Source organism: Mytilus trossulus, chromosome 5 (genome assembly GCF_036588685.1).
Source record: "Mytilus trossulus isolate FHL-02 chromosome 5, PNRI_Mtr1.1.1.hap1, whole genome shotgun sequence".
Lineage (NCBI taxonomy): Eukaryota > Metazoa > Mollusca > Bivalvia > Mytilida > Mytilidae > Mytilus > Mytilus trossulus.
This window is the reverse complement of record NC_086377.1, coordinates 49,055,662-49,344,019: the sequence shown is the minus strand read 5'-3', so window position 1 is coordinate 49,344,019 and position 288,358 is coordinate 49,055,662. Positions and strand designations below refer to the sequence as shown.

At 33.2% G+C, this 288,358-nt stretch overlaps 8 protein-coding genes and 3 long non-coding RNA genes across 11 annotated transcripts; 7 read left to right on the top strand and 4 right to left on the bottom strand.

The window, feature by feature from the left end:
• The first annotated feature begins 2,457 nt into the window (after nucleotides 1-2,457).
• LOC134718036 (uncharacterized) lies at nucleotides 2,458-3,546 on the top strand. Its single transcript, XM_063580538.1, has 2 exons — nucleotides 2,458-2,624; nucleotides 3,330-3,546. Exons 1-2 carry the CDS (start codon nucleotides 2,458-2,460, stop codon nucleotides 3,544-3,546), a joined length of 384 nt encoding a protein of 127 aa, XP_063436608.1.
• Nucleotides 3,547-23,685: 20,139 nt separating this feature from the next.
• On the top strand, nucleotides 23,686-28,727 carry LOC134718035 (uncharacterized). The gene is made up of 3 exons (XM_063580537.1): nucleotides 23,686-24,134; nucleotides 25,081-25,258; nucleotides 26,744-28,727. The coding sequence occupies exons 1-3, from the start codon at nucleotides 23,720-23,722 to the stop codon at nucleotides 28,725-28,727; spliced, it is 2,577 nt and encodes an 858-aa protein (XP_063436607.1). The 5' UTR covers nucleotides 23,686-23,719.
• A 52,572-nt stretch (nucleotides 28,728-81,299) lies between these two features.
• LOC134718034 (uncharacterized) lies at nucleotides 81,300-82,820 on the bottom strand. Its single transcript, XM_063580536.1, has one exon. It carries the CDS (start codon nucleotides 82,818-82,820, stop codon nucleotides 81,300-81,302), a length of 1,521 nt encoding a protein of 506 aa, XP_063436606.1.
• An 18,593-nt stretch (nucleotides 82,821-101,413) lies between these two features.
• On the bottom strand, nucleotides 101,414-109,439 carry LOC134719703 (uncharacterized). Its single transcript, XM_063582667.1, has 9 exons — nucleotides 109,349-109,439; nucleotides 108,691-108,812; nucleotides 108,002-108,093; nucleotides 107,580-107,620; nucleotides 106,826-106,987; nucleotides 105,375-105,491; nucleotides 102,686-103,342; nucleotides 102,055-102,115; nucleotides 101,414-101,879 (listed from the first exon to the last, which is right to left on the bottom strand). Exons 2-7 carry the CDS (start codon nucleotides 108,738-108,740, stop codon nucleotides 103,079-103,081), a joined length of 726 nt encoding a protein of 241 aa, XP_063438737.1. The 5' UTR covers nucleotides 108,741-108,812; nucleotides 109,349-109,439; the 3' UTR covers nucleotides 101,414-101,879; nucleotides 102,055-102,115; nucleotides 102,686-103,078.
• A 5,055-nt stretch (nucleotides 109,440-114,494) lies between these two features.
• On the top strand, nucleotides 114,495-122,692 carry LOC134718033 (uncharacterized). The gene is made up of 8 exons (XM_063580535.1): nucleotides 114,495-114,776; nucleotides 115,961-116,081; nucleotides 117,725-117,808; nucleotides 118,754-118,885; nucleotides 119,122-119,253; nucleotides 120,193-120,961; nucleotides 121,879-121,956; nucleotides 122,437-122,692. The coding sequence occupies exons 1-8, from the start codon at nucleotides 114,654-114,656 to the stop codon at nucleotides 122,543-122,545; spliced, it is 1,548 nt and encodes a 515-aa protein (XP_063436605.1). The 5' UTR covers nucleotides 114,495-114,653; the 3' UTR covers nucleotides 122,546-122,692.
• Nucleotides 122,693-122,713: 21 nt separating this feature from the next.
• On the top strand, nucleotides 122,714-124,003 carry LOC134719702 (uncharacterized). The gene is made up of 3 exons (XR_010107672.1): nucleotides 122,714-122,758; nucleotides 123,116-123,217; nucleotides 123,930-124,003. It is a non-coding gene; the product is annotated as an uncharacterized LOC134719702 (long non-coding RNA).
• A 204-nt stretch (nucleotides 124,004-124,207) lies between these two features.
• LOC134719701 (uncharacterized) lies at nucleotides 124,208-126,293 on the top strand. Its single transcript, XR_010107671.1, has 3 exons — nucleotides 124,208-124,284; nucleotides 124,832-124,919; nucleotides 125,502-126,293. It is a non-coding gene; the product is annotated as an uncharacterized LOC134719701 (long non-coding RNA).
• A 32,578-nt stretch (nucleotides 126,294-158,871) lies between these two features.
• On the bottom strand, nucleotides 158,872-273,818 carry LOC134719700 (uncharacterized). The gene is made up of 2 exons (XR_010107670.1): nucleotides 273,726-273,818; nucleotides 158,872-159,672 (listed from the first exon to the last, which is right to left on the bottom strand). It is a non-coding gene; the product is annotated as an uncharacterized LOC134719700 (long non-coding RNA).
• On the top strand, nucleotides 166,366-175,034 carry LOC134719255 (uncharacterized). The gene is made up of 2 exons (XM_063582258.1): nucleotides 166,366-166,576; nucleotides 174,799-175,034. Exons 1-2 carry the CDS (start codon nucleotides 166,450-166,452, stop codon nucleotides 175,032-175,034), a joined length of 363 nt encoding a protein of 120 aa, XP_063438328.1. The 5' UTR covers nucleotides 166,366-166,449.
• LOC134719253 (uncharacterized) lies at nucleotides 203,102-205,253 on the top strand. The gene is made up of 2 exons (XM_063582257.1): nucleotides 203,102-203,717; nucleotides 204,344-205,253. The coding sequence occupies exons 1-2, from the start codon at nucleotides 203,197-203,199 to the stop codon at nucleotides 205,251-205,253; spliced, it is 1,431 nt and encodes a 476-aa protein (XP_063438327.1). The 5' UTR covers nucleotides 203,102-203,196.
• On the bottom strand, nucleotides 205,585-209,459 carry LOC134718901 (uncharacterized). The gene is made up of 4 exons (XM_063581751.1): nucleotides 209,037-209,459; nucleotides 208,636-208,709; nucleotides 207,625-207,746; nucleotides 205,585-207,095 (listed from the first exon to the last, which is right to left on the bottom strand). The coding sequence occupies exons 1-4, from the start codon at nucleotides 209,396-209,398 to the stop codon at nucleotides 205,998-206,000; spliced, it is 1,656 nt and encodes a 551-aa protein (XP_063437821.1). The 5' UTR covers nucleotides 209,399-209,459; the 3' UTR covers nucleotides 205,585-205,997.
• Nucleotides 273,819-288,358: the final 14,540 nt, after the last annotated feature.

The window sequence follows — 288,358 nt, the reverse complement described above, 5'->3', positions numbered from 1 at the left end:
ACTAATAAATGAATTCAATCATTGTAATATTTTAGAAATCACTATCACTGTCACTGTCAATTACGCATAGATGCTATCTTTTGTTCTGTTTGTTGACATCTGATGGTGGCACTCTCTTTACACGAGATATCGGATTTAACTTTTTCCTTCTGACCGGACGTGACTGCGAACTTGATACATCCCGCACAGCCAAACGGACGCCCCACTTTTTTTTACTGCCGGTCGGGAGAAGACCAAGTGACCATATTTCTATACCCCAGTCACCCTTGGGGGTTATTTGGATGGAGAGTTGTCTCATTCGCACTCACACCACAACTTCCTATAGTCAGGGGTACTACATGTACAAGTTATTTTTTATTTACTTGAAGAAGTAAAAAAAAGTAAACAAATATAATAAAATTAACGGTACCAATTTTCTTGCACCAGATGCGCATTTCGACAACACATGTCTCTTCAGTGATGCCCGTGTCCAAAATATTTAAAATCCAAAGCTTCTATAAAAGATGAAGAGCTATAATCCAAAAGGTCCAAAAGGTATAGCCAAATATAAGTTAACTATAAAGTTTAAATAATCTGTCTTTAATTTTCTCAAAAATTTACTTATACAATTTTTCTCACAATCCCACACAAATTCTAAAGTTTTGAGATGTAAAATTATGGCTTTAATAATTTTTTCACTGGATGTTAGGCAACCCACAATCAATCAATAAATCTGAAAGCCAAACTCGGCGTATGAATCCATTTCGAATCCACATTATTAGTTATAATAAAATTAACGGTACCAATTGTCTTGCACCAGATGCGCATATCGACAATACATGTCTCTTCAGTGATGCTCGTGACCAAAATATTTGAAATCCAAAGGAATCCATTTCGAATCCACATTATTAGTTATAATAAAATGAACGGTACCAATTTTCTTGCACCAGATGCGCATATCGACAATACATGTCTCTTCAGTGATGCTCGTGACCAAAATATTTGAAATCCAAAGGAATCCATTTCGAATCCAAATTATTAGTTTATCGTCCTTTAAACATTCAATTACATTGTAAATGCATCTACCTACAGTCACAATTCAGCAAGAAACACGCTGAAAAACAAAATTTCCACTGATCAAAAATATTGATAGGGGTAAATTGGTATAATCAAGGATTTGTATAGTACAAATCATTGGTATAATTAGATTTATATAGTATTTTATACTTTTCTTCACGAAATGAATCATTTGTATTCCCTAATTAAAATGCATGTATTGCATACATAAATAGTATTAAAGTTTGGTTCCCCTAGCCACTCTCAAAAGTACTACCTACTTTAAAACTTTATGGTAAAGAGTTATATATATTGTTCATGTTAACACTAGTGATCCTCTTGAACTTATTATTATAATTATTATAATATAATGTATTGTCAACATGGTCAAAAAATATTTAAAGGTTTAATACAGGCCTTTTTCACCATTCATATCATATTGTAATGTGATAGTGTATTTGGTCTACTGCATGTCTTAATTAAAGAGAACCTTATATCAAATTTAAAACAGAATAAAGTTGAACTACTGTGAAGTTTTGTCATTGTTTTTATTTTATGGTAGTAATCCAAATTGTTTTATAAACTTCTGATGTGCTCCGGTTTGAGAAACAAATTATTTTGAACCAGGAATCGAGACAACTGACAGCAACTTGGGCAAAGTTACTTGTCAGTTAAACATGAGTCTTTACTTCTTTAATTTATGCCATCATAAGTTGAACAAGTATCTGACAGAATTTGACATATAGTCATAGATTTGTTTCCATTTTTAAAATTCCATCATTTAAGGACTTTCTTCTGGTTTTGAACAATTGACAACACAATGGATGCCACATGTACTACTAGTGATATAGACAATATTTATCATAATGAGTACAGACTTTGATTTTTTGGCCATTTTAGTTCTCCTTTGGGCCACTTATGTCCTTATCATTAGGTCCGAAACGCTTTAAATTGCCATCAGCGATATAAGGAAAAGCAAGAAGCATACCAAAGTCACATTCAAAACTCGTACAATCAAGGGACAAGACAACACGTAGAAAGAAAATAAGGAGTGGGAACAAACACGAAACACAAACACCGAAAACCATAAAAACCGAGAGTGAAATCAGGTGCAATGAACAAAAAATCAGCCATCTTGAGTTTTAGAGTGTCACCTAAACCATAAATTTTGTTAAAGGAGACGTGACACAATTTTTTTTTTTAATTAATCAATTCAAATTGGTAAAAAAAGTATATTATAATTAATTTTTCTTGTCAAAATCTCATTTAAATGACTTTTAATGGTCGAAGAATCCAGCGCTTGTCGTCTTCTTTGATTTTTAATGAGATACCGGTCACGTGATCGTGATGACGTCAGTGGATACAAGCTGAGAAAATGTCTCAATATAGACGAAGTACATAGCACTTTTGCGTAATTAAACAATGGACGGTGTTGAAAGCAGTTTACAAGGCAATTCTCAAAGTTTAGATATTCAGTTTGAGCCGTTACTTGTGGAAAATAATCAAGAAGAAGATATAAATTCGTCAACCGAAGAGTCCGACATTGACGATCTTTCAAGCAATGTCGATCGCCTTGTAAACACAAACTGGTTCGTATGAAAAATATACTTGTAACCAAAACTTTCAGAGTTCAATTAATGGCAGATGTATGTATAACAGTTAAAATGTAAATTTCAGGGTTTTTTTACGATTAATTAATCCACCGAAAATAGTTTGTTTCCCTCTGCCCTAATCCAAATAATTATGACGTTTGGCAAGGCTATTTTAATTTTTTTTTCTGGGACGCCTTCCTACAACGTCGTATACAGATTTTGCTTCACTTATATAAAGAATTACGAACTGTCAAATATAATAAATGGACAGGGGGGGGGGGGGGAGGAAAAATTGTCCATCATGTTATATTGTATAAACAGACCACCTGAAGAAGTATTGGAGTATACCAGTCACTAGAGACAGTAATAAAATTTTGGCAATGAAAAGAAAAAAAATGTCCATATATATTTGATGAGCATAGTATATATGAATAAGACATCACCACATTTATGATATTTTTTTTTATAGAGTTTAATTCAAGATATCATGGATATATAAATATACCTCCACAATCAATTCATAATTTTGAATGGGGACACATAGTTGCCCCTCCCATCTTTACCCATGGTTAGGATCTGCACTTGCTTATGATCAACCGTGGCCAAAAGTTTATTTGTGAAACCTACTCTTGTGTTATTTTTTCTATATTGTGTATTTTGTACTGCTGGTTTCACATAAATAAGGTTGTTTTCATGTTTTAGGTGTGATTGTGGAAACTGCAATTCCATGACAACAGCAGATGAATGTGTATGCTGTTCAGACATATCAGCTGTAAGCTATTTAATGCAACCAGATGACTTAAACTGCATCACAGTCTTTATTGCCAACTGCTTAAACCGTCATGTGTTACAAGTCAGCATGTATGCATACATGGAGCATGTTGGTCCGTTTGACGACAATGAACCCATCAATGAGTAAGTTTTGAAATAGAAGTAGGCTAGGTTCATGTTCATGTTTGATCAATTTCAAATGAATCAATGTTCATTCACTGTTTTCGAGACGATACTTTCAGTGACTTCAATATTTTTAATTGTACAGAGTTAGTATAATCATTGACAATTCCATAAAGAAACTAACAGATGAATTAGATAATAATTTAATATCACAGATAAATTCATAATTCAAATATCACAGATAAATTCATAATTCAAATATCACAGATACAATTTGTTTATACATAATATATTTTAAAGCATATTGAACATGTAGAAAGGCCGAAGTTCTTTCGTGTCATAATAATATATAGTATCTTTATTGCAAAATTACACCCATGAGGGTCAAGCAATACAATGAAACAATAATTTTATACTATACAATGCAATACAATGAAATACAATGTAATACAATGAAATACAATGTAATACAATGAAATACAATGTAATACAATGAAATACAAAATAATACAATACAATATATGGAAAAATAGAACATTAGAGTTCAATTATAAATGTATGTAAAAAACACCATCATAACCTTGCCTGACATGGGTCTGACTCCCTCAGTTCTAAAGACTGTTTAATGAAGACTCCAATATGACAAACAAGTTCAGGGATAGGGTTTAGAATGTGTTTAAGTTTAGTGAATGCATCAAGATGCTGAAATAATGGTACATAGTCTTTTAGATAAACAAAAAGATTAGAACGCAAAGATGTGTTAATGTCACAATACAAAAAGAAATGATATTCGTCATCTAAGACTTCACATTTTTTACATAATCTTTGTGCTCTCGGAATGTTTCTGTACCTTCCTAATTCAATGCCTAGGGAATGATCACTTAGTCTAAATTTTGAGAGTAACTGCCTATGTATAAAATTATTGCAATTTAAATATTCCTCAGACTGACAATTATTTTTTAATTTCCCATAAAGACAAAGTTTGGATGAGGAATCCATTTTTGAAAGTTTAATTAAAGTATTTTTTTCATATTCCTCTGAAACACACTTTTTTATATTACATTTTAACATGTTTTTTGATTGTTTAAAAGGTACATTATTATTAGAGTAATTTTCTGGGTTTATTTTCATTTCTTTAAAAATTTTATCTGCAAATGAGTACCAAGAATAAATTCCTTCTGAATGTAAATTTATGTTTGTTTGTAGAGATTTTTTAACCAGGGGATTAATATCATTACAATTTATTCTATAAAAATACATGAGTGTTTGAGTTTTTATATAGGAGTCCAAAGTAAATCTACCTAATTCTGATCTAGCACCTATGTTAGTGGCTGTCTTTTTCAGTTCTTATACTGCTTTACAAAATTTAGAATGAACCTTCTCAAAGGGATATTTTTCTGCTAATGCAAGAGTATCACAAAATGTATTATTTACTGCAGCTCTATTAGATGCTCTATAAGCTGACTGAAAATTATCCATAAACCAAATCTAAGAGTTGTATGTCAAAATAGGTCTTATAAGAGTATCAAATAATTTACATGACAAATTAGTGGGAACAAAATTAAAATTTGACATATATTTTCTCAATAAAAATAAAACTTTAATGCCTTTTTTAGACAGCTCTTCAGTAGTTTGTGTAAAATTTCCCCTATAGTTAATAATATTCCCTAGAAATTTGAAGTCCTTAACTTCAGTCAAAAATTTATTATTAAACAAGAGGGGTGGGGATTGTTTATAAATATTCTGAAAAACTAGAATTTTAGTCTTGTTTGTATTAACACTCAATTGCCATTTAGTGCAATATTTATTTAGTTTATCTAATGCGTTTTGAAGCCCCTGGTGTGTCTCGGACAGTAAGACAAAATCATCTGCATAGCTGAGAGTTTGGATACTTGAAGTATCAAGAACTGGAGGGTTACAATTTACATCAAAAATTGAATGTAAATCATTTATATAACAATTAAACAAAGTAGGACTTAAACTGTCCCCTTGTCTTACACCTCTAATTATTGGAAAAAACAAAGAGTGTTCATTGCCAATCTTCAGTGCAGACTGGGATAAACTATACATGTTTTTCAAAGTAGTATAAAATTTCACACCAACACCATCATTTATCAATTTATACAACAGGCCATTATGCCAAACAGAGTCAAAAGCACCACGCAAATCTACAAAACAAGCAAACAGCTTTTTCTTATTTTTTTTCAAATATTTAGTGACAAGAGTTTTTAAAATAAATATGCTATCAGATGTTCTGTGATTTGAACGAAATCCAAATTGATGACTGGAGAACTTATTTTCGTAATGCTTTACTAGTCTTTTATTCAAAATAGAGCTATATAATTTTGCTAGACAGTTTAAAATAGAAATGCCTCTATAGTTACATATGTCTTCTTTATCTCCAGACTTGTGGATTAAAACAATAAATGCTTTTCTCCAGCTGGTGGGGTAAATACCAGATGATAAAATAAGATTAAAAAGTTTAACTATGGCTGTAACTGTAACAATGCTACTATATTTTATAATTTCATTAGATATTAAGTCAGGTCCAGCGCTTTTCCCTGATTTTAATTCTTTTATACAGTTCTTTACTTCTGGACTATCAGTATAAATATTATGTTCTAAAGTACTCTCCAGCATATTTAAATCTTTTTTAACTTTTTCTTTAAAAGAGTTATCATATTTTTCAGCCTTACCAAGATTTTGAAAATGTTCTTCATAGTTATTTAATTTAATATTTGAACAATCATCCTGTTTAGTGTCTTCATTTTTTAATTTTTTAAGGAGTTCCCAATATTTTTTGGGGTCATTTTCTTGCAAATTTGTTAATGTTTCATATAAGTTCTTTTTAAATACAATTTTCTTTCTCTTTACTAATTTTTTAAGTTTCTTAGCATGTGTAAAAAAATTACATTTTAGCTCTAAATTAAATGGTTCTCGTCTCAGTTTAGCTCCTATTGCTTTGATAGTTTTTTTAAGATCACGTACTTCATTGTCAACCCATGGTTTTCTTTTTAGTATTTTTTGTTTAACTTTTTTATATCTTACAATTTTACATGATTTATTTGCTAGGCCCTCAAAAATATTTTTTATATCAGAAGTTGCCTTGTCAATTCCTGAAAAAGTTTGTTCAAACTGTGAGTCTTCAAAATCTCTAATTTGTTGTTTAATAAAATTTTCCCCTAGTACTTCAATCATTTTGTCTCTTGATGTATTCTCCCATCTATATTTCACTCCTATCTGAGTAAAGTTTTTATGACTTTTATGTTCTGTGTGACATATATTACATTTCAGTATAACAGATATAGGGACATGATCTGACAAATATGTTGGTTCGCCAATATAAAAATATTCTATAGAGGACATCAAATCCATGTCAGACAAGGCATAGTCAACAGTGCTTGAACCATTATGCTTGTAACAAGTTACATTACCAAAAAGATCACCTACAAATCTACCATTCAGTATTCTGAGCCTGGAGGCAATACATAGATCAATTAGTTGTTTTCCATGAGGATTTAATACTTTGTCTAGAGAATTTCTATAAATATGTGAATCACCCAGATAGTCATCTGGCAATAAATTTAAAAGATCATCATGAATATTATTTTCATCAGAAATAAAATCTAAATGATTACTGACTCTAGCGTTAAGATCTCCAATAATAAGAATATTACCTTTGGATGACAGCTTTGAGATTTCATTTTCAAGTAATATAAAGTCATCATTAAAGTATGTAGATGACAATGGTGGAATATAACATGCACACACATAAATATCTTTTTTTAAACCAAAGAAAAATTTATCAAGCTTTAACCATAGCCTGTTGTCAGATTTTGTTACATTTAAAACTTCAGATATACCTTTATGTAAGGTAGATTTATAATATACAATTATACCTCCACTGTATCTTTTGGATCTTAATTTCTTTTTTCTAGATTTCTGTACATAATTAAAATTTACAATGTTTGTACTAGAATCGGCACCCTTCCAAGTTTCCATTAAAATATTTATGTCATATTTAAGACTAGATAAAAAATAGTCATCTTCTAATTTACCTCCCAGGCCCTGAATATTCCAACTACCAATCGACAAATTTGTTTTCATTTCAAAATCAATTTCTGGTGTAAAGCAAGATATCTATAAAATTTATTGGGCAAAGGGAAGTAACTCAAATTTTTCCCAGATATAGAATTTTCACATTTAATATTTTACTCTTTTTTCCTTTTTTGTTTGTTTTTTCCTTTGATGCTGCATTTAGGCAAATTTAAACTATGAAATGATATGTAGAACAAACAAAATTAACTAGACACAGGGATATTTTCTCTTTAACCCCTCATTAACATTCAATAAAAATTTAAGAAAACATAATATTTATTTTTTCCCCTTTCAGTAAATATATACCAATCATACTTGTACTTGTATATACTTGAAAAGAATAACATGGTATATATACATGGTACATAAAAAACTTTCATGTTTCAATTATTTTAATGGATTATGAGAACACATTTCAAAATAAGAAACAAAACAAAACAATTTCACAGAACTTTCTACTCTTATTTAGAATTAAAAGATTTTCATTGTTTTTTATATATCCAATCATAACCACAAAATGCTATTTATAAGAATAATAATGAAAACATTTTAATGATACAAATTAACAGTACACCATGGTACACATGGTCAGTAACCAAAACATTATTAATAGTGCAAGCCTTCAAGAGCCAAACGTAGTAACTTGAGATTCATGTCTGAATTACGACGACTTGTTTGTTGGTAGTCATTGAAGTTGTTGTTTGTGAATTTGTCTTGCCACTGAGAGGAATGGTCATGGAGGTTGTCCCACGGATTTCTATTAAACGTGTAATGACGCTCATGTTGCGGATTTCTCCAATTACTCGGTCTACTTTCGGTGTACTGTGGATTTACGACTCCCAAAAGAGGGCTTACAATGCTTTTCAAATTTCTTACATACATTCCGATTCCTGCATATACATCTAAATGAATGCCATCACTAAAGTTAATTTGTGTAAGGTTTCTATGATGTACAAATTTCAAGTTAAATTCTGAGCATAGCTTTTCCAATAATGCATTGCAATCTAACCTTTTAACTTCATAGTCTTCAGTGTGCTTGTAATTCTTGTAGTATCTAGGTAAGAGATCATTAATTATAATATTTGAGCCCGGCACTAATCTTTGTGTGGCCAATACCAATTTTTTCATATCATTTACAACTTCTTCTGTAGACTTCTCGTCTAAGTCATTTGATCCGACTTGATATGCGATATTATCAGCTTTCAACTTTCCAGTTTCAAGGAATTCAATTGCTCCTTTAATAGTCTTGTCTCTAAGTGTAGTAATCTTTGCAGACTGATATCTAAAGATCTTTTTCGCATTCATGTCTTTAACAATAGAAGATCCTACCAGCCAAAACTTTACTTCATTGTTGTTTTCTTTAGAATTTAACCTCTTTTCGTCCCGTTTTGACTCATTCTTGGATTTAACACGGCTTGTATTTTGCTTAACATGATTTTCACTAGTATGTGCATTATGATTTCTCTTATTGTGATCATTCTTATCTACATGTACATGTATCTGATTTTGTTGTATTTCTTCATCATGTGTGTTGTTTTCTTTGACTATACAATGTATTTCTTTACACATTCCCTCCAATGAGTCTAATTTGAGAGTTACAAAATCTTCTTTTTCATAAACATTGGTTTTTATTTTGTTAAAATTTTCATTAACAGCTGACGTTATGTTTTCAGTGATCTGTATATTGTTTTTTTGAGTAAGTTGAATTTGTTTCACTTCAGACATAATTGTGTCAAGTTTTCTATCAATTTTCATCATTTCTTGTTTACCCGACATTGCTTTCTCAAGCAATTCTTTACTAATAATAGGGTTTAAGTCAGTTGTCACTTGTGGAATTCTACCTTCTAATATTTCTACTCTTTCACCCATTTTCTGTACCACATTCACCAAGTTATCAATGATTTTATTGTTGTTCATTTGATTTTCAACATACTTTGACTCAAAAGAATGTATAACACTAATAAGAGTTGTTATTTGTTTATTTTCTGTATTTTGATCCTCCTTTACGTTACCATCCGTATCACACTTGTTTTTCTTAGATTGTGATGTATCTTTTTTAGGAGATTCACTAAGAGTTGATTTATCTTGACTATCAGAACATGTTAATGAAGTATTTAAAAGTTTTTTTGGATCTGTATTATCCTCATCATTTGATTTATTCAAGGTTTCACCTAATGTATCATTAGACTGATCATTATCATCGACACTGCTGTCAAGATTTTCTTGCATGGTAAAATTTGGGGGTCTCATGTTTCTAATTCTGAGATCAAAAGCTTTAGGATTATCTCCCTTGAGAGCCATGTTTACTTGTTTCTTTATGTAGTCAAATTCTCTTGTAACCCAACGTTGGCACACATTACCTTGTACAAGGCATTTGAATGTTGTGTAATATATGTTTATTGTGAGTAATTTAACACTACTGCGGGATATTTGGACCACTGATTTAAACAAATTTATATCTGGAGATTTCTCTGAGAACGATTTCGTCTCGTCATTTAAAGCTAGTAATCTTGTTTTCTTGTCATAATCAGCCCACACAACATTCATTTCATTCTTTTTCCCAGTCTTAGTAATAAAATTCTTCGCCAAAACAATAAAGACCTTTTCGTCAAGTCAAATGTGACCTGCTTGCTGTCGTTTGTTTGTTGAACATCAGCCATTTTATAGTTACAATATTCACACGTGTGACGTGAAAGTTAAATAAATTTCTAAATTTAAGTACTGCTCGTCAATTTTTTATGCATTTATGCTTTAGAACTTCTACATGAGTTGGCGTTGTATTTATGTTATTTTGTACCCATAACTATCCTGCTAAACACCAGATTTGAAAGTTTTTAACTCTCCAAAATTATCATGTGTACAACCATTCAACCGGAAGTTATATTTACATCATGTACATAGGTAGCAAATATATACATGGCAGTACACCTTAATTTATGTGGTTCCTATCACATAACCCATGACGTCCTCTCATGTCTGTTTTACTGATGATTTGATTATTTTGTTTTTTTATAATTGGTTTTGCGTAAGTGTCATTTCTTTCCTCCACACTGGCTCATACTGCAATTTCCATGCCTCCGTGTCGTGTTGTTCTATTTGTAAATTAATATTAAACTTCTATACCTTCTAAACATTTTTATGTACTACCGAGAATCAAAACCGCATGTAACCAGGAAATAAGCACTATATTCTAAACCGCGACCGGCAAAATTCCGGAATAAAAAAAAATGTTTTAAAAAACGGCAACAAAATTATTTAGGTCGCGGCGATGTTTTTGGGTTGGTCGGCTGACAGCAAACAGACATAATTTTACCTAAGGCCTTACTTAAAGTATTCTTTTTATTAATGGCAGAAATTTAAACCTTTCTATATGATTGTTTTATTTATAGGTAGTCGTAACAGAAGACGAATTATTTGAAGTTTCTTCAGATGAACAGGTCAGAGATGAAGTAGACCCGTATTTATCATGTCCCGTGTCTGTTGTAACGTTATTGATTTTAACGATCGCAACCTATGTATTACTGGTAAATTATTAAACCAGGGATATAGTTACCATAAATTACTTAAAACATTTACTAAATTTTTCCATAGATAAAAAGATTTGGTTTTGAAGTTGGGTTTTACCTGTAAAAAACTTATTTCAAACGGGTTACACTAAATCCATTGTATTTAGTATGTGTATGGATTGAGTGTTTAGTCTTAGAGACATGATTTGTTTACTAGTTGTTAGTGGCTTTGAACTAGTTGTCAGATAACTTCGAGTACTCTCAGATCTGTTCATGTGTCTTTTTGTGTCGGGATGTATAAGTACCCGGCCACGTCCACTTGTAAATTTTGTCTATCTGATGAGTTTAGCCTTTTCAACTGATTTTTATAGTTCGTTCTTATGTTGCACTGTTATATCACTGTCCCAGGTTAGGGAGAGGGTTGGGATCCTATTTAACCCCGCCACATTATTTACGTATGTGTCTGTTTCAAGTCGGGAACCTGTAATTCAGTGGTTGTTGTTTGTTTATGTGCAACATATTTGTTTTCGTTCTTTTTTTTTTACATAATTAAGGCCGTAAGTTTTCTCCTTCGAATTGTTTTACATTGTCTTATCGGGGACTTTTAAACCGGACTGCGGTATGGACTTTGCTCATTGTTGAAGGCTGTACGTTGACCTATAGTTGTTAATGTTTGTCAATTGGTCTTGTATGGATTGATTGATTGTTGGTTGCTTAACGTCCAGTGGCAAATATTTTATAATGTATGATAAGATGATTCGGTAAACTTCGGATATTTCCGGACAGAGGCCGGTCTATTTCTCATTAACGAGCACATGTTACACCGAACAAAATGGCTGATAAAAGTATACAGGCGGTTCTGTTTGAACTTGGTCTAGGGACTATTTCCTAAAGATTTATTGAACACAAAATTATTTTTGAACTTGCAAAAAAGTTGTCTGATGAAGAACTTTGGGTGTTGGGACAATAGGCGATCGAATACGCCTCTAATAGTCTGAGGTGATATATAATTGATAAAAGTCTATACTCCCCCCCCCCCCCCCCCGCCGAAACATTTATATGTCTATGGTTTCACTGTATTGCTGAACTATTAAACAAAATATGCATTGATAAGAATTTGTAGATATGGTAGGAGTTGCGGCATCCAATGAGTCTCATACAACACTCCCTCAAGTCCAAGCATTGATGATTCCGGGGCCGGGGGGGGGGGGGGGGGGCCCAACCCTTTTTGTGGGGATAAATTTGGTTGATAAGAAGGGAATCACTGAACCATGGCTGGAGCAGCCCCCCTTTATATGAAAATTCTGGCTCAGACACTGCCGCGGACAACGGAAAGGGAATACTTTTCACTGTAATTGAGGGGAAATCATGTACTTGGAAACAGTCATCAATTTTAAACAGTGCGATATGAATACGGGGAAATATGGGAAAAGTGGCAATGCTTAGATTTTGTTTCTTATATTATTTACTTTAATTTCAGAGAAACAAAAAAAGCTATTTTCCAATGTAATAACTCAAATGATGAATAATATTCAAATCATGACCAAACAACAGTCAAAGACTGACTATTAACTCGTGCTCCAAGTAATAGGTTGGTCACTCGTTGAATATTTTACCTTATTATTTCTGAAAATTGTATATCGGCTATCGGTAGTAGATATCAAAATGTGTTCAGAAAAAACCTTCGAGTATCTTAAGAAAGTAAAATTTGTATATATCTTTAATGCATTATTTTTTTAGGAGAGAATTCGCAGCACTTCTGGAAAACAGCTGTCAATAAGAAAAGGAACAGGGAAAGAAAGCAATTGAACAAAGATCGGTCTTTGTTTAACAAAATGGCCAAATTTGCCAATGCAAATGACGATACATCCTATTTTGTTATGTTTAAAAAAATACAGGAAGTTCATTTTGTGTGTATCAAAACAGTATATAAAAAAATTTAAAAAGCCCTCAATGAATTCAGTGAGTCAGTGATAGAAACAAGAGAAGAGCCAGCCAGAAGACAGAGACAGTAAAGTAAATTTAGCTGCTGCCCAAAAAATGTCTTTCGCTACTTCTCTTTCAAAAGGAAATACAAACATGTCTTTCCCTCCGGGATTGAATGTGAAAAGTCAGCGATACTAGACTTGTTAAAGCCAGGTGACGAAGTTATGGCTGACAAGGTTTTTTTTATTAATGACCTGCTTAAGACCAAACAAGCTAGTTTGGAAATACCCCATTATGGTAAAAGGTTAAATTCTCAAAAGCAATACGGAGAATCAAAGAATACCATCTATATGATAAGGTTATACCCTTGAATATGGCCTCTTAAATCAATCAGATATGAACAGTGTGTGCTATACTGACAAATTTCAGAGGCCCATTATTTTAAGTCAAATCGTAGAATTCATAGGAAGAAAAAAACAAAACTCATTTTACTTTGTTTAACTTGTATTATTATCAGAATATATGACAAAATTTTAATGTAAAAAAACTTTTTAACTTAAAGCCAAAATAAAAAAAAAATGAATTCTCATCCCCCGACCAGATTGGGCACCCTTTCCATACAAAATTTTTTTTTTGCTGAATTTATATCAATGTTTTTAAACTTTACAAACTGTTTTCACTAAAATTGATAAAAAAAAAAAAAATCCTGACTATAACAAAGTTTGAACAAGGTTGGACAAGATCTAGGATTTTTTTATAACGGCCTTAACCCTGATTTTTAGAATGTTTTTGTGATCAGAAGAAAGTACATTTATATGAAGTAAATTATTTCATTTTTTTCGTTAAGAACCCTTGCAACAACTCTCTGAGGGGTCCGTAGGAGTTTCTGTCCCTATCCAATTTTCCCGTCTTTTCCGGTGGCAGTCCAAATTTCTCCGACCACCATCCCAGATGGCCTTTATTGTATCAACCTACCTATTGTATTTATTGTGAACTTGTTCTCGTCCTAAATATGCATGAAATATTTGCCACTGGACGTTAAGCAACCAACAATCAATCAATCAATCCGTGTTATACAGTCACTTTATACTATAAGTTTCATAATTTACAGGGTATGAGAATATAAAATGAGAGGGGAATAAATGTCGTAAATTTGAAACTATATCTAAGGGGGATTAAAAGTTGAAAATCATTATTCTTATCATTCCATATCATCGGAAAAATATCAGATTTTCCAAAACCCTGTATGCTAACATATTTGAAATTTTAAAATTGTGTGTATGTACATTGAACGACAAATATTTATATGACGTTGAATATTTTCTGACGTCAGACACCCAAAGCAATGAATGTGTTTGTGTTCTTGTGTTCTATTAAATTGTTCCTTTTAAAATTGGTACACAATGATGACTACTGTACCGTCATTTTGACTATTGTATTTGTTGTGTCTGTGCAGTTAACCCATCATTGTAAATATAACGAAATTTGATGAAACTGTCGGGTTACTTATTTGTGGATTCGATTGCTGTCTGATTGATGAATTCCTGTCATTTTATTTATATTTTTCTAGTTTTTTAGGGATGCATCCAGTTTCACTTTTTTATTTGAAATATATTTCCTACTGGACAAACCGCAGGACCAATTGTATCATCTCACTGCCAGGCTTTATTCTATATACAAATTGTGTACCAGTAGCAGATGTTCGCAGCGCCATTGTGAAAATCCATGGATTGTAATAACGGTATTCGAACACTCAATCTAGGGATCTAAAGGCAGCGCTCTATAAAGCAATTGAGCCAAAGAAGATCTTCCCTAACTCAACTAGTTAGACAACCTTTATATTTCCAGGTCTACAACACGCCTGAAATGGTAACTAGTTGTTCTTGGACCAACAAGCCAACTTCGCCAACATCCCCCTATCTATTGGGGTTGGCGGAATAAGCGCCCGAATGTGGGGTGGGTCTCGTCCACTTAAAATAGGGCCATTTCCATAATCTGGAATTTATTTTAAAAATAAATGCGCTTTATAATACTTAGTATGACAAATACACATCTCTGTTTGTTATTTCGATAAGGACAAAAGACTTGAGACAATTTATCGGTTTAAATTATCATATGGTCAAGTTATACGTTTCTCTCGTAGTTTGGAAAACTGAAGTCACAAGTTCATTTGTTTTGCCCTCTCCAACCACATCTTTTCTTATATTGAAGTTAATTTCCAACAATCTTGAATTCTTTTAGCCGTCTCTCTATTTTTATGACCAATAAAAAAAACACTACAAGATATTCTTACTTGACTAACATGAAATATCTCTTTACCTAAAGGCCGAAATTAAGTCGTTCGTATTACAAATTTGTTTTTCGTCCTTTTTTGTGTACATAAACAAGGTAGCAACCGTGTGATTTTCTGGGGGTTATGGATTTTTTTGGAAAAAAAAGTTTGTTTCAAGTTTTTGGGGAAAACAATTATTTAATAATTGTTTTTGACCCTGAGAAAAAAATGATTGTTTTCGACTTCTCGCCAAAAGAATAGATTGTCTTACGCTGAGGTCGAAAAAAAAAGGTTTGTCCAGTTAAAAAAAAATCCATAAAATCAAATTGTTGCTGCCTAACTGAGACTCCAAAACGAAAATTCGACAGTGTCAATATTATGATTTAAACAGTGCATGAGAACATTAACAAATTGTTGATAAAAACCAAAACATAGAATCCCGTATGGAAAAATAAAGATATGAGAACTCAGATGATTACTTATGAAGTAATAATCTGATGAATTTCTTGCATATTCATAAAAAAGGAAATGTTCATGGCATTAATTTGCGGAGGGCTAGCGTTAAACTTTGGTAGTCATGGAAAAAAATCGGCATGAGCGGTTTGCGAGAAAAAAAAATCCGCGAGCCTAGGTCCTATCCCCCCTCGACCTTAAAAAAAATATTCCCTACAGGCATAAACGTTTCATTATTTTTTAAGTACTTTTTAATCAGTATCTTTGATCATAGATTCATTTATTCATATATTTATGACTTTGAAATTAAACTAAAAATATTGCCTATGAATTATAACACAAACGATCATAGATTCTTTGTTTTGGTTACTGTTGATGCAAACTATGACAAAAATTCATATCAAGCAATCATTTGCAAATAATGAAAACATGAATACAGTACTTCTTATTCATTATCTTTGATCATAGATTCATTTATTCATATATTTATGACTGCAATTAAAATAAAAATATTGCCCATGAAATATAACACAAACAATCATAGAGTCTTTGTTGTGGTAACTGTTGATGCAAATTATGACAAAGAATCAAAACAAACAATAATTTTCAATGAATAAAAACATGATACAGTACTTTGTCAACATTTGCATTACATTGATTCATTGCAAGTAAGTGAATAAGTCTGTAGGTGAGAAAGTAAGTAAGTAAATATGTATGTATGCATGTATTTATTTATGTGTGTGTATCTTTGCACACATGTATGAATACACGCATAGGTGGATGGATGAATCGATGCATATTAGTCTTTGGTGTATGCTCCCAATAAATTCTTGATATTGGATATAACCCTTACCCATCGGAATTATGACTTGTTTTGCCTTTTATCATTTCAAAAGCCTTTTTTAATTTTTCTATCCACTAACTGTTACTAAAGCACCACCATCTTCAGTCCTTTTTGCCATACTAATGCTTCGATGGGTCATTCCTCGTACTGACATTGGTCTTTGTGCATTTGTCTGTAGTATTCTCATGATGATAAAATCCCTGACGTCATAAAAATTGGCTGCCACAATTTTCATTTGAGGTTTAAGAGCCAATTCCCGGCAACGGTTAGAAGGTGCTGAAGATAGGAATGCAGCTTTATCATCTGGTACGATCATTGTTTCTGAAATAAATAAATATTGTCAATCATTAAAGGAAAAACACAAGCAATCATATAGAGATGCTTATTTGCACAAAATAATCTAATCAATAACATGTAATTTTCCATTTTTTTTCTTGTATGTCATCCGTGTTTAGCATGTTAATTATTTATTGTTTCGTCTGCTATTTTATTATCATTTAGGTGGTTGCTGGTTTAATGTTCTTAGGTGTTTAATTTTGATTGCTCCTTTGATATTGTTCAATTCATTTTGAGCCAATCAAATAATTTCTATTATTTTCTAATTTTTCAATGCTTACATCAACATGTTCTTTCGCTTTTATAATTTTCTATATATGAATCTGTGATGTATGACGATGAAATTTAATATTTTGAAATATTACTTACGCAATTTAAATATGTCTTGTCTATATTATAAAATTGAGAATGGAAATGGGGAATGTGTCAAAGAGACAACAACCCGACCAAATAAAAAAACAACACAACAGCAGAAGGTCACCAACAGGTCTTCAATGTAGCGAGACATTCCCGCACCCGGAGGCGTCCTTCAGCTGGCCCCTAAACAAATATATACTAGTTCAGTGATAATGAACGCCATACTAATTTCCAAATTGTACACAAGAAAATAAAATTTAAATAATACAAGACTAACAAAGGCCAGAGGCTCCTGCAAAAATGCGGCGGGGTTAAACATGTTTGTGAGATCTCAACCCTCCCCCTATACCTCTAACCAATGTAGAAAAGTAAAAGCATAACAATACGCACATTAAAATTCAGTTCAAGAGAAGTCCGAGTCTGATGTCAGAAGATGTAACCAAAGAAAATAAACAAAACGACAATAATACATAAATAACAACAGACCACTAGCAGTTAACTGACATGCCAGCTCCAGACTTCAATTAAACTGACGGAAAGATTATGATTTCATCATATGAACATCAGGCACAATCCTTCCCGTAAGGGGTTTAGTATCATAACATATATGAGAAGAACATAACCCGTATATCTAGATTAATCATACATAGATATAGGAAGATGTGGTGTGAGTGCCAACGAGACAACTCTCCATCCAAATAACAATTTAAAAATTAAACCATTATAGGTTAAAGTACGGCATTCAACACGGAGCCTTGGCTCACACCGAACAACAAGCTATAAAGGGCCCCAAAATTACTAGTGTAAAACCATTCAAACGGGAAAACCAACGGTCTAATCTATATAAACAAAACGAGAAACGAGAAACACGTATATATTACATAAACAAACGACAACTACTGTACATCAGATTCCTGACTTAGGACAGGTGCAAACATTTGCAGCGGGATTAAACGTTTTAATGGGCCGAAACCTTCTCCCTTTTTCTGAAACAATAGCATAACATCACAACATATAAAAACATACGATAAAATATCAATTAGCAGACTTAACTCAATCAAAAAACGTATGATTACACAAAGAATGAATAAATTTGATCTGCGATATCTGAATACAAATGCACAGTTAATTAAATATTAGAGACAAACAGTGATGACCAAAAGGCTTTCAAATAAATTCAAACACACTGAGAAATATTTAACCAATCAATGTTCACTTTAGAAAAAAAACGGTTTTTTATAATCTTGAAGTTTATACAAATGTTGTAAGAATAAGTGAAAAATTGAAGATATTACAAATAATCAAAGCTGGTATACAGCCAAGATCCATATATACGATTTGAGAGTACTCGCAGTTACTGACAGCTAGTTAAAAGCCAAAACCAATTAATAGTAAAAAATCATGCATCAGAGACTAAAATCGACTAAAACACATCACAGGGATTTAGTATTTTAACGTCATTAATAGTCAAAGAAGACATGACTTGTGCAATGCCAAAAATAAATGTATCGACAGGTAGTAGTATAGTGAAGAGCGACTTCTATAGAAATAAAAGTTAACGTGGCTGTGTCCCCTATACATCTCGCCTAAAAGATAATGAAATTTAGTTATGTTTTAATTTGCTAATGACAAAATCAATATTAGTGCCAATGTGAACTATATTCAGAGATCTAATTACAATATTGGTACGATAACCCTTACTTATAAGTTTGTTCAAAGGTTCGATGAGTTTACAAGGATCACATAGTGATTTCCTCGCTTTAAGTACAATATTACCATAAAATTTAGGATGAGAAATACCATTTTTAATAAGCTTTCTACAGGTATAGCCAAATTTACTAATCAAATCTTTGTATCTATGAAAGAATTTAGTGAAAGTTTTAAGTAATTTATGGTATCGAAATCCCTGACACAACAATTTACCAGTGATGCATTGATTACGTTCGTTAAAATCTATGACATCAGAACACACACGGGCAAACCGAACGAGTTGCGATATATAAACACCGTATGATGGAGCCAAAGGCACATCGCCGTCTAAAAAAGGAAAATTAACAATAGGAAATGAAAAATCGTCTCTTTTGTCGTAAATTTTAGTGTGAAGTTTCCCGTTTGAAATTGAAATGTCTAAATCTAGAAAAGGACAACTGCTGCTGTTTATGTTAGATTTAGTTAAAGTAAGTTCGTTTGGGTAAATTTCTGAAGTATATTTAGAGAACTCTGGATTATTCAACGAAAAAATATCATCCAGATAACGGTAGGTATTTTTGAATGTATCAACCAAATGTAACAATGATGGGTCTTTGTTATGTTTGTTTGAATAACAAAATATTCTACTCGCGGACTTATTCTGTCTCAATAACGGTTCTTCTAATTCTAATCATCTTCTTGAGTGACATTCTTATCATTCCAACGTGTTCTTGTAATCTACCTTCCATTCTTTGCTCTTCCACTGTAATCCTATCGGTATATTTTAAGAAAGTCGTCAGCCTAACCAAGGATCCCACATAGGAGTTTTTACTAGATGCCTCTAAATTGTCCCGTGCTATGTTAACCCATGTTATCTAAATCGATATCTACATGTCCATTGTCAACTTCACTACCACTATTTACAGCATCCTCTACTTTTCTTTCACTCCACTGTTGGTTGTATCTGAAAATATAAATCATATTGATAATTATTGCAATTCTTTAAAACATGACAATTCATCATTGTTTTTCCAATGCAAATAAACATCTTTCACAAATTTATGTTTTATTTATGTATTTATGTTTTCACACATGTCTCAGATTAAAAAGCAGATTTATGGTCATGCTGTTCCTTCTTTTTTTTTTTTTTTCCTTTACATATTTCCAATATTTTATCATTATTTTATGGTTGAATCTTATTTTCAGCTCACCTGGCTTAAAAGGCCAAGTGAGCTTTTCCCATCACTTGGCGTCCGTCGTCGTTAACTTTTACAAAAATCTTCTCCTGAAACTGCCGGGCCAAATTATTCCAAACTTGGGCACAATCATCATTGATGTATCTAGTTTAAAGTTTGTGTTTTATTACCCGGCCAACTATCCAAGATGGCCGCCATGGCTAAAAATAGAACATAGGGGTAAATTGCAGTTTTTGGCTTATAACTCAAAAACCAAAGCATTTAGAGCAAATCTGACATTGGGTAAAATTATTGATCAGGTCAAGGTCTATCTGTCCTGAAATTTTCAGATGAATCAGACAACCCATTGATGGGTTGCTGCCCCTAAATTGGTAATTTTACTGTTTTTGGTTATCTTGAATATTATTATAGATGGAGATAAACTGTAAATAACAGCAATAATGTTCAGCAAAGTAAGATTTACAAATAAGTCAAAATGACCAAAATGGTCAGTTGACCCCTTTAGGAGTTATTGCCCTTTATAGTAAATTTTTAACCATTTTTCGTTAATATCCATGATCTTTTACAAAAATATTGTCCTCTGAAACTACCTGGCCAAATTAATCCAAACTTGGCCACAATCATCATTGATGTATCTAGTTTAAAGTTTGTGTTTTATTACCCGGCCAACCATCCAAGATGGCCGCCATGGCTAAAAATAGAACATAGGGGTAAAATGCAGTTTTTGGCTTATAACTCAAGAACCAAAGCATTTAGAGCAAATCTGACAAAAGGGTTAAATTGTTTATCTGGTCAAAATTTATCTGCCCTGAAATTTTAAGATGAATTGGACAACTCGTTGTTAGGGTGCTGCGCCTAAATTGGTAACTTTTAGGAAATTTTGCTGTTTTGGGTTATTATCTTGAATATTATTATAGATAGAGATAAACTGTAAACAGCAGTAATGTACAGCAATTTAAGACTAAAAAATAAGTCAAAATGACCAAAATGGTCAATTGACCCCCTAAGAAGTTATTGTCCTTTATAATATTTTTTTTACAATTTTCATAAAATTTGTAAATTTTTACTAACATTTTACACTGAAACCACACGGACAAGTTCATTATAGATTATAGATAGAGATAATTGTAAGCAGCAAGAATGTTCAATAAAGTAAGATGTACAAACACATCACAATCACTTAAACACAATTTTGTCATGAACTGTCTGCTTCCTTTGTTTAATTCACATAATTACCAAGGTGAGCGACACAGGCTCTTTAGAGCCTCTAGTTTTTAAAGTTAACAGTTCTGTTTCTACACAAATTGGATAATTTAATGAAAAGTCTCATTGGCAAAACATTTAACTAAAACACTTTAAAGAGAGGTTTACGATGTTTTGTAAGTGCTGTTATACAACAATTTTTGCAGTCGTAGAAAAATTCACAACTATATTGGTACTAAAATGGCAAGCAGTGGATTATGTCAACAAGGAATAGATAATCTGTTTACTGTAGACATACATCAACAGCTCGTGTCTCAAAGTCTAAAGAAATATTTCAGGCAATATCAATATCTTCAAAGTTCAAAACTCAGACAGAATGATCAAAAACTAATCTTGAAAAGTGTTTATATATTTTTTGTAACGGTTATACAATTCAAAATACCGTACTAATTCGACAAGGGCTGTGAGAATGTGGTGTATATACTTTTTTGTTTCGTTCTTTGACACTACCTAGAGTCGCCCAAGAGATATAGGAAGATGTGGTGTGAGTGCCAATGAGACAACTCTCCATCCAAATAACAATTTAAAAATTAAACCATTATAGGTTCAAGTACGGCCTTCAACACGGAGCCTTGGCTCACACCGAACAACAAGCTATAAAGGGCCCCAAAATTACTAGTGTAAAACCATTCAAACGGGAAAACCAACGGTTTAATCTATATAAACAAAAGTATATATTAATAATGAAAGTATTGAAACAAAATTAAATATCCTATATATGACTAAAATTTGATTTTTTTCATTCTTTTATCAAGGTTTATGAAAAAATTTCTGAACTTAAAAGGGATATACATGTATTAATGACAAAAGAAATTATGACGTCGTTAAATCTTGACTTGAATTTCAAACTGAAAAAGTACATAATATGTGCCATACACAGATTTCTTTAAAGTATCAGTGTTGCTCATTGTAGAATGCCGTACGTTGACCTCTTGTTATCTCTTTTATTCATTTGATCTGTGGTGGAGTGTTCAAACATACAATAACTTTTGATCTTCATACATATATATACTCAAGCACGTAAAGAGACTAGGCCGTCTTTGGAATCATAAATAGCAATATTTTTAAAAAGTTTAATCTAGGCACAAGGACATCAACAGTCAAAGCTAGAAGAGTTAACTTTAATCTTGAATTTATTCTATTAATAAATAAATGGAAAATATGTCGAACAAATGCTCCCGGATTGCATATCATATGAAGTTCTGGTGTAATAAGCTTTCAAAACTTTGGTCACGGCAAACCTAAATTAGAGAACGGAACTCAAAATTCAGTTTGAACAGTTTAAGTGACAACAACAACATCTGGTTATAAGCATTTTGTATAGTTTCATAATATTGTTTGAAGCAAACCTAAGATAGAGGACGGAAACCAACATTTGAAACAACTTGGGTAAAATAGTATGCCCCATCGCTACGGCTGGGTTATAATCATAAGAAATACGCTTTAACCCCTCCCCCAATTACAGTAACTGTATGTCGGGTGGGGTATTAACATGGTTATAACACATTGGTCACTATATTTTCTCCGATCAGTTGATTGGCATTTTGTCACCTTTGGCTTTCTATACAAGGATTTAGCTTATTGTTAAAGTCTTTAGATTGCCCCATTTTTAAGTTCCAGCATTATTGATAATATGTAGACAGTTTCGCCGCACACATCTTTTTTACAGTTCGTCCCTCCTTTAATTACTCCGTAAAGAGGGAGGGTTGGAGGGGTCCCGATACCAAAACCCCGGGCGTCAAAAATACGAAATCCCGAGGTTCCGACTTTAAATAAATTTGAATCCCGAAATCTAGAAATTCGAAAAAAAATTAGAATTTGCGGATCCCAAAAGAATCAACCCCGACATTCGAAAAAAAAATAAAAAATTCCTGCATCCCAAAGGAGTCAATCCCGAAATCCCGAGCTTAAAAACACCTGATCCCGAAGTCCCGATAAAAGTCATAATAAAGAACAATTTGTGAAAGAAAGAAAAAATAACCTTCTTATACTGTTTTTTAGTGTTCTTCCTTCGCCTTACTGGCATACGTAGAATTGGCATTTTGTCAGATTGTCTGTTGGGTGAGAACCTAGGTGGTGGAGTTGGTATTGGTGATCTGTTGTCTTCTGAAATCTCTCTGTCCATCTCGGTCCCACTAGCTTAAGGGCATATCCAACAGTTTCAGGGGAGGTAATAACAAACGAAAACGTCGTCTATTGTTTCCCGTAATTTAACGTTGTTTAAACGACGTCATAACGGAATCACCATTGGAATTGCCATGGCCGTCGGGAAAAGGCGGTTTCTTTCCTCAAAGGAAAGGACACGGCGGGAATCTGCAAAAAAGCTAATTGAGAATATAAATGGAAATAGAAATGAAATCTTCAAAGTTGATCAACAAATCGCTGATAAACCTGTCATTAACATAGACCAAGACGATACAGATATAACATGGAAAGATGGTCGGCGCCTAGTTGAGCTTTCATTACTAGCCGAAGCTTTGAAAGCTTGCGTGGGTTGTGGCTCAAACTTAAAATTGCATAATACTATTAACGAACAAAGATTTGGATTTGCCAGTATATTGAACATTTCTTGTGAAAAATGTGGATACGTGACTGCTATACCAACCAGCAAAAGACATTTCACTGGACAACGAGGACCTGGCGCATTTGACATAAATACCAAAATGGCACTAGGTATGATTATACAAATAAATCGCATCTTTAATTTATATTAGCGTGATCCCATATTTAATCATTACCCAATTTTACCCCTCCCGCATTATAAAATAACTGCAATCATCTCGATCATTATAGACCATCCGTTATTTAAAATAAATTTCAATACAGTATAGAACAACGAAAACATGCGTAATGATTGATTATTGCAATTTTTACATAAGAATGCAACACAAATTACATTCAAATAATCACCAAACTCTATGTGTTACATATTTGTTTTTCGTTAATTTTTTTTACATTAATAAGGCCGTTAGTTTTCTCGTTTGAATTGTTTTACATTGTCTTATCGGGGCCTTTTATAGCTGACCATGCAGTATGGGCTTTGCTCATTTTTGAAGGCCGTACGGTTACTTATAGTTGTTAATGTTTGTGTTATTTTGGTCTTTTGTGGATAGTTGTCTCATTGGCAAAAATACCACATCTTCTTTTTTATATCTTCCGAGATTGTTTTCATCCAGGATAGAGAAAGATAATAAAAAATGGATTTCTTGAGAAAGATAAAATACGGCGTAAACTAACATTTATTATTTAGCTTTGCGTTGAGATACTATGTAATACAAACGATGACAGTGTAATAAAAAAAAATGAAGTCGGAAAACATTGTCATATACAAATATAGGGGATAGGGTGTCAGTATAAAGAAAACCTATATGAATTAAGTTTGTTATCCTACATGGAACTTGTGACTGCCGTCCCTTATCCATCCCTTTTCCTACAATTGTGGTTAGCTTATGTATGAGGAAACGAATATAATTTAACAATAAAACATCTTGTAGTAACTGTTCATTATTCGAACATTACTAATACGGCAATAGTGAATTCGAGTTTTTAAGTTTTACAGATATTGGAATAGAAAGGGAAATATTTGAATAATTACATGTAATTCATTTCTTTATTGTAGGAATGACCGATTGTGGCTCTGGACATCGGCAACTCAATCAGTTGTTTGCCACAATTGGAGTTCCAGGCATTTCTGCTAATGCCCTCAAGACACGGGAAAGAGAAGTAAATAAACCCCTGGTAGAAACAGCCAAAAAATCTTGCCTCGAAGCCATTGAAGAGGAGACTGCTTTAACGCTGTAAGTTGGGAATAGCATTGTGTTGTAAATATAAAACATATTTGTAATGGTTAAAGAAATGGTAGTACCGTATTACTACAAGTAAAAGTCAACATTTCTGGTAGACAGATTGTAATACGTTTTATAATATCAACATGTCAAATTATATGGAGATATGTTAAGGTATAGGTCTAGCGGTATTTTTATTAACTCCTTTAATATGATTAAGTTCGTATGATTAAACTTATTTTTTTCTACAATCATAAAATACATACAAAGTTCTAATGGAATTAAATTACTGTTCCACTCTCATGTTTTCGATATATTTTCAAATCCAGTATTTATGTGGTTTGAGTGCCAATTAGACAACCCTCCATATAGGTTTAACTTAGCATTTATAGGTCAACGTTGGGTCTTCAACACAGAGCAAATAGAATCACGTACACTCTATACTTATATATAACAATAAATATATCAAACACAATTTATAATGGCCGATCGCCCACAAGAATAAAAAGGACACCGGATTTTTTTATAAGCTATCATAACAAACATAATATTTATGCAAATAATATCTATATACATATATATCAACAATACTTTCAATACGAAATGAATACATTGACTCCGTCATAAACGAACCCGCCGGCCAGGAAAAACCAACAACGAAGTTACCTTAGTCGATATGGAAACCTGTGTCCAAACCCTAATGCTCGGAAGATCGTCTGGAGAGTTGTACTTGGACAATACTGAAAGTTAGCTTATGTTTACATAAACATAATACCATCAAAATGTGTAATAGCAAACAAAAATACCAATATATAGTACAAAAAACAAGAAAAAATCAAACATTAATGAACCAGCATTAAATCTGAACTTGACCAGTTCAAAGTTGTCGAAAGAATGGTCTGATAGGGAAATAAACCCGCAAAAATGACCATTCACGTGATACAATTAATATCACGTGTCCATACATATATTGAAAGAACCGTTAATACAATAATTTTCCTCTATACTTCGAAACGCGGAAAATTATAATTATACAAGCGTTGAACAGGAAATTGAAATAAAACTATAACTTGACAATATCTATAATTGCCTTCTGCATGTTATGGCAATTGAGGCAAAATTAGTCCTGTTTGCGGCAGATTAAAAATTTATAATTGTATAATTTTCAAAATAAAATGTCTTTTTTGTCTTGAAAAGGGTAAAAAATGTAAGTCTACGAGCAAATCCCCTTGTGTCTAGGGTTATGCTTAACAGAGTTATTATATCCATAAGTAATGCAATTGCACTGCTATGTGATTTATTTTTTAAAAATTTAATTCCCGATAGTATGTGATGACTAAAATATCTATAAGAAAATGGGTTAAAGGTGTTATTTACACAACTCTCCATCAAAGTCACAATGTATTTAAAGTAATAAATTATATGCTACAGTAGGCCTTTGACACAAAACCTTGCCTTAGTCCTTTTTAATCGTTAAAATTGTTTGTTTTATTATAGTGATGATACACCACACAAGGGTCTCGCAATTAAATATGACATGTGTTGGCAAAAAAGGGGGAGTGGAAGGTCGTATGACAGTCCATCTGGAGTGGGTACCGCTATAGGATCGATGACGGGGAAAATACTCGATTATGGTATTTGCGGGAAAAACTGTAGAATCTGTTTATATGCTGAAAAGATAAATATTGAAGCTAGGCCTCATAACTGTACAAAAAATTGGAATCAATCCTCAAAAGCCATGGAGGCCTTCACGGGAGCAAAGCTGATGCAGAATATTGAAGAACTTTCTCATAAACCAGTAACAATTCTTATAATGGATGATGACGCTGCAACCATGTCAAAAGCTAGGGAAGTATTGGGACATGAGTTGGAAAAATGGAGCGACATTGGTCACTCCAAAAAGTCGGTAGGAAAGGCATTGTACAACTTACAAAATAAGCACAAGATATTGAGTACACGTGTCATACAGTATTTTCAGAAATGTTTTTCGTATGCTGTCATTCAAAATAAAGATAATGCTTCAGGGTTAAAGGATGCACTGCAAGCAATAGTTGAACATGCATTTGGAAATCACGTCAAGTGTGGTAACTGGTGCAAAGCAGGAAATGTAGATTATACATATAAATCACTTCCACATGGCAAACCTTTCGAAAATGAATCGCTGTATGTTGACTTATCTGTTATATTCAAATCTGTTGCTAACCATTCCGAGAAACTTGCCCCTGGAGGCTCCACAAGAGATGTAGAATCTACCAACAATATATATGCAAGTAAAGCCCACAAGCGCACATGTTACAGTACAAGTGAATCCCTTGAAAATAGGATTGCTGCTGCAGCTGCACAAAAAAATCTAGGGTATAACTATATGGAAGATGTTTTTGTAAAGGCACATTTATCACCAAGTAAAATTTTGGAAGTTAACTGTCAAAAATTATCAAAAGAAAGAAAACGCCAGTTGAAATTTGAAGGAGACCCTGAAATAAAAAAGAGAAAACTATTGGTGAAAAAAGAGAAAAGATCTAATACGGAATCGTTGGAGAAAAAAGAAGGAGTAACCTATTCATCTAATATGTCATTCGCCTCTGTCACTTGTGATGCAAGTATACCTGTGATTAAATATAGACCAGATTTATCAGAAGTTGCTAGTTGTGAAAACATCGTTGTCTTCGACTTGGAGACATCTTCCTTAGGCTTAGATTGTGATATTTTACAAATTGAAGCATCCCATTTACATAAAACGTCGGAGTACAGTACTTACATTCAGCCAAGTAAATCAATTTCAACACAGGCCTCAGCTGTTACTGGTTTAACTAGCAAAGGAGGCGTGCTTTTTTATAAAGGAGACCCTGTTCAAGTACTGTCACAAGAAGCTGCATTTCAAAACTTTACCTCTTGGTTAGAACAGCATAAACCATGTGTCTTAGCAGCTCATAATTGTAAAACTTTTGATGCTCGCCGATTACTGTACAGTCTGTCAAAATTTACCTGCTTCGGAGAATTTAGACAAAATGTTAGTGGTTTTGTGGATACTTTGCCATTGTTTAAAACATTCTACCCAGATTTGCCTAATCATAAGCAAAATACAATTTTTAAAGAAGTTTGCAAAAGTGATTACATTGCGCATAATGCAATTGAGGATGTTGAGGCTCTTAGAGTTTTGTTAGGCAATATTTCTAATAACTACAAGAAATTTTCATTTACCATTGAGAGTATGAATTCACAAATGAAGTTTGACAATGTTAGTAAAGTAGATCAAGAGACTTTTACAACCTTAATTACTCAAAAAATCATATCACAGAGAACAGCTGATGTTATGGCCAAATCAGGCTTAAAATTAAACCACTTATATTATGCATTTGAAAAGGAAGGAGAAGACGGAATTCGAGAACTACTATTAGAAAAGAGACGAGATGGATCGCCCAGAGTAACAAAGAACAAATCGATAATAACGAAGTTAATTGATTATTTCAAAAGACAATAAAACATACATATTTGCCATGTCTTAATTATAGTGTTCTTATATATAATGGTACTCTACTTGTGCAATGATTAATTCAAGTTGGAATTATTTTTTTCTTTCAAACCCCCCCCCCCCCCCCCCCCAATTATCTGAAAAAAACGTATAATGAAAAGATAAAACTAGAAACTAACCCTTTTACTGATGTACGTCTCTTGACATAATAAAGTCTCTCTCGATCTTGATGACATGATAATGCAACAATCTTCTATAAACACCAGCTTTTTTAATGCCCGCCCACGACAGTAATGTTTTTATTTCCGTGTTTCCGTTTGTCTGTTCCTACGGGTTTCTGTGTGTATACCCAACAGTTTGTCCATCCGTCAGTCCCGAATCAGGTTAGTGTTGTTTTTTTTTGTGAAAGTGGTCAGAGGACGTCATTGTCACATCGACAAGAAACTTGGTACATATATTCCTATAGATGAGTGATGAGTGACAGTCCTTTACAGTGTGCATGCCAAGTCAGAGTTTCAAACTTGTGGACAAGCTTGCTATGTTATTCTTGTAAAGAAATTATGTAACTGTATGCATTAGCAACTAGACCCTTATTTTTGCAGATTTAAGATTTCGACATTTAATTGTACAGTGTTCCCTGAAATATATTTCATTCATTTATTCAGGAATGTCGTTTTCTTTTACATTTTAACGTCACTTGTCAGTATTCCACTGGATGAATATATACAGTACATACATTTAAAAAAAACATCATGTATACGGTAGAAAATAAAGGGATATAGAGTAAATGTACATGGACTAAATAGCACAAAATACATAGAAAAAGTACAGATTATTAATGTGCAGGTCTTTTCATTGTTCTTTATCTTCAATGATTACTGTTTTCAACAATGAGCAATCCATTCATACTCTACAATGCATCAAAACAGCCTCTATTGTTGACTTAGGTGGTACTATTGGTCAAATATATACCACAGTTCGCCATCATGTTCCCCATCCGCCTCGGAGTTGTCAAATTGTGTTCTGCTTATTTTCCACGGTTCTCCTGTCTAGAGCACCATTTTTGTACTCAAGACTCCAGAATTAACCAATCAAAAAACTGGATTTCATGTTTCGGGCATGATTTTGTGCTCCAAGCACTGAGCAAATTTTTATGAGCCAGAAGTCAAGTCATAAAACTTTACTCAGTGCTCGAAGCACAAAAGTCAAGCTCGAAACATGAAGTCCAGCATCATGATTGGTTGATTTTGGAGTGTGAGTACGAAAAACTGACTAGAAAGTTTTCGACTCTAGGCCAGGTATACACTTATAGGTTAAAAAGATGTAAATAAAGATTATTGCCGCAACTTAGATTTTACATCCATGATGATAGGGAGAAGTAAATTGTCGCCTTTGTAAGTATAATTACTTCCTTGTAATCTACTAATCATGATTCACCGTCCGATGGTTTTTGTACTTTAAGCACTTTCATAATAGGTTTCTAAAGAAGTTGCAGAAATCTAATTTAATGCAAGGTCAACCGTAACTGAATGACCATTATGTTTTCTTAGAACAACTAGAAATATGCCTGATTAGTTCCGATTGAATGCCAGGTGTGAAAAATAAATTAGAAACGAAAGGAAGTTTTGATCCGGAATGACAGATATAAATACGAAATATCAAATAAAATAATAAATATGTTGGCAATATATATATACTTTGGAATTTTTGCTACTTGAAAAATAAAGCCCGATTTTACCTTGATTTTTGTTCAACTAGTCGTAATTCCACAGTTTGCATGTTTTGCGGGTTTCACAATTTTAACAAACACAACAGTAAAACTAACGGATTCATTATTTCATCCTGAAACGGGTTCATTATAAATAAAAAGATATGAGATGAGTGCCATTGAGACAACTTTCCAACCAAGTCATAGTCAGTATCATAGTGTATGTATACATTTTTCAGCCACACTCGCACTGCCTCTAAAAAAATACCGGGAAATGTAACGTTATTTCCCGCAACGTCCTAATTTTTGGCGCAATTTGTGAGGCTTACGGAAGGGATTGAGTAAACAATATTATATTACTCGATTTTTCTCAAAAACGAGTACGGTGACACATATTTTTCAAAACGTTATGATGTTCCATTTTTTTGAAAGAATAACATATCTCACTTTGGCCAAATCGACACCGTTGGAAATAATATAAAAAATCAAAAATGTGCATTTCAAATGTTCATTTCTTGCCGTTTTTTGAGGAATCCATAACGTTTTTAGCTATATTTGAGCAAGAATCATTGCTTTAAATGGTAAAGTTAGATTTTTCTTACAATCTTTAATTATTTAGCTTTCATTTGAGCCCAATTATATAAGTTGATGTTGATTAAAAAGTCATATTTTTTTTTTTGAATAAAAAACGTTTTTTACTTCAAAATTACAAAAATTATCAATTTTTAGCAGCATTTTTTGCAAAAACGAAATCGGCAATAAAGATATATTTAAATCCCCACTAAAACTCTGTGTCTATGCAGCACTTAAGGAAACAAACGGACATTTTGTGTTTGTTTTTTCTCCCTCAATTTTTATGATTCATAATTACTTTATTTTGAAAAGCACTTTACGCCCATATGGACCAATGGCTTAAAACATTATACATAATATACAGTTTACATAAAACAATGAAAATAAACAATGGACACACTTTGAACTATAATTTGTCTTTTTTTTTTTAAATCAATATATATATAATGAGGGTACTTTCTCTAAAAAAATGAGGGTACTTTTTATATGGCCTTCCAAATACCGTTTCGATCCCTAACATCACTGAAGAGACATTTATTGTCGAAATCCGGATATGGTGTACTAAATAAATATTGACACCGAATGTTTGTGGCACAACATCCTGTCCACAAGTTAACAATTTTTTTTTTTTCTGTGACGTATTAAATTTATATTAAGATCCAGTTTGTAACATCTTGTGATCAATTTTATTTGGCAATCGTCAATGGCAGTCAGCAGGGTTAAAGAACATCAGTTGTTCGACCTGTTAGTCAAATGCGTTTTGTTTAAATATACTTTTTCACTCTTTTGGTCTTTTGGAAAATGTTGTTTGTGCTGTTTTTAGACCCTTCTACAACGAAATTTGTTTGACATGCACACGTATAAAAATTGCGGTTTTTATCCAACGCAGACATAGGTTTGAACGTAGTTTTCAATTTAGACTCGTTTATATTTTTTTGTTTGGGCATGTATCATATTTTCCCTCCGGTTTATATGATCCGTTCATCCTATATATTGACTCTTAAAATTCAAGAGTTAATCTAAAAATGAGGGTACTTTCTCTAAAAAAATGAGGGTACTTTTTATATGGCCTTCCAAATACCGTTTCGATCCCTAACATCACTGAAGAGACATTTATTGTCGAAATCCGGATATGGTGTACTAAAGAAATATTGACACCGAATGTTTGTGGCACAACATCCTGTCCACAAGTTAACAATTTTTTTTTTCTGTGACGTATTAAATTTATATTAAGATCCAGTTTGTAACATCGTCAATGGCAGTCAGCAGGGTTAAAGAACATCAGTTGTTCGACCTGTTAGTCAAATGCGTTTTGTTTAAATATACTTTTTCACTCTTTTGGTCTTTTGGAAAATGTTGTTTGGTCTGTTTTTAGACCCTTCTACAACGAAATTTGTTTGACATGCACACGTATAAAAATTGCGGTTTTTATCCAACGCAGACATAGGTTTGAACGTAGTTTTCAATTTAGACTCGTTTATATTTTTTTGTTTGGGCATGTATCATATTTTCCCTCCGGTTTATATGATCCGTTCATCCTATATATTGACTCTTAAAATTCAAGAGTTAATCTAAAAATGAGGGTACTTTCTCTAAAAAAATGAGGGTACTTTTTATATGGCCTTCCAAATACCGTTTCGATCCCTAACATCACTGAAGAGACATTTATTGTCGAAATCCGGATATGGTGTACTAAAGAAATATTGACACCGAATGTTTGTGGCACAACATCCTGTCCACAAGTTAACATTTTTTTTTTTTCTGTGACGTATTAAATTTATATTAAGATCCAGTTTGTAACATCTTGTGATCAATTTTATTTGGCAATCGTCAATGGCAGTCAGCAGGGTTAAAGAACATCAGTTGTTCGACCTGTTAGTCAAATGCGTTTTGTTTAAATATACTTTTTCACTCTTTTGGTCTTTTGGAAAATGTTGTTTGTGCTGTTTTTAGACCCTTCTACAACGAAATTTGTTTGACATGCACACGTATAAAAATTGCGTTTTTTATCCAACGCAGACATAGGTTTGAACGTAGTTTTCAATTTAGACTCGTTTATATATATATATATATATATGTAAGAGATTCAAATTATATCAAGGACTCCCTGCCCTCAGTCTTAGTGACTTTTTTAAAAAGGAGCCTAATTTGCAAGTGTCCTGTTTTGTTTCAGGATTGAGAATATGTTTTAATTTATCTATATCATTTAAGTTATTATATTTATTTTCATTTAAAAATTCTTTTCTTAATTGTTCATTTATTTTACATTTAAAAAAGAAATGAAACTCATCATCTAGTACATCACAATGTGTGCATAGTCTTAAATCTCTGGGAATTTTCCTGTATCTTCCAGTTTCTATTAATAAGCAGTGGTCACTTATTCGAAATTTAGAAATTAGTTGTCTATATTCAAAGTTTTGAGAAAGTAGGTATGGTTCAAAGTTATAGCTTTTCTTTATTTTTTTAAAAAGTTGGAGTTTGCTATTCTCTTGTAAATTTAATATTTTATCATTATATAAATTTTCATAGGAGTTTTCTAGATTTTGTTTGTATATTAGCCTATTATTTTTATCCTTATTTTGGTTAACAATTTCTAAATCATTTTGACTTCTGACATGATTTACATAGGAGTACCAAGAATAAATACCTGCATTATGTAAAGTTTTTGCCAAATTTAGTGTCTCTTTTAGTAAGGGACTAGTTTCTTCCCTTAATAGTCTATCATGAAAAAGAAGAGTTTGTCTTTTTATAAAGCAATCAATAGGGTAGCTGCCTAATTCAGATCGAGCAGCTATATTGCAAGAGCATTTTTTTACTCCTAAAGTTAACTTATTAAATTTATTTAGTACTTTATCAGGTGGACTTTTGTCAATGAAATTTAGAGTATCTACTTTTATGTTATTTTTATCTCCTTTAATTGAAGCTTTATAAAAAGATGAGTATGCATCCATATACCATATTTCACTGTTATAAGTTAATATTGGTCTGACGAGAGAGTTAAATAAATGGTTTGACAAATTTACAGGAGTCTGATGAATCGAATTACAATATGTTTTTATAGAATACATTACTTTCATAGATTTTTTGGCTAATTCTTGTGCTGAATGAATAAGATTTCCATTCTGACTAATAATATTACCAAGAAATTTAAACTTTTCCATTTGCTCTAATTTATCACCATTATAATTAAAAGAATGGTTAAGATTTTTCCTATTGTTACTTGTGCTTAAAATCATAGTTTTAGTTTTTTTACAATTTACAATTAACTGCCATTTATCACAGTATTGAGACAAATGGTTTAAACTTGACTGAAGACCCTCTTTAGTTTCAGACATTATCAAAATATCATCAGCAAATAGGAGGCTTCCAATATTTGTCTGTTCTATTTTCAAGGGATCACAGTCATCCTGTTTAAAAATTTGAGGTAGATCATTTATGAAAATATTGAATAGGGTGGGACTTAAAGAATCCCCTTGTCTTACCCCTCTAGTTACTTCAAACCAGTTAGTGAGTTTATTATTAATCTTTATTATACTGATCTTTTTGATAATTTTGTCGTTGAATCACATCCAATTTTTTTCTTCCTTATTCTTTTTTGCTTTCTCTATCAAATCAGTTCCCGGACATATTCCTGAAATATTTTTTTTTCATTTTCAGCCATTACCGATCCCACTTCTTTTCTACTACTTCTGGCTTACTCTTCTTCTCAGCTTGCTTATTTTCTTGATGAGGGTTATGTAGACGAAACGCGCGTCTGACGTACTAAATTAGAATTCTCACTTTCAGTATTATAAATTTCTGTTAATTCTTGTAAAATTGGTGGATAATTTTCATCATCAATATTGTTAGAGGATAATTGCATAGGTGCTTGAGGACAGGATCCTGTAATGAGCCCCCCCCCCCCCCCCCCCCCCCCATAGTCCCTCACCCTTATTATCATAAATCTCAGATTTTTTAATATATATCACTTATTTGTATCATATATTTACTAATATACAATATTTTTACTTTAAATATGCATTTTTACTATCAACGTGAATCTCGACTATAGAGCGAAGCGAAAGGTTGCCAACTTCGTTTCAAGAAATTGGGGCAATGGTCAGGACAAATTGTTTTAAAATCTAATAAAATGTCTCTTACCGGTCTAATCAACGAGTACTTGCTGTTCCCATATAATTATCCTTATCGAATATCAATGTCCAGACATAATATATTACTGTTTAAACACTTTTAATTAGTTTTTTCGCTGGCAGTGTTGCTGTATTTTTGTCCATTCAACTTCGATCAACGGAAGTTACAAAACAACGACATCTGTGTGGTCTTCAGCTCAAGAAGGATAACTCCACATAAAAACGCGGGAAATATGATGAGTTCCGGGGTAGAAAATGTCAGAGATTTTCGAAATGTACACATTCGTAATTCTTGTATGTTTTCTTTTCCTGCATATACCCCGGAACTCATCTAATTTGCCGCGTTTTCATGTGGAGCTATCCTTCTTAAGCTGAAGACCACACAGATGTCGTTGTTAAGTAACTTCCGTTGAAACAGTAATATATTATGTCTGGACATTGATATTCGATAAGGATAATTATATGGGAACAGCAAGTACTCGTTGATTAGACCGGTAAGAGACATTTTATTAGATTTTAAAACAATTTTTGGTAAGTATATTTTCCCAATTGACATGGGCCATGTGAGGCAAAAGGATCTTCTTTCCCTTTAATTCCAAATTTTGCACATGATTTTTTTTCTCACAAAAACACATGAGTGGTAAATAAAACACTTGTCATTGTTTGACACTTTCAGTAATAAAAAAATAGTTAAGCCTGTTTAAATGTTTCACTGATGGTATGAAAATTTTAACAGAAAATGTACAAAACTCTTGATAAAATTGCATTATCTGCAGAATTATTGATAACATTCCTCACGATATATTCACAAGGACATATAACTAACATATTGCATTGAAATTGAAAGGGGGGGCGGGGTTCCAGAGATCTGAACCCCCCCCCCCCTTATTTTTGGCCAATCAATTCATTTGAATGGGGAAATATAGTAGTTGAACCCCCTTCCCCCTTTGTCCTGGGTTGGGAACCCCCTTTTTAAAAATGGCTGGATCCGCCCCTGTATTGTTCATGCTATTCTGATCTGAGTTTTTATTCATACATACATGTATACTGGCATGGCTGGTGCTGTTTCAATTTGTCTTCTTTTTTCGGTTTCTTCAGAAGTATTTGTTTAACCTGTTCGGTCACTATAAAGTGTTACAATTCTTATTTAGACGCACACATAAATAGTGACCAAAAAGGTACTGCTTTCATATGAGAGAAGTAAAAAAAAAAATTAAATGTACACATTTTCAGTATTTTTGTAGGACTATCATATGGATATGTAGTTAGAGACTTGTGCATTAAATGTTTGATTTCAACTTACATAAAAAATTTGGTGTTTTTTTTATATGCTTAATGTACATCTGTGGTCCTATCAGGCTATGCATGGCAAAACATTTTATTGCCTTAAGTTTTGTACTTCTTTTTTTTTGGTCATGAAAATAAATTTGTAGTTCTGTTGTAAAGTTGCCAACATGAGAGTACCCAAACTGTACCTAAATTGTCAGGTTTTTAGGTTTTTTACCAACTTTTTTTTATGTACCAAACAAAAGTTTATTCTTTGCTTATTTTGTAAACTTTCCTTGTTTACAAAATAGTTACACTAATTTAATTTTGAGTCCATGTAGAGTCACTGAAAAATAGGTTTGGAATTACATCCAAACAATCCATGATACTGAAATGAGGTCATTTCCCAAATTCCATACATCATTACATGTATGGTTAATTTATAATCCCTTAAACTGGGATATAAACAGATTTTGTTGTATTTCTTCAAATATTTCAAAATATTTGACAATATTCCTTGCTTTAACAATTACGTTTTGAAGAAAAGGATGCTGGTAACAAATTTAATTTACTCATTATAAAAAAGGTGATAAAAAGAAAACTCCACATGGTGAAAGAAAACTTGTAAGATTTTGCAGTTTTTTTGGCTAAAAAGGTGCAATTTGGTTACTGAGTACAATTTTGGTACTGTGATGTTATATAACCATAAGTGTGTATTGCTAAATAGGTTGAAATGTGAACCTGATAGTAATATAGTGATACAGTACTTGGTAGAGTGATATTTTTTATCTGACAGGTTTAAACTGGTGCATAAAATATGCAGGCGACTAGTCTGCTGCAGCTAGAATTTTATGATGTACCCAAAACACTTCCAAGTAACATGCCCTGTATATACCTATGAAAGTCGTGGTATTCTCATTGATCATCATTGGTTATCATAATAACTCCATCTTCCCATAAAATCTAATTTTGGACAATATGGGAGCATATACCATATATACAGTAGTAAGTATTTTAAACAAATTTATTTATAGTGGATTGGGAAACAAGTTATTACAACTTATATAAATCCCTCTCCACTTTACAGGTGCGAGTGCTGCCCTTGTAGCTGCATTAGCCTACTCTTTTATGAAATCTACAAGGGTGTCTTTTACGTGCAAGAGATATTAATATCTCTCACACGGGTCAGCCATTTATCGTCCCTGTCATATGGACTAGCATGGTTTCTAAGACCATACTCGCAAATGGTGTCGAGGGAGTTCTAAATGTACTACTCCGACTCAAGTCTCCTTTTATGATTAAACTAAGAGAGAGAAAACAAAACAGTTTCCATCTCCTGGGACTGTATAAGGTGCATACTCAATGAAAATATTTGTTGAGAGTTTGAATTAGTCTGTGGGCTACCATAGGATCCAGAGGGGGGCGGTCCCCCCTTTTAATGGGTAAAAATTGTTGACTATATAGGGAACCACTGATGCATGACTAGAGCGCCCCGTCAGCGCGACTTTCTTATTAAAAATGCTTGATTCGTCATTGACTACATAAATAACAGTGATCACATTTAAAAGTATAATTATCAGTTTTCCGTGATGTGGGGATTAATGTGGCAGATGAACATAAGTATTCGTGGTCAACCAGTTTACAGATTAGGGCAACACACCTTCCTGCAGACTGCTATCTTATATGTGTGCGTGCACATAAAAGATCTGGGTCAACGTGTCTGACTAGTAAAAAGCAGGCTTCTTTCCATGGTCATTTCACACATACACTTCGTGTCCATCGGCTACATATATCCATTGAATTCATGCTGCCCGGGGTTAGCAATATGATTCACTGTTTATTGTGTCGCAGTCCATCTGTGCAAACTTCTGCCTCTCAATTTTTCGTAACTCTTTTCTTGGAATCTTTAAGGCACATTAATTTGATATTTGGTATTTGTTTTAATTTTTAAGCATGACCATAACAATAAAAAAAAGTCTAATAAAAGCAACTTTTTTTCCCAGAAAAAGACCACTTGTTCAACAGAGTTGTTGAAGAATTTGAAAATGCCAGCACATTTTTTCCAAACTCAATGTCTGATGATACTGTTGGAAAGCATATCAGTATGATTACAGCCTGTTTATGGTATTTAGATGGATCAATTGCAAAGATTATGGAAAGAAGTGCTCATCTCGTAGATGTGAAACCACTTCCAGAATGGTATACAATCAAAACTTCATACTGGCACTTTAATCGTTAGTAAAAATATCAATTTTGATGTTTCATATGGTCTAAAATTACATGTACTTTACGGTATTGTCCAAAGATTTGTCATTTTTGTCCCTCGAGTTTTAATAAATGCTTTAAATTTTGACCGAATTCTTTAACAATACATGGGTAAACACTGAGGCCAAATATTTAATACATGTTTCCGATTATGTTTTATCTTGATTTCATTTATACAGATATATATTAAAGAATTTGTAAGTATGAGGTTTGGTATAAATTTATATCCACTTGACATATCACTGAATTATTCAAGTTCAAGTATACCTACAAATCATTATATATTTTAACAATAAAACTCAAAACACTATCATGTAATCCGTTTTGTTTATCTCTTGAATCTAGCAAATGAAATATCTAATATTCCAAAGACATCTAATATTCTAATTCTTGGTGTTTTAAATGCTCGAATTGGAGAAAAGATAGATTTTATTGATAATAAAAGTCTGTCTCTTGACTCTCTGCAAAATGTGCTGCCTGATGATTATAGTGAAGATTGTACTATTCTCAGAAATACACGAGATAACATTTTTAATACTCAAGGCCAAGGTCTCATAGACCTCTGCATTGCTTCCCAGCTCCGTGTGTTAAATGGTCGCTTTGTAGGTGATATTTTGGGGAATTTTACTTGCCATAAGTCATATGGATCAAGTGTTGTTGATTATGCTTTGGCGGACATGGACCTCTTAACTTCTATTAATTTTTTTCAAGTTGATAGTGCCACATATTTATCAGATCACTCACAGATTTCTGTTCATATATATTGCAATATTACTCCTGATTTTGAGGAAGATTCTCCTAATTTTATACCTTTACAGTGTACATACAAATGGGAAGCTATTTCTAAAGACAAATTAATCGACACTATTAGTGATTGTGATGTATTACATAAGATAGTCTCTTTTGAAAATAATATTTTTGATGAAAACAGCAATGGCATCAATAAAGCCTCAGAACAACTAACAAATATTTTTGATAATTTGGCAAAAACGTCCTGTAAAATAATAAGAAATCATGGTCAGACAATGAATTTAACGATTTGAAAAAAACAGTGGTTGATTTAGGCAATAAAATGCGTTCTAAACCATTTGATTTGCAGCTACGTCATATTTTTTTATAATCAATGTAAGAATCTTAAAAAGATGATAAAAGGGAAGAAATATCTATTTAAGAAAAATATTTATGATAAACTTTTAAATTGGAAAGAAACTGATCCAAAACAGTACTGGCAGCATTTAAATTCACTTAAAAATGATGATAGTAGTTCTTCAAACTTAAGTAAACTTATTAATATGGGAAATGTAAGTCAACATTTTCAGTCCCAGGGGAAACCTGAAAATATAAATGTACCTTTTATGGATAAAATAGATGCATATGTTAAAGATAAAAATATTTTAAAGGAAAATGTATTGACAGATGCACCTTTTACTATAACAGAAGTTAAAAAGTGTATAAACAAATTAAAAATGGGGAAAAGTGCAGGACCAGATAGAATTGCAAATGAAGTCATTAAATATAGCAGTTATGTTACATGTAAATCCATAACTAAACTTTTTAATTTAATTTTAGAAACAGGTAAATATCCGATTCAATGGAGAAAGTCATACACTATATTAATTTTTAAATCTGGAGACTAACTGATCTTAATAATTATAGGGGTATATCTCTCCAAAATTGTATTGCAAAACTCTTTAGCTCTGTATTAAATAATAGACTAACATTACATTATGAAAATTTTTTTTGCAAATCAACAGTTTGGATTTAGAGTCGATCATAGAACACAGATAGTTTGTTTATATTAAAATCTTTAATTTCAAAATATGTAAATAAAAAGAAAGAAAAGATATTTGCCTGCTTTGTTGATTTACGCAGAGCATTTGACACTTTGTGGCATAATGGGTTACGATATAAACTCATAAAAAATGGGCTAGGGAAATCATTTTATGAGGTAATTAGTGATATGTATAACTTAACAGAATCTTCTATTAAAATTGATAATAAAATCTCTAAATCCTTCATATTGGAAAGAGGTGTTAAGCAAGGGGATAGTTTAAGCCCTACTATTTTTAATTGTTTTATTAACGATATACATCAGATTTTTGACAATACTTGTAAACCTTTAGTCCTTCAAAAATCTGAATTGTCCAGCTTAAGTTTTGCAGACGATTTGGTAATAATGTCAAGTTCACATATAGGACTGCAGAATGCAATAAATAAACTAAAGAAGTACTGCTATGACTGGCAATTAACAGTTAATACTAAAAAAACTTAAGTTATTACGTTTCAGAATAAATTTTCTCCCACCCCTGTGGTATGCTATAAAAACATCTAATGAAATGAAACTAAAGAATACAATATTTTAAGAAACATTATTAACTATAAGGGTAATTTTAAAAATGCTATCCAAGAACTATCAAAAAAGGGATTGAAGGTCCTATTTGCTTTAAAAAGTATATTTTCTAACTTTCAATCCATCCCTGTTAATTTATCATGCAAACTTTTTGATGTCTTAATAAGACCTGTTTTATTATATAATAGTGAGGTATGGTTTATGGAAGATTATTTATCCATGTTTAAATCTTTGAAACGTTCAGAACAACATGGTTCTGTTTGTGATACTTTGTCGTTAGAAGATAAATTTTGCTATGAAATTATTCATAATAAATACTGTAAATCTGTCCTAGGACTTAGGAAAACTGCATGTAATATTTCAGCCAAAACAGAACTGGGCAGATTTTCTATGGCTTTATTTATTAAACCACAAGTTATGCTATATTTCTGTAGATTTCATACCCATGATATTAATCCTCTGTTAAAAGAAGCCTATGAATTAAATAAGTCCCTGCATAATGATGGTTTTCATAGTTGGTATACATTTGCTCTAAATATTTTTAAAGAGACTGGATTAAATGCTGAAGATTTTGAAACTTGTGACAAACCATACAATAAAATTAAATATTCCTTAAAGATGAAGTTTAAACAGGTATCACATGAATTTTATACAAAAAAAGTCTTGAATAAACTTTCTTCTATAACAGACAGTTCGAAATTATTTCTATATTTTAAAATAAAAACTGAGATAAAAATTGAAAATTATTTACTAAAAGAATCAAATTTTAAAACCAGACAATTAATTTCTAAATTAAGGGTTAGTGACCATAACCTAGAAGTTGAAATGGGAAGATATAACTAGAGGCTCTCAAGAGCCTGTGTCGCTCACCTGTTACTGTATTTACTGATGTCGGTCATCTTGGTTGGTAGGTGGGGTCATTAGACACTTTTTTTAAATAGATACCATAGTGATGATTGTGGCCACGTTTAGTTTAATATGGCCCATAGTTTTAGAAAAGAAGATTTTTGTACAAGTTACAAAAATGACGAAAATTTGTTCAAAATTGACTATAAAGGGCAATAACTCCTTAAGGGGTACTCTTACAATTTTTATCATATTGACTTATTTGTAGATCCTACTTTGCTGAACAAAATTGCTGTTTACAGTTTATCTCTATCTATAATAGTATTCAAGATAATAACCAAAAACTGCAAAATTTCCTTAAAATTACCAATTTTAGGGCAGCAACCCAATAACGAGTTGTCAGATTCATCTGAAAATTTGCGAGGGGATAGATCTTATTCTGATGGACATTTAAATCTTGAAAGATTTGCCCTAAATGTCTTAGTTTTAAAGATATAAATCAAAAACTGCATTTTACCACTAACGTTCTAATTTTAGCCATGTCGGCAATTTTGTTTGGTAGGCGGTGTTATCGGACACATTTTTCAAACAATATACCACAATGATAATTATCGCCAAGTTTGGTTTAATTTGGCCATGTAGTTTCAGAGAAGAAGATTTTTGTACAAGTTACAAAAACTGACGAAAATTTGTTAAAAATTGACTATGAAGGGCAATAACTCCTTAAGGGGTTGACTGACAATTTTGGTCATGTTGACTTATTTGTAGGTTTTACTTTGCCGAACATTATTGCTGTTTACAGTTTATCTCTATCTATAATAGTATTCAAGATAATAACCAAAAACTGCAAAATTTCCTTAAAATAACCAATTCAGGGGCAGCAACCTAACAACGGGTTGTCCAATTCATCTGAAAATTCTACTGCAGATAGATCTTGACCTGATTAACAATTTTACCCAATGTCAGATTTGCTCTAAATGTTTTGGTTTCAAAGATATAAGCCAAAATATACATTTTACCCCTGTGTTCTATTTTTAGCCATGGCGGCCATCTTGGTTGGATGGCCAGGTCACCGGACACATTTTTTAAACTAGATACCCCAAGGATGATTGTGGCCAAGTTTGGTAACATTTGGCCCAGTAGTTTCAGAGGAGAAGATTTTTGTAAAAGTTTACGGACGACGGACGCAGGACGACGGACGACGGACGCCAAGTGATGAGAAAAGCTCACTTGACCTTTCAGGTCAGGTGAGCTAAAAATGTACCCAGAGATCAAAGGTTATGTAAACTTTGTAATAAAATTGATGATGAATACCATTTTTTACTTTACTGCAAACTAAACTCAACTTTAAGAGATTGCTTATTTTTAAAGATTAATAATTTAAATCCTGATTTTACAAATTATCAACCACTTTTAAAGCTAAAACAACTTTTAAATCCTAAATCTGAGCTTTTGACAGAACTCGGTGACTTTATAAAGCAATCATTAGAATTGCGAAAATGAGGTCCATGTCCATCAAAGGCTACATTAATTACCATTGGGTGTATTTTTGCAAATAAAAAAATTATTATTATGTATTTGTTTATGTAATTTAATATTTATAATATTATTCATCATTGTGTATTGCTAGATTGATTTGGTTTATATCAACCGTGCAAGGGCTTTAGTCAAGGTCGTGAAAAAAACACCGTAGTAGTAGATTATGTTTATTCATGTTGTTAATATTGTGTCTATAGAGAGCCTTATTGAAAATTGATTTAATCCAAATGAGTTACTCTTTTTAAATAAAGATTTATTTATTTATTCTTATTTAATTATTTATTTATTTATTTATACGAATGACCATGTGGTTAATGCAAGTTAAAGTTGACATGGATCGTAATTCCAATAAGGCCAATTATAACATAAAATGCATCCAATCTGCAAGTTATCATTATACACTTATAATTCCACGTCAAAAATCTTTAGGCGTGCTCAAACAACTTGGAACATGTACTGTCTTAATGCAATTTTAAAAGTAAAAACACTGTATTCCCAAGAGACCCCTTTACTTGCACTCACTACTAAATGTAAACCAATAAAAAGCGAGAAAAACAGCGTTTCCGGTTTCTAGAAAAAAAAAGCAATAAACAAATATAACACGCATAATTAAAAGCTGCCGATTTAGGATCTTGATCTATATAATGAGGCGCTGTTCAAGTCGCCGTGAGCCCTCTATCCTCTCAAGAGCAATGGTGTAATAGTACAACTGGTTTAGTTAAATTAAAATTATGTTTAATTAGATCGCCCATGTTAATTTTTAATTTAATTTTTAATTTAATTTAAACATATTTATTTATAGTGGATTGGGAAACAAGTTTTGCAACTTATATTAATCCCTTTCCACTTTGCGGGTGCGAGTGCTGCCTTGTAGCGGCATTAGCCTACTCTTTTTCGAAATCTACAAGGGTGTCTTTAACGTGCAAGAGATGTGGCTCTCTCTTAACACGGGCCAGCCATTTATCGTCCCCGTCCGACGGACTATCATCGTTTCCTCAAGACCATACTTGCAAATGGTGTCAAGGGAGAGCCGAAAATTGGGTTCCTGAAATTTTCATCCCAAACGCCCATGTTAAGAGTTGTGTACATATATTTGAGGTGTTCAGAAACAGCAAAGATAATTGTTATCATTATAGAGAAGACTTTTTCACTATACAAATTTCTTTTTAGTTGAGTTAAATAATTGTTAAAATTTTGGCAAAAACAGATCCTCTCCTAAGAAACATTTTAACAAATTCAAATTCAAATATGTATTGCCATATAAACTAAAACATTAAGTTTGTGACATATTAAATAATAAACAATATAACTATATTTCACATATATATATACACAATCATCCATTTACAGTAACTATTCCAGTGTCCCCTGTCCTCAGTTCTAATGACCTTTTGATGTAGGACCCCAATTTATTTACTTGTGATGGTGTTGATGGATTGAGTATAGAAATCAACTTTTCTTCATCAGATAAATCTTTAACAGAAAAATTAAAATCCAAGTTGTTAAAAAGGTTATTTCTTAGTTCCATATTTAATTTACAATCTAATATAAAATGTTTTTTGTTTTCTAATGTTTTGCATTTAAGGCATAATCTCTGCTCTCTATGAATATTTGTATGTCTGGCTTTTTCTATATTTAAATTATGGTCACTTATTCTTAGTTTTGTTATTAATTTTCTATAAGTAAAGTTTGATGTTCTTAAATAGTCTTCAATCATAAATTTTGTTTAAGATTCTTATATAAATAAAGTTTACTTTTTTCATCTATGTTTTGCATCTTAACAAGAGAAACGTTTTAAATAGCTCTGATTTCTTATGTTAGCATGCTACAATAAATATAGATTACATGGATATTTGCTGGGCGATATTCATGCATTTGTTTTATACATTTTAGTCATTTTGTTGGAAGATTTGTTATTTTCATCTAAAAAAACTTGAATGACGATACTAAGTTTATAGTTATTTTTGTGAAAACAATATTAGAAGTCCGGGTATTCATATGATAACATGGCAAAAAAATACCTTGAAGAAAATTAATGAAATCTGGCAAAAATTAATCAAACAAAATTTTCTAATGGTACTAAGTCCATTTCAGAGTCAAATTTTACTTGAAAAATTACAGGTCTAAATGAAACTTAATTTCATTTTGAAAAAAAACAATTTCAAGATGCTTCAAATTTATCACGGCAAAATTTGCAACCTTGATACGAATCATTATAATTCTAATTTTAAAGATGTTCTGCTATTCTATGCATTGACGGACTTTGGTATCTCTACGATTAAATAAAATAACCTCAAACCATCTATTTGGACAAAGCTTGTATTTCATGAAACTTACGTATGCGTTTCTAATTTAATTAACTCATGGTATAGCACATTAATCGAGATCGCAGAAATCGTACTGTATAAAGAATCTTCTTCTTCTTCTTTGGAAGTCCACCCTATTTGCAGGGTCACCGCATTAAAAATATACTAGTTTAGTTATTTTTAAAAATGCGTATTTATTATAAAATATTAAAATTCTATTACTTTAATTATGTAACTTTGTTTTAGTAAAACAAAAATAATAAGAATAAAAGGTAAAAACTTGTATTTACACTGTACAGATCATACTGCCATGAGCTTACAACATTGGTTTTTAAAATTCAAAAATGGATAAAACTTAAAATTAATAAGTATAAAAGTCCACTTGTTAAAAGATAAAAATATGTGATAAGATTTATTTATGTCAGTGATGATAAAAAGTTAAGAGTCATGCGAGGTTCCTCATTAGATGTTTCATTAAAATCTAAAAATTCATTAACCCATGTTGTTAATTTCTCAATTTAACATGTTGTCATTATTTATGTTAAAAATAGAAGGGTCATAGTTTAAATATTATTTAATGATATGTTCTTCAGTGATTTTTATTTATATTTACTTATTTTATTTATTCTCAATACCGACACTAGCTAAAAAAATTTATGTGTTGTGAAATTCACCAGCAAAGAGTTCAGTATAAATGTTTGAGACGTTCCGAGAATCTTCCTACCGAGAAGATCGAATGGCCCATAGACATAGTCAAATCTCGCTAATAAATGAGGTTCACGCAAAAAAAAAACCAAACTAATAAAGCTAACCTTCCGTTAAAAGTGTGCCAAACAAAAATAATTGCGAGCTAGATCTGAAACTCGACATTATTCACTCACACATGGAATATTGGTTCAATATCGGCAGGCTTAGCAAAAAAATCTGTACAAGTATTCTATTTCGGAATGACAACAAAGTGAAAGCTATACCCTTGCACTTTTACAATGAAATGGCAATCTGCCGCAATACCCGCGAGTGAGCTATAATATCATGTTCATATTCCGCGAGGGTTGCCGCCATTAATAGTAGACAGACATATTTACAAGGGTAAATTTACCAGCCCCGCCCACTCAATGGCGGTAACTTACATACAAATTCTTCAATGGTTGCATTGATGTAATTGGCTGCTCCATAGGCTGACATGCAATGCAGCTGATCTTTGATGTGTTTTTTTAATGGATTCATAGAAATAACATTGTATTTACATATCAGATCGTAGAAATGTTGTACCGTGATTTAACTAAAGAAAGGGTACCATGCCACTACGATTACAAAGTTATAACGCATTGAAGTTAATTAAGACTTGTTTCCACTTTCTGTTTGCTGTTTTCACATGGTTGCATCACCTCCTGTGAACATCATATCATTCCACTTTCATAATTTGTTATCCCTCAAAAACACCATATTTTTTTTTTATCAAACCGAAAAAAGTCCGGAATACAAATCAGGAAAAACTGGATTATTTTTTGCCATCCATGTTTTGACACATGCACCGGAAATTGAAAATGATTTACAAGACTGGTTGGTACCCAATGTAAGAGATATACTATGCATTTTCCTCGAATAACGTTTTTATATAGAAGATATTTCATCGTCTAAGTCAATTTAACATAGAGGACAAGGTTTGTTTAAGTGAAAGTCGGTCTAAACTGAAAAACAGTTATTCTGTCGCAGTTGTAATCAAAACATTTTTCACATAAAAGGCTGAATGTCATGCATACATACATACTCAAAAAAAGGTTAAGCAAATATGCTCAAATATAATACACTTGTAAACACATTTGAACGGCAAAATTGTATAGGAAAAGACAGTCTGGTCTAAAATACCTTAAGTAAATATCATAAATTGAACCTAGATGTTTGAATGCTCAAAATATCAATCATTACTTGTATACCATATAAAAACTACAACTAAAGAGGTTGGGTCAATAAAAACATTCAAACACATTTTAAGCAAATACTAATACACTGTTGTCTCTCCTATTTAGAATTGTTAGCAGCATAATTCAATTTTTAATATCAGACTCTTTTAATGTCTAGACACGTTATGTTGAAGGACACCATAATATTATACCATTATAAAACCACGAAATCAAACATATCTTTCAGTAACTGCCTGTGACATTCCTGTAGCTGAATATCACCAGTCCTGATCAATTCATTCCAAAAATATGGATATCGCTTTATTATACATTCTCTTTTAACACAGCAGTATCTTTTTCCCATTTTTTTAAAAGTTGGTTTCCAAACTGTTTTGCCATTCTTCTCGACACTTGGATAAACATATCTTTCATTATGACTGAATGCAATATTGTATGGGGAAAGAGCCTTTTTTGATAAAAGACATGAACACGAAGCACAGTTAACTTCCTTTGTTATATTGTTCAGATATTCAATGCAAAATGGTTCATCATTGTTAAAAATTTCATTCATCTGGAAAGGTCTTCTTATGTTTAGATTTATTTCCGTCGGTTGTAGTAAAGTAGTACACAACCTGAAGATGTGGATGAAGAAAATATTTCTAGTCGGAGTTATTTCAAGGGAGATAATTGAATTTACCTAGTTAATATAGCAATAAATGGCAACAAGTCTTGTAAAACCAACTACTCCTTACAAGTTGATCAATATTGATACAACTTTACAGAGTTGGTGTACACAACCTGCTTTTATTACATTATAAATGTCTGTTTCCGTTCGATTCCGTTAAATACCAATTCCTCAGAGCAATTGGTACTTTGCGGAACGGAACGGAACGGAAAAATAAATTAAAAAGTTTAAATCAGATTCAACTTGATAACTGTTTCTTATCCTCGTCGGAACGAGAGGTGGAAGGCCTCTTTTAAAAAATATAATTACCAATGGAAGAAGTAAGACTTTTTGTCTATCCGGCCTTTGTGTTAAATTCTTAATTATTTATCTGGTCGGGAATGCTATCTAAAACACTTATTTCTTCTGCAAAAAGGGGTGTCAGACACATTTTTTTTATCATACTGCTTTTATTACATTATAAATGTCTGTTTCCGTTCGATTCCGTTAAATACCAATTCCTCAGAGCAATTGGTACTTTGCGGAACGGAACGGAACGGAATAATAAATTAAAAAGTTTAAATCAGATTCAACTTGATTACTGTTTCTAATCATCGTCGGAACGAGAGGTGGAAGGCCTCTTTTAAAAAAATATAATTACCGATGGAAGGAGAAAGACTTTTTGTGTAACCTGAATTTGTGTTAATTTTTTATTATTGATCAAGTCGAAAATGCTATCTAAAACACATACCACTCATGCAAAAACAGGTGTTAGACATTTTTTTTATCATGCTGCTTTTATTACTTTATAGATGTCTGTTTCCGTTCGATTCCGTTAAATACCAATTCCTCAGAGCAATTGGTACTTTGCGGAACGGAACGGAACGGAATAATAAATTAAAAAGTTAAAATCAGATTCAACTTGATTACTGTTTCTAATCATCGTCGGAACGAGAGGTGGAAGGTCTTTTTTGAAAAATATAATTACCGATGGAAGGAGAAAGACTTTTTGTGTAACCTGCCTTTGTGTTAATTTTTTTATTATTGATCAAGTCGAAAATGCTATCTAAAACACATACCACTCATGCAAAAAGAGGTGTCAGACAATTTTTTTATCATACTGCTTTTATTACATTATAGATGTCTGTTTCCGTTAAATACCAATTCCTCAGAGCAATTGGTACTTTGCGGAACGGAACGGAATAATAAATTAAAAGTTTAAATCAGATTCAACTTGATCACTGTTTCTAATCATCGTCGGAACGAGAGGTGGAAGGCCTCTTTTAAAAAATATAATTACCAATGGAAGAAGTAAGACTTTTTGTCTATCCGGCCTTTGTGTTAAATTCTTAATTATTTATCTGGTCGGGAATGCTATCTAAAACACTTATTTCTTCTGCAAAACGGGGTGTCAGACACATTTTTTTTTATCATACTGCTTTTATTACATTATAGATGTCTGTTTCCGTTCGATTCCGTTAAGGTAGCACAATACAAAGATTTTTTTACTTCCAATCACTAACATTTGAAATGCTGTATGCTTACCCTTTTCATTTTCATTAAGCTTGAGCCAAATTTGCAGAGAAATATAATGATAGTTGTTTTGTACTTATTGGTTGTTACATAACTTTTAAAGTCTTGAGCATTGCTGTTTGAATTGATTGTATGAATGCATTTGTCAAACCAATTAAACTTTATTTATTCAATGTGGTATTTCAACTGAGGTTAGAAATAGATGCAATAAATCCAATCATTTTGACATTTCCACCTAATTAACATTGAAAGGTTTGCATACATGAAACATTTGATGAAATTCCACAGCATAGTGTTAGCGTCCTTCAAGAGGGAACGACAAATCAGTTTTTAATTAATGTAAACTCAGTAAAAGTGATATTATCTGGAGCGTTACTACATTTATCTGATAAAACAATATTTATTGTCTTTTCAAATTGAAATTTCTTTATAATAAAAGGGGAAAATAGAGGAGTGAAGAATTTATTGGGAAAGCAAGGTGTAATTATTGCGACTGCGTTGCATCTAAACAAAAACGTAAAATGAGCGGGACCAGAAAATTTTTGTAAACTGAAATGTACAAGAAGCTGAAAAATATCCAAATATATTTATAGGTCTGTTTTTTGTTCATTAATATATGGCAAGGTATATATTTTTGATAAACGAAATATATGAAAAGGGTGGGGTACTTGTTGTCTCAGCTGCTCACCCCTACCAAAAAAAGTTTGAAGTGCCCCCCCCCCCCCCCCCTTTGAGGATCTCAACCCTCCCCCTATACCTCTAAATGTCCATTTTTGATAAGCATGCTCTCGTGTTGTGATAACTTTTTGCACCTATTCCTCGAAAGCCAACATTATTTATAGGTAAATTGTCGGTAGATCATAGGATGTTGGCATTCAAGGAATAAACCTATACGCTGACTTATAAAAGTGTTTTAGTCTTTCATGCTGTCTAGTCTGAGCAATGTTTGTAGGACGTTATAAATAAAAAAGGAAAACCGTCAAAACATGTGAACGGAAAATACATGGGCTTTGCATACGTGTCTCAAACGATTTAGAAAATCTAGAATATGTGTGAATAATGAATATTTATATTATTTAGACTTATTAATTAATATTGTTGTTTTTTTTAATATTGTATCTACAAGTTCATGACGATTTAGAGCTTGGCATTTCGTGTAGACACATGTTTCTTGTTGAAGACTAAACATGCGGTCTTGATTTACCTATAGTGTTTTTGTCGTTTGGTTGCCGTCAAATTGAATTATATCCCATATCTCTTATATTATGAGCTTTAAAATCAGCTTACAAGAATTCATTATTGAAAGGTTTATTTGCAATTTTATATGAATATGCCGTAATATATTTATCCGTGTGAGCTGTACCACATACTTATATATGAACTTTATTAATTTCGATCTAAAAAAAATTCCTAGAAATAGATATTTTAAAAAGTCTTAATAAATTCCAATGATCACAAATCTAATCTAAATCCATTTTTTTCCTGATTCTAACATACGTTGTTCCTTTTTTTGGTTTAATTTGTAGTAATTTGCTAGTCAGTCAGATTCGGATTCCGCGTGACATTGCGTACGCTTTGTCCTTTGATTTAAAAATACATAATTTTAGCATTATTTTTTTTTTTATTATCTTTGCTACGCTCGATGTTTTTGCTTCCGCTGTATCAAAGCTAGTGAATTAGTCAAAATGTCCGTACAATGTATAGTAATATTTCTTTTCATGACTTGTTTATTCTTCAATATAAGCGTTGGCTATTTTTATCTGACAATTTCAAATTTGTCTAGAAAGTTCGCTGTAGTGTTCCATAAATGTCTTAGGGCTTAGTGCACCAAAGCGGCATGGGTGGGTTTTAGACGTACCGACAAGTCCCTTGCCCACAATAGCACAACCGTTTTTTGATGATCATTTTTTTTAAATTGCTGGGACTATCATACTAATAGCATAATAGACCCCGTTAAATCTGGGGTGGTGTTCTCGAAGCTATCTTAGGGTAAGGACGTGTCCTAAAATCTATCTTATGACAAGTCTTTGTCCTAAGTCGTGTTCTCGAAGCTCTCTTAACTTATGATATATCTCATTTTTCGTCCTAATTTTAGGACACCCAACAAGGTGTCTTAAGAGCATCCTATCTTCATCCTAGTGTAATAAAGTTTGGATTTCGCTTTGTGCTCATTATTTTACGTGAAAATGAACATGAAATGAAACGCACCATCGATTATTAACTCGTATATAAAGAAAAGGTGAATGATTTTAAACTTTGAACTTCGTGTTTCACGATACGATTATACTAAAAATGTAATTCTCTTGTCAAAACAAATTGGTTTCCAGTTTAAATAACAATCTTTTTTTTATAAAATTACATTGGTAATTGTGCAATTTGATTCTGTACATGTTTTTATAAAATTCGTAAAAAATTGTATTCAATATTTTCGTCATTTATAAATGTTTTATCAACAAATATCTGTATTTCGATTTAGGATATGTTTAGGACGTCCTAACATAAGATTCGTCTGAGATAGCTTCGAGACACAACTTAAAGAGTGTCCTAAGTTGATCTTAAGTCCGTCCTAAAATTGGTCTTATCTATGACTAAGAACGAATCTTAGGAGACTTTCGAGAACACAACCCAAGAGCTCTGCCGTTAAATAGAAATTATTATTTATGTTATTATTTTATTCTTTACGCTGTCTTAATTTGTAAATAATTATTAAGTATAATATGTATAGTATAGCGTCGTGTAAGTCATTTTTGGGCTAGACATTGTTTGCTTTATAGTGTATTGAATAATTTTTATTGCAATAAATTTATAATTCATTACAAGGAAAACTAAAGTGGACCGTATGTCATCGCATACAAGACAGCTGATTGGATAAATATGATAGGCTGTTACGCCTTCACTCTCTTGCAGCTCATGAATAACATCTGGGAATCTGGTGATTTACCATCAATCTGGAAGCTTGCAACCGTCGTGCCTATTCCAAAACCAAGTAAAGATCATACGGATCCTATTAATTATCGACCAATTGCTCTTACCAGTTGTGTCTGTAAAACACTCGAACGGATGGTCAATGATCGACTTGTTTGGTTCCTGGAATCCAATGGGCTATTAGCCAATATCCAGTGTGGATTCCGACAGGGTCGCAGTACTCTTGATCATCTTGTTCGATTCGAATCATTTGTCCGTAATGGTTTTGCGAAAAATGAGCATGTGGTGTCGGTCTTTTTCGACCTTGAGAAGGCCTATGATACTGCATGGAAATATGGTATTTTAAAAGATTTATTTGATATGGGGTTGAAAGGCAATATGCCTAATTTTATTTCTAATTTTCTCTCTAACAGACAATTTAATGTTAGAGTTAATTCGACCATGTCTGATCTGTATGATCAAGAGATGGGTGTCCCTCAGGGCAGTATTTTATCTGTAACATTATTTAGTCTTAAAATTAACAGCCTTGTTGAAGTTTTAAAAAGTAATATTGAAGGTTCATTGTACGTTGATGATTTTTTAATATGTTACAGAGGCAAACATATGAATAACATAGAAAGACAATTACAACTATGTCTTGGAAGAATTGAAAAATGGGCCTCGGAAAATGGTTTTAAATTTTCCACGTCCAAAACGGTCGGGATGCATTTTTGTAACAAAAGAAAATTGCATCTTGATCCAGAACTAACTTTGTACGGCAACCCAATTAAAATGGTTGATGAAACCAAATTTCTTGGTTTACTTTTCGATAAAAAGTTAACCTTTCTACCCCATATCAAAATGTTAAAAGCGAGATGTTTAAAAGCTTTAGATATTTTAAAAGTTGTCGGCAGCACTGACTGGGGTGCTGATCGCAACATTTTACTTAATTTATATAGATCTCTTGTTAGATCGAAACTAGATTATGGCTCTATAGTGTATGGCTCTGCAAGGAAGTCCTACATACAGATTCTCGATGCTGTGCATCACCAAGGTTTGCTTCTTGGCGCATTTAAAACCTCACCAGTTGAGAGTCTGTATGTAGAGGCTGATGAGCACTCACTCACTGACAGACGTTTGAAGCTTGGACTTCAATATGCTGTCAAACTAAAAGCCCATTTAGATAATCCTGCCTACAGCTGTGTTTTTAATCCGATTTATGAAGATATTTTTGCAAAACATGAAAATAAAATTCCTCCGTTAGGTTTACGTTTAAAACCACATTTAGCTTCTTTTGATTTAAAATCTGTTGCTCAAGTTCAAACTTGCAAATGTCCTCCATGGGAACTTCCAAAACCAAAAATGATATTTGATCTCCGTGAACACAATAAAAATAAAACAACTCCTCTTTTAATTCAGCAACACTATGCTGAAATTAAAGCCGATTATCTAGATTTTTCAACTGTATATACTGATGGATCAAAAGATGGTGATAGAGTTGCATCTGCTGCTGTCTTCAGGGACAGAGCTGCAACCCTCCGTTTACCATCTGATGCATCCATCTTTACTGCTGAAACAGAAGCAATAATTATGGCTTTGAAATTTATTGCTTCTTCAGATAAATCCAAATTTATTATATGTTCGGATTCACTTTCATGTTTACAAGCTATACGAAATACTAAAATTAAAAACCCAACAATCCTGAAAATTTTATATGTAATGAGGAATTTAAAAATTCTTTTGAAAGAAATAATATTTTTATGGGTTCCGAGTCATGTTGGAATCCTTGGAAACACAGCTGTAGACCTTGAGGCAAAGAATGCCCTGGGTGACCCTCTATCTAACTGTGATATACCATATACTGATTTTAAATCTAATATTAGAGAATATGTTTTTAATATATTGAAAAATAAATGGAGTAAAAAAGATGATAATAAATTGCATGAAATTAAACCTAGTTTAGGCAAACCTTTTGCTAATATTATGTGCAGAAAAGATCAGTGTGTTATTACTAGATGTCGTATTGGTCATACTAGAATAACACACGAGTATCTTTTAAAAAATGAAGATGAACCACAATGTGTTCCTTGCAACTGCAAGTATACTATTAAACATGTTTTAATTAATTGTATTGACTTTGCTGATATTCGTAAGAAGCATTTCAATGTCAATAATATGTATGATTTATTTAATGATGTTCCATTTACAAATATTGTTGCTTTTTTAAAAGAAATTGGAATTTATTATAAAATATAAAAATGTTATTATATTTAAATCGATTTTAATTTTTATCACGTTATTTTACTGTTGATTTTTATTTGTATATACTCAATTTGCTTTAGTCAATAATTTTAGTATATTGAAGGACTTTTTGTCTTATTTTAAAATATGCTTTAAATTGTAAAAATATTCGAATTAGCTCTCGCCGCGATATAGCCTTTTTGTGCTAATGCGGCGTAAAGCAACCAACAATCAATCAATCAATGTTACGCCTTCATTGATACTGATGTCCAATCGAATACCAGCAGACACACCTGTCAGTAAAAACAAATTTCAAGCGTGGATAAATTAGAAATTTATTTGTGTATTCGATATTTGAAAAATAAGTTAAACTATTCGTTTAATCTTTTTTAGGTGAATTTCAAAAACTGTTTTTTTCACTTTCTTATAGGAAGGTATTTAAATATGAGCGTAACACATGTAACGGAATTTTACAAGCATTTTATATAGCGAATTGTGTTTTCCGGAACGTACTATTTTCAATATGTCACAAACCTCTGAAAAAATTAGATCATACAGGTTTCATCTACCATGTGCATACAAAGCACTATCAAATTTTATTTGTAAATTAAGAATATTTTTGTATATGTACTAAATAATCTGAAATAAAACAAAACATATTTCTCTCGGCCTGAATTCAATCGTAATCTGAAATAAAACAAAACATATTTCTCTCGGCCTGAATTCAGTCGTAAGCAAATTTTCATCCTTTTTTTTTTCTTTATCTATTTGCAAATGACGAAGAATTCTCCTTAAACTGTGATTCATTTATATTTGATATTACTTCCATGATTAAACCGACAGACTTACTTTAAAGGACAAAATACAAGCGTGTACTACCAGCCAAGGAAATGAGTTTAATTAAAGTAACTAATCCAAGTGGTCATCGATGTGTAATATTTGACACTGGGCATTATTTGTGGACCAATGCAATAAAAATAATGTAAACTATCAATCAATATTAAATACTTTTGAATGTAACAATATGCTACAAATTCATTTGATTCACTGAATTTTTATATTTTTTTTTATCTAAATGAAAATGTAATAAACTGCTCCCGTTTAATATAATTAAGAAGATGTGGTTTGTGTGCCAATGAAACAACTCTCCGTCAAGTCACATGGTATAATTTAATTAGAGGTCAAAAGTACGGCCTCAACACGGAGCTTTGGTCCTCATTCAACAGCAAGCCATAACGGTCCCTAAAATGACAATACAATTAAAATGGAAAACAAAAGTATAATCTATTAGTACGGTCATTTCGCTATGTTATTTCGTCAATTCCGAATTACAAGTAAGCGTCTCACTGTTTATCAAAATGAGTAGTAACACTGGTGCCTAAAATAATCTGATTCGAAACTGAAATATAAACCATTAGATTTTATCCATCGTGTCTTAACTAACGTTGTTTGATATTTTTTCTATGATATGATTAACTCCTGTATTTATTTCGTGCTAAAAATATAACGATAAAAAAGATCAATGGAGTTATCGACATCGGTCTTTATATGTATATAATGGTCAATATAAACTGTCAATTAAATTTCTAAAATATACTTATATTGTTGTTGAATTTATTTAAAAAAATAAAATGATGTTTTTTTGTAAATGTAATAATTCAACCCGGTTTAACCTTTTAAATTTTATATAAAAGATAAAACATGGAACTTCATTCATCATACGTCTATTACGTTCACGAATGGGTAACTGATATTAGAGTATAAGACAGCATATCATTCGTTAATAAACTTCAGAAAAAAAAAACGCAATTTGTAAACTGTGGTTTGAATTTTCGTCAGATGTGCCAACGACATAATGGCTGTATTATGGGTGAAATATTTGCCACTAGACCTTTAGTAAAACCCATTCAAATCCAAATCAAACCGCTCTATTTGATGCAAAAGAAACGTGACAGGCAGTGCTATCGAGGTATATGATCAGATTTTTTTCTGCCATCAGTGCACATGATAAATAAGTGATGCACGAAAAAAAAAGTAGATGTAAGATATACGCCAATGAGACAGCAACCGAACTACGGAAATAACCGAAAGCCATCTAAAGGGAGACGTGTCGACTTCAACAAAAGACAAATATTCCAACATTATGTCTTATAAGTGCTATCAATTATTTATGTCGGACAGAACTCGGACATCGTAGAGTCTATACATTTGTAACATATTGGACTTTCATGTTACGTATCGCATTGAAACATGAACGCGGACCTCGATGAGAACATATGGATTGAAAGTTTGCAAGCTTACTATTTTATTTTCAACAGATTCACATTTTTAAACCGTGCATCAATATTTTAATGTTTTTATTTAAATTTCTTAAATGTCACATCTATTGTTCATTCATTTGTTAACAAATGTGAAGCATGCGACTTTACTAAGAATACACACATTTAACTGAATTCGATAAAATTTGATGAAAAAAAAAACGATAAATAAATAAAGTTTGTCTTGCTTGAGTGATTTACCTGTACAAAGCTCGGGTCTCAACGATGTTTAAAACGAATTGATGCCTGTTTGAAATAGTTTAACGGGGCGTGGCCTAATAGTTTGACGTACATTACCAGCAACTTGATTTCAATTGATTCACCGCAAAGAAATCTATTTGACTGGTGTTAAAATGAATTGAAATGAATTGAAATGAATTAAAAATATTTTTTAATTTTTGTCAATCTTTATCAACTAACACTTACTCTCATTTAAATAGCGTTAACACGTTTTTTCCGTTCAAGCTAAATTCGGGTAACTAGTGTGTCTTTATGAAATTTATAAAAGAAAGGCTATAACTTTTCTTGTTTTATAGCTTCAGATTACAGAACAATACAACAATAAAACATCTTTTAGTATGACCCAAAAAGAATTTACTTATATCTTTGAAATGTCATATCAAGAAGCTTTGGAAAACATAATGAACAGTCCTTTCCGGACAGTAGTCGTTCTAAGCATAGAAATGATGTTCTGACAATTACTATATATTACGCAACAATTCAACAGGCCAACGCACAATTTTTAGAAGAACTATCATCTGTTTTCGTAAACTTGTTTGAAAAAGTAGAGTCCGATTGCAATACAGATTTAAACGCGTCTGAGAAACTTTTCTCATCTTTTTATAATATAACAGTCCATAATGAATTCCAATCTAAGATATCTGCCATTGTGTCAGCTGAATTTGAGAACATTGAATTTGAAGGTGAACTTTTCGCCAAACTGTTTTTAACTGTGCTACAAAATGCCCTACTGGAGTCTTCAGTAAAAAATCGTGCACAGCTGTATCAAAACAATGCAACCAAGCTAGCACAATAACAAAATCAGATCAATCAGTGTTCTACTACATTTCATGGTATATAATTTCAAAACTTCAAAAGAAGACATTCCAACACAAAAACTTGAAAATCCAGAAAATTCGTGAAGCTATGACCAATTTTGTGGTAAAACAATCATCAATGTTACAAGAGCATGTAAAAAAGTGCGGAGTGGACCGAGAAATTAAACAGAGGAGGACTCAAAATTCCAAGTGACAACTTTTACTATTTCATCCGGCATTGTGAAATTGTTCTCCGGCAAAGTATTGACCTTGGCAATGTAAATACCAAAACACTTATGCTAACAAGCCTGAAAGAAGATATAGTTTCCGCACATATGGTAAGTTATTACTGGGAAATTTTGTGTGATAACAATGAATTTTCTTCATACATCATGCAATCATGTGTTTCTTTATTTTTAACAATCCGTTGACATTCCTTAGCGCGTATAGTGCAGCTTCAAATGCCTAACATCACATCACACATTTTAGATAAATATATTTAATGTTACCTTAAATCGGTCATTTGATCAAGATACTTTTCTAATATGTACTTCCAGTTGGATCAGACAAAAACAATAACAATTTACCACTTTACATCTGTTTTCTTCTACATTTGACTAAATTTTACAACTATTTTTATATTTTTATACTTACAGTTGGATCAGACATAAACAATATTAAACTACAATTTTATATATGTTTTCTTCTAGATTTGACAACTATTTTCATATGTTTTTTAAATCAATCATATTTTATTGATATTTGTATAGAATGTTCACCAAACTTGCCATCAGTGCATGGATAATTTTCCACATTTTAATGTGATTTTAACAACATTTTGGATACTTTTTATTTAAGTTACCTTAAATTGGTCATTTGCTAAAGATAATTTTCTGATGTGTACTTCCAGTTGGGTCAGATATAAACAATAACAAACTACAACTTTATGATTTCTTCTACATTTTGAATAAATTTGACAACTATTTTGATATTTTAAGAAATCAACCATATTTTTTTTAATATTTGTATAGAATGTTCACCAAACCTGCCATCAGTGCATTGATAATTTTCCCAATTTCAATGCGATTTTACATTTTTTTTTTAAACTTTATTTGATGGTTCAATAATGTCTCGACTTTATGTTACTAGGACAAGAGTGTCCTAGTTTGATTTAGTAAGGACATGTTTGATTTCACGTTTATTTTTATAACTGGCTTACAGGATACAGGAAGAGACAGGACAGGATGACGGATCCCAAGACACAGAACAAGAATCTGACAATAAAAACTTATATAAAGCAACGGCTGATACTGAGGTTTGTTGATAAAGGAAAGCAATATGTTGATGACATTTCCATCCAAAATATGTTTATTTTCTATGTACTGACAATATTTTAAAGAACTTTCATATTTCTGTTATATGATTCAGATTTCCAAGAATGTGTCCTGAGGAACATTAAGGTTCAAATATTTCAAGTGAAGTGTGATTATTTTCAACAAGGTATTTATTTTTCTATCTAAATTCAATAGTGGTAATAGAAGTTAAATGCCATTTTCAAAATAGCTTGGAAAATGACTCTTATTTGGAAAGATATATAAGAATGTTCAATTAAACAGTTGAAAAATGGAAATTGGACCAGATTCCTCATTGAATATTCCAATTACTTTCATTGCAATTAGTGACGTGATTTGTTAAATTTGTTATTTACATATTTGATACAGGGAGAAGCTGGACTGACTAGTGACAAATGAAAACAACATGTTTGTAACATTTCGATCCAAAATATGTTCATTTATAAGTACAATATTCTATAATACTCTTTTGCAGATTTTCAGTAACATGATTCAGATTTCTAAGTATCTGTCTCTACGTTTATATATAACTTCAAGAAAAGTGTGATTATGTTCAACCAGGTGTATTTCGTATTCAATCTTAATTTATTTTTTTAAATTATCTTTTAAGTTTTCAATTTCAATTAACTTAGACTAAGCATTAATTGTGAACATGTCTAGTTCTATTTGAATTAAACTAAGAAAAAAATCACTAAGAAAATATTCCAATTACTTCCATTGTTATTTGTGACTTTACTTGTAATTTTGGTGTTTACATATATGATACAGGAAAAAGAGAATTGAAAGAAAAAGAAGAACAGCAATGTCACAAGAAAAGACGAAAGGTTTGTAGATGTGGTGTAAACGGGTAACGATAAAAGATGCCATGTAGGAGGCAGATAAGACGATAATCAAAGAGCACGGATCTCGTTTGTCGCATTCTTAAGGCTCCTCGAAATACCTTTTAACAGTACCAGGTTATAGCTTATATAATTATCTTTAAAAGTTATTTATTTTCGGAGGTCTTAGAACAAAGAACAAATATAACATCAATATCTTGGAGCATGTATTAATAAATTTTATTTTAAATAATAAAGTAATGTACTTCAATGATCAAAAAAGTTTTACAGTGCAGGAATGCACAATAGAAAAGCTTGGGAGGATATTGCCAGATACAGATGGAAAAAGGTTTGGTTTTTAGATGGGGGAGATATTTTGTTCCATCAGTTGGGAGTATATTCAAAAGAACGACAAATAACAAAGGAAGAAGCAGTGTTGCTACAAATGTACAATGGTTCTTGATGGAAACATGAAACTGGTAAATATAAATTAAAAAAAATCACTATTTTAAAATATGACATCAAAAATCACATTTTTCATTAAAATATACTTATTATCTTATATATATATATATAACCGTTGGTTTACATATTTCAGGAGGCTCCAGGGTATAATTTGAAAAAAGCCGACAACCTCCTAAAATGGGAAGGTGGTAGGCTCTGAAAAGAAGGTGGTCGGCACATCCGGCTTAAACGCCGAATAGAAAAACACTGGGTTCGTGTTACTTATTCTTTAGTTTTCTATGTAATGTGATGTGTAAGATTGATTGTATTTATCATTTTTTAGCCGTTGCGTTGTCAGTTCATTTCGATTTATGAGTTTGACTGTCCTTTGTATCTTTCGTCCCTCTTTTATCGTGATATTTATAACTGGCAGACCGATATTTCAAAGTGCGGTCATATGCCTCAGTTTTATAGATGACTGCAATTTAATAAAATTGATATTCAGATTTTTATTTTTCACCATAGATGTATAGCATGGACAGACAAAGAAATGGTTTTCACCCTCATGTCTTGTCTGGTACAGGATACGCAAATGAGTTACTCATTTCTATGTTGGTATGTTGCAAGAGAATAGGCACAAAGACTAAATTTACATGGGTTTCCCATTTAATTAATAGAGACTTTCCGTTTTTATTTTCCTCTGATTTCAGTATTTATGTTATTTTACTTTTTACTTAAAACGAATCTGTCATATATGACGGTAAGTCATATACTCTTCAATTATCCCACTGAAATAACTGTCTGTATTGGATAGGCGATGAGTTGTGCATGGACATTTAACAGTTGTATGCTGGTGAATTTCCAGAACTTCGGATACGCACTAGTAAAATAACAATAATTTTAAGTACGAAGATAAGATGTAAGAGCAAGAGATTTAAAGTGGTGACCACTTAAAATTGTATAAGATTCAAGATTCCGAATAAAAAAAAACGTTTTTTTTTATTTCGAAAACCTACGGCATTGTATTGGTTGAAAATTTCACTTTATACACTTAAACTTGAAATAGGAGCAAGTTGATTAATCAGATTTGTCTGTCATATTCTATAAAAACCTCTGCTTAAATTCGTTTATTGTTTTCACATGGTCAGACTTTTAGTTCTATAGATATGTCAATTGTGAACTAGCACTTGTTAGTTGAATTCCTCAATTTTATGTACCCTTGCTTTGATTCAATGCCAGACATTGTTATTTTATGGAAAACCCAAACCTTCGCCTTGTACTCTCATGTTAGGTAATGCGATGCACGATATATATATATAGGAATATTGCATACAGTGTTAGCAATGATTTTATTCAAACAAATTTATTGGTTTAAAGAAATGTATATCTAGACCTATTGAAGAAGGTGTGCTTGACTTGAGTGGCTTCGCACGTGTTGTTTGGAATTTAAATGTTGTTTTATTGGACTTTTTGTAAACAATAAATGTTAGCTGGTCATAGAAGAAGAGAAAACCCTCTATTAAACTATGAAATTTCTTCCATAACCTTGGGTTAATTTTCGATAAGGATTTTCTTATCCCAGGCATTAGTTACCTTGGCCGTATTTGGCACAACTATTCGGAATTTTGGATCCTCAATGCTCTTCAACTTTTTACTAATTTAGCTTTATAAATATTTTGTTTGCTATGAGCGTTACTGGTGAGTCTTATGTAGACGAAACGCGCGTCTGGCGTACTAAATTATAATCCTGGTACCTTTGATAACTTTGACACGACTCGGTCGATGCCACTGCTGGTGGACGTTTCGTCCCGAGGGTACCAGCCCAGTAGTCAACGCTCCGGTGTGGTCATTTTTTCTGAATTTCCTGTTAACAAAACTTTGACATTTTCGAAACACTAAGGATTTTCTTATCCCGGGCATAGATTACCTTAGTCGTATTTCGAAAGATGTGGTTTTAGTGGTGCCAACAAACAACCCACTATCCAAGTAACAGTTTGTAAAAGTAACCAAGGTCAATGTTGACACTGCAAACACCACACTAGGGCATCATTTTCTGTGTTATCAGACACTATGTTAACTTGTTTCATTTGAAAAACTTACAAAACTTTGTCAACTTCAGATTTATTTCTAATATGAATCTGAATTTGCCTTCTTGTTTTAAAAATTCTAAGGAACTAAAATGGGGATAGTACAAACTTAATTCGCTTAAATAAGACTTTCGAGCCAACCAATTTGTCTTCACAATGTAGGTCAGTTCCCCGATGTTTACAGTACAAATGATGGTAATGCCTTCTTCAAACATAAAGGTTGGGAAGATGTTTCTCATCTCTTGGGTTTTGCTAAACATCCCCACGTCCTCTTTGTATATAGACAGTTCTTTACTGAAAAAAGTAAGACTTCTAGCAGGTTTCTTTACTGAAAAAAGTAAGACTTCTAGCAGGTTTTCTTTTTGTTTGTACGTTAGCTCTTGTCAGTTGGGCATTTATACATTTTTAGGAGATGGTTGGATGTTGGTTAATGTCTCTTTGAGAGCTAATTTCATGGATATAACATAGGGATAGAACAACCTTAGTATGCAAGACCTCGAGCAAACCAATTTTGTTCAATTTCATGATAACAACTTAAAATACTAAATGGTTTATGACTTCCTCAAATACAAAGATTTGGGAATATGTTTCTCATCATTTTTTGGGTAGTGGTGAACATGCCCACATCCTCTATTTTAATAGACAGTTCTTCACTGAACAAAGTAAGACTTCTAGCAGGTTTTCTTTTTTTCTTTTTCTGTTTTATGAGAAAATGCAAATATCTGAACTTGTGTCTTTTGAAAAACTTACAAAACTTTGTCAAATTCAGATTCATTTCTAATATCAATCTGAAATTGACATACTATTTTGAAAACTTTTAGGAACTAAAATTGGGATAGTACAACCTAATTAATATGCAAGACTTACGAGCAAACCAATTCGGTTCCAATTCATGATAAGAACTTAAAATACTAAATGACATAAAAAGTAAACTTACAATGTAGGTTAGTTCCCCGTTGTTGACTGCGCAGCGGAGAACGGTTCCTTCCTCGAAGGCGTTGGTTGCAAATATGTTGCTCATTTGTTCAAACGATGTGGTGTATGTTCCTCATTAATTCTATTGATGTGGTTGGTGAACATTCCAACACCTTCAATATATATGGACAGTTCTTCTCTGAAAAAAAGAAAGACTGTTTTTTTTTTTGTACTTTAGCTCTTGCCAGTAAGGCATTTAAACATTTTTTAGGAGATAATTGGATGTTGGTGAATGTGAGGGGAGCCAACTTCATGGACATGTCATTAATCTACATTATTTTTGATATAAAAGATACAAAAAGGAGACCTCCATTGTATTTAAGGTAATAAATATCTTATATGGAATTATCGTAGCTTCATATAGATGTCCAGTGTACATTTCAAAATATTTGCTTTTAAGTTAATTTTACCATTTCTTAATTTGTGTTTCAGTCTTAAAAGACATGAGACTTAATGTTTAATGTATTAATTACCTAACGAAGGATGCTCCAATTACCAACCCTTCAACGGTTTCCATGGAATTCTGCGTCATTCTGCAATATAATTGAATTTAAATTGGCTTATCAAAAAACAATGGTATGTGGTTTATTTATGCTCTTATATAATTGTAAAATTGCAAAGTTGAATGAAAAATATTTCTTCTGTTTTTATCTTTAGGTTGTGTTTTTAAATAGTTACTTTAAAATTAAAAATAGAGATCTAATATACATTATATATAATAATTCCAAATGCTACTGAATTTTAGCTTAAAATGTGTACAATCCAAAGAAGTATATTTGACATGTTTATCATTTCAAACATCAGTTAATATTTATTTGTTTTTTACAATATATTTAATTGGTAGTAAAGTGAAAGTTTTTTTTAAAAAGATAAAACTTTGTTAAAGCTTTTTTTTTTTATATTTCATAGGAATGAAAATCTTGAAAGAAAATCCAGCTCACCAGTATGTTTGATCGGACATGGAGTTCAGGAAGATTGACCCCCTAAACTCCATGACCTTCAAATTCTTCACCACGATCTTATAACCAACGGCGAAACCATTGGTCATGGAGGCCTTCTTCCTCCACAACTTTACTTTCATGGAGCGAGTTCTGTAGGGATTTTCTGCAGCCTCCGAAGGTTCCAGCTCTAATGGAATCTAGTTTCCCATTTGCCTGAACATGACATTTCGCCACATGTGTTTGTTTTATTATATGACTTCCTGACATTTGAATTGTAAGCTGGTCTGATTTGTTGATAACTTGAAATGTTTTGAAATTTTTTTTAATCATTAAAGTTTCTGCCAGGAACACTATTATTTTGCCAATTTGGCTTATTTTGATAATTTTGATTGGCCTTGACGAAGTTGGCATTTAGTTCTTGATTTTCAATATTTAAATTTTCTACCTTGTCAAATAATAATTTAATTGTATCACTTAACGATTTTAAGTCATTTTGTGAAATGACATTGCTTGAGACTTGTTTGATGCTAAGCATTTTTGTGCAATGACGGTTTTTTTCAGATTTTGCTGTATAATAGTTAGTTGTAGCGCCTGTGTAAACTCTTTTCTTGCTATTTTTTAGAACTAAGTATTCTTGTATGCGTTGACTTGTCGCTTTTAGAGAAAGTCGGTCTTAAAATTAATGTACACTTTCATTTCTCGCTTGTGTCGTTAGAATTTCTTCATCATCTGATGCTGTACATCTTACTTCTTGTAGTTTTATAACTAATGCTAGATTTGTTTATGTTGAATCTGGCAAACTTTGAAAGCAAATTTTTAGACCAGATAGATAAAATGTAAACGCATTCATGGCGTTTTTGTCTGTTAGGTTTTGTGGTTTCGTCCACGATTAAAAATGGGAAATCCATGATGAAGGTTTTGAAGGTCCATCATATATTTACGGTTGAAGGAGTGCTGTTGTATAAAACATAAAAGTTTGTACATGTGGATTTTGTTTTGCTTGGTCTTGTAGTTGCATGGTTTTATGTAAGAACTGTAATATCGATTTGTTTGAAGATGAGTTACATTTTTTATTAAGTTGTCAAACATTTTCTCATTTAACGAAGGAGTTAATCCACAACTGTTTAAATAAAAACATTACTAATTCCACAAATATTCATTCTCAGTTGATGTGGTTGTTAAGTAATGAAGACACTAATGTATGTAAAAGTGTAGGTTAGTACATAAACATGAGCTTTTTGCTTAGAATGTACGTGTCTATTTTTTGTTTGCTGCTTATAATGTAAAAGCTTATAATGTAAAATTATTACTTATATTTTTTACACTATAGTTACTCCCCTTTGAACACATATACTTTGATACTTGTAGTATTAATTTTAGTTAAGATTGTTTGAATGTTATTCTTTGTTGTATCTATGCTATTAGTACTCTCAAATCGTATTTTCTTGTTAATTCAACCTGTTGATACTGTTTATAATGCTTTTTTGTTATTTTGTATTTATATGGATCTTGTATGTATACCAGCTTTGATTATTTGTAATATCTTCAATTTTTCACTTATTCTTACTTCATTTGTATAAACATCAAGATTATAATTTTTTTTTAAAACCGTTTTTTTCCTAAAGTGAATATCTTCCTATATCTATTTACTGCAGGGTTTGTTACTCGTGCTGTGTGGATGCAGTAGAATGTGTCCCCGTGCTTGTAGTGTATGCCCTTATATATTTCAGTTATTGGTTGTTTGCCTGTGAGAGAGCTTTCACATGTTTATTTCTTTATTGTTTACGATGTTGGGATGTATTGATACTCATCCACGCCTGCTATTTTTTTTTCTTATTGCCCCCTGCTATGGTTTTTATTAGATTTCTTACAACCACTGTTTTTGCCCTGTGTTTGTTGTACATGTCAGTTTTGTTATATTTAAGTCCATACGTCGGGCCTTTTATTACAGTTTTTGTAAGAGTTCTTTACTGCACTCCTAATTATTCCCTATTCCGTAACTGTGATCCTCATTCAATGTTACAACCTCCGGTCTTTTGTATTGATCCTATACCCCTATTAAATTATCATGATTTTACGGAATGGAAAAAATATTATCAACAACACAACTTCTAGGTTATCTACGTGCATAAATAAACGTATTGGTAATGCCACTACAGCCAGATTATTTAACAAAAATGCACGTGGATATCCACAAATTTTCCCGTGCAATGCCAAAAAATGACTAACTTGTTTTAGATTAACTTCTCAAAATACTATAAGGTCAACAGTGAACGGGAGAACCTTTTCGCTCTCCTTTTCCTGTGATATTACCTGAAAAACTCAAAACCTAATATATGTGGTAACTTGAACCCAACCTAAGTGTGGTATTCAATATGTGGGACAGACGGGACGAGAGTATTTCAGAAGAAATCAAGAACATCTGTACCGCTTTCGTAGACCCAAAAAATTCAAAAGTTTAGTATATCAGCATTTAGATAAGCATAATCATAATCTGAAATATATAAAATTCCACCCGCTCGAAACCGTTCAAAAACAACCAGGAGAATCACACAAGCAATTTGAAAAATCACGCGAAGTTCGCGAATTGTTTTGGATAAAAAGACTTCAAACAGCTTATCCTCTCGGTCTAAATGATAAAATATTAGGGCAGGGGTACATATCTAAAACTCATATCGATGTCATTAATATTGTTGATAAACGACTTAGAAATAATAGGTCTCATGGTAAACGCAAGAACCGCAATCAACGTATTAAATATCGTATAAATTATACACTTGCTGATCTGTTATCTATAATAAAGAATAATGGCAGACATCAAGTATTATGCAAACTGGGTCAGATACCTATAAGTAAATTATATGCTATTTTTCTTGAGTGTGATAAAATTTCTTTTTTTAGCCCATTTTATGAATACACCCGTATTATTACAGCCTTTTGTCATCACAGGCTTTTTCCTATTATTGATAAACCTGAAAATCGAAAACGACATTTTCTCAAATTAAAATATATAAATAGAGGTATTGATTTTATTAATTTGTCTAGCATATTCAATGACTCTTCTGTCTATAGCTTAATACCTCCATATTTTGATAATATAGAACAACCCATTATTTCGTATTCTTATAAAAAACCGAGCAGAAATTTGATTTTCAATTATACGTCAATTACAACAGACGTCAATATAGAAAATAATGTTCCTTCCACTTGAGATTGCGAAACATCTAGTTTTAAATATGTTCCCTATGGTCATGTTATCACAGGAGACCTCAACATAGTCGATGACCGTGAAGTCATAACTTTTCTAAAGAAAGGACCGAAATACCGTCCTCCATCTACAATAGATTGGAAACAGTGTCGTCAGGTCATTAAAGACGCTCTGTCTGCCTATTGTAAAAATTGGTGCAAACGTGAAAAATCCGATAAAAAATCTTTAGACAGTTATTTGAATAAAATTATGAATACTGTTGATATTCGAATATCTCATTTAGAAAACAATTCTGAAATTAATAATAGGAACCATGATATTCCCATTTCTAGAATAAAAAACAAACTCAAGGTACTCGCAGAGCGGTTTGTGTTCGTACCGGCAGACAAGGCAGCAAATAATGTAGTGGTGGTGTGACGCATATACTACACGAAAGTTCTTCAAAACGAAATAATAAATTCCTCTACATTCAGGTCAGTGCGCACCACAGAGAGTCAAATCGTTAACAAGCATACCACTGCCACTGCCCAGCTTAAAGCATCTTCCGAACATTTGAAAGTCCCTACCATGTACTGGTTACCGAAATTACACAAAAAACCATTTAAATTCCGTTTCATCTCCGCTTCGAGTAAGTGTTCTACTACTAATCTATCAGTGCTTCTAACCACCTCCCTTACTACTATCAAAGAACTGGTTATTAACTTTTGTAATAAAGCTTATGAAAATAATGGTATTAATTATTTTTGGAGTGTTAAAAATTCTTTAGAGGTTTTAGATAAAATACATGCTTTCAATGGTCCTTACAATTCTGTTGACAGTTATGATTTTTCTACTCTGTACACTACACTTCCACACAATCTTATAAAGAAAAAGTTTTTGTATTTGATAAAATGGTCTTTCGAAAAATCTCATTGTAATTTTATTTGCTGTAACTCGTTTAAGGCCTTTTTCTGTAACGAAAAAGGAAAGTATGCTAGATACACTTACTGGAAATGTGAGGATATGATTGAAGCTTTAAACTTTCTGCTTGATAACATTTATGTACGTTTCGGCGATAAAGTGTATCGTCAGGTAGTAGGTATTCCTATGGGCACCAACTGTGCCCCTTTAATAGCAGATTTATTTCTATATTGCTATGAATCTCAGTTTATGACCAAACTCAGTAAAGACCCATCATTGTTACATTTGGTTGATACATTCAAAAATACCTACCGTTATCTGGATGATATTTTTTCGTTGAATAATCCAGAGTTCTCTAAATATACTTCAGAAATTTACCCAAACGAACTTACTTTAACTAAATCTAACATAAACAGCAGCAGTTGTCCTTTTCTAGATTTAGACATTTCAATTTCAAACGGGAAACTTCACACTAAAATTTACGACAAAAGAGACGATTTTTCATTTCCTATTGTTAATTTTCCTTTTTTAGACGGCGATGTGCCTTTGGCTCCATCATACGGTGTTTATATATCGCAACTCGTTCGGTTTGCCCGTGTGTGTTCTGATGTCATAGATTTTAACGAACGTAATCAATGCATCACTGGTAAATTGTTGTGTCAGGGATTTCGATACCATAAATTACTTAAAACTTTTACTAAATTCTTTCATAGATACAAAGATTTGATTAGTAAATTTGGCTATACCTGTAGAAAGCTTATTAAAAATGGTATTTCTCATCCTAAATTTTATGGTAATATTGTACTTAAAGCGAGGAAATCATTATGAGATCCTTGTAAACTCATCGAACCTTTGAACAAACTTATAAGTAAGGGTTATCGTACCAATATTGTAATTAGATCTCTGAATATAGTTCACATTGGCACTAATATTGATTTTGTCATTAGCAAATTAAAACATAACTAAATTTCATTATCTTTTGAGGCGAGATGTATAGGGGACACAGCCACGTTAACTTTTATTTCTATAGAAGTCGCTCTTCACTATACTACTACCTGTCGATACATTTATTTTTGGCATTGCACAAGTCATGTCTTCTTTGACTATTAATGACGTTAAAATACTAAATCCCTGTGATGTGTTTTAGTCGATTTTAGTCTCTGATGCATGATTTTTTACTATTAATTGGTTTTGGCTTTTAACTAGCTGTCAGTAACTGCGAGTACTCTCAAATCGTATTTTCTTGTTAATTCGACCTGTTGATACTGTCTTGTTAATTCGACCTGTTGATACTGTTTATAATGCTTTTTTGTCATTTTTTATTTATATGGATCTTGGCTGTATACCAGCTTTGATTATTTGTAATATCTTCAATTTTTCACTTATTCTTACAACATTTGTATAAACTTCAAGATTATAAAAAACCGGTTTTTTTCTAAAGTGAACATTGATTGGTTAAATATTTCTCAGTGTGTTTGAATTTATTTGATAGCCTTTTGGTCATGACTGTTTGTCTCTAATATTTAATTAACTGTGCATTTGTATTCAGATATCGCAGATCAAATTTATTCGTTCTTTGTGTAATCATACGTTTTTTGATTGAGTTAAGTCTGCTAATTGATATTTTATCGTATGTTTTTATATGTTGTGATGTTATGCTATTGTTTCAGAAAAAGGGAGAAGGTTTGGGCCCATTAAAACGTTTAATCCCGCTGCAAATGTTTGCACCTGTCCTAAGTCAGGAATCTGATGTACAGTAGTTGTCGTTTGTTTATGTAATATATACGTGTTTCTCGTTTCTCGTTTTGTTTATATAGATTAGACCGTTGGTTTTCCCGTTTGAATGGTTTTACACTAGTAATTTTGGGGCCCTTTATAGCTTGTTGTTCGGTGTGAGCCAAGGCTCCGTGTTGAAGGCCGTACTTTAACCTATAATTGTTTAATTTTTAAATTGTTATTTGGATGGAGAGTTGTCTCATTGGCACTCACACCACATCTTCCTATATCTATTGATGAATATTTTCGAAGTGTTAAATATTTCTCAGTGGTGTCCTGCCATGGCTTCGTTTGAATTTGTTTATTAGCTTTTTGGTCATGAATGTTTGTCTTTAATATCTAATTAACTGTGCATTTGTATTCAGATATCGCAGATCAAATGTATTCGTTCATTGTGTAATCATACATTTTTTGATTGAGTTAAGTCTGTCAATTGATATTTTATCGTGTTTTTCTAAGTTGTGATGTTATGCTAATGTTTCAGAAAAAGGGAGAAGGTTTGGATCCATTAAAACGTTCAATCCCGCAGCAAATGTTTGCACCTGTCCTAAGTCAGGAATCTGATGTACAGTAGTTGTCGTTTGTCAAGGTAATATATACTCGTTTCTCGGTTTTTTTATATAGATTAGACCGTTGGTTTTCCCGTTTAAATAGTTTTACACTAGTAATGTTGGGGCCCTTTATAGCTTGTTGTTCGGTGTGAGCCAAGGCTCCGTGTTGAAGGTCGTACATTGACCTATAATGGTTTACCTTTTTATAAATTGTTATTTGGATGGAGAGTAGGCTTATTGGCATTCACACCACATCTTCCTATATCTATATATGTTCAGTTTGAGCCTTTCCTTGATAGACAAAAACGCATAGAACTCACTAAATGCTTCTAGGGAGGAACATTTCAACCGTTTTTGCTTATGATGCAAATATCAACCTTAAAAATGTATGGCCTTTGTTTATAGCTGCAGGTTATACGGTGATCGGTGGTTATTATGTATATTGGTTTCATTGTGTTTCTTGTAAATCTTAACAGGAAGTTTTATCAAGCTCTAATTGTGTAGTTTTATTGTTGATATTAACTCACATGTATCAAGTGTTATACATTAGGTTTGTTTATATAACAGAACTTTCTTGGTATTCCTTATTGGAAGATATTATATAAACATAAGTAGTATACCTAAAACGACAACTTGATTTTGGATGGAGAGTTGTCTCGTTGGCTTTTATACCAAATCTTTTCTATATCGACTAAAACCATTCTACTTTACGTTCTTAAAGATTGAACAATCTGACCCATTCATAAAGGTTTTCAAAATGAAACAAATCAAAAGAAAAAACCAAGCTCTGACCAACAAAAACTTATAAAACGAATCTGTCTTTATATTTATTCATAACTACTGTATGTATATATCTGAATCTGTAGTATCTATCTGTTCTGGTGGGTTTTCAGTTTTCCTCAAGTATGGTGGTCTACAAAAGAAAAAAAGTCGTAAATATTGATTTTTTAACGCTAATTATGAACAATTTGTGATAATAAAAAATCAGTAGTGTGCGCTAAAAAATAATTCTATAGCATGAATGAAAACAGTAGAAGTTTACCTTTGAAATAAATGAAAATCTAAAATTATACAATTATACAAAATCTACATTTTCAAAAATCATTATTTTACTCTCGACACATCATTTACACTACATGTAGCTATATAGAAATAATTAAAAACGGGTATATTAATAATTCACTGGTTACTCGTAGTTACAAAACAAAGTAGTCAAGTTTACAACTTGTCTTATAAATTACTTACAGCATTAACAATTTTCCCGTTTTTTACCACTAGTGCAACCCTTCTTTCTTGAAAAGCTTGTCCTCCAGAACATCATCATTAATCGGGCATTCGCCATCTGATGTGAGTACCAGTTTTCTGAAATATCAAAATTGTATAAACGATATATATATATATTCATAAACATAGAATATCATCCAGTATGTGTGCTTGATTTTTAATATTTTAATTGACATTTTCTGAAGGAATTTCCACAAGTTTTGTTTTTGTATTGTATCTGATAAAAACTTACGGCAAAACAATATTTGCTGTTAATATTTTTTATATCTGGTGACGATTCCTCAATAATATAAGAGAACATTATGCCAAGTTTTGATAAAGTATGATCAAATTCATTCTATTTAAGCTCCCATTCAACCTGAAGTACAATGGACAGTAGTTAGAGAAACTTATTTATACTACATGTTACTTACTCTGCAAAATCTACTCCCTCTATAACGGCCCTTATCTATTTGAAGGTCTTCTTGTAATTTCTAAAATTAATGAACATGAATAAAATGAATTGAATGTTAAGAAAAGTGGTATTTAACTACAAAAATTCGTTAAGTGAAATAAAACCCTTAAGGTACAAAAATGAGCATGCATGCTTATTATTTGTTTTGTTTTATCTACTTAAAAACGATCTTAATTAGAATTTTTTAATTATTTAACAATCAAATGTTGCAAAGAGGGCGATACATTTTCAGTAGGTGATGATTTTGAATGCGAATATATAGTATGCGGAGAGTAGATGGACATTATACGACTAACATCGGCGCGTATTTAATATAATATCAGCTTGGAACCCAACTTTCGTCAAAAGTATTTATAGTTCATGTTAAATACGTACCTTTAAGGATGTGTCCAGAGTGGCATTAAACTGAACCACCCCCTGCCACAGTTCAACCACCATGGAACTGAGGGAATACGCGGTAAACCTTTCCATGGCGGTGACCACATCTTCCTGGTTAACGGCCAAGAATTTGACTTCAAAATTCTAGCCGGTAACCCTTTTTTCATCGGTCATTGTTGCAATTTGTAACGAGGTTTTATCAGTAGTTGTTCTCGGAGCAGTCTGAAAGTATATCAACATCCGACATTAGATTATTTTATGTTAAATAACTTGAAAGTACGATTCTGGCCAGTTCGAAGTTTAACATGCCGTCAATTATTACTGTACTAGTATACATACTTTGTAAGGAGCAACTTGAAGGACGCCTACGCTTGCGAGAGTATTCTCGCTACATTGAAGACCCATTGGTGGCCACCCCAAGGGTGACTGGGGTATAGAAATATGGTCAATTGGTCTTCTCCCGATCGGCAGTAAAACGCTTGCCGAAGTGGGGCGTCCGTTTGGCTGTGCGGGATGTATCAAGTTCGCAGTCACGTCCGGTCAGAAGGGGACGTTAAATCCGATGCCTCGTGCAAAGAGAGTGCCACGCTCTTTGCACGTTAAGAACCCTTGCGACAACTCTTTGAGGGGTCCGTTGGTGGCCTGTTGCAAGACAAAATGTCTGTCCATTCGCTCTGCTTTTTATTCACCCTCCCCCCTTATTGTTGTTTAGTTGCAGTTGTATTTTTATGCAAGCAGAATGTTGAAGTTTGATTATAAAATACCCGAGTATCTGCATTGACGCGTCCAATTTATTTTTTTTTCCTTGATTTGCATAGAAGAATACTGGAATACAATAATATGTATCTATTTTTATTGATAATTGTAAACTTTAAGTTTTCAGTCAGTTTATTCAGTATAACTGACATGTCTACAGACACTAGTAAAGTACAATTCGTACATCATTGTCTTTGTTTTGAACCTGACAGTGAGTTTGTAAAAACAAGTGTGTTTCATTAAGAATCAATCAATGACAACAATCAGTGAGAATTTGCATGTCATTGATCCCCGTCGCCAGCTTTCATTATTCTATATATCACTACTAGAAATATTTTATTTCCCTAATTTTTATTTAATTGTGGAATCTTAAGGCGACTGTGCATTGATAAATAATTGATCCAAAACAAGCCATCAGCTTTTAGTTATTTCCATATATTTTAATATGTCCAGTATTGAACCAGACGACGATTGACAAAGGGAAGTAATTCGCTATAAAAAGAGTGTAATAACAGAATAAAATCGGAAATTGACATGGACAAGAGGTATCTTCATAACTTTAGGTGAGTTAAAGAGTTTATCTAAGTCAGTTAGTGGACGGTATCAAAGTAATTCAGGTGTTTGTTTATTTTTACACCTTCTGCAGAAAGGAAAAACAAGACTAAAGACTTATTGGCTGTGCTCCCACTAAAGGACTGGAGGAAGATACAGAACATACATACATACATACATTGCCCTTCAAAAACAAAGAAAGATGATCATCTTAAATGCATTTAACTTTTATCTATCTAGTTGATGCAAGGCATTAAAACAAGAAGATCTACATTAGTGTAATTCCATTCAAATGTATGTGGGAGGGTAGTCGGGGAAGTTATATAATTGAATTTTGTTGATTTTTTTTTTAGCACGCCTGGCAAATGAGCTTTTGTCATCACGTGGTGTACATCTTCGTCTGACTTCGACCCCAAGGGTGACTTTGGTATAGACATATGGTCACTTGGTCTTCTCCAGACCGGCAGTAAAACGCTTGACGAAGTGGGGCGTCCGCTTGGCTGTGCGGGATGTATCAAGTTCGCAGTCACGTCTGGTCAGAAGGGGGACGTTAAATCCGATGCCTCGTGTAAAGAGAGTGCCACGCTCTTTGCACGTTAATAACCCTTGCAACAACTCTTTGAGCGGTCCGTAGGTGGCCTGTTGCAAGGCAAGATTTCTGTCCCTATCCAAAAAAAAAAAGTAAAATCACAAAAATACTGAACTCGGAGGAAAATCAATTTGGAAAGTCCATAATCACATGGCAAAATCAAAAAACAAAACGCATCAAAAACGAATGGACAAGAACTGTTTTACACTTTACACTCATTTTCCAGTGGCAGTCCAAATTTCCCCGAACATCATCCCAGATGGCCTCTATTGTATCAACCTGCCTATTGTTTTCAATGTGAACTTGTTTTCGTCCTGAATATGCATGAAATATTTGCCACTGGACGTTAAGCAACCAACAATCAATCGTCTGGCGTCCATAGTCTTTAACGTTTAAACAAATCTTTTTTGAAACTACATGGCCAAATTTAACCAAATCATCATTTGGGTAACTTGTTTAAAAAATGTGCAAACCAACCAAGATGGCTATCCATAATAATATTCAAGATAATAAAAACAAACGGCAAAATTTCCCCCTAAAAATAACCAATTCATGGGCAGCAACTTAACAATCGATGATCTGATTCATCTGGAAATTCCAGGGTAGATTGATCTTTACCTGGTAAGCAATTTCACCTCTTGTCTGACTTGCTCTAAATGCTTTGATTGTTAAGACAAAAAAACTGCATTTTACCCCTATGTTTTATTTTTAGCCATGGCAGACATCTTGGTTGGTTACCCGAGTCAACAGACACATTCTTTTACTAGTTGATGATTGTTGCCAAGTTTGGTTAAAATGGCCCAGTAGTTTCAGAGAAGACTTTTCTAAAAGATTACAAAGACTTGCGAAAAAATGGTTAAAAATTGACTATAAAGGGCTATAACTCCAAAAAGGGGTTTACTGACCATTTTGGTCATGTTGACTTATTTGTAAATCTTACTTTGCTGAACGTTTTTGCTGTATACAGTGTATCTGTTTCTATAATACAATTCAAGAAAATAACCAAACTAGCAGAATTTCCTTGAAATTTTCAATTCAGGGGCAGCAAATTATTAACAGCACATAGACCAAGGTGAGTGACGCATGCTCTTAAGAGCCTCTAGTTTCAGTATGGATGTATTACCATTATGCACAATAACCTACAAAATGGTTCTTGGTTGTAAGGATATTTGAAAGTTCCATGCTACCATCCCACAGACATTTTAAATGTATAGTCCTATTTGACATTTCAAGATAAAACATACCCTTTTGATCTGTACATTAGAAACTGTTAGCCTTGTACCTATTTCCAACAGTTTTCCCCCACCAATAGTTCTTACTTTTGGCTCTTTAAATCCTTCGACAAAGTCTATTATATTCCTCTAATTCTTCTGGTGTTTGAAGAATCTGCAAAATTGTATGAATTGCAATGCATTTCTTAAGTTTGTTGGCCATATACAGCGGGGGATATGACCTTCAATGGGACCCTGGGATCTCTGGAATAACCATTTCTGGATACAGGAACTTTTTCTCTCGAATATTGGGATGTTGATCTGGTATGACCATTTCAGAATATAGGATTTTTTTATTGTGACTGGTGGAATTGAAAATTTTACATGTTTTGACTTAGTAAATTTCTTTTGTACAAAGTTATTTAATTTTCATTTCTTTTGTACAAAGTTATTTAATTTTCATAATCATTATTTTTGCTCATACATCTGTCAGTCATCAGGTTTTCAACACAAGATGTAAAAAACTTATTAAAACATTACAAATGTCCCTGACATTATTAGTTTTAATACCATCTTCATTTAAAAGTTCATATGGCTTTTCTTGTTGGGATGGGTTTAGACTGTGAATACATTTCCACAAATCTTTAGATGCTTTTGAATCTTTTACCATCTTTGAATACAAATTTATTTTTGATTCATCGATTATGTGTTTTGTCCTGTTTCGCCAAAATTTGAACTCGGACCACTTTCCTAATTTATGGTATTTTTCTGGCATATGCAATTTCATTATTGAACCATTCAGGTTGTCTGTCTCTTTTTACTCTTTTAGTATTGATTGTTGTTGGTTGCTTTACGCCGCATTAGCACAAAAAGGCTATATCGCGGCGAGAGCTAATTCGAATATTTTTACAATTTAAAGCATATTTTTAAAATAAGACAAAAGGTCCTTCAATACACTAAAATTCTTGACTAAAGCAAATTGATTATATACAAATAAAAATCAACAGTAAAATAACGTGATAAAAATTAAAACCGATTTAAATATAATAACATTTTTATATTTTATAATAAATTCCAATTTCTTTTAAAAAAGCAACAATATTTGTAAATGGAACATTATTAAATAAATCATACATATTATTGACATTGAAATGCTTCTTACGAATATCAGCAAAGTCAATACAATTAATTAAAACATGTTTAATAGTATACTTGCAGTTGCAAGGAACACATTGTGGTTCATCTTCATTCTTTAAAAGATACTCGTGTGTTATTCTAGTATGACCAATACGACATCTAGTAATAACACACTGATCTTTTCTGCACATAATATTATCAAAAGGTTTGCCTAAATTAGGTTTAATTTCATGCAATTTATTATCGTCTTTTTTACTCCATTTATTTTTCAATATATTAAAAACATATTCTCTAATATTAGATTTAAAATCAGTATATGGTATATCACAGTTAGATAGAGGGTCACCAAGGGCATTCTTTGCCTCAAGGTCTACAGCTGTGTTTCCAAGGATTCCAACATGACTCGGAACCCATAGAAATATTATTTCTTTCAGAAGAATTTTTAAATTCCTCATTATATATAAAATTTTCAGGATTGTTGGGTTTTTAATTTTAGTATTTCGTATAGCTTGTAAGCATGAAAGTGAATCCGAACATATAATAAATTTGGATTTATCTGAAGAAGCAATAAATTTCAAAGCCAAAATTATTGCTTCTGCTTCAGCAGTAAAGATGGATGCATCAGATGGCAAACGGAGGGTTGCAGCTCTGTCCCCGAAGACAGCAGCAGATGCAACTCTATCACCATCTTTTGATCCATCAGTATAGACAGTTGAAAAATCGAGATAATCGGCTTTAATTTCAGCATAGTGTTGCTGAATTAAAAGAGGATTTGTTTTATTTTTATTGTGTTCACGGAGGTCAAATATCATTTTTGGTTTGGGAAGTTCCCATGGAGGACATTTGCAAGTTTGAACTTGAGCAACAGATTTTAAATCAAAAGAAGCTAAATGTGGTTTTAAACGTAAACCTAACGGAGGAATTTTATTTTCATGTTTTGCAAAAATATCTTCATAAATCGGATTAAAAACACAGCTGTAGGCTGGATTATCTGAATGCGCTTTTAGTTTGACAGCATATTGAAGTCCAAGCTTCAAACGTCTGTCAGTGAGTGAGTGCTCATCAGCCTCTACATACAGACTCAACTGGTGAGGTTTTAAATGCGCCAAGACAGAGACGCAAACCTTGGTGATGCACAGCATCGAGAATCTGTATGTAGGACTTCCTTGCAGAGCCATACACTATAGAGCCATAATCTAGTTTCGATCTAACAAGAGATCTATATAAATTGAGTAAAATGTTGCGATCAGCACCCCAGTCAGTGCTGCCGACAACTTTTAAAATATCTAAAGCTTTTAAACATCTCGCTTTTAACATTTTGATATGGGGTAGAAAGGTTAACTTTTTATCGAAAAGTAAACCAAGAAATTTGGTTTCATCAACCATTTTAATTGGGTTGCCGTACAAAGTTAGTTCTATATCAAGATGCAATTTTCTTTTGTTACAAAAATGCATCCCGACCGTTTTTGAAGTGGAAAATTTAAAACCATTTTCCGAGGCCCATTTTTCAATTCTTCCAAGACATAATTGTAATTGTCTTTCAATGTTATTCATATTTTTGCCTCTGTAACATATTAAAAAATCATCAACGTACAATGAACCTTCAATATTACTTTTTAAAACTTCAACAAGGCTGTTGATTTTAAGACTAAATAATGTAACAGATAAAATACTGCCCTGAGGGACACCCATCTCTTGATCATAAAGATCAGACATGGTCGAATTAACTCTAACATTAAATTGTCTGTTAGAGAGAAAATTAGAAATAAAATTAGGCATATTGCCTTTCAACCCCATATCAAATAGATCTTTTAAAATACCATATTTCCATGCAGTATCATAGGCCTTCTCAAGGTCGAAAAAGACCGACACCACATGCTCATTTTTCGCAAAACCATTACGGACAAATGATTCGAATCGAACAAGATGATCAAGAGTACTGCGACCCTGTCGGAATCCACACTGGATATTGGCTAATAGTCCATTGGATTCCAGGAACCAAACAAGGCGATCATTGACCATCCGTTCGAGTGTTTTACAGACACAACTGGTAAGAGCAATTGGTCGATAATTAATAGGATCCGTATGATCTTTACTTGGTTTTGGAATAGGCACGACGGTTGCAAGCTTCCAGATTGATGGTAAATCACCAGATTCCCAGATGTTATTCATGAGCTGCAAGAGAGCTTCTAGCGAGGAATCTGGCAAGTGTTTTAAGAGTTGGTAGTGAATATTATCAGGCCCACAAGCTGTATCATGGGCTTTTGACAGAGATGTTTTAAGTTCTTCAAGAGAAAATAGTTTATTATAATTTTCACCATTTTTTGATTTAAAGTTTAATTTAATTTTTTCTTTTTGTTTTTTAATTTTTTTAAAGTCTTCCCTGTAGTTGTTACAAGAAGACTTTGCAAAAGTTTCACCAAGTTTGTTGGCAATATCCTTTTCAGATGTTAATAAAGTAGTGCCGTCTTTCAAATGTTTTACAGTGGCTTTAGAATTTTTACCTTTTATTTTATTTACCATATTCCAAACTTTTGTCATCGGAGTGCGAGATGTAATCCCCGAGACAAATTTTTTCCAGGATGTTCGTCGGGCTTGCCTACAAGTCCGCCGTGCCTTAGCGCGAAAAATACGGAAATTACTCAGGTTTTCCGTCGTTGGTTGTTGATTGAACCGTCTTTCAGATTTTTTACGGTCACCTATGGCTTGATCACATGCGTCATCAAACCACGGTTTACTGGGATGTTTTGGATTTGCCGAGGTCTTAGGAATAGTTCTGTCAGCAATTGACGTTAGAACTGTATTAAAAGTTAAAATTGGATCTTGCACAGTCTCAAACATCTTTGACTGAAGTTCCGCTCGACAGAGATTCTCAAACAGTGACCAGTCCGCCTTGTCAAGTTTCCAACGTGGTACTCTCTGTTGGGCAGAATTAAAAAGATGTTCAAGTACTATTGGAAAATGATCACTTCCGCATAGATCATCATGAACACGCCATGAATAATCCAGAAGCAGAGAGGGATCGCATATAGTGATATCAATAGAAGAATAAGACCCGTTTCCAGGATGAAGATACGTATTAGATCCATCATTAAAAATGCATAATCCTTCTTGAGAGACAAAGTCCTCAATGATCTTACCTTTGGCATTATGAGTCTTGCTACCCCATAATGGATTGTGGGCATTGAAGTCGCCCATAAGTATAAATGGTGAGGGTAATTGATCAGTGAGGTTTTTGAGTTTTGCTTTATCGATAATGGAATTAGGTGGAATATATATCGAACATAATGTAATTGTTTTGTCTAATGATAAACGAATTGCAACTGCTTGCAGATCCGTTGTGAGTTGGACTGTGCTATGAATGACGTTGTCCTTCACAAAAATGGATGATCCGCCTGCAGCACGTTCATCTACCTTAGAAAATGTGCTATACATGTTGTATCCTTTTAAAGATACGTTGTCACTTTCTTTTAGATGAGTTTCTTGAAGACAAAATGCAATAGGTAAAAAAGACTGAACTAGAAGTGTTAACTCGAGAAGATTTATTTTAAGACCTCGGCAATTCCATTGGATTATATTTGTCATTATTTTTTAAAAGAAGGGCGAATGCTGTCGAGTTTGCCGGCATTCTTATTTCGCTCACCCTGAGATCGTGATCTTTCGAGTGGCGGAACACTTTCAGTTTCCATTTCAGTTTCGATGATAAGTGTTGAAAATCTGTTGTGCGAGGAGAGTCGTCGATCTTCAGGACTACGCGCAGCTGGTGTTACTCCGCCTCGACCCCTACCCCGCGACCTCGAATCAGAAGACTTCTGAGAGGATGTATTTCCTGGCTTCTTTTGGACATCCTTCTTTTCTTGAGAACGAAGAGGAGATGGGGCTCTGGTAGACTGTGTACTGGACGAAGAAGATACCTTCTTGGATGCAGATGAAGGAAGACTTTTGGAGGTGGAAGAATCATCTATGTCATTGGGAAGATCCCAGACAGATTCACCGCTCCAATTGTGTATTTCTACTGTTTCTTTTTTATTTGATTTTTTTTTCTCATTTTTGTTTGGTGATGATAGTGAGCTCTGTAGGGAAGATTGAGTTGACTGAGTACTGGTTTTGGAAGATATTGGTTTTCTTGGAATTAATATTCTATCGGTAGGTTCTGTTTCAACAGGCAGCATTTTAAAATTGTCCGCATCAATTGGCCAAGTCATGCGAGTTTGTGTATTCTCGTGACTGAATGAGCGGACAACTTTGCTGGCGTACGATGGTCTGTTTGAAACAAGGAGATCATTCGAAACAGAAGCTATCTGTTTAGCTTCTGGGTAACTAATGTTTCTTTCTGTTTTAATTTTAATAATATTTTTTTCTTTAAGGTAAACAGGGCAGTCCCTAGACGATGAAAAATGGGATTCACCACAGTTTACACATTTAGAAGATTCAGAGTGACAGTTTGTTCCCTCGTGTCCTTCGTCAGAACACTTGAAGCATCTCTGCTTACCACGACATTGTTTGCTTCCATGACCAAACTTTTGACAAGTAAAGCATCGAATTGGGTTAGGGATAAACATGTCAACTCTGATTCCGAAGCAACCTAAAGTAATAGATGGAGGAGGAGTTGGAGTTCTAAAGGTCAAAAGATAAGTATTTAATTTGATTATATTTCCATTCTTTTTAATTTGAAATCTAATAACATTAGTTACACCTTGGCTTGAAAGTTCCTCACCGATTTCTTCCACGGTAAGGTCACCAAGGTATTGACTTCTGTCTCGAATGATCCCCTTACAGCTGTTCAAACTGTTATGAGGAGAGGCAGAAACAGGAAAGTTTGATATTGTAGACATTGTAAGTAAATTTGTTGATTGACTTTTGTTGGAACATTCAACCAACAAATTGCCAGATCTCATTTTTGAAACTTTTTTAACAGTACCAGCAACGCTTTGAATTTGTTTGTGAATTACAAAGGGCGATATTTTTGAAATTGGTTTTTCTTCTGTTCCTTTTATTACAATAAATCTGGGCCAACTGTCATCTTCCCGACAGGGCTCTGAATCATCACATTTTCTTTTCTTGTGTATTAAAGCTGATTTAGAGGGTTTGTTTTGTTGTGCCATATGAAAGGAGAAAGATTCACCATTCTTGCCATCCACCCACCTCGGAGTGCCTACAAGGGCGATGCTGTGTTTCCGTGGCGAACCGGGATCGAGTGCTAATGCTGAAAACGAGCTCCAAATATAATGTAGCTGGTCCTCAAAATCAGCACCCAAGATCCACTGCGGAAAGCACCAGATGTTCCAAGAATAGTATACTCAAGCAGAGCGTATCCATCAAGCGAAAAAGAAAGCGTACCACTTGATTGACCCATGAGCCATCGCCTTCTTCAGTTATCCAAAATATAAATAGCTTAATTTAAAATACATGTGTATATTATGAAAACTGTTACAAGAAAGCTTATTGTTGAGGATTAACTGAACAGCTCGACATGACCAGCCGATTGATCGAACCGGGTCCATCCGACCTCCCGTTTAGATGATTTCGAAGCCAAAGCAGCTTATTGAACTAAAGTCTCGTCCGTCCGGGTATTTTCTGACCGTAAGGAGTCTGGCTATAGCCCTCATCCAAAAGGATCTCGTCAACCACCGACACGGGTAGCAACCCACGGCAAACGGGTTGGAGAGCCTATTTTATTTAAAACATCGGGCATCTCACGATGTTCGGATCACTTTAGTCTGGTCTCTACCCTTCGACCTGTCCAGCATGGGTAACCCTATCAGGAGACGAAGCTCCAGCTGGCATAGCTCTTGGGGTCACTGAGACACGCAAGCCCTCCGACCACGGCAAGGATAGCGATCCACCGGAGGGACTCTACTCTTTTAGTAACAATTGGTGCATGCTTATCTAGAACTGCATTAAATATGTCATACCACATCTGAATACATGTATTTGGGTAACTTTCATGTTAATTTTAGGTGCAATAGCTAAGTCACTTTGAAAATTAGCCTCATTGAAATTGTTAAAATTTCTGTAAGAAATGATAGTATGAATATCTGTTTTGATATAAGTGGATTTTTTTTCCTTTCTAGTTAAACAAACTGGATAATGATCACTTATTGAAAATTTAGCAATATGTGATTCTAGTATCAAATCTTTATTGGTGACATAAACATGATCAATTAGTGATATATATGATGATTAATGTGTCAATTTTCTTTCGTGTATATTGTTTGTATATGCCTTCAACCCCCAGGGGAATAAATGTGCATTTCATAAATAAATTAATTAATTCAAAAAAAATCGTCAAGTAAAGATTTACAAAGTAAAAATACAAAAAAAGGAAATTTAAATCAATTCATTAAGTTCAAACAATAATATACAAATCTTTTACGTCTCCTAAAACATTTATGGAGTGTATTAGCCAAAAGTGATCGGATTTCATCACATTCAATAAAGATGTAAACTTGTGTGCAGTTGTTAATATTTCAAAATTGTCAATCAACGCAATCAAACATTTTGCAAAAGTTCAAATCCAATGTTTGAATAGAGCAGACAGTTCATCTTGAAGTGTATTTGATTGTACACGGTTGAATGGTCACAAAGTTTCCATAATCGTTCATTCAAGGGTATCTGCGGTCTGGAATATCGTCCCGTTTCAATAGCCAATGGCAACGCTCCACTTCTAAAAAGTGTCATTGTTCGTCTTACAGAACGTGGGATGTTACGCTGTTTGTATTGTTTAGTTAGGGCCCCGCCTAAAAGGCGGGTCGCCCTATAGTGATCAGTCTGTCCGTCCGTCCGTAACACTTTCGTGTCCGCTCCATATCTAGAGAACCATAATGATTTCATACTTTATACTTTACATGTATATTAACCACCACCAGAGGGCGTGTCATGATGTATGTACAACTTCCTAGGTCAAAAGTCAAGGTAAAAAAACTTTGGTTTCAGTTGACAACCCTGTATCCTGTGGTGAAGATCGTGTCCGCTCTATATCTTGAGAACCATTATGATTTCAAAGTTTATACTTGACATCCATTTTAACCAACACCAGTGGGTGTGTCATGATGTATGTACAACTTCCTAGGTCAAAGGTCAACGTCAAAAAAAATTTGGTTGACAACCCCGTGTTCTGTTGTGAAGATTGTGTCCGCTCTATATCTTGAGAACCATTATGATTTCAAATATTATACTTGACATCCATTTTCACCAACACCAGAGGGTGTGTCATGATGTATGTACCACTTCCTAGGTCAAAGGTCTGTCTGTCTGTTGGTCTGTCCATCGCTAACAAATTTGATCCACACTATATTTTGAGAGGACAGCTGTTATTATTTCATACTTTATACCTGACAAACATTTTCAACTTAACATATATATATATTAACCAACACCAGAGAATGTGTCATAATGTATGCATCCTAGGTCAAAGGTCAGTCCGTCGGTCTGTCCATCCGTTCGTTGTTCTTAACAAATTGTGTCCGCTCTACCTCTCGAGAACCGTTAATATTTCATACTTTATACTTGGTGGGTCATAATATGTTGAAGGCATAATTCTAAAAATATGTGACAAATATCAATTGGGCAGCACCTTTAAACATATTGTTCAAACATCAATCCATATATCCAGAAGTCACCTTAGAGTAGTCAACAATGAGTTCACATCATGCAGTCATATCACTACTAACATCAATCCATATATCCAGAAGTCACCTTAAAGTAGTCAACAATGAGTTCACATCATGCAGTCATATCACTTTTATACTATGAAAGTAAGTTGAGAATATTTATCAGTTTTAACTTAAAATCTTAGATTGTAATAACTTCCAAATAATGCTTCATATCAGATTATCCATACAACTTATTTCCCCCACGTTATTGACAGCGGGGCCCACAGAGATGGCTCCCATCTCAATGATATCTAGTTTCCACATTTTCTTTGTATAAGCGATAAGTTCGTATCTTATATTCCTTTGGCTGATTTCTGTCATTAAAAAGTTCTGATAAAATTTCATCATTATCTAGAATTGTCAGTTTGTCTTTAATTAGATGTACTGCTGTTTTTAATGATATTCGAGGAGTGTTATTGACTAAAGCTGCACATTCAATAGAGTTTATACGATTTGTATTCCATTGTTAATAAAGTCATTTTACAAATCATACAATATTTTGAATTTCTCATTATGCCTATAAGTATAATGTATAACTGATGTTTGTACTGTTTACTAAAATTAAGACCAGACAGCCTGTTATATATAGATTGGTAATTTCAGTCTTTAATTCTTATTTCTGTCAGAGGAGGTAAACCAGGAAGAAGATATTGAAGAATCTGATGAACATTTGGGGGATGTTAGGTATGATTAATGATATAAGAAAGTATGGCGAGGCAGTCCTCACCAAACGACCTTAAATATTTCGCTGAATTGGTATACAATACTAGAAGCGGCGAGGCAGTCCTAATTAATTGATACACCAAACGGATTCTGATGTCTCCTCAAAATTCACGAAACCGTACCAATGTCTTCAAACTAGATTATCATCTTTTAAAATTCTCCACCATATGGTGTACTTGGCAGGGAGACTATGGTAAGCACAAGTAACGAGAGACGAATAAACTGTTCTCCGATTCAATTTTTATCACATCTCCATGCTACTGCACTGGCAGACGACAACTCAACGTACTCATAATAGCTAAAACATGTCTCACGTTTTCTGACATAATAGTATAAATTGTGATAGGCAGTCGCGATAACCAGAAGACCCAAAATAGGAATATAACATTAGAACCCTCCCATACATAATAGTGCCGAGAGCAATATAAATGTATCTGATATTTGTATAAATTTAAAATTGCAAATGTACTTGAATGTTTTTAACCAAATTTAAGACTCGGTGCAATTTTTTTTTCTGTAGTATTTTGTTTTTATACACAATTGTAAATTTCAGCTCTGGGTATTATCATATGTGCTGTTGCATTTATTAAATAATGTGAATAATGTGAATTTCAGTGTGGTAGCTGAAAACATAGAGTAAGAACTAGAGAGAAAGTTGAAAGAAAAGATGAAGAGATTAAACAGTTAAAGAAGTTAAGAATAGAACTTTTTGGGGTGTGCAGATTTTCTAATGATAATGCAATGACTATGTTTTAACTGTTTTTTTCAACTTATACTTTGTTCTTGGCTCTCTTTATTTACATTCAACTTGCTGCTAATCTATGACCAGCTATTATTATAAAGCCACTGACACTGGACTATGGTTTTAATAGACGAGTTGTTTATGTTCCTGTGCAGACTAAAGTGTGGTTTATTTAAGCAAGATTTAGCTTGTAGATTTAAATTTTATGTTTCAACTGTTAGTAGAAAATTATTAACCTGGTCAATTTTTTTGAATTTTGTACTGAGTAGTAGAAATATGTGGCCAACAAGGAATCCTTAATGAGATTCAGAACAAAATGCCTCAGGTTTTTAAACTTTGTATCCAACTAATAGAGTAATTATTGACTGTACTGAGATACCAACTGAAAGACCATCATCTTTGGCACTCAATTCTAAGTTTTATGATACACATACTTTTATTTTTGTTGGTATTGCACCACATGGTGCCCGTATTTGTATTTCTTCATTGTCCACTGGTAGTATGTCTGATGTTGAGATAACAAAGCGTTGTGGTTTAAATGATCTTTTAGAGGAAGGTGATTCCATTTTAGCTGATAAAGGTTTTGTATTAAAAAATGTTTTATCTGGAACTGGCATAACTGTCAATACACCCCCATTCACTAAGCAAGAGGTAGAGGAAACTCAAACTATTGCTCGCCTGAGGATACATGTTTAAAGGTACATTAGAAGAAAAAAAGAATTTCACCTATTTGACAGACCTATACCTCTGAGCATGATTGGTTCCATCAAACAAATTTGGACTCCACTTGTAAAGCAGTGGCAGTGAATATTAGATATGTCAATAAAAAAAGTGTTTGAACAGAAACATCATAGATACTAATACATGTATCACAAGTGATAGGTCTCGGACTTCCTACAAGACCTTATTTGTACTTGTAAAGGAAAATATGTATGCGGAAAAGAATGAGTTTGCTTTGAGCAGAATCTTTCATGTCCAGACCTGTGTCCATACCAGGCAATTGAAATGTGTAAAAATATTAATAATTGTGATTCTTGCTGAAAATGAAGATGACGGAGATAACGCGTAAATGTGTTGCTTGTTGCACTAGCTGTTACATAAAGTTTCAAGTTCTAGAAGGGTTGACGTGCCTTCAAAATAGATAATCTCCGCCACATTCTGTATGTGTCTGTCTCAAGTCCAGAGCCTATTATGCTGTGGTTTTTGTTTCTTTCTATATGCTGTATTTGTTTGTGTTTTCTTAATTTATTTTGTTCATTTATTAGGATGTTACAGCATTCGAATACATTTGTTATTTTAGGTTTTAATCATTGTTGAAGGCAGTACGGTAACACATTAGTATTAACTTATATGTCAGATGGTAATTTTGGAGAGAAGTCTCGTTAACAATCATGTTAAATCTTTTTTTTTAAATAGAATATCTGTGAAGATTGTGGTACGTTGCCAAGGAAAAAAGAGGAATTACAGATACCAGAACGATCATGTAATAGACAGACAAGAACAAGTGAATGATACACAACAGCAGATAAAAATTTGATAGGTATGCATATAATAAATGAGGGGGGGGGAGTATATAATATTCATGATTGGAGGGTCTGTGTCCAGTATCTACAAGTCCTCCTTAGCTATTCTGTGAAACGTATTGAAAGTTTTAAAAATTCTTTGGTATTGCTGGAGTTACTTGGAATTTACTGACACATTATGGGACTGCTGAAGTTTTGAGTTGTTTAATGGAATGTATTATTTAACTTGGTATTGCTGGATGTATTGTGGGACGTACTGATACATTGTGGAACTGCTGATGGTTCAGTTTTGCTATACAGTTTCTGAAATTATGTTTTTCTAAAAAAAAGCTATTTTTTAAAGGAATCCTTCTTAAATAAAAAAAAAATCTTAAATCCCAATTTTTATAACATAAATAGAACTAAAATATGTTGTTTATTTTTTTTCACATCATGAAAGTGCAGATGGATTATCTATCTGGTATAAAAGGAGATTGTAGTAGTGTCAATTCTGAATACGAAAACACAGAATTAGTAGTGAATGATGTATCAGATGATGATCAAATAAAAGATCCAGACTATATGCCATGGGAGGAGGAAAGCATACCAGGTATAGCTAAAATGTTTTTGTCACATATACATTAAGGCATGATCATCCTAAAAATGACAGTAAAATAATAATAATTGCCATGGTGATACAAGGACACAATTTGTTAATATTTAAAAGGTTTTAAATTTTTGTGAAATTGTACCCCCTTAAAGAAATGTGACTTTTTCATGAATTTGGAAGTAACTTTTTTGGAGTAATTATGGTCAAGCAAATTTTTTGAGCCAAAAAAGTTTAGCAACACTTTTTTTTATAAATTTTTTTTTGTTGTTTGTGGAAAACAATTATTTAAACATCATTGATATAATCCTTAGTTTTACCTGTAATTTAAAACAGTCGTACTTTTTTCCTGCTGATTGATTTCGCGCCATTTCAGCTTTGCACGTGTAAATGATGTTTTACCTTCTGTACCTGTACTTTTAAAACGATATAAAAAAATACTTTTTCACTACCGTTTAGAAACACAACATTAGTAAGAAAAACAAAAACACCTTTGAAAAAAATGTATGGGGCGTCAACCAGGCCTCCCCGAACATGACAGTCAGAAAGGTCTTGGAATGGTTGATGCCGCAATGAGGTTTGCTAACATCATGGCTCGATTTAATGTGCACAGGACAACAGTTTAGAGACTAACATCCAGATATCGACAAATTACAACTGCTCAGGATAGGTCGATATCTCGTTGACAAAAAAAACTATCATCAAGGGAGGAGCGCTTCCTTCGCTTTACGACAACACGTGACAAGTTTTTTACGGTTAAAAAAGTAGTGCATTGACTAAGGGAAGCTGCTGGTGTGCCTGCCAATCCTTCATTGGTGCCCTTAGGGCATGGCTGAGAAATTGATTTTGAGAAATACTATACTCATTTACGCATTTCGACCCTCCCGCGCTCCATACAAAGAAAATCTTAATGAATGTGAGTTATCAACATTCACGTTGCTTCGGACATATCATAATTCCATTTTTTTATTATTAAAATTATATGTTGTTATGATTTTGTAATAAATAAAATTTCACATTTTTGTTGCTAAACTTTTTTGGCTCAGTATAGTTAGCACAGAAATGTATGTTAAAAATATGCTACAGAAGCATTCACAAGATTCTTAAAATGGAGATAATTATAAAAAATACTCTTCCATTTCTAAATTGATAAGGGGCATGAATGACAAAGTTGATTTGTCCTTTGTTTACAAACACTCTTGTGACATCAAAAAGGAAGCAATTTTTCATAAACTTTCTGAAGCTGCAATTCAAAGTGGCAATGACCTTTTGAATAATGTGTTCATTTGTTGACTTAAAAATAACACCTTGCAGCAAGTTGTTTCCCTAATGCTATGAGTTTGCAGAAAAGCAGGACAACAGTGAGAAGTTCCTAAATAGAAAATTAACGTATCAAAGAATGCACAAATCATTGTATACTGATACTAAACTTGACAGGAAGAAATTGTCCGACCAAATATGAAGACTTGTGACTTAGGATCCTTCTTTGATACCAAGCAAAGAAATAAAACAACTAATGACACAAGTACAGGATTCGGAGGGCAGATTCGGCACCAAAAAACACCCTTTAAAAAGAAAAGCAAAACACGTTTTTAAAGTTGTATTTTTATCGTAATTTTTTTTTTGTGTGTTTTACGTTGATGACAAGTCTTATAGCTCTTATCCTTACAACCTCAAAATACCAGGAGTGTGAACATGTAAATTATCTCTTTTTCACCATGTGGAAAGATAAAGTAAAAAAGGGTAGTCGTGTCCTTTAGTCTTGCATTATTTCAATTTTAGTTTTTTGTGTACAATTTGGAAATAAGTATGGCGTTCATAATCACTGAACTAGTATACATTTGTTTAGGGGCCAGCTGAAGGACGCCTCCGGGAGCGGGAATTTCTCGCATAATTGAAGACCTGTTGGTGATTCCTCTGCTGTTGTTTTTTCTACGGTCGGGTTGTTGTCTCTCTGACAAATTCCCAATATTCAACTTAAACAAATGATTATCAAAAACATGACAAACAGGAATATTACTAGGTTAGCTACCTGTAATCTATCTGTTATTTTGATGAGCATGCACCTATCCCTCAAATGCCAACTCCTTTTCTCATAAATTTTGTCTCCGTTATTTATAATTGAGTATATACGTTAATTTCTATTGACAACTTGATATTCACTAAAAAATCACATTTGATGGGAAATTCTTATGCCCGAAAACAAACCAAAAAAGGTCCAAATCGGCTGGTTTTACTTTAATGTGTCTGTCAGCAATTCAGAAATTGCTGACAATTTAAAGAGAAAAATGGTGGAAGTACAAGGAAGTTTGATTTTCAAATAGACGAAAGAAAGGATGAAGTCATGGTAAAAGCCAAGGCAGTATTTTCCCCGGTGGAATGAGCAAGATACGAAATATGAACGAATTTGATTTAGAACTGAGATTTTACACATCAATAAATGAAATGAAATGAAACAATTGAGGAATGGTATGACAACAATGGAATATCTTTGTTAAGATTTTACCTTTCAACTACACCAAAAAAAATATTTAAAAAGCCACAACAAAACCATTAGGATTCAACACATCAGACCAGTCCAACAGTTCCCTACCCGAAATTATCGTATCTTGAACTCTCTTTTACACTATTTACGTTTATTTTACAATCCGGAAAAATTAGTATGACGAGATATTCTAAATATATCCAACCTACATTGTATTTTATAGTGACGTCATTCTTGGAAGAAGCAGGGATATCCTTCACCAGTTCACTGGTTATTTAAAACATTCTTAGAGATCGTGCACTAATTACAAATTTGAATTTTTAAATCTAAACATAATATTGTTTACTGTAGATGAGCACCTGAGATCACCCCTAGTTTTTGGTGGGGTTCGTGTTGTTTATTCTTTAGTTTTCTATGTTGTGTCATGTGTACTATTGTTTTTCTGTTTGTCTTTTTCATTTTTAGCCATGGCGTTGTCAGTTTGTTTTAGATTTACGAGTTTGACTGTCCCATTGGTGTCTTTCGTCCCTCTTTTAAACATCAACATGCAATACTTTAATTTGTAGGTCAACAACTTTCAAAATAAACAAAGATCGTGGGGTTACATGAGACAGGGGAAAGAAACGATTTTATTACTTTTTTCGGGTCTCACTAATTAGAGACAAGAAGCGTCAAGAAAACTATTTAGCGACAAGAAAAAATTATTCTTCTTGCCGCTTCTTGTCGCTAATTAGTGAGACCACTTTTTTCTTTAAAAATTCTGAGAATCTTCCTCCAATTCAGGAGCACATCAATTGTTGAGTAATTATCCACTAAAATAAAAGTTAATGCATTTTTAAACACTTCAAATGTGACATTTCATTGGATAAGTAGTCTTCTATTAAAACTAAATTTTTGTGTACCTACATAATCATTGTAATGGTAAAAAAAATATAATAAAAATTTGCATTTTGTAGTTTAAATATATTTATTATTTACAAATATTTCAAAATTAAGATTTGGAAACAAGCTTCACATAGTTTACATCACTCATTTTGTTTATTTATTAGTACCTGTTTCCCTGTGATGAGAGTTTTAACAATGGAAATTTAAAACTGAATAGATTTTTCAGTCCACACTTTCTAAAGAAAAAACTTAAAAATCCAAGAGTACTGTCACAAAAAATGGAAAATGGCCCTAGCCTGCAGTTCATTGGTACACAATCAAGATTTCAAAAAATATTGTAGTTGTTGCGAAATGACAGAATTCAGCTGAGTTTTAGATAATTAGCTATCAACTTTAATCAAATGTTTAGATTTAGAAGATGCAGATCTCTTCCATTGGTCCAAATTGAATCCTAAACTAAGGAAATGAAATTACATATTAAACAACAATTGATTTCAATATTGTCAACCTTTCTACATGTTCTAGCTGTTCTCTTTTTCATTCTTCATATGAAAACTATCAAAAGATACCCCCCCCCCTTTCCAAAAACATAATTAAATAGAAACAAGGGCCGTCTTTCCCCTCAGAGCTATTCAGCTCTTTGATTAGAATTCCGATTAGTTGATATGCAATCTTTAATGACTTGACAACAGTATCGTAATTATATCCCTGCTTAATCAGTCTATTTAAAGGTTTTGTAAGTTTCTGAGGTGAATACTGACACCTTTGTGCTTTATAACGAATATTTCCATAAAAAATTGGATGTGAAATACCTGAACGTATAAAAAGTCTGCATGTTGAGCTATATATACGAATGATGTCTTTGTACCGATGATAAAATTTAGTAAAAGTTTTGACTAGTTTGTGATATTGAAAACCCTGGTGTAATAATTTTTCAGTAATACATAAATTTCTCTCGTTAAAATCTAAAACATTGTTACAAACACGAGCGAATCGTACAAGTTGAGATATATAAACACCGTAAGATGGTGACAAGGGAACGTCACCATCTAAAAACGGATAATTAACGATAGGAAATGAAAAATCATCCCTTTTATCATAAATTTTAGTATTCAGCTTTCCGTTAGTGATATAGATATCAAGATCGAGAAAAGGGCAGTGGTCATTATTAGTATTAGCTTTATTTAAAGTAAGTTCAGCAGGATAAATGTATACATACTGAAGTCGTCATTATTGAGAGCCAAAATATCATCCAAATATCTAGAAGTATTATTAAATTTGTTTATCAGATGTTGTTTTGATGGGTCTTTACTTATTTTTGTCATAAATTGTAACTCATAACAATACAAAAAGAGGTCCGCAATAAGTGGTGCACAGTTAGTCCCCATTGGAATTCCGATAATCTGACGATATACGGAATCCCCAAAGCGAACAAAAATGTTATCTAGTAAAAATTCAAGGGCATATATAGTATCAAAGCATGTCCAATTAACATAGTTTTTTTGTTTATTGCTACTAAAAAATGACCTAAAAGAGTTTGAACATATATATTCACATTCTGATTTTTTTAATGCCCATTTAATTAGGTGTGTGAATTGTTTCTTAATGAGAATGTGAGGCAATGTGGTATACAGGGTAGAAAAATCAAAACTTTGAACAGATTCAAAATCACCAATATGAGCATGCAATTTATCAAGTACTTCCAACGAGTTATACACATATAAGTATCTATCATGCAGTTGTTGAGTCCATCCTCCTGAGTGACCATGACTTTTTAACAAATGAAGCCGTAAACTGCATAATTGACAGACACGAAAGACATAAAACTAATGTATCCACATTATCCATATTATCTATATCAGAATAGATTTTCTAACTTTCTGCAAAAATTGAAGTCTCAAATCTTTATTTTTAATACATGTAAATAACAAAATTTCTTCATCTATTTTATTTAGACAAAAATGTTGACATAAACGTTCTTCCCTTTTTAGCTCACCTGACCTGAAAGGTCAAGTGTGCTTTTCTCATCACTTGGCGTCCGTCGTCTGTAAACTTTTACAAAAATCTTCTCCTCTGAAACTACTGGGCCAAATTTAACCAAACTTGGCCACAATCGTCATTGGGGTATCTAGTTTAAAAATTGTGTCCGATGACTCGGCATACCAACCAAGATGGCCGCCATGGCTAAAAATAGAACATAGGGGTAAAATGCAGTTTTTGGCTTAAACCTCAAAAACCAAAGCATTTAGAGCAAATCAGACATGTGTAAATTTGTTATTTAGATCAAGATTTATCTGCCCTGAAATTTTCAGACGAATCGGATAACCCATTGTTAGGTTGCTGCCCCTGAATTGGTAATTTTAAGGAAATTTTGCTGTTTTGGGTTATTATCTTGAAAATATTATAGATGGAGATAAACTGTAAACAGCATTAATGTTCAGCAAAGTAAGATCTACAAATAAGTCAACATGACCAACATGGTCAATTGACCCCTTTAGGAGTTATTGCCCTTTATAGTCAATTTTTAACCATTTTTCATAAATCTTAGTAGTCTTTTATGAAAATCTTCTCCTCTGAAACTACTGGGCCAAATTGAACAAAACTTGGCCACAATCAGTATTGGGGTATCTAGATTTAGAATTGTGTCCAGTTGCCCAGCATACCAACCAAGATGGCCGCTACGGCTAAAAATAGAACTTAGGGGTAAAATGCAGTTTTTGGCTTATAACTCAAAAAACCAAAGCATTTAGAGCAAATCTGACAGGAAGTGAATTTGTTTATCAATGAAGATCTATCTGCCCTGGAATTTTCTGATGAATCAGATAACCGGTTGTTAGGTTGCTGCTCCTGAATTGGTAATTTTAAGGAAATTTTGGCGTTTTTTTGTTATTCTCTTGAATATTATTTTAGATAGAGATAAACTGTAAACAGCAATAATGTACAGCAAAATAAGACCTAACAATAAGTCAACATGACCAAAAGGGTCAATACCTAAGGAGTTATTGCCCTTTATAGTCATTTTTTAACAATTTTCATAAAATTTGTAAATTTTCACTAACATTTTCCACTGAAGCTATTGGGCCAAGTTCATTATAGATAGAGATAATTGTAAGCAGGAAGAATGTTTGATAAAGTAAAATCTACAAACACATCCCCATCACCAAAACAGAATGTTGTCATTAATCCATCTGCTTCCTTTGTTTAATGACATAGACCAAGGTGAGCGACACAGGCTCTTTGGAGCCTCTAGTTTTTACTCAAAACTCCTGTCCTGCCTATTTTTTTTTCAAATTTCATCCTAGCCCCCCATCCCCTCATAAAAATCAAATGGTAGCTCCCTTATCATGGAATCTATCAATTATGTTTTTCATTGTTTGGCTTAATTCAAAGTTATATGAAATTACATCAGTGCATAAACGTATTCACATTTAATCTAAATGGCTTAATTGTACAATGCAACACAATAGATATAGGAAGATGTGGTGTGAGTGCCAATAAGACAACTCTCCATCCAAATAATAATTTAAAAATTAAACCATTATAGGTTAAAGTACGGCCTTCAACACGGAGCCTTGGCTCACACCGAACAACAAGCTATAAAGGGCCCCAAAATTACTAGTGTAAAACCATTCAAACGGGAAAACCAACGGTCTAATCTATATAAACAAAACGAGAAATCTAATCTATATAAACAAATACATAGAAAAATAATAAGGCCAAAAAAAAAATATATGTCTGTTTCCCGACCGACCCGGACTCAAACCCCCGACCCTTGATTTTTTTATTCAAATCCGGTAAAAAATCGTTTCCGGTCCGATCCACATCCGTATCTTACTATGCCTTAACAAGCAAAATGGCTGCTCCCAGCACAATTGTGTTATAATTAAGGTTTTAAAAATGTCGGCATCGGGAGGATTATTCAATTAAAGCTTCTTTAAAGGGATTTAATCATTTTGGGGTACAGGACCCTAACAAACATGACATTTAACCGACTGCAAATCTGACGGAAAAAAAAATCCTGACCTACCAACCCTAATTTATTTGCCTTGGCAGCAGGAAATAGACAAATATTTTTTTTTTGACCTAAGAGGAATAAAAAGTATATATATAGTTTAACCTCAGACGGCATACATTTTAATGGTAGATCATTGTTTATAGAATTTTGTCAAATTAAACCTCGGGTTATAGTCTATTGATCATCGAGGTATATTTTTTAAATTTCATCTAGGGGTAGCATAAAGGCATAAAAGGGGCAATGGATATGGGCAAATAAACAACCCATCCTTACAAGATAAAGATGATTGTATTGCCAGTAAATTGACACGCTACCAATAGATATAGGACGATGGGGTGTGAGTGCCAATGAGACAACTCTCCATCCAAATAACAATTTATAAAAAGATTAACCATTTTAGGTCAATGTACGGCCTTCAACATGGAGCCTTTGCTCACACCGAACAACAAACTATAAAGGGCCCCAAAATGACTAGTGTAAAACCATTCAAACGGGAAAACCAACGGTCTAATCTAAATAAAAAACGAGAAACACATATATATTACATAAACAAACAAAAACTACTGTATATCAGATTCCTGACTTAGGACAGGTGCAAAAATTTGCAGCGGGATTAAACGTTTTAATTGATCCAAACCTTCTCCCTTTTTCTGAAACATTAGCATAACATCACAACATAGAAAAACACCAAAAAAAAATGACTACTGTAATCATGGTAATTATAATAAATAATCTACTTATAATACTTACTTACTAACCATGAATGAATATGCATTTTGATAAATAAAGTACAAGGTTCACTTATGGCACTAAATAAAGGCCTTAGATATCAACTTAATCATAAAATACAAAAAGGTTACAATTTGATTCCTAAATGGGTCTATTTCAAAAGTCTTAATGTTTCATACATCAGTTCTTTTCATAGACCTACATAATATTCTCCATAAGAAGACCCGTTTTAGATATTTAAAAAAAAAATTGTAAGCGTTCTGCAGAACCCAGTGTCTTGACTACTATTGCTGTAAATTGCAAGCTAAAAAAAATGAGGTAAAAAATTAATAAAGGTATTCCGCTTGATACTATCTTTTGATTGTAAGAAGCTTATGTCATTTATGTTTGGTAAACATCCAGGATAGTTCATGAATCTAATATATGTTTTAACCAGATGCTCCGCAGGGCGTAGCTTTATACGACCGCAGAGGTTGAACCCTGAACGGTTGGGGCAAGTATGGACACAACATTCAAGCTGGATTCAGCTCTTAATTTGGATTGTGATTAAATAGTTGACACAGCATAGGTTTCTGACACAGAATGAAAGTGGTCTAATAAACTTAAAATTTTTGTTTTCTCTTAGAGCAATTCACTATGCTGTTGAATATTATTCCTCTCAAAAAAAATGTTTGAAGAAATTTTCTTTTTATTTATGAAATTTCAAATGAGAAAATTTAACCCATTTTTTTTAATCACATCCCCCTTTCCCTTATTCCAAAACTAATCTCAATTAAAATTTCTAATGGAGTTTGCAACAATTACTACTCATTTAAATACATCATAAAATATTAAGATGTAAAAAAACTGCTTGATATCACTGAATGGTAAAGATTATTTTAAATTATCAGTTGGTAGTAAAAAGTGAATATACATTGTATATTGTATATATAACAAAGATTTAAGTTGATTCTGGACAAAGAAAGATAACTCCAAATAAAAAAAATTCTTACAATTAGATATTTCTTGCTTACTGTTCTGGACAAAGAAAGATAACTCTAATTAAAAACAAAATTGCTATTTCACAATATTTTGCAATAAGATATTTCTTGCCATTGCGCAATACTGTGCAATTGAAAAGACTTGCCATTGCACAAAACTTAATATAATAATTTTAGATCCTGATTTGGACCAACTTGAAAACTGGACCCAGAATCAAAAATCTAAGTACATGTTTGGATTCAGCATATCAAAGAACCCTAAGATTTCAATTTTTGTTAAAATCAAACTAAGTTTAATTTTGGACCCTTTGGACTTTAATGTAGACCAATTTGAAAACAAGACCAAAAATAAGGAATCTACATACACAGTTAGGGACCAACTTGAAAACTGGGCCGATAATCAAGAATCTAAGTACATTTTTAGATTCAGCATATCAAAGAACCCAACCGATTAATGTTTTGTCAAAATCAAACGAAGTTTAATTTTGGACCCTTTGGACCTTTATGTAGACCAATTTGAAAACGGGACCAAAAGTTAAAAATCTACATACACAGTTAGATTCGGCATATCAAAGAACCCCAATTATTCAATTTTGTTGAAATCAAACAAAGTTTAATTTTGGACCCTTTGGGCCCCTTATTCCTAAACTGTTGGGACCAAAACTCCCAAAATCATTACCAACCTTCCTTTTATGGTCATAAACCTTGTGTTTAAATTTCATAGATTTCTATTTACTTATACTAAAGTTATGGTGCGAAAACCAAGAAAAATGCTTATTTGGGTCCCTTTTTGGCCCCTAATTCCTAAACTGTTGGGACCTAAACTCCCAAAATCAATACCAACCTTCTTTTTGTGGTCATAAACATTGTGTCAAAATTTCATTATTTTCTATTTACTTAAACTAAAGTTATTGTGCGAAAACCAAGAATAATGCTTATTTGGGCCCTTTTTTGGCCCCTAATTCCTACATTATTGAAACCAAAACTCCCAAAATCAATCCCAACCTTACTTTTGTGGTCATAAACCTTGTGTCAAAATTTCATAGATTTCTATTAACTTAAGCTAAAGTTATAGTGCGAAAACCAAGAAAATGCTTATTTGGGCCCTTTTTGGCCCCTAATTCCTAAAATGTGGGGACCAAAACTCCCAAAATCAATACCAACCTTCCTTTTGTGGTCATAAACCTTGTGATAAAATTTTATAGATTTATATTCACTTTTACTAAAGTTAGAGTGCGAAAACTAAAAGTATTCGGACGACGACGACGACGACGCCAACGTGATAGCAATATACGACGAAAATTTTTTCAAAATTTGCGGTCGTATAAAAATTGAACCCAATTTTTTATTCACATCCCCCTTTCCCTTATTCCAAAACTAATTTCAATTAAAATATTCTAATGGAGTTTGCAACAATTACTACTCATTTAAATACATCATAAAATATTAAGATGTAAAAAAACTGCTTGTTATCACTGAATGGTAAAGATTATTTAAATTTATCAGTTGGTAGTAAAAAGTGAATATACATTGTAAATTGTAGATAACAAAGATTTAAGTTGATTCTGGACAAAGAAAGATAACTCCAATTAAAAAAAATTCTTGCAGATATTTCTTGCTTACTATACTGGACAAAGAAAGATAACTCTTAATTAAAATAAAATTTGCTATTTCACAATATTGTGAAATTAGATATTTCTTGCCATTGCACAATACTGTGCAATTGAAAAGACTTGCTATTGCACAATACTTAATATAATAATTTTAGATCCTGATTTGGACCAACTTGAAAACTGGGCCCATAATCACAAATCTAAGTACATGTTTAGATTCAGCATATCAAAGAGGCCCAAGAATTTAATTTTTGTTAAAATCAAACTTAGTTAAATTTTGGACCCTTTGCACTTTAATGTAGACCAATTTTAAAACTGGACCAAAAATTAAGAATCTACATACACAGTTAGGTTTGGCATATCAAAGAACCCCAATTATTCAATTTTTGATGAAATCAAACAATGTTTAATTTTGGACCTCGATTTGGGCCAACTTGAAAACTGGGCCAATAATCAAAAATCTAATTACATTTTTAGATTCAGCATATCAAAGAACCCCAAGGTTTCAATTTTTGTTAAAATCAAACTAAGTTTAATTTTGGACCCTTTGGACCTTAATGTAGACCAATTTGAAAACGGGACCAAAAATTAAGAATCTACATACACAGTTAGATTCGGCATATTAAAGAACCCCAATTATTCAATTTTGATGAAATCAAACAAAGTTTAATTTTGGACCCTTTGGGCCCCTTTTTCCTTAACTGTTGGGACCAAAACTCCCAAAATCAATACCAACCTTCCTTTTATAGTCATAAACCTTGTGTTTAAATTTCATAGATTTCTATTTACTTATACTAAAGCTATGGTGCGAAAACCAAGAAAAATGCTTATTTGGGTCCCTTTTTGGCCCCTAATTCCTAAACTGTTGGGACCGAAACTCCCAAAATCAATACCAACCTTCCTTTTGTGGTCATAAACATTGTGTTTAAATTTCATTGATTTCTATTTACTTTGACTAAAGTTATTGTGCGAAAACCAAGAATAATGCTTATTTGGGCCCTTTTTTGGCCCTTAACTCCTAAACTGTTGAAACCAAAACTCCCAAAATCAATCCCAACCTTTCTTTTGTGGTCATAAACCTTGTGTCAAAATTTCATAGATTTCTATTAACTTAAACTAAAGTTAACTGATTCCATTTCTAAAAGGGAAAATCCATTGTTTTCCCTTTTTACCTTTGTAAACCAATTTTAGGTTAATTTAAATCATTAAATGCCTTTTTAATGCTTTATTTCTAACTTAAGTATTAGATTTTTCATATTGGCTCAAAAATTTAAACAAATTTTACAATATCTTGTAAATTTATTATGAAATGTTTCCTCCAATATACTATATACTAGTCCATAGACAATTTCTAACAATTCACATAGCATAAAATTTGCTATCTGGTCGTTAGTCCAAAACTGGAGAAGTGACTTTTAATTGTTGCAAAAACACAACCTCAATAAAAACTTGATAATTACCAAATGTTTAATCCACAAATGTTTTGAATAGATATTTTGGTCTTTCGACCAAAAATAATGTTTTCAAACGATATTGTATTATTCTGGTCTATAGACCAAATATTCATGTATTTTCTTATTCATAAAGAAAAACCAATCAAACAATTAAACCAATCTATAGTATGTTTGATACTCATAAACTGGTCTTTAAACCAAAAAAAAAAAGAAAAGAAAAGAAGAAGAAAATGATTCGGTAGAATTTTTAGTATTTATTATCAAAGACAAAAGATCAGTATCAACGAATGAGGCCAGACAATAAAAAAACACAAAACAAATATGACAAAAAGAAACATCTACGATTCACTGTCAATGTCATTCTAATAGCTTTATGTCTCTCACATGTTATTGATAAGTAACTACTAAGATTTTTAGGAGAATAAAACAACTTTTATTAATGAAATATTTCAAATGTGTTCGAAACTTGTAATTACAACTGACAACTGTCTAAATAATATATAAGTTGGTTTGAAATAGAAGGATAAATATGTGATGTAACAATTCTTTCCCAAAGACTTAGAAATATTTTGAGGTAAAATATCAACACTAAATGCAAATATTCGTCTATCAAAAAATACATGAACAATGATTCTAAAAGAAAATATATCGCTAAGTATAATCTATGTTTTTGATAATAACTTTTAGTTTCACAAAAATAAATGTATGAAGAGTAAATTTTTCTGGTAATTTCTTTCACATTCTTTTTCCTTTTCTTTCCTTGGCATGTTTTCTCTGAAAGAGAAGAAACGATATATTTACATAATTTTGCTTAATGCATATTCATCTTTTTTTCTTCAGCTTTAAAGGAAGATATCAATATGAGGTTCAAAATGGTGATACTTTCGTGACTATTCACGAAAAAAAAAATCAATTCAAATGAAAGAACAAAATATAAATCACATAATACCTTCTGATTCTTTTCTATTTCCTTTTGGTGTCCTTTTTTGTTGTTTTGGCTGTACTTGCACCTGAAATGTAAGAAATCATATACATTGTAGTTTGTTTGAACAAATCACGTTTCTTAATAACATCGAATGCAGATTTTTAAATAATTAATATTTGAGTTAACATATAACAGAAGACGATGGCGAAAAACAATTGTCACATTTAGTAGCGTGATCGACTTCTTAACATTGCAATGATTTCCACAGAAACAAGTATTAAAATATGTAGTGGGTCGCTCTAAAGTTGGAGCGATAGGACTGTTGTTTTTTTTTTACTTTGCTCCATGTTGAAGGTTCACTGTCACTTTCGAATGAAAAACGTAGAGCGCTGTTCCTTTGATTTAAAACATTTCGTGACGTATAGTAATTTTGTGTCCTATATTGATAAACTATGTCTTATCTTTTAGTTTAATGATTTCTGGAAAGCATAATATACGGACAAACTTATCACATAGACTTAAAGCATTATTTATATTGTGATGATATACCTTCTATACTTTTTTATTTCAATACAATGAAACTGGAGATTAAATTCATTAATATATTAAATGAGAAATATGAAAACTTATATAGATAAGAACTAGACCGACTTACAAAACATTCCTCTCGCTCATTTTCCAATAATCTCCTTAGTTCTGCTGGAATGTCTTGATCAACGGATGGTCCTTGTCTTTTCAATTGCTGTTTGGGTAACAGAGGTAGAATCCATTTTGCCTTTGATAGAACTTTTGTCCTTCTGTATGGCAAACTGTCTCTATTTTTTTCTAGATGTCCAAGAAATCCTCCCCACCACTTTTGCTCTGTATGTTCTATTTGATCGGTGAAAAGACATTGCCACTGTGGTATTCTAGATTTGATCTTATTTATATCTATCTTCTCGAACAGAGGATTGATAACTTTTGGTATTCCCTTTGGTAAATTAGGTTTTCCGGAAATGAGTTGAATAATGCCATGTTCAGTTTTCCATTCGGTGTCTTGGAAAGCTTTCTACTGCATTTTCACATTATTTGTTGCTAAATCCCGGATAAACTTATAATGCAAAGGTTTAGTATGCTTACGAATGTCGTTAAGGCTTGATGTTATCCATGAACGAATGTCATAAATAGCCTCTATATCCTTAACGTTCGGAAGCATCTCCTTTAGACGAGGCATTGTTTCAGCATCATTTCTACGAAGAGTTTCAGCTATTCGACTAAAAGCGGCATCCACATCTTCGTGTGTATGTCCTACTGGTAAAAATGATAAATACACCTGAAAAGAAAATTTCCTATTTGTAACAGTATAATAATAGGTAATTTAAATACGCTAACATGTAATGCTAGACTGAACTTACATTATAAGTGTGTAAAATGCCAAATTGATTCATAGTATGTCTTGTATTATAAGAGTTGACAATACCCTTCGTATTGAAAGGCAGGAAACTTCAAAATGTATATGAATAAAGAGCACGTGATATGCCCGTATTATTTTCAAAGAATGAAGTTCTAGTACTTCTAAATATCATGTTATAAATCTATAAAAAAAAATAACCTTCAAGGGATGTTATAATGATAGATATAAACCAGCCTACAAGGTTTCATGAAATCATTTTGAGTTGTTGTCCGAAAACTGACTAATCCCCCCTCCTTTTATGACTAAAATCCCACAACTCGGAACGATAATTGCCATAATATACAACATCGATAGCATACTTCAATAAAAACTTCACCAAAATATCATGAAAAATGTTCTACGCATTTGACAGTTATTATACGAAAACACTCGAAAAAGCCCCTTTTAAATGGATAAAATTCCTATAACTTGAACACTTTTAAAATCTATAATTTATAAAAATAGAAAGAGACTCACGTAGACAGATAAGGGAGCTACCATTTGATTTTAATGGGGGGAGGGGGGCTGGGATGAAATTTGAAAACAATATGCAGGACAGTTTTGAGTAAAAAAATGAGACACTGGAAAAAAAAGTCAGGTCGACTATTTAGGTAAATAAAAGTCAGGATAAACTAAAAAAAAAAAGGCAGGACCAAACAGAGTGAAAAATAAAAAGGCAGGACAGAGATTACAGCTTAAAAAAAAATGCAGGACAACATTTTTCATCCTAAATAGTAATTTCTATTCAATATTATAAGTGTCACTGGGATAACAATTTCTAACTAAATCGTAGAAGTATTTTACTTCCATGCTAAAACCTTATATTACAGGCATCATAACTTACATGATCAACAAAAAGTCCCACAAAAAATCCCCAAAAAGGGTTCTTGTAAATGGATGTTTTACAGAGAGGCGTAGCAATAGCATGTATAAACTGTAATCAATGATACATGTGTGCAATTTCAGAGGTAATTATATTGATAGGCAATAATTAATGTGTCAATTGATCATATATTTTCATTGTCTGGTAAGATACAATGTATATGTATATACTGTGCACTGTTCTTTTTATCTACTTGAGATGAATTACCCCATGTGGTTAGCATCTTTATCTGTGGAATTATTGTTGACACAAGATAATTAATCCTTATTAAGATGTCACAGATTATATGTTAGAGAAGAAATATATACAAATCATTAAATTAATATAGTATATAACAAGAGGCTACGTTTTTCAAGTCCAGTCCTACATGTATAGTCCCTCCTCGTGAAAAAGAAGGGGGAAGACGGCCCTGATCCCGAAGTCCCGGGCTTAAAAACATGAAATCTCTAGGTCCCGAATTTTAAAAAAAAAATCCCGACATCCCGAACTTCGGAAAGAGAATTCCCGGATCCCGAAAGCGTAAATCCCGAGCTTAAAAACACCCCGAAAAAGGTCCTGCCGCCCCTGAAAGAACCATTAAATTTCGAATAAAGCAAATCATTGTATTTATTTCTCGCGTAATGATAACACATAAGAATTCAGTGCTGATGAATTTTAATGCACTATATTTTCAAGAATTTTAGGGAGCACAGGCCCTTATAATCATCCAATATCCATCCCCTCCCACGGTTGGATCTGCCTATGCAAATATGCTTAATACTTCCCACAGTTTTAACCCTTAAACCTAACCGTTTTAATTCTAGAAATAACCACACTTTTTAAATCTAGCAATAGATAATTTCTAAGTGAAGAGTAAGTCCCAAATAAATTTGCCGAGGGGAGGAAAGAGGAATATATTTTTTTATGCGTAAAACTATTTTCACCTTTAAGGGTGCACACGCCCATATGTATATACCTTCGCAACCACCTGGTAACTGTTCTTTTAAATGAAGTAACAAGAATCGCAATGATTTGTAAATTTCAACTTACCTCATTGAAAATACGTTGGTGAACAAGGAGTTCACAAAAACCCAATACATATCGATTTTTATTTTCCCGCCAAGAATTATCTGCTTGCAAGTACAAAATAGGCGGTAACTTGTTACCCTACAAGGACAATAATCATAAAATTACTTCAGTATCGTATCTTACCATGTTTTACCTTAATTATAGACATAGTTTTATAATAAACTTCTTATAATTACTCGTAGTAATCCGTAAATGGCTCCCTAATAATTCATTTCAACTGTCAAAATTGTCGCAAAAAATGACAAAATCGTAAGGGTTTGTGAATGTGTGTGATGCTTAAGGACTCGTTAGATAAATCCGTGGATGTGAAGCGGTGCAGGATAACAGGGATTGTTCATAGATTAACTCGAACCATATACAAAGTCAACTGGGATCAGCCTATTCAGACAAAGAGAGTTTCTACTTTATAAATGAATAAACGAGATTCTATGAAGAAGGCAATTGGGACCGTTAATGAAAATGCAGTGAGATTATGAAATGATAATCATAAAGAAATAAAAAAAAGAATTCAATTTATGGAAAAATCAAGTTTGTTTAAAGAATTAATGAAGATTGTATTCAAAATATTGAATCGCCATCATGATGAAGTAAAATTACGGATTTACATAAAACATTTTGGGGGCACATTAACCCTTTTTCAAAGGCAACAAGTTACAATAGCTATTTTTATGCCCCACCTACGATAGTAGAGGGGCATACTGTTTTCTGGTCTGTGGGTCCGTAAGTCCGTCCGTACGTCTGTTCGTTCGTTCGTGTACTTTGGACACATTCTTGTTAAATATAACAGGGATTACGTTAAATATAACAATAAACCATTGTAAAAGCACAAAACTCTGTCATTCAAATTATTTGGCTAATCGGGCGAACTTATTTGTTTTGGGTGTATAGATTAATTATTTTCAACAAATTAAAAAGATATGTAGAAATGTGAACCACAGTAAAACTCGGGGACCAATTCACTACTTAATTGATATGGGTCTGTTATCTTATCCTTTACATATTCTTTCGATTTAAAAAATATATTACTTTTCATATATTGCCTAGGATAAATGCAACTTTTTATCCTTATGATTTTGTGTGATGTGTTCATAGGAGTTCAAATCTAAGAATCAGAGATTCCTTGTGTCATGTTGACGTACGGCGAGACTGTTTGCTGTGAAAAAATACAGGGCGTGTCATATAACAAGTAATTGGAACTCTTTTCATCTTATTTCCGATTGTTTTCCAATATATTCTTCAAGCTGGAAATGTGACCAATTCAAGCGGAACGCCCTATCACATGTATACAACCAAGGATGTTGGCATTCGAGGAATAAACCAGTATAGGGAGTGCTCATCACCACACTCACCCCACCCGAAGTCATACATGTATTGACTGATCATACGTTTAAATTGTGAAGTGTTTTACTTACCATAAGTTTTGAAATCTGGTGAAGAATTAGCATAAGGATATGCATGGTCAGATTAGAGTCGTGCGCATATTGGTTCAAGTCGAGAAAGGTGAAAAATTTATTTTGTCCATGAGCTAAAACTCCGGTGACATGTGTCGTTAGTTGGTCAACTTTATTCACAGCCTGCAATAAAACGTGTCAATAAGACAACCACATATATGGACCAAAGTAAAAGATATATAAATTCGTTGTAAATTAAATATTTTACTATCCTAAAGAAATATAATAAAACAATGATTTACAAGGCATACTAAAAAGAGGAAGTCTGTCACAAACTGACAATATCAAACGATGTTTACGGAACAAGTTACTGCCATATTCCTGCATTTTTGTAGCTTGGTACATGAATTTTAATGAGAAAAAAAATGTACACGTATGAATGTATGGATGTGTCATTTAATTTACAGTTGTGGCGTGGTCGTCAATTCGCAAATAATTCCTCTCAAATTGCCGTCTAAAAACTTGCAATGAGATAAAAGCTAAAGTATGTTAAATTAATTGTACATAAAAAAATCGCTCTGAATGGATAGATTGATTTATTGTTTGTTGCTCAACCTGTATTGCCCTTTAAAAGAAAACGTATGGTAAAAGATACAAAATAAAAAAATCTGCATAATTCCAAAGTTCCACATCAAACTCTATAATCGAAAGAAAACTATGATGTTCGTATATTTCCGAAGAGGGAATTTTCTGTTATATAAAATACCTAACTTACCTTTGCCATTCGACCAACAAAATGAGGAAGATTCGTTTTTGCTACAATGAAAACAAAACTTAAAGTTCATTATATTTCAGTCATGAAAGTTTGTTTTAATAGAATAACATCACACTTCCCATTTGAAATTTAAAAAATGCGAAAAAATAATTCCTTATTCGGTTCATTAGTTTAAATAAAATAGAAAAGATTTTAACTTCAATGTTTTTTTCTGTTCCTTCCAGATCTTATTGGTTTTGCCTTTAAAGTAATCAGATGCTCAAAGGCAATGAGAAATTGGCAAACTGAGTCAATAGTATATCGACTTATATAAAACTGACGCAATGTTAACTGACTTTTACAAAAATGACCGACCATTTATCTTACGGTCGACCCATTTTTCTCTAAAAAGTCCAAATATTTATCCGTAGATCATAACTTACACTGATCCATTCCATCTATAATTAAGCTTAGATATTGTGATGGGGATGTCTTTGCAGCATTTTTCTTTGTGTAATAGTACTTTCTTTCCAACCTGCAAAAATAGATATTAAACATATTAAAATATTAGTTTGCTGTTCCGCTTGTGTCTAGCAAGCAAAGTCCACAAATACAACCCGATAAATTGATTGTCAGATTTTAATTTTATTTGTATTGTTAAATATCAGCTGCTTGATACAATATGGAGCGTTTTGAATTCGTTCGCTGCGCTCACTCGACAAAAAACTTCATATCGTGTGACCTGCAGCTTACAATAAATATGCAGACACCGTCACTGTTACACACAAACCTAAACAACAGAACACTATCGATAAATATTATTGGCTGTAGCTATAGTTAATTTATATTCTTCTATGTGTAGTCTAAAGTGCCGCATGTGTAGAAGGATCTGTTTACCCTTCCGGAGCACATGAGATCACCCCTAGTTTTTGGTGTGGTTCGTGTTGTTTATTCTTTAGTTTTCTATGTTGTGTCATGTGTACTATTGTTTTTCTGTTTGTCTTTATCATTTTTAGCCATTGCGTTGTCAGTTTGTTTTGGATTTACGAGTTTGACTGTCCCTTTGGTGTCTTTCTTCCCTTTTTTATAACTATCGTTTGATTTCATATTTATTAATTACATATTTACATACATCTGTCTGCTATTGTGTTCTCTTCGTTCAGCTCGCAATTTTTCTCTCATCACTGGATCATGCGTGGTCTCTATCTGTCGTTCCAAACTTGTACATACTGTTCATTTCGAAAAGGAATTGGTCTGAAAGTGTAAATACAATTACATACACATAGCATATACTGACAAATGTTTGAGCTACATTCCAAATACTAATTTGTAACTATTTTAGTTGCAGTCTCACATCTACATATACGTAAGAAGTCTAAATTTATAAGTTAAATCCACAGTAAACGTTTTGCAAATAATCAAATCAGTGGCGGATCCAAAAAAAATATAAGTGGGGGCCCACTGACTGCCCAAGAAGGGGCCAGCTCTGGTCATGATTCAGTGATTCTCTTTATAACCAACCAAAGTTTCCAAGAAAAGGGGGCCGCCTAAATTCGCCTCTGCATATACAATTATTATAGTGAAATTGGTTAATATTAAACTGTCCAAAATATGTCCTGGTTTACAGCATCACCTTTGTTTCGTAATGTACTTAATATAATGGAATAATATTATTAGTACCATTTTTATAACGCAAAGGAACGTACGCGTTTCAGACCTTATTTTTATTTCAATATATAAGTTTTAACTTGATTTTTTAAAGATATGGCCTAACTTGATTTAATTTATACCTTTTTGACTTTAAGATTGGGTAAATATTTTTTCCACATTCCGTAGAAGGCTGATGGCATTAAAAATTCGTCTGATCTTTCCTTCATATCTTCTTTATATTTTAAATAAATCATGCACTGTCGTGTCCGATAAGGTAGTAATAGTGTATTACAGTCGGGCATCCTGTCAACGTAATATGTAGCGTATTCCTCCAGCCAATTTATAGCTTGGAGTGATTTTATGCTGGCACAGTAGTGTCTCTCCGATACAGAAAAACGTGCTCCTCCTATGAACTTTTTTCGATTAGAGTAATAGAAATTTTTGTGAATTCCAAGCATTCTCATTAATGCCTTTGGACAAACTACATGTCCGTTCTGTATACGGAAGTATGGTATATACTCCATATTAGTTTCGGAGAACTTTTTTAATAACCACTGGTTGCGACCATTTATTGTCTTTGACCAGAATTCTAATCGCATGTTTTTAACCTCCACAAGAGAGAATTTCTTCGTACAAACTTTACTACAACAGCGTTTACATGACTTTAAATCCTTCTGAATACTTGCTACTTTTGTATGACGAGCAAGGAGACGACTTCTCTCTGGATCTACAAAAATGTGATATGATAGTTTTGTTAATAAACTAAAACACTATTTTTTTTTATTTTTTTTTCTCTTTGCTATTTTTCCCGCTTTTCTTACAGCTATACGATAATTGGATCATTAAATGTAATCAATTAATCTTATGTACATGTATTTGAACATGCAATTGACCGTACTAAGTGTTTCAACCACATGTGATTTAATCAACTGACAAAAGAAAAGATGATTAACGAACAACATTTAACATATGAATACTGATAAAGAACAATTGACCTTCACAAAATATCTGTATGAATCTTTAGGACCATCAATCAACGTTAGCAATAATGGGAACTCATTGAAACATGATTCTCAAATCATGTCAGATTTTAATAGGCTGCTCTTCTTTTAAAACACGAAAACAATACGCAATAAATTAAATGCGTTAGGTGCATTTTTCTAGATTAACACCCAACAAGAACTCACAAAGCCCTGATGTATAAAAACGATACAGTTGAATAGCTATTTTATAAAAAATCACTAAAAATAATAGCCAAAGTCCTTCAAACGCCAACTTTGCCGAAGGTAGTTTTTAACGTTTCTAATTACGGTAGTAAACACTAAATTTTATTAAGGAAATTCACAACCATTTAATGTACTGAAACAAGTGTGTTATCTTTTGACGAGCAAAGGCAGGTCGTATTTCTCTTTATATTACTTTCCAACTTATCGATAGAGAGTTGTCTCATTGGCACTCATACCACATCAAGTTCCTTTATCTATTATGATAAAAAAAAAAACAAAAAAACCACTTACGTGATTGCGATTCAAGCAATGGTTTTGTTTCTTCTTGGGGTAATGTAGCTCTAACATCATGATACATTTCTGCCATACCAATTGATGCATCTAAATACACTGAAACATTTTCATTTATATTGCTTGCTGAGCGAGAACTAGCAAGATATGACATTCCTTCAAAACCAGAAGATAGTGACAGTATTTCGGTTGATGCTAGATGAAGTGTTTCCGTATCTTCTTCGTTGAATTCATAAGGCGACGAAGGGCAAATATTGCTTCTCAGTTTTGTGCTAATTTCTGAATCTATATAACAAGAACTGTCATGTTCACTGCTGGAAATTCCGAAAGCTGGTTCTAACTCGATTAAAGTTGCAGTTACGGAATAATCAAACAGTCGAAAGTCATAATTATCATCTGATATGTCTCCGACCTTACTGATCACTGGTATTTTTCTGGGCGCACTGGTCATTAAAGCTTTGTTTGGCGATTTTAATGTTGTGTCATAATTTACTGCATCCTCTTCAAATGACTCTAATGTTTTTGTTTCTAGAATTAACGACAGGCTGGATTCAGCAGTGTTGCTTAAGTCTTCAAAACAATATGAATCAGACTGTCCAAGATTATGTATAACAGAATGTCCAAGATTATACGAATCCCCTAAATTATGTGGCTCCGACAATGAATCTCCTAAATTTACCCCTTGTTTTTCGGTATAATTTAAACACACTACTGAGTTTTCCGCTGATTCTAAAAAATGAGAACCACAAAGATTACTTGAATTTACAAAAGCATATTTATCAGTAGCGCTCGATGCATCAGCGAAAACAGTCACATCATTCAAAATTGATTCAACAGGTAGGATAATTTCCGTCACCTGAATGGAGAATGTCAATATCCGTCTCTGAAATAAACAATCGATTATTATGAGCATAAACCGTTAAAAGTGACAATGGATATTTGTAGCCGTATTTTATTCGCTGAACTCCGGCAGTTTTTGTTGTGTTACTGTGTTCATTTTACCCACGATCTCTTTTTACTCGTATACATATTCATACGGTAAAAAAACAGGAAGCTGATGAATATATAAAAAAGAAGATGTGGTATGATTACTAATGAGACAACTATCCACAAAAGACCAAAATGACACAAACATTAACAACTATAGGTCACCGTTCGGCCTTCAACAATGATCAAAGCTCATACCGCATACTCAGCTATAAAAGGCCCCGATAAGACAATTTAAAACAATTCAAACGAGAATACTAACGGCATTATTTATGTAAAAATGATGAAGCCTTGTAACGTATGAATATTGAAAAGACTAAAGGATAATATATAGACCCTTCTACAACGAAATTTGTTTGACATGCACACGTATAAAAATTGCGGTTTTTATCCAACGCAATCATAGGTTTGAACGTAGTTTTCAATTTAGACTCGTATATATATATATATATATCTGCATACTGCATACATATAGTGTAAACGTTTTGAAACTGTATTGCATGACATTTTTTTACTATTGATAGTTTTGAATTCTTTACGTTTTACTTTTACGTAAGTGTGTGTAGTAAAAAAAGGGAGGGGTTGTTCCTCGACGCAACAATGTATCAATCAAAATTGATCTTCTTCAATATTTAAAATAATATAAGCTATGAGAAAAATCAGATTTAAATTAATTTTTGTTGTCATCTTCACCCCCCAAAAAAATCCATCAAATTTGGGATCAGCATATATTTTTAAGGAAAAAAATCATAATTCCCTCCCCTTTGAAGTTTAATGGTCGTTCTCTGATTTTGGTGCTATTTTCACATTTCTTGATCGGTGTGAGAAAAATATTTCTCTAATGTGTGTGCTATGTTCACATTTCCTGCCCGGTGTGAGATAACTCAAATAATGCAAGTCCTTTCCGTGTCCGGTTGTCTCCTACACGAGGTTAATGTAGCCTTCGTAGATCAGCGGAATAAAACGACTGAATTATTCGGGTAAGGTGCGTGTCAGAGAAAATATTTCTCCTCACTATTGAAAAATCTGTTCTCGGCAACTGATTGGTTGAAATTTAATTGTGACGTTAAATTTTCTTGGTTTTCTTCTTAATTTAACATACAACATTCAATTGAAAGTGTTATTTAAGTCTCATCCCTCAACAAATACATGTAAATACATTGTATAAACTTGAACTAACACAAATAAAATGAGAGCCATTATAAGAGACTATTAAAATGCATATATATAAGTCACTAAAGAATATGAAATAAAATACTATTTACACATGTACAAATGTGCTGGAATAAACAAAACAAGAACACAAAGTAACTGTAGGTCTGTATAAATTACTTTTTTTTTATTATTTTTTTATTTAGAGTTGTCGTCTTGCTTTATTCATACAATATTATATAGGCTTATTAAACAGTTGTTACAGTAGCTAAAACAAATAGCAAAGAAACAATCACCACTGCTTCAGACTTAATCCCACTAAATGTGTAGATCGTAGCTTTTAAGTTATGCAATGTCCGAATAAAATGTTACAGAAGCTGCGCCCCGTGGTGAAAATTGCCGTAAAAGTAATGTATGTATACTAAGTATTCCGATCTATTCGAAAAATCTTACTCGCGATCAAATCATCAAAGCAAGAAAACACTTACATGTAATGCGATTAGATCTCCAATTATACATGTAACATTTAGGAGGATTAATACGTTACTATTAACAGGATTATATTAAAGTCTGTTTTGTGAAAAAAATCATAACTCGATAAACTTGTCTAAGTGTTTTTTTATTAGATGTCCGCTCCTGACCCCATACTTTTAAAATGTATCATTTGATATCAGTCCCGTGACTAAAAACAAGCTCAGCTTAGGATAGGAAGGTACAAACATGTGCAGTTTCCAGGAGAGAAATTTTGTATATATATAAAAAAAAAAAAAAAAAAAAAAAGGAAACATTTTAGTCTTGCTACCCACGTCTAACTAGCAAATCGATGTTTATCCTCAAAAATACCAGATTAACCTTTCTCTTATCTGATTTATTATAGGTTAATAAGATCCACCAATTTTCCCTTATCTTAATGTTAAAGCATACCCAAAGAAAAGTCATATATATGATCGATCTGCATTTGATATGTTAAATTCTTTTAAAAAGGAGTGAAAGATATAATCACAACAATAAATGTAATAAAAGAAAAACGATATGATTACAAAAAGGCAATTCTCTGCAAGAGACCAAATTACACAGACATTTACCACTATATGTCACCATACGGCCTTCAACAAGACACAAACGAGAAAACTAACGGCGTAATGTATGAACAAAATAAGGATAGAAAAAATAATATGTTAATAAACTCACATAAATAATAAAACAGCAACAAACGACAACATTACCACTGAATTCCAGGCTCATGAATAGGGACAGGCACATTTAGAATGTGTCCGAACCAGGTATATAAGCGAACGCCTTAAACCCCCCTTTTTCTGTCCAGTATATATTCGGTTTAAAAAAACCGCCAATAACTACCCAAATGTATCTTGAAGTCTTTGATCATGAATATTTAAAACGTTTGCATTGTAAAAATATGTGTGAACCTCTATATTTTAATATTTTTTTTTTAATTTATTTTTTTTAAAGATATGAATATTTCAAATTGACTTACCTCTGACACTGGGTTGCAGTTCTCTCTTATTTTCGTCTTGACACCATTCAAAGTTTGAACAGATAACAACACGTTTAAACACAGAGCCGATAAAAAAAATACAGTAGTCCATTATGTTCTAGTTGAAAAGTAAGAAACACATGGTTTAAAAATATACATGTAAAAAATGCGCACGTGTCTAGCAGGCGTGGCTTCGCAATGCGATTAAATATAACCAGTGGTGAGACGTACATTGTAGCAGTCCACTAATTTTTTTTTCTAAATCGAGATCAAACGTTTATATATTACGCAATAATGTCGGGTTCAGAGAAATGGAAAATCGTAATCGAAAACGGAAGACTTTGTGTAGAGGAAAATGGTAGATATTTTGAGGACATCGACAATGTTGGAACAACAAGAGACTTTGGAATTATCAAGGTGACTATCTAAACATTTTAGTAATTTACAGTTTTATTTGGTCAAATGTGGATAAGAAAAGCCATCGGGAAAAACTACAATCTCAACAAACTTGTATTCAAAGCAAATAAAAATATCCAAATCAAATAATACATAAAAGTAAAGAGATACTTTTAAGAAAAGTAGATAACTTTCTATTAAAAGTTGCATTTAACTTACGTCACTGACAAAATTAGTGAACTACTTGTATACTATTGTTTCTTAGAACATTGGTTTGGAGTTGTAAACATAGGAAACTCTAAAACTATAAACTGAAATAGTAAAACTTTTCTTCTTCTGTATTGAATGACATCTTCAAATGTTAGGGCAAGTACATTTATATTTTGAATTCCTTGACATCATGTGAGTGTTTCAAACAAAATCATTGGTTGATCATGTACATCTCTCTATACAAATATCTCCACTCTTGTTTTCAAAATGAAGTATACTTTTATAAATGTTAATCCATCAATGAGCTGCATATTCTTATTACATTTACCCTTGTGAAGTACCAACTGTCATTTTAATGTGGAACGGTCATACAAATCACATTTATTTTATTCTTAGACTAGACTTAACACAATATCGACCAATAGATATAGGAAGATGTGGTGTGAGTGCCAATGAGACAACTCTCCATCCAAATAACAATTTAAAAATTAAACCATTATAGGTTAACGTACGGCCTTCAACACGGAGCCTTGGCTCACACCGAACAACAAGCTATAAAGGGCCCCAAAATTACTAGTGTAAAACCATTCAAACGGGAAAACCAACGGTCTAATCTATATAAACAAAACGAGAAACGAGAAACACGTAAATATTACATAAACAAACGACAACTACTGTACATCAGATTCCTGACTTAGGACAGGTGCAAACATTTGCAGCGGGATTAAACGTTTTAATGGGCCCAAACCTTCTCCCTTTTTCTGAAACAATAGCATAACATCACAACATATAAAAACATACGATAAAATATCAATTAGCAGACTTAACTCAATCAAAAAACGTATGATTACACAAAGAACGAATAAATTTGATCTGCGATATCTGAATACAAAACATGTATATTAGTTTTCGTAAATACAGAAATACGACTGTTGGCTTCATGTTCAATGCTTGTCAACGTTCACAAAACACATGATGTTTTCTTATAATTTAAGGTTACATATGAATCTGGAAAAGCGAAAATGTATAGTTTGAAAAACTTATGCGAAGGTCTTGGTTTTGGGCCAGCTGTCAAGACTCGTTCAGGTTTTATGAAAATATGTGACTCATTGAAAGGTGAGAAATGTATTTAAAATTTGTGTGTTGTTCTTGTATCATGAGTATATAGTATATGTATGGATATTGGCTTCTCTTTCATTCGTCACAACTCGGCCGAATCCGTACCTCCATCTAAAGATAGAAGGAGAGTAGCGGCGACTCCGAGGATTGCCAACTGCTACTCTTGATTTTGACCTTTTGTCAGATATTCGGAATCCTCTACTTTTCTCCATGTAGTACCAACGAAAAAAAAAAAAACTACCAACCCTTACTTTTTAATTCATATTGTTATGCCCCACCTACGATAGTAGAGGGGCAATATGTTTTCTGGTCTGTGCGTCCGTTCGTCCGTCTGTCTGTTTGTTGGTCCGTCTGTCTGTTCGTTCGTCCGTCTGTCTGTCCGTTCGTTCGTCCTTCTATTCGTCCGTCTGTCCCGCTTCAGGTTTAAGTTTTTGGTTAAGGTAGTTTTTGATGAAGTTGAAGTCCAATCAACTTGAAACTTAGAACACATGTTCCTTATGATATGATCTTTTTAATTTTTAAACCAAATTAAACTGTTGACCCCAATTTTACGGTCCACTGAATATAAAAAAATGAAGGTGCATGTTTCAGGTTAAAGTTTTTGGTCAAGGTAGTTTTTGATGAAGTTGAAGTCCAATCAACTTGAAACGTAGTACACATGTTCCTTATCATATCATCTTTCTAATTTTAATGCCTAATTATATTTTTTATCCAATTTCATGGTCCATTGAACATGGAAAATGATAGTGCCGAGTGGGGCATCCGTGTACTTTGGACACATTCTTGTAATTACATATAGTTAAACTAGTCATTCATTAAAATCTAATACAATTCTTGTTATTTTTTCAAAGTGTTTGAAAGAAAAAAGGTACCAAAATTTTAAATGTGTGAGCATTCTAAGAGAGAATCATTTCCCGCCAAATTTTCAATTGATTATAGTTTAAAAACAAAGTCGCGGACCTATTATTTTTTCCTGCTTTTTAGCCTATGTTCAGTTATTTATATAATATCAATATATACCAGTTGATTAAAAAGCTAGTTATTATCAAAAAGAGAAGCTAACATCCTTAATCGAACGAAGGCTTAAGTTTTTGTCGTATATATTTTAAACATTGACTTTGTTGCGATGCCAAGATGATGAAATTGTTTTTAGAAAATGACTACCATGAACAAACATTGATAACAGCTTATTTCCATGACTAGTAATCCTTGCTCAATACTCCACTGGACCTGATACGGCACCCAATAGTACTTGTGGTTAAAAATTTGATTTTATTCAACAAATTAATTAATGAACTGCTGGTACGTGACCAAATTGTCAATGTTAATCATCCGTATAATTGCTCTATGGAATGTTTGCAAAGCTTCAACGGAGGCACTTTCTTGGCTAGATAATATCAATGAACTTGTATTGGTATATTCGTTAAGTGTTTGTATGTGTTTTATTTCGTGATAGGAGGGGTAAAGAAAAAGGCAAAAGGGGTGGGATATTGGTTGTCTTTGCCTACTGCAATGTACTAGTAGTGTGCGTGTGAGTGCTTTTCTATGTTTACTTGTCCAATTCGAATTGTCTTTTTTTTACTGAAGAATATAACTGTAGCAAACAAGTTTTAACTACAATATGTACATAACTTTTACAGCAAACGTAGATAATTATCAGCTACAGACATCTTCAACAGATAACATCGATCAGTCGAAGAACCAAGTTAATATGAATATTTCAGGTAGATGTGATTCTTTTAATACATATTTGATATTTACACACGCTTTCGTGAAAACAAGTTACTAAAAATATAAACTAATCCATAAATATGAGAAAAAAAACAGATTGAATATAAATGGAATGTAATAAAAATGCAGTTATGGAATTATGAGCTGTGTAAAACTTGCAATTGAAATGCTGTATCCGTAAAATATTCAATAATAATGGACAGGCCGTCTATACGGACAAAAGGTCTTTTGACCCCCTATTTTTTTCCATTGTCATTTTTTCTTTAAAAAATTGAACACGCACCGGCGTGACACGGAGAAAATAATGGCAATTTAGACAGCTAAAACTGTTCTTATGACATGACATTTGAATAAAAAAAAATCATGTGTCACGTTGGCGCACGGAACACCTGCAAAATGAATGATAATTACAATATTTGAATTATGAAAGGAAGTTTACCAACTTACCTCACCCAGTTGCTAATATTAGTGGTTTTGAAGTTCACCCAAACAAACATTCAAATCTCAGGGACTATTCTAACATAAGACGTAGCTTTCCGAAACAGAATTTAAGAAATGAGAAAATAGGGGGGCCAAAAACAGGCCTTATCGTACCAGAATTGCCAGTTTTCCTGCCACATCGACTTCTTGCAACAGAGATTGGTTTTGTTTCTGTTATTATTAAGAGTTTTTATTTCTATTCACTGAATCATAATATGGGTCATGTGGTCAATTTTATTCGTTGAACTTAGTTCTAAAGCATAAAACATGCATGGCGCGAACGTTACGATTTTGTTCGAGTATCCGTACAAAAAATGATACAAGAAATTGGAAGATTTTTTTTTTACAAAACATACATTAAAATTAACATATAATAATTGTGTTTGTAAAGTTCCATTCTATTGTTGTGACAAATACGAAAAATCTAATTCAAGATATTGCCTTTTTTCTGTGAATAGATGTACCGGGAGGGGAGGATTTAACCAGGACTGACGACAACGTAAACACATTGGATAATGTGCAAAGAAAATCCTCGACGCGTATGTCACCAGTCCACACGAAATTATTGTCACCAATGGACAGTTCTGAAGGTATTTTTTTAATCCTCCTTCTTGCAAACAATTGATCTGCTGCGTCGTAATAATAGTCATGTGTAATTAAAATAGGTATGCAAGTAATATACAATATATTCCACTTAATATATATATGATTTTACAATAAAACTGGAAGAGACCAAGTAAAACATGTTAATGAAAATTATTTACTATTTGAATAAAAAACATAATTACGATGCGAAAATGCTATGTATATTTTATTTTTGCAACAGATGCATCGACAGTTGAAGATATTCTAGAACGTAGCATGAGTTCTTGCACTGAAGCGCATATGAATAAAGAAGACGTTTCCGATAGCACACCAGTTACAGTGGAGCAGTCAATTTTGGACGATTATTTAATAGGTATGATATACCATCTTCATTCTCTTAATAGGTGCTACTCATGGTATGAAGTATAGTGTCTTTTAATCTTAACTTTTATAGCTGACCAAATGTTGTATTGGCTTTGCTCATTGTTGAAGGCCGTATTATGGTGACCTATAGTTGTTAATTTGTGTCATTTGGTCTCTTGTGAGGGATTGTCTCATTGGTTATCATATCACATCTTCTTTTTTTTTATACTTGTCTGTTTTTTTGACATCGCGTAATATATTTGTTCTCTAGTTGCTGTTTTTGTTTAATAACCATTTAAAAAAATAATAGTGAATGTGTTGAATTTATGTTAAATGTCCAGTGGAAAATATTATATTATATGTGTCTATCCAACAAGCCCAGCCAAGACGTTAGGCTTTATTCATTATGTAACACTCCGGAAGAAGAGTCATCATACAAGGACACATTGGAGACTGTTATTTTCTCAGTGGAGAAGCCGCAGGTATTAATTTTTAAGTCGACGATGACGATTACGATGACGGTGACGTCCAGTGGCAAATATGATGGGCATATAATGGCGATTGAGTGTTAATGTTTTATTAATACACTCATATATTGTACTAGATAGCATGCTAAATTGTGTTTTAACCCAGTACTTCTCAGTTCTTTTCTTTTACTACGAAATGTTACATGTTTGACGAAAAAGTAAAAATGGGTAAGTCTTAGTTTTGAACAAACTTGGGGATCGAACACACGATTACAAGGATCGCTTCCAGAAGCAAGACCACCGAGGAGGTCTTTTCTTATTGCGTATACGGGTACTGGAAACTGTAACCATATCAAAGTTCAGAAATATTACTTTTATTTCAAATGTTCAAACACTTTCTCATTAACTGAACAACATATCTTTTTGTATATTTTGAATTGCTGATTTTCCATTCTAAAATGATAGCATTTGTTTACTTTTAGGAGACACATTAAAGGTACATATTCAGAACTTAGTTACACCTGCCGATGATCGCTGTTTTGGAAATCTGGACACAAAACATGCTCACTGTCTAAAACAATTTTATGAAAATCAGCAAATGTGTCATACAATTCTCATTGGCAACATTGTCAGCGATGTTACTACTAATATAGATAATTTGTCAAAGCTTCTTCAAGAACCTGGCAAAGTAGCAGTTGAAACTTTAGGTGGTAATCATACAAGACATGCGCTACAATGTTTATTCGCAAGCCAAACCAAACCTATTAGCATGGTAACATGTCGGTTATACAACAAATTACCAGACGAGTTGGCGCTACAATTAGGATATGAACACAATGCATCTAATACAATAGGAAAACCGACAAGTTTTGTTTATTTAGTAAAGGTGTTTCGAAAAGAAGCAACAAAAATAGTAGGAGATACAGATTTTAGCTGCATGCAAAATAGTGAAGTAAAGCAATGGAAAGATATTTTATGTACCAATCTAGGGATGGACAGAAAGGCGGAAGAATTTCATAACAAGTACAAAATTGTTTTAAAAATTGCAAAATCAAAGGATTCAGTATGGAGAAAATTTTTAGAATTCTGTTCCGCTTTCGAAATGAATGAAATTAGAAATACTCCAAGAGGATCTTTAAAGGTTACACAGTTGAGAGATTTTTCAATGCTTTCTATTGATAACCAAATACATATTTTGGAAGAAACATTACAGACAAAAGACTGGAGAGTATTTAAGAGAGAAGTAGAAAGGTAAATAAATGCAAATCATGACGTGTGTACTGTAAAACAAATTCACTGCATTATATGATTTTCTTAAATGTTGATTTTATATTTGTAAATGAACGATACTTCCTTACTATTAATTGTTCATTTCTTGGTTTGTAAATTATGCTTCAAAAGGCATTCAGCAAACATTTACGTTATATCGGGAATGTTATTAAAAAAAAAAGAACTGTGACTTTCGTAATTTAATTCACAGTTTAAGGAAAAATTGGAGCATTTCATCGACCTCAGTAAGGAAATTCATTTGTAATATTATGATATCAAAAATAAATTATGAAAAAAGGAATGTACACACCAGTTTTCAAAGATTTATCACCTATAAAATTGTTCACGAAAACAAAACACAAAAAAATACCTAATAAACGCTTAGACAAGAATAAAGGAAATGTGCAGGCAATTTTATGAGAGACAGCAACCAAACGACACATATAAACTAAAACTATCTAGAGACAACATATAGCCTTACAAATATAGGCAGTCGCCATGCAATTTGTCAAGCTCTTAATTGTCCATTATATACATTTTGTGAATAAGTTACACAAAGACTACCAAAGATCTTTCGTTTTATCGAAATCACAAACAAAAAATGTATTTATGAAATGTCAATCGCAAATTCATCTCGTCAACCTTTTCGATAGGTCGTGTATTTGGTGGTTGATGTAGACTGCAGTCTTGTAATTTTGTAAACTTATGTTTTTTTTGTTTTTTTCTTAATGTATAAAAAGTGCAATTTCATAGATCGCATCGATATTTTTGGTAATAAGCCCACCTTTCATTTAAAAAAAAACCCGGTATATTGAAATATTACAGAAAAAAGCTCGCACTGTACTTATATCAGTATTGAAGTTACTAACTTTGATGATATCACTGGATTTATTTTGTAGTGTTAGTTCAGATCGAAAGAAAACAACTGGGAAAACAAAAGCAGATCCGTCAGATGTTGACAGAAAGATCAATGAAAGGTATTTTAGCACTTTAAACGAACATACAGAATAAGTTTCATGCCTCCATTTCTGACAATTTTTTTCTGAATTTTATCATTTCACGGGATTTCCAAATGTCATTGATTTATATGATTGCGTACTTTAATGTTTGAACATCATTTGGTGCATTTCCGAACGCGCATATAAATCATAAATCCCTACTGCATGGCTGGCGGCACAAAACTGCCATTTTGATTTGTTTTTGTTTACGATATTATTCCAAAACTACCGTTTTGTTAATTACTGTTAAGAGATATTTTTTTTTTAAATTTTAATGTTTTAATTTGTTGATGAAATTTTTTAATATTAAATACTAGACTCGCAAATTTCTGTTGCAAGCTGGTTTAACTGTAATAAGGGAATAGTTCACTTCTTCTTCATGGCAAGCATTTAAAATGTTTCTTTGTCGATTTGAATTTACCCATTAAATAATTGAGTAATTTTATTATATTTATCTAGTGAGTGTAAAATAAAACAACTGACTACCGAAAGAGAAAAATTGTCAACTACTTCATCAACATTAAAATCAAAGTTGACAGAAGAACAAAAGGAAACAAAGGACTTCTAGACATTGTTGAATCAAGAAAGGAAAAAATGCAGCGCACTTGAAATTAAATTACAGCAATTGAGGAGATCAGAGACTGAACTCAAAGTTGTCTTGGATAAGCAGATTGATAAAAATGAAAAATCTAGTAATCTGCTACAAGTTGAAAAATCTAGTAATCTGCTACAAGTTGAAAAAACAAAATACCAAACCCTAGAAGAAATGTACAATAAATTGGTAAGTTGAATATTCTGTTTTATAGGGCTGTAATAGCCCTTTAGACAAAACGCTTATTATTTTGTTGATGATATGTGGAATAATATTCTGAAACAGACTTACGATAGTTATAAGATCACATTAATGATGCATAAAGATTTGTTCAATTGACCATACAGTCTGCTGATCTTTATCTTGCATTACATAATTAATCAAACATATTTATCAGCTTAGAATAAATACGAGAGACAACAAAGAAAAATGGTTTATACAATAAACATCTTGCATGTTATGTACCTGTTTTAAACATAATAATAAAATAGTGCTTCTTTAAATGTTCTCAATACGCAAACTCTGAAAACAATGATGTTTTTACAGGAAGAAGCAAAAGCTTGTTTAGAAAAGAAAGTTCAGGAATTTGAAGAATCTATTAGATGTCAACATACTGAAAAACACACAAGCCAAGTAAACTACTCTATTGTAAGTTTTATAACCTACGTATATATTTACCTAACAATAAAAAAAATGTCCTTTAATTCTTTGTTAATTGTTTTTCATTTGTCTTTTCGGGGACTTGTATATAGCTGACTATGTGGTATGCGTTTTGCTAACGATAGTAGGCCGTGCGGTGACCTATAGCTGTTAATTTCTGTGTCATTTGGTATCATTGGCAATCATGTCACCCATTCTTTTTTACAATAAGACATTTTTTGTTTGTTCAACAAACGATATTAACTTTGTTGATCTGAGTGTACGTAATTAACTTAAAATCGGGAAGATTTGTTGAGCTTCGTACACTTGTAGTTCTGCTTTCGTTGCAAGTTACAAAATAATTTTGACCCCTGTATTCATAATTTCTCTTTTTTTTTATTTGGTCAGATTCCATTATTCATATGCATTTCATTTACAAATGATTGATTTTCATTGGATAATTTTAGTTTTTCCTTTTCATTCTAGTTTATTGTAAATTTTAGTTCCAACGTGTGTATCGTCAAGTTTGTTGACTATTATGTATATCAGTCTAGTATGTCAAGTGTACGTTAAGTTTTTCAATATAGATTTGTATATTAAATTTGTTTGCTGTTTATGACTACATATTACTGTAACTGTCTGTGACGTGCCATTGTCATTAGAACTCTTTTCTTAAAGTCTCTTAAAAAGATATACATAACATATTTTTATATATTTACAGGTATCTGATAGAGTCTCGGCTCCAAAACAAAAACTGAAAAATGACTGCAGTGACACTTTAAACAAGAAAAGAAGGATGAGTTCAAAGGTAAATAAAAGAATAAAAAAAAAGGTGTACAAACAATTATAACAAAATCTCCGATTACAGAATAATTCTGGCTGTGACAGTATTGGCGTAAATAGACAGTGGGCAAATTTGAACATTCTGGACATTTCTGTCTCTCCAAGAATGTTTTCTATCCAGAGCAATTTTGAAAAAAAAGTTCTCAAAACTTGTGCTCTCGACTCCAAAACAAAAACTGAAAAATGACTGCAGTGACACTTTAAACAAGAAGAAAAGAAGGATGAGTTCAAAGGTAAATAAAAGAATAAAAAAAAGGTGTACAAACAATTATAACAAAATCTCCGATTACAGAATAATTCTGGCTGTGACAGTATTGGCGTAAATAGACAGTGGGCAAATTTGAACATTCTGGACATTTCTGTTTCTCCAAGAATGTTTTCTATCCAGAGCAATTTTGAAAAAAAAGTTCTCAAAACTTGTGCTTTACTCCAAATCTTTTTGAGCCATGTGGGCCATATTAGTTGGCAGGTTGGATCATAAATTTTTTTAAAACAAAATATTCCAATGATGAGTATTGTCGAATTTAGATAAATCTGGCAATATAATTTCAGAGGGGAAGATTTGCTAAAAGGTTTACAGATTACGACAATACATGTAGTACGCTTTTTTAACCTACTTTTAGGACGAGTTTAACTGCTAGATAGGTGGAGCCCAGTCGGCCATGTCTTTAAACCTTGTCAATCTTTCTGGTCTAGACACGAAGAAATACACGGTGTGGTATAAACTCTATCATATGTTTTGTGCAGTTGTAAGATGCTTATTTTTCATTTATGTTATAGGAATTTGAAGTTGGTACGTCTGTTGAAGCATTTTGGTATCCAGACAAGTGTTGGTACACTGCAAAAATACTGATGAAGACAGGAAAAGGTAAGTACTGTTTTATTAAAACAAAATTTAGAGGACAAGTGTTATCAGATATTATATCAGACTGTACAAAATAATTCTGTCGTATAAAGAAATTAAAGTGGAAATGTTTGTACTCAATCAACACATGTACAAAATGTATGTAAGTTGAAAAATAATCATATTAATAAAATTCTCCAAATCATGGTAGCAATCCTGATGAAGCAATTCAACAAAAAAAGACTTGGCGTTTATTTTTACAGAACAGTACTTGTACTAAACTATCGTTTCGGTATATATTTATTTCAATAAATTGTTTTACTTATGAACTTTGTTTTAAATCTGTTTGCAAACTGAACGCCATGTATCAAATTTACTGTAATATGGATTTTTTCCAAAGTACTACTTTTAGGCGTTGCATCGTCCTGAACATGTTTGTACTATTTTCCGATGGACGTACTTTTTAAGGCTTGTCACCACTACTTGATCGAAGTCAGTTACTCTTTACTAGTATCATTATAGTTTCAACATTCAAGCAAAATTAGTCCACAATTTATTATTCATTAATACTCAGATCTTTTAAAAATAAATTGATTTTTTTTACAGGCTATGAAGTAAAGTACGATCTTGATAAATTTGTCAAAGATCTCCCTTTGAAATATGTAAGAGCAGAAAAGATATCTACAGAATAGACAGATTTGCTGAAACAAAGGAGAATGACCATCATTGGAGGATAACTATGATGCTAGCCAAAGAGGAGAAATATTTGACGAACATGTGTTTTTTTATAATTATTATTGTTGTCCCTATAGAAATAATATAAAAAAAAATGTTGTAGATATTGCGTAGTTGTTAATAATTGTCATAGAAATAATCATATAGCTACTCTGCGTAAGGAAGTACAGCAGTCACTGTGACAAATTTGTGGATTTCTTTATCATTTACTTTAACACCAGAAATTTGCGAAAAAAAAGAAAGCAATAGAATATACCAATAATAAACGTTTAACTTTTGATTCATTAACCTTATTAATTGCATTTTAAGTTGGGTAGTGATGTTTAATGGATAAATGATAGTTAATATCATTGACTTGAAGTTTTCTACCATTTTAGGTGAAGCGAATTAGTACCTACAACGTATATTTCAATATTAAAGACAGATACACACGGTTCACAAAATCGTTAGAAAAATAAATCTAATTTCAAATAAAGTGTTCCAAAGTAATATGCAATTTCACTGTAATCAATTAATATAGATCTAAAAACAGAAACATTTATATGAAATTCATCTTTAAATAAATACTTTGACTTGTATGGTACACGTTTTTCTTTACCAGAAATATGCATCATTTCGGGGCTTTTTATTGTTGAAGGTTCGGTAAGGATTTTGCTCTTTTTAAAAGGCCGTATGTCACAGAAAACCTATAGCTTTTTTTATGTCATTTGGTCCCTTGCGGAGAGTATTCTCACTCGCAATCATACCACTTTCTCTTATTGAATATTTGAAAACAAAATGTTACCGGTTGATTATGTATATATACTGTATGTACCTTTTTAGTCTATGAACAATTGTGATTAGAGTAACATTTTCACGTTGTTCTTGGTCTAAGAACCAAAAAGCAATATACGCATTATATTTTACATTCAATTTTGTTCTTGGTCTAAGAACCAAAAAGTGTTATACGCATTATATTTTACATTCAATTTTGTTCTTGGTCTAAGAACCAGAAAAATAAGATTGATACTATTTTATTTGATATCATTCATTTAGTTGGTCTTTAGACCAAAATCTGTTGGACAATAGCGCTATCATCTGCATGAATGTAACATTTTATTGTTTAAATTAATTAAATATAAACAACTTAGCACTGACGCCTAATGTCTAAAGTGTTTCTGTTTTTGGTCTCAAGACCAGACTTCTTCAAGGATAAACAGTTTTACGCAAGTAAATACAAATAACAGTTCGTTGTGTTGTTTTGAAATGATGGGTTCATGCATGGATTCAGCCATACCAGATTTATTCAAATTGAGAACTAACCCGATATTTTTTATATTCTGGTCCAATGACCAAAATATGTATACATCGATCTAAAATTATTCCAATTCTGTAAGACAAAACTGTTATAATTTATCAAAAAATAATTGGGGGAAATTTCAATGTCACTGCTAGTGATATATCAATGGTATGGGTGTTATAATTTTCAAAATTATTCAAACTTTGCAATGAAGTCAGTTATATATGTCGATCTGCATTGGTATTTTAACTAGTACATGCAAGTATAATGGTTGACATGTATCAAAGAGGAAAAGAATGCATTTTCCCTTTTAGAAATGGATTCAGTTAGTTATAGTGCGAAAACTAAGAACATGCTTATTTGGGCCCTTTTTGGCCCCTTATTCCTAAAATGTTGGGACCAAAACTCCCAAAATCAATACCAGCCTTCCTTTTATGGTCATAAACCTTGTGTTAAAATTTCATAGATTTCTATTCACTTTTACTAAAGTTAGAGTGCGAAAACTAAAAGTATTCGGACGACGACGACGACGACGACGACGCCAACGTGATAGCAATATACGACGAAAATTTTTTCAAAATTTGCGGTCGTATAAAAACTTAAACTGCAGACTATAGACTACTTCTTTTTTATGCCCCACCTACAATAGTAGAGGGGCATTATGTTTTCTGGTCTGTGCGTCCGTTCATTCGTTCGTCCGTTCGTTCGTCCGTCCGTCCATTCGTTCATCAGGTTAAAGTGTTTGGTCAAGGTAGTTTTTTATGAAGTTGAAGTCCAATCAACTTGAAACTTAGCACACATGTTCCCTATGATATGATCTTTCTAATTTTAATGCAAAATTAGCGTTTTGACCCCAATTTCACGGTCCACTGAACAAGGAAATAATAGTGCGAGTGGGGCATCTGTGTACTATTGACACATTCTTGACAATCCCTTATTTATCCTCTATCAATAAAACATTATTATGAAAACCTTTTATTTTGAAATGTAGCAATTTTCCTTAAGCCATTCAGGTTTAGAATTAAATAACTCTTGAAAATTATAAATTTAAAATGAATATGAAAGTGGCTGCTGGATAAGTATCTCAGTTGGTCCATTTGATTACAATAAATATATATCTATTCATTATGATGTATAAATATAATATTAATTGTTACATCTTCATATAGGTGCAGAGTTATCATCAGAAGATGTGGAGATGTTAAGTCCTCTCTTATTAGATGAATCAACACAAGAGTTGGTTAACCCTACAGAAGGTTTTTATCTTTTTAGTTTTAAATTAATTTTACTTAACAAATGTCTTCTTATAGAGTTATTGCCCTTTAAAGACAATTTTACTGAATTAGTTCATCATGTTTGGTAACTTTAAAAAATCTTCTCCTCTGAAAAAATAAAAGACAAATAATGATAAACGAAGCTTTAAATTTTGATGAACATTTTAATCTTTTATCAGATGATGAAAAAAATATATTTTTATTTAAGAATGAAAATGTTTCGCATATAGTTGCCAAAACCTGCAACAGTATTTTAATACAAAGAAATAGTATTTTATATCAATAGTTCTATGAAGAAAGAAAATTGTTTTAGTTTGAATTGTGTTCATTTTATATGATGTTATGTATTTAAATGTATGTATATATAAACTTGTCTTAAACAGTCTCTCATAAATCTTTTTTGATTGGTGCATACAATGCAAATGTTTTATATGTTTTATATGTTACTATGTCAATATGTTATGTTTGTATGTGGTGATACTATAATAAAATCTCAATCTGGAAAACAGGTCTTCTAATTAAAGTCTGTGATAACCTTCTGATGACTGACATCTAGCATATTTACATTGACAAACAATTAACAAAAGCAGGCATTGAAAACACTTTTTTTTACTTGGGATATCATGCATACTGTGGTCTGTGAATCTCAGAACAAATACCTGATGGAAGATAATAATTTAGAATTTTATAATAAAAAATATATATGAGTTTTCTCTAAAACAAGTATATGAATAAAAGTTTAATACAATAAACTAACCATTAAGTTATTTTTTTAACCTGTTTGCCTTGTTATTTATATTTGTCTTTTCTTGATAATAATTTATAATTTCTTTTATCCTCTTTTTTATATTTGTCTTTTCTTGATAATAATTTATAATTTCTTTTATCCTCAGATGAACTGTTTGCCATCGAAAATGTGTTGAAAACCCGTGTGAGAAAAGGGAAAACAGAAGCCCTGATCAAATGGGAAGGCTTTACTAAACCAACATGGGAGCCTCAAACAAACATTAAAAATAATGTGTCTTTGTAAAATTAATTTAGAATTAATTTTTATATTTGTAATGATTATCTAAAAAAGGCAGTAGCTATGAAATTTTTTTTTGGTGAAAGATTTGAAATAAAAGTACTAAAAATATGAATGAAAATATATAAGATTTATATCATTTTAGGTATCTGGAAAACTTAATTAACAGTTACAAGTTTATCTTATTTTGTTTGGCCCAGTTGCTCAGTCATCTTTCATATTTTTTACTCCAAACTCCTGTCCTGTCATTTTTTTTAACCAAGAACTCCAATCCTACATGTACCTATAAATGTTTTTGTGGCAAGTGTGCAAAGGACAAAATCGCACACAATACATGTACATAGAACATATACAAGTTATCTATGAATAGGGCCTTTATTCCTGTTCTTCATCTTGACATTCACCCGTCGGTCTTCAACATTGAAAGAATCATTTTACCATACAAGCTGGCCACTAGCATGACTAGGGTCCGCTGAAACAGTACTATTGATAAACATAATCATGTTCAGGTGCTTGCTCTCCCCCCACTGTGGCGTGCCTACTTGGATGATATGTGTGTACGGCATTTTTCAAGTCAAAAGCACCAGGGATACAAGAAAAAATACAGTGATTTTAAAAGAAATTACCCCATAAACAAGCTTTGAAGCTACAGATGTTAGAAGCAGTCGATGAATTTCAAATACAAGACTCACCAGTGACGCCAAGATATAAAAGATCGAAAGTGAAAAAAAGTACAAAGTTGTACAGCACCGAAGATCAAACGTTGAAAAAGGTTGTGCCAAATACTGCGTTGTTTTAATGCTTGGGATAAGAACATCCTTATTATTTAGAACAATTAATGCTATTGCAAACAGTTAATTTTATCAAATGAATATGAAAGAGATATACATAATAAAACTGAAGTATTAACTAATTACAGAAAACTAAACCCGAATACATAATGCTAAGACCAACGCAGAATAGACACACCCGACTGAACAGGATTCTCTCAAATGCTGCTGAAAGTTCCAATTTGCTTTGTCGATTGCTCTCACAACTGACCAGTTCTTCTCGGAAAGTGATGGTAACGATGGATAATGAGTCTGACAGGCTAAGCGAATAGCATTGATCTTCTAAGTTGATATCTGTCCTTTTATAGAAGCTTTCCCTTGAAACACTTTCCTTTTTACATTTTTGTTCATTACATCTTCTATGGAGCAAATATTCCTGAAGAGTTTGACGGCAAATCGTCTACAAGAATCGCCTGCAGATGGTTGTCAGGGATCTGGTTGTATGGCGATATCGTAGGTGCTGGTTGAAACAAGTGCAAATTGGTTTTAACAGAAGAAGTTTTGTTTTGTAAAATTGTTGTCAAACGGAAAGATAAAAACTGTAAATAAATCACTGGTGTTCTAATGTTGAGAGAAATTGGCGCAATAAGTTCTTTATCTGGAATGTTGCTCTGGCATCTGGCAGTTCAGTTCAGCTAAGATGTCTCTGGCTGATGATGTTGACAATATGTTGCTACTGTTCAATGTTGTTAGTTTATTTTGAAGATTAAGAAGAGTCGTGCTGTTATTTTCAGCCTAAATTATGTCCTGGAGAGGTATTTTTCTGCCATATATTTGTTTGTTCAATTCTGTTAATTGGCCTTCCTTTTTAATGGTGCTGAATTTGAACATTTTAGGTGCTACATGTATTCCAATATTGTTAATGCCTTTGCCTTTTTGGCTCCTAAAAATACCTTTAATTGTTTTGATGGTCTTGGGGTTGCTAAAGAAATTCTGGACTTCAACAATCTATATTTAGCTCTCCGAACTCTTTTCAAGTAGTCTCTACCACTGATTCTGCTTTATGTTGAAATGATTCCACAGGAAGGGCCTGGCAATACAGTGAAACCAGCCATCAATGAGCTTCGGACTCTTATGGAGGTGAAGCACAACTTGAACCCTATCCAAGAAGGGCTGAGGTTAGCCAAGGGTTCAAATTACTGCCTCCCTACATGGAGTGTTGATATGAAATTTACTCCTAGATTGATGGAGCATCCATCAAAAGAACATATCAAAGAGAAAGTTCGAGATATACAACAGTATCTAAAAACGGTTGCCTTATCACAACTGTCAGAAGCACTTGCTAAAGGCATTCGAGAAGTGTCGAAACAACTTGACGACATACTATAAGCAGACACTAAGCTTCAAGAATCAGAAAAATACGACGAAAGAAGGGAACTTTTTAAAGCAGCACAAGAATTAATGAGGAGTAAAGTAGTAAACTCCGGAGTTATAGACTCTCTGACCAGGAAGCCAACTGTGGCTAAGCCAAAAGACAAGTTCAAAAACAGATTTTAGTGGACTTAAGCAGGATTTTATGTGAACTTTAAATATTCCCGAGAAAGAACATTTACAGTTACTAGTTTTTAGTATAGATTTTAGTGCTTCATACAACAGTTTAGTCGGACTTTATATGTGAACTTTCTATTTTGATGGATTTTTGCGTTTCGATTTTTTCTTTGTAATGTAGGATTTATTGATTAAATGATAGATAATCTTTATGGAAGTATGTTATTATTCTCTAGTTTTCTGTATTGATGCGCACGCATGTGTAGTTGAGATTTCTCAGTTTTTATCGTTTCCTTCTCGGCAGTGATGTTCTTTATCAGCACGGGTAACAGACGCTTTAGAAAATCTTATAGGTTATTAAATCGCAAGGGTTAATTAAAAAATCCAAAGAAATAAGAGAACTCGAGCTGAGTTCAACAAGAAATTTATTCTTAATTTTACTAGAACAAAATTATCTAATGAAGAGATCCTCCTGCTGAGTAAAGGAACTAAAGTTGTTCCGAGCCCTAATATATTTCATGTCAGAAATAATATTATGGCAGATTTTATAGAATTAGCAAGGAAAATGAGATGTGGGTTTTGTTATTCTAACACATCAAAAAATACAGAACTCCATCCAGTATACTTAAAAACAGGACATGTACCTCCTAGGTGCAACAATGCTCTTGAAAATTATATAAGACACAATGCTGGCTATATCTAGCTTGGAGATGAACTCATTCAAAGACAATTTGTCGAGAGTAGAACGTAAATCACTAGTTAAAATTTCTAATAATTCTGAGATTTATATTTCTAAAGCAGACAAAAATAATACTACAGTATTAATAGATAAGAATAACTATACTAGAGCAGGAGTAAATTACCTACGTAGCATATACTACGTAGAACTTGAACAACCTAATACTGCATCTATTAGTAAAAAGATAGAAGAGATAATTAGGAAATTGTTTTTTCCAAAAGAAATAGATATGAAAACATATACTTTTCTGACACATAGTCATAACCCAAAACATGGGCACATGTATTTTCTACCTAAAATCCACAAAGTTAACCCAGAGGTAGTTAAAAATATCATTCAACAAGGTTTTAACCATTAAAGTATTGAGGTTGCATATAGACCCATTGTCAACAAAAGCAATTCCCCAACTTGTAGAATTGAAAAATTCTTAGATCTAACTTTTAAACCTTTATTGAGGAAAGATCCATTCTTCATTCAAGACTCTAAAAGATTTTATTGTAAAATTAGAGAAAGAAAAGATAGAAAACAAATGTTTTCTGATTGCCTATGATGTTTTTTCGATGTATACAAACATGTAAATAAAAGATTTGCAAGAAACATTAGTCAACAATGTAGAAAAAATTGACAAGCTATCATATAATTTTCAAATCCCCAATGTAGCAGATTTAGCTGAGCTAATTAAAATAGTATTAGAAAACAATGAATTTGAATTTAATGGACACATCTATAAACAAATAGGCGCCCCCATGGGAGGGATTTTATCGCCTACGTGCACAGATTTACATCTGGCCTATATACTAAAGATGAAATCAGATAGATTCCAGTACAGAACACACATTAAATTACACTGTCAATATAGAGATGACGGTTTTGTGGTCTTCACTGGTAATATGTTACTAAAAGAGGAATTTTTTAGCATTGCTAATAAGATCGGCAATTCAGGATTAACTCAATTAGTAAATACATCCCACTCAAGACTTCAACACAATGGATAGCTTTTTCATGTTCCTAAATTATAACTCTGGTACCCTTGTTAAATCCTACTCCCCTTTCCTGTACCTCATACGTCCTACATACACAACCGATGGTACTCCGGGATTACTATGAGACCCAATCAACCACTAGAACTTGGCTCCTGTGTGCAGTTCGCTTCACGATTTCATATTTAAGTAAACTAAATGCATACGATTTAAGTCTTTACCTTCGCTACCACAATACTATAAACGACAACTTTATTTTCCATTACCTGAGTGACGTAAGAAAATATATTAGTCACTTCATGTCCTGTAACTTGCTTAACTAATTTCGTCCAATATATATACACGATTAACAAGTAAGAAATTTGTTAGAGATATATCCTGTAAGTGTTTAAAATTGCAGAAAATATAACTATCATGACCTTCGTTCGGCGGCGCATGTGTAGGTGAGGTTGCGTTTGACAACAATTGAACCGATCTAAATTTAATCGTTACTTACTGCTCGATGCACTTATTTTTCAAAAGGTAATGGAAAATAAATTTGTCATTTACAGTATGAGGACATCCAATGGTACAGTTGAAGCTGGGTCGTTTATAATGCGGCTTATTTCTGATATAAAATCAAAGGGAGGATATGCGACAGAATTCTCCAATTTGTAGCGAGCTGCTCGGTTGGTCCATTTCTCTTGTATAGAATACGGGATATTTTCCACCATAGGTTTAACGCCAACGGAAGAATACAAATTAGCTAACAGCGTAATGAATGCAGGTTGTGATTATACGTAAGGAATTTCGGATAATAGATCTGCCAGCTCGTACAGTTTTACATTGTCTTTGTTAGAAAGTTTCGGAACTGATGAAACTCGTGTTTTGAGAGGGCTTTCAATTTTCTCTGGTGAACCGTATCTCCCGTCTAGTCGTGACCATAATTTGGTAAAAACTTTCGAAGGATTGATGATGTTAGATGCTCTTATACTAATTGCGTAGTTGCTGGATTCGTGACCAAGCCATTTCACCAATAGATCTAATTGTTCGTAATCGGTTACTTCAAGCTCGTTCATTACACTTGTGAAGCTTTACTTCCAAACTGCATACATTTCCGGTTTGTCGTTGAAGTTAGTGAGCCTCGAAAATAATAGATCCTTTTTAAGCAGGAATTGTGATAGTTCAGTACTTGTTTTGTTTCTTGTTTAACATGTTTTACTTCTAATTTCTTTCCAAAGACGGGCGTTTTGTTTCTTGTTTAACATGTTTTACTTCTAATTTCTTTCCAAAGACGGGCGCATTAACGTTCAATGTAAATTGAGGTGAGGTAGCCTTCGAGTCTGGCAGGTTTACTTATCCTGATCCAGCCATGCATAGTTTCTTAGTGACACCTTGTGTAACGATATCGCCTCGTCGTAATTATAGGTTTTGGGTTGGGACTAGCTCAAGCAATAAAACACGTCTTACGTTGACGACATTTAATAAAAGAGAGAGTAAAACAAAAAGGCGTTTCCGGACATCACTTGTACAATTCCGTAAAACATATAAAACTGAATTACACATATATAAAACATATATATATCTAAATATATAACACTTGCCTAAATATGTTATTTCTTCAGTGGACAGCCACGAAAGCAACGTGTGCAAATACATTCGATAAATCTAAAAAAAAAACAAGAAATCATTCCAAATATTTGGAGAGGACAATGTTTTAAATAGATATGACAATAAAATATGTTCATGCTATGTCCTATTAAAGATAGGTGTGTCTTTAGATTTTGATATATAAATAAGAAATCATTGAATCCCTCATGGGGTAGTTTATAAGGAATCAAGGAACCATTATGATACATTTTATTACAAACAACAGCTAATCTAGTAATAGGTGTTTCAAGTCACGTGACCTTTATCGGTAATCGGTCGACATTTTGACAGAAAGATAATGCATATTGAAACTTCTTGTTTAGGATGGTTGCTTGGTCTAATGAGAGTGAAGTATTCCATCACTACGTAATCTTCATATGTTTACTCTATGTCCAGAATCGTTTCATATTATTGTGTTGGTGGGCTTTCAAGAAAAAATACAAATTTAAATCCCTTTTAAAAGTTATTTCTCATTTTAATTGATTATTATATACAATTATATAAAATCGACTCATGTTTGATACTGCTTAAAGATTTTGTACCATATAATGACCTGATGTACTGTTCTCTCGTGTCGTCGTAGAGCATATCTTGACTTATAGGTTTTTGTGCATATTCCACACCCTAGTTGGTTTTCTGTGTGAAAAAATCTCTTATGTCTTGAAAGACCTGATCTGGATTTAAATTCCTTTTTACAGATGTTAACAGAAATGTAAGTCTGAAATATTAAAACAAAGCATTTAAAATATATGATCACATTTTAGGGGACAATTAGACAATCATAAATATAATATTTATATTAATTACGATAAAAAGTGACAATACTTTTTTTTATTTTATTAATATTCATGAAATTGCTTCCTATTTGGTTATTTTTTTTCACAGAATGATTTTTAAAAATATAGGTAAAAAAAAATAGATTTACAATTGCATAATTTGAAGTCACTTGCCAGAATTCAAAAGACTTTGACCAGAATTAAAATAAATGAAAACAAAACAGAAAAGTGACAACAGAAGAGAAGAAGACTATTGACACAAGCTCAGAAAAAACGTTTTATCTATAACAAGTGCCACAAAAATGATAAACCTCAAGTTCACCACCTCTAATCAGAATGTTATAAGGTGATGTTTTCGAACATTTATTTTTCTGAAATAACGAACAATACCATGAAGTATGTGTCTTGGTGTTTTATTTAGTCCCAAAAGAATGCTTTTAATCTTACTCTTGTTTAACATATATAGACAAAAGAGGAACTTCCAAATTATCAGTAGTATCTTTCCAGGTTTAAACACTTGTTTCAATTTGTCTCAAAAATGCAGCATAGAAGTCCAGTAAAGATTTCCACTGATAAATAGAATTGTAATATACAATTTTCTTCAAATTTTGCTTGACCCAATTATTTCTAGTTCCCCTGCAGATTAACTAGACCTGTCGCTCCAGAATGACTGAGATCTAGACCTGGAATACCATGGAGATCAAGCTTCTACTATTTCTTCCCATCAGTAAAGACGGAGATGTTAAATTAAGTGTATTTCTTTTTTCTTGTTGCATTATTTTTCTGTCCCTATCCAATATACCCTCATTTTCCAGTGGAGGTCCAAATTTCCCCGACCATCATCCCAGATGGCCTCTATTGTATCAACCTACCTATTGTATTCATTGTGAACTTGTTCTCGTCCTGAATATGCATGAAATAATTGCCACTGGACGTTAAGCAACCAACAATCAATCAATCAATCAATCAAATCTGGAGTTAAAATCTAGCTCCCTAAGGGATGACTAACCGCCTAACCTGAAGTTTTCTCCTGTATAATCTTCACTTTTTAACATCTTACATGACTATTTACATGGTTAACCACGCCACATATTTTGTATGTAATAGTACTAGTATGTAACTGTCCCAAGTTAGGACAGACTATGATATCGGATATGTTCCTTACGTCGTAACTACAATCCCCTTCCCATTCATGATTGTGACCTATCGAATTAGACTATTCACCGGATTTGTAATCACATAAGCAACAGGACGGGTGCCACATGTGGAGCAGGATCTGCTTACCCTTCCGGAGCACCTGAGATCACCCCTAGTTTTTGGTGGGGTTCGTGTTGTTTATTCTTTAGTTGTCTATGTTGTGTCATGTGTACTTTTGTTTTTCTGTTTGTCTTTTTCATTTTTACCCTTGGCGTTGTCAGTTTGTTTTAGATTTACGAGTTTGACTGTCCCTTTGGTATCTTTCGTCCCTCTTTTAGGAGCCTGCAATTCAGTGCTTGTCGTTTGTTGATGTGCTTCATCATAAATTTGTTTTCCGTTACTTTTTTTATGCATGAATTCGGCCATTAGTTTCTCTGTAATTTCATGGTCTGTTAAAGATTATTATGAGGTACCGGCTTTGCTCATTGTTGAAGGACGTACAGAATATTTAATATCCACTTTTTGTTTCTTTCGAAATTCATCAACTTTTACTTGAACTGTAGATTCCCGTCATGTCATTCGCGACTTAAATTATAAACTTTAAATATTACTTTATACATTTTACAACTGTGTCCGGCCTAATCATATAGCCGTATGTTGTGTCATTAAACAATTTGATCAATTTGATTTGGTCGTCTCTGTGAAGCTGCTGGGCATTTTTTCTCTCTGAATGTGGAAACATGACATATTTAGATGTCCACACTGTATATTTAAGGGATTTTCAGTCAGGGGAGAATCTATTCCTGACGGGAAATGAAATTACCTCTTCTAGGATATATGCTTTGACATTCTGAAAAAAGGAAAAGTGTTCGCATAAATTTCGAGTGCCAGCATGTCCTTTTTATTTAAAACTATTGTTACGTAACACAATTTTAGTAGTTTTGAAACCGAATGCTAACTTGTACAACAAAATTATTTGACCAAAACTGACCATATGTGCACTTTTATTTGTAAATCTATATACCCGCAAAGTATTGTATTGAGCGCCTTAATGTTTTCTCCTGGAGCTCCTGTGCACATTTTAATAGGACCGAAAATGTACATGTAATCAAAAATATTAGAAAAGAATTAATGCAATAAATTTACTGCATAAATTCGGAGAGCCAGCATTTCATCTCTATATTCTTTATATTGAACAGTCAATAGATATAGTAGTTCATGATGGTGTGTAAAACAAAACCATTAGGCTGCATCATTAGAGTACCTACACTGACATGTCTGGATTCATTTGTACTATATAACAGCACATGTAGGTTTCATACACTCATGTGTTGAAATGTTTATTTCACAGAATAAACAATGCAGAGCATGCATTCTTATTCCATAATGTATGCAATATCTATCATTGAACAAGAATGGAAACAGGGAATATATCAGAGACACAACAACCCGACCAAAACAGTCATTTCATAAGTATTTTCATGATTGATCTGATGCCAATAAGAAATAAAAAATCTGCATGATATAATATTTTTAAATACTTACCCAGTTTTTGTTTCTTTTTCTGCCCATAATATATCAAGGCATCAGTCAGTAAGTCAATCCTATTTTCAGTCATTTCTTTCGTGATACTTGAAAATTTCCCCAAGTAAGACCACAACCTTTCCATGCCTTCATCATCTGTCAAACCAATGCCTAGTGTTTTATGTGGGTTATAAAGAATCTGAAGAGATAAAATTGTCTTTTACTGAATTTTAGAATTCACATTGTAACTAGTGATAGTTTCATTTAAATTTATGATTAAATGGTTTTTAATTAAACATGTATATGATAATATCAACTAGGAATATTTGATGTATCATCAACAAGATTTTATATCGAACTTAACAACATGTTATGATATTCAATCAACATAAAGTGTTTTACCTCAAAACTGGTGGAAAAAAACCTTCAAAATGTATTTTGTTAATTATGAGTATAACTATTATATATATAAACAATTTTATATATCGCCCAATCTCATATACTGGATGCTTGAAACTATATGCTCCCCGAAGTTTGGTTTTTGTCATGAGGCCACACCAAATTAATTAATGTTTATGTTTATTGAATAAATGCACATTTATACCCCAATGGGGTTGAAGGCATATATAAATGAACACAATACATCATACAAAAATAACAACAAAAGAACAAACATTATATACATATAAGTATCTATCATGCAGTTGTTGAGTCCACTCTCCTCAGTGACCATGACTTTTTAACAAATGGAGCCGTATACTGCATAAGTGACGGACACGAAAGACATAAAACCAATTTATCCACATTATCCATATTATCTATATCAGAATAGGTATTTCTAACTTTCTGCAAAAATTCAAGTCTCAAATCTTTATTTTTAATACATGTAAATAAAAAATGTTCTTCATCATCTATTTTATTTAGACAACAATGTTGACATAAACGTTCTTCCCTTTTTATATTTTTGTATCTACTCCTTTCAATTTCCAAAATATGGTCACTTACCCTTAATTTAGTAAAAATTTTTCCTTATTTCAAAGTTATTCTCTTTAAGTAAATAAGGCTCAGTTTCGTATTTCTTTCTTGATTTTACTATAGATAAATAATTTATTATTTTCTGTTAAAGAATTAAATTTTTTAAAGAACAGCTTTTTATAGTTTTCTTGCATAATATCTTTCATGTGTTTATTCATTTTATATTTTTCTTTTATGAAGTCAATATTTTGTATATCAGATATATTTAAATTATTTTCATGAGTTATATTTTTTACAAAAGTATACCAAGAATAGGTTCCTGATTCATCCAACAGTTTAGTTGTGCAGTATGCATCATATAACAACGGATTAATTTTTGTGTTAGATACTCTTGCCATATATTTTAGTGCTTGAACCTTTACATATACATCTAATGGATATTGTCCTAACTCTGCCCTTGATGCAATGTTAACTGCTTTTTTACTTAAACCTAGAATTAATTTGCAAAATTTTAAATTCACCTTTTCAATAAAGCTATTATCAATTGACGAAAGTAAATCAAAATCTTCTACTCTGAGACCTCAGTACTTTTTCATAGTAGTCCATATACCAAATTTCTGAGTTATACATTAAAATTGGTTTTATTAAAGATTCAAATAGTTTTTTATGTATATTTATAGGTATATTTTCTATATTATTCATATATTTAAACAAACTGAATAGAACTTTTGTGCCTTTTTTTGATAGTTCCATATGTGATGTATGGAATTTACCAAAAGCCTCTATAATATTACCTAGATATTTATATTTTAATACTTTTTCTAATTTATAACCATCCAAAGTAAACTCTGCTTTAGTGTACGGTATGTTTTTTTCTTGAAATACTATCACTTTAGTTTTATTTATGTTAATTGACAACTGCCATTTTTTACAATAGTTGCTTAATTTCTCTAATGACTTCTGTAAACCCTCTGCACTTTCAGACATTAAAAGTAAATCATCGGCAAACATAAGACAGCTTAATGACATGTTATTAAGATTTACTGGTTTACAATCACTATCAAAAATTTCAGGAAGGTCATTTATATAAATATTAAAAAGATTAGGACTGAGGCTGTCACCCTGTTTCAAGCCTCTATCTATAAATACTGAATCAGATATGTTTTCTTTATATTTTACTGAAGCTTCAGTGCATTCATACATATTTTTTAACACTTTATATAATTTAGGTCTAATATTATCAGTCTTTATCAATTTATATAGAAGGCCTAGTCTCCAAACTGAGTCAAATGCCTTCTTCAAATCTACAAAACATTCAAATAATTTTTGGTTTTTATTATTTATTAATAACTGTTTTTAAAATAAACAAACTATCTGAAGTTCTATTATTCTTTCGGAATCTAAACTGTGATGGATTCATGTTATCTTCAAAAATTATTATCAACCTGTTATTTATGACAGAATTAAATATCTTACTTAAACAATTCATTAGGGAAATACCCCTATAATTAGCTGGATCGAGTAAGTCTCCCTGTTTAAAAATAGGTATTATATATGATTTATTCCACTCATCTGGATAAATTGAACTATCTAATATTAGATTAAAGCATTTTGCTAATGAAGTTAGCATTACCTGGCTACTGTGTTTTATTATTTCATAACAAATTAAGTCTGGGCCAGTACTTTTACCATTCTTTAGTGATTTTATAACATTTTTTATTTCAGATATTTTAATAGGGTCATCTGTTTGTTTTTCATTTAATTTTTTTTCTCTGTTTCCTACCTCTTTAGATATTAAATTTTTGAAATTTTCATCTATTTTATCTGGTTCTCCTTGTGTTTTAAAGTGTTTACCTAGCACATTAAGATCAAAAGTGGTGAATCATTTGAGTTTGTTTCTCTTTTATTAATTCCTTTTAAGATATTCCAAAATTCCTTACTCTCTGTAGGAGACAGATTTTTAAGTTTATTTAATATGTTTTGTTTATACTGCTTTCTTTTAAATTTATATGCTTTTTTCAAAAGTTTACTATAATGAAAAAATTTTAATTTCAAGTTTTGGTCAAAGGGAGATAATTTTAGTTTTTTGCCTATCTTTTGTACAGTTTTTCTTAATTCCAGATATTCATTATCTGTCCATGGTGCTTTATTTTTTTTCTTTACCTTTTTAAAACAATTTTTTATCATACACTTTTCTGATAGATTAGTATAAATATTACATATTGCATTACTTGCAAGATTTATTCCTTCTGATGTTTTCTCAAATTTGTTTGTCTGAAACCTGCCTATTTCTTCATATATATTTGATTTTGTCAGTTCCATTTCCAATAATTTTTTAGAAAGTTTAGTCTATTTATAATTAAACTTTTGTTTTATATATTGGCTTTGAAGTTTACTGATCTGAAAATTACATGTTATACAAGTTACCAACTGGCAGTGATCTGAGAATGGTGATGGATCTTGCACTTTAAAATATTTCACTGAAGAGAGCAGACTCATACTTGTAACTGCATAATCTACAATACTACAACCTTTTGTATTAAAACATGTTATATTACCCAAAATGTCTCCTATAAATCGGCCATTTAATAGTCTGAGTTGGGCAGTAGCACAGAGATCTAAAAGTTCTCTCCCTTGAGAGTTCAATATCTTATCTTGTGACCTTCTTGTCATGTCATAATCTGACTTATAATTATCTGGTAATAAATGTGATAAATTATCATTATTGTCATCATGGAGAACAAAGTCAGCATGAGTAGATACTCTGGAGTTAAAATCCCCTGTAATTAAAATCTTTCCCTTCCCTGCTAATTATTTCTGACTCAAGGTTCTGATACTCATTATTATAATGTGGAGAATTAAGTGGTGGTATGTATATGCCACAAAGATATAAATCTTCATCTAAGCCAAAAAAGGTTTTATCCAGCTTCAGCCACATTCTATTTGCAGACTGTGATATATTTTTCATGTGTATAACACCATTTTTTATTTCCTTTTTAATATATACTATAATACCTCCACTATATCTCCTTGCTTTCTTTTTTCTGCCTCTTGACTTTGAAAAACAGTCAAAAGTAGTAATATCTATATCAGATAGGTCCCCTTTCCATGTTTCTAGTAAAAAAATTATATCATATTTTTTATTTTCTAAAAATGTTTCATCTCTGTGCTTGTGCCCAAGTCCATTTACATTCCAACTTGATACAGTTATATTATCAATTTGAATATGTTTCATTAATTATATTATATATATTTCTCTGTTTCCCTGCAAGAAGTTGACACTAAAATTTAAGCTTAGTCCTATGGTTCTAATTAGTAATCATATATAAAGTTGCTTATTCAAAGAAAGAAAATTTATAACTGGTCTGTATAAAAATAAGACCTAATTTATTATCATTACTTTTCATTATATATTTTACCATATATACTTTATCATGTGATATTAAAAGTTACTTGCAAAATAGGTTTTAATTATATATATAGCAAGTTTTTGTTAATTTTTAGCTTTAAATCTATTTTCCCATAAAAGATGTATTTACTAGAAAAATAATAATGAGAAATGTCAACTCTTTTGTAAACATCTAAATTAATGAATATCTGCATATTTCTACAGTATCGATTAATAGTTATAACAAGAAAAAAATAATAAAAAACACACCAACATATCCAGTATTAACAATGTCTGAATTCTTATAGAAACCAATTAAGTCATGTAAAATGTAAGTTCAGTTTGTATATATATAGTAGTTTTTAAGTGGTATTTGTTTTCCAATTTATATTTATGTATTTATCATTTAAAAGACAGCAAACTAGCAATAAAACAAAACCAAAACATTCATCTATCTACTTAATATTTCCTGTTCCAGTAAGATTAAATTAATGAATATAATCTTATGTCTTTTCTTTATCATGGCATGAAATTATTTTGTTTACATTATTAAAAACAATTAGCATACAATGACTTAATTTAATTATGTGAGTATGCAGCTTACATGGCCAATAATTTTCTATAATAAATTCCTGTTTAAGTTAGGTCCTCACATACCAAATGTTTATCAATGGCGATACTATTATCACTAGTAATTGACATAAATACCATTATCAGTATAAAGTACTAAACAGAAGTGTCAAAATCAAACTTGTATATTAGTACACCCAAAAATTATTTTGCTTCCAATAGCAAGAGACAAAAATCTTGAGAAAAAATTATTAAAAACAATTAGCATACAATGACTTAATTTAATTATGTGAGTATGCAGCTTACATGGCCAATAATTTTCTATAATAAATTCCTGTTTAAGTTAGGTCCTCACATACCAAATGTTTATCAATGGCGATACTATTATCACTAGTAATTGACATAAATACCATTATCAGTATAAAGTACTAAACAGAAGTGTCAAAATCAAACTTGTATATTAGTACACACAAAAATTATTTTGCTTCCAATAGCAAGAGACAAAAATCTTGAGAAAAAATCAATACAGATGTTTAAAATTGGTTATAATTAACAATTTAACACAGTTCTTGAATAAAGTTTTTAAGAAATAATTTGAGCTTTTCTTGTGTCTGGTCTTCCACTTTATTCATGTTATTATTATCATTTGTTTGGTTTACAGTCCTCCCTATTTCTCTGGTATAGCCATGATTGTAATCAATATTGTTTTCATCCGTATTTAAGTAAGGCGTTGGATACATCTTTTCATGTTCACTGTGTAAGAGCCGATCTTCATCATTATAGGTATTATTATCATGAGTGTAGTTTTCACTTTTACGATATTGATAATTGTTTTCATCTCTACTGTACGGGTTGTTACGGTTGACCTCTCTACTGTACTGGTAGTTACGGTTATCTTCTCTACTGTACGGGTAGTGATGGTTATGTTGTCGACTTTCTCTTAGTGGCATCCTACTGGCATAGTTGTGAGTTGTTGATCCAATATTTTTGTTTCTTTGAAAGCCAACCCTGAGTTGTTGTGTTGGTTCCTTCAAGCCAAGTAATTTATTGATAGCAATTTTATAAGACTTAACTAATTTTGGTAGTCCTGATTCTTGAGTTATGTGTATTCCATCTATAACATCATGTTCGGTGATGTATGGGCTTCTTGATAGAGTACACTTATACTTCTCTACCATACGTTTAAGACCCAAGTTAAATTCTCTTCTCTTTTCCTCATATGTTTTCTCCAATGCAAATTTGACTGGAATCTTGGTAGAATTTCACCAATCACTATCTCTGCTGTAGGGATATAGTCCTTACATGTATGTAATAGATCTTCGAACTCATTTAATGCTTCATTTGTGTTTTTTCTATTGATATCATTTGAACCTATTTGTAATAGAATAACTTTGGCCCTAACATTACATGATTCGATAAATGACTTAGCACCACTGATGGTTTTGTCGCCCAACGTTGACACCTGAACCACTTTATTGTTGTACATTAGCCTAGGATTAATGTTTTTTGTAATTGAAGTGCCTACGATCCATAAATCAATTACAGGTACCTCATGTTTCAGTAATTTATCTTTTTGATTACTAACTGTCATATCAGTATTTTTTTCTCTGTCTTGTCCAAATCCTGTGTCTTTCTCATCTAATTGACTGCTTTCTTCATGCACATTTTTATCTGTGTTTATGTGTTTGTGATGGTCCTGTCCCTGTCTTATGGCAGGATTAGATTTGTTTTGATCATATTGTTGTCCATCTAGATTATGTGAACTTTCTGTGTTTACATTATCCTCACTAAAATTTTGTAAAATTTCAAATTTATTATATGTTTCTACATTGATTTGTAGTTCTTTTTCTTCATTTTCTGTACTGTGTGTAATAGGTTCTTTCATACTATCTTCGATTTGAATTTCTTTGTTTATTGGCTTTACTTTTGAAATATTTGCCATTTTATCAATTTTATTTTCCAAACCAGATACTTGTGATGTCAGTTCAACCAATGTATCAATAAAATGTGTATTATCATCATTCGACTTTGTTTGATTTTGATTTTCGGTACTTATTTTCTCTTCTATTTTTTTCAATCTTTGATCAACCACATTATTCATATTGTAATCTTGATAAACCTTTTTTTCCAGAGCTTCCACTTTTGTACATAAACATTGTAGTGTTTTAAGCATCTCATTTGCCACTATTTGGATAGATTTAACATCACTCTGTAGTGTAATGGATTGATCAATATGATCAGATTCTATACTGTGTATGGCATGTAATATGTCATCATCACACAAGGTTCCTTGTTTTTCATTGTTTTTTTCACCTTCCTTATCAGTTTCTGATGTTGGGGTATGATCATTTTCATCTGATTCTCTTGATTTCTTATCTGAGTTTTGAATGTTTTCATTTTGTTCAGCTTCATTTTGTAAGGGTAAAACTAATGTCATTTGGTTTATTATTTCATCAGGATTATTTTCCTTGTTTTGCACAAAAATATCTGCTACTGTTTCACTTAGCAAGTTAAATTCTGTCTCTACCCATTTCTGTGTGACACTGCCCTGTACTAAGCCCTGTACTAAGCAGTTCAGTGTTGTATAAAATATAGTTATTGTGATAAGTTTTTTACCCTTCACAAATATCTGGGTAACAGATTTATATAGGGTTGATGGTAGTGATGAGCTAAATGTCTTCTGTTCATCGTCAAGGGTTATTCGTTTACATTTAATATCAAAATCACTCCAAGAAACCGTGATGAGTTCACTTTCTCCAAGCTTTATAAAGTATCTCAGTAGAAACATTCTTCGCCATATAGCGATTGATGATTTATTTGCATTAAACGTTATCTGCCGGGGGTCGGTTTTCAGTTGTACCTTTTTACTTGCGGGACTTCCGGTTTTCCCCATTTCTACGTTTTATTAAATTAAGCGTATTTTTCTCTCCCTAGTGTCAAATAATTCAATTTTATATCAATCTAATTACTTTTGCATCATAATATCATCCTTTGCTTACAATTCAACGGTCCCTTCTTGCAGGAAAATTAACTTTTTATCGGAGCATTTTCACCATGCTCTTTCAGTCCAAGGGAGGTAATTGTATATAGTTCTTTGAGATTTTACCCAAAAAAAAATGGGGCGAGCGAGCGAAATTTAAATTTATATTTTTAAATTCTTCGCCTCAAATTTTGAAGAAATATGGAGCGAGCGATATTTTTTTTCTCTCAATTTTTATATCTTTTACCTAATAGAAGCAACTGAATTTTCAACTCACTTAATTGAAAGGGGACATAATTTGATATAAATAAATTATCTCCCTTTTTATATGTATTTCAACTTTCTGCATTCTTTTTCATTTTGTTTTGTTGTTTGTATAATTAACACTGCACAAATATACACTTTTGAACATATTTTTTTATGCATGAACTTTATATGGCTATCTGCTTTTAATATGCACTGCTTTCATCTGTAGTATATGCACCTTCTGGTCCTTATACACCCTCTGTAGTATGCTAGCTAGCTTCTTGTAACATAACTGCATGGTGTGTGTTTTGTGTTTATGCATATGGATCACTAACCAGTCAATCCAAGCACAGTGGAAACTGGGGGTTCTAGCTAGTGCTACTTTACAATTAAATATCAGAAAATAAATTACACCAAAACATACCAACATGGAAATACCTACATAATCTACATTTATTTTTATTTTTTTATTTTAATTTCGGCAATTTAGGTGCGGGTTTTCCAAAGAACTACTAATTAATTTGGTGTGGCCTGAAGGATATGTTGTAATCTCCTTCATCAATGTCAATATCAATTACTTGCCCAATATACCAGTCCTTTTGGTATACTGCTGCAATCCAGTCACCATTGCGGTATTCATCATTTGTTGGTTCTGTTTGGATATTTTGTTCAACTGCCACCGGTGAAGACACAGACTTGATTTCATGTTGTTGCCAGCCCCCGCAAACACTTTTTAAACACAACTTGCCATCTACAAAGCATTCCTCGCAAAAGCAGGACTTTTCCCTTGTAACTATAGTAGATTCATTGTCTTCTAAAACTGCGTGCAACAACATTGTTCCTTTAATAGGTTTTAGTTCAGTAGATTTTATGTCTATATCAGCTCCCCAAAGGGTGACTGGGGTATAGAAATATAGTCACTTGGTCTTCTCCCGACCGGTTCCCCAAGGGTGACTGGGGTATAGAAATATGGTCACTTGGTCTTCTCCCGACCGGCAGTAAAACGCTTGCCGAAGTGGGGCGTCCGTTTGGCTGTGCGGGATGTATCAAGTTCGCAGTCGCGTCCGGTCAGAAAGGGGACGTTAAATCCGATGCCTCGTGTAAAGAGAGTGCCACGCTCTTTGCACGTTAAGAACCCTTGCAACAACTCTCTGAGGGGTCCGTAGGTGGCCTGTTGCAAGGCTAAATTTCTGTCCCTATCCAATTTACCCTCCTTTTCCGGTGGCAGTCCAAATTTCTCCGACCATCATCCCAGATAGCCTTTATTGTATTAACCTACCTATTGTATTTATTGTGAACTTGTTCTCGTCCTGAATATGCATGAAATATTTGCCACTGGACGTTAAGCAACCAACAATCAATCAATCAATTCTCCCGACCGGCAGTAAAACGCTTGCCTAAGTGGGGCGTCCGTTTGGTTTTGCGGGATGTATCAAGTTCGCAGTCACGTCCGGTCAGAATGGGGACGTTATATTGATCATTTTCGACATTTTACTGTAAATTTGACAATTTTTTTTAATATGTAATTGATGTTATCTTAAATCGGTCATTTGACCAAGACAACTTTCTAATATGTATTGATATTTGTATTTGATGTTACCTTAAATCGGTCATTTGACCGAGATACTTTTTAGTATGTATTGTCAACTGTATTTGAAGTCAATTTGAATCAACCAAACCTTCATTATAGAATTATAAAACTTTTTTAGTCAATTTTACCACTTTTTGGATAATTCATTCAATATTACCTTAAATTGATCATATTCTTACAATAATTGTATAACATATAACGGCAAACCTATTTTTGGTAAAATTATAATTTTTCGACATTTTACTGTAAATTTGACATTTTATAAGTGTATTTGAAATCGGTCACAGTAAAGTCCTTTTGATTTCACATGATCTGATACGACTTTGAAATTTTTTTTTTTTTCATTATGTTCCTCATGAAAGCCTTGCCTGTGTTTTTCAATAAGATTTCTGAGATGATGGTCGGAGAAATTTGGACTGCCACCGGAAAAGAAGGGTATATTGGATAGGGACAGAAATGTTGCCTTGCAACAGGCCACCTATGGACCCCTCAAAGAGTTGTTGCAAGGGTTCTTAACGTGCAAAGAGCGTGGCACTCTCTTAACACGAGGCGTCGGAGTTAACGTCCCCCTTCTGACCAGACGTGACTGCGAACTTGATACATCCCGCACGGCCAAACGGACACCCCACTTCGGCAAGCGTTTTACTGCCAGATGGGAAAAGACCAAGTGACCATATTTCTATACCCCAGTCACCCTTGGGGAAACCATATCAAAGAACAACATCCTGGCCTAGAGTCGTATGACTGCACCGACGATAAATGCAGTTCCACATTTATAAGAAGAGGTTACTTGTTTCATCATTTGACTACCATTCATGGCATGGAAGTACAGTTAGCCCGAAGTAAATCATTATCTGCAGAAAGAAGACCAAGTTGCATCAATGATCATGAACAATATTATGATGATGTTAGCGAGGATGATACTAGTCTTGACCATATAAACGATGCCATAGAAACGGAAAGGCAAGAGAGAATACCATCGATGAGTGTTGAAGAATTTCTCGATAGTTTTGATAATATTAGTGATGAAGAACTAAATGCCTCTACAGATACAGATGATCAAGAAGAAAATTGTAAAACTACATGCAAAGATGATGATGATTAAGAGGCTGCTATTTGAAAACCAGGGATGCATAAATGTTGGCACATTAAATTTTCTTGAAATTAGTTTTTTTGCATTAAATGTCCTTGTCATTAGATGTAACAAATGGTGTGTATTTATTTTTTGGATGAAAGTTTGATATAGTCTAAAAAATTGGGAGGTTTTAGTACCTGGTTTTATCCTTTATGTCCATTGTAAAAGTGCAATTTTTAAAAATGTTTTTTTTTTGTTACACATTTATTTGAAAGGTAAAAATTGTTTAAATAGTTAGATAAATGTGTAATTCATACTATTAAACTAAAAAATATTGGGATCTACATTATTAGTGCCTATGTTTGCCTATTCTTTGTTTGAAATATATCATAAAACTAGAATCTGGATTACCTCCCTTTGAAAACCAGTGGGAATATTTTCAATGAATATGTTATTTTGTCAATAAAATATTACAATTAATATTTTAACAATGATAATAAATTACAATATTGAGGAAAACACACAAAGACTGTGATAAAACTCTTTTAATTGAAAAAATAAATTAAAAAAATATATTTACTGCGGATTCATTTACTCCATTTGTATACAAGAAAAATAGAGGGAATAAATGACTCCTGCAGTTTCAGCAGGTTAGGAGACTGTTCTGGCCATATCATTCATTTTCTTGACTGCCAAAAAGATGTTGTTGCCCACCTTGGATATCTAAAAGTGTGTACTACAGGTTCAAATGTAAATGAGCAGGATCTGATACTGTATCGCGCCGGATTCTCTTGGGACTTACTGGAAAACAAACAGTTCGAAATGTGCCACTGTAAAACAAACAGTTCGAAATGTGCCTATCAAGTCCATTCATCAAAGTGTAAAGGAGATAGAGCCATTGACTTTAAAACTTCAAAAGAACTATTTTTCTTGTATCAATCCTTGATACCTGTTGGAAGTGGTAAGTTACAAGTAATTCAGGTTGTGCCCTTTCCCTAATATGTGTCTATTGCCCAAAGCCTGCCAAGCTTACAGAACAGGTACATGTACACATGCAGTATATAAATGTTAGACACCCAATGTATATGTCATTATATAAAACAAGCATTCAAATCAACATCTGATTCTTGGCTCCTCAATCGACATCCATTTTTGTGGAACTGCTGCAATGACATTTTGCAGCAGATGACTTTATTTATGGCTTTTTTTGTGTCTTTCGAAATATAAATAAAATACAGAAATAATTGCAGGATAAAGACAATAATTGTCTAGTGTCTTTACAGAATATCAGATGTATTTGTACCCGGCTCGAAACAGGTGTAATAGCTCGCTAAAAGTTCGCATACACCTATTTTCCTAGCCTTGTACAAATACAGCTGATTTTTAAAGACACTTAACAGTTATAGTCTATATAATATATATATATATGCAGTTAGGGAGCTACCATTTGATTTTTAAAAGGGGGGTATGAAAAAATTGTCCTGCATTTTTACAAGTTTATCTTATTTTGTTTGGCCCAGATGCTCAGTCATCTTTCCTATTTTTTACTCCAAACTCCTGTCCTGTCATTTTTTTTACCAAGAACTCCAATCCTACATGTACCTATAAATGTTTTGTGGCAAGTGTGCAAAGGACAAAATCGCACACAATGCATGTACATAGAACATATACAAGTTATCAATGAATAGGGCCTTTATTCCTGTTCTCCATCTTGACATCCCGTCGGTCTTCAACATTGAAAGAATCATTTACCATACAAGCTGGCCACTAGCATGACTAGGGTCCGCTGAAACAGTACTATTGATAAACATAACCATGTTCAGGTGCTTGCTCTCCCCCCACTGTGGCGTGCCTACTTGGATGATATGTGTGTACGGCATTTTTCAAGTCAAAAGCACCAGGGATACAAGAAAAAATGCAGTGATTTTAAAAGAAATTACCCCATAAACAAGCTTTGAAGCTACAAATGTTAGAAGCAGTCGATGAATTTCAAAACTTTAAATTACGGGCAATGTACTATTACATTGTACATCTTTGATAAAAAGGGTAGGTACATGTATAATATAATAATACTTTATTCTCCGAAAGCAATACAGCTTATGTAGTTAGTGAGTCTAAGAGGGAAATCCTTACTTTTAAAAACAGTGCTAATGAAAAATGGCAAAACAAACTTTAAGGTACATGTAGGCTATTTTTAAGCTTAAATATAGGGAAGTACATTATAGAATACACACATATTTTTTTATTTGGCCTTACACATACATTGTATTTGTCAATTACAGTCATATATTTCCGAACAAAAGACCAATAAATATATAAAACGAAACAAAAATGATAGAAGGCACTTGGCACATTGAAATATAATATATCATTATCTATGATGAGTTTATTATATGTAAAAAATTAGAGCAGTTTTAAAATGTACGAAATGACACCACAAAAAAATGATGACTAGGCCAATATTTTGAAGAAATAAAAAAAATACTTAATAGCCATAGGAGGTCAAAATTAATCAAAGAAAAAATGCACAAGTTGCAGATTTATGAACTCGATTTTTTTGTATGTTTATGATTATTCCATATTCTGATTACATGAATATCTTGACTTACTTGAAATATTCGAATTAGCTCTCGCCGCGATATAGCCTTTGTGTGCTAATGCGGCGTAAAGCAACCAACAATCAATCAATCTTGTCAGATCATGTTTTTTCATTATTTCCGTAATAAAAAACAGCAATAATTAGTGAAAGGAAGATAACATTAATTCCAATTGGGCTTTGTCATTGAATCCTCTTCATGGCTGTGTCAAGTACAGGATGTGCCTATTTTTTTAAAATATTTTTTGTTTTCTTGCTGAAGTTATTCTGGTTGTAAAAATAATCATCCCATTACACATTGAACGTTGGAAATAAAATTAAAAAAAAAAAGTAATAAAAAAACAAAAGTAAGTACTCCCTTCTGATTGGTTGAATTTGTTTTTTCCACAGCAGCTTGGTGTTGTCCTCCTATTACCAGCACCCAAATGTCCATGGGTCCACAGACTGTGTGCGGTATATCTGTGACATTTGTTATAATCCTCATCGCCGTTTTGTTGAGCCATAAAATTGTTCCTATAACAGATTGCAACCTCCAAAACGAGAGCACAAAGCACCACATTACTAAATTCATGTAAAAGAAAACATTTTAAAACTTTAACTTCTATAAAAGTAAACTGGAGAAAGATGATTTTTCAAAAAGTTGATTATGATTTTAATGTTGACCTTATTTTTTTTTTGAAAGAATGGATATAATAAAGAATGAAATGACGATAACATGAATTAGTTTACATCCTCTATATATGGACTCTATTAGATATTTGACTCATATGCAATCATACCACATCTCTTGATTTCTATATTGATCTCTAGGTAAATAACTAATAGTACTTACTGGTAGACGTGAATGGCAGTTGTTTGGGAGTTGTCTGCAACACACCCTCTCTTCCTCTGTGTGCATATCCCTACACAAAACTACACCAGTTAGGTTGGTAGCTTTTATTTTCCTTAGGATGTACTGGGTCATTAGGCTGCAATGAGGTCCTGTTTAAAATGGTGAACATGAGGGATGAATGTGAACGGCATACCTCAAGAAATGTCCTCTATTGACAATAGGCTTACACAATACTTAAATTTAATATTTGATCATTATTGTTTTAGACAGACTGGGTTTCTACATCTTTATGAAATAATAAATAAGTCAATATAACTGTTTGAATTTAATTCAAAACAAAAATATGCCTAAAGAAAAGAGGTTCTATTGACTGATTTTTGTTTGCCCTTTGTACAGCGGTTATTTTTTTTGTGTGCAGGACTAGAAAAAAAATCAGAACCCCTACTACCCCAGTTATTGCCTTATGTCCAGTTGCTATTATTTAATTCATATTCAGAACTATTAAAAAAAGAGGATCATACATAGAGATGAACGGCTAGACATTTTAAATTATCCGATAACACATTTGAACGAAGATGAGTTTGCCCTACTTCCAGAGACCAAAAACATTCTGGTTCCCTAGCAGCTCACACTAGAAGCCCGATTTCAGTCTGAAACGGCCATTTTGGTCTGATCACATCTTGATTGACTGGATTTACCGCTAGAGAAATTCGTCCAGATATTTCAGATCGTTTAGTCGCCGTTCAGATCGATAGCCTCATCAGGTAAATCAGTTCGTTAAGGCGTATCAAGACGGAAAAGACTGAATCGTCTAGCGGGTTGTTTAGACCCGTTAAGACCGTGTCAGACCAAAACAGACCATAGATACAAAATTACGTTCAACATGTTCAGACCCTGTTTAGATCCGTTTAGTATACCGGTTTGATAACACGAGTTGCGCCCCTTCTACTCGATAATGCATTTTAGATTAATTTGTATATATGGTTTTTTTTATATTAGGATTTGTTTGAAGTATTATTTTGATTAATTACAAAGAAAAATTAAATCTTCTGTTGATTCTTTATTTCTTTTCTTGTTTTGTCGAGGAACTAATAAATTATTCGTCTATATATGTTGTTTATTTTTTAATAAATGTTAGTTTATATAAATGTATATTGGTAATTAAATGCAAGGACGTATGTTAATTGTATACACACCAGAATGTATGCCATAAACCTTAAAATGTTGTGAACACCGGTGAAAATGTTTTTCGTATTTGAAGATTAGTAACGGAAAATCCTAAACGTAACCTAAAAAAGTTAAGGATCCACAGAAATGCACCGGAGGCAAATTAACACATGCATATTTTGGTTTTATGTATGACATTTGCTTTAATTCGTTTTCTGTTGATATATGTCCTAGTTAACCGTTGAAGCTGTTGCTTTTTGTTTGCATGTGTATCAATTTAGTGAGATTTACTCTATTTAAGTTGGAAAAAAATATTCCCGACATCCGGAAATTCGAAAAAAGACTTCTCGGATCCCGAAACCTGATCATCATACTGCATTCATTCAGTCTCTGTCGGGACAGTGTTAAAGTATCACCGTATAATATGCATTTTCTAATCCATATGATAGGTATACTGTACTTAGTCTACATATGGCGTTAACTTAAACAAAATCTATTTTAGTTAAAATGGTTGAGTTCGATGGCACGTGCTAGTAATCAACCTTGTTAACAGGTAACAAAATCAATGATCCGTAACGTAAGAAAGTACATGCCTATTATATATTACAATTACTCTCATCATCATTCTTAATAGAAAGGTGCCGTAGGGCTAAACGTTAATAAAGAATTAATGAATTTGTGTATACACGTATTAGTGATGTCTGATCGTCAGTTTTAATATACATGCTTATGTTTTCAAGATTTTAAATTGAGCAAAAAAACATGAACTGTTCGGAAGTTTGTTAAGTATTCAAAAGAAACTTTTCGCTTCTCTACTTATATAGTTTACAGAGTATTCCTTTAAATTATGTCAGTTAAATAAAGTAGTGTGTATTTGTATTCTATTTATTTTGCTAATTGTATCATTATAATATTCATTTTGTTTTTCACTACTATATATACTTTAAGTTGTAGTGTGATTGATTGTTGGTTGTTAAAAGTCCAGTGGCAAATAGTTCATGCATTTTCAGGACCAGCTGTAAGTTAAAGACATATATGGAACTCACCGGTGTAGTTTTCACGTGTTATAATAGATAAAAGAATAATTAATTTCTAAAATATCGAAACATAAAGGAGGCAAGGCGCATGGAATACCCGCACTTATCAGTTCTTTTCTCTGTTTTGTCTTAAAAAAATAATGTTTTTTTTTTTTTTATATGTTTATATAATTCACGATAACTGCGGTGTGTACGTGCTGTCAGACGAAAGATAAATATGTGCCCTTTAAATGTCTTTTTTACCATGGATCGCTTGCTTTCGTCGTATTGAATGGAAGCTGCGCTCAAAGTACTAATTCTTTGGCGTATAACGACCAACCATGATGTGAACAATCTTCTAAAGATTAATTTTGAAATGTCTGACATTGTAAAGTTCGTCCACAGTAAAACTTGTAAAATGCATTTTTTTGTACAAAAAACACTTCATTTTGTTATAAAAATTTTAGTTCGAAAAAAACTTTTTTTTCATACATTTTTTGTTCGATTTAAAGCCAATGTTATCATTAACTACGTTTCAATATTATTTTACAAATATTTTATCATATTCCATCCAAAATAAGAGACTAATTTTTCATGTTTTAAAAAATTAAGGTGTTGCAATACTTTTTTCCATGTGTATATATGTTTCTGCATGGGTGATTTGTACAGTTATATAAATACAGATTTAATGTTTTTACAAAATGCATTCATTTACACGTAATGAACGAATTTGGTAATTGTCATTGTTTGTCGGGAATACACGTACTTGTAATAATTATCCATTCATTTGACAGTTTTTCCCCGAGGGCTAATCATAACCTATGCCATATGGCATGGAGAGATTAATAGAATAGTTTGAAAGGGTTTAAGCTATTATTTCGGGCGATATCTATTTGTGCCAAAAAGTAACTCATTTGCGCCACAACTTAATTGCGCCAATACTTCTTTGGCGCCACTTAATTTTCAAAACTATAGGTATCATTTGCGCCAATAAAATAATCATCTAATTGCGCCAATTTTTTTTTATTTATATAAAATAACTAAATGATTGACTTCCCTCCTTCTTTATCCGGGCTCGGGATCGGCAGTTTACCGACTGGCGGAGTTAAAGTCATTTTAATAACAAAAAGTATGCTGAATTAAAACGTTCACTTGTATAAATATACACAGTTACACCTTAAAATGTCTCTGTACATCATTGAACTAAAGGCTGGTATTTGTAGTTGAGAATAGACACATATATAATGTCCTATCTTGAAGCCATGCATGTATAGTATAAAGTTGTTTGAAATATTTTGGACAAATTTTATAGATACCAGCAAAAACTTCCTCTGAAATTGTACACAGAAATTTTAAATTTTAAATTAGCTTTGCATCCTAATAAAATTATCCCGCTTTCTGGATCGTTACACAATACAAAGTCATCATCTTTGTTTGTAACAACACCAATAGCATCCACTATTCAGTGAAATTCGGCTGGAATTTAAGTTGAGCCGGTGAAGTTTTCTTCTCTCTATATACATTTACTGACGCACATATTTTAAATCTTTCTTTTCTTAGTTTTCTTCTTCAATTTTGAAGAGCTCTGGATTTTTTTTTTTTAAGGTAGCTCTGACAACATACCATTTGCTTTTCTTTTGCTATAGGTAAAAAAATATTTACAGGTAAATATGGCACAATTTCATTTAATTAATTGGTAAAAAAATAAAGGTTCCGTCGTCAGCATTCACGCCGACTAATTCAGCATTTAGGTTCAGTCTGTGGTTAAAGTTTTGTTTTACATCAAAATCGTTGTCAAACATAATGGAATTTCGGGAAATTGGGACATTGGCTTCTTTATGTCCAAAACACAGTATCCAGGGGAAAATTTTGCATATATTTATTTTCATTTTTCCGTATTTTACTACTAGATGGACTTCGTTTTTCCTGAACAGTTAATTTCATGTTTTGTCTGAGGTTAAAGATTTTTGTGCAGCCATCAATAACCGGTTTGTTTAACCGTACAGTTGCAAGTTAAATGCATATATCCATGCAGGTCAAGATCATGATAATGATAAATGAATGTTGAAACTATTTTGTTCTACATGGCGCTGGACTTTCACTCGTTTGTTCAAAATGCAACAGTCAGACTGAGAGCATGTATATATCTTATAAGTGGGTGTGCCTTTTTTTCACCTATTTTCAAACTTGAAAGGAGACCTCTTTCAGCGACACGAGTCTAGAACATGTACATGTGGCAGTTGCAAGTAATAGCTATCTAAATATAAAAGAGAAGATGTGGTATGATTGCGAATGAGACAACTGTCCAAAAGAAACCAAAATTACACAGACATTAACAACTATATGTCACCGTACGGCCGTCAACAATGAGCAAAGCCCATACCGCATAGTCCGCTATAAAATGCATTTCAAAGATACTATAATTAGAATGAAAGGTTATAGAGTATATTAAACGTACTTACAAAATATGTCATCTTGTAGAATGTGATTTCACAAATATATTATTTTCAAATTCGCAGTCCAAGTCAACGTAAAATCAGTTACACACATTTTTCATGCTATAAATCCATTTCAACAATATCATTTCAAACACACACTAGCTTGCCTTTTCATTAATTTAAATAATACAAATTCAGCTAAATTTTGTTTATTCCCATCAACAGAGAAATCTCACACTTATCCTAGACGTTAATAATACTCATGCACTTCAATTTTATTAAACCATTTATTGATACGGATGACAACACTTTAAAAATACGGTTACATCAGGGTGTAAAAAAAGTGAATTTGTTTTAATTTGAATTCAAAGATAGATTAAACGGTAGCTTTAATAGTGAAATGTACTATTTTTTGAAGACTCGACTAAATGTATGTTGCATAGGTGTATTTGACCCCAACAATTTTACTAAGATCATGCTGTAAATTATATTTATAAAACCATTCATTTGTAAATACCGCATATATCTGCTCACTGTTTGAATATAGAAACTTGTCGATTTTATAATATTGAGACATATTATTTTCATAAATAAGGCTGTACGGTGACCTATAATTGTTAATCTTTGTGTCATTTTGGTCTTTTGTGGAGAGTTGTCTCATTGGCAATCATACCACATCTTCTTTTTTATATTTAAATAGTCTCCCCTTAATTTTTTGTCTGTAGTGTTTTTGTTGATTGCTGTTTATCACATATTTGTTTGTTTGTAGCTCATGTATACTAGTATAAATCAAGTTGTCATCACTGTTGGGTTCTCGTCTGAATTTTTTACATTAACTCTGTTAGAAGCCTAGCTCTTTCCAAGCAGAGCCATTCATAGGGTGCTCATCATGAAGTTTAAGTTTTTGGTCTTTGCTGAAGGGTGTGCAGTGACCTATTATATAGTGACTAAAAAGAAAATCACTTGGTCTACATGGTTCATAGTTTAAGTAATGCAAGTCGTCTCATCCAAATTCATACCCAGTGGTGGATCCAGGGGGAGGGTTCAGGGGGTTGGAACTCCCCTTTTTTGGACGATCATGGAATGGGGACATATAGTTGGAACCCCCCCCCTTTTGTCTTGGGTTGGGACCCCCCCTTTTTTAAATGGCTGGATTCACCCCTGATACCATATCTCCTTAGGCAAAACAAAAATTATGTTTGTTTCCAACATGTTCAATGTAGCTTACAACTTCTGAGAAACAATTCAAACATTGATGACCTTCTGCTGTTGTCTGCTCTGTAGTCAGGTTGTTGTCTTATTGGCACATTCACCATTTCCAGTCTCTAATTTCATTACGAAGTATCTGAGAAACAAACCTAACCATGTTAACATTGTATTAAACTGAAATAACCTAAATCACTTAGATTATCCATGAAATAAAATTAAGGTCAGGTCAACCTAACCTGATAGACAAGTAGACCTTGCAAGGTACTCATATACAATAAAATGTATCCAATTACATGTAATAAAATGTAACAGTATATTATACACTCATTCCCTGAACCAGCTCTTTTAGCTTTTATAAATGTAAAGCTCTATTAAAAATAGCTTACATCACCACCCCAAGACTGTAATACATATTTCTTGCATATATACAACCAACTTTCATGACTTTTATGTAAGGCGAGACAAAATAAATTGATACTTTGAAGTACATGTATTGTTTAATATGTTCGACTACTACATGTACTAGTATAAAATGCCAGTTTCAGAATGAACAGTAATTTAGAAGATTGTCACCATACATGTAGATTCATTCAGACTATTTGAACTACAAATGTATACAGCAAGCTGTCATTTGACTCTAAGTGCAACCAACAACCGTGCCAGGGCTGTAAAGCTTGTCTAGGTTGGTGAAACTTCCATAATCATGCATATATGACACTAACCAATTGTGACGGACCGTGACAGACCCTCACGAAAGGTCAAAAAGGTTTAACACTCCCAGCTGGTGGTACATGAAGCCAACAGTAGCAACGCCAGCACAGAAATTCTTATTATATCCAAATTCTTATTTTAAATGTATAATTATCCAAGGTGAATTCAGATATATATGATCATGATGATGCACTTGTAGTATTGACAATGATCATGATGATTGTAAGATAATCACTGAAACTATGAATTTTCATTATTCCAATTTCCTACTTTTTTTCCTATGAATTTCAAGTTTGCTATTTGTTCAATTCACAATTTCCTTTTTGTCCAATCAGAACATCCCATCAACATCATGGCATAATGCTGTTAGCTTTATCAACGTTATTTCCAATTGCAATAAGTAACTCAAAATTATGAATGAATCCACCGTTTTGCAATTTACAGCTACAGAGGTGAGGTACCGTATGAGAGTAATTTAGTGACACTATATATTTCCTATGTATATATGATATATATGCCCCTTCATAATCTTGCTGGGAATCATGCTCAAACCAATGTGATATCTTATCTACACAAAAAAAATTTCATTAAGAATTAAGTATTTATAACTTGTATTACATGAGACTTCTATAACATGTATAAAATTAAATAAGTCAATAGCATTAATACTACTTTATATACTACTGTCAATTCAGAAATTAATGTGAGGTTTTTATTATTGCCAAAAATGCGACTGAGTCGTAAACGCAATAACTTAAACGCACATTTTGTGATATTTTATATGAATTAAACAGGATTTTTCACAAAATCGTAAAAATTAAAATCGCATTTAAGTCTAAAATGAAAAATTCGCAATAATTTGCAAGCAATAATTTCTGAATTTACAGTAACTACATGTATTTGATTTGTGATATTTCTAGTAATAATAATTCAACAAATTCTTTTAATAATACTTTTTTTATTTCAAAATAGAATTTGTAGAATATTACTACATACATGACAAAGCAATGGTATGCATAGATTATAACATGTCATATTTAAGTTCTACAAAATTTAGAGCAAAACAAATCATTGATAACAATTCAGGGGAGAGTCCAGCCATTTTGAAAACCAGGACAAATGGGGGGTTCCAATTACATGTCCCAATTCAAATGCATTGATCCTCAAAAAGAGAAAGGGTTCCAACCCCTGGAACCCCCCTCTGGATCCGCGCCTGCAATTTAATGAAACATGCCTGGAAAATTATCTTAAATTTCTTATCACAAAAGTGTAAAAAATTGTCGTTAAGGACGCAATGCTGTCACATCATTTGGAATCAGGGCACAATATCAATATACTCTTTTTTTTTGCCCCCGGCAATTTAGAGGTTATTGCATATGCAAACCCAAGCCTTGAAGGTATTCATAACAAATATGTGATAAATTATAATTATTGTACATCACCCATCAGTGGCTATATAAATAGGTGCATCATCATTGTAACATACATGTGAAGATTGGTTGGTTATGAGTTATAAAAAATCCAGTGACAGATATTTCATGCAAATTTTAGGACGTGACAGTTATCAATACATTATTAAACATACAATAAATATGAATATGTAGGGTTACTCTAGTCCAAATAATTATGACGTTTGGCAAGGCTATTTAAAAAAAATTCTGGGACGCCTTCCTACAACGTCCTAGGAAGGCGTCTCAGAAAAAAAATAAAATAGCCTTGCCAGACGTCATAATTATTTGGACTAGGGTTACTCCATCAGGGGGTTAGGTCTGGTAATAGGCCCCCCTCCCCCCAACCAAACCATTGTGAATACACACAATGGTTTAGGCAATAAACAGGTGTGTATCCAGCCCTTTTTAAAAGGGAGGATTTAAACCATAGTTTATATGTACCTTTTTCAAATCATGCAGGCTGCATTGATCTTCCAAAAAGGGGGGGGGGGTCCAATCACAGGAATAATTTTTTTTACAAGCCCAAATTCTTACTTTGCCTTTGAACAAGTTACTGTACAAGAATGTGGTGTATTAGAAAGTCAGTTCATACCTGTATGCACAAATGTAACAAATGTAAACATCTTTCCTTCAAACTCTTGGCCGGATCAATGATTATTCTCATGTCTGATAGGCATGTTTTAAAATATTATTCATTTCTACTCACCAATTGTAATTTTCAGCTCAGCTTATATTGTGCTGTAGTGTCCGTCTACCATCATGGCATGTCAACGAATTTGTGTAAAATAAATTTGCCATTTGAAGATGCCGACATGCGACAAGTAAAGAGGGTACGGTAACGTTAAATCGTTTACGGGCTTATTTTCCGTTTTTAATCAAACTTGTCAGATTTGATTAATTATCGTCAGAAAATGTCACTAATGGATAGTAATTCAAATTAAACCAGCTTTATTATGCTGTATTCATGTAATATATATAACCTGGTCTTCAAATGTACTTCAGGTACACTGGCCTTTTTCTGCTATAATATTCAAACTTTATCTTTTAACAAAGTCTTCTGGTGTGTAATATTTTTTTTATAAAAGGCTCTCGAATTATAGACTAAGTGAAAAATAAAGATGGAAAGTCAAACGCATGAGTCTGGCAAAAATGAACGGACAATGGCATGACAGTAAACGGAAAACGAGAAAAGACATAGATTCTAGTTATATATATATATTTTTCCCTGCCTCACTCAAATGCAATTTATATAGCCAACATTAAAAGTTAAATGAATGCATTCATTTACGATATTAAAAAATGTTACATCTTAAATTTAATTAAACATAATTATTAAGATCACGCGTTTTCAAGTGTTCACGCACAGGCACTTGTCTCAGAAAAAAAATTCCTATATACCTTATTATAATAAGGTATATAGGAAATTTTTTGGCACTTGTCTCAGAAAAAAAATATTCCTATATACCTTATTATAATAAGGTATATAGGAAATTTATTTTCTGAGACAAGTGCCTGTGTGTTCACGGCCGACATCCGTAATTATTTAATACGGGTGTAAAAATGATCTATTGCGTCAACATGACAAATTTTTCACCACCCACGACAGTCTGTAATTGCAAAAACATGTATTGTAATCACTTGTAAACCTTTAATATAAAGGTTCAGGTGCTTACATTCAATAAATAAATGTTATTTCGGCAATCTGTTGATTTTTTTTTAGTCATTTCGCGGCGGTTTGTTCAGCAGTATGACTTTGAGCTATTTTTTAAAATATATACAAAACATGTTAAATAGGATGTAGTAAGAATTCAAATTGAATATTTTTTTTATTTAATTAACATGATTAAAGGGACGTGGTAGACTTTCAGTTAACATAAACCGTCTTCTTTCTAACTTTTATTTTATTTTTAAAAGGGGAGCAACCCCTGATAAACAATGGGAAAGTTTCACTCGTTTTGTGTCCAAATGATTAAAATCTGAACACGACTGGACACGGTCTGACAACATCTTGACGTAACTTTGTATCCATGGTCTGTTTTGGTCTGACACGGTCTTAACGGGTCTAAACAACCCGCTAGATGATTCAGTCTTTTCCGTCTTGATACGCCTTAACGAACTGATTTACCTGATGAGGCTATCGATCTGAACGGCGACTAAACGATCTGAAATATCTGGACGAATTTCTCTAGCGGTAAATCCAGTCAATCAAGATGTGATCAGACCAAAATGGCCGTTTCAGACTGAAATCGGGCTTCTAGTGTCATAAACAAAAAAAGTGGACTCCGTCTGGTAATAAAATTAGGAAATATGATAGAGACAAAATAAAATGTCTTTGCTCAATATGTAGATTTTGAAACAAGAGCCGGTTAATGCCGTTACAAGGTAGCGCTAACAGCAGCAAAGTGGAAAGGCAATACCGTAAGTTGTTATTACTTTTTTTAAACAAAACAGACCACCGACTGACCCATGAAGCAGTTGTGGCAATACAGTAGCGCATGCGATTTTTCTTGTTCCGTTATTGCCACACATGTAATGTATACAAATCCAACCCCCAAAGATCCACGTTACCTGTAGTTTCAAAGAAGAAAAAAAAAATCTGCATGTATCATACCCTTGTACGTGAAAGACCAAGAAGGAGGGGGGTTATTGTATTGTGGTTTGCGCATAAAAAATATGTAACCAAAAACAAAAAAGCATAAACCCCCTTGAAGTGTAATGGTTATTCCCTAAAACGTATGTGAAACGTTATTGGTTTCAACCAATTGTAATATTGAACTGTACACTAACAAAATTGCTTTCCACAGCGACATTGATCATGATTTTGGAGACAAACTTATATATTTCAATGAGAAAGAAATAGAAATATTAGCGTCAAACAGAATACCTGCAACTGTGTATCACGTGTGTTCCTCGATAACTTTGCCAAATGGGCTCTGTATTCTACAGGTTTACTTTGGGCACCACCCCGCTGTCCGCCTCTGTTCTTTCGCGTCTTTCTCATCCTCTACCTCAGGCGCGATTACCCTTTCCTCTTACATCTTGCTCAATAGGACTATCCTAACTATGTGGACGTGATGTTCTTCTCGAATGGTCTGAATTCTATAAGTTTTATAAATTAAGGTTGGGGAGCAGGAATGCACTTCAGGTCTTGATTGCCTGGCAAATATATATGTCCATTAATTTTTTTAGTTTGTATGAAGGTTTTGAAGGTTTAATCTTTTTCCAATCAGAGTCGGGAATCACAGTGGAACATTATACCTTTTTTTCTCAAACAAAAAAGTGTGTTCTTCAGAAATCGTCCGATTCACTGTGATTGTCAACCTGTATTATATGGTAAACATCATGTAGTGAGCTTTTCATTTCTGGCGTGGTATTTTTTTGTCGACGCTGTGAAAACTTTTATAAATTCCGTCATTTAATATATTGTCAAGTGTCTTCTTTCTTTTGTGTTTTACTGTCATCTAGCTCTTCTTTGTCACAACACTGTTTACAAATTATTTTCTTCATAGTCTGTTTTAGAATCCATTGGCTCCTTAATATTATGTCCGTCAAATAACTTTACAGTTCCCATGCTATATTGTGCTTTTTGGTGTCTGCTTCTACCTCTTTACCATCTTCGTTTATGTGTCATATTATTCGTTTTTTCTTCTTTTTGTCTTTCGTAAGTTATATTTTCTTTAATTCAATTTAGTTTTTTGAAAAACAGGACTCTAAATGATTAGTTTTGCCCTTTTTGTGCAAATGTGTTTCATTGGAGGTGTGGAGTGTTCAGTAAGCATTCCACATAACCATATCCCACCAGAGGGCTACATTAGGAGACAAAACATTAGAAATATTTGTCGTCCATAAATTGATCAAACATTTTTGATATAGAATGAACACTGAAACTGCCATTGTATTGTATTTACATTTTACAGTAAATTTATCTTTTTTTTTATAATAGTATTTGATGTTTCCCTAAATCGGTCATTTGATCAAGATAAATTTCTAACATGTAGTGACACTTGTATTCGAAGTAAAGTTGAATCAACAACAGCTTACTTTAGATCACAGTTTTTACCTCACATATTGATACATTATATGCAGCTGTAAACAACTAGTACTACAATTGTTCCCAGAACCTAACATTTTATCACCCTCACTTTCTGGAAAGGCTGCCAACACCAAACTTGTGGCAAAGACACAGTTTGATTCCAGACTATATGAAGTTTTACCTAAAGAAAACAATTTGTCTTTAACCACTGGAAAATGATTGTATTTTGGATAGGGACAGAAATTTTGCCTTCCACCTCGTCTGTATATGCATGAAATATTTGCCACTGGACGATAAGCAACCTACAATCACTCAATCTATGACACAATTCATTGACAAGATTTAAGAGCATTAGCTAAATGATTTTGGAAGAAAAGTTGAAAATTTGCACAAACTCTTTTAAAAAAAGAAAATCATGTTCTTGTATGATCATTACAACAGTTTGAGGAGCCTGTGGCAACAAATGTACATTCGAAAGAAAACAAGAGTGCTGAAAACATATATAATACTGTAGAAAAACAACATAGTAAAATTAGTGCACTGAACGCTTCAAATAATGACAATTAACGAATATGGCTGTGACACTAGAACTTGAACAGGTGAACGGACCTGTTAACACTTTATTAATTTTTCTTAAAAATGGGAAAAAACACAGAATAAGAATGAAACCCGGATCCGCATAATTTTTGTTTGATTAAACTTTATTGTATGATTGACTATTGTTTCTGACTTTTTCAGGCTATATGGAATTTTTTTCTGAACAAACTTTCTTTTAAAATAATAATATAGTTTTTGACGAGCATTTAGAAATGTTGAATCGGGACAGCAAGATAACCTGCAATAAACACCAAACCAAAGAAAGTATTCTCAAGCATTCCAAGGAGTAAATTATAATAAAAAGTAAAATCACAAAAATACTGAACTCAGAGGAAAATCAATTTGGAAAGTTCATAATCACATGGCAAAATCAAAAAACAAAACGCATTAAAAACGAATGGACAAGAACGGTCATATTCCTGACTTGGTACAGGCATTTCAAATGTAGAAAATGGTGGCTTATAAATTAGGTAATAAATTATATCAAGTAATTTGAGCTCATCAGTGGTTGCAGTAAACGCAAAGGATTTCATCATTTGCCATCTTATTGTGAAGATGTACGAAAAATTTGTTGTCAGATGTTGTCTGCTCTTTGGTTGGGTTTTTTTTTTTTACACATTCCCAATTTCCATTCTCAATTTAAAATGGATATAAATTTAAACATGTTCAATCACTGCAGAGATTATATGTTTAGCACAATAAGATTGACTATATCTGGAAGTCCCATGAGTTCAGCTTCATACTTTTCTGTGTCTAAATCTGATTCACTGTCACCATTATATTGGATGTGTCTGTAAACATTATTTCAAGCGGTAAAGATTCGCATTTTCCATAGCTACGTCTAAAAGCACAAATATCACAACATTTTTTAACTCCTCCATTTCAGGCTTCTTTTGAAAAAAAAAGAAGGTCGAAGTAAAGCTGCTCTGCGGCAATCTTTACTGCTGTAAACTGGTTTTACATCTAAATCTATATGAGTTACATAGTATTGAACCTAAAGAAGGTTTACCATTTCTGCCAGTGAGTTACATAGTATTGAACCTAAAGAAGGTTTACCATTTCTGCCAGCTCTACCCATTTGTTGAATTAAATCAAGCGTAGTTTTCGGTGCTCCGAATAAAAATAATGTTTTGACAGTCGCATGTCAACACCCATGCCCAATGCTGAGGTGGCTGTTGTATCTTTACCCTAAGCCCCGGGTTCTCCCTATTAGGAGTAGACAACTGATACCATTCTCCCTGCCAGGAGTAGACGATGGACACCAATGGGCCTCTGGTTGGATACAGCGGATGTCAGAGCCTGCGCACGCCTGCAGCGCCCTCTTCACCTTATGGTCAACAATACGGTTAGACGTAATCACGAAGACACAGAATACAACGCCCAAGTTATAGGTAATTACATAATACTTAAGCCTAAGTACTTCTTATATGTATAAAGTCCAGGTCAGGTCCTTTCAAGGGAAATAGTCTTTCCCCAAGACGAACACCACATTATTGGTAGTTGCGGGTGGTTCGAACACACATGGTGTGACCTAGTTAGCCATTTTGGTCAGGGAATTTTGACCAGGTGCAATCAAGCGTGATTGGCAAATAATTTTGGCTATTATGAGACTTTGCAAGTTGGATTAGGCTTAAAGAAAAGCTTTAGAAGCGATACCTTATTGAGAAAAGCGTTGTAAGATAAGTTTTTCACTGTCTGTGAAAGTTTTCAAACTTTGTTCAAGTCATTGATTTTTTCAGATTGAGTCTCGCGTGATTTCGTGTTACCAGGTAACAGCGATACTTGAGATCAATACCGGAAGTGATTTCCGTGATTGTTACATATGCAATACACATCTTTGCTATTTGTAAACAGGATTTAAATAAATAAAGACTTGTTTATTATTTTGTTATTGTGTTGTCATTTATTTATTGTGAAAGTATCACTGAATATAGGGTAATATTCAGCACAATGAGTGGGTTTAAGATTAAAATAAACTCAAGTCCGGAGTCTGTTCTCCTACATGTACCTGGCATTGGTACGGCTACTGCTCGTAGAATTATAGTAATGAGAAATAATGGCATAACAATAACACCAGAAATATTGGCCCAAATACCATATATGAAAAATAAAATGTCACTTGTGTCCGATATGATTGATTTTTCTCCTTGTGAATTCAATGACATGGACAATGTTGATGTCAGGTATCAAGGTCAGCCACATGAGTCACAAGACTATGAGACAGATACACATGTAAAATCACACGAGGGAGGGGCAGCAAATTTTGTGTCCACACCCTTCACCCCGGGTACTATTAGACGGGAAATTGCTCATTTGCAAGAATTTAACACCGATACACAGAGGTGGATAGACCAACACGGTTCCACACAGGCACCTGTCCAGGGGGTGAAATTGATCAAAAACCTTATTTAAATCAACCGGTTTTTTCTGACTCGGAGATTGCCATGGATACAGTGTGGAATTCGCAGGTTGATCGCACGTCAATGAGATCCATGCCCTCATGCATTGAGGAAAATGAATATCCAACCCAAGAGATGGACCATTGCAGAATTTTTGACGATAATCTGTCCTGTAGTGAGGAATCGTTACTTCCCAGCCGAACTTTACAACCAGAAGTAATTGACCCAGCATACGGACCACATTATGTAGAATATGAACCGTCAGATAAGCCAGATTTGCCAAGTCTAGATCGGTCTATGAGTATTCAGCAGGATAGCACCACTATGATAGAGGTTCCGCTGAATCAGCAACCAAGGTTAGTGGGTGAACATTGTACAGAGTACGAGTCGTCAACTGCTATGAAAGAGCAACAATTCGAGAATACCCACCTCAACGACAGGTTCCAACACAGCCAGACTAGGGAACCAATCAATCAGCGCAGTAGGTTGTTAGAAAATTCTGTCAACTATATTCAACCGCCACAACCAACAGTTCAACTGCCTGTTGAACATACAGTCAACTTCAACCAACGTCAACAAGCTGTTCAACTACCTGTTGAACGTATCAACCAACGTCAACAAGCTGTCCAACTACCTGTTGAACGTATCAACCAGCGTCAACAAGCTATTCAACTACCTGTTGAACAGGTCATCAACCACAACCAACAAAGACAGCAAGCTGTTCAACTCCCGGTTGAACATAATGACAACTACCCGCGATCCAATACTAGAGCCATTCATCTACTTGGTGGTCACACAGTCACCAACACACAACCAATTCAACAAGGTTTCAACAGGTCACCTCCGACTGTTGCCAACCAACCAATCAACCACAGGGCTACAGGTCAACAATCACCTCAACCCAACATCAACAGGTCAAACCCTTTACCTGCACTTAGGTCTACTCCACCCGTCAGGGAAAGGGAACCTTATCAACCACTTCCACCGACCGCCAACAGGGCCAATCAACCACCCTGTCCCAGGTCAACAGATCAACTACAGTCAACTAGACAACAAAACTATACCTTTCCAGTCGGTACACCCGGACAACAAAACAGAGTGATTGATAATCAACAACATCAACCACCCATCAACCATCCTGTTAATATATCACATATCAACAGCCATGTTCCACCAACACAACAATTTAACAGAACAGGTCTATACCAACCTAACACCAACCGGTCAGGTTTTCAACAACCACTCAACAACACAATGGGTCAGCAGGGGCAACCGCCTCAGGCCATACACAACCAACAGGAATTTTACAGGCAACAACCGGTGCAACATCTCCAAAATGTTACTGCACCTATACATCAGACTCAACAGCCAGTTGGAAATATACCATACCAACAAGGGAGGCCCTATCAGCCTTCAACAACACCAAATCTTGTACAAGGAACGGCTCAATCAGGGTATTATGACACAGCTCCACACTTGCCAGTGTACCCACAACAACAGTTGTACAATAACAGTCCACACACTCAGTTTCAGGATCAGCGCAGTATGTCTAGTATTACGAGCTGCTCAAATAGTGATTCAGATTCATCTAGTTCTACATCAGGGGTAGTGTATCGTCGGAGTCGTCATAAGAGTAGAAGCCACAAAACACACTCTAGACTCAGTATATCAAGCAGACATGTTTCACCAGTGGAGGAGGAGGCTAGTGAACACTCGTCGCCACACCGAAAAAATTCAGGCAAGAAGCATGACAAAAAGAGGTCAGACAGACATGGTCAGTCGGAAACGGATGGTCACCATTCCTCAAGCAACCGTCATAGAGCGAAGCCAGCTCCAATGAAACAGGACAAGAAATTTTTCTTTTCGGCGCCCAAGAACCTTAAGTACACAGGGAAAGGCAACTGGAAGGCATTTTACACAAAGTTCACCGGGTACGCTGAGGCTGCCGGTTGGACGGACAAACAAAAACGAGAACAGCTTTGTTGGTGCTTGGAGGACAAAGCTAGTGATTTTTATACAGTGCTACTGGAATCCAACAAAGACATTGCTTTTAGTGCAGTAGTGACTAAAATGGTGAAACGCTTCGGTTTTCAAGAACCACAAGAAACTTCACAAATACAGTTTCAGACTATAACTCAAAAGAAAGAGGAATCCCTAGAGGATTGGGCGGATCGTGTATTATCTCTGGCAACACAATCCTTCAAAGACCTCTCTGAAGAGTACATGACAAAACAAGCAGTAATGAAATTTTGTCAAGGTTGCAACGACCCAGAGGCTGGACAACACGCATGTGGGTTTAAACCAGTATCGGTTGAAAATGCAATTGATATAATTAAGTGGTATCAGCATTCAAGGAAGGCTGTGCAAGCCCATATTGCTCAAGGAAAAACACATGAAGTCAAACAAGCGTCAGCTCCAACACCAACAGCACAAGTTAGTGACACACCATCAGTGCACGGGGTAGGCTCGTCTAAACCAAACATAGACACACGAGTATCTCAAATGGAGCAACAGCTTCGTCAACAACGAGAAGAGCAACAACAGAGCATGCAACAGATGCAAAGCCTACTGTCCTCAATGGCTACACTTACAGAGGAAATGCGACATTCAAACAGATCTAGTGGTACGTCGCCAAGTCGGGACTATATATCAGATAATACCTCACGTGGACGTGGTCAAGGTAGAAGAGGTGGTTATAATAATCGTGCTGGTAACCGCAGGTCACAAACCCCAGACGGGGCATGTTTTTATTGTCATGAAATAGGACATTTCAAAAGAGATTGCCCAAAGTTAAATAACTCACCTGGCAGCAAACCGCCAACTCAGAATAAGCAAACTGAACGCAAATCAGTTACAATGAATGTGCCAGAGGTCAAAGCTACAGAGGGACCATCTAATGGGTTTACTGTGGTAGGAACAATTGGGACTGCTCAACTGTTGAGAGTAAAGGTACAAATCCAGGACAAGCTAGTAACTGCATTGATTGATACAGGCTCAGAGGTTACCATAATGCAGGACAAAGTTTTTGATTCTCTGAAAGAAAAACCTTATGTCATTAAAGAGACACTTATGCATGGAGCAGGCCGAGAAATGCAGATGACATGCAGAATTACTAATCCTACTCTGTTTAGTATACAGGACCTACTTTTCAATCACAACTTGTATATCGCTCCAATTGACTGTGAGATGCTACTGGGCCATGATTTCTTAGCCAGTAATAATGTTATACTCAACATTGGTCAAGGATACATGTCCATCAACGACAAGACAGTTAAGCTAGTCTTAGGAGGAGAGACACCATCTGCTCAACCCTCAGTCAACAGAATTACAATACCAAGCTCGGTAGTAGTTCCACCTAACTCAGTAATGCGAATGAATTGTACAGTACCAGTACAGGATAATGATTTTGTGATAGAACCAAACTCGAAGACTACACTCTTGATTCCAAGGTCAGTTTGTGCTAAAGGACAAAGTCCGGTTGTTTGTTTTATGAATGTGACGGACAACCCTGTCCGACTCCAGGGTGGAACAGAAGTAGCTGAGGCACATGCTGTGACCATAATTGAATCTATGGATGACCCTCAAGATCTTAGTGTTGGTACTTGTTCAACCAGTAAACAGGGTACCAGTCAAAAGGGTACACCACCTAAACAGGAGGATCTCCCAGATCATCTCCAAGAACTCTTCACTACATCCAGTCAGGATTTGACATCAGATCAGAAATCAAAACTGAGAACTTTGCTTTACACGTACAGTGATGTTTTTGCAAGGACAGAGTTTGACCTTGGTAATTTTAGTCATGTAGAACATGAAATTGATACTGGCAATGCCAGACCTATTCAGCTCCGTATGCGGAGAACACCAGCTTGTTTCGTTCAAGAGGAGGAGGCGCACCTCAAGAAAATGTTAGATGCTGGAGTTATACAACCTTCAACATCTGAATGGGCTTCAGCACCAGTGCTTATAAGGAAGAAAGATGGCGGGGTACGCTGGTGCATTGATTTCCGGAGGCTAAACTCAGTCACATCACGTGATTTATTTCCTCTTCCCCTGATAGACGAATGTCTGGATACTTTGGCTGGAAACATATGGTATTCCCAACTGGACGCTAATAGCGCATATTGGCAAATAAAGATCAAGCCAGAAGACCGTAAGAAAACTGCATTTGTTACCAAATATGGATTGTTTGAGTGCGTCAAAATGGCATTTGGACTTTGCAACGCACCAGGTACCTATGCCAGAGTAATGAACCTGGTACTCAGAGGTTTAACGTGGAAAACTGTTTTGGCTTTCCTTGATGATATATTGGTTCTAGGACCATCTTTTGATGAACATCTCAATAACCTACAGAATGTATTTGCCAGATTTAGAGAGTATGGACTTAGACTAAAGCCTAAGAAGTGTGCTTTATTTAGAACCAATGTGGAATTTTTAGGCAGGAGTGTCAGTAACCAGGGCCTCCAAATAGGTCAACAACATTTGCAACCAGTTAGTGGTTGGGTTGTGCCTACTAGCACGAAGGAAGTTGAACAATTCCTGGGATTTGTGAACTACCACCGTTCATTTATCAAGGACTATGCCAAAATATCTGCTCCACTATATGAAGTGACAGGAAAAAATTTGTTTTCATGGAACCATGAACGTCAACTTGCATTTCAGACGTTAAAAGACAACTTGTTATCTGCACCAGTCCTTACTTTGCCTAACAACAAGGATTATTTCATCCTGGATACAGACGCCTCCCAAAATGCAATAGGCGCAGAACTCATTCAGGTGCAAGATGGAGAGGAACGGACCATAGCATATGGTAGTTTTGTACTAACAGCCGAACAAAAACGTTATTGCACAACTAGGAAGGAGTTGTTGGCAGTAATTAGATTTACTAGACAGTTCAGACACTACCTTCTGGGAAGACAATTCACTGTGAGGACAGACCATAGTAGTTTGACATGGCTTGTAAATTTCAAAGAGCCCCAGGGGCAATTAGCTAGATGGTTGGAAGAGCTCAGCCAATATGACCTGGTCATAAAGCATAGGCCAGGTAAACAACACATTGATGCAGATGTCTTGTCTCGTCTCCCGGATAGGTTAAAAGAATGTCCACATTATACTGCAGACACCATACTGGCAAGTTTACCTTGCAAGGGCTGTAATTACTGCCAGCGAGCACATCAAAGTTGGGCACAGTTCTTATGTGATGTAGATGAAGCAGTACCACTGGCTAGAAAAAGAAAGCAAAAGCCAAGATTACTTAAAAGAGTAGCAACAGCAATGATGATGTTGTTTGAAACTCCAGAAGAGGTTTCAACCTTGGAACAAACTGCAGTACCAGTCGAATCTGCAGTTACGGAAGACTGCTGTCACACTAGCAGCTTAAACTCAATTGAGCCACTAGCAAGCCAGTCATCTGAGGAATGTGATTTACCACCATTCAGTACAGGTATGGAATTGATTTTTACTCCATCAACGGCAAGAATTGTAATGGATGACGCTTCTGATTGTGTCGTGGCAGCAATCGCACAAGAAGAGGGCATAACCATCTCAGGTTTCAGTGAAGAGGATATAAAAACAGGCCAAGAGAGTGATCTAGACTTGATGTTTATCCTCCCGTATTTAAAAGATGGCTGTGAACCACTATCCAATGATTTGTTCCTGGCACCACCAGCAGCCAAGAGTCACTGGATAAATAAAGAAAGATTTTTCTTAGACAATGGTATTTTAAAGAGTCAACCCAAAACAGAGGGAGCCAATACAAGACTTGTTGTACCCGCTTCTTTAAGACAAACAGTAATGGAGCTCTGTCATGAACTGCCTAGTGCAGGACATCAAGGTGTATCAAGGACCATGTCCAAGATAAAGGACAAATATCACTGGTATAACATGACCAAAGACATTAACTTGTTTGTACTTAGTTGTGATACTTGCAACAAGAACAAGAAAGCGAGCAGACATAGTAAATGTCCACTGACCAAGTACCATGCTGGGTACCCTATGGAAAGAGTCCACATAGATTTTATGGGCCCTTTGCCAAAGACAAAAAAAAACAATGAACATATTTTAATGATGACAGACCAATTCACCAAGTGGACGGAATGTATACCACTACCGTCACAAACAGCGGAAGTAACTGCTCAGGCTGCCATTAATGAGTTTTTCACAAGATTTGGCTATCCATTCCAGCTATTCTCAGATCAGGGACGTAACTTTGAGAGCGCACTCTTTAAAGCAGTATGTGATTTGCTGCAAATTCATAAGGCGAGAACGACCCCATATCGTCCTCAGTCAAATGGACAGGTTGAGAGACAGAACCGCAGTCTCATGGATGCAGTGAGATGCTTTGTTGATTCACAACAAGAAAACTGGGATCAACACATTGCTCAACTGGGGGGAGCCATGAGATCTAGTGTCAACAGGAGTACAGGGTACACACCAAACAAGCTCATGCTAGGCAGGGAGACCAATCAGCCAGCAGACCTTATGTTCGGCAGTCAAAGCGAAAAGAAGTATGAGGGTGCTGATAGCTATATCATAGACCTAGAAAAAGCTATCAAAAGTGCACATACCATTGCTCGTGATAAGCTTAAGACCTCCCAAGAGAAAATGAAAAGAGACTATGATCTAAGGGTCTTAGAAAAATCGTACCAGCCGGGGGATCTTGTGTATGTTTTAGACACTGCCCAAATTAAGGGTAAATGTAAAAAATTAGGGTCACCATGGAAAGGGCCAGGCATTGTAATTAGTAAGGTTACCGGGTACGTGTACAAGGTGAAACTCCAACGGGTGGTTTTTAACACTAATCATGACCGACTCAAGCCATGTGGGGATAGGAAGATTCCTGCTTGGTTGGAGACGTGTAGGGACAAATTTAAACAAGGTATTGATGTCTTGGCAGGCAATAAGACCAAGCCTACTACCCCTCAGTACTGTGTGTGTCGGGGCCCAGACACGGGTGAGACAATGGTCCAATGTGATAATTGTAGGGAATGGTTCCATTTAACCTGCATAGGTATGTCAATCCAAGAGGCCAATGAGATAGATCCCTACATTTGCCCAAACTGCCAACTTGTCTGTCCTACTCCACCCTCAAAAGATAAAAAAGGGGGAGAAAATGAGTAGGTAACCATATTGTGTAAATAGTCAGTTTAATTATTGTGTATCAGATACGTAAATTGTCAGTTTAACTAATGTTTGTTTATTTTTTTCATATTTTTCAGAATGTCAGACTCAGAATCATTCAGGTCTTGCTCCAGCGAGGGCAGTGAAGATGAGGAAAGGTCTTGGAGGCCAAGTAGTTGTAACTCCCAGCCGGGAGTGGGCATTCAGCCATTTGATACCACCATCTTGGATGAAGCCAACCACAGGAGAAGGGTCAGGAGGGAAGTACCTGACCAGGAAGGACCTGTGGAGGATCGCACAGTATTGCTGGAGGTACCAGCAATACCCCAAGTAAGTGAGTTAAAGGAACAGGAGGAATCTGTACAGGAACCTGGAGAGTCACTTCCTACTCCAAAGGAGCCTGCAGCTGCTCAGGAGGAAGCAGTTAGGGAAGTCGACCTTATGGCGTTCAAGAAGGTCATTCCTGAGGCTTGGAAGGGGAAGGAGCACCTGGTATGGACAGGACCATACAGTGGGTTTAAGGAAAGAACCTGGAGACTGACTGACAGGGATGTCGCGTGCCCTGTCCCAGACTGTCCGGTGATCACCAGGCACTTGAGAGAACATGCCCTAGCTGACCACTTGTCAGGGATGTTCGGCAGTAAGTTTTCCCATCAGATCCTGCAGGACAGAGAGTTCCAGCATTTTAGAGGCCAGATGGTCATTCTAATTGCCAGATGGTTGACGGGGAGAGAAGATGTTACAGCCTCTGAGTTTGTATCATGGCTCCAGCGACGTGCCGGCATCCCAGACGGAGTTAGGATTCAGGGAGTTGATATGCCCCCGCTCAGGGCTGTCTGTTCTGCTATGAAATGGCCACAGCGCAGAGTGTATACGATCCACCCATTTAATAGTCCAGTGGTTGTGCTGTATTGGAGGGTGATGTTGTCCCTTATTAGACATCTCAGCCAGGCAAACAGAATAACCATTGCCATGGACGAGTACACCGGGAACAACGGTCCCACCTATGACCTAGTCTGCCAGATGAACTGGAAGTTCATGGCAGCTACAGTTGTGGCAGAGCCCGCCGTGGCTCAGTCCACAATCAGAGTGCCAGCGACAGAGACAAGCTGTAGCTCTAGCTCTGTGGATGTCCCACAGGTGACACAGCCTTTGCAGTCAGTGCCCCAGAGGGAGGAGGAAGAGAGGGTCACTCCACCAATGGAGGAGCCAGTAGCCGTGGCAACCAAGCCAGAGGAATCATTGGTGGTTCTAGTATACCACAACACTAGGAAGTTGGTTGGGGTCACATCTGTTGCTGGTGCTGTTGCTCAGGCCAGGGAGGTGTTCGACCTGGAAGACCAGGAGGTCGTGCTCACCTACCTGGGAGCGGAGCTGACCAGCTCAGTAAGGATGGAGTTGTTGCCAGCCATGGCAGAACTGACAGTAACCCGCAAATGAGCCGTATATGAGATACGTGGATGATATTCTGGACTCTTTTTGGTTTTGGCTTAGCCTCCGCTTCCTGTCTGGAAGCTGTACTCACCAGGATTTGAAAACCAGGCCAGTGTATAAATTGTAAAATAGTAGAGTAGTGTTGGACATTTTTACATATCGCCATATTGAAGAACGGTATTGGTGTATACATTGTTTTTTATGGTCATGGTTTTCACTTTTTGTTCCATGCTGGAACGGGTGCTTAATTTTTAAGGGGGATTTAGTAGAATAGCAGGTAGTTTAGATTAATTGGAAATTCAAGGGGAGCTTAATGAACTGACAGAAATAGAGATCTTTGTAAATTTTTGATTATTTGTAGTAGATTTAGTTTTTGTGTATTTTAGAGATATGTGATTTAGAATTAGGACAATTCTAAATTGTAGCTCCGAGTAACGGACATAAAAATTTTTTTTATTGTCTTAGGCAAATAGTTCAGTGATTTATTTTTTAAATGTCATGTTTTAAGGGAAAAGATAAAATTTCAATAGAGACCCAATAGCCAGGGAACAGGGGGGTGGATTTTAGAAATAACCCATTCGTTGGTTAGGTAATTAACTTAGTATTTTGAATTAAAGGCATAAGGGGCGTCTTCAGTTGTCAGGCCTTTGTCGGAACTTATAGTTCCTCCTTTTTAGGAAGGAGGGGGGTGTTGTATCTTTACCCTAAGCCCCGGGTTCTCCCTATTAGGAGTAGACAACTGATACCATTCTCCCTGCCAGGAGTAGACGATGGACACCAATGGGCCTCTGGTTGGATACAGCGGATGTCAGAGCCTGCGCACGCCTGCAGCGCCCTCTTCACCTTATGGTCAACAATACGGTTAGACGTAATCACGAAGACACAGAATACAACGCCCAAGTTATAGGTAATTACATAATACTTAAGCCTAAGTACTTCTTATATGTATAAAGTCCAGGTCAGGTCCTTTCAAGGGAAATAGTCTTTCCCCAAGACGAACACCACATTATGGCTATAATTATTCGTAAAGTACTATCTGGTTTTGTTAGTTCAGTTATTAGTTTGTCTTTACTAGATTTTGTACTCTATAAGTGAAATATATCAATGTTTCCTAAATAACCAGGGAATTAATTTGATATACATTTATACATTTTTGATTTTTTTATACAATTAACAACTGCTGTACCGTCCTAAACAATGAGCAACGTCCATACAGAATAGCAAGTAATAAAGGCCCCGAAAGAAGTTGAAGGAAACATCTTTTCGTTCAGAAGATTTGGACCAAATAAAAGAGGATATTAGAGAGTATCAGCAACTCATATACCAATATGCCCCAGAATTAACCAGAAAAGTAAAAGCACATCTTTTGCTACACTTGGTAAGATGATCATGGGATGTTGTTACTATTGTGTTAAATACTTATTATGGTTTTGAAAAGGTTGTCAATGTTACAAATTATTTCAAGGGTGCATTTTTTATGCTAGTTTAAGAAAATTTGTGATGCAGTAGTAGTCCCTTTAACAAGGAACTGAGTACCTGATACACAGCATATTCATTATACTTGAATTAGGCATTGACTGTCTTATTGTTGAATTTAAAACAGATATATCATGTTAAGGAGGGTTATTTGCGAAAAATACCAGTCGAGAGAATGTTAAATTTTGTGAGCGATAAGGCGAGGGAAATTCATTCTCAAGACTGGTACTTTTCGCAAATACCCCTCAAGAACATGCTTTTTCTGTTTAATTAAACCGAATGTTTTTTTTGGCTAATACCACGACAGAGAGGGTAAAAAGGGTATATCCTTTTTGCAAATACCCCGGTGGTTTAAAAAAATAAATAATATCCATTTGATAACAGTAAATTGGTGAAAATACACTGGCTATCAACCAATCAAAATCAAGGATTGTTACATAAGGTGTAATTATAATTATAATACCATGACCTAAAACACACACACATATTAAATACAACATTATAAGCTTAAGAGAAAAAGAGTGAGCAACATTACCTTAATGACTATGGTAGTCTCAAACTAGAGAGAGAAAACAAGTCATTTTCAAAATATATCATTTGTAATGGTATTCCCTGTAAAAAAAAGATGTTAAAAAATGATTGAAACTTGATTGTTAAAATTAAGTTTTGTTATTTTTAATTTCAGGTAAATGATATTGAAAGACATGGCCCTCCTAGTGGTTTTCATGGCCCTCCTAGTGGTTTTCATGAGGATGGTTTTGAAGAAAAACATGGAAATATAAGAAACCTTATCTTCCAACAGAACCAAAAAACACTCATTTAAATATTTTTCATTCCTAAAATGACTTTATGTGCAGATTTGATGGTCTATTTATGTACATTCACTGAGAACAAGGGGTCTTATTTCAAATAAGCGTTTACTTCTTGAAATGGGGTCTGCAAATTGAAGTACTCCAGTCAAATTCATAGTTTATAGATTTCCAAATTTGATAAAAATGACACATTGTCCAAATAAAAAAGGGGTAGAGGTAGTTTTGAAAAAAAGCCAACAATATCACTGATTTAACACTATCATTTCCGAACAAATTAGATATGAACAATAAGACAAGCCTCGATCCATGTTTAAAGTAGTAAAAGTAAGCAAGTAAAGGTGACAGTACAGCCTTTGCAGGATTTTAACCCTTCAATTCATTTGGAGCAGTGATTTTACTGGACAAAAGAAAAAATAGATATTTAAAACTCTTTTGACATGTCCAGTTTGATACTCAGACATGTAATTAATGTTTGATGGAGCTTGGCTGATATAGGGGAGCTACCATTTGATTTTTATGGGGGGGGGGGGGATGAAATGTAAAAAAAATAGGGAGGACAGAAGTTTTGAGTAAAAAAAAAAGGCAGGATGAGACACTTGCGAAAAAAAGTCAGGATAAACTAAAAAAAAAAAAGCAGGACCGGATGCACTGAAAAAAAATGCAGGACAGAGATTACAACTAAAAAAATGCAGGACAAAATTTTTCATCTTAGCATCCTCCCCCATCCCCCCATAAAAATCAAATGGTAGCTCCATAGCAAGGTATTTATTTCCTTTTTTTAAACAAATAATCATTACAATTCTCATTTTGGCATATGTTTGTTTGTATACAGTAATATATATTGTTTGAAGAAGGTTTCAGCATGTTGACTTCTGTTTCATTAAATGGGGAAATAAGGGGGTCAGTGATGCAAGGTCACTGTTGCTAAAAGTAATAGACATTCATAACAAGCATAATTAACTAAAGTGGCAAGTACATTTTTTAATATAAGAGGTAATCATTTATTTTGATAATTTTCAGGACACAGGCATCTTCCAAAGTAATAAAATGTGGTGAAAAAGGGTCAATTTTGAAATTTATTGGTATAACACCAGAAAAAAGCAAAATACCAGGAAGAGATTCTCTCCTAAAAAGAGATGGAAACGGACATCCCATTGTTGAGCATGAAACGCAAGATGCGTTGTTACGCATTACACTGCAAATGGAATCAAAAGTTGAAAATGATAATTACACTATTGAAAGAGGTATAGTACGGGTGTTTGTGCTCAGAAAGGTGATCTAATACATACTGGTGACTGGGTGAAATAGTTTCATAAGTGAATGGTTCTTGCATAACAAATATTTGTAAGAATCCTAAAAGCATGGCATACCATTTTGGATAGTTTATATCAAATATGTAATATAGAGCAACAAGCTGCATTAATGCAGCTGTCAAACTGCTTCCTTGACACTTTATTACCGTGTCATCTCCAACTATATAAGTCCCAGTTATAGTGCCAAGATGCGTTGTTACGCATTACACTGCAAATGGAATCAAAAGTTGAAAATGATAATTACACTATTGAAAGAGGTATAGTACGGGTGTTTGTGCTCAGAAAGGTGATCTAATACATACTGGTGACTGGGTGAAATAGTTTCATAAGTGAATGGTTCTTGCATAACAAATATTTGTAAGAATCCTAAAAGCATGGCATACCATTTTGGATAGTTTATATCAAATATGTAATATAGAGCAACAAGCTGCATTAATGCAGCTGTCAAACTGCTTCCTTGACACTTTATTACCGTGTCATCTCCAACTATATAAGTCCCAGTTATAGTGCCCTCTTTCTTGAAAGTTGCCATATGGGGTGGATCTTTTTCTTTTGTTACTAGTTTCTTCTTAATATCTGAATCTTCAGCATCCTAAGATAAATTAGAATTCATAAAATATTTTGTTGTTCTAACATAGGTTTGGTTAATTATTAATAATAACTTTCTGCTGAATATCTAGTGACAAATATTGCAACCTATCAGTTTTTGGATCAATCATTTACACTGAGTTAGAATTTTTACATGCCGTTATAAATGGAAAAATTATTAAGATTGAAAATTATGCAAACTATTAACTTATACACTGGTGTGGATTCAGGTCCCTCTGAAAAACACAACATATTGTCTGATTGTGAGGAGATCCCCTAAAATATCAATCATGAAAAAACACAAATATGTGAATTCATAAAAACAAATTGAAAAAAATCACTGACATGATGATGAAGCAAGTTAATCAACCCCAACTCCTCATATACCATATATATTTCTTTGCACACACAGCAACACTTTATTTAACACTTAAAATCAAACAAATTTTGTAAAGTGTCTTATGATAAAGTCCATCTTATTTTACCATATATATTTTATTTTTATATATGATATAAAAGCAGAAAACACATTATTTATGATGCCTGATTATCAACATAATCAGATAAATAAAAGGATCATATACATGTACCACAAACGTATACAGGTTTCTCTTTGTTAATAAATATTAAACGGTTTGTTTTCTTGTTTAAACATTTCTTTCATTTGCCTTTTTGTAGAATGGAAATGAGTACTGCATTGGTCTTTTGTCTGTAACAATACATCATGGTCTTGATGTGTAGATTCTGCATACCGATGTTGTTTATCATCTTATCGACGTGTTTTATTGTTCTTTCATTTGTCTTTGTTTTATTATTAGTATTACTTTTACTGTTGAATGATTTTATGTGGTATCCGTTTGACGTGGCTCGGTATTTATACATCTTGTCAATTGTAATCAAAGGTACCAGGATTATAATTTAGTACGCCAGACGCGCGTTTCGTCTACATAAGACTCATCAATGACGCTAATATCAAAATAGTAATAAACAAAACAATTACAAAGTTGAAGAGCATTGAGAATCCTAAATTCCAAAAAGTTGTGCCAAATACGGCAGAGGTAATCTATGCCTGGGTCAATGTGTTTGTATTGGCTTTCATTTTTGGTGGTTTGTTATGTACATGCGAGTTTTGTATATCTTAAGTTCTTGTAACGCGAAAGAATCTCGTCAGTATGATATTGTATTATTATATGTCATTGTGATAAATTTCTATTATGAATTGCTATATAGGTTGTACCTCAAACGTCTTAAATCATTCAATCAAACTATAGTTGTGGATTCTTATAAATTAAATATCTAACTTTTGGACTAGTTTAAATCTCGGTCTATTTCTAAAATTTAATCTGACATACTTTTGATTTTTTAACCCTGTATGCTAACATTGTCTATGTAAATTTAAAATTGTTTTTATGCACATTGAACGACTTTTTGTGACGTATATCATTTACTGACTTCAGACACTCAAATCGATCAATGTGTTCGAGACGGTAGATGTATTGTGTTCTGTTAAATTGTTCCTTTTAAAACTGTTACACGATCATGACTATTTTGCCTATTTTATTTATTGTGTCTATTTGATTAACGCATTAATGTAAATATAACGGAATTTGATGCGACCTGTCATCAAAGTGAGAGGGTTAGCGCTTTAGAGCCAGGTTTTATCCACAATTTTCTATATTTGAAAATACCTGTACCAAGTCAGGAAAATGACAATTCTTGTCCATTCGTTTTTTGATGCGTTTTGTTATTTGATTTTACCACCATCTTATATAAATGTATTTGTTTCAGCAAAATGAAGTTGGATTGAAAGATTTTTTTTTTTATTTTTTGTTATTTACTGAGATGAAAAATCATTTCAGGTTTGGTACGTTTCTCTTCTTCGATTTGTTTCACTGGTTTCCAGAGCTTTGTCCATGTTGTTTGAAATGGAATATTCATGATTCTTCAATAACACTACTTGATCTTCCTACTTATATTTAATGATATTTTGTTGAGAATATGCATATTCTAAATTTAAATCTTTGCTTAATTAAGATGCTGCCTAGATTTTTTTGCATCTCTAGCAACTTTTTCTTTCCGTCTACATTTAAATTAATTTTAACAACAGTCCTGGCAGTCTCGATAAGCAGTTATTCAACTGAATTTTCAATTTGATCAGGGTAGGTCGCCCGTTTCAAGGCTAAATGTCTGTTCCTATCCAAATTGCCCTCATTTTCCAGTGGCAGTTTAAATTTCCCCGACTATCATCCCGAATAGCCTCTAGTATGAAAACCTATTGTATCAATTGTAAACTTGTTCTCGTCCTTAATAGGCAAGAAATATTTGCCACTGGACGTTAAGCAACCAACAAGCAATCAAAAAATTGGATCAATAGTACTGATTTTTATGGGAGAAGGAGGTTATAGTTCTATATATGTTTATTATAAAATCTGTCTCATATTGTATTTATTTATTCTATGTCATAGCTGTCTTCTGTGCACACTTTGAAAAACACTCGGTTACTGTTTATTTGTGATAAAAAAATGTGAATGTGGAATTGAATTATATCAAATTACAAATGAAAGAAGCTGTTTTTACTTTAATACCGTATGTCTTTTCTAGATGACAATACAAAAAAGGCAAAATTTCATTTTTAGATTCCTCCAAAAAAAGCTCATTTTTAAGTTATCTCTTCTCAAAATGCCAATTTTAATAAAAAATAAAAATCCGGCATAATAAAACTACGCCTGTTAAAATATCACTACTTCCTAAGTTAAAACATATAGATTTATACTTTGAAATGAAAATACAAATTATTTTTATGCATTCCTCACAAATATTTTGCCCATTTTATTGACAATCTTGACCATAGGTGCTCTTCCTTTTTTTAAATCCAGGATGACGAAAGACAAGATACAAAAACTACAGAGCATTGTAACATTTTCCCTTACAAGAAGTATAGTGATCTTCCATCCTCATTTGGTTTCGGTTCAGGTTATGATATCCCAACAGTGTTTACAGTGTAATAATTATTCTGTTTATTAAGACATGTGTACACATACAAATGGACAATTAGTGTAACAAAATAGACGATACACACAATTTTGTTATGCATTACTTATTGCCTAATACAAACTCATCGATGTCTTCTTGTTCCTCGCATACTGCATCTGAGAATATTGCTATTATATCTGGAACATTGGCCGCATGTATGTTTCTTATTAATTCCACATCAAGTGATCTTTATTGGATAGTCTCTTATATATGCCATCATACCACACCTTCTAATTTTTATAAGATACATATACACTTATGATTGAATGCGAATATCTCATCAAATAGTTAATTATTATTTTTTAAATCTTACCCTTTGAAAAACGTATTTCATGGATATCCCTAGCATCAAAATGCTTCACAGATCTGTCAAGTCCTTTGAAGTTTTTAACACTACCACCATTGCTCTTGATCTCAGAATCATGAAATTGTATATGGTTGTAAAGGATGGCTTTGGGTTGCCCTTGAAAAAGGTAGGTGGTAGATAATAGTGTACTGACAGCAATTGGGAAAGATTCTCTTTCCCGCTAGCTCCTGAACCTATGTTTGTAGCTTCAGACACGGCTCGACCCGCAGTTAAACTTGTTTCTGCGACATTTTGGACCAGTAAACTACCTACTAAATCACCTTGTTTTTTTTACTTTAGTGCTGTTTATATTCAGATCTGTAGCGAGTTTGCGGAGATTGTCGGTAGATAGCTTCTTTAAAATCTCCCGGGTCGCCATACTTGTTTAGTGTAAACAGTTGATGTTGTCATTATATTCATATTTTATTGTTAAAATGCATTTAAAATACTATTTTTTAATTTTATAATAATGAAATGAAGTGTTTTGTAACGATAAGATTTTGTGTGGTTCCGACATTTTCGCATCTACCCAAAGCCGTTTCTGCGCATGTCTGCATGAATTAGTAAACACGACTATACATAGAAATTCTAAGTGAACACAATGGACATCTCTTTAATTATATAACTTCATGCTCATGCTCTCTGTTGTCATTATATATCTACATGTCAGATTACAATGACACTTTTTAGTTTTAAATATAATCAAAACAATCAATACCTTTAATAATTTACAGCTGCACATTATTAGATTTTACAAACAGTTTCTCATTATACATTTATTTTCCTAGGTCCACAAGTCTTGTTTTAGAGATTGAGAAGGGAAGGTACACAGATCTGACAGTGTCAGAACGTATTTGTAAATTGTTAAAAAAGTGTACCGATATGAAATAAATCAATATTTTGCAGATAAATTGCAAATTTCACCTTGGTAAATATGGGTTCTTGGAACTTTTCTCATGTGTGCAGTAGTAAGAGGAATGCATTCAAATTCGTCTTATCCTTTCTTTTTCCTTCATGATGCTTGATGTTCTCAGTACTCAATAGTCGGGAACCTTTCTTCCTAAGGACCGGTTTCATTGTTGCGTCATATTCTCGGGACTCTTCCTTTTATCAGTTTGTGTATTTGCCGGATAAAATTTCCCGGTTTCAGTCTATTTCGGTCTTGCAGAACGTTTTCTTAATTGTTCGAAACCATTTTTTTATGGTGGCATTATAATCTATGGTCATTCCTTCTACTGCCCACAGGTTGACACCACTCAACATTGTGAATATAGGAATATAACTGTTGACTACAGTCATTGCGGATGGACTGCCATAAACATTTTTCTGTCTAGTTCTATCCTAATTTAATTCAACTTGAAAAAAGCTGGTGAATGGTAACGAAGTTCTAATAGTTTCCGCGGTCAAAAGCTGCGTGCAATCGAAACTATCTTCTATATTGAGTTGCTCGATGTCATTTAGATGGTTGTCCGTTTCTTTATGAATATCACGGTCTTTAATTAATTTACGTAACATTGTCAGAGATTGAGTTACTATTCTAGAAAGTATGGTGAAGCAAGTACTGTTTTACTTGCTTTTTAAATATCCAACACTAATATCAGTGTTTTGGAATTTGCAAAAAAGTAAAACAAAAAAGTATGAATTATGAAAGATCAACATCTGAACAAACAGCTGCAATTGTATCACTTAATCACTTGATGATAGGACTGCAACAAATGTATAATGCAAATGTCATTTCTTTCTATTTGTGAGTCGTCTTTTTCAGTAATTCATATGTCATCTTGATATATTTTATACTACTCCTTTCTTTAAACATATTGAGAAAAACGAAAATCCTTCCACATGATTGACATTGATATATCTGCTCCCAAAAATTGAAAGATTAAATATTAAGAAACAATTTAGATACATGCTAAAATGGCATATTTGATACGGAGTTGTACGTTTTCAAGCAGTATCTTGATAATAATAGTCGGAAGTCCGTGTAAAGTAAATACTTATACAAATATTATAGTGCCATGCTAACCTTAGTAAAGTAACTATTTAACACAACATCTTCCAAAACAATTACAGGACTCATTTCTGGAACTTCAATGTCACTTCAATTAGAATTTTCATTTTTTAGCAAAAAAGTTCAGATTTTGACAATTGAAACCGTAAAACACTATGATAAAGCAAAATTCTTATACCATACACATTTTGTCAAATAAACAGTGATAAGTTAGCCATTTGATGACAATTATGTTGCCATTATTTCCTTCATAGAAAAAGGTCATGAAATCAAGTGTTTTTTTTCTTTTGTTTTTAAACATTCTTTAATATTTCTAGACATCAATATTTGAAAAGACCGTAATTGGGAACATTGTTTTGATTTAATATAGGATACCTACTTGTCATCTTCATATACAAGAACCTTTGCTGTTTTCCTCTTTGGTCTGGAAAAAAAGAAGTATAAACATCAAATAAAAAGAATAATTTTCTGCGAACTAAAATATTTTTGTTTGTTAATTTTTGATATTGAAAAAGATGCATGTGTGAAATTTTAAACAAATAACAGTGGATTAAAACTACAACTGAGAAGAAGAATGATCTTTAATTACCTCAAAAGCTTTTTACCTCAATTTCACAGAACCAACATCATCTTCTAATAAATAAAAAGGACCCATTGCATTATCCTCACTGCATGACATTTCCATGTTGCTACAAATTAAAATTGTATGTCAATTACGATTTAAGAATTTAAGTCATATATATGTGTGTGTGTGTGTAGAGAGCACGTTAAAATCCATCACAAATACCTGGTATGTGTGTGTGTATATAACTAATAACATAGCGTTAAAAACTTTAAATTAAAGTGTTTGCATAAAGAAAAAAAATATTATTCAAACCAAAAACAATAGCCTGCCCTTTATTCACGCCCAATCCCCCCCTCCTCAAAAGCACAAACAATATGTAACCCATTTTTGCACTCACCAGTACCTTATAGATAAAACATTTGTAATGTATTGTTGCTGAGTTCAGTATGCTCTATGTTTACCAATAGTAAACGTTAAATCGAAATGACGACCGCATTCTCAGCGGGTTTTTTTGTCTTTCTTTTTTCTTCATAAGATTCAATAGTATCTACTGCACGTCTCTGAACTCGTTTTATTTTTTTAACTTTCTTAATGGTCCTAAAACCAAAAATCTTATAAGACTGACAGAGTTATCTTCCACATTTCACTATTTTATATTTGAAACTTTTGAATAGTTGTCAAAGGTACCAGGAATATAATTTAGTACGCCAGACGCGCATTATTAAGAATCATTATAAAGCCAAACAAGTACAAAATTAAAGAGCATTGACGATCCAAATCCCTAAAAGTTGTGCCAAATACGGCTAAGTTTAACTATGCCAGGAATAAGAAAATCCTTAGTTTTTCGAAAAATTCAAAGTTTTGTTAACAGGTAAAATGGTTCAACTATTGAAACCACGTGCGCCACTTGAAATGCTTTGTGTCCCTTTCTTAAAGTTGGAAAAAACACAGCAGAAAAGATCGAAAACCACTGTAAAAATATACCTATCACTGAATAAGTTGTGTCTGTCCCAGTTGGCCAATCGTAGTTGGCTTATTATGACATTATGTTTACCTGGAACTCGATAAATACTAAATAATTACCTGTTTTCGTTAATGTCTGAACCGCACAATCACGCAACAACAAGCTAAACAATGTACAAAGGCATCATGGGATAGCGTTCTGGTGTCATACGGCGGTAAATTCCAAAATATTACCGATCTCGAAAATGCTTTAAAATACAGATTACGCGTAACCGTTTTTACAGAAATATGTAAAAAAAAATATACCTAGCAAAGCTATTTATATAGCAAATGGTACCACAGTCGGACAAATTATCCAATTTAGGGTCTTCACAGGCAAATGAGAGCGTTAAAATATAATAGCTTTGAAAGCTCATTTTTCCTCGTCTTCCAGCCTGAACTAGAGTCGATACATTTCACGTGAAGCTGTGGAAGTATGAGCAATAAAATCTACCTTTTGTAAGTTTTTAAGGGTTGATGATGACATATTTGATCAAAATGGCAAAGAGAAAGCATTGATTATATAATCGTTAAAACCTGCTTTGGTGTCCTTTCATTTGAACGACTATAACAAATGGTAATGATTTCTACAAGGCTGTTGCAGATTGTCAGGATGTCAGCATCAACAAGACCATTTTCGTAATTCATATTAGTGAAGTCAGCTAGCTTGATAGCGTATCGGCGTGCATTGCTGGCTTTCAATTCATTTTTGTCAACCACAGTAACTTCAAAGAACGTCAGATATTCCTTTTGAATGTTGTCATCAAGGTGCTATGGTAATTCAGTTATCTAGTTTTGAACATTCACAATGTCGTGAAGTGGCTCACAGTTTGAAATTTCGCATTGTTCTAAATTTTGTACATGTATTGTCAAAATTGGGACAAAACAAGGCAGGTGGTCTCTGTATTCCATGTAGTGTCTCTGTAAGAAGTGTTTTCAGTTTAGGTTTTTTTAAGTTGTAAATATCAAGGTTTCTGTAATCTTGCTCATCAGTAAGGGTTTCCTTGGTTAAATTTACAAAGGGGTTGATGTTGTTCTGCATGTTGAAAGTTTTCAACAGAGTACCAGCTTTAAAAAGACCAAGACGTTGCTGTAAAGATTGAGTTTTCTGGATTAAAGCCGCTTCAAAATTTGAGTGGTTCACTGCAGCTAAGCCACAGATACATCGGTAATTGCCTCCCCTTTGCTGTCCACACTCAAATTGTCGGGCAGGATTGTCCCAAGTGAAAATCCTGACTATGTCATAGACCTTTTAACCATCGGGAGCAATTGATGGAGTGCTTGGATCTTTGAGGTCCTCCGCCCTATAGTACTGTATGACCTCTGGTCAGAATCGCTACTCTTTGACTGACCAAATATGCAGAGCTTTGGCTTTTCAGCAATGCTTTGTACATCAATAGCTTTTTGATCAGGGTATTTTTCAGTGTATTCCTCATTTGTAAGATAAATATTTTCATCGAATAAACAGGAAACCATTATCAAAAAGTATGGCCTACTCAAGATGCCAGAATGGTCGTGCCACAATTGCAAATGACGATTGATGGTGTTGGCAGACGCCCTGAAAAAAACCATTTCAGACTGTTCATTTGTCAGCTTCTGACATAACTGGTGTAGGGGGAATTTTTTGCCATAAACTAGTACTGTCACAATCTTTTCTACCAATTCACCAGTTGTTGTTATATTATTTGATTTAAAGACTTTAGGAGCAACAGTTACTGCAACACCTATATCCAAGTCGCCAGTCTGTAATAGTTCCCTTACTTCTTTCTAATGTTGTTTGGCTGGTCTTGGTGTTGGTGTTGATAGACGTTTACATAATATGTGTTTAGCCCTACGAAATCGCCTGAGGTAATCCCTGCCGCTTATTCTTTTTGTATCATTTAATTTGTTAACTTCAACTCCTTCAGATTTTGCAAGTCGGTACAAATCTGATCTCCATTGAGTGGAAATTTATGATCAGAGTTTTTGACCTCATATTTTCTTGATAATTCGGTCCAGTTTATGTTTGATTTAGCAGGAAGTGATTTGATTTCATTAATGAACTTCTTCTTGTCGAATTCATAATTGTTTATGTTTCCTATACTTTTTTCTCTTTTTTTTTGTTTTTGGCCTCTTCTCTGAATCTTTTAGCTAGGTTTTGTTTTGCTTTGGACTTGCTAATAAAAAAAGTTCCCTATCTTTCTCTTTCATATTCAATATATGATTTTGTTGATGCTAGAAAGTTTTTTTTTAATTTTATTATCTGCATTTAGTAGGTTGGACATTTCTTCTTTTTGTTTTGATAGTACAGATTTTAATTCTTTTTCTTTTTCTCCTGAAGTCAACTTTGGTGTTAGTTTATAATTTTTGCAAATGACGTCTGTAAAATTACTTCCAGTTTTCTTTTCTATTTATGGGACAATTGTTTTCACTACTTTAATCATTTTGCCATCATTGTTAGTTTTTGAAGTGTTGCAAACTGTTGTTGTAAGTTGAGTGCATAATTGGTCGATATCATTTGTTGTTTGTGGTGCACTGGCAGCATGCAGAGACGTGTGGAAGGCATCGGATTTACAAATATTGCAATCTTGTTGCTGATGACATTTTCTTTCAATACTGAGTTTACACCAGTTTTTTTAGGTTATATTTTTCAATAAAGAGTTTTTTCGCCTGATTTGTTACAATTTTTCCAATATTTTGCACCCGAGGGACTCTAGATTTGAACTCGGCTAATGGTATATACATTTTAGGGTATTTATTCATTATAACATGATAATTGTTATATCTTTGAAATACATTTATGTTTTGACTGTGGTTAGGCACTGTTGTATAAATTGAGTTTTCTTTGGAATTTTCAACTTGCTTATTGTTCCACCATTTCAGATTATCTGGGTCTTTGGTTGATCTAGCCAAGATCACCTTAGCAAAGTTACACATATTCATGTTTTCAGGTTATTTGTCAAAAGATTGTTGAAACATTGTGTCAAGTTTTAAAATATGTTGTGTCCTCCATGATGATTTCAGCTATTTTTTTTGTTTAAAGATTATATTTATATATGTATTGAATCTTAAAAAAAGAATGTTGTGCATTTTCACAGAAATAAAACTAAAATTGATCAATGGCATTATTCATGTATTTTATTTCGTTAAACAAAAATTTAGAGGCTAGGAAACATCAATTTGACAGCATATTTTGGAGGAGGAAACAAAACAATTTGAAACCATTCAGGACTCTAATATTACAATTGTGAAACAAAAATGATGAGAAAAAAACTTTTAAAAAAGAGTAGCATAAAAGAAGCGCAACATGAACTGACACAACTTTTAAGCAGAACTTTACATGAATACTATACATTGTATAAGGGTCTATATTGGTAGATTGGTAGTCTTGTCTGTGAACGAAAAATTGTGACAAAATATTTTGCAGTTTTGTATTTATTTCAAAACCATGCAGTTTCATTCTTCTTGTGCAAATGATAAATAAAAATGTTTTGTTAAATTTTCCATACAAGACATTTGATAGTAAAACTAAGAAGTTGGCAAACATCATTTAAAACAAAAAGTACAAAAGACACGATAAAAATATGGTAGTGTTGGAATCTTGGTCACACTTTTTTGGAAAGAATATTCTTGATCAATTGAATGTTTTATTTGTGTACAAACATGGATTTTTGTGTGATTCGCCTTTAAAAACGCATTAAAGCACCCCGTTAATGTTCGATTACCTTTTTAAAACTTTGCACACCTCTTCTTATGATGATGATAATTATTAACAGTGCTGTTTCTAACTTTAAAACTTTGCGATAAGCATTGCAAATATTCAACGACTTCAATGTTCACCTTTTTTTTGGTACAACACTTTGAATTTAGACAAAAAGCGTCTAAAAACTAGACTTTTATCATGATTACTAGTAAAACGCTAAATTTGTGAAGAACTCATGGTGATATTACCTGATGAGTGTGCATAATGTTGTACATAAAACAGCCCATTTTTAAGTTACTAAAGTTATTTTCGTTGGAATAGGTTAATATTTTAAACATATTGTAAAATGCTCAGTTTAGGGGCAAAAAATGCAAAAAAGTGGTCTCCTCGGGTTTACTCCTTTTGTATATTTTATAATCTAAACTTAGTTGAACTTGATTAATTCAATTAATATAACCAGTTAACATTAGTTCAGTTATTTTTTTTCTTATATTTTGACCATCACATACTTTTGAAAAGTTTCTATTGAAACAGATATAAAAAATCGGCAAAATGGCCATCACGCCTATCTTTAATTGTTATTTTATCGTAATAAGGTATCATTTGCCGAGCACCATTTTCTAGTATTTTGTAGATGAATATATAAGCTTCATGAAATATTACATTTTATTGAAAATAAAACATGATCTTACAAGATTTAAGCCTTTAAAAATATACAAATTTTGCTCAATCGGAACTTTTTCAAAACCATGCAATTTCAACCTGTCAGTAGGGGTATTGAGAATTCTCACAACTTTATAAATTATCATAATTTCCTTTCATTTCAAGTTGTTTGTTAAGATATATGTTATCATTAAGCTAATTTTTTTCTCTAAAACAATAAAAAATTAGGTCAAAATACCCTAAAATAGGCTTAAAATGGCCATTTTTTCAGTACAGAAATTGACAATTTTCGAATGTTCGGCATACACAAAAAATGGCTGAATATTTTTTCAAAATATTTTGCACAAATAGTTATTACATATAAGGTATCTAAAATACAAGATTGGAATATTTTGGATTTGGACCATTTTGCATGGTTTTATCACAGACTGGCTCTTAAATGAAGTTCAAAATGCCATGAAAATCCTAGAACTTGATGCAATAACAGAAACCCAGAAACAGAAATTCTTTTGTCAGTCATTAGAACAAAAAAACAAAAGAGAGATCATCAAACAACTTTTCATAACTGTTTTAATAGAGATTGCAGAATAAATGAGTTCATTGGTTAATCTTCTAAGAAATAGGAAACTATTTAATGTCGGTCAACTGATATAATAAATCCAGAGGATAGCCAACAACAAAATACGCAAGAGACCAAAAATGAACAATTTTAGGTCAAAATACAGCCTTCAACAATGAGCAATTAACACTCCCGCAGTCTACACTCCATTTTGCATATATACTAAAATCAGAAAATCATTCATGAAATAAAAAATCTATATAGAGGATCTAAATTTCTAAATTACTTGAAAATATAAACAAGAGACTCTCAAGAGCCTGAATCGCTCACCTTAATTATTTTTTGTTAAATCTCTCATCAATGATTATTTTGGCTTTTTAATTTATTTAAATGTTCTGTGAATCGTCCTATTTTCTTCATAATGACAGTATAAGTGTTGCATTTTACATTGAAATTCAGTTATGTAAATTGATAAATTTTTTGCAGACCTAATGTATTTATAAAACAATGAAATATACAATTGCAATGGATAATTAATATGGTGTCTGAATTACAGTCAACAACTCCTAAGACAATTGTGTATTGTCAAAATCTCAGACAATGTGAAACTTTGTATATATGGCTACTGGAAGAACTAGAAAGTTTAGCATATTTAAATGGTTTGGTTAACATAAATAACCGAATGATAGAAATGTATCATAGCAGAACAGATTAAAGTAGTATGCACAGAATACTAAGTGACTTAAAAAAAATTCTGAAAGCACTATAAAATTTATCTTTGCTACAGTAGCTTTTGGGTAAGGCATTGATATACCAAACATCGATATTGTTGTTTGTTGGGGTGTCTCATCTTCAGCTATGACGTTTTGGTAAGAACTTGGCCGGTGCGCTAGGAATGGATCTGATGGTTATACCTATACTTATCCTTATGCAAGGAGTTTGTCACTATGCTGTGACAAAAAAATGAAAGACCTAATTAAAGAAAAGGGATGCCTTCGCAATCATATTTTGAGCCTTTTTATCTTGGATGGCAGGGCTGAAGACCTCCCAACATCTTCTGAATGTGATGTATGCAAATGTGAGATGTGTAGATGCTGTAGTAACTGCAAAATGAAATGCTGTTGTAAAGGAAAAGATTTATTTAATCACTTTACAAAATACCACACAACATCTTAATGATAAAATAATTTTCACTCATGTGTTGTCATTCTCATTTAAATAGTAAATCAGGTGCAATGTTGCAGTAGCAAGTTATCCTTCTATAGCATGTAACTGGAATCTCAATTTTATTGTTAACGATGTTATTAGGTGACGTTTTTAAAGGAGTTGGTCCAGTAAGACCCCTTTTTGGCCCCAAAATATAGCCGTTTTACAAAATTGCTAAAATGTAAACTTTTAGTTATTTATTGTATAGAAGAATGGTTCTAATACATAAATATGGACGTTTTTTTTACATTTCAATGCACATATATTGGGAACTAGCACCATTAAGTCATCCTAAATTACCGAAATCTTCACAATTCCAGCATTTTAGTAAAATTTTAAACAGTTCCTGTGTAAAACGAAAGAGGCCGAATTCGTGTTTATCCAAAATATTGAAATGGGAGTAATACATCAACAATCTTGAAAAGGATTTCGAGGACCTGATATGGCTTTCGGTTATTCTTATATTTAACTTATACTATTCCAGCCTATAATATCAATTGAAAATTTTTCATTTATTAAATTTCACCTAACATCACCTTAGTAGATCATGAATCACCTATTTATTCTTCATTTTAAAAAAAATAGTATTTGCTTATATTGGACCTAACCTTGAAAAGTTGTTTATTGATATGAACCAACGTTAATCATATACATTAACATTGTTACACATATGTGTCAATATTTACCTAAAATTATCAAGTTATCATAATTTATTGATTGATTGATTCCTTCCTTTATTCATTCATTCCTTCATTCATTTATTTTTTCATTCATTCATTCATTCGTTCATTTACACATCCATGAACAAATTATTTCTCTTCACACTGTGTATGGAATTACCTCTAAAGTTTACTTTGCGAAACTGTTGTGGTTTTCTCCATTCCTGGACTTAAAAAATAAACTAAACGAAATTTTTAAAATATAATTCTGTATCTAATGTTCTTCAAATATGGCAAAGAAAGTGATGATGTCAGAAGGATCAAAATCAGCGATTGGCTTATATGTTTATGTTTAATAGCAGTAATTAAAGAATTTGTTAGACCGTACATGTACATGTAAAACTTCAAAACACTTTCTATTATATGTCCACGTTAGCGATTGGTTGAATCGCAGTCAAGTTTTTGTTAACAATATTAACAGAATTCTGTTAGACCACACGGTCTCGCGGTCTTACTTTGTTAGTTATATAAGAAGGCTAAAAAACCTAATATATTTCTCATATTAAAAGATAAAGGGTATAGGATGGGGTGACCGAACACATAGGGAAATGTGTCTATGGTAAAAGATAGAAATGCAATACTAAGTACAAAGAATATGCTTCCCTATCTGAAATAAAAGAGTAATAGTCTAGGAAGGTCTATGCCAAATGTCATGCTTGTAGCAGGATGTGCACAATTCGTCTGAAATATGCTTGTAGCCGGACTATTACCCTCAATCTAATGGGTTGCCGTTGCTTAGTTTTTAGCTTCCGTTGTTTTATCTTATGTACTATTATTTTTCTCTTGTTTGTCCTTGTGATTTTTAGCCATGGTGTTGTCAGTTTATTTTCGGTCTTTGAGTTTGACTGTCCCTCTTCTTCAAATGCCCGCGATTTCGCGGTTGTGTTATAGTACTCATATTCTATCACGATTTCAGATTTCGTTATGTCACTCATAAAATATAGACCTCTAATTTCGTTATACAACATACTCATAATATATAGACCTCTGATTTTGTTAAACTACATACTCATTAAATATAGAGTCCCCAAGGGTGACTGGGGTATAGAAATATGGTCACTTTGTCTTCTCCCGACTGGCAGTAAAACGCTTGCCGAAGTGGGGCGTCCGTTTGGCTGTGCGGGATGTATCAAGTTCGCAGTCACGTCCGGTCAGATGGGGACGTTAAATCCGATGCCTCGTGTACAGAGAGTGCCACGCTCTTTGCACGTTAAGAACCCTTGCAACAACTCTTTGAGGGGTCCGTAGGTGGCCTGTTGCAAGGCAAAATATCTGTCCCTATCCAATATACCCTCCTATTCCGATGGCGGTCCAAAGGAGTAGGTTCGATAAGACCCTAAAATGGCCCTCTTTTTTACCTCAAATTTAAAATTAGGATTTATTGATCAATATCACAATGAATCATAGCTAATACATTGACTAGATAGGAAATAAGCCTATTTGTTGAAAATTTACGTTCCTGCGTTCTACTGATGACGTCACAAACAGTACTCATTTTGATTTTCCACGAAAATCAATGAAAAATTGGTAAATTTTGCATTGATTATTGGACAGGTAACATAGAGCGCATACGTCGACAAAAAAGATTTTTTAACACAAATGTTTTTAATGACATTTTACATGTTTAACTTGAATATTAAGTTTGTCGACGCCTGCGCTCTATGTTTCCTGGTCCTAAATTTGGTTGAAATCTGGCCAATTTTGTCAATTTTCGACAAAATCTCTTAGTTTGACCTATTTTGGATGTAGTAATCAACACTTTAGAATAAAAACTTTGACGCACATAGTTCAATTTTACTTTCTAACATGTCTTTAAGACAAATTAAAACATATTTTATCTTGTACATTTCAATTTTATAATCGGGGCCAAATATGGTCCTTTCCGAACTTACTCCTTTCTCCATGACCTCTATTATATCAACCTACCTATTGTATTCATTGTGAACTTGTTCTCGTCCTGAATATGCATGAAATATTTGCCACTGGACGTTAAGCAACCAACAATCAATCATTAAATATAGACCTCCGATTTCGTTATACTATACATTTTAGCTCGTTTCTTATGTTGTACTGTTTTACCACTGTCCCAGGTTAGAGGGAGGGTTGGGATCCCGCTAACATGTTTAACCCCACCACATTATGTGCCTGTCCAAAGTCAGGAGCCTGTAATTCAGTGGTTGTCGTTTGTTTATGTGTTACATATTTGTTTTTCGTTCATTTTTTTACATAAATCATGCCGTTAGTTTAGCATGGGCTTTGCTCATTGTTGAAGGCCGTATACGGTGACCTATATATGCTTGTGTCAGTTTGGTCTTTGGTGAATAGTTCTCATATTGGCAATCATACCACATCTTTTCTTTTATATACTCATAAATATATAAATTGATTTCGTTATATATTTCATATTCATAAAATATATAATTTGATTTCGATCAAATTAGAAATTAATAGTAGGTAATTGTCAAAATGTGGTCAAATTTACAGTGAAATGTAGAAAAATATCAATACACCGATGTCAGATTTGGTGTTCCATTCTTTTAAAGTAACTTTATATACTGTGAATCCAATTATACAATAGATATAAATAAATATAAGATAACCTTGTGAAAAAAACCTATTTTTGTCAATGAACATGAAAATTTGACAGTGTCACAAAAATAGTATATGGTTTCATCAAATGTTGCACAAGGTGCTAAAATATCATCATTCCATTTACTCCCACTATTCTGGTTGGTATATTTCTCTTCAGAAATAAGTTTTCCAGGATACCTACAATCAAATAGTAATATATTATCAATATGATGTATGTACACATCTGCTTTTAAACTGAAATCCTGATAATCTTGTTTAGGAAATTATAGAACCTTTGGTGCATGCTCACATAACAACTTTGTAATTTGGGCCACTTTTTCTCATTAGTTGATCTACGGGATTCTTCCAAAAAAGAAAGGGTAGGTTACAATTTTTTTTTGAAGGATAGGGTAGGAGGTCCATACAAAAAATAAACTAGAGGCTTTAAAGAGCCTGTATCGCTCACCTGACTTTAATTGGGTTTTTAAATCATATAAAAAGTTAAAATTTAGCTTCAAATTAACAACACTTGGCCAGCACCTAAAAACATTCATGCTTTGTTTGGTTTCATTCCATTTAGTGGATGTCTAAAAGAAGCCATTTGTATGCATTTCTTATAGGGTCTTACCTTTAATGAAGTCCCCCTTTGAAGCCATCTTGGATGACAAATCTGATTATTTCAAATAACTGAGGAAAAAAGGTGTATGATATTGAAGCGGAATACGATGCATAGTACTACATGTATTAGTATAAGACTCCCCAAGGGTGACTGGGGAATAGAAATATGGTCACTTGGTCTTCTCCCGACCGGCAGTAAAACGCTTGCCGAAGTGGGGCGTCCGTTTGGCTGTGCGGGATGTATCAAGTTCGCAGTCACGTCCGGTCAGAAAGGGGACGTTAAATCCGATGCCTCGTGTAAGGAGATTGCCACGAACCTCGAAATGAGCGAAGTGGTAGTTTTCTTTCCATGTTCCCTTAGAAATTCTGTAGCAAAAGTTTTAAATTTTCCCTGGCATCCGCTTTTCTCATCTCCACCTGATCCTTCCTCAAAAGCCTTTGATGCAGTCCTCACAAGTCTGCATGTTCCCGGATCATTATCCTTGTACGATTTGTCACTGCATGGGACTTTATTATTAAACAACCCCAGTATTGTAGTCCTGTAATATTATATTTTCATTTAAATGTTATATTTAACTTTGCCATTAAAGTGCGAGGTTTGGCATGCCTCAAAACCAGGTTCAACCCACCACTTTTATTCCCCATTAAAAGTGTCCTGTACCAAGTCAGGAAGATGGCCATTGTTATATTATTGTTCGTTTCAGTGTGTGTTGCATTTTAACGTTGAGACGTTTGTGTTTTCCATTATATTTGAGATATTGAGATAAGACGTGGCACAGTACATGTCTATCCCAAATTCATGTATTTGGTTTTCATGTTGTATTTGTTATTCTCGTGGTGCTTGGTCCGTTTCGGTGTTGTGTCTTTGTTCTCCTCTTATATTTAATGCGTTTTCCTCGGTTTTGGTGACCCCCAAGGGTGACTGGGGTATAGAAGTATGGTCACTTGGTCTTCTCCCGACCGGCAGTAAAACGCTTGCCGAAGTGGGGCGTCCGTTTGGCTGTGCGGGATGTATCAAGTTCGCAGTCACGTCCGGTCAGAAGGGGGACGTTAAATCCGATGCCTCGTGTAAAGAGAGTGCCACGCTCTTTGCACGTTAAGAACCCTTGCAACAACTCTTTTGAGGGGTCCGTAGGTGGCCTGTTGCAAGGCAAAAGTTCTGTCCCTATCCAAGATGCCCTTTATTTTCCAGTGGCAGTCCAAATTTTCCCGACCATCATCCCAGATTGCCTCTATCGTATCAACCTACCTATTGTATTTATTGTGAATTTGTGCTCGTCCTGAATATGCATGAAATATTTGCCACTGGACGTTAAGCAACCATCAATCAATCAATCGGTTTTGGTGTGTCACCCCGATTTTGTTTTTTTTGTCCATGGATTTATGAGTTTTGAAAAGCGGTATACTACTGTATTTTATTTAAGTCTAGCAAATCTATGGTTTTTATTTTTGGGACTGTTTGGCTCAACATATTGTGAAAATATATAAAACGTGTTTATAAATCTTTCATATTTTCCTGGTCCATCACGTTTAATAGACTTTTTTATTTTGTTTTAAGTCAGTAAGTAATTTTTCAAGTTCTTTCAAATATTCTACACATTTACTTTTTCCGTGATTGTCATAATAATTTTAAACATCTTTGTTTTTAATATTTATCATAGAGCTCATCTTTATGAGAAATTAAGACTGTTCAGTAATTATTGTTTATTTAATTCTAAAATAAATACTTCTATGAGGGAAAAAAAACAAGTGAATTAATCAAACTTGCCTTGACTAAATGAACACGTGATAATAAAGCTTTTTTAAGATATATTAATTTGAAGAAAAACATATGCTTACAATGCCATATTACATTCATGTAGATTGTTAAAACAATAAGTCTATTTTTATATATTTATTTTTCTAGAAGCCTACAAGATGAATAACATATTAAAGATTAAATTCAATAGAGGAAATGTATCATATACCACACCTCTGAAAGTGAAAGTTGTGACAGTGTCCCCGACAAAGAAATAAAAAGAGGAGGGAATGTGGGGACGTGGGGTATGTGAGCGTGTTCAATAAGGTTCTTTAATTATTAAAATTATCATTTCATATCAAATCCATCAGTCCCAACTATGATGTTTAGTAGATGGTTTTCCAATGTGGAGTAATTTTGATTCTGTGAGATTTATCTTGTAAAATTTGTGATTGATGGAGCTCAAATGTAAATCGATGGCAGGTTTTTACTTTGATGATCAAACTCGAGTATTCCAAAGTATGTATCTGTAGACCCTCACTTCCAACATTCTTCATACTGATATTAATTTCCTTCTTTTCTTCAATTGAATCTAAATTCACCCAGTTAGTTGTGATCCTCTGACCTGTTAAATGAAACATGGTCCACCTAGTTTGTTTTCAACTTTTACTCTTAGATTTTTAAGTGTATACATGTGTTTAATTTCTCCCAAGGGTGATTGGGGAATATAAATATGGTCACTTGGTCTTGTCCCGACCGACAGTAAAACGCTTGCTGAAGTGGGGCGTCCGTTTGGCTGTGCGGGATGTATCAAGTTCGCAGTCACGTCCGGTCAGAAGGGGGACGTTAAATCCGATGCCTCGTGTAAAGAGAGTGCCACGCTCTTTGCACGTTAAGAACCCTTGCGACAACTCTTCGAGGGGTCTGTGGGTGGCCTGTTGCAAGGCATAATTTCTGTCCCTATCCAATATACCATCATTTTCCAGTGACAGTCCAAATTTCCCCGACCATCATCCTAGATGGCCTCTTTTACAACAACCTACCAATTGTATTTATTGTTAACTTATTCTAGTCCTGAATATGCATGAAATATTTGCCACTGGACGTAAAGCAACCAACAATCAATCAATCATGTGTTTAATTAGCTGATAAAATATACCCCCAATGTCTGACTTGTAGAAAAATATTTAATTATATTCAGGTTAAAATATCCAAATAATGAAGAAAACAAGAATTCGAAAAATCACATAAAACACTACATAATAGAAGATTAACATATCCATTTTATTGAGCAGAACAAAGAAACTGGCATAATAACCAAAAGTCTTGTACAATCAGTCCAGAGTATTTTAAAAATGTGCCATGAGCATAATATGCACCAAGGTCTTAATAAAATTGTCAATAAAATGACTGATATATATATTACTGGAAAGCAATTGTGAGTGATACAATGCAATATGTTTAACAATGTGAACTTTGCCAGAAACAAAACAAGAAGGCGAAAACTGCAATTCCAGAACTAACATTTGTCCCTGTTGGTAGTTAAATTGATTGTTCAACGTCCTGTGGCAAATATTTTATGCATTTTCAGTACGAGAACAAGTTCACAATAAATACAACAGGTAGGGCTAGTCATAATAGAGGCCATTTTGGCTGATGGTCGGGGAAATTTGATTGCCTCTGGAAAATGATGTTATATTGGATAGGGATAGAAATTTTGCCTTTCATCAGACCATCAAAGAGTTGTTCTTAACGTGCAAAGAGCGTGGCAGTCTCTTTAGACGAGGCATCGGTCAATAGCCTGACTTGGTACATGACATTTTAAGAAAACCTGGTTTTGTTGCAGGTATCACATGTGTAGAAGAAATCTGCTTGTTTTCTGAGAATCAGTTCATCCCGAAATGACAAAAATTTAATGAAAATGAAGCAGTGCATTATAGTTGACCACATTCAAAGCATATATAAGTACAGCTAACACTTACTTAACCTAGAGGCCCTCAAGAGCCTGTGTCGCTCACCTGTATTTACTGATGGTTTGTAAATCATGTATTTGGAGTAGGGGCAATATAGGGAGTATGGTATTTTGAAAGATCTCTTTGATACAGACTTGAAAGGCAATATGCCAAATTTAATTCGAATGTTCTATCTAACAGACAATTTAAAATAAGAGTTAATTCAACCATGTCTGATATATTTGAACAAGAGATAGGTGTCCCTCATGGTAGTATTTTTTCTGTGACAATATTTAGTCTTAAATTCAACAGCCGTGGTGAAGTATTTAAAAATTGTATTGCAGGTTCATTGTACGTTGATGACTTTTTGATATGTTACACAGGCAAAAATATGAATAACATAGTAATTACAATTATATCTTGGAAGAATTGAAAAATGGGGTTCGGAAAATGGTTTAAATTTTCACATTTATTTATTAATGAAATGCACATTTATACCACATTAAGAACGGTCGAGATGCATTTTTGTAACAAAAGGAAATTGAAGTTTGATCCAGAACTCACTTTATACGGCAACCCAATTAAAATGGTAAATGAAACCTAATTTCTTGGGTTATTTATTTTATAAAAACTTAACCTTTCTATCCCATTGAAACACATGGGAAAAAGGGTACATTGTCTTAATGGCGTGTGCCTAACAAACAGCTACCTTCAGAAATAGCAAACTTCCGTCAAGGTATTGAGATGGACTTTCCAATATTTAGATAAAGATACCTTTGTACCACTATACAAGACACTCGTTCGAACACATTTAGAGTTTGCAAGCTCAGTGTGGCATCCATATAAAATAAAATATATTGATATGATTGAGAATGTGCAGCGCCGGGCAACTAAACAACTACAAGGACTAAAGAATTTAACATACTCAGAAAGACTGCACAAATTAAAACTACCATCTCTAAATTTTAGACGAGTCCGAGGTGACATGATTGAAGTATATAAAATACTGAACGGAAAATATGATAAAGAGGCGGCACAATTTGTTAAATTATGGAAGGATATGACAACACGAACAGGGGTACGCGGCAACAGTCTGAAAATATTTCCACAGAGAGCAAGAACAGAATTAAGGAGGAATGCCTTTGCTCTACGAGTGGTAAAAACATGGAATACACTACCCGAAATTATAGTAACATCACCAACCACAAATACATTTAAGAATAGACTAGACAAATACTGGAAGAACCAAACAATGATGTACGAAGACTATAAATCACCAATCACCGGAAGTGGAGAATATTTAGATCTAGAGACTGATGAAGAGGAACTCTAGTTCCTGTGTTAGTAAAAAAACCTAAGTAAACCTAACTAAGTATTCCCAAAATTCGAAATATGCTACCAGATTATCGGACTCAGGAAATAAAGAAGCAGTTTGCCAAAAAAAAAAAATGCGCTCTACATTCCTCTCCAAAGATAGCACCACATATACTTAGGAGTATTTCTTCTAGTCGACACTGGATGCTTCTTTTGTACAAAAACCAATCTTAGATGCAAGAGTAAAGCAAACAATTTCAGACGATGATACATGAATCCATGTCGTTCAAACGACACATGTAAAATTTCATTGGAACATTAGTAGATAAAATAGAGCAAGATACTGCAGCCATTTGAATTTGATGTATATCATTTTTTTAGGTTTGCATATTTGTTAGACAGATTCAAGTATTTCTACAGGCTGGTTTAATTCTTGTATGCTAGATGGACATGTAAAGTTGTTAGTCTTCAACATAAAAGACTTCCATTCCCTGTCAGAGGAAATTTAATACATGAAACAAGATTTGTTAAATTTTCACTAACATTTTCCACTGAATCTATTGGGCCAAGATCATTATAGATAGAGATAATTGTAAGCAGCAAGAATGTTAGAGATAATTGTAAGCAGCAAGAATGTTTAAGAAAGTACAATCTACAATTACATCCCAATCACCAAAACACAATTTTGTCATAAATCCATGTTTCCTTTGTTTAATATTCAGATAGACCATGACACAGGCTTTTTGGAGCCTCTATTTTTTTTTTAAATCAGCAATTTATCTTTTACCATCCCAATACGTAAGATTCAGATTACCGAACGTCAAGAACTCTTTTGTACATGAAGGTACGTAAGTCGTGTGACGTCGGGGCAACTATTTGTTTACATTGACGACAATGGACTCTGATTTTAAGAATAAAAACGTCCCGGAAATCAAACAGTTCTTGAAAAACAGAGGTGTTAAAACAACGGGTTATAAAAAGAGTAAATTAGTTGAACTAGCTGAAGAAGCGGAATTACAAAAGATTCCCGCCTTTGAACCCGATAATTACATATTCGCAAATAAAATACGGCGAACTGTAGATGGTGTTGAGTTGCCGCATCCCAAGACTGTTATTGATTGGTCTGATGATTTAAATACAATTCCAATAATTGAAGCGTTTGATGTTAATCATTATTTAAAAAACATCTGTAACTGGACAAATGAACGTTTGAAAGGCTATAAAAATGACAACAGTTACCGTCTTCATTCTAATGGACATATCCGTGATGTTAGGCAGTCAAAATTTCACAGCGATATACATTATGTAAAAGCAGCATGTGTACCAGAAGAGAGACAGTCTGCTGACCCGTACGAAGTTTGGATAGTGGTCCTATTTGATGGGTCAATACATTCAGCAGAATGTACATGTGTGGCGTAAGTTCTTACCTGAATAATCCGAGTCCGAGGGTGTGGGTGCCGATAGGGTTTACAGAATAGAGAATAATGGGGTGTTAAAATATAAAGAATAACACAAGAAAATAATGAATAGATTGGTTAAAAAGTATGCTGATAACAGAAAAGAATAATAATATCAAGAATACGGTTATCAAGTACATGTAATTGTATAATTCTGATTAGACATTTATCTTTTTCAAATAAAAATGAAATAATGAGCGAGAAAAATAAAATAAAGATTAAAAAAGATGAATAATCCCATCAAGAAATGCCAAAAAATGTGTATTTTTATTATGTCATCTGTTTTTGATTTTTAACCTACATGGAATGCCACATTATCAGTTCACTCCAAATTAACTGTAAAATTAAAGGGCACATAAAATTAATTTCCAGTTTTTTTCCTCAGAATTATCACCTTCAAAAAAGAGATGCAAACAAGCGTGGATAGTCAATGTTGATTTTTCAGAGACAAAAGATTTTTTTTTCAAGCAACTTTTTGTTTTTATTTTTTAAATTTAGGGAAACATTGGTTTTTTTTTAATGTTTAAATTTCCCTCGAGCACTTCTAAAAAATGAAAACTTCAGTGTATATAATTATTTTACAGTGGTGATGGAACATGTAAGCACGTGGCAGCACTTCTGTTCGGGATGCAAAGATTTTGTCAGGATTTGTCCGATAGATCGGTTATTTCTGTTACTGACAAGGCTGCTAAATGGGTTAACCCAGTCAGAACATCAGCTCCAGTAAAAATAACCTCTTTAGACCTGAGGAGTGAGCCTACAGGACAACCACCAATCAAACCAACAAGTGACCATTATAGGCCATCTTGTCATAACATGTCACCACATGCTATAGAAAAAGAAATGCTTCGGTTAATAAAATCAGAAAACTTACCAGCATGTGCAGCATATGTTCTGTCAGATAGCTCTGGTTCAGAGTATGATTTTGAGTGCCTGCCTGTCAACATACTAGATCTAGCAACACAATTTAATAATGATGATTCTTCAGATGATTCACTTGAATCTTTTATTGAGCACATACATAGAAATATCCCGGATAATTATTTCACTGATATATTCGAAAAGACCATCAGTCAGAGTGATAGTGATTTGTTGTTTTATCAGAGACATGGCAGAATAACAGCTTCCATTTTATATAGTTGTCTTCATTTTACAGGAAGAAACCCTGATGGCCATCTAGTCAAACTCATTTTAGGTCTTGCAAACAGTGTTAATTCAGACTTGCCTGCTTTAAGACATGGAAAAAAATTTGAACATGTTGCTAGAGAGTCTTATCTTCATGACAAAAAAAACTTGCATGATAGTTTAGAATGTAAATTATCTGGGTTTGTAATTGACAACAACAGTCCTTACTTAGGTTGCTCTCCTGATGGTTTAATAGGGTGTAAATGCTGTGGACAAGGTTGTTTGGAAATAAAATGTCCGTTTAAATTTTCAGAAGAAACTCCAATCAATGCTGTTTGTTTAGACAAAACAAACTTTCACAGAAAATGATACTCCACTTATGAAGAGAAATGACACATCTCCGTATTACTGTCAAATTCAATGTCAGCTTGCAGTTACTAAAAGAAAATGGTGTGATTTTATATTATTTACTTTTAAAGGTGTACATCATGAGCGAATACCATTTGATGAACAATTTTGGTCTAATGTTTTACCAAAACTTGCATCATTCTACAGTTCATATGTTCTACCAAAAATTCTGCTAGTATAGACGTTAGAATTCCACATGTACATTTTGTATCAGTTGAATACTTTGTTTGAAGTTCATTACAATTCACGAAATAAAACAGTGATAAAGTTTGGTTATATAATTTAATTTGATTAAACATAACTAAAATAAACAATAATAAACATAATAAATATCATCTTTTATTTTAAGACAACTTATGATATATGCTAAATAGTCTCTATTCTTCTAAATTTATAAAAGACAACTCTTTCAAATGGGAGATAACCTACTGTTGTGCCTAGACGTGTACATCTGTTAGTTTTGACAATACACGATAAAGCCATATTTCCACTACTTATCAGTTTTTGAAAGAAAATTTTAGAACAGAATAATTCTCTTATTAAGCTGTTGATTTTTTTTAATCAAGGAATATAATTTGTAGTATTAACATGAATCATAAAAGAAAAAAAGAAACACTGGAAAAAAATAATTGCCAATCATTGCTCCTTTAATTAATATATATGTCAAATAAATTTCCAATGATTTATAAAACAAAACATGTTTTATTACTTTTGAACTAATGGTTTCATCAGGTTACAAAAAAATCCTGCAACCTTAAGAGCCTGATTAGCTACAGAAAGTGAATTTATTGGCATAACACCACTTAAGAATTTATAAGACTTCAGTCTCTGGATTGATCTTTCTACATGTATTCTCAAAGAGGCTATGGATTTTGATTCCTTAATCTCCTTTGCCGTAAGACATCGTCCTTTTCCATGTTTACATGGTCTGGTAAATGGTGGCATATTTAAGGTGGCACCTTTTGATAATAATAAGTCTTTGATTAAAAAACCTCTGTCAGCCATTACATGATCCCCCTTTTCAATCAGATCAATGAATCCACTTCTTTCAGTAATGCTCCTATCAGAAATGTTACCAGTCCATAAGTCAGATATAAACGAAAAAGCTCCATTTGGTGTTATACCTACAAGCGTTTTAAAAGTGTTCTTTGACTTGTAATTTGACCACGTTTTTGACTGTGCTGTTGGGTTTCTTGGTCTCTGCACATAAAATTCAGTAGCATCGATGATTACACGAGTGTTAGGATATTTTCTACGAAATGATAGAGGCATGTGTTTTTTAATCTTTTCTTTAGATGGCCATTTAATAAGTGGTCCTAAACATTGTGCCATTAAAGATATCCAAGTCGTGAAAACCCTGCTAATTGTTGACTGTGAAACACCAAACAAAAGAGACAACACATATGTGTTTAGTCCTAGCCTCAATCTCAAAAGAGTTATAACAAACTCTTCAAAAAAAGTCAACTTCCTTGAAGCACCAGGTTTTTTCTTATTATTTACTTGCCATCTTTTACCGTCACTTGAGTCGGGACCCATCCAGTATTTCATTTTTGAAGCATGTCCTTCTAATAATTTAAAAATTCCAAAAAGCATTGAAATACTTGGCAGTCCAAGAAAACATTTAACATTACTATTTGATTTAGTCAACTTTTCAACAAGTTTGTCCTTAAGCAGTTCATCTGTATTATTAAACTTCTCATTTAAAACTTTATTTTCCTCTTTGGTAGCATGAAGTTCAACTTGTAGCAATTTAACTTGCTTCTGTAGCTGGTTATTATCTGTCTCATATCTTTGACATTTTTGCTGTGAAAAAAAGTAATAATTATAAATATATAAATCAAGGCAAACAATTTATGAAATTGTTTTTGTATTTTTTGTTTACTTAAGTCAAGTTGGTAACAATAAAAGATTGATTGATTTTTGGTTGCTTAACATTCAATTTCAGTGGCAAATATTTCATGCATGTTCAGAATGAAATACAGTTATATGGTAAAATGACTTAAAAAAAACCATTTACATGTAATACTATATTTCAACATGTTCATGTTGGATTACAAATTTTAAAAGTAAATATATATTTAGTAAAATGTTTGAATAGATCATATTTAATATTGATGTATTAATTTGAATATAAAAGCACCTTGCTTCTTACATTATATCATTTTTGATGTATGAACTGCCATCTAATAAATTAAAACAAATCAATTTTTGATTGAAATACATATTATTTCTATAGTTCATAAGATTAAAAAATATCTTTTTCATGGCTTTTGACTCTTATATCCAATGGAGGAATTTTCAATATCAAATAAAATCCCAATTAATTTCGTACCTCTAAAGCGTTGCTATTTTCAATTAATATCGCACATTTTTCCTCAATGGAGACATCTTCACTAACTTCAGTGCTAGTGCAATAAGTATGGTCCAAACTTGGCTTTTCAATGTAGGAAATTACTGAAAGTAAGTAAATATGTACCATTTAAATTAGAATTATTTGACTACAATTTACATCAGTCAGGATCATAGACTGGTCGATTTTAAAGAATTAAACGTACAAAATGTGCATGTAATTTAGAAAGTTGTAGTACAAAAATGTAGTTAATCATTTTATAAATGGGAACTAGAACCACATGTTTAATAATAATACTTTATTCCGAAAGCAATACAGCTTATAAATAGGATACATATATACACAATTTTACACCAATATAAGAATTTTACAAGAGATATATAATATATATAAATATAAGGTGTGCACGAAAGAACATATGCAATGTAATACATAATACATAATACTAATGAGCCATAACTCTCAGAACACATATCTTTTCTACTGGACCTTTAACGACTGTCCACCAGTATGCCAGTTGATGGTGTACATGTAGTGTGCAGACAAAATTAATCTGAGACTCATATCTATCTTTTCAAAATACTTTTTAAATTTTGTTTTTGAAGTTAAGTTTATTTTGTGATAAAATAATATTGGCAATTATTTTATCTTGAAATTGTGAAGATAAATTGTTTTAAATATAATATATGACTTTTATATTTGTATTTTAATTAGAATAATATTATAATTGTTATTTTAGCATTGTTTACTAATTGATTTTATGTCGTCATTGACTGATTAATCGAATTATTATTGTTAAATTAAATTATGAAAACCGTCCATGCACTTTATATATATATATATGCCTATCTGAACATGCAGTCATACAATAGACTGACCCCTATGTTCCTTGGTTCAATTACAAGTAGCTCCCTCTGATTTACAACAGTACCATGGTGGCACACTGACTATTCAGTCATAACATCAATTTTTTTTAGTTTTACTTAAAATTACCTGGAATATCTGGTATGTTATTCTTTTGTCTTGGTACTTTTGGCAGTTGTGAAACTGTAACAATGTTTGCTGGTCTGTAAAATATATATATACATGTATATTAAAAAATAAATATATCTTCATGTGCATACAGTCCAATATTTAAAAAACACTGTTCGTGAACATGAAAACCATTTTTTAAGTTGTCAAAGCTTATTATCTTGGAGCCTCGTGGACATAAGAGGTGTAATTTCCGCCTCTTTTAAACAGATAAAAGGGACTAACATCTACTCCCCCCCCCCCCCCCCCCCAACACACACACAATTTTATTTTACTGTTTCATCATAATAGGCAAACAAGACAAAAATATATTGAAGAATGAAAAAGAAAGAGGACACTAATTTCAACTATTTGTTACTTACTGTGTTGTCAATATCAATTGTTCAATGGGTCGTAAGGTACTGTTCTTGGTGTCTCTTGGTGTTCCAGTTTTGTAGTTGTTGTAGGCAAATAGGGTTGGGACTGCATTTTCCTTCGTAGGTCTTCCTTCAATAAAATGACGGGAGCAAAGTGCATGCCAGTGACAATTTGGATCGGGATTAAACCCTTCCCTTCTTATCTGAGACAACCAGAGCTTCCTTAGTTTAGGATTCTTTATGACTGAAGGAAGTACATGAAAGTCGACGATACATCCATTTAAAATCATATCAGGATACTTTACAGCATTATGTTTCTTTCGTGAATCGTTGGAGCAACCCTCCGCTATGCAGTGAAAATTCACCATGCTTCTTTTCGAAGCTTTACCGCTCAAAAACTATCATAATAATTTTACATGACGTCCATTATATACATGTGCTTTGACACAAAACATGCCCATAATAACGCAAAATCTCGCAGTAAACGTTATCACTAGGGCGAAACTAACGGTAACCTCAAATACGGAACGGATAATCTGAATCTTACGTATTCAATTGTCAATGTTAAGTTCATGGACTAAATTGTAAAACATAATAAATAATTAAATGTTGAGCTGAAAGTGAGGTCACTGTAACTAGTATCTTTATCAGTTTTACATGTAAGTAAAGTTAAATTGAATAAAATGTATGTTTCTTCAATTCACAGAAGAAACGGACATACTACTACATCTGCAGTCTAAAACAAATTCCTGAGAGATGATGTTTTGAAGGAGTACTTCTACTGTATGTGTATACCATCATCAACAAAAGTAGTAGATAGAAGCTTCTCCTTAATGTCAAACATTCTTACTCCAAAAAGGAATAGGATGACACAGCGAAATCTAGAAGCAACCATGAGAATTTGCTCATTCAATCATCATTTAAATGGATGTCTACGAGAAAACCATGCAAAATCAAAAAAAAAATATGAAAGGGGTTGTGGAATTTTCAGCTGATTTTGGGTTCCTAGTAAAGTATTAAGTACATCTAATAGTTCTATGTATAAAAAATGACAATTCATCTCAAAATATGTGAATACAGGGCAATCCAATTTGATGAAAAATGTTTTTGAAAATGGACATTTTGGTTTTTTTTTTTATTGAATAGTTCAAAGTATTATATGACAAAAAAAATGTTTTTAACCTTAAAATTCAGACTTTCTACTAAAATAAACTGTAATTTTGATCTTATTTCAACCTTTATTTTTGTTTTTATTTTTATTGACATAAATGTGTTTTTCTAAAATTTGAATTCAGCCTTTACTGAAAATCTCCATAAAACCTCAAAAGTCACTCAAATTGAAACAATATTTTGTTAAACGTTATGGTTCACTACAAACTACTATTCCTTAACGGGATTTTCGTTGCAAATTGACATAAGCTTATTTGAATAAAAGATGAAAAACTGAAAAATATACCTAAAATTATCTCCCTTTGTAAAACTCTTCACAATAAAAGGTAGATGTAATGTCAATAACAGAAGGAGGGAAATCAACAAATGTGCAGAAGGATAGAAAATAATGGTATTTTTGATGAAAATGGTGTAGCCAAAAACTTATTTTCATTGAAAGAGTGCAACAAAGACATAGTACACCATGTGGCTAAGACATTCCTACTGCCAATGGGATGTCTGATCCTGATCAGATAGTCTAGACATGACTTATGAGGCTAGACTATCACTATCATGTCTAAGTTTCAGACTCACATAACATAATTTTAAATGCATATGCTGCAAACATGGACAGGAGTTGGATTGCATTGGACAAGAAGACAAAATGAGTTGCTGTCATCCTTTCATGACCCTTGCAAATCTAGCAACGGAAATTCGAAGGCAAAACGTTTAGTTACATTTGGTTCTGGTAAGTTTGTTATTTGTTTCTTTTGGTTAGAAAAAGCAATTTGACACCATAAAAAGACCTACTGTAGAAACATCACATCAACTCATAAATATAGGAAGAAGAGCATTGACCATTTGTCTTTGGGAGAAAAAGAAAAAAGGGGGGGGGGGGGGGGGTATTTTCTTAATTTTCTTGAAGCAAACACTGATTTAATTTTCATTGACATACATTTATAATGATTCAGAATTCTTTTGAAACTAAAAGATTGATGTGTCTGCCTTCTTAATTTTAAGAGAAAGACTTTCTTCTTTCTCTCAAGAAATCTATAATAATCATGATAAAATATATATTTGATTACAAAGTTCGCCCCAAGTTTGTTTTGCAAATTGTCAATTAAAAATGACAACGACTTGTTTATATGTCCAAGGGGTTGAAGGACAGGGAAATGAAGGTTCGATCATTAAAAATAAAAAAATCATGAATCATTATGACTTGATTTATCAATTATATACAGCTCAAAATTCAACTTTAAATGCTATTAATTCTTATTAAAAAATTCTCAATTTCCGACATCGGATTTAACGTCCCCAATCTGACTGGACTTTGTTAAAAATGTATCGGTTTTCTAACATTATTGTTTGTCTGATAATAAACAATCCGGAAACTTAAAAATTTGTTTACATCTGAAAAAAAGCGGTGTTGTGTATTTCGACATTGTATTCCATAATCTTTCTTTTAATTTAATAGGTTGGGGTGAAACAGCAGATTTTTGGAAATAACTAGAAAACTTGCGTTTAACTTAATTCTCAGTAAAAATATTCATCTTATTTTGATAGATGATTGGTTATCATATTTTTGAGTTTAACGACTTTTTCCATGATTCTAGGTGAGCGCTACAGCCTCCTGGGAGTCTCTTAACATTATCAAATATTTAATGTAACATGTTTAGTGGTTAATTTTCAGACACAGCTTTAAGAACAGGAATGGATACATTGTATGGAACCGACTTAATTGAAGATGAAAAGATGTTTACTGACCGTTCTAACTGTTCTGCTGAAACAACAAAATTAAGAACTGAAAACAAAGTGCTCAGAAAAAAATGAAAGACTTATAAATAAATGTAACAGTAGTATACCTCTGTTCAAAACTCATATATCCATGGACAAAAATCATGGATTATAAGCATAAACTATAATAGAACAACGACACAACACAGAAACGGACCAAGCATCAGACAAAATCCCACGAAAATAACAAATATAAAATATAAACCAAATACATGAATTTTAGGATAAACAAGTACCGTGCCACTGTTTACTCTGATCAATTGACCCTACTCGCTTATTTTTTCCATTTTATAGTTTCATTCTGATGGAGATATATTAGGGAAAAGGTTATGCAGGAACCAACTTGAGACTTAGTGATTAAAGTTGACAATACCACCAACTAAATATTTTGTGCTACATAAGCGTATTTGTGTAACTTGAGTTGTTTAAAGAGACTCACCACTAACATGAGTTGTTCAAAGAGACTCACCACAGCAAAATAAACCCATGTACGAAAACAAACAACAAATGGCACAACAGAGTGAGTATTAACAGCCGATGGGAAAATAACCTAGAATCAAGATTGATCATTCGTGGTAAATTTTATGTAAAAATTAATATACTGCATCATGATTATTGCGTCTTTGATGAAGTTGAAGAGCAATGAGGATCCAGTTGTAGGGATCAGATGAGATAATCGTGCGCCTGTGTTACTTCAGTCTTTAAAGTCCAAGGGTTTGTGATTACAAAAGTACTAACTTTAACATCACAAACAGGACATCCTTACAGATGACTACCTAAAATTCCAACTGAACTTCAACATTTACCACGGAAAGTTTCGTTTAGTTTTTGAATTTTAACTACGTAAGATGGGTCTGTTACTGCTTCTGTGTTGTGTGATGTAGTCCATGATCTGACAAAACAAGTACCAAACATACTGGGGGTGAACTTCTCAGATAATGCAGGATGTTATAAGAACACAATGATGAGAGTAGCGCTCAAAGATAATCTAGGAGATAAATTAAAAGCACAGGATGGAAAAGGTCAAATTTTATTTTAGAAAGAGGACGTTAAATTCGATGACTCTTGTCGACAATAATATGAACATGTCCATAAATGGTGTTTTCAACCACTCTTGAATAGACGCATGTACAGTGGGGACCTTCTCATATCAGCTGCAGTTTTATTGTCTGGGAACAACTTCTAGAAGATAAAGCGGCCGACCAATATCTTAAAGATGCCTTTAGTGATATGAGCAGTACGACATTCCACAAGATCCAGAGATCATACCTTATTCCTGCTGTTGATGACATATCATAAATTAATATAATACCCTGAAAATGTTTTGGTACTGTAATTGACTGGTTTGATGTTTTCTGTAAACTTAGATTCTATCATCTATTGTAGAAAATTTTATTTTCTTGATTAAACTTGAAGAAAAGGAATTATGTAGTACAAGTGAAATAAACTTTGACATGTATGATTAAAAAAACTCTTTGTTAAAAATACTCGCAAAAGGTAGTTTAATTTTTTGTCAAGCTGATACAAAAAAAATTCAAAGGCCTATTACAAAAAAATAAAGCCATTAAGATTTTTATTTCTTTTGATACAGCTTCATACATGTTTTTTTTTACACTTCACTCTAAGTCATTGGGACATTGCTTAATAATTATGTAAAACACCATACATGTATATTTTGCACCTGAAATTGAATAACAAAATACAAATGAATGCATGCATGTAAAATGTATAGATGTTTTAATTTTTCTTTTACTTTTTTCATATTAATAGGAAGTGTTGTTTTTATGATTTATTTTTTTTATCTAGTATAAATATTGTTTGATAGTATAAAAACACTGAAATCGCTTTGTGTTTTTTTGTTTTCTTTCTCTAGGTAAACCAACAGACAATGAATTCAACAGACCAAGGCTTCTAAAGAACAATCTTATGTGCTGTCGGGAAGTTTATTAGATTGGTTTACTTCTATTTAAATCCTTAAATTTAAAAATAAATGATATACATGTATTCAGCAACTGTACATGTAAAAATTTAATATACATCTTTGATACAGCAACTGAACAACACAAGTTACCCAACACATCTATTTGTCAACATGCACATACATGCATGCAGGATCTGCTTACCCTTCCGGAGCACCAGTGATCACCCCTAGTTTTTGGTGGGGTTCGTGTTGTTTATTCGTTGTGTCATGTGTACTATTGTTTTTCTGTTTGTCTTTTTCATTTTTAGCCATGGCGTTGTCAGTTTGCTTTAGATTTACGAGTTTGACTGTCCCTTTGGTATCTTTCGTCCCTCTCTCTTGATACTGTATATTATGCTTTTTTGTTATTTTTTATTTATATGGATCTTGTCTGTACACCAGCTTTGATTATATGTAATATCTTCGATTTCTCACTTATTCTTACAACATTTGTATAAATTTTTTTTAAAGTGAACATTGATTGGTTAAATATTTCTCAGTGTGTTTGAATTTGTTTGTTAGCTTTTTGGTCATGAATGTTTGTCCCTTATATTTAATTAACTGTGCATTTGTATACAGATATTGCAGATCAAATTTATTCGTTCATTGTGTAATCATACGTTTTTTGATTGAGTTAAGTCTGTAAATTGATATTTTATCGTATGTTTTTCTATGTTGTGATGTTATGCTTTTGTTTCAGAAAAAGGGAGAAGGTTTGGATCCATTAAAACGTTTAATCCCGCTGCAAATGTTTGCACCTGTCCTAAGTCAGGAATCTGATGTACAGTAGTTGTCGTTTGTTTATGTAAATTATTGTTGTTTACAGTTTATCTCTATCTATAATAAAATTCAAGATAATAAAAAAACCGGCATTTTCTTAAAAGTACCAATTAAGGGGCAGCACTCTAACAACTAGTTATCCAATGCATCTGATTCAGAGCAGATAGATCTTTACCTTATAAACAATATCAACCCCAATTAGATTTTTTCTAAATGATTTGATTTTTGAGTTATCAGCCAAAAACTGCACTTTACCCTTATGTACTATTTTTAGCCATGGCGGCCATCTTTGTTGGTTGGCCAGGTTCGGGGACAAAGTTTTTAAACTAGATGATTGTGGCCAAGTTTGATTTTATTTGGCCCAGTAGTTTCAGAGAAGAAGATTTTTGTAAAAGATAACTTAGATTTACGAAAAATGGTTAAAAATGGACTATTAAGGACAATAACCCATACAGTGGTCAACTGACCATTTTTGTCCTGTTGACGTATAAGTGAATCTTACTTTGCTGATCATTTTTGCCTTTTATAGTTTATCTCTATCTATAATAATATTCAAGATAATAACCAAAAACAGCAAAAATTCATTACAATTACTAATTCAGGGACAGCAACCCAACAACCAGTTGTCCAATTCATCTGCAAATTTCATGGCAGATAGATCATGACCTGATTAACAATTTTACCCCCTGTCAAATTTGCTCTAAATGCTTTGTTTTTTTTTTACTTATAGGCCAAAAACTGCTTACCCCTATGTTCTATGTTTAGCCATGGCGGCAATCTTGGTTGGTAAGCCGGGTCACCGGACACAATTTTTAAACAAGATACCCTTATGATGATTGTGGCCAAGTTTTGGCCAGTAGTTTCAGAGAAGATTTTTTTAAAAGTTAACGACAACAGACGACGGACGTCAAGTGATGAGAAAAGCTCACTTGGCCTTTCTGGCCAGGTGAGCCAAAAAGATGATTCTAGCTTTCCAATTGTGAACTTTCCATTTTTAAGTAGCAAAATTCCAGCAGCAGCTGCATACAGGGTATGTATCTCTCAATGTATACGATATTCTCATGCTTGCATTTTATTCATAGAATATACACCGCTGCTTTCGTTCGATTTTACCCATCTACTGAAAACTTGGGCTTCATTAACGTTGTTAGCTTCTTGCGAGTGATTGGGGTTGGTGGAATTGGTGTCAACAAATGCACTAACGAGGGTAAACTTCTTACCAACCGAAAAGAATAAACAAAAGAGAGTAAATTGGTGAAAAGTATAATTGTATAATTAAATTTAAAATCCAGAGAAGCACACGGTTTACAAGAATAACAGTTCCTTCAACAACTATATGAACTTTATGATTTAATGAGCGAAGTTCTCCTATAATAACTATTGTTATGTCATTCTGAAAAATATCAAATATATTCAAATGAATTTTTAAAAAACATGTATAAAATTGTACAAAAGAAATCCATTTCTGAGTATATTTTATTACAATTTACAATGTCCATTTTAGGTTGCCTGCTTTTGGCCCATTTTTTGATAACTTTATTTTTTAACTGATTAACTGAAAAGATACATGTAACAAGAATTGTCAGGTTTTCCTCGAAGATACTGCCCTCACATCTCCACTACCTTAGGCAATTCAAACGGGAATGACGCTGTCCGTCTTTTACCTCGTCGATACAACTGCAACAATTCCTATTGGTCAATCTATAGGTTATGACTGCCGTCCTCTTGATCTGGACTCTAACAAGACTAGCACAAGCAACTGCACTTTCTGGTTTCAAGTATCTCCGGACTAACAGTTTTTACAGCCCTTGCTAAATGCGTTTTTAAATTTTGCACATTTAGCAGAATTTATTGATAACGATTAATTCAGATTAATTTTAAAACTTGTGTATGAACTAAATCACGAGTTAGATTAACACTGAACGAGCTGAATGTCCAATGTTTTATTTGTCATGTTTGTGTTAAAGTCCATTAGTGTGTTACTGCAATATTTAGCACTGTTACCAGGACTGTATTCCAGGACATATTCCGTTGCCACCAAGTACAACTTGTTTATGTTCCTTTTGTCGTAACTACAATTCCATACCCTTTCATGAATGTGACCTACCGAATTAGACTATTTACCCCTTCCGGAGCACCTGAGATCTTCCCTAGTTTTTGGTGGGGTTCGTGCTAATTATTCTTAAGTTTTCCATGTTGTGTAATGTATACCATTGTGTGTCTGTTTGTCTTTTTCCCTTTAGGCATGGCGTTGTCAGTTCATTTTAGATTAATGAGTTTTACTGTCCCTCTTTTCACTGTTCAAAGTAAAGCTTCTCTTTCCGTTTCGTTCTTGTCATGAAAGATATTTTACCCCTGTTGGCATCTGCGTTAATATACAAATTTTCCTTTATTAACAAAAACTTCCTTTGAAAAATTGTGGGAAGATTGTCATTTAAAAAGTTCCATGTATTGGACTGTCATGGGGAAAATCCTCAACAAATAGTGACAGTCGGCAGGTATGCTTAAATTTTTTTTCTATTACAATTTTTTTTCTTTTCATTTGATGTCGTAATGAATCAATTTCCTATTAATATCAGTTATAATGTTCAACTAAACTCATCATAGATACCAGGACTAATTTTAGTATATACGCCAGACGCGCATTTCGTTTACAAAAGACTCATCAGTGACGCTCCAATCCAAAAAGTTTAAAAGACCAAATAAAGCACGAACTAGAAGAGCATTGAGGACCAAAATTCCTAAAAGTTATGCCAATTACAGCTAAGGTTAACTTTGCATAATTAATGCCTTAGTATTTAGTGTGAAACATTTTATACTTTTTCATGATGGGTCAATTGATAGAAGGTTATTCTGTGTTATATATTTAAAGATTTCAGTGAGGACCTAAATGGATGGCATTAATGCTTTTGGCTTTATGCATTGATCTGTAGGTTCACTTGTCAATGTTACAATAATGTTAATATTTCATAAATGTACCTGTTCATCAGGTAGAACATAGATCAAAAGCACAATGCTTAGATGCTTGCAGTTGTGGTTCCCTCTAATATTTTCAAGCTGAATCTTCCTTCATCTTTTAACGCCTTCATTAATTTGAAGTTGCATGTTAAAATGCATTCTTTTCCAATTTTACCTATTTATGAGCTGTGGGATGGTTTTATTGTTATTTTCAGTTTTCTACTGCCTAATGAGAACCAGATGGATATTCATTGTTAGTTATAGTCATCAAAGATACCAGGATTGTAATATAGAACGCCAGACGCGCGTTTCGTCTATACAAGACTCATCAGCTCATATCAAAATATGTATAAAGCCAAACAGGTACAAAGTTAAAGAGCACTGAGGATCCAAAATTCCAAAAAGTTGTGCCAAATACGGCTAAGGTAATCTATGCCTAGAATACGAAAATCCTTAGTTTTTCTAAAATTTAAAAGTTTGGTTAACAGGAAATTTATAAAAATGACCACATTATTGATATTCATGTCAACACCGAAGTGTTGAAAACTAGACTGGTGATACCGTCGGGGACGAAACGTCCACCAGCATTGGCATCGACTCAGTGGTGTAAATAGATATCAAAGGTACAAGGATTATAATTTAGTAAGCATTAACTGTTATTCAAGTCATATTGTACATGATGAAGTAATTGGACGATGCGGAATAATGCTTTCAATTTCAGCAACTATGGTTCGAAGCATGTCAATAGTAACAAATGATCGACCTAATACGTTTTAATAGGATTTTTTGTTATAAATAAAATCATATTAGCCAGGAATATATAACTAGAGGCTCCAAAGAGCCTGTGTCGCTCACCTTGGTCTATGTGAATATTAAACAAAGGAAGCAGATGGATTCATGACAAAATTGTGTTTTGGTGATGGTGATGTGTTTGTAAATCTTAAATTACTAGTCTTGCTGCTTACATTTATCTCTATCTATAATGAACTTGGCCCAGTAGTTTCAGTGGAAAATGTTAATAAAAATTTACAAATTTTATGAAAATTGTTAAAAATTGACTATAAAGGACAATAACCTCTTAGGGGGTCAATTGACCATTTCGGTCATGTTGACTTATTTGTAAATCTTACTTTGCTAAACATTATTGCTGTTTACAGTTTATCTCTATCTATAATAATATTCAAGATAATAACCAAAAACAGCAAAATGTCCTTAAGATTACCGATTCAGGGGCAGCATCCCAACAATGGGTTGTCAGATTCATCTGAAAATTATAGGGCAGATAGATCTTGATCTGATTAATACTTTTACCCCGTGTTGGATTTGCTCTAAATGCTTTGGTTTTTGAGTTATAAGCCAAAAACTGCATTTTACACCTATGTACTATTTTTAGCTGTGGCGGCCATCTTGATTTGATAGTCGGGTCACCGGACACATTTTTAAAACTAGATACCCCAAAGATGATTATTGCCAAGTCTGGATTAATTTGGCCCAGTAGTTTCAGAGGAGAAGATTTTTGAAAAGATAACCAAGATTTACGAAAAATGGTTAAAAATTGACTATAAAGGGCAATAACTCCTAAACGGGTCAACTGACCATTTCGGTCATGTTGACTTATTTGTAAATCCTACTTTTCTAAACATTATTGCTGTTTACAGTTTATCTCTATCTATAATAATATTCAAGATAATAACCAAAAACTGTAAAATTCCACAAAATTACCAATTCAGGGGCAGCAACCCAACTACGGGTTGACCGATTCATCTGAAAATTTCATGGCAGATAGATCTTGACCTGATAAACATTTTTACCTCATGTCAGATTTCCTCTAAATGCTTTGGATTTTGAGTTATAAGCCAAAAACTGCATTTTACCCCTATGATCTATTTTTAGCCATGGCGGCCATCTTGGTTGGTTGACCGGGTCACGCCACACATTTTTTAAACTAGATACCCCAATGATGATTATGGCCAAGTTTGGTTCAATTTGGCCCAGTAGTTTCAGAGGAGAAGATTTTTGTAAAAGTTAACAACGACGACGGACGCCGGAAGACGGACGACGACGGACGCCGGACGCAAAGTGATGGGAAAAGCTCACTTGGCCCTTCGGGCCAGGTGAGCTAAAAATGTGAGGTGTTGCTTCTATACAAAATGGTTAAAATCCAACATGGCGGACATTGTACTTAAATAATCTTATTTTTTTTAGGGAGGGTAATTGAAATGTGTTTTAACGTATTGCTACTATCATTACATTGTGCAGGAACCTTTCTTTGGTGATTTTGATGGATACAAAATCAGAAGCACCAATGGCTTAAAAACCCTTACTTCCGGTAGCATCCAAAGTGGCGGACATAGAAATATCAATTTATTATTCAAATATTCAACTTTTTATTAAAATGTAAATATTTTTTTTTTGTGCTGGTCATTTAACTTTTAACTTGAAAAGTTATCCCCAAAACCACTAATTTTATCATGTTGTAAATGTTTCAATATAAAGTTGAAAATTTATCTGTGCTTCAATTTTTTCTTTCTTTTTAGTATATGATAATGACATGTTGTCTACTTCAACTTCATTTTGCCAAAGCCCGTGTGTGAGGATATCTTTTGTGTAGGCCTGTTGTTTTATAAGCTTATCTCTCCTAAGTGTTTCTTATTTTTCTATTTCAAGCCTAACAGCTTCCATTCTATTAGTCAGTACATTGAAACGAGAACCTCTGTACGGCTTTAATGGAAGAGACGACATGTTATGTTAATGCAAAAAGTCTTTTACGAAGGCTCGAAATTGTCCTGGTTCTGTTTCTTTCAGAAATTCACTCCCATGTATAGGTCCTCGACCGTTAAATAAAGCTTTTTCGACTTGTAAAATAGACGATTGTGCTGCACCTGCAAGGTTTACAAGTGAGTGCAACCCACAGAAAAAATTACATAAAGTTTCCAATTTCTGTTTTTCAACATCTGAAAAAGTGTCGTAGTTAGAATAAATTAAAGGTAATACATCTTTCCTGTAGGATTCTAATATAGAATTAAACTTCATTTCGGTCGCTGCTCTATCCGACAAAGTTGCACAAATATGTTTAATTATATCTTTGGAAGCAATTTCATCACAAGATTCACTAACATCATTCAAGTCATTTAAAATTTCCTTAAAAACTTTAAGAGTATTATCGGCAGATTTTGTTTCAATGTCTCGAAGCCCTAAGACCCACAAGTTTCAATCAGCATCAGCTGCTTCATATCCCATATATTTTAAACCAAACTTGGAGATTTCATCTGTTAATTAAGTCGTGTTATTTTGCTCTGGAAAAACCTTTGCGACATGTTTTTGTGAAAGATAGATTCTCTGTAGTTTTATATCAATAACTGTTGAACGTGAGGGTAGTTTGTTTGGCTTAATATTAACCATGTTTAACACTAAAGGTACATTAGCTACACTTACATTATGCTGTAGCAATTCATGAATGCATGTTTTCAGTTGCGTATTATAACGTCTTGATTTTTCACCATAACATGTAACAATTCTTTCAGATTTGTCAATATCTTGTAAAAGACTTTCTTCCCAAGGGTGACTGGGGATTAGAAATATGGTCATTTGGTCTTCTCCCGAGCGGCAGTGAAACGCTTGCCGAAGTTGGGCGTCCGTTTGGCTGTGCGGGATGTATCAAGTTCGCAGTCACGTCCGGTCAGATTGGGGACGTTAAATCCGATGCCTCGTGTAAAGAGAGTGCCACGCTCTATGCACGTGAATAACCCTTGCGATAACTCTTTGAGGGGTCCGTAGGTGGCCCGTTGCAAGGCAAAATTTCTGTCCCTATTCAAGATACCTTCAATTTCCAGTGGCCATCCAAATTTCCCCGACCATCATCCCAGATAGCCTCTTTGCTGGCCTTTGTTAGTCTTGTATTATTTTTATATTAGTTTCTTGTGTACAATTTTGAAATTAGTATGGCGTTCATTATCACTGAACTAGTATATATTTGTTTAGGGGCCAGCTGAAGGACGCCTCCGGGTGCGGGAATTTCTCGCTACATTGAAGACCTGTTGGTGACCTTCTGCTGTTGTTTTTTATTTGGTCGGGTTGTTGTCTCTTTGACACATTCCCCATTTCCGTTCTCAATTTTATCTATCATATCAACCTACCTATAGTATTTATTGTGAACTTGTTCTTGTCCTGAATATGCATGAAATATTTGCCACTGGACGTTAAGCAACTAACAATCAATCAATCAATGTAAAAGACTTTCTAAATAATCAACATTGATTTAAATTCAGATATAATCATATCTTTCTCTTTTAGTAAATGAGTTTATACCTGTGAACACAAATGTGTTATGTAAAAATTTATTTTACAAGATTTAAGGTATATTTTTGCAATTCTTGTTTTATCTTAGTTTTTTTAATTATTGTTGAACCTGCACGGTTAGTCTCATTATATTTTAATGTTTATGATCTTGTAGATTTTGTTAGGCCCTAGAAGGACAGAAAACCATGGTCTAACAGAAGGGGGAGGAATTGAACATTTGTGGTCCTATTTGGGTGTTTTTTTCACTATTACTTAAGAGATGACACCGGAAAACAGAACTGACCTATTAACAGACGGCCTTATTTACTTTGGTCAGAAAATAAGAGATAAAATCGGTAATTCTACATGATCACATAAAATAGTGCTTATTCTTAGCTCACCTTCCCTAAAATGAAATGTGAGAATTTGCCATCATGTTTATGGAATGCCAGGGTAATTAAAATAACCCTTTCTGTTATTGTACTTCTTAAAACCTTAAACAAAGCTAAAAAGATGATTCTATTTTATTCTTTATACCTTGCCTATGATATTAGAGGGTCTATAATATTTTATTGTCTGTGCAAAAATTTGACTACAAAAAAATAAGATTTGGTATGATTGCAAATGAGAAAACTCGCCATCCAAGACCAAATATTAGCACATTTTTATTTTATTCTAGAACTATGTACACTCAGGGTTATCAGAAATTATTTTCTTTGCCACTGCTTTTAAGGTGGTATGGGTGTCTTTCGCCATCTTGGATTGTAAAAAAACAGAGAATCTAAGGTCCATATATAATGCAAATATTTCATGTGTTTTTACATTTAAAAGATCAAATTTATAAGAATATAACTTATAAATATAAATATATGTACAAGTGTAAATTATTTTTGGTTGTTTTTAAATATTTTGAAATTGTCAGTTTAAGGGGAAGTAACTCTAAAACAGTGCATTTTCTGTTGGATTGTTCATGGAATTTTCCTACTTTGTATTTTAGCCGGAAAAAACGCACGGTGACCCTATCTTTTCTTTTGATATTATCAAAGCATTATTTGAAAGCTATATTTTCCTAATTTATTTTACAATTCTATCATTTCGTTTAGTTTCTATTCACAAAATGGTGTTTTTTCCTGTATAATCCATACAAAATGTGTCATTTTCTCACGACCCGTAGCTTGAAAAAATGCACGGTGACCTTTCATTTTTATAATATTTTTTAACATGTATTTCTCAGTGTGTTTGAATTTGAATTGTTGGGGGGGGGGGGGGGGGGGCGGTCAGAAGGCACTTCTATTAAAATTTGGTGGGTGTGGTTATTTTATATAAATTTAAAAAAAAGATCAATTAAAGGAAATATCCAATTTAAAATTTATGCATGGTGGGGTCAAATAAAAAGTGCCTTCTGACCCCCACTCCCCTTTCAATTAATTCTGGAACATCCCTGATTGATTGTAAACTATATCTACTTGTAAGTGAAGTCTATGAAATGATTGAACTTGCACACTAAAATCTATATGTGTTTGCCTTTCAGATAAAGTTATTGGAAATGATGAAATTAGCAAATGGATTGAGGAGGAAAAATTGTCAGTGGTACAAAATCATAACAATGATACCACAAGTAAGTTTTTAATACCAAAGTTGTTGCCATAACTAGGTGTATGTCCCCCACATTCTGAAAAACTGCTTAATGTATTAAAGCAAAATTTATTAGATATATAAAAAAGAAGATGTGGTGTAATTGCCAATGAGACAACTCGACACAAGAGACCAAATGATACAAAATTTAACAACTATAGGTCACCGTACGGTCTTCAGCAATGAGCAAAGCCCATACCGCATAGTCAGCTATAAAAGGCCCTGGAATGACAAATGTAAAACAATTCTAACGAGAAAACTAACTTTGTCCCTTTTAATGTCCTTAAAAAGTGTTATTACTTTGGTAATAATCTAAAATTAAAATTGGCCACCATGAAAGGTCATTATTTAAATAGAAAAAATATGGAAAATGTATTTATCTATTTTTAATGAAGGCTATTCCAAAAAAACCTGTATGAGAGTGTTGGAAGGCACTTAAAAGAAAGTCCCTTCTAACCCCCACAGTTATCTGTTATCACTTGACGACTTTATTATAGTAAATGTCATCCCTGCAACTGTTATAGAAAATTTTCATGGTTTAATAAGTATATCTTATATATTAAATGATATTTATACATGCTTGAATAAGAAATGGAAACAGGGAATATGTCAGAGACAACAACCTGACTAAAACATACAAAACAAATCTTTTATTTATTGCAAATACATGTTCGTTGAAGTATAAAACTTATTTACCTACTAATTATTATAATTTCTTTTCAGTTGTTTTGAACAGAACAGACGACTATTTTCTTACTCTTCAAAGATATAATAGTATTGGGTATGTTTAAAGATCTTAATATTTTAAGGCCAAAAATTTATTTTGGGTATAATGATATTGAAATGCAAATAAGATTAAGAAAGAGGTAGCGAATCTTAACCAATGCCTGGGCAGTGATCCACTGGATTTAAATTCAGTTTTGTCACCTACCTCACCGATACTTGATGAGCAGCTTGATTGTGTCAAAATTTCTACCAAGCAACTAAAAGCTGTTGAAGCCAAATCTTTGCTTCTTCGTGCAAAGGAAGAGAAGAAATCCATATATGATGAAGTCATAATTTATTTCCAATACTTAGTAAAGCAAAGCACGAAAATACTTGAATCTGTGTCCACTATTGAGGCTGACCAAAGCCGTATAGCTAAAGGAAAGCGTCAATACCTATATTACAAACATTTCAATCTCGAACTAATTGGAAATAACTTTAAGGATTTGTTTAAAAATTATATTGAATTTAACATTCTTCAAACAGTTCATGCTTTATTATCTGTTGAGCTTTTAAAACCATCGCAATATGTAAATGATTTTGAAGATATAACATCGGATAAACTCCATTCAATCCTTAAAGAGATCAGAGATTTAGAACAATCACCAATAGAAGAGGATGAAGCTAACGATGATAGTGACTTTGAAATTGATAATGATGTTTAAAATTATATTGATTAGATTTGTTAGGAGACATTTCTAAAATAAACTTATGCTTTAAGATTTTAACTTTCCAGAAACACACAAGAGCAACTATCTCCCTTTGTTAAAATATGACAAGAAAAGTTTTCTTCCTGCACATCTTCATTTTAGGTTGTTTTGATGCCAGGCTTTAAAGAAGTTAAACTTACAGCACATTTTAATATTGTAAATAATAACGTGATTTGTTTTACTAAAATCAATTTTATTACACCAAATGAAAGCTTTCCACAGAGTCATCTTTTTGTCAAGGTATTTTAACTTCTTCTGTTCAATTGTACCACAATAGCTATTGTTCTTTGTGTAGTTTATTCAAAATTTCTCTGAGAAATCCATCTCTCATTGCTTAATTTACCTGAGTAAAAAAATAATCTTCTAAGTTAACGAAAATACTTGTATCTTTACTTGCAGAACTGCATGTCATGATAAATTATGAATGATGTTATAATTATCAATATGACACTAATCAAATAATTAAAACAATGATTTCTGACAAAAAAAATAATTTTGTTAACCTATCATATATAATACATTTAAGCAGGCATTTATTTTAACATTGTTATTCATTAGTTTTAATTTGTTATACACACAAAAAGATTTTTTTTTAATAGGAATAATGTTTTGATTCTAAAATAAATAAAAAATAAACAGGGCACGGTCATTAAAAAATGCAGCTTCTTTTGTAGTGTATTTTTGTCAGGACAGCATGAGTTGACCTTTAAAGTAATTTGATGAAATGACCAATTTAAGGTTACATCAAATGCTATTCTCAAAAAGTCATCAAAGTTTTTAGAATTGGGAATTATTGACTAAAGATGAATAAACAAAAATTGAAATGAATCTGTGACTAACGTATGGATTATAAAAGTATATAGCACATGTGGCGAGTATTAATATATAAAGAAACGTGATGTGTGAAATGTACGGTATAACCTACTTGAAGAAAGTAAGGTCCGTAAAATAGAGATATGTAGTTTTCTTTTTTTATTGTATTGCTGTATATAACATTTTTACAGGCATGACAGAAACAGAACAAAAAGAATTTGTGCTATGTCATTATAGAGACGTAACACTGGTGAAACTGTGTTTCCAAGTTTCCAAACCGGACAGAGTATAGAAGTTGGGACAATGTTGGGGTTTGTGTTAGTACAACTAAAATTGTACTTCATCACTTAGGATATTCAATACTTTATTATCTTCGCTTGATTTAAAACGAAAAACATTGCAGAGAGAAGAGAGGGGCTTTAAAGATAACCCTTGACTATTCAATTCAATCGTTTGGTTTCACGGCTATTTAAGTCTGGCTAGTCTAGTTGTAATAAAATATTAACAAGTTAAATGCCAAAATCAAAGTCTGTCGCAAAGAGAAATGATCAATCTGCTTAAGTCTAGAAATTGAGTTTATTGAAAGACATTTTGACTGATTTTGTAATATATACCTTAAATTGTTAAATATGCGTATTAGCGCTCGCTGAGAAATAGCATTTCTTTGCTAATGCGGCGTTAGGCAAACAACAATCAATTATTGAGAGTAATATAGAAAGGGGGACGAAAGATACCAAAAGGACAGTCAATCTTATAAATTTAAAACAAACTGAAAACGCCATGGCTAAAAATGAAAATGACATAACATAGAAAACTAAAGAATAAACAACACGAACCCGAACAAAAAGTAGGGTGATCTCAGGTTCTCCGGAGAGTAAGCAGATCCTGCTCCACAAGTGGCACCCGTCGTGTTGCGTATGTGATATCAAAACCGGTAAAGTCTAATTCGGTAGGTCACATTCATTAGAGGGAAGGGGATTGTAGTTACGACGTAAAGAACATATCCGATATCATTTGTGAAACGGTTATTCCATAACGGTCAACCAACTCGTGATGGCGTCCGTTAAATTTACGAAGGATGATTTCAACTTCACCATTTGAAACTCTTGGTTTAATAGCTTTCTTGTGAGCAGCAACCCTCTATCAAGAAAATCATGATAGGAAATGCAACCGCGGGAATATCGTATCAATTGGGAGATATATACCCCGTATGCAGGTGCTGCTGGAATGTTGCTACTTAGAAATGGAAAGTTCACAATTGGAAAGCCGAAATCATCTCTTTTGTCGTAAGTTTTGTTTTCAACCGACCCTCATTGTCAATTTCTAGACGTAAGTCAAGATATTGTAACGTGTTTGGAGTCCGTACCCGAGTTAATTCTCGAGATCTAAGACTTGTATATATATATTCTTCTTGTTTATAATACCTGTCTTACTCTCTCTCTCAGTGCAACATAAGAACAAACTATAAAAATCAGTTGAAAAGGGCTTAACTCATCACCTAGTTCTAAACCAATAACTTCTTATAAAACAATCATGCCTACTACATGTTTAAAGTTGGTTCGTTTAATTCAATCAATAAACTTACATTTATTTTCATTATGTATAAAATTCATTTTAGAAACCAGCTTCATGAAGAAGAGAGGATATATCAGACTCTGAGTGATAAATAATATATGATAATGTATAATACATAATGTATGATCTAATTATTAAAATATGAAAACACATTTATGCATTTGTTTGGAGTATTCTTTTATCTGAAGCTGGAGTTTTTCAACCAACAGTAATGATTGATTGATTGTTGGTTGCTTAACGTCCATTGGCAAATATTTCATGCATATTCAGGACGAGAACAAGTTCACAATAAATACAATAGGTAGGTTGATAAAATAGAGGCCATCTGGGATGATGGTCGGGGAAATTTGGACTGCCACTGGAAAATGAGGGTAAATTGGATAGGGACCGAAATTTAGCCTTGCAACAGGCCACCTACGGACCCCTCAAAGAGTTGTTGCAAGGGTTCTTAACGTGCAAAGAGCGTGGCACTCTCTTTACACGAGGCATCGGATTTAACGTCCACCTTCTGACCGGACGTGACTTCGAACTTGATACATCCCGCACAGCCAAACGGACGCCCCACATCGGCAAGCGTTTTACTGCCGGTCGGGAGAAGACCAAGTGACCATATTTCTATACCCCAGTCACCTTTGGGGATTCCAACAGTAATGTCTAAATGAATTGTCTTATTTGATATTTTGAATCATCAATGCTCTTCTACTTTGTACATGTTTGGTTTTATATAAATATTTTGATTTGAGCGTCACTGATGAGTCTTATGTAGACGAAACGCGCGTCTGGCGTACTAAATTATAATCCTGGTACCTTTGATTAATATTTCATATCCCATCTTTAACTTAGGAGAAGGCTTTCTATCCGTAGGTTTTCCGTCATAAATTGTTAAGAGCATACATAAACATTTTTTGGGAGAGATGCAAAGACCACAATAAGAGTTGGCGTCTCCTTTACATTTGCCATTCTGGACGTCTCCAAGAACTGGTTTTACGATATGTACACCATTGCTTACTGCTGAAATCAACAACTTCTGCTAAGACTTTCTAGGTTTTAATGGTAGATTTTATAGTTTTTAAGGAGTATCCTAACCGGACATATTAAATGGATCAAGTTAGTAAATACTCCCAAGGAATAATTAATCTTCAAATGGCTACACGTAGAAACAATGCATCATTATTGAACAGTTCAATGTACATGGCAAAAGAGTTGTTTCATGGAAGGCAGCACCTTAAGTACCAAATTATTGAACTAAATAATGCCATTCAATTCAAAATTATGCCAGAAGATGTTAGACAGCTGTATGATGATTACTCGTCAATAACAACTAGCGGCAATTATTCCCTATGAGCGTTATTGAAGAAAAGAATAAGCAGCTGAAGTCATGGGTACAAAAAGGTGTTCCCACTGATGAAATTTGGCAGACTGTATGTAGAAATAACACCCTACTGGAGAATATGAAAGACCGGTCACTCAGTGTATTAGTATAATTTTCATCTAAAAGTGGTACACACTCTTTGGGTATTGATGATGCTGTTCTTGCCTTTAAAGTTCAAAGTAAACCAACAGACTACACTTCAATTTCTGGTATGGCTCTTTATGAAGGGTTGATAGGATTCACACAGGCCGCAATGGGGAAAAAAATTCATATTATAAAACAAAATTTCTAGGTTTACCCTTACAACCCGAGCATTACATATTTCGACATCCTGTTACAGTCACAGAGAGAGAGAGAGAAATTATATCAGCAATATGACCATGACAGAACTTCAGGAAGAAATTTTAAAACTTTGAAACGAAATTCCAATTTAACTATCGTAAAAATATGTATTAGCAGGAAATGAAAACAAAGCAATAATTCATTTTGTGGAAGAAGTAAAAACTGCTCTTCATACAGACAATACAGGTGAAATAGGATATGAAATGAACCAGGAAAAACACATGTCATAAATAGGTAATTGGTTCCTTCTAGGGACATCCTTCATTTTTTAATTCAGGAATTGGGTTATAAATTTCTTTTTAAATAACGCATGACATATTTCATGTATTTTTTTTTAAATAAAACCATAAAAGTGTGGCTGCAATGCACGACCTTATATCTTTTGTCTTCATTAACCAATTTTCAAAATGAATGCTGCTTGACTGAAAAGATATGTAAAATTGTACTCGTTTACCAATAATTTAACAAAATCGTTTTGTGCATCATACATATCGTGCACGTCATTTGTTCATCATATGGATAATAAATGTGTTTTTTCCTATTCTTCATTTAAAATAAATAACAACTAGAACACACCCGCGAAATCGCGGGCATATACAGCTTGTAAACTGTTGTAGGATGATTTTTTGTAAAAGATATTTTGACTGGAGAATTTCATATAAGGTATCAAAAAGCCCTCCGTTATGTGTTTCCTTTCTGTTAAAATCGATTATTTTTTGGTGTTTCTTGCCTTATGCCACAATTATTCTTCCTCTTTGGTACAATGCATTTTTTTTATAAAAGTCAAATTAAATTAAAAATTTGCACCGCTTCAATCATGAAACAAATGAAACTGCTTATATACCATTATTATTAGAAAATAAAATGTGCTTGTAGAACAATCCATCAGTGCTTTTCCATTTGAAAGCCCTATTAACATGCCAATGGTAGGATTTGAATCTCGTATAAATGACTAACGCTCATTTGAGGGGTGGTCTGAGGGGCCCTGATTCTGAAATCCCGGGCTTAAAAACATGAAATCCCGAGATGCGTATTTTAACGAAATTCATATCCCGACATCCCGAAATAAAAAAAATTATTCCCGCATCCCGAAAAAATCAGTTCCGAAATCCCGAACTTAAAAGCACCAGATCCTGACGTCCCTAATAAGTCTTGCCACCCTACTTTCATTTTGACCAAATCACTACCTTCACTTTCAACGATAAATGTGTATGCCCCATTCCTCCGTTCGTTTGTTAGTCCGTCCTTCTGTCCGGCTTCAGGTTAAAGTTTTTACTTTCAACAATAAATTTTCATGCCCCATTTATGGGAATTATATTTTCTAGTTTGTTCTTCCGTCCGTCTGTCCCGCTTCAGGTTAAAGTTTTTGTCGAGGTAGTTTTTGATGAAGTTGAAGTTCAACCAAGTTGAAACTTAGAAAATATGTTCTCTATGATATGATCTTTCTACTTTTAATGTCAAATTAGATTTTCCCCCATTTCACGGTCAAAACATAGCAAATGATAGTGCCGATCGGATTTGGCATCTGTTTACTATGGACACATTCTTGTTTTTCATAGGGCCTGTGTCGTTAAATCTTAAACAAAACATGATAATATAGGCTTTGCCTGTTTCGTTATTCACAAGTGAATGACAAAAATGATTGTGTTTATTTTCACACGGCCTGGGTCGTTCCTTACACTTGGGACAACATATGACCATTCAGACAATGTGAAAATGGCTTGCATGAATCTTAAATAAAACATGATAATATAGGCTATGCCTGTGTAAGGATTTGTATAGTTTTACTATACAAATCCTTGGCCTGTGTCGTTATTTACGTGACAAATAAAACATGATAATTTAGGCTATGTCTGTGTCGTTATTTACGTGACGATAAGTGAATGAAAAAAATGATTGTGTTTATTTTCACACAGCCTGGGTCGTTGCTTACACTTGGGACAGCATATAACGATTCAGTCAATGTGAAAATAGCTTGCATGAATCTTAAATAAAACATGATAATATAGGCTATGCATGTGTCGTTATTTACGTGACGATAAGTGAATTACACAAATGATTGTGTTTATTTTCACACGGCCTGGGTTGTTGTTTACACTTGGGACAATATTCTTATATAACGATTCAGTCAATGAATCTTAAATATAACATGATAATATAGGGTATGTAATGTCAATTTACAAAACTTCTGGAAAAATAAACGAAAGAGGAAGTTGTCTATGAATAAAAGCCGGGGTGATGACGGACACATATCCGGACTTCTTTTTTTCCGTTTTTCTCCCAAAATAACAGAAACTGAATAATCATAAGAATGGATGACAAATGCGACTATGCATGGTACCTATAGGACAGACAGTTACAATGATCAATTTATTGTGGAAGGAGGAGAAGCGACACCAAAAATGAGGTCTTCTCGTTTAATAGTATAGATTCAATTTGAATTGATGAACATTAAAATTATTAAACATTATTCTATTTTAGTTCGCATGTGGAATGATGATTCATACTTTTCTCTTCAATTGGCAAGCATGTGTATCTTACTTGTAATATTGATATTTCTGTTGGTGATCCAGCGAGAAGTACGCATTAATTTGCGAGCAAGGTATTTTAATCTGTGATTTTCTTATCTCGGGCATAGATTACCTTAGCCATATTTGGCACAACTTTTTGCAATTTTGGATCCTCAATGCTCTTCAACTTTGTATTTGTTTGGTTTATAACTATTTTGATATGAGCTTCACTGATGAGTCTTGTGTAGACGAAACGCGCGTCTGGCGTACTGAATAATATTCCTGGGACATTTGATAATTAGTAATAGTTATCAAAGATACCAGGATTATAATTTAGTAATAGTTACCAAAGGTACCAGGATTATAATTTAGTATCCAGGCCACTCTTAGAACCGATCGATAGACGAATAATAATGAATTTACCAACTGACACTCCTGAAACAAGAGAAGAAATTCATGTACAGGAATGTAGATTGCAAATACATTGAAACATTTGAAGAATATAGAAAACAATAGCATCTTCCTCTACTGTATTATCTAATTATTGGCGTCGAACAGTAGGGACATCTACTGTACATGTATGTATTAGTCGCACCTTGAGGATGAAGCCACAAACATTTATTTTCTCCCCGGTATACCGGTTGGTTTCCATTTTCTATACTTTGCCTTTACCATGATGCTTATTTCTTCATAACACAGATAGTTAGAATGTTGGTGTGGTGTCACTTTTATCGTTCTAGAGTTACTTACAAATGGAAAACTTATTGAACTTCCCTTGTACGTTCTTTAGCTTAAGTTTGCCTAATTCAATATCATCACCTGGTGTTAACAATTACATATGTTGTGAAATTTAATTTACCTTCATTTTGTAGAGTTCTATATATTGATAACCTTAACTTCAGATATGAAATTTTGAATATGCTGCTGTCATACTGTCAGTACCGTAGACAAAGTTTGTTGATGATACTGCTTTGTTAATACCTTGTAACATATGTCATGAATTTGTCCGCTTAGCTACGCATTTAATTTGCCAAAAATGAACTATAGAGTACGAGTTCCTTTTCAGGTTTCATGGGAAATAAAATCACTTGAAGGTTCATGTTCAAACAAATTGTATTGAATTGATACTTCGGGTTTATTCACAAGAGCTTACAAAGCACGTCAAAGAATAGTGTGTTATTAATGTTGATGTTTCTTTCGGCTGCCTGATGGACAATTTGATAAAAATATTTGTTTGTCAGTACTTTAAACGACAAATCTATTATTTTACCTGCGTGACGTAAAAATATAATTGTCCTGTCAGGTACATGATGAACAGTATAGACTCACTGTGCATCTGTGAAATAGAGAAAATCTATTTTGTACATGCTACGCAAGCACGTACCGCGATCTTTTCCACATGAATCTGACTCCAATGTTTCACATATTAAGCGAAGTTACTTATTTGAACATTACAAATTCAAATATATTTCATTGCTAATCAAAGCGCCCACAAGGAGCAGAACAATCAACATTAATTACATTCAAATGATTACAAGTGATTCAATGTGATTAAGACACAATGTTATAAAAAAAAAAAATATATTTATTAAGACAAGTACAAGAATACAACTAGCACAGTGTTTAATAATAAAAGGGGGGTCACTGGGCATTTCTATATCATGTATATTAGTTAAGGAAACTTTCCTATATGAGGATAAATTTTCCAATAATTGAGTTTCTGGAGTATGAAAGAATCTTCAGAGGACATTAGCCAAACAAATATCTAAACAACTGAAATTTTTAAACCGTTGTTTTATTTTATTTAAAAAGTTGAAACGAAAATTTGAAAGTTTGTAGCACTGAAGAAGAAAATGAATTTCATCCTCAACCTGAGTACCACACAATTTACAGATACGTTCTGACACTGTCAAATTTGTGTACCTACCCCTCTCAATCTCTAAATCGTGAGCACTAATATGGAATTTTGTTAAATGATGTCTATATCTAAAAAATTTCTGCAAAAGGTAATTTTCTAAGCAAAATCTGCTTTTAAAAAGTCTATAAGTTCTGAGCTTGTTACCATATAGTTTATTGCCTCTGAAATCATTATTAAGCTCAGTTTGCCATATTAAATCATATGTTGATTGCATCTTTTTGCATAAATAGTTTTTTTAACTTGGTCTTTAAATTAAGTGCCTAATTTTCATTGATGCTAAAGTATTTAAATAAAGTTTGAATACTGGTATACCAGCTCTTTTTCTGCTCATCATGTAGAGATTTTGAGAGGTTGAAAGCCTCTTTTAATAATAAGTCATCAGATTTTTTTACACGTATATAATATTTAAACATATTTAAAAAAAACTCCAAAAATAGAGGATATCTGCCAAGTTCACCCATAACTGCAATATTAGTAGCTTTTGTACTTACTCCAAGTATAAATTTACAAAAGCTTAAATGAGCCTTCTCTACTGCCAGGTCTCCACATAGTTTTTTAAAATAGTTATTTCCTTGTGTGTTTAGTTTATGAAAGTTAAAGTCGCCCCATATTTCACTGCCATACATTAAAACTGATTTAACTGTATGGTCAACAACATGAATGAGAGTTTTTATTTTTGGTTTATGACCTGAGAAACATTTTTTAAGTTTAAATAACTCCCCAAGGGTGACTGGGGTCTAGAAATATGGTCACTTGGTCTTCTCCCGACCGGCAGTAAAGCGCTTGCCGAAGTGGGGCGTCCGTTTGGCTGTGCGGGATGTATCAAGTTCGCAGTCACATCCGGTCAAAAGGGGGACGTTAAATCCGATGCCTCGTGTAAAGAGGGTGCCATGCTCTTTGAACGTTAAGAACCCTTGCAACAACTCTTTGAGGGGTCCGTAGGTGGCCTGTTGTAAGGCAAAATTTATGTCCCTATCCAATATACCCTCATTTTCCAGTGGCAGTCTAAATTTACCCGACCATCATCCCAGATGGCCTCTATTGTATCAACCTACCTATTGTATTTATTGTGAACTTGTTCTCGTCCTGAATATGCATGAAATATTTGCCACTGGACGTTAAGCAACCAACAATCAATCAATAAGTTTAAATAAGGCCTTTAACCCTTTATTATACATTTGATGCTGGGCATCTGTAAACTTGACATTAATACTAAATTTGACACCCAAGTAGGTATAATTTTTTGTGTTCGTTAGGGTGGTATTATTTAAATGAAATTGAGTAGAAAGAAGTCTACCAGAATTGCTAAAATTCATGACTTTGGATTTAGTAATAATAACTTCCAGTCCCCAATTATTGCAATAAATCTGTAGTTTATCAAGACATTCTTGTAGACCCCTAGGAGTTTCCGAAAGTAAAATTAGATCATCTGCATACATCAGACAATTCAGTTTTGTAGTATTTAGTTTAACTGGAAAGCAATCCTCATCAAATATATCTGGAATATCATTAACAAAAATGTTGTACAAGATGGGACTTAAATTATCTCTCTGTTTCACTCCTTTAAAAGATGAAAAAGTGTCAGTTACACGATTAGGGTCAATTTTCACTGACAATAAAGTTTAACTGTATATATCTTTAACAACATTATAAAATAGGTCACTAACACCAAGTTTTCTTAATTTATAAAATAAGCCTTCATGCAAAACTTTATCAAAGGCTTTTTTGAAATCAATAAAGCAGGTATATAAATGTTTGAAACCTGTCTGAGTATATTTATCAATAAGACATTTCATGACAAACATATGATCTGAAGTACGCTTGCCTTTGCAGAAACCAATTTGCTCAGGACAAACGATTACAATAAGGTACATTGCATTCGTTGTCGATCAATGGGTTTTAGGTTGTAATTTTGTATTTTCAAACTTCATTATATCTTTTTCATTTTCCTCTATATCCATCAAAAATTCGTCAGCCATTCTGTAAAACAAATAAATATTAACAAAAAGAACACGGAATTAAACATACTGAATACTTTAAAAGCTTCATGTAAATAATTAAACAATAAACAGCTGTAAAGGGCCCAAATATGTCGATGTAAAATAATTCAAACGAGAAAACTAACGGCCTTATTTTATATAAACAAAAAACTGAACGACACCAATCCATGTCACCGTCTTCAATACGAACATTCACATCTTCCCCACGAAGAGTTGATGTTTTAAAAAATCCATCCATAGTGATGGTGGTTATTTCAAGCCGTTCCCTTTCTTGTGTGTTATCGTGTATACCTGTATGACAAAACATTGCCTTTCCCGTGGCATCAGCAGATGTACCTGCATACGGGGTATATATCTCTCAATTGATACGATATTCCCGTGCTTGCATTTCCTATCATGATGTTATTGATTGAAGGTTGCTGCTCACAAGGAAGCTATTAAACCAAGAGTTTCTAATCGTGACAATGTTAAGTAACGTGTGAATTATGAACTCATTTTGCTGAACATAAGACAGGTTAATTAATCAATATTGAGGACAATTTCACAAGAAAACTAGCAGCATAGAATATACAAGCTCATTCTGTTAAAATAAATAATAGCAGTGTTAAAATGTTAACTAAATCAATTCAGGCAACAAGGCCTAGAAATGTTTTGAATAATTTAGAATTACATTCAGGAAATTTCGTTGTTTTGAAATAAAATAACCAGTTATTAACCACTCACTTGTTATTCCTTTTTCTTTCAGATGGGGTTAAGTCATTCATGGAGGATATAAAGCATATCTCATCTTCTCTTGGTATTAGTGATACATTTCTTGGTACTGGTGATAAATCTCTTGGTTCTGGTGACAAATCTCTTTGAAATGGCAAAGTGATATTAGTATCATCCTACAAGTTAGAAAAATACATAACTTTCCAAATGCTACGAAAAGAAATGGATAAATGACTGATTTATTATTCCCAAATACCTAATGTTTGCATACCTGCCAACATTTCAAAATGCCCATGGGGGTTTTATGTGCGAGAAAGCTCTCAGAATCATACAAAACCCTATAAGGGACCCTTAGACTTATTTTGATGTTGTTTTTGACTTCTTTATAATTTAACAAACCGAATGCAATGGCAAATTGATTGTTTTGTTTTAAATTGTAGACAAAGTTGCCTTTTCAAAATTTCCATTTTGGAGCCTTAATGGGGGAAATGCCCCACAAATAGTGACAGTTGGCAGGTTTGTGTTTGCCAGATTACTTTAACAATGGAATTGTCTTCATTTTGTAATAGACTTAGAGGAGAGCTTATTAACCAAACTCTATGTAGGGGCGTAACTATAAAAAGGAACATGTGAGACAACTCTTCACAAGAGGCTAAATGACACAGAAATTAACAACTATAGGTCACCGTACAGCTTTCAGCAATGAGCAAAGCCCAAATGGCATAGTCAGCAAAATGACAAATGTAAAAAAATTCAAACGAGAAAACTTACCGCCTAATAATGTACAAATAAATGTACAATAAACAAATATGTAACACAGCAATTGTATTTATTGTGAACTTGTTCTCGTCCTGAATATGCATGAAATATTTGCCACAGAACGTTAAGCAACCAACAATCAATCAATCAATGTAACACAGCAACAAACGACAACCACTGAATAACAGGCTCCTGACTTAGGACAGTCACATACATACATAATGTGGCGGGGGTAAAACATGTAAGCGGGATCCCAACCCTCCCAGAACCTGTTTTAAAAAGGATTCAACGTTAATTTGCAGAGCAGAGCATGACCACAAAAATAGAAAAAAAGTCTTACATTATTTCATGCAGTTCCTGCTCTTCCCCTTCCACCTCTACCTCCTCTTGATCTTTCATTCTGAAAAAGAAACCAAATCTGCATATAAATTATTACTAGTTGATGTTGCAATGATAGTCCTGTATTACAGTCCTGAAATCGGTAAGCAACATATTGGACCTTTAACCGAAGTTGCGTAACATATATTAAGTGGCTGTGATTTGTAATTTCTGAGAAAAGTGTAACAACAATATTTGTTTCTAACAAATTGATTGACAGATGGACATTAAAACCAGTATACCTCCTCTCCTTCTGACTGGGGGATTAATATTTAAGAGAAATATGTTATTTTGATATGTAAAAAAAGTATTGTTCATCACAATGAACAAAACTTAAAGAGGACATGCCCACATCCTACTCGTCACTGTTAAGCTGGTGGCCAAGTAAGAAATCATTCCACTCATTCATATTGTAGAAGTGTTTGACGAAAAATTTGGAGTAGTGTATGACAGAAATAGTTGATGGCAAACAGACAGAGGAAAGAAACAGACGAATAAATGAACAGGCGGACAACAAATGATTGCAATAAAGCCCCCACTATAAAGAGTGGGGGTATAAAATTTTGTTCATTGGTGTACATGTATGAACTAAATTTTGTTTTGCACATTTGCAAAACCAAAATTAAGTTCATACACCAATGAACACAATATTTATTATTTCATACCTTATTAAAGAAAGTCTTACATTATTTCTTGCAATTCTTGTTCTTCCAGCTCCTCTTCCTGCTCCTCCCTTTCCACCTCTAGCTCCTCTTCTAAAAAAAATATACATGTATTTGTACAATATGAGTGTGCCATTTGACTCGTCTTTATCCAACATGTGATGGCGAGTTTCTTCAACCTTTTGGCAGTAAACAGTGTTTACTTATCAAATACACATGAAATATGATTATTCCATATTTCTATTTAAAAAAAATAGCCTATTTTCCATTTGTAATAGTTTATTCAATGATATCCATTGTATGGAGAATAGGGTATCCTTTGGTTTTTTTTCACTGAATAGAACAGGGTAATTTTTTTGGTTGAGTTGGTTACAACAGGGACCGGTTTAGACTATGCAATTGGCATAGTAAAACTCTAAATCTAAATAGCAGTGAGTACCCAACACCGCACCCCAACACAGGAACTACAGTTAGATTCCAACTTATTGTCATATCAGAATTCTGATGTTTTGATATCAGGCATTACAGTTATCATGGTTGTAATATAAGTACAAAACATTAAAAAAAGGTCTTACATTATTTCTTGCAGCTCTTGGTGTTGCAATCTGAAAAAGACATCCAAACTTCATGCATTCAAATGTTTTATATCAAAAAGTAAAATCACAAAAATACTGAAATCAATATGCTATATATATATATATACAACTCGTCTAAACATCAACCCAACAATGTTAGATCTGTAAATTTGCTTTTGCAAATTTTTGGTTCTTCCCTCGCCGGGATTCGAACCCATGCTACTGTGATATCGTGACACCAAATCGCCTGCACTGCAGCCGTCCCGCTAGACCACACGACCACCTGGGCTCTCAAAAAAAGAGCCTCCGGTGGCCATATGTTACCTTTCCACGTAAGTATATAGATGTATCCATATAGATGTATCCATCGGATCGCCATCAATGATGGTGATACATGGCTGTGTACATAATGTATATACAACTCGTCTAAACATCAACCCAACAATGTTAGATCTGTAAATTTGCTTTCGCAAATTTTTGGTTCTTCCTTCGCCGGGATTCGAACCCATGCTTCTGTGATATCGTGACACCAAATCGCCTGCACTGCAGCCGTCCCTCTAGACCACACGACCACCTGGGCTCTCAAAAAAAGAGCTTTCGGTGGGCATGTTTTACCTTTCCACGTCAGTTTGAATCTAGCGGCGTACTACAGTACATGATATATAAGGCATGAAGATGTTATTGTTACAGATCAGCTTAATTATCTATAGTAAAGGATCTTACAAATTAATGTAAGATACAGTCCACGAAAATAATTATATTCGTAAGTACGCCTGAGTCAGTGACAACCCTACAACAGATGTATCCATCGGATCGCCATCAATGATTTGTCATTATAATATCAATAAAGATAACTCTTCACAACAAATGAAACCAAAGAAACAATGAGATGTGTGACAATTCTGCTCCTTTTGGGCCAAGTTTCATTTAAATTGACCAGAAATTCATAGTAAAAAAATCACGAGTGACAAATCTAAATAATGGCCATGTACTTCTTGAGTAACTTTTTAAAAGAAATCTGTAACATGCACTGCACACATGAAAAATTGAGCTGAAGGCCATTTTTTTTTTTTTCATGAACAGCTAAAATGGTGAATCCGCAGTCAGCCATAACCTCATCGCCAAACTCCAACATTTCCAAGAACCCAGGTGCTTGTGTAATCCGGCGATCTGAAACTGCCCCTGACCACAACCTTGACTAGAAACAGAATGAACAGTGTTATACCTACCAAAAGTTTGAATGTATTATTCTAGTTAGAACTTGACCAAGTGATTCTCTAGGCAGAAGGTAATGAGGGTTTTTGAGAAAAAAAAATCAGTGCAATCTATAACTACTCTGGTTTTAGGGAGATTTAGGCATATTTTCCTTTATTGAATCTTTAGTGGGCCTCTTGATAAGAAAATCAAGTTCTCTCTGTAAAAACACCGGAAAACGGTAGAAGAACTTATACACAACATCTCCTAAAACATATGTGTCCAATCCCTTCCTCAGTCGTACAAAGCTCATCAGGTACTCCTCCCAAAATGTTAACTCCCCCACCATTGTTGGAAAAATAAATCCAAGAAAATACTATACTATTGCGATTTGTAATACTTTTTTTATTTTTATAACTTATTTTGCTGATTTTCATCATTTTTGGGCTTATGAAATTTACCCTGTTAAAACCAGGAGCAAAATATTTATAAAACATATTAAGTAAGATATCCCGAAAAATGCACTTATAAAAGCCTAACTGGCAGGGTTTCCCCTGGGTCAATTATTTTTTTCGCCACCTCTTTCGCCAAAACAATTTATTTTTCGCCACTTTATTATTTTTTTCGCCAAGTAACAAACATTTTTCTTTTAAAATTTTCCTTTTTTCCAGAACCAACCCCCCCCCCCCCCCCCCCCTTAAATAAGATGCGGTTTTTAGATGACAAAAAAATAAGGCATCTTATCACTTGGAATTGATCCTTCGTGTAAGGTGTAATCACTACATTGAAGGGTTACTCTCATGCCAACCTTTTGAATAGATTTCTTCATAACGACAGTTTTCTTTTCTGGACCATAAATAAATAAAACTATATGCTTGAAACACGTGTGTCACTGACACGACTTTAAAGTACCCACTCAAATAGATGATCTATATGAAAGTTAAATGATAAAGTTTGAAATTAGAGTCTTTTCTTGCTTTTTAACATTTCGTTTCCGTCATAACAACAATTTTCTTTTCTGGACTATCATTAAAACAAGGAGAGGAAGCGTAAAAACTTTGCTTCAAACACGTGCGTCGCAAAGTGGTAAATAAATCCTGTTTGTGACATGTGACAGAAGCCATTTAACCATATCATTTTGTTATAAAATACAATCAACACCTTTATTAATTAGTCCTTTGATGTCGATAGCTATGAATGCAATCAGCTGATTATTGATTTTCTGTCAAAATCTTAACGAGTTCAAGGTGAATTCCGAGCATTGTCTAATCGGTAAAGTCAGAGAAACCCGAAAAAAGTATATAAACAAGATGGCTGGAAATAAATCGTTATACATATTTCTTTCGCCAAATTTTTTCGCCAATGACGCATTTTAATCGCCACACTTGTTATTTTTTCGCAAATTGCGAAAATGGCGACCGCCAGCGGAAACCCTGCTAACTGGCATCCTCAAAACCCAGGAAATTTAAATTACTTTTAATATATGAAATGCTTTTTTGTTTCTTTCTATATAAATTTTCTGTACATAAAGATTATGTTGATGCATATTATATAATTTTAATCTTTGAGCATTACTACTAGTACTTTCTTTGAGTTTTTTCTTCCCGTTACCTCTTTGTCTTCTGCACCAATCAACCAGTATTGTGTTGCCTTCTAATATAATTGCGTGTTGGTCTTCTGTATCATTTGTCTGAAAGAGAAGAGAGGGACGAAAGACACCAAAGGAACAGTCAAACTCGTAAATCTAAAACAAACTGACAACGCCATGGCTAAAAATGAAAAAGACAAACAGAAAAACAATAGTACACATGACACAACATAGAAAACTAAAGAATAAACAACACGAACCCCACCAAAAACTAGGGGTGATCTCAGGTGCTCCGGAAGGGTAAGCAGATCCTGCTCCACATGCGGCACCCGTCGTGTTGCTTATGTGATTACAAATCCGGTCAATAGTCTAATTCGGTAGGTCTGAAACTGTTCTAGGAAATTTCCAAAATAGAACTAGAACTATAGAACGTTCAATGAGACAAATTCATGAAGTTGTGTCCAAAACAATTCTGGACCAACAAATGGTCCATTACATTCGTATAATTAAAAGCAGTTTCCAACTTCAAGAACATAACTATTTTCCACAAACATACAATAGCTCCTTATATTTTGTAAATATAAAAAAAAAGAATGATGGATGGATAATTAATTATTTTATTATAGGAATTGCAAACAACAACACTTTTCATCTTGTACAATTTTACGAGTTTTTGTTTCGGCCCAGACAAAGGTCACTTTCTATTGTGTGCAATTAATAAAAGCCAAAACAAATACCGTAACAGTTTTTTATATCAATATTAAAATTATTTCATGTAACAATATCTATCTGATTACAAATCTGCTTCACGTGACAATTCTGGACATCAATCTTTTCACTAGAACTTTAAAGCCTCGGTCACAACTTACGGGATAGCTCGAACGGACGCCTAACGGATAACTTTTTTTTTCAATCCGTTCATGTCTGTTAGACATCCGTTCTTATTCGTTAGACGTCCGTGTATATCCATTGCATGTCTGTTAAGCGTATGTGTTATCTGTTGACGTCCATTCTGTCCGGTGGAACATTTTGAGCATGTTCAAAACGTTGATCGAATGTCCAACTGATAAAATAAATTCAACAACGGATTTCTACCGTACGTTTAACGGATAAAATTAATGTTGAACAAATGAGAAACGGAATTCTACTGGACGCATAACGAATAAAACGAATGATGAACGGAACTGAAACGGATAAATGTCAATTAAAAATTTCGCGTCTGAAATGCTTATTATTGGTATGTCAGATTTCTAGAGGTTCCGGAATTCTTGTTATTTTTAATCAATGTAAGAATAAATGCATGTCTTCACAATCAAGAACTCTTATTCAGACCAGACATTGCCCTTTGTCAGCATTTTGATGAACAAACCAAAACCAGGTAGACAGAAGCATTTTGATTACTTATGCGATTTACATGTTTAATTATTGTCGCCTTTAATTTTTCCGTAGAGAGTGCCACGCTTTTTGCACGTTAATAACCCTTGCAACAACTCTTTGAGGGGTCCGTAGGTGGCCTGTTGCAAAGCAAAATTTCTGTCCCTATCCAATATACCCTCATTTTCCAGTGGCAGTCCAAATTTCCCCGACCATCATCCTAAATGGCCTCTTTTATAACAACCTACCTATTGTATTTATTGTAAACTTGATCTCGTCCTGAATATTCATGAAATATTTGCCACTGGATGTTAAGCAACCAACAATCAATCAATGTTTCCGTTTTATCCGGTACGCTTCCGTTAGGTGTCCGTTTTATGCGGTACTCGTCCTTAAGATGTACGTTTCCGTTTCTCGTACGTTCCATATCCGGTGACTGTCCGTTATGCATCCGTTTTATTCGGTCAATACATCAACGGAAACCTAACGGATACCAATTTGGTCAACGGACAACTTTTATTTTAAACCGTTAGGAGTCCGTTCGTGCTATTCAGTAAGGTGTCACCGAGGCATAAGCGCGAAATAACATTTCGTCCAGTCACGTGGCTTTTGTTACAAGTCATTTTAATGTTTCACTCCGAGTAAATCCATGTTAACGGTCGGTGATATACATTTACCATGTTCTGGTGACAGACCAACAAAACCATCATTATCATTAATCTGAAATGTTTTCAAAATTCTATTGTATGCAGCAGGCAAAATTTGTCTTGTGATATTAAATAAAGAAAATATAGCTTACCCTCTTCACTGTAACGTCCCATTGACGTTTTATTCTATCGATTAGAGCATCCTTTCTGACTTTCTGCAATATATATTATTATATGATTAAAATATTGTTGTTTAAACACCATAAAACTATAAGTACTTCAGCAAAAGCAATCAAGATATTTTCTGAATGGTTGTTCATTGACCAGGTGACGTTTAAAATGTTCATATAAAAACAAAAAAATTAGCAGATAACTAGGGTACAAAGTTTAATATAATAGGACTGCAACAAGTGTAATTAAATTACAAATAGTAATTTAGAACTGCCTTTTCTACTTAAAAACAATACCTTCTTTGGAGGCCATAGCCGGATTCAGGGGGGGGGGGCGCAACTGGAGGCTCCTGAACTGCCTCATCTTTAGCAGGAATACTCATTGGTAACGGTTGAAGTGTGTATGGAAGGGCTGAGAGTGAGTATTTACATAAAAAGGAATATTTTTATGTAATACACAATTTCAATGCTTACAAGTTTTTAATATTTCTTTATTTCTTGATTTTAATGCCCTCAATGCCATAATCTTATCCTGGGTGTTTTGTTTTTTGCTGATAAAGGGTTTCAGTGTTTTTTTCTAAACCCTGGTCCGGAGACCATGGGGATATCCTCCCTGTTGCTCATTCCTGTTACAATGTATCATGGTTATTGGTTCTTCTGTCATGTCTGTTGCACAACTCTCTCTCTCTTTCTGTTGTACCTGAAAACAATTAGCAGATGATCAAGCTTCTACTGAACATGTTGAAGTAAAAGAGTAAATACTGAGCAATGAGCATGGTGAGTCTATGAACTTCTGTATACTTTTAAAATTACCCAATTTATTAAAATATGTAATTAGAATAAAATTGTCTGAAGTGTTTACCCCTGACTTTTTTGTTGATAGGGTTGACCGGTAATTGTTAATCAATTCAATACAATTTCTCCACCTTTACCCTAATCATCTTAATCTAATCATTTCTTTTACATATATTAAGTAATCGATATTCAGAATGAAAACCGTTCTTACTTTTTCATATAGATTACAATATTTCAATATCGGAATAGTTTAATCATCAGCTATGTACCAGAATATCTGTCTTTGTATCCATTGAACAAATTGTAATTTTAAAGATATATACTGATATACATTTCTACCGAAAACCCTTTTTTGTTTACAAAGCACCACATTGCAAATTGACACAACTCAAGGATGCTTTCCTTGCAGATCTTCTTCCAGATGTGTATTTAAGACAACCAAAAATTATAATAATGGGAGACTTTAATTTTGATTTGAACACTGGAAACTCTTCTTTTTTAAAATTCATGAGAGATTCATTTTGCTGTTCATAAATTGTGTCTAAACTTACAACATCTTATGGCACATTGTTGGACCTAATTTTCCTAAATTTTGATACTAGAGTAAATTTTGAAACAGATGTTCTTGATTCGTATTGGTCAGATCATAAAGTTATATTTGTAGCTATTGAAACACATTGATGAAGTATTATGATTATTTTATGAACTGATACCAGCTTTATTTGAAACAATGAAGATTAAACCCACTTATAAAATACTGCACATTTAAGGTGGCTAAATATGCAACCTTAAAAGTGCATAGAGTGGTTTAAATTATAAATGGGATTCCAGTCTCCAAAAATTTTGACTTTTCATATGTAGGAATAGAAATGATTTCTTCAAAATAATAGGCTTCAAGACTCCTAACATCCAATATTACCCATATTGGTTGACGCTTTTTAACAAGACTTTTCTATATAAGTGCACTGGATTAGGGTTGCAAAGGTAAACAAACAACTCTACCACCTAAATGGTTAATTAATCTATAAAAATGTCAGTAAAAAGTGGTGTGCACTTGGCATATGAACACTCCTGATAGTTACCTCAAGTATTGTGGGTTTTTCTATAATTGTAAAATAAAGGTGTATGAAGACCTCAAGTTCCATGTTACATTTCTATTCCTATAAAATATATAATTTTGAGTTGCTGTTTGATAAACTATGATTGTATTTTTCCGGTTTGAAACCGGATTCATTATAGATAGAGATAATTGTAAGCGCCAAGAATGTTTAGAAAAGTAAAATCTTCAAACCCATCCCCATCACAAAAACACAATTTTGTCGTAAATCCATCCGTGTCCATTGTTTAATATTCACATAGACCAAGGTGAGCGACACAGGCTCGTTGGAGCCTCTAGTTTGAACTATATACCCCAATGATGATTGTGGCCAAGTTTGGTTAAATTTGGCCCAGTAGTTTCAGAGGAGAAGATTTTTGTAAGAGTTAACGACGACGGACGCGAAGTGATTGGAAAAGCTCACTTAGGGCCAGGTGAGCTACAAGCGATATATCTTACAAACCAAGAAACAGTAGAAGAACCATTGGACGTAGAAAGTACGCATAATGATGCCGTCAGTATTTCCACAGTAGCAGACAGTACAGAGGACAGAAGTCCAAGAATCAACAGATTAGGCAATGTTGTTATATTTTCAATGTTGAACAACCTCTACCAAACTTGTATATGCAATATTTTAGACGATTTTAGACTATTTTTAAAAGGTGTTGCGAATGATAATAACCAGGTTATTTTTAAATTGAAGATGATTAATTGAAGATGTTGATAGGTTATTAAACAGCATTTTATATCTGTTTTTCCTGATCCAAAGCGAGCTAGTTTAACTAAATTTGCAAATATTCGAACAAAAAATTGAATATCAACAGTCCTGATGTCAGACATGTTAAAAACTTGTCTGATATTATATAAAGACGGTGTGGAAAATGGCCTGATGGCTGATAATCCAATTGAAACCCCTTTGAATCCAGATGAGATTCTAGGTTCTGTAATACCCGTATTCCTTCCAGAGATATATGTTTGGTGATATTAAACTAATGCTCAGTTCTGTTTTAAACCATGTTAAACGTTTTAAAGCTATCAATCACATTACTGAAAATGAATATGACAGCGAATCACTCGCCATAAAACTGCCCAAACCAAAAAGACCAATAAACAAGCAAGATGTTTATGATTTTGGAGAAAGTATTAAGAAGACAGTTTATCAGGCGGATGATGAGTTTGAAAGAGATGAACTAGTACTGCCACCAAACAGTAGTTCTGACTATGAAGAATATAATTCTGCAGTCGATGTTTCGCAGGTTATTCATGAAGAGTGTTCATAACAAACAGCATAAGAGGAAGATAGTAACACAGCAAAAAAAGTAAAAGGGTATATTCAATCTGTTGGGGTAGATCCATTTAGCATAATTTGCTACACAGTGGAACAACAACAATTAATGAAAAGTTTTTAAAAAATAAAACTTTGGTGTTTTATTGAGATGCAACTGGGAATGATGTTCGAGAAATCCAGAACCAAACATAACGATGCAGCTTGTGTTAAAAGCCCTGTTTTAGGTGGGCTATCAATGCATGCAAAGCGGAAATGGAGACACAACCATACATCTATATCTAAAGCGTCAATTGTCTTGGCGTTTGGTCATGTCACATGTATGGTTTTAGGTAGGCTAATTGTTCAAGATTGTCAGGAATGTGATTTTTCATGTTATCAAAAGTACCAGGATTATAATTTTAAATGCCAGACGCGCGTTTTATCTACATAAGACTCATCAGTGTTTTTTTTTGGCAGGTTTTGGTGAAAAAAATAATTTGTTTCGGACCCTGAGAAAAAAAAATTGTTTGTTTCACCCTCAGCTGCCACTATATGTAATGCTTAAATTGAAAGAAAAAAATTGTTTTCGGTTTGTCGCTAAAAAAATAGATTGTTAGTTGCAAAACGTCCAGTGGCAAAAATTTCATGCATATTTTGGACGAGAACACGCTCACACAAAATACAATAGGTAGGGCATATTTTGTACGAGAACAAGCTCACAATAAATACAATAGGTAGGTCTGTCATAATTCACAAGACAGGCCATTTGGGATGATGGTTTAGAAAGTTTGGCCTGCCACTGGAAAATAAGGGTATATTGGATAGGAACAGAGCAAAGACTGTCTTTTTTTACACGGGACATCGAATTTGACGTCCCCATACTGCTCAATCGTGACTGCAAGCTTAACACATCCAACAGACACCCCACTTCGGCAAGCGTTTTACTACAATATTCCTATCCCAGTCACCCTTGGGGGCCCAAATTCAAGAGTCTGCAATTCAGTGTATTTAAACTTTATAATTCCTTGTTTAAATTTTAGAATTACTTATAATGAAAAGTCTTGAAATGTGGTATTCATTTTACATTTATGTTTTAACGTTAATAGGTATTAAAGAAGAAATAAAAGTCTAACACCAGTCTGTATACATTTATAAAACAGGAGGAAGTCTTGTAGCAATTCCTTAAACAGATTTCAGCGCATTGACGAGACGAAGGACATTTCAAAAGAGATGTTTACATGGTCTCATAAGGAAAACCAGCAGTGTGCTGCACAACCAGACTGTTGAGAGAAAATGACTGCCTTCACAGGTTATCAAGGTATTTCGATTTACTTCAACTTTCATGTAATACATTGCATTGTTAACTATGTTTTCAAACTTTAACTCAGGATTGTGTGTATCCAGTCATTTATATTCAAAGTTTATAGCTTTTCGGATTATCTACTTTTTTATTTAACTGTTTTGGTGGAATTCACATATGTATGTTCTTTCCTTTTGCGAACATCTTGGTAAGCTGGCCGGGTCATTCAATACATATTTTAAACTAGATGCCCCAATAACGATTCTGTCCAAGTTTGGTTGAATTTTAATTAGTATGTTCAGAGTTGAAGATTTTTGTTAAAATTAACAGACGATGAAGACAGATGACGGACGCCAAATGCAAAGTGATGATAAAAGCTCATTTGGGCATGTTGGGCCAAAGATGAAATATCTTTAATTGAAACTGCGTCAGAAGAGCAATACATTACGCCATTTTTATGAGGGCTTGGATAAAATTTAAAAAAAGGGCTGGATATAAGTTTCGATTCAAGAAAATGCAATGAGATTTTGGTTTGATATTTTTCAATGTCATTCAGGATTAAATTGAATCCTAGTACGTCTTCAACAAGTATTTTTACCATTCTCTTTACATAAAGGATAATATTTGTAAGCTTCTTTAGATTAATTTTGCCCAGTAGTTTCAGGAGAAGATTTTTGTAAAAGATTCTTGAATTTACAAAAAATGGTTAAAAATTGACTTTATAGGTCAATAACTCCTAGAAGGGTCAATTGACCATTTTGGTCATGTTGACTTATTTGTAAATCTTACTTTGCTGAACCTTATTGCTGTTTATCTCAATCTAAAATAATATTCAAGATAATAACCGAAAAATTTCCTCAAAATTACCAATTCAGGGGCAGAAACCGAACAACGGGTTGACCCATTCATCTAAAGATTTCAGGGCAGATATAACTTGACCTGATACACATTTTTATCCATGTCAGTTTTCCTCTAAATACTTTGGTTTTTGAGTTATTAACCAAAAACTGCACTTTACCCCTATGTTCTATTTTTAGCCGTGGCAGCCATCTTGATTTGTTGGCCAGGTCACATCACACATTTTTCAAACTACATACCCCACAGATAATTGTGGCCAAGTTTGAATTAAGTTAACACAGTAGTTTCAGAGGAGAAGATTTTTGTAAAAGATGACTGAGATTTACGAAAAATGGTTAAACATTGACTGTAGCGGGCAATAACTCCTAAAGGGGTCAACACTATATAATAATATTCAAGATAATAACCAAAACTGCAAAATTTCCTTAAAATTACCAATTCAGGGGCAGCAACCCAACAACGGATTGTCCGATTCATCTGAAAATTTATTATTGTAATATTTTATAAAAAAAAATCAGCAATTGCCTTACATTAAAAAAATAAATAAATTGAAATTTGTCATTATCAAACCAAAGAACAAATATAACATCAATATCTTGGAGCATAGGTTAATAAAATTTTATTTTAAATAATTAAGTAATGTACTTCAAGGATCAAAAAAGTTTTACAGTGCAGGAATGCACAATAGAAAAGCTTGGGAGGATATTGCCAGATGGAAAAAGGTTTGGTTTTTAGATGGGGGAGATATTTTGTTCCAACGTTTGGGAGTATATTCAAAAGAAAGAAAAATAACAAGGGAAGAAGCAGTGGTGCTACAAATGTACAATGGCTCTGGATGGAAACATGAAACTGGTAAATATAAATAAAAAATATCACTATTATATAAATAACATATAGCTGAGAGGGTGATAGAGCAGATTGGTACCCCGAGAAAACACTGTCAATCTGCTCTATCACCTTCTCAGCTATGTGTTATTTAATTTATTATACTGAATGATCTGTTATTACTGTCGATTTTTAAAATTCAAAGTAATATACTGTGACATCTTGTACATAACCATCCGTATTTGATAAAGCGTACACTTGATCAAACGTCTCCGTGAAGGGTAATTTTGACATGAAGACAATAGAAATCTATGAAATTTAATCACAAGGTTTATGACCACAAAAAGAAGGTTGGGATTGATTTTTGGAGTTTTGGTCTCAACAGTTTTGGAATTTGTAAAAGGGGCTAAAATTAAACTTTGTTTGATTTCATCCAAAAAAAAATTTATTAGGGTTCTTTGATATGTCGAATACATGAGGTTCTTTGATGTGCTGAGTCAAACCATGTATTTACATTTTTGACATTTTGACCCCGTTATCCAATTGGCCCACATTGAAGTCTAAAGGGTCGAAAATTGAACTTTATTTGATTTCATAAAAACTTGAATTCTTATGGTTCTTTGATATAGTGAATATAACCATGTATTTAAATTTTGGATAATAGACGATAGAAGGTACATGTATATGTCAAATTAAAATTTTTGAAGTTCTTGGACCACATTCATTCTGTGTTGGAAACATATACTGTGTCAACTATTTAATCACAATCCAAATTTAGATAAAGGGATTCTAGAGTTGGAGGATCTACGGGAGGTCCCATATATGAGGGTCAATGAGGCAGCTCTAGATTCAATGAATTTTAGTACCTCTTTCCCACGCAGGGGGTCTAATAAATTTTGCAAGGAGGAAATAAGCCATCAGGAAAAAGTGCAGTGGATTGATAGCCTCATACAGGCAAGGAGGCACTGTCCCCACCTCCGTCCCAGCATCTCAATTTTCAAGATGGTCGGGAACTTAACCGTAGGTTCAGGGAAGACATGGGGGCCCCCAGGACCAATGGGACAGGCCATTGATTTATCATAGCCCTGGTTTTCTTTTGTCTCATTAGCACAATGACCTACCTGTATATCTAATTTATAAATATCCATCCTTTTTTGTTGCAGTATGGGGAAGAAGTCTTGCTGTGTCACAATACATCAGAGACTTTCAGAAAATGGCTCAAAGGTGATTCTCCACAGATTTCCTATGTCAGAAAAGAAATCTCACATCAAGAGGCAATGGATAACCAGAGTAAATAATGTAAGGGCGAATTTCGTGGTAAATGGTAGGTCAAGAATTTGAAGTAAACATTTTGATGGTTTATTCACAGACCAATCATTATCAACCAGATTTCCACCAAAGCTTCAAAATGAAATTAAAACAAGGAGACCTCTTTTAAAGTATGAATTAAATGTTGATTACAATAATACCATTCCTCCATCTGATACACAAATGAGCCCTATTAATGATACCAGCGTTTTAGAAGATTTGAATGAGAATGTACATGCTATGCAAACCTTTGAAAACTGGAGATTGCGACAAAAACTATGGATAAAGGTATGAATGCAACACCTGAATGTGTTTACGTGGAAACACAAGTGGGACACACAAAAGATGTGCGAGACATAGGAATACAGTGTGACTTACCGAGGATGATATACCGAGGGTATTTAAGATGATGACAGCAAAGTCAAGTTTTATACAGGCTTCCCAACTATTAAAGTGTTTTGGCTGTTCTTCTTGACACTAACTAAACATGGTGCAGAGGAACTAAACTATTGGGAAGGTGTAAAAAGATCAAAGGGGGATGGATAAACTGTACAACCAGGGGGAAAAAGGTTTTTACGACCAATAGATGAATTTCTCTTCACATGTATGAAATTGAGACTTGAATTGAATCAAGAAAATTTAGCCAACACATTCAGAATTTTAAAAATTACAGTTTCAAGAACGGTCAATATTTGGGTTATTTTTATGTATGACCAAAGCAAAGGTTTAATTGCTTGGCCTACAAGAGAACACATACTTGCGAATCTACCTGCACATGTTAATAATCATGTTAATACAAGAATTGTACTTGATTGCATAGATTTTTTTAATGAAAGACCTTCTTCTCTGGTGTATAGTGGCTGACATGGTCTGAATATAAGCATCACAATACATTTAAAATCTTAATAGGAGTAACACCTAATTTGAATGGTAACATTTGGATCAAGATTATGGGAAGGAAACGTTTTTGACAAGACATACATTTGTATAGTTGAACATGATGAGTTGATACATAAATTGCCTCCTGGAGATGTTAAAATGTCAGATAAGGGGTTTACTATTGAAGACTCTCCCCAGACATTGGTTTAAATGTTCCACCTCGTGTATCGACAAAACATCAGATGTCATCCTTAGAATTTTTCAAAACAGCTAACATTGTCTCAGCTAAAATTTGTTGTCGAGATGAAAGTGAAGTAAGTGAAAACATTTCAGATTTTTACGTTAATTACGTATACAAAACTTTGATTTTTTTTGAAAAACCAAGGATTTTCTTATCCCAGGCATAGATTACCTTAGCCGTATTTGGCACAACTTTTTGAAATTTTGGATCCTCAAGGCTCTTCAACTTTGTACTTGTTTGGGTTTATAAATATTTTTGATTTGAGCGTCACTGATGAGTCTTATGTAGACGAAACGCGCGTCTGTCGTACTAAATTATAATCCTGGTACCTTTGATAACTATTTACACCGCTGGGTCGTTGCCACTGCTGGTGGACGTTTCGTCCCCGAGGGTATCACCAGCCCAGTAGTCAACACTTCGGTGTTGAAATGAATATCAATAATGTGGTCATTTTTATAAATCTCCTGTATACAAAACTGATTTTTTTTTGAAAAACTAAGGATTTTCTTATCCCAGGCATAGATTACCTGAGCCGTATTTGGCACAACTTTTGGGAATTTAGGATCCTCAAGGCTCTTCAACTTTGTACTTGTTTGGGTTTATAAATATTTTTGATTTGAGCGTCACTGATGAGTCTTATGTAGACGAAACGCGCGTCTGGCGTACTAAATTATAATCCTGGTACCTTTGATAACTATTTAATTCTATTTTACCACTTTCAGAAGCATATCTGGCTGAACAAATAGCTATAATTTGTATATCTTGGACAAACTTATTCCCTCCTCTTCTGCAATTACTTAAACACTAAGGGCATATCCAAAAGTATATTTCTGAAATTGATAATTTCTTTATTTTTACAATAGTTATGTTAATATTTGATTACAGCACATACAGTTACCATAGAAAATGTTTTTGCTAAAATTAATGTACAAAATTTAGGTAAAAATTAAAGTGACATGTCCCTCTTTACTTGTTGAGGTGCAATATCAAGTGTGTCTACTTTTTTCCAATAATCTTTGATCTTTGATACAGGAAAATTTTAAAAAGGGAATTTATTATGTCCTTTTAATTAGCTAATCATAAAAAAAATCATTTTGCTACCAACATCATATTCTTTCTTTGCTCTTTCAAAAAGTAAAATCACAAAAATACTGAACTCAGAGGAAAATCAATTTGGAAAGTCCATAATCACATGGCAAAATCAAAAAACAAAACGCATCAAAAACGAATGGACAAGAACTGTCATATTCCTGACTTGGTACAGGCATTTTCAAATGTAGAAAATGGTGGATTAAACCTGGTTCTATAGCGCTAACCCTCTCACTTTAATAACAGTCTCATCAAATTCCGTTACATTTACATGATGCGTTAAATAAACAGTCACAATCAATAAAATAGTCAAAATATGGGAACATCAGTCATCATCGTATAACAATTTAACAGGACACAACAACATCTACTATCTACGAACACATGGATTGATTTGAGTGTCTGACGTCAGAAAAATTATATACGTCACATAAATTTGTCGTTCAATGTGCATACAATAGTTATCAAAAGTACCTGGATTATAATCAATTTTAAATTTTACATAGGCAATGAGCGCAGACAGGGTTAAAAAATCAAAAGTATGTAAGAATAAATTAAAGAAATCGAACTAGTCCAAAAGTTATACATAGAATTTATGAGAATCCAAAACTTTTAAAAGGAACAATTTAACAGGACACAAAAACCTATCCACGAACACATGGATCTACTTGAGTGTCCGACGTCAGAAAAATTATATACGTCACATAAATTTGTCGTTCAATGTGCATACAAACAATTTTAAAATTTACATAGGCAATGTACGCATACAGGGTTAAAAAATCAAAAGTATGTAAGAATAAATTACAGAAATAGACCGAGATTCAAACTAGTCCAAAAATTATACAAAGAATATATGAGAATCCAAAACTTTTTAAAGGGAACAATTTAACAGGACACAATAACATCTACTGTCTAAGAACACATGGATTGATTTGAGTGTCTGACGTTAGAAAAATTATATACGTCACATAAATTTGTTGTTCAATGTGCATACAAACAATTTTAAAAACGGATGATATGACATTCAAAGTTTACGACAAGTTAAAGGAAAACTACTTGAACTATCCCGAATTCTATCAACATAAAGTTTATTGTAATGTTACCGGAACGGATTTCCGATTTGTTTCCTTTATTAGTATTTCTGTAATGTCAGACACATTTCCTGTCATATTTGTTCTGCTTTCAACACTTATATTTCCTGGTTATAAGCGCCATAGAGTAAGTTCTTTACATTTATTTATCTTAAAACTATTGTTAGATAAAGTTTACATAAGTATTTTTACTGATTATAAGTATACGCTTTGAATTATTTCACACACAAGTCACGTTGTTCAAATCACTGTATGAAAAGTGTGCGAATCGTCAAATGAGTTGATCACATGGGTCATGTCAGATTTTTAAATTTTCACTGTATGGAACGTGTGAATCGTAAAAAGTTGTTTTTATTTTCAAGATTTTACTAGTATAAAGTCGGTGTTATTCATCCAATATTTTTATGTTTGATATTGATTGTTTGTTATAAATGACTTATGATTGATACATGTATGTTTGCTTGTCATTTACATTGTGTTATTTTCTTTTTTGTAGTCTTTTACCCTCAGTAGAAGGAGGAATAAACATATCCAAATTTATAGTGTTCTTTGATTTTGGGTCATGTAACATCACATACCAATTTCAAAACATTATAAGTTTAACCGATGGAGGCCACCTTGACGTCAGGGTTCAGATTATCACCACACCAACTTCAGACAGATCTCTGTACGTCATTTACAGACCACAACTACTTTCATGCGACCTTCTCGACACAATCACTTGATACAGCATTTGTCGGTTCACTTTAGAAAGACCCGAACGATCCGATGAGTCCAAGCCTGCACCATCAACTAGTCCAGAGAAGCCTGACAGTGACCACTTTGATGTACCAAGTGATGAATCCCATGAGTCAAATCAGTCAACCTCATCAGACTCCTTAACAAATCATCACAGAACCAAAGTGTACGAGTTTTCAGAGCTCCATGAGGTCATTGCTTACACGAGTCGTATGCACAGAATGTGGAGTTGATAACCTACAATGGAGCCTCAAAGGAAGTGAACTTTCTTTGCATGGAAGGTCATCAGACATTTTGGGAATCCCTGCCATTAGTCAAGAGCAATCCAGCTGGTAATTTCATGGTGGTAACAGCAATAGTCGTAAAAAAATATATAAGTATTTTGGTACATGTCAAATGGTCAATCGCTTTGGAACGGACTTGAACATATCCCGGTCTTCAAAAGACTATAGTTTTTACAAGAAAAACACAATTCAGAAGGATAGTTTCTTGACGCCAAACAAATACAAGTTTAATTTTACAGAAGGGGCAGGGAAAGATCTGGTATTTAGCGACAAAACTGAAAAATTAAAACAGCTTTACACTGCCGGGGTACATCAAGGTAAAACAGTCAGCTTGATAATAAATCTTCAGTTATATATTTTTCAATAAAAACAAACAGTGTCAAGCAGAAAATTTTCAAGGAAAAGAATACAAATCTAGAACACCAAAAGTGCATCGAGGCACTCAAAACTCAATCAAAGAATCAGCAAATCATCGAATCAGAGAGGAACCAGTTCAAGCAAGAACTTGAAAACCTTCGTCGACAGAAAGAAGAAAGTGCTGCGCGTATAAACGTACAGGTATATGTGAATCAAATTCAAGATTTAAAGGACCAAGTAATTGAAAAGGACAAAACTTTGAAAATGGTCCAAGATCTATACTATTTACGTTCGACCGAATTTACGGATGAAATCCAATCATTGAAAATGAAAAAACAAACATTGGAAAAAGAAAAGGCTAGACCTATGTTCAAAGGTAAATTGTCAAGCGGATTCGATTTCTCAATTTACTTTTCAACTTCAGGACCTTAACCACGAACTCCATCTTGTATCCTGCCAAAACCAACAGCGACCCAATTATAACAGACAATATAACAACCGAAGAGGCGGCCGATTCAGATAGTGCTAAGCCCGAGGACGGACTTGATTGTATGACAGTGGAAAAAGCAGCTTCGTTTATTATTTTGGACTTTAATTTAAAATTCTCAATTTTGGTATTTTAGACTTTAATTTTCGTGTTTTATAATTCATTTTATTTTATAATTTCGTTTCTATTTACATTTCATATCCAGGACTTAAAATAAACATGCTTTGATATGCAATTTAATTCTAAGTTTGGACATTGAGTGACATGTTTCAATCTGTTAGCTTATAAGTGACATTTTACCTTATCCATAATGTATGTTCTTAATTGTTTCATTCAGATTATCATTTAATATTTATTCTTCAAGTTCTAAAAATATGTTAATCTTGTCAGTGAACAATATTACTCAAATTAATTGTTATTTGTTATTTCTTTACTTGTCGATTCAATTCTGTATAAATACTTGCTTATAATTTTGATAAGCAAGATTTGGACTCGGGACTTTGCACTGAACACAGTCCATCTATAATACAAAGTATGAGTATTCCACGCTGAATTATTGGTTTATTCATCTCTAGATCCAGAGTCTCAGTAGTCAGTTGTCACCCGAGTTCCAGTTTCCAGAGTTCTCATTGCTATTCACAGCAATCATTCGTTGTGTGATCAGATGCATCACACAGTTTCAGTAACAAAAGGTCATTCATCCAGGCTCTTGTTACACACCCTCAAAGTCACCCAGGTTTCCCCGGTGACAATTCCATCCCTCTTTAAAGGTATAAACACATACAGAGGTAGTAGTAGGTCCTGTGGCTACACAACCAGAGCCATGCACTTCTATAAAGACACTACGGGACATCGGTCTGATATATAAAACCAGGATTGTATGTAAACAAACTTTCTTTGGAGAGGCGGGGCCTGGCGTGTTTGATGACAATAGTTTGTCCTTCATAAGGAAATACTGCAACACCTATGGAATGGACCAGGATATGGTTACCCCCCAACAGAACAAAGTCATGATGGCCCTGTACGGTAGAGACACGGACCTTGCGCATTCAAGTGTTAGCAGGTCCCGTACACAACTCCAAATAGAGCTTCCCCATGATAACTGGATGAGGCATATGGCTGGCCGAGTCACTGATCCAAATTCTTATGGTGCAACTGCCAAAATGATCACAGAAACTATGAAGAATCGTCTAATCAGAGAGGAAATAGAGCACAACTACAATGAGGAGTTCCTGAAAGCTGAACAACTAGTATACCATGCCGAGATAAATGGTCCCATAATGAATGGCATATTCCTTCCCTGAGAGACCAGTGACGTCCTCTATGATACCAAAGATTATGTGTATTGGGAGACTCTACATGATGAACAGAGGATTATACCCCTCTTACCAGGTAAGTGAGAGCGTCATCAATGGTATGAGTAGTAAGGAGACTGCGAAATGGACAGAATTCATTGAGGCATGTAATTCCCCATCTTTGGATGCAGTCACAGCCCAAATTAGCATTGTTAAAGCTGCATTACCAAACCAGGCTAATAAGATCACAGAAGGAGGTCTGGAAACCCTCACAAATGTTGTTGACGGAATAGGGTTGACCAATACTGATGAGTACAAGGAAACCATAATAGAGAATAGAAAGGCTCTCAGGAAGGATATCAAACGGCTATCAGCACTGAAGCTCCAGGCTAAGACGAACCCGCAAAAGGCATACGTCCAGCAGGTTATTGTACATAACCCCTGATAAAGTGTGAAACGCTTGGACTTACAGATACGTGTTCTTGTTTGAGGCACGTACATGGACTTTATGAAATTAGTTTTTTTTATTTTTATTTTAATTTTAATCTAGACTATTTTAATATATATTATTTTTAATCAATTATCTATAACTATAAGCTTCTCATTCTTTAATTCTTGCTGTCTGCTAACTATGTGGAGAGCATACGAGTTGTGCTAACCGGTGTTCTTGGAACTTGAAAGAAATAATCAAATAGAGAGATTTTTTAACCCATCAACGTGTATTACATGCGTTCTTAGCTAAAGAGGGTTTATTCCCAACCGGTTCTATAATGACGTACGGTTACGCTTAAAAATTTTAAAAAAAACACGTCAATTTGCATTTGGGCTTCTAGTTGCCTGTGGCACTCATATCAAATATCAAAAATAAATCTTAAAGTAAGATAACGCTATTCATGTCGGTCTTAGCTTTTTTCTCCGTGAACATAGTGGAGGATACTGTGTTCATCTTAGCTGCTGATGAAAATTGAACGCCCCGGAAGTTATACCGGAATACTGATTTCAGAACGTATACGGGATTACCCCCGGATTTGCTATTGCGGAACAGAGCCATTTAGCCATGTTAATATTGTACAGAAATTAAGCCACCAAATGCTAAACCTGGCTATATTCTTACACAATAATCATTAAAGTGTTACTTGGCCTGTCCAGCTGGGCTCTACGTATATAACTGTTTTGCTGGATCAGTGTTTGTTTTATATATGTCTGCTTTGTTCTTTTTATTTTTATAATATTTGTTTTTCAGAGAACAACTGGATAGACATTCAGACAGTATAAGACCAATGTGTTGGGGGGGGGGGGGATTGGGGGGTGGGGGGAATCCTCCCAGATAAAAACAATTAACAGAAGTGATAGGGAAAATGGAGGAAAATCATTCTACAACTATTCACATCTTAAAGGGTATGATAACCCAGTTGGAGAAAGAAAAGCCAAGAAGGCAGAACATTATTACATTATGAATAAAGTATTTGTACTTGTATTTGTATTGTTTTTTTTTAATAACACATTCAGTACTAGAAATGTATTGCTCAAAGATTACATTACGTTAATTTCAATAAGTCATTTGCTCATACTGGAAAATATCGAACGTAAACAACAACTAGACACATTACAAAATCATACTTACATTATAGTTTAGTCGCTACACGATTTTATTTGTTTTCTTAAATAGAACCCACAACTATTTATACTTCTTAGTATATAAGGATGGGCCCACTTCAGGTGTTGAATCATTTAAAAGGAGTGGGTTACACAGATGTTTAAACACCTGTAGTATATTTAAGGAGTGGTTGCTTCGGTGTTAAGAGACACCTGTTTATATGATTTAAACGTGTGCTTTTACACTGGTTTCTGACAGTGTATTTAGGAGTGGTTTGCTAGGGTTTTAGGACATCTGTTTTAACTTGTGCTTCTTGAAAAAAAATATACAATGCGTTCCTTTAAAGGATTGGGTTTGTCATATGCTTAGACACCTGTTTCTGATAAAACGTATATAGGAAGGGGTTCACACAGGTGTCGGGACATCTGTTTATGTAGCTAATGCTTTTAAGTGTAAATCTATAAGGAGTGACAGTTATTCAAAATAGGGTGTGAAGGTTCGCATTGCATCAGTGTATTATTAGAGTGTTTAAAAGTGGACATTTATAAAGTGTTTACACTTTCACCTCAAAATATTTATAACCCCTCTTATTTTTAAAAAGAAAAAAACTGACAGATTACAAGTTAATAAACCGTTCACTTATGTAGGTTTGGATGTTTTTGGTCCATGGCAAGTTATTGTCCGTCGAACACGCGCAGCAAGTTCTTCAAACAAACGTTGGGGTCTATTATTGACATGCTTAGTATCTCGTGCAATACATGTGGAACTTATTGAGGAATTAAGTAGTGCCTCTTTTATTAACGCTTTGCGAAGATTTATTGCTTTGCGTGGACCAATTCAGGAATTGAGGTCATACCGTGGTACTAATTTCATAGGTGCTGCGAAGGAGCTTAATATTGTATCAGAATTCGTTGAAGACACTCCGATGAAGCAGTTTTTATCAGACAATGAAATAGTTTGGATTTTCAACCCCCCTCATGCATCACATTTTGGTGGTGTGTGGGAGCGCATGATAGGCTCATGTAGACGTATTCTAGATTCATTGTTATTGCAAAATAAGTTCAAGGATTTAACACATGCAGTACTTTCAACATTAATGTGCGAAGTCAGTGCCATGGTATATTCGAGGCCATTGGTTCCAGTTTCTATTGATCCTGAAAACCCGTCAGTTCTTTCGCCATCTCTTCTTTTAACGCAGAAGCCTGCGTCGTCAAGTGGATCTCTTGGACAAGTCGAATTCGGAAAAAAAGGATGCCATGCGAAGCCAGTGGAAACTTGTTCAGTATCTAGCCGACCAATTCTGGTCTCGTTGGCAAACAGAGTACATCGATAGCCTTCAGGCTCGTCCGAAATGGAAATCTGGAGGTGATAATTTCCTTGAAGGTGATGTCATTCTCATGCGGAAGACCGAGCTTCCTAGAAGTCAATGGCCACTTGGTGTTATTGACAAAGTATTTGAAAGTGATGATTCTAAAGTTAGAAAGGTCCAAGTGTCTATAGTCGTTGATGGACAAAGGAAGTCGTATGTGAGACCAATAAGCGAATTGGTTCGATTGATTGAAGCATCTTAAAACTCTTCAGTTTGACAATTGCAAGTGGTTTATATTATAGATACATTGTGAGATTTTTGAGAAATTTAGTATGATTTTTTATGTTCATTCATTGTCATTTTTTGAATGTATGTGTATTGTGAGTAACAATGTATCACACATCTTTTCTCTAGTTTTTCAAGTTTAACATGCTATAGAAGTAATATTTTTTTTATCATGTGATTAAAGATAAATGAGTGAATTTTTGATAGCGATTTTCAGTTAGAAATATCGGAAGGGGAGTGTAATGTTACCGGAACGGATTTCCGATTTGTGTCCTTTAATAGTATTTCTGTAATGTCAGACACATTTCCTGTCAAAATTGTTCTGCTTTCAACACTTACATTTGCTGGTTATAAGCGCCATAGAGTAAGTTCTTTACATTTATTTATCTTAAAACTATTGTTCGATAAAGTTTACATAAGTATTTTTACTGATTATAAAGTATACGCTTTGAATTATTTCGATTCCGTTTTATATCTGATACGTGTTCGTTATATATCCGTTGGATGTCTAGAAAAATAAATTCAACAACGGACTTCTACTGTACGTTTAACGGATAAAATTGATTGTTGGTTGCTTAACGTCCAGTGGCAATAATTTCATGCATGATCAGGACGAGAACAAGTTCACAATTAGTACAATAGGTAGGTTGATACAATAGAGGCCACCTGAGATGATGGTCTGGGAAAATTGGACTGCCACTGGAAAATGAGGGTATACAAATTCTTTACACGAGGCATCGGATTTAACGTCATATTCCAAATTATTGTTTTGTCTTGTCCCGGTTGTTGGTCGTTATATAAAAAGTTAGGCCACAATCAAAAATATTTTGGCTTGCTCAAACCCTACCCAAGGTTGAGACATTGCGTAGGTAGGGAGACATTTTAAAAAAAAAAGAAATTGAAGCATCATGTTTTTATTAGTCTTCATGCTTATCTGATTAAAAAAACCTTCCATCAAATCAAAACAAGAAAAGACATTGAGTTGGCAACTTTTTTCTTGGTAGGCAGGGGTTGGGCAAACAAACCTATTCTTTTTTATGACCTTAGTACAACTGATAGGGCTATCATGTCTATGAGGAATCACATTTTTATCAAATGACAATCTCAAATTTTGTGGACTACCCAAAGAGAGAGTTGAATCTGGAAGGATCTCTATTATACTTGAAGCAATTTCATAATTTTTCATTAGAGCAATGTAGACTCAAACTCAAGTCATCCAAAGGAAAATAGCTGAGAAACCAAAACCTCAGCGACAAAATAGACGATCCGAAATACGAAGCTGGTATTGAAGAAGTGCTGGTGATACCCTCGGGGAAATAAATCTTCAGCTGCAGTGACATCGACCCAGTGGTTGTAAATAAACTCATAATAGATACCAGGACTAAATTGTGTATAACGCCAGACGCGCGATCCGTCTACAAAAAACTCACCAAAGACGCTCGAATCCAAAAAAAGTAAATAAAAAAAGACAAATAAATAAGTTGAAGTGCATTGAGAACCAACATTCCTAATTTTTTTGCAAAATCCATCTAAGGTAACCTATGCCTGAGGTAGAAAAGCCTTTGTATTTCAAAATTTTGTAAACAGTTATTTATAATTCTTTTGAGTCAAAAAATTTTTATAAACAAAATCAGTTAACTGAAGTTAAAGAGTATAATTTTCTTGGGAACATTATTGATAATAAAGGAAAATTTAAGAGATCTACACATGAACTATCCAAAAAAGTGCTTAAAGCATTATTTTCACTAAAAAAATATATGTCTAATTTTCATCATGTCCCTGTTGATTTATCATGTAAATTATTTGATTCACTTATTAAACCCATAATTTTATATAATAGCGAGATCTGGTTTATGGAAGATTATTACTCAATTTATAGAGCCATAAATAGAGCCACTTTGCATGGAACTAACTGTGATATTTTATCATTGACAGATAGATTCAGCTTTGAGAAAGTTCATCATAAGTTTTGTAAAACTGTTCTTGGAATTAAAAAAACCTCATGTAATATAGCTGCAAAGTCTGAGTTAGGACGATTTCCACTTGACTCTTTTATTAAAACTCAAGTTTTATTATATTTTTGTCGAATAAACTGCCATGAAATAAACCCTCTTGTTAAAGAAGCTTTTGCAGTAAATAAGTCTATGTCTGAAGATGGAATATATACTTGGTACACTTTTGCCAAGCATATTTTTAAAGAATTAAATATTGATGAAGAACAGTATGTTGATTCTGATAAACCTTTTAAACTTATAAAAAATTCACTCAAAAAAACTTTTAAATGTATAGTGAAGGAAAAGTATAATAACATCACTCTTCAAAAACTTTCAAATATTGATAACAGTTCAAAACTTTACCTTTATAGTAAACTTAAAAATGAAATTAAATTTGAGGACTACCTGCACAATCTAAACAATTTTAATAGTCGTCAGCTTTTAACAAAATTACGTGTAAGTGATCATAATTTGGAAATTGAATTAGGACGTTACAAAAAATTCAAAGAGAACACACACTGTGGCAAAGTTTGTAAAATTTTAGATGATGAGGAACACTTTTTCCTTCATTGCCAAATTAACAGTAATGTAAGACATTCCCTTATAAATGCAATTAAAACCCATTATCCTAATTTTAACCAGCTTGACTCAAACTCTAAACTTAAAACTATTCTAGATCCCAATAAAGATATTTTGTCTAGTGTTGTAGACTATATAAAGCAATCTATGGAATTGCGAAAATAAGGTCCACATTGGTCAATTATTATATACATCTATATATAGATATATGTTATTAATATCAACTTCACTTTTTAAAAACATTTATCATGTATAGTTATGTTTCTTGTCACTTGTGTATACATTGTACTATGTTTGCATTTTAACCCGTCAGGGTTTCATGTCTTTTTGCAATAAAAAAGATTTACTATAAATATAACCATATCAATGATAATTAATGTCAGCACAAAAAGTGCAAAAGTGCTGACTACATGGGCGGTGAAACTCTCGGGAAAATAAATCACTAACTGTAAAGTTCTGCTTTGAGGCATTATTTCGTGGTAAGCCTGGTCACTCATTTTAAACTTCTAAAAAGAATAATTCTGCCTTCATTTTCGCAAGATACATGCTTCTACGGGTTGACCATCTTCATTTGCTAGATGTCACTGTTTTTTGTTCCCCTGATAACAGTGATTAGTTTCAAACTAGAAGGTTTCAGTCCAAAAGATTCGAAAAACCAGGAAGCCTTGTCGACTTTGTGAGTGTTTTGATTTTTTCGTAGCGTTGAATTTTACCAGCTTCCAGAAAGCTCTGTCCATGATTTATCAAAATAGGGTATATTTCATTACACATTAGCTAATACAATACAACATACAATACAGCCACTATGTTCCGTCAGTTTCTTTGTTACGGCGGAACTTTTCAACTAGTTAATATTACGTTCCGATGGAACTTTTCAACTAGTTGTTATATTCCGAGTGCAGTTGAAAAGTTCCGGAAAAGGTAGCTAGTTAAAAATTACCAGAACAATGTAGTTATTTGAATAGTTCTGGCTGTGTCAGTATATTTACATATTTTTTTTAATTTGATGTCGGAGTATCGAACCGTCGGACTATTGAACCGTCGGACTATCAAACTGTCGAGCGGACCACAGTTAAAACAATGACATGTTAAATTTTTCGATCGGTAAGAAAATCTTACTCTCACTACATTATAATGTTAGATTTCCAGTGTAATTGTGTTAATTTTTGCATGTTGGTTTTTTTTTATTCATAAAAAAATATATCTTCGTGTGCTACTTTTTGAGTAAAAATGAGGTCCAAATTTTATATATTTGCAAAAATTAACAATTTACATATTAAGCAATGTCATTACCTCCCCCTGAAAAGCAGAGGAAGGTTGCTTTTAGTGGGGTTTTTTTTATTTCATGCTGTTTTCATTGAATGTGTTAGGTTGTACATGTCTCTGCTTTTTTTTTTAATTTTGTCTAGCCTTAAAATTTCCATTGCTTTGTTTCCACTTTTAAAGAAAGTAAGTGCTGCAAATTTTAATCTTATTTGACGGATAACAAAATGTACGACCAGGGTATAAAAAAAACCAAATGACACCCCCAAAACAGACGAGGGAGAAAATTTGACCATTTAAATAAATTACATGTAATGGAATATCCTTAGCAGGAACAGTTTCATCAAAGTCATCTAGGTTAAGAAACCCAACTCGATTTCTGGTGGCAAAGGACAAGGCCCACAACATCATCGTATTGTTTGTTCCCTCAGCTTTGTGCCTAGCAATGCTTAGCTTTTGAACGTTGTCCCAGCACAGGGAAAATCCAGGCTCTGAAATTATCAATTGGTCATTTATTTAGTTATGGGCAACAACTGTTGGATTTTTTGGCCAACAAAACATATCAATAGATTCTGAATTTTGAGAAAAATAATTTGTCTCAATAGGACACAATAATAATAATCTGATGAATATTGTTGTGTTAATTATTAATATAATAATTTATTGTGTCATGTCAAAAATTAGACATAATTTATACAGACGCTATTTTTTATAAAATTGAAAATTAATATTAATGTATTGTTTACATCTTGTGGCTATCATCTTTCAATCAAAATGTTTGAAGATGTTTAAAAACTTAAACAATACCTAGGTTATGATCAGCAGGATCATGTTGGTCATCAATTACAGATGATTCCAATAGTGGAACTATGCCATCTAGATCATCATGCACATGTGATCTATCAGTTTCTGAATCTAAGTCGTCATTGCTATGCGAATCTTCATCCATGGTGACATATATTATGGTCTTTCCTCTCTTTTAACAATTCCAATATACATTTTAATTCCACCTAATGTTGTTTAGATGACTTAACTTCTGTTATCCTGTCAGTCATCAATGTTGGCTGTCCATGGATTTATGAGTTTTGAACAGCGGTATTTGGCACCATTGTTCTTGAAATCAGTGTAATATGACATAACATTTTCTGGACGTCAAAGAAGATACGCGTTGAAGAGTAGTATCGGAAAGCGATTACATTTGTTTTTCATACATTCACGGTTTATATTTATGATTCTTTTTTCACTTGAGAACATCACGAGTTTTCGAAAGTCTCTCAGAAACACTGTCGGTTTTACACAAGTTTCTTCTTCATTGAAATATCTCCCAATTGTATTTGCCGATGTTCATTTCTACCACGTAGTCCGAAACATTTTATAAAATAATATCTGAAAGAAAATGTAAGTATTTTATGTGTACCATCACCGAACTGTCCATGTTCCCACAACAATCTCCTTCATCCTTACTTCATACTTCGTGTTATGTCCTTTTCTTCTTTTTTTTTCAAAACAATGACAATTAAATTCATTGGCAAGTAATGAATGAGAGTACTCTTTGTCCTTTAAATGCCTCTCAATAATGGCACGATTATCGAACATCCTCGGTTATTTTCCTTGCCATTTGCTTTAATTAAGGTAAAGAAGAGTTCAGACGAATTGTAGGTGATGTTCTAGGTTGACAAACTCCACCTTTCTCAACAGCCATTTGTCTAATATTCCCAAGTCATGCTTCGTGCAATTAACTGTTTATTTTTTCATAAGAACATCATCTATATAGCGGAAAGTAGAGTTAAAGGATATTGCACCTAAATAAAACACCTCGTTATTGAGAAGAAAATTGCAATTTTGTTTGTTTCTATTAAATTTTTTGAAATTTTGTCACTATAGTAAACAATACAGTTAACATTTATCGCCTTCTCTAATAAAGAGCTTCGATTCTTTTGTTCTATTTCAACCTGGTTTCCGACTGCTTGGTGACCTTCTGCTTGTTTTTTTTTCTATGGTCTGGTTGTTGTCTCTTTGATACATTCCCCATTTCAATTCTCACTTTTAGGGTAAGGATACCTGCTGGCTGAACATGATAAACCTTAGCGTTATTGAAGTTAATAAGATTTTATGATTGCAAAATTAAGGAAAGGTATGAAAAGCATCATCAGTAAAAATTAATGTCATATCACCAAAGTCGGTCAAGGACAACATGAGAAAACCTGCTGAAACCAATTGTTGATAGCGCCAGACCTATACCAAAATATTTAACTATAACTTTCAAACTTCTTGACTGTTGTAGTTTATCAAATTTAATACTTTTCATACAATTACCTTCAATTTTAATTTCCTCAATTCTCTTTTCTTTGAATTTCGAAACCACATTAAAGTCTTGCATCAACATGAGTTTTCGATATTAAATCTCTCTATATACCCTGATGTCACACGGTAGTGCTGCATGTGAACGTTGAAAAAATGGCCCAAGTGTTTGCATAAATGCTCCAGCGGTTGCATGCCAATCACCTAAAGTGAACAAAAAATAATAAAGTGGCAATGTTCGATTTCGGATTGGCACGAAAAACACAAAATGTAAGTTCATCATATATTCATCCATGCTTAATATCAATTTGATCTGTGAAACAGTTTCTAGAAGACGTTTTGCATGGGTGCTTTCCATTATGCGGTTTGTACCCATTTTCACTAATTCTACTTCCAGTATGTCTTGGTTCGTCTTTTGTTACGAACTGTTATGGAACGCATGCCTGTGATCACCTGAAAGGAGTTTTAAAATCTCCCGGATTTTCAAATCACAGGGTACGGATTAATAATGGAACACAAATCGGTGGTTAAATTGGAACACATCGCTTAATGGGGTCCTGAAAAAGGATACCACACACCTGCTTCCTCACACACACTATTCATATGAACGCCATTTTCCGAAGAAGACGACCAAAACAAATTGTCTAGACAAAAAAAAAATGAAAGACTCCTCCTTAAATTTAAAACTTGATATGATGTAAAACATTATCCAAAATCAATCAAAATGTCACAACATAAACCTGAGAATGGAAAATCATTGAAAAAACATTTTTTTCAACACGGTTTAATAATTTGAATGTATGCCTGTCATCGTTGTTGTAATCCTTGTCTTCTGTTTGTATAAACCCATAAAAGTTTTATTGTGAAATAAAATTCTTGAAAATGACATTGAAACATCAACAAAAGAATAAAACTGTCACCTTTATTAGGTCTTTAATTTAGGGAAAATCCATAAATGATGTGGAATGATTAAAGAATGTTTCAGATACTTTTGTCGCTAGGAAATAACTCTCACTTGGGGGTCAGCAAGATAGGCAAGTGGTTTAACAAGTTCAATTGGTTCAAGGACTGGAACTATAGTGTCAGTCTAGAATATAAAAAAAATCCAGAATAAGTTAAACATAAATCTATTTGATATTTTGATCTCCCACTCATCCCAAGTCCCGCTAAACAGAAAGCTGATATCGGGCAACAACCAAAGTGGTGTAAAGTCAGGAATCAAATAAGTTGAATATCATTGGACCAACTACTAAAATAACTGTAGGTAAGAAATGATTTATACGTACGGCTACTAAAAATCCTCAACCGACTATTATTAAGAGTTCCAAATGGTGAAGTTGATATCATTCCTTCGTAAATTTGGCAGTCCAAATTTTCCCAGTCCAAATTTTCCGAACCATCATCTCAGATGCCTCTATTGTATCAAACCTACATATTGTATTTATTGTGAACTTGTTCTCGTCCTGAATATGCATAAAAAATTTGCCACTGGACGTTAAGCAACAAAAAGTCAATCAATATTTCTTTTAGGAGTTTCACTTTTTGGAATGGTCAAGTTACATTTTGTTCCATTTAGATTTCCATTAGTTTGCTTGTATGAACTGGTGTCTATAAGTTGTTTGAAGCCAGGACCTTTTAAAATTACATCTACCTCCTTTTTGTCCTTTTCATCTGTTAAAAACTTAAAATTTGGGTGAATACTGGTTTTCGAATTCCCAAATGGAATTTACTGACACCATATATACCATTGCGTCACTAGCACCCTATGTAACAAATTGATCTTAACGTGCATTATTTAGGCTAGTGACCTATTAAAATGAGCAAGTCTTTAATACAGGTAGCATTAACATGATTAAGAAACTACTTCCTATGATCCTACATATACAGATGTCAACAATGACAACTTGTTAGATTTAAATATGTTTTATGAATTTATTTCACATTATCATCACTTTCTTCGTCTGTTGAAACCTTTAAATGTTTTTCTCAGTACTGTTTTGTTTTTCTAAAGGAACGTAACACCACTACTAACCATGTATGAAATGCGCCCCGCCTCCTTATTACCTTATATGGAATATGAAATGACGAAACTCCACTACTAACTATAAATGAAATAACCCCCGCCACCCAGCTAACCTAATATTTAATGTAAACTGTTTCCACGAGGATTGATTGATTGATTGTTAGTTGCTTAACGTCCAGTGGCAAATATTTCATGCATATTCAGGACGAGAACAAGTTCACAATACATACAATAGGTAGGTTGGTTTCCACGAGGACGGTTTTAACCAATCGTGTTCCTAGATATGTATAGGAGGAAAGATAATGTACATGTTATGTCACACTTTTTATTGAAAACACAGAGAAGCAGTTATTCTGTTCAATGAGTCAGTTGTAATGAATGCACTGTAGATATATTTTCATACTATGCTCAATAATATTGTATAAATTATAAAATGATTCTTGTTCAATGTTTTTTTTTATTAATGTGCAATTTCCACATATTCATTTGTTACTTTAAAATAATGTTAAGGAGTACCTTGAGGGAAAACACAAAATCATTGGTTTCAAGATGGATAAGTTTTTGAATAAAAGAAATTAAACAGATTCATTAATTGTGTCAATTTCAGAATAAAACTTAATTAAAAAGGGAAAATGGGCATTTAATTTATCAGAGACCAATACTATCGCCTTCAATCACTATGCCATCACTAGTTGCTCCTAGAATAGGGTTGTTTAAAGTTAACCCTGCTGTCTCGACTTTCAAATCATCATGCATACATTGATTCAGTTCTATATATTGGGCTCTTGCAGCCTCTAAATCTTGACAACAAAGCGTTTCCGTTTCTCGTACGTTGCATATCCGGCAGGATGAGACACTTGCAAAAAAACCCAGGACGACAATTGAGGTAAAAAAAGTCAGGATAAACTAAAAACAAAAAAGGCAGGACCGAACAGAGTGAAAAATAAAAAGGCAGGACAGAGATTACAGCTAAAAAAAAGATACAGGACAGGATACAGTTATTCTCCTTGAAAAATTGTACATAATTTTAGAAAATGCAAATACCATAAAGGGTCAGATAAGGAATCGAAAGTATGGGTATTTGGGTTCGTGGAAAAGTCTACCGACCGTCTGATTTTATATCCAGTTGACGAAAGGAATGAGAAAGTTTTGGTGCCTCCTTTTGAATGACATGTGGATCCGGGAACAACCATCTTTTCGAACGGGTGGGCTGCATATCTTGGTCTCAATAAGTTAGGATATAAACATTTTGCAGTATCGCACACTGAGACATTCCAACAAAGCTGTGAGAATGAAGAAGGGGAAATAGTAGAAGTGAACACCAATACAATAGAGGGTGCATGAAAGCACTGCAAAGACTACTTTAGGGTAAGTTAATTTAATGGGTTTTTTTTATTTCACAAATTCTGAACTTTGCGTTTTTCCTATAAATTGCAATCCCAGGGATTTTAATTAAATCAAAATAACTGCGTAAAAACCTCTTTCCGAATTAGAAGCACAAGTAAGATGAAACAATTTCTTGCAAAAACAAATATAGGAGAGTAGTAAACAAAACATAATGAATGTAAAACAGAAAATGTGGTGTGATTGCTAATGTGACAACTCTTAACAAGAAACGAAATGACAAAAAAATAACAACTATTGGTCACAACACGGACTTGAACAATGAGCAAAGCCCATACCAAATACAACTTTACTATGAGAATTAAATAACCGTGTAATATCCGTAACTGACAGTAACTTATTTCAACTGATCATCACATTATGATTTAACCTGTTTTGCTCAATTCTTTAATTTTGTGTATATAATGTGTTTTATTTACACTTTCAATCAGAAGGCTATAAAGAATATATTTATTATTCAACTGAAATAATACGTTAATAATTTTATTTGCAGAGAATGAACGGAACAAAAATGCAGAACCTTGAGTCGCATTTGTGCGAAATAATATGGAGGAACCACCACAGTGGGGAGAATATTTATGAAACATTTTTTGACGCACTGAGCAAAATTCACACTTTGCAGGTAGAACAAGTCAGATTAGACAATATGTACTTGTTATACGTGTTTTCAAACACGTTGTATCGTATAAACGTTACTATTATGATTGTTGTAGGTTCATTAAAACCATGTTAATTTTTATTGTTAAACAAGCAATTTTTTTTATCGCAAATAAGTCATAACCACTACCGATTTCGTTATGGCAATGTCAGTTTAACGACATCTAAAACAGTGTCCTGATTGGTAGTTTCAGTTTGTTCAAATATTTTATAATCTAAATCCGGTTTCTCATGGGTTTTTTGTCTCCAAATAAGTTGAGATTTTTCAGAAGTTAAAAGTTGTTTGTAAGGCTGTTGGTGTAGAAGCAGCTAGACAAAAATAAGGGATTGTAATATGGTTACATACAAGTGCAATGACTTGGCATATAGAGAGTATCATAGGATTTCTTGTATTTATAATAAACTTATAAAGACCTGTTGGTGACCTTCTGCTGTTGTTTTTTTATTTGGTCGGGTTGTTGTCTCTTTGACAGATTCCACATTTAATTTCTCAGTTTTATTGTTCTCGTTCTGAATAACAAGGTAACGGTCTCCAGTGCAGTCAACTGAGACGTATTTTAGTAGGCATGAAGTGCAAACAAGAAGAAAAGCAACGCAAAACTCCGGAAACATTATGCCCAACCGGCTTCCTTCGCAGTAATTTGCAATATGTCAAAGCTACAGCTGAAAGAATAAAATCACCAACAAAAGGACAAAATTACCAATCTGCAGAATGAGATTTTACACACTAGAAACCAATTTCAACGAGAGATGGCAAACAAAGAAGTAACACTAGACTCAAGCAAATCACCAGAAACAAAAGATACCATGGCAACTGGCAATGCTGATACTGGAAAAGCATTTCCTGATGAAAATTCGTATCAAATTGGTATCAATGGCAATTCTGTTTACATTAAAGCCTTTAACAGAAAGAGGCGTAATTTCAACAGCAATGGCAAAAAAGATATCGGATAGTGGTCTGGATTTATTTCAACTGCAATTGGTTAAGAGGCGAGATACGAGAAGGCATTAGACTAGTGCTGGCTGAGAAGAATACAAACGGAAAACCTCGTGTTACTGCCTGCAAAAGAGTAGCTACAAAGATTTCCGATTACCTGAAATAATTAAACTAATCATTATCTTTTTAATTTTGCCTGTTTCACATTTTTTATTCATTTTAAAATACTTATTTGTTTACTCTTTTTCCATTTCGCGTTTCCGCCTTTCATATTTTATAGGGCAAAAATGTGAAAATGTTTTCTTACCGATTTCGCCCTTTTGTCTCGGAAGTAACCTATCCGAGCATGTGTATAAAACCAAAAAACAATATTTGATATAATTGTTCATAGAAAATCTAGTAATTAGGGTTCGATAATATAGGATATAACTCAAGATAGATAAATATTATCTTTATTTATAGAGTAAAACATGGATTGCACCCATTTTTCATGAGGCTCTCTTTAAACAGTATGACTATCAAATACGAATATTTAAGCGATTGCAGCCTAAGTGCTTTAAATGAAGGTAGCACGCAAAGAATACAGACTTCATCAACAATTTCTTTAAAGCATTCAGATTTCAGTGAAGTTTTATACTAAAAAACTGCAGGACCCAGTTGTTCATCACTTGGTTATATTTAACCCTCTGTTAAATATAACCCAGGGTTAAATCATTTAACCGACGGTTGCATAACCAAGGGTTAACATTCTGTTGTCCAACATGATTTTAACCCTTGGTTATGTAACCGTTGGTTATTTTTTTTTAACCAAGGGTTATATTTAACTGAGGATTTATGTTCCCACAATGCATTATACCTATGCACATTTCCTGGCAGAAAGAAATCAATATGGCTGAACCAGTCACCTCAGACAAAAAAACCTAACTTCAGCAAGGATGAAGAATTGAAAGTTCAAAGCTTGGTTGAATTACACTATGAAATAATAAATTCAAACAAACACCATAACAAAGAAAAAAAAACACAAATTTGGCAAATCAATGCTCAGCAGACAAGTGCCATGGGAGTTGCAACTAGAACTGCCAAAGAGGTAAAGGACAAATGCACTAACTGCAAAAAGGTGGCAAAGAGAGTCTGTTAAGACTGGGGGAGGCCCAAAGCCAAAGGAAGTGAGCACTGCAATATCAAACATTATTGACCTCTGCAAAAATAGCGCCTCGTTCAAAGGCATTGGAAGTGGTGTAGAGACAGATATACCGAGTATGTTTGACTATAAAATACGCACAGTTTTTTATTCTGATAAAATATTTCTATTTTATCAAACAAATAGAGCAAAACCCCCGACAAAACACTCGTCGTCTGTTTGTTTACATTTTAAACGGTAAACGACCTTCACCTGTCAAGTATGCGAGCGTAATTATATTCATTTGCCGATTTGGGTACATCGCTTAATATTCATTGTGTAATCCATTTAATAAAATTAACGGTACCAATTTTCTTGCACCAGATGCGAATTTCGACAATACATGTCTCTTCAGTGATGCTCGTGACCAAAATATTTGAAATCCAAAGCTTATATAAAAGATGAAGAGCTATAATCCAAAAGTTCCAAAAAGTATAGCCAAATTCGTGAAAGGAATCAGAGCTTTGCATGAGGGAGATACATTTCTTAATTTATAATTATTTCTAATATTTTGTAACAGCAAATTTTAATAACACAAAAAATCCGTATTTTCATGCCAGTACTTCAGTACTGGGCTGGTGATACCCTCATTTAAGTGAACATCAATCGTTTTCATGTTCACTACTAACCACGACTTACATTTTGACAAATTCTGTCAGCTCCGTCATCGTAAAAAAGACATTTGCTGTGAGCATGCCATATTAACACATCACCATCGTGTACACAGGTGCTTGTTTCGTTTTCATTTAATCTCTGATTTTCTTGAATATTTCATAAAAAAACAAAAAACTTTCTGGTGTAACATGTCTTACGAATATGATTTTGAAACTATGATTTCAAAAATGTGGATTTATATCATAACATAAACTCCTTATTTTAAATTAAACATGTTATATTCATTTAGAGATTTATGGTGAGGTTCATTAAGGACTTTACTACTTAATTAATTTACTGCTAAGTCTATAACATTAATTCCGTTTATAATATGAATTACAAAAATTGTCCTGATTGTTGCACCGAAAAGCATTCCTTTCTTTATTTATTTAACATATTTGTACTGATTTGCAATCTTTGATTTAACAGAGTTTACCTACAGTACCCATGTATGGTAAACTGTGTCACTATACACTTTTCTGAGGGTCTCAAAGGGATTAACAGAATTAGAGAACAACAGACAAATTTCAAAATAGGTCAAATATTTGCATTCCATTAAACTTCTTATTTGTTAATTGAAATAATATCTGTTAATTAAGATTGAGTTTTAGCTAAATTTTGCACAATTTATTATTCTGTTATTCATAAATACCCTTTGCATAAGCATTCACAGTTTTAAATTAACTAAATGTGACTAAATATATTTTTCTCGGATCTTCTTTTTTTCTTTCAATTTTAGCATTACATATAATGGCATCTGAGGCACCTGAGGGTAAAACAAACATTTTTTTCTCAGGGTCAAAAACAAATAATTTTTTTCTCCAAAAACTGGAGACAAACCTTTTTTTCTCCAAAAATACCCTCCCCCCAAAAAAAATCAATCAAATGGGTGCTATCCTAATGGCTGATTCAGACCATATAAAAACCAATGACAGTTTTCAACACATTAATATAAAAATCGGCTTTATTAAAATATGGATTTCTTAGAAAGTGCATTGATCATCAAAGAAGAAGAGTTAAGAAGGGGAGTTTATGTTCCCATCCTAGTCCATAGATTGTTAAAAAAAAAGGTGGTTCCAATTATATGTACCCATTCAATTGCATAGATCGTCCAAAAAGGGGAAGTTCCAACTATATGTCCCAATTCAAGGACATAAAATCATCCAAAAAATGGGGGTTCCAACTTTATGTCCCATTTGGAATGCACTGATTGTCAAAAAAGGGGGGACATATTCATTGTTGGCTCTGTAGAAAGTGTGTGTGAGGGAGGGATGTCTGTGATTTGAAAAACAATTGCAATCTAATAAAGAGTATTTGTCTAGGATTATTAGAAATGAATTTCGCGCGGGGACGTCGACGTCAATTTCATTTGTTGGGGAGCTCCCCTTAATGGAACAATTAGGACGGAGTGAGTGCTTAAATACATTTCTGTTTATTATAAAAATCGTTTCAACTATAATGCTTAAGGTTTCCCAGACATATGCTGGTTAATTTACAAAAAATATTTGCTTCAGGTAAAGAAGTTAAATCACTAATTGAAAAAGCAAAAGAAATGAGTGTAGAAATTCACCAACTTCTACAAAATTACAGTCCAAATATAGCTCTGCCAAAAGTAGGAGACAGCATCTTGAACAATTATGTAGACACCACAAAAGGCATCACAGAAGAGGAAAGAGATGCATTGACTTCTTTTCGGTCTACATTCAAGGAAATAAATTTTTCAGTCATAGATGTCCCATCCATGGTGCATGATACAATCTCATTTAGTGTGCATCACTCAGACAAAAAAGGTACAACACTCGAATTCTTAAGTCAACAAAATTAACCGATATACCTGATAACAATCGTTCATCGTTTCTTCCACCTGAATCACATTCCGCTTCATTGTAAACTAAGAAAGTACATTTTTTTAGCGTTTCAATTTCAACGGGTTGTTATAACGTTAAGCCTATAGTAAACAAGAGTGCACACGCTGAAATGTCTCGCCTTCTTTACTAATTATTGATATTATGTTGATATAAGAATAAAGCTTTATTAAAAACTGTCACATTAACCTAGATAACTAAACAAAGACCAATGAACCATGAAAATGAGGTCAATGTCAGATGAACCATGTCAGGCAGACATGTACAGCTAACAATGCTTCAATACAACACATACAGTTGACCTATTACTTATTGTTTAAGAAAAAATAGACCATAACAAAAACACTTAACACTGAGCAATGAACCATGAAAATGAGGTCGAGGTCTAATAAAACCTGCGCCACTGACATATAGATCATAAAATATTTCCATACACCAAATATAGTTGACCTATGGCATATAGTCTATGATAAAAAGAACAAAACTCAAAAACTTAAACTTTGACCACTCAACCATGAAAATGAGGTCAAGGTCAGATGACATCTGCCTGCTAGACATGTACACCTTACAACCATTCCACACAACACATATAGTAGATTTATAGTATAAAGTATGAGAAAAACCGACCCAAACACAAAAACTTAACTACGTTAACTACAACCACTTAACCATGAAAATGAGGTCAATGTCAGTTGACACATGCCAGTTGGACATGTACACCTTACAGTCCTTCCATACACCGAATTTACTAGTCCTATTGCTTATAGCATCTGAGATATGGACTAAACCACCAAAACTTAACCTTGTTCACTGAATTCCATGTATTGAGGTCGAGGTCAGGTGAAAACTGTCGGAGGGGCACGAGAAACCTTGCAAGGTACGCACATACCAAATATAATTATCCTATTACTTATAATAAGAGAGAATTCAACATTACAAAAAATCTTAACTTTTTTTCAAGTGGTAACTGAACCATGAAAATGAGGTCAAGGACATTTGACATGTGACTGACGGAAACTTCGTAACATCAGGCATCTATATACAAAGAAATGAAGCAACCATGTCTTTCACCTTCTAAAATATAAAGCTTTTAAAAAGTTAACTAACGCCGCCGACGCCGGATCACTATGCATATGTCGAGCTTGCTGCAACAAAAGTTGCAGGCTCGACAAAAAACTATTAATTTCTATAATTAACACAAAACTTGCATGATGCTATTTTTACTTACTTTGAATGTGGTGGTATTTTTTTTTCAATTGTGATATGCATGTCTTGATTGCATAAACACCTCATTTGAACTCAACATAAGACACTCTATTATGCCGGCGAATTCCACAGATAAAACTTCCTTGTTTCATACGTGTACTTTAAATGTACTTAAAATATTAATATAAATGTACAACAAAATAATAACATTTTACAGCGAACCATGAAAATAAGGTTCGCCAGTTGAAATTGATCAACTACGATGTTTCTCCATACAAACAATCAATGCACCAAGGATATACAAAAAGAAGATGTGGTATGATTGCCAATGAGACAACTATCCACAAAAGACCAAAGAGTCTGTGATGGAGTGGATGTTTTTCGTCGCTCTATGCTCTGATTGGGTTTAGATTTCATCGGCAATCATAAACCTTGTTTTTTTTTTTTTAATTATTTTTGACCTTATGCTAAAAAAAACAAAAAACAAGACAGGCACCAAACAGAAAACAAAAACAATAAAAGACAATTGTTTGGCACCGTATGCAGTATGCTATTGATATCATATAAGTATATCTAGTTAATTATCACTTAAAACAAGGATTGACAATTTATGTTACATTCAATGACTTTTTTTATAGATGAAGATCCAAAAATAACAGAATATGATTCAGATTCAGAGGAGTATGAGCCCGCCTTGGACCTGTCATTTCACAGTCTCCACAAGATCAGAGTTTGAATACGACTTTTTTTAGAAGCACTGTCTAATACATCTGCATCCCTGATATCTGTATCCCGTTCATCATGTCCTCAGATATCTGCATCATTTCAGACACCAGGTCCATCTGGTATGAGCATTGCAAGGTAAATTATTGAAAATTATCTATAAATGAAATAATGAGATTCATAGCCACTATCTTTAATCGTCGAATGCAAGTACCCCTTTGAGTGTCCTGTCTATCCGTTTATGGTATCTACAAATTTAAAGTATATTTGCCTTAAGTTACTCGCATATTTACAGAAACATCGATATCTGATCGTGTCAAAGACATTATCTTGAATGACATTAAACAATTAAATTCTGAAAATTTAAATTAAAAGCCCAAATGGCATAACAATGAAGTATTAAACATGCATTGAGTAAAACAGTAAACATGTGAAAATGCATATTAGAAAGTAATCAAAAACCAAAATTACAATTACAGATTCATCGGAAAGGAAGGGAAAATTTATTTTGCACTTTTTTGTTACAGGAAAGGAGGCAGCAAACTACCGACGAAAAGACGGAAAACGCAGAAAGATGTTTTAGATATGCAGTGTAAAATGTATGAGAAGGAATTGTTAAAGCAAGACAAAGAAATTGAAAGATTAGACTTGCAAATTGATTTATTGAAATCTATGAAACGGAATCCATCTATTCCGGTTTCATAATCTGTTAATCAGTTTCTTCTAGGAGCTATTACAAAAGACAGGGATTTGATTGTTCTAACAAGATTAGTAATTTATTGCATGATGAGGCAAAATTGAAACCGGAATCACGGACTCGGACAACTATATTATAACTGACAGTAAAGGAAGATATTTAAAACCTATACTTCCAGGACGACTTATACCTTATGTACATATATTTTCTCAAAAGGGTGCTAGCATTCATAGGCTGAATAAGGGAGACTTTCTATAGAATTAAATATTAAAACACGAAATTTATTATATTTACAGAGATTTGAATGCTGTAAGTTTAATCCTCTTTTGAAAGAAGCTTACATGTTTGGAAAAATCTTAGACGCAGAAGTAGTATACTCCTGGTTTACCTGTGTTTAAAAGGTTAAAAATGTCAAGTGAATTTAAGTTAGATATAGCACAAATTCAACAAAATACTAGTTCAGACAAAAAAATAAATAATTCATTTCAAGTTATATAAAAACAAGCTATAAAAACTACTTTGAAAATTTGATGCATGATAAGATGCAAAACATCGATGAAAAAAAGCAAACTTTATTTATATAAGAATCTTAAACAAAATTTATGTTTTGAAGAATATTAAAGAAAATCAAACTTTACTTGTAGAAAATTAATATAAACTAAGAATTAGTGACCATAATTTAAATATAGAAAAAGACAGACATACTTATCTTCCTAGAGAGCAGAGATTATGCCTTAAATGTAAAACATTTGAAAACGAAAATCATTTTATATTAGATTGTAAATTAAATATGGAACTAAGAAATATTTTTTTAACAGTTTGAATTTTAATTTTTAAAGATTTATCTGATGAAGAAAAGTTGATTTCTATACTCAATCAATCAACACCATCACAAGTAACTACATTTGGGTCCTACATCAAAAGGTCATTAGAGCTGAACAGGGAACATATTGTTATTTACAGTTTATCTCAATCTATAATAATATTCAAGATAATAACCTTCGGGCCAGGTGAGCTAAAAAAAGGGGGAGAATTTCAACTTCTAGGGTAGATTTTTGTGAAAATGAAGATAGTCGGCTACAGAAAACAGCAAAAAGACGACAGAATACTTACTTCTAGTCAAGTTATGGCGTAAAATTTGGCTGGTAAGCTGAAATCCTTGGGTACATAGGTCATTATTCGCCTCTAGCAACAAAAACATTCCGTCCGTTCAAAACATTTGGGTTTCAAGCTTCCTGTTGAATCGGTTTTCAAAAATAAGGAAAATAAGCCACGCCTCCGTTGCGAGATCGACAAGAAGAATTTTTATTCAAGACAATTTATTTCTTAAATTGTATTTTTTTAGAGGCAAATTACTTGTTGGATATTTTCAGGGTTTTTAAATTTTTTGAAGCAAATTCACCATACTTTATTATAATATTAAATGTTTGTAATTCTTTTTTTTCAAAATCATAATTGTTTTTCGTTCATATATTTGTATATTAATTAGGCCGTTAGTTTTCTAGTTTGAATTGATTAACATTTGTCATTTCGGGTCCTTTTATAAGCGGTACGGGTTTTGCGCAGTGTTAAAGGCTGACCTATAGTTGCCAATTTCTGTCATTTGGTCTATAGTGAAGAGTTGTTTTTGGCAATTGTACCATATCTTTTTTATACAAAGGATTTCTCTGTGAAATTAGTCTTGAATAAAGTTAAGTTTTTGCTGTTTTTTGGGGTTGGGGATGATTGATATTAGTCACCCCTACATATAGTTTATACAAGAAGATTGAAAATGGAGATCATGTCAAAAGCTTAGATTTCGGGTTTTTCCTGTAAAAATTTGAATGTTGACATGTTCAATAGAAATTTTGAGAAAACGTTACTTTCAAGTTTTATTAGTTGATTATATGCTTTTTTCTTGTGACTTTTAATCAGGGAAGAAATAGCAATATACTGACATCTTTGCAATCAATGATTGGATAATTTTAGACTTTTATCTATCAATCTTACTACCAATTATAATTGTGAGTGAACTCATAAAGTGGTATCAATAATATAATTTGGTGCACTGACATAAGTTATACGACTGACGCCAGACTAGGACACAACAAGCTTTCATGAACATCTAAAGCCAGTTATGGTTAAATCATATTTCAGAAAATCTGAAACATTGTCAGTACATAGAAAATAAACTTATTTTGGATGGAAATGTCATCAACATATTGTTTTCCTTTATCAACAAACCTCAGTATCAGCCGTTGCACTGTATAAGGGGACGACCATTTGATATTCTGGGGGGGGGGGGGGGGGGGGGCAGGAGGATTTTGAAAATAAATAACTCAGCCTTGATAATCACAAAAATAAATGGTTTGTTCTGTGGTAGTTTGAAAATAAATAACCTGACTTGCAATGTATTGAAAATAAATAACTCAGCTTCTTGTGCCTTCAGCGGTTCCAAAACCCTTCCAAAAATGTTTGCCTCGCTCAGCTCGGCAAAATATGTTGGACAATACTTTTCAAAGAGGCTAGGTAAAACTAGTTCAACTTTAATACTATGTATGTATGACATACATGTATATTGTTTGGGAACATAAATGATTCATATTATTTATTATGTGACGAAAATTATAAAATACTTAAATAAAATCTAATTATACAATTGTCTTTTATAATATTATTACTATGTATTTATGTTTCGTTCGTCCTGTATCACTATGTATTATCTTAAAATGTTTGTATATTATATTGTTCTCTTCTACACATGCAAGTATGTGTCTGAGGTTATCATGGTTATGAATGAAATCTTGAATCTTAAAATTTCTGCAGGGGATAATGATCTTTTCTGATTAAATGGTACATTATGACTTGACTATGCATGTATTATTCAAACATGTAACTAACAAATATCTAAAAAAAAATATGTTTTCAAATATCATTAATATTGTTGTGAAAATGAATAATCAGTCCCTTTCCTTAATAAGAATGAAAAATCTTGCTTCAATAGTGCAGAAAATGAATAATCTGTCCTCTCAGGTTACAAAAATAAATAACCGATCAAAAACAAATCCTCCTATATATCACGTCACAAATATCAATGGAAGTCAACTCATAAAGCCAGTTATAAAAATAAACACAAGTATACATCTAAATTGACTATTTGTAAAGAAGGATATTATCTTGATTTGAGCGTCACTGATGAGTCTTATGTAGACGAAACGCGCGTCTGGCGTATAAAATTATAATCCTGGTACTTTTGATAACTATTTACACCACTGGGTCGATGCCACTGCTGGTGGACGTTTCGTCCCCGAGGGTATCACCAGCCCAGTAGTCAGCACTTCGGTGTTGACATGAATATCAATTATATGGTCATTTTTTAAATTTTCTGTTTACAAAACTTTGAATTTTTCGAAAAACTAAGGATTTTCTTACCCCAGGAGTAGATTATCTTAGCCGTATTTGGCACAACTTTTTGGAATTTTGGGTCCTCAATGCTCTTCAACTTTGTATTTGTTTGGCTTTTTAACTATTTTGATTTGAGCGTCACTGATGAGTCTTATGTAGACGAAACGCGCGTCTGGCGTATAAAATTATAATCCTGGTACTTTTGATAACTATTTACACCACTGGGTCGATGCCACTACTGGTGGACGTTTCGTCCCCGAGGGTATCACCAGCCCAGTAGTCAGCACTTCGGTGTTGACATGAATATCAATTATATGGTCATTTTATAAATTTTCTGTTTACAAAACTTTGAATTTTTCGAAAAACTAAGGATTTTCTTACCCCAGGAGTAGATTACCTTAGCCGTATTTGGCACAACTTTTTGGAATTTTGACTCCTCAATGCTCTTCAACTTTGTATTTGTTTGGCTTTTTAACTATTTTGATTTGAGCGTCACTGATGAGTCTTATGTAGACGAAACGCGCGTCTGGCGTATAAAATTATAATCCTGGTACTTTTGATAACTACTTATATGGATTTGCAAATACAAGAAAAACCTAAAAAAATACTAGGTAATAATTATAAATCAACAAAGTGGACACAAATAAAATATAAAAATCAGTGAAAAGTAATAAGCATAATCCTGTCCATTATTTCATTGACTGACCCTTAGTCAACTGAAACATTTACAATTCATGCTTAACCTGATACAACATACAAAACACCATAATATTTAAACATGTTAAAACTTATAAGTTAACACAGCACAAATTGATGTCTTATGCAGATAAAAACATGCTTCAAGCCAGATATCTTAGGTTCTTATATTGTTATATTGTTCAATTAATAGCATAAAATACTTAATCGTGTCAATTATAAATAACTTAAAATGCATAATCTTAGTTGAAATTTGGACAACTTGTCAAGATAACACAAATAGATTTGATTCTCATTATTTTAATCTTTTTCTCCCCTTTCTTTTTATGTCTTTTCTGCAGCATGCATGAAATTTCACAAAATTTGAGATATATTAGTAAAGAACTATCTTCTCTATTTCTTTTGTGTCATATCAATAACATCCAATACAGGTCCTCTAATTTTTGAAATATTGTTCTTATCTTTTATATAATAAAACATTTGTAATCATTCATTTGCATTAATGTAGGAAGTGGGATCAGTGAAATTTGAATAGTTAAATATGATCTACTTACACAAAGATCAAACTCTCTCTTGTCATTGAGAGAAATATCAAAGTTTTGGAAATCCTCTAGATTTCCCTGCTGTTCAAGTTCCAGTGTCGGTTCATTATGGACAAGGCTGGCCCCTGGGTAATTCTGCAATATTTGTTTTAACATATCTCTGCATTCAACTAACAGGTACATTGACCTTCTTTGATATCCTAAAACATAATTCATTTAATTTAAAATAAATGCTACAAAATTACAAACTTTAATTCCCACTACAAAAAACAGATCAAGGGACAATATATAACTCTGCTCAAAATCACCTGACTGGAACCGAATTTGAACTAGATCTACAACTTGTCCTAATAAAATAATATATACTAAATATCAAATCAAAACTTTTGGAGGTAGGAGACTTAATTAAAATAATCCTTTTCCATATTTTCAATGCTGATATTAACAGTATAATAAACCTACTTTCTTCTGGCATGGGAAACACTGGGGACCTCTGATTATCCCCTTGTCTGGGGCTAGGCGATCTGTATCTTCTAGATGATTTAGATATGTGTCTCCTAGATGATTTTGATCTGTGCCTCCTAGATGACTTTGATATGTTCCTCCTATTTGACCTCGACCTTGAGAGATCTCTAAACAGGCTAGGTGGTGTTGGCGAGCGAGGAGGTGGAGATGGAGACTGTCTTGCCTTTTTTTACTCGACTTTGACGAAACATCAGAGGTTTTTCTAGTGCCTGAAAAGAGTATAAAAGTCCAATGTTACAATTCAGTTTGTTTGCCCTCTCCCCTTTCTGGTATTAATAGGAAAATTCCCTTTCTCCGAGTTTATTTTTCAAGTTTTCAATCTAGGAGAAAAACATAAGAAAATTAAAAAAATAATCAATCTTTCAGGTTATATTTGATAATAATAATTAGTATACAGATACAACAAAAAAGTCAAACAAACTTATATTACAGAAACTTACCTTGATCTCTATGAACCTCTGCAGCAACTGTAAACGCTGGAGATTGTGGTGGAGGAGGAGGAGGAACAGGCATGCCTTTTTTCTGACTTGATGGTTTTGATTTTTCAGAAGATTTTTGGTTTGATTCATTATTCCTACCACTTGAATAGTCTGTAAATACAGAATAATACATGGCAAAATCCGTATCATATGTCGTATCATCCCGAGACATCAATATCAGCCCAAGGGCCTTTGGGCCCGAGGGATGATATTGGTCGATTTTAATTTTTATCGCGTTATTTTACTGTTGATTTTTATTTGTATATACTCAATTTGCTTAAGTCAAGAATTTTAGTATATTGAAGGACTTTTTGTCTTATTTTAAAAATATGCTTTAAATTTTTAAAAATATTCGAATTAGCTCTCGCCGCGATATAGCCTTTTTGTGCTAATGCGGCGTAAAGCAACCAACAATCAATCAGTAGATATACCAGTTTGAAAATCACTGCCAAAGTTTTTTTTCTGGGATATCATTCTACCCTCAACTTCTTTTACTTGATCTTCTACCTGTCCCTATGTTCTATTTTTAGCAATAGCGACCATGTTTTTTGATAGATCAAAACTTCGGATACAATTTATAAACAAGATACCCTAAGGAACATTCAGTTTAAGTTTGGAAGTATTTGGCCGAGAAGTTTCAAAGGAGAAGATTCTTGAAAGAGTTTACGACGACGACGGACGCCAAGTGATGGCATAAGCTCACACGGCTATGCAAGGTGAGCTAAAATCGCATCCATTCCTGAATAAACTAAAGATAGCTTTTATTCCAAAAGATTGATATTTTTCATTTCTGCAAAAACATTTTTGGGGCTCATTAGTTTTTTTTTTTATAAAAATTGGATAAAAATGTTAAAAATTGCCTGAAATCTACAAAAGTTTAGAACCTTTTTAGAACTCATCAAAGTTTAAAAATAGAAAAAGTCATGTGTTTATCTACACAAAAAATGGAGACAGACGTCTGCAACATGTTTTGCTTCTTTAAATCAACATATTTTACACTTTAATTACATCTAATGTAAATATATCTGTATACATACTTCTTAATGGCTGTTAACTTTCAAAACATGTAGAATATTTAGGTATTTTTGGCATCAAACGAACGCTGAAGGACTGGTGATCATTATAGAACACTTTTGGACTATAAATTTGAAATATTAAAAAACTACACTAAATTTAAAAAAACAGGGTACATTTTGCCTGTTTGACAGATCTGAATTACTTGTGTTGGTACATCCGAAGTTATGGGAACCAGTTCTTTCTTATATGCCATTAAAGGAATTTTATTTTTTCAGAAGAAGAAACCAAAAAGTGTTGCTTTGACATGCAATGATTGCCACTTTATTTGACCTTAAAATGAAAGAGGTGTGCCTGGTTGAGATGGAGGAATTTAACATAGAAAGTAATGAAACCATGAATTAGTGGTGTACTTCCCATTACAGAGAATCATCAGAAATCCAATTTTTTAGAAGTTGTACCACTTCCAATGAAAATGAGTCAAATTTGATGTAAGAAATCATGTTCAGTCATCCTTTTTTGGTTAACAATTTTGTTTAAGGGAAATTTTTAGCTCTTTCAGTGGCATTTTAAGGTAGTCTACCCTTATATGGTCATACAACATGCATGCATTTAAGACTTGACTCCAAATTCATATTTTTGCAGTATGTGTGATTGAAATAAAAAAAAACATTATGACTTATATATGGTACAAAAAGGCGCTTGGTCAAATAATCCTATGATATTTGTAAGTTTTATTGGGGTTTTTTTTATGGTAGCCTTTTAAAATCTAAGGCAAATGGTATATACTCATATGAGAATTCCCCCCAAGGGTGACTGGGGTATAGAAATATGGTCACTTGATCTTCTCCCGACCGGCAGTAAAACGCTTGCCGAAGAGGGGCGTCCGTTTGCAGTCACATCCGGTCAGAAGGGGACGTTAAATCCGATGACTCGTGTAAAGAGAGTGCCACGCTCTTTGCACGTTAAGAACCCTTGCAACAACTCTTTGAGGGGTTCGTAGGTGGCCTGTTGCAAGGCAAAATTTCTGTCCCTATCCAATATACCCTCCTTTTCCGGTGGCAGTCCAAATTTCTCCGACCATCATCCCAGATGGCCACTATTGTATCAACCTACCTATTGTATTTATTGTGAACTTGTTCTCGTCCTGAATATGCATGAAATATTTGCCACTGGACGTTAAGCAACCAACAATCAATCAATCATATAAGAATTCCTAAATCTTACTGTACATGCAATTTTGAACCAGTTTAGCAAGTTATCTAGCTGAGGGATAAATATTACAAGTAAATATAGACAACCACAGCGTTATTTTAAAATTGCAACAATTTCTCAGTAACATTTTTCAGTAGATTTGACACATTTTTTTATAATCATTCCGATTTTACCTTTATTGATAATTTTTCAACATTTTACTGTAAATTTGACAACTTTTTAGATTATTGTATATGATGTTACCTAATATAGGTCATTTAATCGAGAACATTTTCTAATATGAATTTACAATTGTATTACAAGTAAAAATAGACAACCAAAGCTTTATTTTAAAATTGCAACATTTTCTCAGTAACATTTTTTCAGTAGATTTTACACCATTTGTTATATTCAGTCAGATTTTACCTTTATTGACAATTTTTCAACATTTTACTGTTAATTTGACATTTTTTTGGATAATTGTATACGATGTTACTTGAAATCGGTCATTTGATCAAGATAACTTTCCAATATGTATTGACAAATGTATTAGAAGTAAAATTGAAACAACCACAGCTTTATTTTAAAATAACACCATTTACTCAGTATATTTTTTGATATTCATTCAGATTTGACCTTTATTGGTAATTTTTCGACATTTTACTGTTAATTTGACATTTTTTTGGATAATTGTATACGGTATTACTTTTACACGGTCATTTGATTAGGACAATTTTCTAATATGTATTGACAAATGTATTAGAAGTAAAATTGAAACAGCCACAGGTTTATTTAAAAATTGCAACGTTTTCTCAGTAACATTTTTTTAGTAATTTTTTCTACTTTTTGATATTCATTCAGATTTGACCTTTATTGGTAATTTTTCAACAATTTTCTAATAATTTGACATTTTTTTGAATAATTGTATACGATGTTACTTTAAATCAGTCATTTGATCAAGATAATTTTCTAATATATATTGACAAATGGATTAGAAAAAAAATTGAAACAACACTGCTTTGTATAAAAATTACACCATTTTCTCAGTAACATTTTTTCAGTTAATTTGACCTTTTTTGGGATAATTGTATACGATGTTACTTTAAATCGGTCATTTGGTCTCAAGATAATTTTCTAATATGTTTTGACAAATGTATTAGAAGTAAAATTGAAACAACCACAGCTTTATTTTAAAATAACACCATTTTCTCGGTATTTTTTTTTCAGTAATTTTTTCTACTTTTTGATATTCGTTCAGATTTTCCTTTATTGGTAATTTTTCAAAATTTTACTGTTTGACTTTTTTGGGGAAAATTGTATATGATGTTACCTTAAATCGGTCAGTTGATCAACACAATATTCTAATATGTATTGACAAATGTATTAGAAATAAAATTGAAACAACCACAGCTTTATCTAAAAATAACACCATTTTCTCAGTAACATTTTTTCAGTTATTTTTTTCTATTTTTGATATTCATTCAGATTTGACCTCTATTGGTAATTTTTCAACAATTTACTGCTAATTGACATTTTTTTTTGGATAATTGTGTACGATGTTACTTTAAATCGGTCATTTAATCAAGATAATTTTCTAATATATATTGACAAATGGATTAGAAAAAAAATTGAAACAACCACTGCTTTGTATAAAAATTACACCATTTTCTCAGTAACATTTTTTCAGTTAATTTGACCTTTTTTGGGATAATTGTATACGATGTTACTTTAAATCGGTCATTTGGTCTCAAGATAATTTTCTAATATGTTTTGACAAATGTATTAGAAGTAAAATTGAAACAACCACAGCTTTATTTTAAAATAACACTATTTTCTCGGTATTTTTTTTTCAGTAATTTTTTCTACTTTTTGATATTCGTTCAGATTTTCCTTTATTGGTAATTTTTCAAAATTTTACTGTTAATTTGACTTTTTTGGGGAAAATTGTATATGATGTTACCTTAAATCGGTCAGTTGATCAACACAATATTCTAATATGTATTGACAAATGTATTAGAAATAAAATTGAAACAACCACAGCTTTATCTAAAAATAACACCATTTTCTCAGTAACATTTTTTCAGTTATTTTTTTCTATTTTTGATATTCATTCAGATTTGACCTCTATTGGTAATTTTTCAACAATTTACTGCTAATTGACATTTTTTTTTGGATAATTGTGTACGATGTTACTTTAAATCGGTCATTTAATCAAGATAATTTTCTTATATGTATTAACAAATGTATTAGAAATAAAATTAAAACAACCACAGCTTTATTTTAAAATAACACC

Coding starts and splice junctions, on each gene's coding strand:
- LOC134719253 (XM_063582257.1), top strand. CDS start 203,197: ATGGACTCTGATTTTAAGAATAAAAACGTCCCGGAAATCAAACAGTTC. Junction 203,718..204,343: donor GCAGAATGTACATGTGTGGC/GTAAGTTCTTAC, acceptor ATTATTTTACAG/TGGTGATGGAACATGTAAGC.
- LOC134718035 (XM_063580537.1), top strand. CDS start 23,720: ATGGCCGTCGGGAAAAGGCGGTTTCTTTCCTCAAAGGAAAGGACACGG. Junction 24,135..25,080: donor AAATACCAAAATGGCACTAG/GTATGATTATAC, acceptor TCTTTATTGTAG/GAATGACCGATTGTGGCTCT. Junction 25,259..26,743: donor GAGGAGACTGCTTTAACGCT/GTAAGTTGGGAA, acceptor GTTTTATTATAG/TGATGATACACCACACAAGG.
- LOC134718034 (XM_063580536.1), bottom strand. CDS start 82,820: ATGGCACAACAAAACAAACCCTCTAAATCAGCTTTAATACACAAGAAA.
- LOC134718036 (XM_063580538.1), top strand. CDS start 2,458: ATGGACGGTGTTGAAAGCAGTTTACAAGGCAATTCTCAAAGTTTAGAT. Junction 2,625..3,329: donor CGCCTTGTAAACACAAACTG/GTTCGTATGAAA, acceptor TTCATGTTTTAG/GTGTGATTGTGGAAACTGCA.
- LOC134719703 (XM_063582667.1), bottom strand. CDS start 108,740: ATGAGAGAAAAATTGCGAGCTGAACGAAGAGAACACAATAGCAGACAG. Junction 108,094..108,690: donor GAACACAATAGCAGACAGAT/GTATGTAAATAT, acceptor CTATTTTTGCAG/GTTGGAAAGAAAGTACTATT. Junction 105,492..106,825: donor ACCAGATTTCAAAACTTATG/GTAAGTAAAACA, acceptor TTGTCCTTGTAG/GGTAACAAGTTACCGCCTAT.
- LOC134718901 (XM_063581751.1), bottom strand. CDS start 209,398: ATGGTGAATTTTCACTGCATAGCGGAGGGTTGCTCCAACGATTCACGA. Junction 208,710..209,036: donor CAATTGATATTGACAACACA/GTAAGTAACAAA, acceptor TATATTTTACAG/ACCAGCAAACATTGTTACAG. Junction 207,747..208,635: donor TAACATACCAGATATTCCAG/GTAATTTTAAGT, acceptor ACTTACTTTCAG/TAATTTCCTACATTGAAAAG.
- LOC134719255 (XM_063582258.1), top strand. CDS start 166,450: ATGGGCCTCTGGTTGGATACAGCGGATGTCAGAGCCTGCGCACGCCTG. Junction 166,577..174,798: donor ATACAACGCCCAAGTTATAG/GTAATTACATAA, acceptor CATATTTTTCAG/AATGTCAGACTCAGAATCAT.
- LOC134718033 (XM_063580535.1), top strand. CDS start 114,654: ATGTCGGGTTCAGAGAAATGGAAAATCGTAATCGAAAACGGAAGACTT. Junction 118,886..119,121: donor ACCAATGGACAGTTCTGAAG/GTATTTTTTTAA, acceptor TTTTTGCAACAG/ATGCATCGACAGTTGAAGAT. Junction 120,962..121,878: donor TTTAAGAGAGAAGTAGAAAG/GTAAATAAATGC, acceptor TTTATTTTGTAG/TGTTAGTTCAGATCGAAAGA.